Source organism: Cyclopterus lumpus, chromosome 13, assembly GCF_009769545.1.
Source record: "Cyclopterus lumpus isolate fCycLum1 chromosome 13, fCycLum1.pri, whole genome shotgun sequence".
NCBI classification, from domain to species: Eukaryota; Metazoa; Chordata; class Actinopteri; order Perciformes; family Cyclopteridae; genus Cyclopterus; species Cyclopterus lumpus.
The window spans coordinates 10,950,933-11,175,601 of NC_046978.1; the positions used below are offsets into that span (position 1 = coordinate 10,950,933).

General features: G+C 41.6%; 3 protein-coding genes across 8 annotated transcripts; all 3 read left to right on the plus strand.

Annotated features, from left to right (window-relative positions):
* Window positions 1-26,605: 26,605 nt before the first annotated feature.
* Window positions 26,606-170,618, plus strand: tenm4 (teneurin transmembrane protein 4). Its single transcript, XM_034548396.1, is given in 40 exon segments — window positions 26,606-26,670; window positions 62,433-62,719; window positions 63,800-64,072; window positions 87,363-87,584; window positions 97,768-98,017; window positions 99,940-100,038; window positions 100,929-101,164; window positions 107,480-107,644; window positions 109,545-109,759; window positions 110,792-111,002; window positions 115,237-115,338; window positions 116,041-116,235; window positions 117,702-117,902; window positions 121,478-121,663; window positions 126,520-126,666; window positions 127,548-127,764; window positions 132,702-132,821; window positions 136,056-136,317; window positions 137,724-137,991; window positions 138,080-138,223; window positions 140,517-140,746; window positions 140,748-140,767; window positions 144,508-144,740; window positions 145,457-145,611; window positions 149,559-150,251; window positions 150,253-150,333; window positions 150,335-150,382; window positions 150,384-150,442; window positions 154,037-154,209; window positions 158,180-158,415; window positions 161,652-161,759; window positions 161,761-161,826; window positions 161,828-161,908; window positions 161,910-161,951; window positions 162,865-163,059; window positions 163,061-163,093; window positions 163,095-163,125; window positions 163,128-164,480; window positions 166,372-166,514; window positions 169,812-170,618. Coding segments are annotated over 39 exon segments (8,475 nt in total). The 5' UTR covers window positions 26,606-26,670; window positions 62,433-62,496; the 3' UTR covers window positions 170,571-170,618.
* A 14,361-nt stretch (window positions 170,619-184,979) lies between these two features.
* Window positions 184,980-189,710, plus strand: nars2 (asparaginyl-tRNA synthetase 2, mitochondrial). The gene is made up of 14 exons (XM_034547834.1): window positions 184,980-185,284; window positions 186,006-186,115; window positions 186,240-186,360; window positions 186,469-186,609; window positions 186,689-186,769; window positions 186,860-186,954; window positions 187,063-187,195; window positions 187,684-187,782; window positions 187,878-187,915; window positions 188,021-188,087; window positions 188,213-188,350; window positions 188,489-188,586; window positions 189,369-189,395; window positions 189,489-189,710. Exons 1-14 carry the CDS (start codon window positions 185,141-185,143, stop codon window positions 189,631-189,633), a joined length of 1,437 nt encoding a protein of 478 aa, XP_034403725.1. The 5' UTR covers window positions 184,980-185,140; the 3' UTR covers window positions 189,634-189,710.
* A 632-nt stretch (window positions 189,711-190,342) lies between these two features.
* gab2 (GRB2-associated binding protein 2) lies at window positions 190,343-222,783 on the plus strand. Of its 6 annotated transcripts, none has more exons than XM_034547828.1 (10): window positions 190,343-190,750; window positions 205,190-205,490; window positions 215,431-215,659; window positions 217,379-217,974; window positions 218,767-218,864; window positions 219,047-219,326; window positions 219,495-219,585; window positions 219,734-219,836; window positions 219,958-220,080; window positions 220,194-222,783. In XM_034547828.1, exons 1-10 carry the CDS (start codon window positions 190,679-190,681, stop codon window positions 220,335-220,337), a joined length of 2,037 nt encoding a protein of 678 aa, XP_034403719.1. In that variant the 5' UTR covers window positions 190,343-190,678; the 3' UTR covers window positions 220,338-222,783. The 6 variants fall into 6 exon arrangements, with proteins under 6 accessions (XP_034403719.1, XP_034403720.1, XP_034403721.1 ...); XM_034547829.1 differs by having other exon boundaries at window positions 219,961-220,080; XM_034547830.1 differs by lacking the exon at window positions 190,343-190,750 and adding an exon at window positions 204,774-204,910.
* Window positions 222,784-224,669: the final 1,886 nt, after the last annotated feature.

Sequence of the window (224,669 nt, forward strand, 5' to 3'; positions counted from 1 at the left end):
TCAAATGCCTCAAATGCTTTGCCTCACCTGCCTCCCCTGACTGCACATCCCTGGACTTGACATAATTTCATGCGGCGTTGCTATGGCGATCAGCTGGGAATACTGCCTACAATGAGTTAATCCTATCCACAGTGGGAAAAAAAAATAAACAAAAAGGACCTGGAACCAAAAGTGAGTCTCGTCTAAACAAACCATGCATTGCAAATGAGACAATAGACTCACAGTCACTGCGTGCTTGATTTAAAGTCCAGGAATAAGCACCCCGACGACAGGACATGCTCTCCCTCACATGAACGCCTACACAAAGACACACTCTCACAAAGATTCCCACACAGACAAGCATGCACTTATACTTCCACACAGAATAACAGCAATAACGGGGCTTCTATTAGAAATACTGACATACTGTAAAATAATCTATATCCAGCAAACAAAAGCAGTCAAGAGAATGTTGCAATATGAAAGAGGTGGAAAGCCGTTGTACCTGAAACAGGCATGCAGAATGAATTACAGAATGTTACCGTCAGTGAACTATGTACAAGTGAAATTGCTGTACATTAAAAGCAGACCTGACATGTTTCAGACATTCAGGATCCTCTCAAAAGATATTACTGTTGTTGGGTTTAAGTGTAGGTTGTCCTGACGCCCTGCTCAGCTCGCTTTCTTTTGTCTCTTAATTCTGACCCTGTTTGCTATGTGGTGCTGATGGTGGTCTGCCGATACTTGATTGGGCAAAAATGCACACTCGTTGTTATAATCATTGTGATGAGGTAACATTCCTGAGCAAGCAAGAGCCAATTAGGTAACAATAGATGACAATGAGAGCAGAATTTGAAGTGGGGATTGCAGTTTTCATTAGGAACTACAAACACAGCAGGGTCTGTGGATTATACTGAGTAACCAGGACAATGTTTCTTATAAATGTTGAAATTGTACCAGCGTCTACACAAAGATGTATGCGGTGTTGATTAATAGCTTCTTTAGTTATTCCCTGTGACAGTTTGCAAATTGAATTGAGGTTAATCGTTCATGCATAGTGACTATTGAAAAAGCCAACAAGAGAATAACTTTTCATTGATCCAACAATAATCCTTCAAATCAAAAAAGAGAACTTTGAACAGTCATGGTCTGATGGGTATTTGTTGGCCTCTGAAGACAATTATTTTTGTAAAACAAATCATGACAGCAAGGACACAAGGCACTGCTGAAACCTGAATTACTTCTTGACATGAAAATAACTGTGGACAATCCAAATTTTGGATATGAAAATGTCACAGGTCCACTGCACTCGTATAGGAATTGCACAGCATGACCTCTGGTTGACTTATTAATCATCTTGCTTTCCATTTGAATGTATTGCAAGATTATTTATATTTTTAACTTCTGTTGCTTCAGCTAAACAAACAGATGTTCATCCTAATAAGAAATGCATGTGGGTCAAGTTGAGGACTGCACAGGCAGAAAGACACTTTATTACAAAGCCCAAGTATCAATTGCATGCTTAAGTAAGAAACATACATTCCCTTTAAAAAGGGATTAATTCCCTTATCACACATGAGAATAAAAATCTTCGCTGACAATGTTACTAGTCATACATGTTCAATTGGCTCTTTATCCTGTACTATTTAAGTCTTAAATATGGCACAGTAATTGTTGTAAAGTGAGTGTTTCTCTGAGATGTACAATTAAATCTTGAATGACACTGAAAGCGAGGAGAGTTCCTCACTAGGTGGCCAGATATTGTATTTCAACACAAATTGTCATTTTCAGAAAAAGGTAAAACTCAATTGACACTTTTCAGCATGTTTTTATTTACTCGTCTCTACCTCATTCAGAGCTTTTGAGGGAACTGAAGAGAGCATGACACATTGCCATTCACCGGTAAAGTGCAATAATTAGTTTGACAATTTGAGTCTTTTTTGAGAAATAACGATTCAGTATTTATCCAGTACTGGCCTCAACTTGAGAAAATCCAGATTTTATGTGACGCTAACACTTGGGCTGAAATGCATGGCGACAGTGGCTGCACTAATGAACAGAAAAATAAGACTGCTATCCATTCACTCTAGTGTGGTCCATAATGTGTTAACCCCAGGGTGAACTGAAGGATGAGTGCTATGCTGGGTTGGGATGACGTCATCAGCTGTAACCGCAATATGAGAGCAGTGAAAAGTGGTGTGTGAGCTGGCCAGTGAGGCACGTTCACGTGCACAAACATGCATGAAGATGCACTAAAAGCAGCTCTGGCTGGGCTACGCCAACAAAGCAAGGAGAAGCTTGGATAGCAACACACACAGAGTGAGAGTGACTTCATTCTCCGGTCGGGTAGACAGACTTTAAGCAACCTGAAAAAAACCCTGAAAAAGGCTACTTATACACATTTCTACCTTCGACTAGAAATCCCAGAGATCCATTTTACACACAATGAGAACTGCTGCTCATAAAAGCACCGCCTTATTCTCTAGTGTGCATAGACATGACAGTCTCGTCAGTTGCAAGTGGCAAAGTGTGCACGCAGGTGTTGAAACAGGAAATGATCAAGTTGCAATTAAAAGGTGTTTCATTTGCTTCACGGGGACTCATAAGTGCAAAGGAATGTGATACAATGCTTAACTGTACAAGAACGTTTCTCAGCAAGGAAAGCAAATAAATAAACGTCACAGCAAAAAAAATAAACAACACAATCAATATTGTTACATTTTTGAAAGACGCAACTTTCATAAAAATGATCTGTATTCTTTTGAAATATGTGATTTAGGATAAGAAGAATATTTCTTTAGAATGTTTACTCGGTAACTGAGGAGTTAAATATTCCGGCTAAATCTTCAGACTGGAACCACGAAGCACCGCCTCAAACAAAGGTAAACTGAGTAATTCTTATTGAGTGGTTAATAAAATTGTCATTAATACCGCATATTTATAACAATGCAGCACATTTAAATATATCAATTCCAACCTTGTAATTGTTTAAGAACAGTGAAGATCAGAGTGTGTGTTGGTAATGGAAGAGGAGAGAGATGCGGAATGGAGAGATATGTGTTTAGTGTTAGCTGAGAGATGAGTACAGCCTTGTTGATAAAGAGGGAAGATGGAAATGTCATCAGAGAACTGTGAGTTGCGAGGAGAGTCTTCAGGACATCCAGTGATTACAGGTTACTGCTCACAAACTGACATGCCAGGTGCTCAGCTGCTCTGAACTGCAGCTCACAATAGTCAAGCACACAAGTGGTTTATAGTGTTAGGATTGTAATTGGTTTATCCTGGTCTACTGACATTTAATACGATTTGCATAATGCAACTTTTGTAATAATTATGTTATATTCTCAACTGATTCTTTTGGCAGTCTGATAGGACAACATAACCCGAATGCAGCTTTGCTTATTTATGTTTTTAAAACAGGACCACTTAGTGTAATGTGGCGTAGCCATAATCCTGTTCATGGTGGAGGAAAAAATATTGACATATTTGTGTCAAATCAAAAGTAATGCATTTTAGACTTTCAGACTAATTTAGCTAAATGCATATACGCTCTTGCGGAATGCACTGTAGTCAATAATGGGCAGGTTTGAGTGGGGTGAAACATTTGGCTATGTAGACATTTTATGTCAAATTCTGGATTGATCCTCTTTTGTTTGGAAGCCCGGCCAGAGCTTTTCAAGGCTATAATGCAAGAAATGGCAGACATTTTGGAAAAGCACATTCCCTGCACTGCATTTGCTGCCGAGCTGCAAAAGGTACTGTATTGCCTCAGGTTGTGACCGAGACAACACGTTTCCATGTGAGCTCAAACATAAATTGCATGTCGTTAATGTGCTTCTAATCTGATTTTGTAATAATCCAAATATTAGGAAAACACACAAAATCTGTAGTTTTTTGCTGTTCAAAAACATAAGAAAACACCAGGGCTACTAATATGAGGATAGTAAATGATACTGTTTGTTTTCAGGACATTTGCTGTCTCTGCTGTTTGAGACACACCAGCGAATCCTGTACAGCTGGCTCTAAAATACAAAACAATGCTTTTGAAATGCTCCTTTTAAAGTAATTAGTTATGGCTCCCTGGTAAATGGACAACCCCCCTTACTAAAAAATGGAATAATAAACCCAGCTAGCAATAACATCTAAGTGTAAGTGCACAGTTGGCATTAGAATGCGTCTTGAGTGACCACTTGAGTATTTCACATACGTACATTATTTCCACTTGTAAAGATCAAATGCATTGTTGTTTTTTAACTGGCGGGAGGCAGCGATGCATTTCCTGTGCCTAGTCTACTGGAAGTTAAATGCTCAAAACAATACAGTCTGGGTCTATTCCAGGCAAACCACACTTCCAAGATGTTTGAGGCATTCTTGATATATCTCTATGTTTTAAAAAAAATGTTTAGACGTTGTGGACAAAAGCCAGCTAACGCAATTTGTAACCAACTGGAGATGAGAAAAAGGAGGAACAAAGGAGGGCCGCAGCTTTGAAGACTCATTTTTTCTGTTGCGTCTATGTTGGGGCTACATTAGCAGTTACACCACATTGTGCACAATATATGCAGTCAAATGCGTCCCAGACCGCCTCGGCAAGTGGTTTGAGTGATCTGATCACAATGCATCTTTGTGATTGTTTACGCTTGTATTAAGTCCTGCCCACTTGTGGTCTGTTCTGCCAAGAAGGAATTTAATAACAAAAGTCTAAACAGAGTCACATTTGGTTTTCAGGATTTGCAAATCAGAGACAACATTATGGAGCCTCACCCCTGTTAGAGATGGTTGGTGTCCCCCTGTTCAACTGCTTTTATTTATTATTTTCATTGTATTGCAGTTCAACTGCAGTTCTTACTGTCGGTGATCATTATTTTATTGTCAAATGACATTGATTTCACAATGATAGGAAGAATCAAGTCTGAGATGGTTGGCATACTTCCTGTCTCACACTAGAGAACCCACTCAGGTATTATAAATAAAGTGTCATGTGCGCAATCTGTCACTATTCACATCATCAGCTACACTGTCGGACCTCAGGGCTGCCTCACAATGGCACTTTTCAGGCCCAGGAATTATGTCCATGCTCCACAATACTCCTAATTTATTTCATGTGTCCCCTTCTATTCAGTAGAACTACCTCATGATGTGCTTACATTTTATTTACAGTAATCTTTAGACTAAAACTAAACAGAATTCATAGTTATTCAAAAGAGCTTTGTATAATGCCTAGTATGAATGCAACATATACAGACTCTCCAATGTAGTTCATCTGCAGAAAGATTAATGATAGGAGAAGTTATTATTACAACTGAGACAATAATTGCTTGTGTTTCAAGGTTCCACTCTGAATACTACCTGCCATGGATCCAGCAGACGGAAAGTGAGGTACATCCTTTTATCTGTCTCTGGCAATTTTTAGTAACACTTTAAAGACAGTCACCATTATGGTGCACATAATTGGAGTTATTACTCTGCCAACATTCCAGGATATCAAGAAATTATTTCGGTGTCTGGGTCACATGGTAACCCTCCCATGGCACGCGCATGGATAACCTTTGCAGTCAGCAGCTCATGAATAAATATTAGTTCAATTTAACAGTTCAGTGACCATTTTAGGGATTTTGGGGATTATGAAGTGAATGAAGCCATTGATAAGCTAGATTGTCCAATTGGGAAGTCATTATTCCATCCCTGCATTTGGAATACTGTGCTTGTGAATATTCAAAATCCAACACCCTTTTGTTTTGCTGGAGCCTTGAATGTCCTTCAACTCGCTGGATCCCTTGCTGCTGAGGTTCCAGTGGAAAAGGCTGACTGATGTGGAGGATGCGTTGATGAGTTTGGCCTCTTTAGCTGTAACGGGTCAAGATAAGCCTACATGTAACATTAGTAGAGCAAAGGTCACAGCCACAACTATAGAGGGGAACGCTCTCGCTATCCATCAGATGTGCACTGCAGTGCTGATGAACCATTTCCTGCCATGTTGTCAAACGCACAAAGATCATTCTCTTGTATTCCTAAAATATAGATACATGTTTAGTAATTACTTCCCCCCCCCCCATGTCTTTGTGTATGTGCCCACTTTGACATGACGCAATACTACAAGGATAAATGACTCTGTGTCAAACTCGTTTAAAAAAAGGCTAATTCAGATACAAATATTGAATTATCTTCATTGGTAGAGGTGTTTCTTGATTTAAAATGACAACAATGATATTAAAAGTTCAGTTGAATTGATCAGCAGCAGTGTTTATAGACAGTTGTGTTTTATATTAATAAGAAGTTGTAAAAAGCATAGTTATCAGCAGCTACAGGGGTTCCAGAGCAGCAAGTTCAAGTTTGGCTGTAAAGTAAAGCTCAGATACAGATCCAATGTATTCTTCATCTGGATTTGTGTTTGCATAACAAAAAACACCAAAACACTGCTGTGATATTCAATCCTACACATGACATTATTGTCTGTGATCACAGGAGTTTTTGCTAACCTGCGGAATACGATACTTTGCTTGTGGCAGATTCCAGTTCCTGTAACTTTAGACAAGCAGGATGGAGTTGTCTGCACTCTTTACTGTAATGTGCCTTTCCTACTGTAAACAACAGTTAAAAACGTTTATTGGCTAAAGAAATATCTCTTCCCTAATCCCCATGAAAACCGCATTGTCTTATAGCTGACCAACCGGTTTACCTGGAGGACTTGTGGGTGTCTAGGTGTGATTATCTAGTGCAACCAAAGTTAAAAGGGAATTCTCTACATGATCGAAACTAAAGTAAATGATGTTGAGGTTGAATAAACTGCTCGAATGCCTCGTCAGAGAACTAATATTTAATATTAAGTCTGACGCAAAAGCTTCAGGCAGTCTGGTTCATGTAATGTACAGTTGTGTGCATTTGAAAGTCCCAGTGACACAGTTAAAACATTTGAACAGACCTCTCCTAGTCATATCACCCAAAAAGCTTCTCAGGATACTATTGTGAAATAATAAACTGCACATGGTTTTGTGTTAGTGGATATGTTCATGTAAGCAAGTAATTACTTGGGTGATCATCACTCAAAGGCAGACCATAGGCAGAGACAAGAAAACAATCTATTTTCTGTTACACTCTGTCCGGTAAAACCCTCTGGTAGGTCGTATGAATGGACTACTAATAGCCAGATACACTGTTGCATAGTAAAAACAATATTTCTATTAAAGAAAGAGCATAGTTACACCGCTATTATAATCTCATGTGTTGTGGCTATACAATGACTGAGACAAATATGCAGAACTGGCTGTTTTTTGTCTAAAGCTATGCAAAAAAACAAAAGGTTCTGTTTGTATTCCGCAGCACTGGGTGCAGCATCCTAATACTAGAGCTCATACTGAAAACCACATCGCTATGGTGACACGTCCATGGCACTTATGTTGACAACATTGAATGCAGAGTAGTAGCTTCAGAGGGCCTTGTCATATCAAGGGTAAACACTGTATTTCTGTTTTAATAATTCATGAGCCGAACGGTAAACAAATTGCTCAAGGCGAAGTGATAATGCATGTTCAAATTCCCACACAAAGTATATATTCTTTTTAACTTTGCATTGTACATGGAGTACAGAGAGAACCACGAGCTAATACATGTTTATTACTTGGGAGATGGAATATTTATTGACCTATCAGTGAATCCAATTGTTTTTGAGGTGTAGAGAAGTCGTAGAGATATTGTTTTTGTATTTCCGGTCCCTGTCTGTGCGTAAACAGTAGAAGTGCTGCAAAATGAAACGCTGTGCCAGCCGAGACCCAATCAGGTCCGTTCTCATTTTGCCAAAAGAATCAGCTCATAATGAGATTAGATACCACAGCTTTGGAAGGCATCTTGAGTTTCATTTTTATTTATCAATCATGCATGAGGTCGCAGAGATAAGACCAAGGTCAGCGAGGCTCCCCGGCAGAGGGACTCCCATTAATACGCCGAATTGTCTTTCCCACTCACGCCAGCCGTGCACCTCTTCACTGCACCGGCGGCGGCACAGTGTGAGTTCCAGACTGTCAACAATGCTATTGCATTGGTGCAGCCGCTTCCTTTAACATTAAGTAAAGTTTTTATTGTTTCGAGCAACATTTCATATTCGATGAATGTCGAATTTAACCGTTTCCATTTATCGTTATGAAAAAAATGGCCAAAATGAAAAAATATGTAGATTGCTAGTGGAAAAGAAAATCTCATTATACTTCTATTATGTTACTTTGCAAGTGTGACCAGTTGCCTGTAATAAAATAATAAAAAACAAACTGTAATAGGCTTTTTTTACAAGGTTGCCCAGTCAAATGTATTTCAAGATATTTACACTTTGTAAACAGATAAATCCAGATCACTGCATTATGGACTCTGAGGTAGGTCCACCGTGTTAATCATTTTGCTGATTTATGGATGTTTTCTATAGTTTTTCAGGAAGGACGTTACTCTCAAAGTAACACCTGTGTGAACAGAACAAACACAGAAAGGACAGCTTATTGGCCAGGTCTGTGTCCAGAATGGGGGACAGTTGGCCTGGCCCAGATCTTGACAGGTTTTAACCTTGTGTGGCAGGAGGAAGCCCACTCTACATCTTGGCAGACAGCCAGCCCTCTCGCGCAGACGGTGACGTGTGCAAACATTTTTAAATATGCAATCACTTGCAGATTAATCTCCTGAGAGTGGCAGCGAAGATTACAAATGTAATATGAACTCTGATGGTTTTCTCAGTAGAATTTAGCCTCAACTCAACGAACGCATTGAATTGTTCCCCATGAACAGGCACTAACTTGTCTGACTATTCATGTTGACAAGGCAACACTTTGAATTTAGAAGAACAGTGTGGACCACATTATAATAGGACATATCCAGCATTTATTTGATTGATTTGTTCATCCAGCGGCTTTGAGCTTTGCTTTAGCACAAACACTGGAAATGACCAGATACATCACAACATACAATTCAATTCTATTAAATTCAATTCAATTCAGTTTATTTTGTATAGCCCAATATCACAAATTACAAATTTGCCTCAGAGGGCTTTACAATCTGTACACATACGACATCCCTGTCCCAGGACCTCACATCGAATCAGGAAATACAGAAAGCCTTCAATGTATGTATTTCCATGGAATAATTAGAGCAAAGAGCACACATCTCCATTTAAGTTGGAAACCAACAGTAATGCTATTAAGTTAGCACTTGTGTAATTGTAACCTTGTCCAGAGTACAAGGAGTGACTTGTTAAGGTATTTCTGTTCCGTATAGTATTGTAGTTTTACCATCAGTCATCATGTCTCACACAATAATGGCAGAGTTGAATGAAGTTCCCGAGGTAAGGGGCCTCAATGGTGAGCCATTGAGGCCCCTTACCTCGGGAACTTCATTCAACTCTGCCTTCGCTCAAGCAATTTTACAACACAATTGAAGATGACTCTTGTGTTTTCCTGAAGGCTGGAAGCTTTTAGCAGTCAGTTTCCAAGACTTCAACACTGTCAATATCTCCCACATTCCTTTCCCTCCTCATGTTCTCTGCTTTTCTCTCCCCCTATCTCTCTCCATCCCTCTACCCACTCATATTTGAGCTAAAGGCTCCAGGCCTAAGAAAATATCACTCGGTGACCAGTAGTGGTGCCACAGCAAAATGACCCTCAGATGCACAATTATAAGTCCAGAATAATATTATGCAAATGAAAGCTGTTTTACTGTTGGAATGAGGATGGCAGAAGAAAGTATGGACATTAGACACCACAGTTAATAATGTAGCTTTACTCCAGTAGAAGTTTAGATTTTACACACCTGAACATGTAAACATCAATTGTGTCCTAACTTCCTCATTCGTCTAAAGCATACCCTCACAAACCTTTCATGGGCTTACAGCATTTCAACAAACTTCTTTCCTACAACCACGTTTGACAGAATGATCGTTATTGGACATTCAGTCACGTCTTTTCATTTCCCTTTTGCCCCCGGCCCGGGCCCATGCTGTATAAATAGAAATCCTTAAATATGGGCAAACAGTTGATCATCAAGACAAAGGTTAAAAAATCCATTTTCTGCCCCTTAATTACATTATTCCTCAGCTCTCATATTTATCTCCCATTCTTTGCTCTGTGCATGTCTGTTTGGTCAGTTTAATAAACACTGGACTCTCCCTGACCTACAAGAACACGAGGTGCGGAATATATTCCCAGTGATCTATTATGCATAGAAAAAATAATTAAAAACCATTGCTCTCTTTTTCACATTTAATTTGCCTTTTAACTCTCTGGGGAGCTCTGGAATGCACTTACCAAAAAGAGCCCTTGATTCCGCGATTTTCATAAACAAGTACGTACTGTCGTATTTTGTCATCTCCGTTGATCAGAGGAGAGTTAAAAGGTTTGCCTGCTATGAACACCTTGATGAAGATAAACTCAATGTGTGAGTCATTTTCTACATCAAGGGACCCTAGTGGCAGCTTTTCATTTATTCACTCTGGCCCATCAATCTGCTTTCGAAAGTCCATTTTCCAACTGGCTAATGTCGTCTTTCAATTTGGGGATGCAGAAATAGTCCACCGACAACTGATCAGATTGGAGAGCTTGCTGTATTTACATTTTCCATTAAGATGGTGTAGAAAAAGGCAAACGGCCAGTTCTGCATGATGCTAGACCAGGAGCAAATTAGGTCAATAGGCTGATTACTGACACCAGAGTGTTATTTGATGACTTACCAACAATGTCTAATGTAAAATGTCCAAAAACTGTATGCACATCTAAGATCTTGTAATGCTTAAAACATGGTGTCAAATAAAGGGCCATTTTGCTCTCAGTGTCTAATTTAACCATCACTCATGTTACACAACTTTGGAATTGTACTTGATCAAACCTCACCATTTTGATATGTAGTGTATCAATTACAATAATACTTGGGGAATATTTTGTCTGCTGATTTGATAATTTGGTGACTACGGACTTTATCTCGATGGGAAAAAAGCGGGTAGACTGATCCCTTATGGGAGGTAACCAGTCTCAGGATTGTCTCATTCTTGAGGACATAAAAACATTAGAATGCCTCCTAACTAGGGTAGTTACAATAAAGCAGTAAAGTAAAGAGGATGCACACACACTGATACAGTTTATGACATTTATACTTGCAACCAAATGAAAGTAGATGATGTAGTTACTTCAGCATAAGCGGCTAATGTCAGACATCTGATACATGTTCAGTTTGCAGCTCTTGGTAACATACAACCTGTAGAAAAAAACTCAGACTCTGCAAAGTGCTCGTTTAGATTTACGATAGGGAATGCTAAAGAGCAGGGTAGCTGAAAGAAAAACAGAATCAGTGGTGCCCACAAAAGCTCAAATCTCTGAATAAAAAGGTACAAGATGTCAAGAGCAGTGATTATTTATCACCAAAGATGTTGCCAAACTACAAAAGCAGATTGTTATACACTTCAGCTCTAAGTTAATATCACCCCCCCCCCCCCCCCCCCCCCCCATCCCCTGTATAATTACGAACATTAATGTGCTTCTAATGTTGCATTAACTAAGGAACTAATACAGAACACAGACTTTACTGATATTTTTGCTGTAGTCTAAGAGTGTTTGTGTTCCTCAAAGTTAGATTTAAACCGTCTTAAATCAGACCATTTATTGTGCCAGCTGTTGTGAATAAAGGCAGGTTGGGGCTGTCTGTCTCCTCTGAAATGTTTTCTCAGCTGCTCGCTCTGCATTGCACACGTCTCCCCGGGCGGTGGACAAGAAGCAGGGCCTGTTTTCTCCCCTTCCTCTTTATTCGTGGAGGAAATGTGTTTGTAACACTCTGGGAGGGATAACCTCTCCAGCCAATGTGCTTGTGTATAGCACAAGAGTTTTGTTTTTGCTCCATATGTGCTTCCTCTGTATTCTTTCAGCTTAATATTGTGGCATTACCTTGTTATCAGGAGCCAAACACTTTCATAAGCGATTGAGATATTTTGTCTAACTGTAAAAGCTCTGGTGATATTCTTTCACAAAAAAATAATATATATATTTCCTTTTGCAGTCATTTAGTGGAAGTCACAAATCAGCTTTAAAAAAATAAAAATAGAAACAGCCAAGCTCTTATCATCTGAAGAATATTTCAGCACTTAAATTGGTTACAGCTTTCACAGTCGGTCATATTTACAGTTTATGTCATAAAGAAGTAAATGTACACCTTTTAAGAAATCTTTTCCAACTGAACCTTTAATGTTTACATCAATATCATACGGCATTTTGCAAAAAACTATTTCCTGGAGACCAATGATGGCTCTTGACTAAAAGACACCTTGGGAAGGGCTGTAATCACTCCAATCCACTGTGTGTTTTGACACATATTCACAATATCAGCACAGGGTAGTATGATATCACTGAATGCTTAGTTTTGTAAACGATTTTCAAGCACTGGGATAAACTCAAAAAAGCTAGAGTAGAACTGACAGTTAAAAGGTAAACGTTGTCCCCTGACAGTAGCAATATGCAATCCAAGTGTCACAGACATACTTAAGGACTGCTGCAGTCATCATCTTGCAAGAATCTGAAAAGAATAGTCTATTTTTTGTATTAGTTTGAGAAATTATTCACTTGTTAAATACGATTCAAAATTCAACAGATGGCCGTGAAAATAATTCAGAAACCGATTCCCCTTGAAAACGTTCTCGACTACAATGACTGAAATGATGCACAAAATAAATCTTTGTCACAAGGCTTGCATTATGTTAATGTTTCCGAATGCTCCTCAGCAGACCCCCAAATTGCAGTAAATGAAAGATAAATGATGATGCTCAAACAGCACGAGTTGCCACTTTTAATGCCAAGCAAGATATGTGATAAAGGACAACAACACCATGTTTTCTATGTCAAAGTAAAATATATTTAGACCGTGGTATACCTGTTCGCCGAGCCTGTGGATGTACAGTATCGGCAACGAGACCCTACAACCCAATGAATGCACACCTTCAGTTTAATCTGGAACAAAGTAGATGCCTGAAGTCATATACTCCTTTTAACAAACCGATTGCCTTGCTCACGATACAGCATCACCCCTGTCTCTCACCTATCTCAGGAAGACTTTCATAGCAGTCAATAAAAACAGCCTAATCTGCAGCTGTAGGGTCAATTCAGACATAGGGGCATTGCATGCACTTAAAAATCACAACACAAACCTCAAACTCTCTCTGAAGAAGGGGAGATCCACCCACTGTAATTAACACGTTTCAAAATCAATGCGTACAGCAAACGAATGTGCGGATGAATGTATTTATTATATCACAATTCAATTTTAAGCGTTTATTTTAAGCCTAAATTAGTATTAGCAACCCATCATGATGAGAGCAGAGGTCAAAGACATCACTTTTTTTTATTATAGCAAGAAGCAGTGGTGAAGAGGAGGATGTGATTTCGGCACAGTTTATTCTTCATGACTATGTAATAATTTCATAAATTCGATCTACATCTTTATTCCAGCCTGATATGTTACTCTTTGTAATGCTGCATTATGTCACTTCATTTGTTTTGCTCCACTTGTTCTCTATTTTGTTTTTCATTTTTGTTGAGAGAATCTGTCTAATTCTTAATCATAGTAATTCAAGCTACTATCAGCATTATTAGTGATAGTGGTATTAGTAGTATAAGTGTCCTCAATAGTAAGCGTAGCAGAGGTACTGTAATAATGGCAGTGGATTTGCAGTAATAGTTTTGCACTAACAATTACTGTATATGTGGTAGCAACTGGTCACAGGTGTAGCTGTAACTACACTTCACTGGTATTAACAGTAGTAGCAACAACTACAGCAGTAGTAACAGCAGTAGAGGCCGAAGCCATACTAATAGTAACACTGAAGCATAAGTAGATAGTAGTATTATCGTAGTAATATATTTTATTATATCCTGTTCACGGTAATGCAAAGAATGAAGAGAAAGACAAAATGGAGAGGGGAGAAATTAGCTACCGGTAAATCCTTTGTTGTTAGAACTTTCAGCAGAACCTGGCATTCATTAGGTCCAACAATATATTATTAATATCATTTCGACTGACGGAGGTTGGTATAATCTTCCGGAAAGCCTACATAATGTGAACAATACGCTCTTTACGCGCCGTACTTGGAGGCATTTCTGTCGGGAACATGACCCGCTATGTATTCACTCCAGCCACTTTCAGGAGTGCCCGTCACATTCTGCATACAATGGCCACGTTGTGTTACCAGCATTTACTCCTGGTGTGATTGATCCGATTGCCAGGACAGCCTCCGTAACAAGGTATGTGTGTATGGTGTGTCATGTAAGCTCGCGGCCAATATCTCCCAGCCAGTACAGTGGACCTTGCCGTAACCCGAGGCACTCGGCCTGCCAGCACCCAGCTCCCACTTGGAAATTAGTCACTGTCTGACAGGTGGGGATGGATGCTTGTGATCCTGGCCAGATTCATACACTGTTTCACCCCCATCTATCATCACCCACGGCTCCTTTTGTCTCCAAACTCCCTCCTTCACCGTCCCATTTCAGTTACGGACTGTTGGCACATGAAGTAACGAACATATGGACGCATGGATACTGCCCATGCTCACCCTTTGCTGTACCAGTACATATATGTTCCATTATATGTTCCATTATTTACCTGTCTCCAGACCCAACTCCTTAAAACTTTTCGCTGAGAGAAAATTCCAAATAAATCTAACTCTACAGCTTCTCACCACATTATAACACTATATTTCACTTGTTTCACTGTGAAGCTGTGTGGGAGACAGATTGTCGAAATCTGAGAACGAACTGCCACAGTATAAAAGCCAAGTATGTTCTGAACTCGCTAGTATGATGCTGACAGTCTGTTTTGCTTGGTGGTCATCACTATGATCACACAGTGTGTGTGTGTGTGTGTGTGGGTGGGTGCACGCAACTGTGAATATGCGAGTGGGTGTAAAATGAAAGTGCAATGTGAGTAATCAGTAATATTTGCTTTTATTAATGAGATGTGTTTTTAAGTAGCTTAAATGGATCTGTCATTTTATGGCACTCGGCGCACTGTTCAGGGTGCATTTTCTCTCCCACCTATGGCAATATTGCTCTTTTGAGACTCGCAGTGTGTGGGTTGATTGTGAAGAATTGAGTGTTTCAAACCCTCTGTGAGGACTTTTTCCTCTCAACGCAGTTGTAATCGGTCTGCGTCACATACTAATACTAAGAGGAGAACATAGAAGAATAACCATACATACAAAAGACGTATATGTGTAGTTATCAAATACAACCGTTTTAGATATTTTATTTAGATTATATTAAGGTTGCCATATCGACAACATCAAACAATCCTTTACTGAAGACTTAAAAAGTCGAGTTAAAATATAAGCAACTTGCCTCACAGATAATGGAGGCCATGCTCAGCCTGACTTCACAGTGGTTACAATGCATCTTTACCATCCATCCACATGATGAGCGTGTCCTAAACCTTTTTGGCAAACAAATCTAAAGAGTCTTTTTCTCAAAAGTACGAGCGGTTGTTTTGACATGTTAGAAAGCTTCAATTGGACATCAGTTCAGTTGGCGCGCGTTATACTCACAAAAGGGTGGTGGTGGATAATTTTAAGGCATCAATGTAACACATATGAGGCTTTGAAGTCATGCATTGGGATATATGACTGTGAAAGCTCATCTTAAAGTCAAATACTAATGAACTGTGGCACCATTGAACAGAGCAGAGCGCTTCTTTTCCACCAAAGAATTGTTTGTTTAATTCACTTGCAGGAGAAAATGACTCTACAGCTTGCTTTGGAGGACAAAGAAAACTATCGGAGCTGCCTGTTTTTTATTTTTTATTTTTTCAATCACCTGGTCTAGTTAATCACCTGGTCTAGAGAGTGGAGCAACTCAAACGTTTTGACATAAAGAAGCCACAGATGCAATAGCTCCATCTCCCCCGCTGGCGGTGCAAGGTTCCCTGCATCTTCAATAGGCCTCGCAGCAAACTAATATGCTCATTAGCATTGACGAGGGTGCCTGGGAGCAGTTCATGTGCATTCATGAAGTACAGAAACTGAGCCAAACAATCGTACCCAGCTAGCTTTGGAATGCACAGCCAGCCACACGCGGGGCTCCCTAATGACCCGGGGACCTGAACTTGGGCAGAATTCAATAGGCCATTGTAAAATGGCTTTGTTCAACAGCTCTGTACTGTTATCATGTGTAGCTTATGGTGCTTTTGTAAATCCTGTGAATAATGTTCAACTGCCCCGAGTCCGATTTTTATTTTTAAATGCAAACAAATATAAATAGAACAGCCTCCCCTCACTGCATGTTGTTCCACTTGCAATGCTAGAAAACAGTAAAAGGGAAATGAAAAGAAAGAAAAAAATGTCCCTGCATATTTAGATATGTTACCCTAGGGATATGTTTAATTTCCATGGATGAATTGCCCCTCACCTTTCTCCCTTCCTAAAACTGACTTACTGAAGCAAATTAGTTTTCACTCTTTTTCTTGGGGAACAAGGGGTCATTTCATTACATTTTCTATCAACACCATGGACAGGCTGTGCTTTTATATTCGGCAGCCAAGATTATTTGAATTGATTGACCACTGACATTTTGTAGTTGTTCTCTGTGATTCAAATTTGAACAGCAGGAGATGGCAAAGGGCATTTTATTCTCAAAGTAGTCACACCTGCCCTCTCAGTCTACTGGCACAGACTGGCTGCGGGGCCGTGGCTTGCAGCACGGCCGTTTGAAAGATGACATTTTATCAAGGCCATCTTCAGTTGTGAGTCCGGGTGAGTGCAGACAGCGTTCAGGTCAATTGTCCGCGTGTCATTTGTGCTGCAAGGTGTCTGGAATGCCATACAAATTGCCCTCTCCCTCTCCTTTTCACCCCACCACTTCCTGTATATCTCTCTCTCTCTCTCTCTCTCTCTCTCTCCCTGGCTCTCTCATGCACAAACACTGTTTACACGGAGGGACAGACATAGTGTAAACAGGGAAGATTACAGCTGAGAAGCAATATGAAGATATCACCGCAGCAAAGGTGTAAAGCTGACAAAATATCTCTGTGCATCTAATTGGGAACAAAATAAACTATTCTCCACTCTTAAAAATCTATATTCTGTGCTGAAGAGCCATCTTCTCCTTAAAACTTTGAGGCTTCATGATATCGAAAGCAATCATAAAGAATTCTAAACGCCTGCGTGTGAAGTGGTGATATTCTCGGGTGGGTGAATCTAAAGGAAAAAGTAATATACATCAAGAAACAAAAAATACACAAATGCTCTGTGGGCTTTAACAATGTCCTGCCACCAACCACTCTGCCGGGCCTTGTTAGTCATTATCTACACCTAAGTGCAACACAGTATGCAACCTCATTTGCCAGGCACATTAATTACATGTCTTCCGTTCTTTTGTAAACCAACGTTGCTTAAACCAACAAGTTGCATTTGTGCTCTAGCTCATAGAAAAGGTAAGTCTGGACCAAATGATGGATTTTGGTTCCACCCGGCCGACCTTTGGCCGAGGTTATGCAGCATTTTCAAAAGGTGGTGTTGGTCAAAATTGGAATGAGAGAATGGAGCTTCCCCAAGCATCATGACCTTTGCCAGCCACTCCATCAGCTGCTCGTCACCGTAGACTCATTTATCAGGCAAGGCGCTCTCTGAGGAAACTCACAGGTGCTGCCTTTGGATGGGGGGCTCATGACCTGCCGCGTAACCTCACACGACTTTTGCCGGAGGCAATAAGTGAGCGGGCGGAAACGCAATCTTTGCAGGTCGATACTGAATGGGAGAGAGCTCTTCTGCATCGGTGCTAATTTAGTACGAAACTCATTTGACGGCAGATGCAGTTCTTTGCACCAATCTCTTGTCTAGTTGTCAACACAAGGACCTTTCAATTGTTCAAGGATTTGAACTTGATGCAAGAAACTAATGAAAGATTGGCAATTCATTCTTTCTGACAATCGTGCAGCCGCTCTGGACGTACATATTAGCACACTGGTTCGCGGAGCACCTTGCTTTGAAAGGCAAATGTAAAAGATAAAACCACAGAACACATTGTGCAAACTGCAATGAGAGAACAGGCAGTTTGTCACATAAAGGATTTTGTTTCAATGTACATGGAATAGAAAGAAGAAGAAATGTACACTTTTTTTATTTTATCTTTATCCTTAGTTATTAAGGAGCAGTGGGCTGCAGTGAATCACCCGGGGAGCAACTGGGGGTTCAGTGTCTTGCTCAAGGACACTAAGCCATGCAACTATGGGGGGAACTGAGCGTAATGGAACCGGGGATGGAACCGGGTACCTTGGTTACAGGACGATCACTCATCCCCACTGAGCTACAGCTGACCCAAATCCTATTTTTATTTTATTACTCTGCATTAACGTATCTAAAACCTGTCAGCTGCGTTTTATTTGTGCCAGTTACTATAATGGCAACAATTGTATTACAGAATTGTATTGTGCTGGGTTGTAGTAGTGGGAATAGCTGAGTAATGAATATCTGTACTGTCCATACTATAGATCCTATACTATATCTGGCCGCTGTAGGCTGGAATAAGCTCAACAAGGAAAGCCCCTTTCCTTGTTAATTAAAGGTTAAACTACAGTATTTATGTTTATCTCTGTCGATGACATATTGACTGCTTCATTTCAGTTACAAATATAACATTTACACTTTCACAGGAGGGGAGAAAAACACTTTAGAGCTATTGAAACCAGTGTTGCAATGTACAAACAAATCAGATAAATGGTAGTGTAAAGATATGCAGAGGCATTTCTAAAATGGCCCATCCAATTTATCCAGTTCCCTTTTATATTGCTGCATATACATTCCTGACAATGTAATAAGGCATTAAACTTAAGATTCCAGACGTGTTGATAAGTCATATTTTCGTCTTTTTTAATGTGAAAAACTAAAGACTGCAAGCAGCCAATGTTCACTGCTTAATGATGCTCTACCCTTCAAAGCCATTTAAAGATTTATTTTTGTCAAATGTCTTCCTTTCATTGTATCATCAAAAACTAAGACATCAATAGCATTCTTAAATTTCTTACATCATCAACTAATGTCAAACTCCTTTTTTTAAAAGCTCCGACAATAATAAGCCCCTCAGAAATCAACAAAAGAACAGAACTCCTTAATGGGGTATTTTTGGCTGTAATTTAAGAAATTACAGACAAGAATGACAATAAGCAGTGACCCCACAGTTTAAAAGTAGCGAGAGGTAATACTGTTAATCATACTAAGAAAATGATATTTAAGACCATTTATATCTGCTTATGACTCTTTTTTGAGAGACGGTTGGTGTTGGTGACTGTGTATTAACTGATTCACACACAGTAAAAAACACTTTGTCTGTACTTTGTCTGAGGTGCTGCAGAGTCTCTTAGCCAAACCATTTCTAAAACTAATTACTCCACTGAATTTCTCTAAATCCCTCCCTAATACTTGTCCTGGGACATCAGTTTTGATGTCAACATCTGGGATAATGGTGAATTAATTATCCAAATTATAGAAAAAGTTGCTCATTAATGTATGGCTAGATAAAATAGATATTGCTTTGTTTGAGGGCTGAAATGGTGGCTGGCTCAGACTACTGACTGAATATTTAGACACGCTAATGCTTCCTGCACCAGACCTGCCTGGGCTGTGATTCAGGTTTTTAAACTGGAAAACACATGTCAGCTGTCATCCACATATCATTTCAGACTTACTTATTAAGAGTCAGTCTCTGAATTAGTTTATGGTGAGAAGTGCTACGCGAGAGACCTAGCACGTCCTACACTTCTTCTTTCAATCTTTCTTTTAGTACAATAGGCTGGTGAGTTATAAGGTTTACTCTTACTGTGTTAAATAATTTGCTGTTATCAGAATTTCTTTCTGCTGTGAAACAGATGGTCATTAAAATTAGATGCAAGGCTTTAGATGATCTAAGTAAGGTTTGAAACGTGTTGCTAATTGTTTTTTTATTATACTGATGCAGTATCTTCGAATCTTCAGATCACTAAGTGGATTTTGCCGTTGTGGTCTTCGTAGAATGTAGTCTAGGTGATGACACCCAAATGTGGATTAATTGCTGCTGGGTTTATGTAACTTTGATGTGAGGAGACTGCAATGCAACAATAGAAGCTATAAACAAAGACGTGCATATTTACAATGAATACTCAAAGCAAATATAGCATTTCATTGGTATTTTAACTGAAATCAAAGTGAGTATTGATTTTACATTAAAAGTTTATGATCAAATTATTAATGTCAAGTAGGAACATATCGTCTACCTTGTCAGTTAAGCATCTGGCGATGTGATGCATAATGTACTGTATAGTTTCAGTAAAAAAAGTCATGCTTAAACTGTAAATAAAGCCTGTAAAAGGCATGCATTGAGATGACATACTGTATGCAGGCTGTGACATAATCTATGTTATGCTTGATGGGATATGTCACCACGAAATAATACATTTTTCACTTCCAGCCATTCGAATACAATGCAGTGGAAGTCGTGTCTTCCCTTTTCCCATTGCACACACTTGCTTCAGTATTGTATTTCTGGAATACATCTGTTCTGTTAATGCATACTGTGTCCACGGACTGAGGCATCATAACCCATATGTTAGGCTGTGACTCAAATCAACCCCTGTAAAAGTCATGATGGGCGCTTCGTGACATGCATGAAGACGCGTTACGTGCCACGCTCATTTACAAGTAGCCAGCTCTCCTGCATGCCAGTCATAACTCAGCCATTTTGCGAGGGACGACAGAGCAGTCGAGGTCGCACCACAGACTAGCTGATGGCTTTGAGTGGCCTTTCGAGTGGGATCTTAGCAAAAAGAATCCTGATTACATTCATATTCAGACCATGAACTGATCAAGGGCTTTCTTCTCTCCGTCTGAACGAGGCGGCACTCTGCTTGGAGATTTTGCCTCGATCGGTTGCAGATGACTCAACAAGGATCTAGGCTTCCTTCCACAATTGAAGGAAATTGGATGAAGGGGGAAAAAAAATATATTTGTTGTAACACTACTTTATGATGACGTATGGGTGAGTGTCCACCCCTGTATGAGTGTGTGTAATTTATCATAAGCTCAGCCTGCTTTGTAATTCATCTCGCCTGTGTAGCATCCAGCGTATTGGCATGGGTGCATATGCTGCTGTACTTCTCCAAGTGGCCCGCTTCTGAAGGTGTCCCTGTTGACAAGCTGCAGCCGTTTTCTGCTTAGGGCCACCAATTAATAAACGTCAGTAGTGGTGAGCCGACCTAGGCACTGACTTAATGTACTGCTGAATCGGTAAATCAACCTCTGACCCTGACGCCACACTTGAGCTCATATTAAGACAACACGGGCACGGCGCTGAGCTGCAACTGGATTTTGACGGACGCACAGTCGTTATCTCTGTTGTCCGTCACTAATCCCGTGCCTCCACAGAGCAATGGCTCAGGTCACAGGGGTAACACAATTTCAAGGGTTTCTGTTTCAGACGAATACGTCTGGAGGTGTTGTAGCCGTCACACAAAGCCCAATGTGACCACAATGAAACAAGAGGCAATATGCTGTTGCTTTATAAAGTCAATGAAAGTATTGATAAAATGCTCAAATGAATCATGACTGAAAGACACTTCAGGGTGCTTGTTAAGTTATGTTGCGACTGAGAATATCCTACGCTATGAACATAAACAATTATGTACTGCTGATTTGTTATTTAGCAGTATGACCTAACTGCATTCCTACACATTCAACTTCTCGTGGATACCCTACAGGGTGACAGAGCTAATTGTTGAATGTATGTGTTTTGCAAGTAAGAAGAAAAATAAATCAACACTACAATTAATGACAATTAAGGTTTTCCTTCTCTTCACACTTTTCTTTTGCATTTCAGTCTTATTTTTCTCTCACCTCCACGAGCATTGCTTACACCACTTCTCCTGAGGAAAGAGAATAGGCCGATTAGAAATGATTGCCTGCTTGTCCCCGTTGCCATGTCTCCAAGACTTTCTCACAACTGTTTTGCATTATCGTTGTTCACTGCAGGGATCTTCTCATCTGCATGGTGGCAGCCCTAACTCCAACACAAGGACAAGCAATTGGACATCGACAGGTAGCTAAATGTGCCTTCAATCCCTACAATCCTTTTAATCTTTCATCAATCATGTGGAAGCAGCTCGGAGCCCTGATCCTATTACAGGTTGAGGGGAATTGCTTGAATTGACAAACACAAGAACTGCACTGGACGTTTGCCAGTAGAGAAAACTGGGGTTGGCTTGGCAAGTTGACGAGAAAAGCCTCAAACTGAAAGCAAAACAAACAATCCGAAGTGGTGTTGCAATTTCCGTCATCATGAGAGAAAATCAAGAGACAGAGAAGGTTTTAGAAATTGCAGCACTGAAAGTGGCCATCACCGAGGCAGCGGGGCCAAATGCAACGCAAGCCCTATATGGTGTCTGAATTTACAAAGTGTTCTCAAGCCAAGTTGCTCTTAAGTGGCCAATTTAGGAATAAAGCGGAAGAATAATGGGAGGTTTATAGTGATTTACCAAACATTTTAGGTCCAAATGGGCCCCCACCTCAGACTAATGAGCTAGAAAGCTGATTTAGAGTAAGTAAGGGTGTTGTTATTACAGAGATGGCGTTGCTATGCTGCAACAAGCTCTACATCACACACTTGCTGCCTCAGGTTCTTAAAGCGGAATGTAATTGAGATGTAATTGGCTCTTAGAAATCTTTCATTGGGTTTTGATATTGAGCCAATAAATTACTGGCAATGCTAAATGACTAAATCTTTCACAAGTATAATTTCTCATTATTTACACTGATAAGTTAGTCCTCTCATTGAGCAATATGAGTTGTGATTATGACTGATTTTCTGAAAAATGTTGGTAAGCTAAAATAACATCACTGGGAACAGCCTGTTTTTTTTTTTAAAGCATCCTCTCTGATATTATACTTATTACAGGGAACACCTTGAACATTGTATTTCTTTTATTTTTTATTTTTTGTGTGTTGTGTGCCTCAGTTATTGTCCACTGTCGTCATAAGGTGTGTTCTCAGTTTCTTTTCTTAAAGCCATTAAGGTCAGTTGTGTTCGACACATTGCATGTAGTAATGTAATATTGTGGCCATTGTTAACAAAAAGTTGCCCATGCTCTACAGCATTACACATGTATTACACATATTAAGAAACCACATATAACTACAAGCCTGTGCTTTCTAATGAGGAAATCATTTACAAAGAAGTAGGAAAGTGAAAGGAAAAGGGGAAACAGAAGAGAGTGGGGTACAGCATAGCCAACATTGCCTAATTAGGAGTTTTATGGGCCATATAATTTGAGTCACAGCACTGAGCCTTGATTCAAAAGCAAACACGTTTTTTTTGTTGGATATAACCAGAATACAGTGCCGCAGACTGAAATCTCACGAGTTCATTGCCCCTGGGTAAGTTATTCACCGACTGAAATGCAGCCCACTATATTCTATTGATTAACAACAGTGCTCTGGCTTTAAATTGTTCATAATTTATATTATTATAACACAGATCAAATCATGTTGTCTACAGTTTGAATGTCATTGATCTGATATTCCATAATGGCAAAGTGAGGAGATAAGGATCTTCAGTGACAGTTCAAAGATGTTTTGTACATCCAGATATATATATATATATATATATATATATATATATATATATATATATATATATATATATATATATATATATATATATATATATGCACAAAACTAGGCAAGTTCTAATTATGAGGGATTATGAAAGCAGATGACTGCGTACGTTCACGTCCCATCATAACTGGAGTTTAGATGGGAACAGCCGTACAGCTGTGATATGAATACATTTGTTGATTTGTGACATATTTCATTCATCTCAGTCTTTCCACTTCCTGTCTTTGTTTGTACTGTAGTTCTGCCTGCCAGCAGGAGATACTCAGGTATCCATGTAGGACTTCCAATAGACAGTATATGTTGTTGCCATAACTACTGAACAATTTAAACTAATGGAGACACAGACCTAATTCAAGATCCTACGGGTGTGGTCGGGAAATCAATAGAAATTTAAGTGACAGGAATTATGTTCAGTGTTGGCAGACACGGGCACTCTCTGAGTGTCTTCTTGTTTCTACTATGGATATGTTATACTTCTTAAAGGCAGTATTGTTTAACATCAGCCAATGTTGTTACTGTTATCAGTGTAGGCTCAAATTGTTGTTTTATTTTATACTTCTATTTTCTGTGATGTGTGTGTCTTATTATTTGCTGCTGCAGTGACCCAGTTCCACCAAAATAAATCATTAACTTTGCATTTACTTTTACTGTAAACCTTTAATCTTTTTAAATTTTTTTTGTCATTTAGGGGCAACGAGTACAAGTAATTAATATGGGCATATTGTCACCTTTTTAAGTTCAAGCAAACAGTTGCTTACGTATTCTTTCAGCAGATAAAAGCAACATCATTTATTTGAAATCATTTTAAAGTCAAATGTTCTCTATTTTAGCTTTGTTTTTGGTCTCCTCCAACTCCTGCAGGCTCTTGAGCTGCTGAATGTTCCACTGTGTCCACTAGCTAGTTGTAGCTGTGTCTGTCTGCTGTTTGTGTGTATGGGTGACTCCATTCATCACATTGTTTACACATCCTCACTGATACCATGAAAATAACAATTACACCATTTTTAATGATAGGCATAATAGAAGTAATTGATGTATTGCCTTAAATAGCAACGTTTCTAAATCAGGAGTGTTTTTTGTGTGTTTCAGACACGGCTGGATGAAAACAGCTCAATGGGTTTATCATGCAGATCACAGCTTTACTCAGCTTTAAAATGTGTGATTTTGGATGTGATGTATACGTAACGCAATCAATTCTGTTTGATGGTCAAGTACAGACTATCCTCGTCAGTTACAAGATGTAACCTGCATCAATTTATTTTGTGCACATAGGGCCACAATAAAGGTGGTGCGCAACCAGTGAATAACAGCCTACCGCCTGCAAACATGACCCTGAATGCAGCTGCTCAAACTGGCCTCTTTGCTCCTGTTGCCTGGGTCAACGGCAAATCTCCCATTCCCACAATGACACAGCCACAATACCAGGCCAGTCTTCAGTTTTACATTTGAAAGCATATTTAACTTTTCACTGATCCATTCACAGCCAGTGAGCAGTAAGACTCTGAGCCTGGCCAAGATTAGCTTTTGGCAGACAATGCAGTGAATTGAAGGCCACACATGGCCCCTCTCTTGTTCTCTGGTTGACCAAACACACTTCCAGGGCCAGGAACTCTTGACCACTCTTTTAACCCTCAAGGAGAAACCAGGAATGGGAGATAAGTATATGGCCATGGATTTAGGACCCAAAGTTGGTCAGACAAAAGTGTTGTCAGATGGAACGAGACAGATGGCCTTGTTTCTCGCTAACCTACCAAACTCTTGTGTCAGAGGTTTCAGCAGAGGTTGTGAAAACACTTGGGTATATTGTCAAATGATAACATATTTAGTTGTATGCATTTTAGTTATTCATTCAGACATAAGGGAGCCTGTAAGTATCTCAGTGCCAAAAACATATGCATGCGTTTGATGAGAAACATCACAGTTTACACACATTCAAACATGTAAGAAGGAACAGCAACAGCTGCTCAATATTGTTTATATATACAGTATATATATATATATATATATATATATATATATATATATATATATGTGTGTGTGTGTGTGTATACGTATATTATATAGATGTGTATTTGTTTATATGTGTATAAAAGTATATATAGGTGTGTATAAGTATATGTGTGTATAAGTACATATACATATAATTATATATATATATATATATATATATGTGTATATTTATATATATTTATATATATATATATATATATATATATATATATATATATATATTTGTGTGTGTGTATATGTATATAACTATGATACTAAAGCAGCACTCCTTGGCACTTTGTATGACTTATAATCATGACTTAGTGGCATATTCACTTTTTGTTGATATAGCTTATTTATTGTTTTAGGAAATGTTGCATAATCACACATCCATAACACAGATTACAGAGCGTCATTTAAAATAAATACAACGCGTGTTGAAGGTTAATAACGTGTTCACGTTGTAATTCCATGTCGGATTTTTAAAAACGCAAGATGTTTTTCGGGGAGTAAAAACCGAAACGGGCACATATGTGGAGGGACTGGCTCAGCACCGAAGGGGGCGACCACGCACAGTCGCACCACCAGCCCTGCGCCAGAGTCGTAATTGTGCATCGCGAGGGGCCACGCAGCTTGTCATTCCTCACCAGATCGGCTGCCGTGTCACCTGATCTCGCTCCGGGGACTATTGCACATATTTATCCCGAAGGGATTTTCACGGCGTTCAATTAGGTGTGCGCGTTGCTACTGGACATCTCGGACGGATGCCTCTCATCCACGTGTGCCTCTCTCAGAGCGCTGTAAGCAGCAGCAGTAGCGGCAGGAGGAGCAGCAGCAGCAGCAGGAGCAGGAGCAGGAGGAGGGTCTTTTCTTTCTGCCGTACCGTGTCGTGCACAGTGGAAATACACTCGCCTGCTCCGGGTACTATCAAAACGAAAGGGAGGGAAGAAGCAGACGAAGCGTAAGGGATTTCTTTTTTTGAGGGGGGGGGGGGGGGGGAAGCACCTCAGACTATATTGGTGAATTGTCAACGGGACCGGCCTGCTCTATTTGGACGTGTCTTCAGAATGGTAAGGTTTAATTTCGGTGATATTTTGTCAGGGTTGCAGAAATGTATGCAAAAGAAACCGCTGCACACAAGTCTCACGCAGTGGCGGCGCGCATACGGACAACTCGTGTCGGGAGCCGCGATCAGTTTGACTGCGTGTGTTTTTATTTGCAAATGCACCGTTTGTTTATGCCGTTTATTTGTTTGTATTATTATTATAATTTCTTTTTTTTTTTTTCTTTTTTTTTTACCAATGTGCACGTTATTCCTCTGACGGGGAGGGATCAGCGCACGGCGGCGCGCGGCAGTCTACCTGCCCCTCGGTGCTTTAGCAGCCTAAAGGGCTCCGTAGACCGCCTCCACGGCGCACTGGGTGGCTTTCATGCTCACGGATCAAACGAGTCCACCGGAGCCTTTCGAAGCAGCCTCGGGATGAGGAATGTGTGTGTGCAGCGCGTCCTAAATAACGTGAGCGCGGTGCATAAATAACGGATGAAGACAGACGAGGACTTGCCCTCTGAATGTAGAGGTGGGCTGCTGTATGAAGACCACGTATGTGTAACGGGGTCTGAACACGCAGACAGTTGCATTGCTATGCCTTTAAAGGCGTAGAGAGTGGACATAGAGGTATTGTGGTTTGGATTGGGACTGGAGCCTCCCCACCCTGTTTTTATACAGGTGAGACCATCGTCAACTTTATATATCGTCGTGTAGCACTTCCACAGTGGGTTATGTAAGAGTCTGCTGGTCTGGTTTTAAATGGAGAAATGCCCTGTAAGGCTTTGTCAAAACTGCATAGCTGATAGTTTTGCTATAATAAATAATACAATTCACCAGCGTGTCTTCTTCCCAGCAATACTGTGTTTTTTTTTTAATCAACATGAAAACACATCATACATCATTAACTAAATTTAGTCGTAGGTCACGTTAAATTACATTTTAGATGAACCATAATGTATTTTTACGATTCTGTTAAATTTACGAGGCAAAGCCTGAACAACTGCATCATCACGTGGGGTCACAACCCAACCAATTAAGTCAGGTGAAACATATTATGAGACCCCTCCATTTGAATGTTCTGCAGTTCTCAAATATTTGAGACCGGAGGAGTAAAAGCATAGTAGGACCCCTGGGAGTCATTGTTGGGGCCCTACACAGCGTAGACCAGCTCTGCACTCTTATTGGTCACGTTGTAAGAAACACACACACACACACACACACACACACACACGCACACGCACACACGCGCACACACACGCACACACAAGCCTCTTAGGGTAGTTATGTAGTAGCAGTCATGCTGGTTCTAGATTTAGATTGTATGCAACATCACAGCAATATAGATTTACAATTTAAATTTAAATATAAAATGTTAGCGTTATATATTAATGGAGAATTTCTCCAATATTAAACGAAAGTATACATAGTAAGAATTGTGTAAAATGTTAAATCAAAATGACCTGATCTTTAGCTGAACAGTAGTTTGCACCTTTGTGTCAAAACAAGTCAGTCAAAACTGCCCCATTGTGATCTTAGTGAATGTTTTAAAGATAAATATAAAAATCGGAGGACAATAATACTTTGGCATTTTCAGTCTGAATTTGTGGTCAAGCTTTTTTAAGACATGAAAAAAAATTTCCTTTTCACATATACCAGAGCTCACAGGTGGGCCGCGGCAGGTTGCATGACCTCACATGTTGGAGGTTAAATCCAACGGAATCCAGGGGCTCCCCGTCCTCCATGGCAAGTGTTTGGTGGAGTCATCAAATGAAAACTCTGACGTTGTTAACCTTTGTAGAACGAGGCTGCATTCTCCTAGTTGTCTTTGTCGTGCTGATGAGCTCTGAGAAGCGGCCTCAGCACTGGCTCTCTGCGTGATAAAAATAAACAACCCTCCCTTTGTGATCACAAATGAAAAATCTGTTGCACGTCTGTTTTTCCCCTTTTGTCGTTGTTTCATTGTGAACCGAAACGCGCAGCTAGTCTCCAAAGGACAGATTGCGGAAAGAAAGGTGACATGCAGAGTTGGAGTTGGACCTTGTTACCTTCCATAAACGATTGTCGTGTTTGAACTAACGTTGGTAGCGTGCGGGGGGTCAGCTACAACTAGCAGAGCGATGACAGAGAGGAAACAATGAAATGCCTCCGTCCCTCTGGAGTTTTCCACGGGGATGTTGTGTGTTTCAAGTGATAATAGTTGTGAGAACTGTATGGCCATCTAGAGAGGGAATGGCTGCTTTGGAGGGAAATGGATTATGATGATGGTGAAGACAGTGGGAAATTAATTGAAAATAAGTCAGTAAAAACTACTATGTTTGATATTTACATGTACATTATACATGATTGGTTTTCCTGTTAATTCGTACAGTCAGCGATTCTTACCTGCTTTTTCAACTTGGCAGCATGGAGTGTAACAAAAGGAGAGGTGCATTTTGTAGCCCGGAGCATTGTGTTTGGTTGAAGCAGCAGTCTGTCATCTTGTGATTTATCACACGTAGAACTGATGGGTTACACCACTTTATTGGACATGAAAGCTAACCCCCTTCACCACCACACACTCACACACAACGCCCTAATGTTGACAGCAGATCTCCTGCCTTTCTGTGATAAGTTGAGCACTGCAGAAATCAAAAGCATGCGGTGTTACCAAGCGACCAACTGATTGTTGCAAAGCAGTTTTTTCTTTGTGGATAGTCAAATATGTGTTTCCTTATTACTTGCATCTGATAGCTCCTATAAACAGATATATTTAAAGACCTCGGATTTATGTCTGCAACTTCACAACAAAATCTCTATTTTGTGCTTCATATGCTGCATTGTTCTAATTGGGCAAGCAGAGAACTGAAGTTATTTTAGTTAAGTTATTTTTGTGGCTATTGTGTGACCTGGGTTTTTAAAATAGAATTCAGTTTGTTTGATGCAGTATGTGTTTTTTGTGCGTTTAGCCCAATCACAACGCATTATGAGTTCCTTGTGAGATGGTGAGTCAAATGATTTAAAGTGACAGACAAAAGCTAAAGATTTTTTAAAACAACTAAAGAGCCTGACAATAGTATTGCTGAGCAGCCCCTGCTTGTCAATTCCGCCTTGGTGTTGTTGTCTCCAAAATAAATATGTATCAAAAGTTAACTTTGCTGTGTTATTGCTACAACATAAATCAAAACGATGATGAAAGGAAATGTCTCATATAATACTATTTACTTATTTAAAAATGAAGGGAAATATGAAGAAAACCAATACACATTTGATCTCACACCTAAACAAACCAAAGACTTGCATTTTTAATGATAGTTATTAACATTAAACATTATATGGATTTGTTTGGATTTTGTCTCCACATTCCACTCCAGTCTTTACTTTTTCCTCTAAAACTATCAGATCCATTTTTCAAAGAAGTGAAATCTTACACCTGTTTGGTTCTCTGAAAGTCAAAATCACTCAAACAAAGTACTTGAGGAGTGCGGTTGAGGTTGAAATGATGCACTTGAGCCCCCAGACACAGTGTAGCGTTTCTTCTCCCTGGCGCACAGCAACAGACTCCCCTTTGTGTCCGACATTTCATAGTATGCATGTAGCAATTTTTAAGATGACTCTCATTGCCGCGGAAGCTAATGACAGGTGTGGCGCTCATTATCCTCACATATGCTGCTTTGATATATTCCAGTCCGCTCGATGCCACGTATTACCCTGTTTGTGTTTTTCTTCAAATCTGATCTTATTACTTTGGATCATTTTAGAGTACATCACAGAGCCGAAGTGAGAGCACATCCATAGTGATGGCCAGTGTTGGAAGTCCCACTTCATGCATTCATCCTGCATATCCTACATTAATAATGCAACCAGTCCTATGTGAATGTTACACAGAAGAGATCATTTCTTTAAGTAACATTTCCCACAAGTTGCCAGATTTGCACTTTATTTTATCTGATTCACGAAAAATGTGCTGTTATCTTTCCCCCAAACCTTTAGATTTATAAAGGTTGAAGAAGAAAAACCCCATCAGAAAGTCTTTTTTGTCTGCTTCTGTAGACAAAAAGATGACCGGTTTATGACAGAAGACTTACATGCTCTGGAAATGTTCACAATGATGACCACAGGGTGTGTCAGAATAAATGGAGTCATGGTAATTCCCTCAGATGTATGAATCTGTCTATGTATCTTTGACAGACAAGTTTGGCTCCGTCCCAGTGTGCTTGGTCTAATCTGTATATCCGCTTGTACTTGGTGCATCACTACCAAGATACCACCATCACAGAGACATACATCAGATGCTGATGAGGCTAGCTAGATCATAAATGTACTAGTGTGACTAATGAAAAAAAAAAAGGTGGTGCTTGGCAGATTTTGCCCGAATGTGCAAATAAGATGGTAACAACTAAGTTACCCCCCCGCCCCACCTACACACACACAATTTGCTCAGATCGAACATATTTTGCCTTTCTGGCCTCACAAACCTGTTTGTTTGATTGCTATATGCTATTGTTATATGCACCGTTTGTTTATGCTGTATTTTTTATTTGTTTGTATTATTATTATAATTTCTTTTTTGTTTGATTGCCCATCATGCGCAGAAATAACTCTCCGCTGATGTGGAGAAATGTTGAACGATCAATTCAAACTGCTCCCAACTACGGCTCACAGACCGACTCTGCCCAACTGTCGGGTCAATGTGTTTTACACCACTACAGTTAAATGCAGCGCAGCTAATTGCCCCACTCGCGTTGCTGCACATGCACTCTGTGGCCTGCCGCAGCCATGGACAGCCGATGAAGAGGCCAGTGATGTGACAATTGAACTTCAAATCATGTTCAAGTTGAAAAAAAGCAAAGCAAAGCGACATGAATAATGAGATGCCCTTACAGTTTTTGAAGGTCACATTATGAGGGCGATTTAGCCGACAAGCATCTCATCCCTTGCAGCTATCGTACTAACAAAGTGGCATCTTGTGTTTTTGAATCCTCCCATCAGAACAGCCTCCCTAGTGGCATTTCATCATGATCTGGATAATCTTATGCAAGATAGTGAAACGGCAGTTAATTTGCAGGTAATTAAACCCTAGTGATTTACAGTTGGATAAGCAATACAGTAAGGCTGCATTCAGAATGGCTGTTTGGTGCTTTGAATGATTATCTGGCACCACAACAGCACGATCAAGATTTTTCCTGTGCGAGCGTACCTATATCCAACAGAGTAGAACGCGTTGTAGTGAGGAGACGTGGCAGCTCATAACAACTGATATCTACTGATATTCGTCTGATATTCCTTTCTTTTCCCCCCTTAATAAACTGCCACGGTGTCTCTGTTTTCAGCAGTGCTGTGTATGCTGTCAGCTCGTCTCACAACCATGGGATTTCATCAGCTGTGATTTATTTGCATCATTGACGGAGTAGGTGCTTCTGTAGTTTGTAGTTGAGAGAGGGAAGGTTGTTTGGAGGCCTGTGGCTTGTAGTTCGAAAGCAGAAACGGATATGGATATGCACCAATTCTTCAATGTTTTTTATTCAGAATATACATGTTAGCAGGTCACTGAAATCTGATCTGATGCTTTTCTAATTCCGTAAGTAACTCTGATAAAGTAAGGTTGTTTATTGATTATTGAAACACAGTACACATCGCTTTGTTTTGTTAACAAAAGAAACTCATCAATGTTTGCATAACTATGATGATCTTTTTTTTACCTTTGCAATACACTGTAGTTTACTTGTCTTCATTTAATCTGGAGGTCATTCATTGATTGCGACAGTGGCTGGTGGATAAACAAAATGCAACTTTTATACAATCCCTATACACAAATGACAATACGAGTACTTGGTTGTGGGATTTCAAGCCTTTCAGAGTAGGCACCATAAAACCTGTTGCGGTGTTACCTCCAGGTTGGACTGTGGAAGGTCAGGTTTAACTTTTCAGTAAATTCTTCTCAGATCTCATGCTAATTTGTTGCTAAGAGTTTAAGCTCTGACAGAGGCATTTTTAAAAGGACACAAATTAGGGCTACATTGAAGGGAAGGAGGACATTAGCTTCTCATACTCCTCACTAATTAAGCCACCTTTTTACACATTAAAACATTTTCAGATCAGAGTTTTTTTTTATATGAGGTTGGCATCAGCTTCCTGTCAGCATCTGTTCGGACCTGGTCTTCCAGATTGCAGGCAAGTGATTTTTATGCTTCTAGAACTGTAGTGAAAGTTGATAAGCAATATAACTATTTAATATATGGTATAGCTAGGATTAAAAGGATCTTTTTTGTGAGGTTAATTTTCCCTTTTACAGTGAGAAAATCACATCATCTGGATGTGCAGCTTGAAGTCATGTTAATTCAGCCAATTGATGTCGATAAGATCAAGTAGCAGCTAATCTCAAAAGAAAAGGAAATACACCTTCAACACCGTCAACAGCCTGCAGCTACCTGAACCCTGGGATTTGATAAGAAGGGCATCTTATATGTTTAGCAGCTTGGTTTGAAAGAAGACTAGTAATGACCTCGCAAACTCTTTGTACTCTTACAGGCAGTGAGCCTGACCACCATCATGGCGATAGTCTGCCTGTAGCCATGACGATGGCTCTGGAAACGTTTACTCGGGCAAAAGGGTGCTGAAATAAGTTTGCGGCCTGTATTCCGTCTCCCACTAATACAAGCAATCAGAGAGCATCTCACGAAGAAATCTCCCTTTGATTATGTCCATGTGTATGTCACTGCACGCCAAGTGTCTATGTTTGACAAGAAACACTAGAAGATTCTCTCTGCGCTGTAAAGGTCTCAAACCTTTGACTGAAAACTGTCCGGCTGTGTCAGATACATCATGACCTCATGATTCAGCTTTTTTTCTAAATTCTGCAGCAATAATTTTTAACCTTAGCTCATTTAAAATGCTTCCATTCTCTTCTCTTTTCTTTCTGCAGAAAACTCGGCATAGGATTTTATTTATTTTTTCCGGGTCAGGGGAGTGCTGAGAAGGAATTGTCAATATATTTTGCAAGTGTCAGGCAGCAAAGTGGAGTGATAGCTCTCAAGGGGCCTGGCCTTAAGCTGTTATTCTATAAATATTAATAAAGCCCACTAGCCTGCCTGGAAAGAAGCTAACAGTTTGCTCATGTCACAGACTGGGCTTCAGTGTGACAAGTTATGAAAAGAGTGATGAGATGACAATGGCGGGAAGATGACATTTAGTGACAGGCCTCATTTTTCAGATATGAATGGCATCAGTGAAAACGGAAGTCGAGTGTGCTGACCTCTCCCTTGACAGAACTGTGAACCAGCAAACAATGCCCCCGGTGGCTGTCGTGTTTAGTTCATTCATTGATTGACGTGTTTATTTTTCATTCACCACCAAATAAAAATAAAGATCACATTAATTATTCAAAGTCGTTGCCAAAACATTGATGGACTGATCCATTTTGGATGGATTTTGAGAGCGCTTGAGAGAAACGTAAGATGTGCTGGTAAATTTAAGAGAATAAGCAGATCATGGTTTAAGATTTAATTCATCACGATGCACAAAAATAAAGTAATCAATGTGATTGCTTTCCGGTTAACTTGCTTATTTATTTCAGAGGCTTGTTTTAGTATTCCGACATCTTACCTCATATCATGACTTATGTTCATGACAGCACAAATGCAATTTGATGAAGTTCTATTTATTTACTTTTCTGACAATCAGTGTGCTTGAATCTCACACAGGCCAGTATAGCGACATGCCAGCTGGAACCAACAATGCAGACGGACATAGAAGGAACACGCAGCAACGCCCTAATAGACATGGGTTTGCTTTATTTGTATTTCTTTCACGGTCTGCAGTACATCTAGGTTGTGTTTTATTTAGAGGCTGAAAACAACGTTCAAAAACAATCTGCAAAAGCAACACTGACAGAATCAATGTTAATGAAACTGTCACGACTACTGTGAGCTTGTTTCCACTGAATGCAACACTAAGTATGTGGGTTGTTCCACAGAAGAAGTAATCCACAAGGAAGGTTCTGGTTTGGTATTGTCCTCAAACTGTGTGGCAGGGCACAGTGACGTATGATGACAACACATTGTTTGTGTATGTATTTATTCAATAGGGGGTGAACATCTGTGGGATTAAGCATGACAGACAGATGAAGTGGCTTTGTTTGTATGTTGTGATTTGTTGCTTCTATGTTCACTGATATTAGTTTTGTTCTAGGATGTGTAGACATCACCTGTATCTTTGCTTTTCTGTAAATCCTTTGTCACACATTCGTTAATACATTCTCAACATCGAACAGCAGTACCAAATGCCTTGAGGACATTTCTCAAACTGTAATTAGACAGAGCCTACCACTTTAAACAAAAACAGTTTGTTTCCCCCGAACAATGAATACAAATTGAACCTAGTCAAATAAAACTGTTGGGCATTGTAATATATTTTCACTCTATACCCATCCCACATTCATATTGAACCAAAAATCAAAACTGTCTTGGTTTATACTGTAACCTGGTTATTCCCCCAGTGTTGCCTCTATAAGTTGCATGAAAACATGATTTAGTCGCCCTTATCCAAAGATTCAAGAACAGTTGTATTTACAGACATGGCTTCAATATGACAACCTATGCAAAAACCCTTGTTCTCTCGGTTTATGGTATCCAAAGCATTTGTATTAATGGCATTTCACACCAGTGAGGAGATAATTCCTGTGTGGTAAGGTGTAAAATTGAGCAGCTTTGATGTTAAGCGGCCTTTTTAAGATTCGAGATGAGGGTGTTAATTAGTTGACAAAAATCTTTCTGGTTCTAAAAGGTTTCCCCCCCCCAATAATCCCTCTGGTTCGAGATCATGTTGCTTTGTTTCAGTTAAAATAAATCCAATAAGCACACCAGCATATATAGTAGTTAACACATATAAGGCAGTGTACCTATATACATTTCTATTAATATTAACAAAAATTAACATTTTAGGCTACCTTATTTTTACTCCATTTATGTTCAGGAATACATTTGCTAATATGGCTTTGATGTAACCAAGAATTGCTTATATGGCTTTTTGTTAAACTAGGTTGTTGTATTAGCCATTTCTGGAATAAGCCAGTTTCCAAGAAGGCATCTACTGTCAAACATTAAGATGCTGTAGTTCGATTTATGTACGCAATCACCAAGGTAACCCTGTAACTGGTCAAAGTTGACCATTTATTTGTGGTCCTTTTTGTTGACGATGAAAAACCTCAGTGAATCATGACAGCTAAATACACTGCAGGTCGAGCTGTGATATTTAATAGTTTAAGTTAATAAGTTGTTCATGCAGGCAATTACAAATGTTCCGTACAGGAGGACGTAGCGTATAAAAGAGGTCATGTTCTTCATGACTCTGCCAGCTGCGGCTTTTATATTGAAAAGAAAGGCTTTCTGTGTTAATTATAGCAATAAGTAATTCAACGTTCCATCCTCAGATATATTCTCTGAACTGAGGGAGTCAAAGTGGAGATGTCAATGTTTTTTGTATAGTATTTAGAGGAAATGCCTCGAAAAAGATCAACACAATTCCTGGGTTGCTCATACAGTGGAAAAAGCAGCTAATAATGGAAGAAATATGACCACATTGAAGGTTGAGTCCATTTTCTAGTGCACCCTTTTTCCCGTCTCAAATGTCTTGTGGATGCTCTAATGGCAGATATTCATCAGGCTGGGCTCCTGTACTGTCAGGTAATGAGCAACGGTGATCACAATGCGGACACAGCAGTGCCATTGTTTCCATAAAAAGGGCAGGAGACTGCTTACTTTGGTGATGTGATGGAGATTCGGTTTTTCCAAATAATCAAAAGTCCCTGCAATACGTATGTAGGAGTAAAACTTAACTCAGAACAAACAAACCAACAACCATGAAACCCACTGAACATGCTGTGCCGATCAGTTCTCCGTGACGGGTCCACACAGTGCGGTTGATGGGAGGAACCAATCATGGGTTGGCCGTTTCTCCAAAGCAGGACTTGCTGTGAGGCTGCAGTGCAAATAGAAGTTAGTGTGGCGCTGAAGTGTGCATTATCAAACCAATGGAAAAACAACATTGCAGTTCTCTATCATCAGCCACTTTTCAAACTTCAGCTGCCAATTTCTGATGTGACTTTTAAACGTGTGCAGAGTGAGCGATAGCAGGAGGCAGAGCAGAGCCAGGCAATCAAATCAGCCTGGGTTGCTGCTCTGCATTCTGCTATTTTGAAAACGTATGTATAGGTTACCATTGCTAATTAGGCAACTGCAAGATTTTCATTGCAACTGTCTTGGAAATAAACTCAATGCAATGTCACAACTTGGAACATAATTTGTCTAGAACAGTAGTTGTTTTACATGGTGAATAGGGTTCAAATAATAGATAGAAATAGTTGTCAACAAATGTCATCATCAATAAGTTGGGTCTACAGCACTGTGCCAACAACGTTTTTTAAGTTAATAAGCCAGCCAATGATGCACCTTGTTGAGCTCACGTGATGAATTAGAGGAAATGTTGCCAAGTAAGCATTTGAAAAATGGAGAACAATACACTGCAGATGCAAATACACAATTACACATTTAAATTACATTCTAATTTAGATACAAACGTAATTTTACGCTTGATAAAGCTAACGTCTTTCTGTCTATTAGGTTTGTTTTTAGATTAACCTGTAATCAAGCGTGATCAAATGCATGCATATTTGAGTTACATTTCCCTTTTATTCTCAGTACATAGCCTAATACAAACACTGTAAAAGAAGACAAGGAACAAGTTTAGTCTTTTTAAATAAAACAATGAGAATAAAATATAAAAGACAATTGTTTGTTTGGGACCTAAAAACTAAATTAATCTCATGTTTAAAATAATGGTCAAAGCAGTTTCCAGTTAATATAATGCAGGTCTTGAAATACAACCAGCTGCAATCATTTCACATTACAGTACATTTGTGTGTGTGTTGGTGTGTGTTAGTGCAGCAAGTAGTAATAAGCGATGAAGAGAGAGAGGGAGAGAGAGAGAGAGAGGAAGCGAAACAGAGAAAGGGTAGCATATAAACGGTTTGTTTATAATTTGTACATCATGACACAGCTGGAGCAGGAGGCAATTCAAACAGGCATAAGGCTCACAACCAGCATTTATTTATTTGGGGAACTTAACTAAAACCAATAATCCTGACAATCAATGTTTCGTTCTTTGTGTTTTTCAAGAAAATGTATCTGAATGGCTGAGAAAGCGCAGAGGTCTGGCATACTATTTACATTAATCTGAGCTCCTTTAGAGGACGGACCCTTCTTTTGGTAGTGTAACATTTTAAACAGCCTTTTTGTATTTATGGAAAGATACAAAAGTAGCAAGTGACATGTTAGTTAAAAGTATAAAGCGTAGTGATCTAGAATATATGTTCAGGAAACTTGACGTTTTGACAGACGTGCTGACAAAAGTGTTCCAAAGCCTGAGGTGATAGATGGTTTAAGCTGCCACTGGAATAAAGCTTGGACCAACCGCTTTCATGCTAGTTAGTTTTCTGACTGATATTTGGGCACATTTGGATGGAATATAGTGCTGTGCATAGTTCATTGCATAGTTCTGAATACATTTTTAGACATTGCACTTATATCCAGCAGTAATAGTTTAATGCTTAAAAAGAAGCACAAAAGAAATTAAAGCTGCGAGCAGCAATGAACGGGTCCTCGCTCACCCGCGCCGGTCGGGGGCGCTGGCGGGACGCCGACCTGCTCGACCGAGAACGCAGGGCCGGCCATCGTGCATTTTACCGTTGGTCGCGTAACCCCCATATTCTTTCGCCAGTAGGTGGCGCGTCGACAGCGAGTGAAAATAAGCTTGTTGATATCCAGTTGAGCCAGCAGGTGGCGCTCTGACTGACTGAAATTAGACTTGTCGATATCCTCAGGCCGTGACATGTAACAAGCACGGCTAGTTTGGGGCAGATTAGAGCAAGTCCAGTTGAGCCAGTAGGTGGCGCTTCAAATATGAGTGAAATTAAGCTTGTCGATATCCTCAGGCTGTGACTTGTAACAAGCACAACAAGTTTGGGGCAGATTCGAGCAAGTCTAGTTGAGCCAGTGGGTGGCACTTTGAGAATGTGAACAACTACATGCAATATGTGTCTCTACGTGAAGTGTAGACCACGTTGTGTAAATTTCATGTGAATCTGATGCATTTTTAGGCTTATTTGTTTTGGCCAGTCGCTTTGAGAATGTGAACAGATACATGCATCACGTGTCTCTACGTGAAGTCTAGACCCCGTCATGTAAATTAAAGGTAAAAAAGAAAAGTGCTGAAAATTTTTTCCCTGGCCTTGAATACATAACTCCCACACTAAAGACAACTGTTTATCCCACTGCGCCACCGGTTTGCTGAAAAAATTTGATCGGAACTCGTATAGCTAGAAAATATTGGTGTCTAAAACTCATCATTTTATTTTTTTAGTTGGTGTTCCAATGACAATTTCGGATGTTTCTTCTTGGAAATGTGTTCAGGGCTTGACTGGCATCATGCATGATTATTTTTGGAAAGATTGGTTTAGTTAATGCAACAGTCTCTAGCATTTCTTTGTGGGAGATAAGTTTTCGTCAAAAAGTGCCAAAAACGAGCTAAAAAACGCGAAAAACGCGCAACTTCTGTGAATTATTGTAGCTCCCCCTAGTCTTCAAATCGCACAAGATTTTTTGTACAAGTTAAGGCATGCCATGTGCACTTAGGAAAAATGTTTAAAAGTGATTAGTCCCAATAGTGTTGACGCTATGAGCATTGAAAAACAAGACACGCCCCTAAGATGTTCATTGGGCCACAGATCCTTACCACAATGAGATATAAAAAAACGGTTGACATATTCTAGGTCATCTGGCTTCAATGATTTGATTGATATCAGGTTTTGTTGATTTAGACCAAGCATATAGTTAAGAATGTCAATTTTGTGTTTTGCAAAATGGCGGAAAATCTAAGTAGGCGGACCTTAGGGGTCTGAGAGGCTTTTTTGTAGAGCAGGTGTAAGTGAACATGTGTGACAAATTTCAAGTCAATCGGACATTTGGGTGAGGGGCGTCGCCGGTCAAAATTTTAGGGGGTGCTAGAGAGCAACTATGAATTGAAAAAATTTGACTCCTTGATCAGATGGCTATTTTCACCAAGACTGACAAGCGTGCCAAATTTGAGCGGTTTTCGTCGTTCGCAAATACCCCAAAATGCGCCCAATGTTCACCCTAACAAACTCAATAGGGTCCTCTCGGACTGACTTCGTCAGTCACTCAAACCCTAATTAATACTTAGTTGTATGCATGCTCTGTCTTTAATCAATATACAGGTTAAATAACATTGAAATCATCTGAATATCAAACACAAGCCTCTAGGCTTGAAAGGTGGCAATGTACGTATTTGATAGATTTCTCATGAATAATGACTGCTGAGTTCAGTTGAATTCACATGCGAACAAATGTTTTTGAGCAGGGTAACCCACAGAGTAACTCCAACCCGGCTCACAAACCTAATAATCCCTTCATTGCCATCTAGCCGTACCTGCATGCTCTGCCCAAAGCATGTACAGCGCACTACTTCACATTGTACTGTAGTGTAATGCCACAGTACACATGGGTGTGGTCATAGATAGAACAGATGTCAGCGCAGCTATGCATTTCCTTTATATAAGATTCAGTGAAGTTGCTCTTCAAATATTCATATACCCCCGTCTTCAAGCTGTAGCTGACAACATCCATTGGTGTGTGCTGTGTCAGGTATTGTTTGAAGATGTTAACGAATCCTTAATCGTTTCTTTATCTATGAAAGCGTTTGCCATTCGGGATAGAGCTCCAGAGTATTTCACATCTAATATGGCATCATTTATTTTTTATTTTGAACGCTCAGATTAATTGAACATCCTTTGGATAGAAACCTACAATAAGATAAGCACACTGCTGAAGGAAGTACTGAGCATAGGAAGCGTTTGGTGGTGCAAAAAAGGCTGTGACCTTTTACACAATGTATTCTTGGATCAGAGAACTCTTTCTGGATTTCATAGCCAGCATGCGATTTCAGAGATCCCACTTGCATGTTCAAGAGCATTGCTGCCGTTTGATATGTTGTACATGTGCACTGTTGAATAAGTAATGGAGTTGCCACGGCGTGCATGTGTTAACAGCGCAGATAAACAGAGTTGCCCGACGCGCTTCGAAACCCACTAACTGTCCCAAGTGCCCCTACATTTTTTTCCAGTTCCAAGCATCTGCATGAAGTATTTTTGTATATAAAGCATGCATACATGCAACATCCTAAATAATAAAGTGGTACAGCACAAGAGAACCCCCCTGTTACTCTAAAAGAGATGGCATACCAGGAGATAAGTAAATGGTCTGTGCAGTTTATTGATGTACATCTAGCTTCCTTTTGTCTTACAACGTACACAATCAGTCAGTGCAGCTTACGTCTGCTTTAAGGTAATCTGGCTGTTTTACGTGCTGACTATGCTTCACTGTTGATCCCTCTTGATCTCAATTGACTCCTAAGTTGCACCATTTTTATATTGAATCAATTGAAAAAGTCACTCCATCTATATAGATATATATTTATATAAAAGAGCTGTTTTTTAATCGAAGAGCTGTGGCACATCTCTGTCTCTCCCTCTTGCCCACTGTGCCACCCACACACTGCTACACCGTGTCTCTATTGCTCAGCTTCCCATTGTTCAATGCAGCGTTGTGTAAAATGAACAACTTGGTTGGTTGGAAATGCTTTTTGTTTTAAACCGGGGTGTTTGCATTCCTCCAGCTTTACTACGTTTTGGACCGTAACAATGATTTGAAGCAAACGTGGAAGTTATTAGTTTCTTGTGCATGGGCCAATTGTTACGGGTAGCATGGCTAAAAAAAAAAAACCTAATAAAACTACTCTCAGTTTTCATCTGAATAGTGACGGCAATCGATAGCGATGGGTCTGATGTATGCAAATGAGGCAAACAATGTCACTTTGTGGCGACACGTTACACATATAATGAAGTATTCCCTTTTTTCAATTCTGTCACCTGCCAGTTAGTCTTTTTCACTTTAAATGTAAAACAGTCATCAAATAATATGTTATACAGGTCAATCAGTTTTGCATATAATGCACCATATCACCACATTAGTTCTGCCAGACTCAGGTCATAGTAAGCTTTTTAAATAAATCTTACCTGAGTCTGGCAGATATGAGTATTCTCAATCAAGGCCTAAAGATGAATATAGTATAGTTTTTAAAGTAGTGGTGTAACGGACCACTACCGATCCGGGATCCGTACGGATCGGCCCTCACGGTTCAGCACGCATGTGGACCGCCGATTAATTACAGTTTACCGTTAACTAACACAGTGGGAAATATAGTTTTACTGACGATTGTGGACATTTTTGCTTTTCTAGTTGCCGATTTCTGATAAATATAAACAACCTTTGTTTAAATGGACAGGAGGAGAGGTCTTAAGGTTAGCAGCATCGCACCGAAGGCTCCGTTCGGTTACATTATGATGCGTTCAAGCTCTGTTCAGTGAAAATGAGAATTGGGCAAAGGTAAATCATAACATTATCATGACGTGTTTAAATGGAATCCATTAAAATGTAGTGTGTGTGAGAAACTTGAATAAATGTATTTGTTGTAAAAGGATTTGTTTTCACAGCAACATAAATAGATAGTAGAGACTATGAACTGTTTATAATATCTAGCTTAAAACTAGCATCATTAAAACTACTAATGACAAGATTTATTTGAATCCATAAAAATATAATCATTTAAATTGTGTTTTTATGAATGACTGCTGAGTCATCCTGGAAAGAAGATTGAAGTCGATCGGATTTTTTTTGTGGGAGATAACGTTAAATGTATAACAGCAAAAAGTGGCAAAAATGAGAGAAAAAACGCGAAAAATGGCCAACTTCAGCAAATTATTGTAGCGCCCCCTAGTCTTCAAATCGGACAAGATTTTTTTCGAAAGTTAAGACATGCCATGTGCACTTAGGAAAAATGTTTCGAAGTGATTAGTCCCAATAGTGTTGACGCTATAAGCATTGAAAAACAAGACACGCCCCTAAGATGTTCATTGGGCCATAGATCCTTACCACAATGAGATATAAAAAAACGGTTGTCAATTTTGTGTTTTTCACAAAATTCAAAATGGCGGAAAATCTAAGTAGACAGACCTTAGGGGTCTGGGAGGCTTTTTTGTAGAGCAGGTGGATATGGACATGTGTGAAAAATGTCAAGTCAATCGGACATTCTGGGTGAGGGGCGTCACCGGTCAAAGTTTGAGGGGGCGCTAGAGAGCAACTAAATATTTAAAAAATTTGACTCCTTGATCGGATGGCTATTTTCACCAAGACTGATGAGCTTGCTAAATTTGAGCGGTTTTCGTCGGTCGCAAATGCCCCCAAAATGCGCCCAATGTTCAAAAATAAAAAGCGGAATAAGAATAATAAGAACCCTAACAAACTCAATAGGGTCCTCTCGGACTGACTTCGTCAGTCGCTCGAACCCTAATTACTATAACAAAGTAAAAGGATAACATTTTGATTTTTTTATGTTTTACAAACGGATGGACGGAGACTTTTTTCTTTTTTGCTGATCCGAAACGTGAGTTTTATGATCCGTTGCACCACACATTTTTATGTGTACTTTCTCTTTGAATCAATGTATTTGTGTGGGCTGAGTTATTAATAGATTTTTTCTGCAGGGTCTGTGTTAATAAAAGGGGAAAAGAACGAACTGTAAGAGTGCTGGTGCAGTATGACTCAAAGCCATCACTCACACCTATACTTTCTATCTAAGTTCTCGGTATTCCAGGCCAGCTCCTTAATGGCTGCAAATAGAGCTCTGCATGTGCCTTGGATGTTTGTGTGCGTACGCCTGATCATAAGCAGAAACATTGAAGGGGCTTATGTGATTGAGATCATGACCATGAAGGCTGCTGTTGTGCTGAGTTAGAAGAACACGGAGAAAGGAAACTGCTGAGCTATACCGCTTGACCCATAGCAGGGATTATTTATTGCTGTCAGCTGAAAAGCTCATAACACCCGTTTTAGTTATTTATTTGTATTTGTTAGCGCCAGTTTAACGACTCTATGTTGCTTTGTGGGTTGAGAACGGTCTATGGTCTAGTAGTCCACACGTACACAGGTATGGTTTGTTTTTTGTAAATCTAGCTCTTTTTTCTATGTGTTTTGACCTATTCTCCATCCAAAATTGGTGTTTTACATTACATTACATGTCATTTAGCTGACGCTTTTATCCAAAGTGACTTACAATAAGTGCATTAAACCATGAGTACAAACTCAGAACAACAAAAATCGAGAAAGTACAATTTCTTCAATAAAGTTAAACTGCAAAGTGTTATCAGTAAGAGCCATTTAAGTGCTGCTAAAGTGCTACCACGGCGCTACCTTCCCTATTCAAGGTATAGTCGAAAAAGATGTGTTTTTAGTTTGCGACGGAAGGTGTAGAGACTTTCTGCTGTCCTGATGTCCATTGAGGAGCCAGGACAGCGAACAGTCGTGACTTTGTAGAGTGTTTAGCTCGTAGTGACGGAGCTATGAGCCGATTGGCAGAAGCCGGGTGGGGTGTGAGCTGGGGTGTACGGTTTGACCATGTCCTGGGTGTAGACCAGACCCGATCTGTTCGCAGCACGGTACGCAAGTACCAATGTTTTGAAGCGGATGAGGGCGGCCACCGGTAACCAGTGAAGGTCGCGGAGGAGCGGAGTAGTGTGGGTACATTTTGGGAGGTTGAAGACCAGTCGAGTAGCTGCATTCTGGATGAACTGTAGAGGTCGATTGGCATTAGCAGGTAGACCTGCCATGAGGGAGTTACAGTAGTCTAGCCATGAGATGACCAGAGCCTGGACCAGGACCTGTGCCGCCTTCTGAGTGAGAAGAGGTAGGAAAGGAAAAGCAGTTCAGTCTTGTCCGGGTTAATTTTCAGGTGGTGTGCGGACATCCACTGAGAGATGTCAGTCAGACAGGCAGAGATTCGTGCTGCTACCTGTGTTTCAGATTGGGGAAACAAGAGGATCAATTGGTTGTCATCAGCGTAGCTATGGTAGGAGAAGCCATGCGAGCGAATGACAGAGCCGAGAGAGTTGGTGTACAGAGAGAAGAGGATCAAGGACTGAGCCGCTTCAAAACATTGGTACTTGCGTACCGTGCTGCGAACAGACCGGGTCCGGTCTACATCCAGGACATGGTCAAACCGTACACCCCACCTCGTTCACTTCGCTCGGCTTCTGCCAATCGGCTTGTAGCTCCTTCACTTCGAGCTAAACACTCTATGAAGTCACGACTGTTTGCTGTGCTGGCTCCTCACTGGTGGAATGAGCTCCCCATTGACATCAGGACAGCAGAAAGTCTCTACATCTTCCGTCGCAAACTAAAAACACATCTTTTTCGACTATACCTTGAATAGAGAAGGTAGCGCTGTAGTAGCACTTTGGTATCACTTAAATGGCTCTTACTGATAGCACTTTAACTTTATTGAAGAAATTGTACTCGCTTGATTCTTGTTGTTCTGAGTTTGTACTCATGGTTTAATGCACTTATTATAAGTCGCTTTGGATAAAAGCGTCAGCTAAATGACATGTAATGTAATGTAATGTAAGAGGACATTTTACATGTTCACTCATAAATGTACAGTTACCCAACCACTATAGTTAGCAACAGAGGCGCCAGAATGTGCTGCTACTTAACCAATGAAAACAGGAATTTTTTTAGAGAATGAATGAAGAACATTTCTTTTATATCAATCTCCGGGGCCTGTGTCTGTGTCAGATAAGCCTTAAAACAAAGTGCATGGCAAAACAATATATATATATTTTTTAAATTACATATTTTTTAATGTACATCCATAGGATTTTTACACACTGCAGTGAGACCGGTCTTTAGCTGGGCTTGTTCCATCCATCCATCAATTTCTCTGTAACCGCTTATCCTCCTCCTTGGTTCGAGGAGTGCTGTGGCAGCTGATCCCAGCTGACATTGGGCCACAGGAAGGGTACAACCTGGACAGGTCGCCAGTCAATCACAGGGCTGACACATAAGAGACAGACCACCATTCTATGAGCTGCCATTTGAGCTGCCATTTAAGGGCTGATGTCAACTACGTTCATTCATTTAATAATAGTCTTTGGATATTTTAGACAAATCACTAGTTGATTGAGCAGCTCAGGCCCAGAAAGAGGAAGGCTTCTGAAGTGTAAGATAGCGAGCTGATATCTGAGCTGTTTCTGCCAGCAAGGTCGAGTCTGATCTGTTCTCATATGAGCTCCTGCTCGTAAAAGAAGTAGCTTTAATCTTCAGTAGCCCAGAACATATCCTGCGTATTAAATTAAATCACACATCACATTGAGATGCCTCAACTGTTTCTCAATAGTAAAGTATTATGCATTATTTTAAGTCAGTTAAAGGGCTGACAACATGCGTAGAATAGCTCTGTCTTTCAAAAACGATGAGAGTTTAATTCTACCACATTGCTCTGGAAATTCAGGATCAGTGGTTTGTGGGTCTAAATAAGAAGTATGGTTATATTATGTGCAGAAAAGAGAAAACAAATCAATTTTGTATGCAAAATATGTTCAGAAAAAATACATAAGTTTGTACCGGCCATATTAAACTTTATATTTACATATGTGTGGGATTGTGCTTAACACTTATTGTTCAGTAAACATAGTTTACTGAACAATAAGAACAATACATTCTGCGTCATTATGATTATTTATTAAAGAGTGTAAATTGTATTCATATGTGAAGGCAGCTCCAGTATCTCACCTCTATTACACAATGTATTCATGCTGAGTTGTAGGAACTATCTATCTTATTTCTTGAATAGTTTTGGTCTGTATGCGGTGTGTCCTTTATTTAAATAATAATTTGCGTGAGTGATGATCAGCTGATCCCATGAACAGATCTATCTGCACTCTTGATTTTCATTTGGTGTTGAAGGTCAAAGAGCAAATGACCCAGCACATTTATTTTTTCATTCTTGATTGCAATCAATGTGTCAGAGAGGGTGTCAAATAACTGTTATATGTTTCCTTTTGGTCACGGTTGGTGCTGAAACAATCATGAGAAACAAAGATAATCTAGAAAAGGTTAATCCCTGCTGTGTCATTAAAATAAATCTTTGCAAGTATCGCAAGCATTTTCATTTCAGATATCCAGCCTTTGAAAAATGTAATTCTCTCCCTAATGCTCTTTCCTGTGCCTAACATTTTCCTCCATAGTTTTGATCCTTTATGAAAACAGATGTTGGGGCCCGGATTCATAATTACTTGACTTTGGAGCATTTCAGGCTACCAGTCTTGTGTGAAAACTGCTTGAGATACAAATATAAAATGTAGGCAAGTATATCCAAAGGTGTTTTGCCTCGCTGCTTTTATCGGGACCACGTCATCAGCTGTAACCGCCTTATGAGCACAGTATAAACCTGCGGCCATGCGTTAGCCAGTGGTGCACGCTCACGTGCACAAAAAGCACACGCAGTCAAACAAAGCAAGGAAAAGCTCTGATAACAACATCCACTCCCGTCTTTAAAGATGCGTCATGGATCTGTGTTCCTTCCTGATTTTCTGAGGAAATGGCCACGAGGCACAGTGACATATCGTAGACCGTTGGATGACACAGTGAGTTGTTTCAGTCCGTTTTACGCGAGGCAGCGCAGGAGAGAGAAGAGCTTTCTCTCCTGCTGTCGTGTTGAGGGGAAACACCCTCCAATGAGAATTTGAAGGAAACCCCTGCTTGTTTCCAAACGTGTTAAACACAGAGATGGTGTTAACATGCTTTGTTCCTGCACTATTGCACAACCCCCTCCTCCACACACACACATACTCACACACACCCCTCCTCCACTACCATATCCAAACACTCCCCCTTTCAAAGTTGAATAAACCTGCAGAGTAACAGCGGAGGAAGCTTGGCCCTGATTCAGTGCAGTGGAGGAGCCGGGGGGGCCCATGGGACACTCAGGTTACCAGCATCGAATCCTGCAGTATTAGCAGGGCACAGTGAAATAACAGCCTGCCATCTGGAACCTATGTTAAAGCCATCCGAGCCTCGCAGCGTTCAATCACACTGACCTCAATTAAGTGTTATTTGTTCAGTATTTTTATTCACCCCTTCCTTTGCCTCCAGTTCTCTCCGTCTCCTGTAGTAATGTATGCCCTAACGCACTGTGTCAGATCCGGAGCGATGGCTAGAGTATAAGTTTTTTTCCCAGGCCCTGGACTCAGTAAGAGCTCGGCCATTAAACTTTAAGCAAGTCCACCTCATAAGAGGCTTCAGGAGAGAACTCCTCAAGTGCAGGGGGATGAAGGAGCTCGCGGTATGCAGGGTTGAGAGTGGGTGTTTTTTTTGGTGAGGCCTCATGCTCATGCCCTCATGTGGTCTTTGTTGACCCTACTTAAACAGGAGACAATGGGCACATGTGAGCAGCTCTTCCCTGTTTTGAACCTTGAAAGTCCACTCCTCCTTCAGTCTGAAGGGGACATTTGACGATGCTATTTATTGTTATTGGGCAATGAGAACGTTTGTTGACAGGTACTTTAAATGAAGTGAATGTCCTCTAAAACTACTGCTGACAAATATCAATATTGGTTGATGTATGATTAATATATATATATATATATACTTTTCCTAATAACACTTTAATTTACTTGAGCCTTGTGTTTAAATGATAAGACAGGATTTAATGTATTTAATATATATATATATATATATATATATATATATATATATATATATACACGTATGTATAATTTTTTTTAACATTCTGAATTTGTATTTGATAGAAATAGCATTGGTTTTGATGGATTTGGTTTTTTACATTAACTTCATTTGAATCAGACCAGAACGTATTGGTGATTTGACTTGGAATGGATCTATTCTACATGTGAAGCAATTTTGGTCACTGCTCTGATATGAGTTCAAATGCTGTTTTCCTTGGTACTCACATTTTGAATTGGTCTCAGTGGTGACATTAAGCCTACAGTTATTACACTTTTGAAAAAAGTCGATTTTAATGGCAGTTCCTTCCCACTTAACTCCTCACAAATTGGATGTGGTCTTGAGTGGCAGTCTTCTTTCAGTGACGGTTGGGCTCCTTACAAGCGAGGCAGAGGGTTGCAGCATTTTAAGAGCCGTGCACGAACACTTCCATCCAGCAGATTTCATCGTGTGGATGCGATTAGGAGTCGGGGGTCTATTAGACCGTGGGGATTTATTTTTGAAAAAAATAATTTCTTAAAAGTGGAGCTTTTGTTACAAATGTCTCCGAAAATATAGAGAACATGGAGATATTTTATAGTTCACGAAAAAGGAAGAAGCTAGCTCTAGCTCTGTGGTGTGAAACTGACATCGTTTTTTATTCAGTGCTTCACATTTTTAGTAAGTAACATCCTGCTTTCATCTCTGCTTCTGTAGTTGTGTTACCAAACTAATCTGTCGATTTGGTATCTTAAGTAAGAGAACAGGCTGAATAAAATATGTAAAAAAATATGTTTTGAAAAAAACATACATAAATTAATTTAAAATGCACAATGGAAAGCCTTTTGTCAAGATTTCCATAGTGCATTTTAAATGTCTTGAATTCAGGCAGAATCAACATGAAATATGAGAACACACTAAACTGTACATAATGTAACAGCAGCCTTGGTTTACCTGGGATTGAGCTCTTCCACCTTGTACATGAAGTAATGTCATGAATTAGATTTTTTTTACGTTGCAGCAACTACCAACATTATGCATAACTTTTTAGTGAGGTTTTATGCTTTTTAGATGTCATGCTTTCTCACTTGTAACAATTGTATTGTGGCTCCAGAGGTCTGGTTTATTTGTGATGCAGGCAAAATGTGTGAAAAAAGTGAAGACTAAAGGAAAGATGAAGCTTAGGTTAAGGGGAGAAAATGATGCGGCTATCCTAATGGAGATAAAACAGAGGGGATTATTGGTAGTGCAGTCCATGAGAAAGTGTATTTCTTTTTAAACCAGATAACCGTGCCAAACTGTTTATATTATACATTTGCTTCTTTATTTTTGCACTACGAGTGATCTTTTTAAAGGCGTTCGTCACCTGCTCCACAGTCAAAACACGTCCGCCAAGTCCGATAGAAATAAGAGACAGCGAGCCTCTCTCTTATCGGTATTTACCTTTTGTGATGAGTGAACACTGGTCAAAAGGAATTGCCTTGTGCACTGTGCCACGCTGTCAGCGTGTCACAGTGCTGGTCGGGTGCCAGAGATGCCAAGCAGATACAGGCTGCACGACTGGCGTTTTGAATCCCCTACTAAATATCCCCTGCTATCAGTGACAGGCATCAACAGGAGAGTAAAGCTTTTAATGGCTGCAGAGACACATCTCAGAGGAATTCCCAAACAGGTGACACGGGGGGGTGCTGCGGGAGGCTTCTGAGCCCGCTGTCATTTCGTAGTGCTCTCTATTTGCACACCACTGGACGCCAGAACTACTCAAACACAGAGGATGTGTTAAAAATGTGCAAGTCATCCAAACTGCATTACACTAAATAATATGGCATTTCCAGACCGAGGACGTACATTTCTATCCTTAAAAACATAGTCAAACCGTACCTACAATTTTACAATATCAAATGGAAGGGTGAGTTTCTCTCAGCCTATGTTGTTAGCGTATCCCAAACAAGTATTTCAGCTCTGAAAACACTTTAATAGATCCATTAAGCAGCATGGTGTGAGTGGAGTGCGGCTGCTGTGTGGAGCGCAGGATGACGTGTTAATTCTGGGTAATTTATTACCCTGGGTGTCGCTGGGCGAAGGAGCTCCTGACAGATCCTGTCTCGCTGGGATACGCCCGCAGCCGGGCTTCTGCGGGCATCGCCTGCCTGGCAGTGGCTCCAGCATTCGCCGCTCACATCCGCTGATGCAAGTATGATGTAAAACCCTCGGTGCAGGGAAACAACAGTGAGCCTAGCGTGGCATTATATCAGACTGGCAGGGCAGTCTTTGAAGGTAGGAGGCTAAAAGCACACCTGTGGAGAGGGAGAGGGTAATCAAATTTCCCCCTTCAGTGTTATGGGCACTCGCTGGATCTCATATGGTTTTTATTTATGGAAGTATCCTTTTCTGTCTAGGGCCGGGCCCTGATTAGATCATGGATGCTGATTGTGGCCTGGAGCTGTGGTGATCAATCCTAATTTACTTGGAGAATTATATTTATACATAGGAGGATGCAGTGCCCTGCCCCGATAGATGAAAGGGCATTTCCCTCTTGTGCATCAACAATCAAGATGACAGGGACAGGGAATAAAAAAAAGAAAAGACATCTCTGATTTTGTTTCGTCGTGTGTTTTCGTAACATGTTACATTGGGGCTTTCAATGGGGAATAAATGCTGCATTAAAGACTGCAAGTCGATAAGCCGGGAAAATAAATTGCACAGGCGTTTGTGCATAAGCTTCAGCGCTGTCTAATGTGCAGCCATCGGGATCAGAGAGTGCAGACCTCGGGTGCCGCAGAGGCAGAGGGAAGGGGATTGGGCAGGTCAACACTGCACTGCCGAGCTACCCGTCAGCCTTTTCATGTCATAATCAGTTAGGGGCAAATCGGCATGCACCAACTCTCAGTGCCTCGGGAGACTGTCCTGTTTTTGTCTGTACTGTAGCACTGAAAGGATGGCAACATTAATTTTCATTCTTTTTGCTCCGCAGAAGGGATTTATTTTCCTTTTTTTCAAATGGTGATGTTGTGATGCTCTATGTGTTCACAGTAGGCCACTGCAGCAGCCACGCCTGCTAGACATCTTTTTACAGCCGGAGCTGTCGTACAATCGATGATGAAGCTACAGAGTGATTAGCCCCACCCAGAGGCTGCTGAGATGGGAGAGGTGGGAGGTGTGTGGTTGTCAAAGCACGGCTTGCAGAGATGACTCAGTTAGGCACTTAGATTAAGATCATTACCATGCAGGAACTCTCCGTCTAGCTTTGCTGTGTGTGCGGATTTTTTACTGTTGATATTGAACAGCCACTGGTTTTTATTGTCTCTTACAGCAGAGCTGTGCTTGCTGCTTGTTGTGCATGTGCATCAGGTCATCACGCGGTCCCCATGTTCACAGAAGCCCACCTAGTTAGCTCATTCAGTTAGCAAAGCCCGGCTAAGATCCATATTATTGGTGTTGTAGGGAAACCTAATTAGCCCAGTTTATGTGATAGATTGGAAAATACAGCACCCCTCCCTGTTTGGTAGTTTACTTTGATCAAGGGGGAAGGGGTTAGGAGGGCTGGGTGATTATGATTGTTTTTTTGTTTGTGTGTATACTGTATAGGAATCAATAAATCATCGTACTGCACTGTGTTTCCTGCATCTTAGAGTTGATTGGCCCCAGAAATTGGATTTTATTGGAAAGTCAACAGCTAAGCCACTAAACTGTATATAGTCGCCGCGTTTACATCAAGAAGTTCCTTTTTCCAAACCCATTGTTGACTCCAAAGCATAGCAGACTGACGAGGCCTGCTCGAGGTCCATGGAACAAACACCCTGCAGACTGCAGTGAAGTGTGCTCGCCTGCTGTCTAAAAGTGTTGAAACCCCCCCAAAAACCTTGGTCTCACTGCTGCCTAGTATTTATTGATGCATGTTGAATGAAATATTTGTCCTTTTAGAATGTAACCGCCATTAAAAACATCAGAAAGGAACCATTCTTTTCCCCTCATGCACATCACCGTCGAGCTGTCTTTCTCTATTCTACCGCTCGCGCTGTCAGACCGTTCACATGATGCATCTTCTTCTTTAGGAATTTTTTACGAGTCGGGAAGCAAAGCCCAATTTTACTTGTTATCAAACAAAGGGAAATGCTTTCCCCTCGACCTAAAACGGGCCCTAAGTCAATACTAAAGTACTGTTTATGAATGAAGTGGCACAATCGGCGACAGTCAGCCCTGCAAATCCCACCCACCGGAAGTTATAGTGGTTTCAGAACTTAATGTAGATCCTAGTCAATGCTGTTGAAACACATTGAGTTCCTCAAAAGGTTCCTTGTCCTTGGAGAAAGTTCCTGCAGTCCAAAATGGGGCTTATTATATCATACACAAAATTGCAACGTGTCCCAGGAAAATCCAGTAAGGATATCCAAGAGAAGGAAAGTTGGAAGGAAATGGCTCCTGAGCTATAACTCCTGCCTCTAACATCAGTGATGGATGGTTGGAAGACCTTATTAAATCTGGGATCTTTGCAGTGGACCTACTACACGAGTAACGCATTGTGGAAATCTAAAGACACCCATAGTGAGGGGGAGTAATTGGTATCCTGCAGGACAGCACTATCTCACAGTCTCTTTGAGGGGAGTTCCTCTACTCGGGGCTGCTCCTCAAGAGCCACACAGTTGCCATGTATTGCCTTTGTCCTCATAATTTGGCACACAGGAAAAGAAGCATAGTGGTAGATTTCCACCGGGCAGCTCGATGGGAAGATTCATGGAAGAAAAGCTTGTATGAGAGGATCTGATCACAAGCGGACAGCTCTAAATACAGGTGTGAATACAAGGCTTTGAGGACACATTCATATCCAAGAGGTTGGAGCTGCTTTTGGAGGAATTTAAGGATGCCTGTTGTGCATTATGATTACAGACTTCATCTGTAGTCAGTTGTTTCAAAATAAAAATGAAAGTGATTTAAATGGTTGTTTGCATATTGGGCAGGGAAGGGCAATCCAGAGACAAGTGGTCACTTGAGACACATTTGAGACAATTTACGAAGCCATGAGTCAACTGCAATGTGACTTGACTGTGTCTGGGTTTACAGTACAGACTGTTTGATTGAGTTAAGCTCTTTTAGTGTTTTTCCCTCGATTTGTTCTCCTCAGTGTAGTCATCTGTGATTGACACCATCTCTAGTTGGATTAGTCTATGATTTATTTATATCTTTCTTTGAACAGCTGCGTATTAACTAAATGTTTACGAAATACGTTTTTTCATAGCAAAATTAATCACACTTACGTCAGTGTGTTACTCTGCTAACTGTTAATCATGCTCCATGTTTGGATCCAATAAACTGCAGGATCATTAGTGGCATTAAGGTGTGATAACATCACTGACTCATTTTGTAAATATTGTATTTTCCAACAAACTGCACACATTTACAAGTATCATTTGAATACAATGACAACAGCATGGAACTTACCTGCTTTAACTTAGATTCCTTTAGTCTTTTAAATGACCTTAGTAGCCAACTCTCAGGGTAGAATGAACCAACTTACAACAAAACATTAGCTTTCACCTGTTTTGCATCTTCTGTTAAGTGGCAACATCAATTGCTTGAAAACCTGAGGCCAATTCAAAGCAGGTCTGTACAATATAACCAGGTCTGTTATAATGAGTACCATTTCATAAAGCCATTGGTATATGAAGCCCTATGAAGGTAAATGACTGTTTTTAGATGCTAAGCCAAATGAAATTGATAAACAGTACATAAAAAATAACAGGAATCCAGGGAGAACAGTTTGTGCTTTCATACAGATTTGTCAGAGGATTATTTAAAAATGTAAGTTACAGTAAGAAGAAAGCTAACTGGGAAAGAGTATTGTGTGGTGATGGTTTACATTAATTTAGATACGTCAACACAAATAAAACAAAGCTTATATTATCACCTGATAGATGGCTGTTGAATGTGTTGCTATCAGCCAGATACCACTGTTAGAGGAGACTGAGGCATGCCAGCTGATCTTGGAGCAGAGGTCAACATGAAGTATGTGAAAGAGTGCGAAAGCAATCTACGTGCTGTCACCGCGTTGTCTCTTACTCATTTGTTATTGTCTGTTCTTATCCTCGCCATCCACACTCCCAAAGTTTTTGAGGGTTATATTATCATACGTAACTCTAGCAGTTACTTTCAATCTTTTCAATTTAAATTTTTCATCTGAAAAGACCCCGAGATATGTGTCTCTGTGGTTTCTGCCTCCGATCCAAATGTAGTGAAAACTGTTGACACCAAGGTTTGTCGATTATTCAGATAAAGGGGTACATTTCATTCCAAGGATATGAATTGTTTTAAATAGATTTTTTTCTGATGCTGTGAGCACCAGAAACTAAATTCCAGTCTTCATTGTGTCATTACCTTGCACGGCAGCTGGATTCTTGTGATGTCACATGTGTGGCTTAGGTGTGTGCGAGACGGCACAGAGAGGCAACTGTTCGTTCAAAACTACTGCTGCCGAAGAGGTTAGCATAGATGCTACAATGGTATCGGTTATATTGGGACTGGAGAGTGGAACGTAATTGGATGAAGAGTCTTTTCTCTATGGAAAATACGTTTTCGCTCTTCCCCCAGAGTTTGATTTACAGATGGTTCATCCAATCACCTGCCAAGTACTATTTGAAAATGCCTGCTCCTTTCCAAACTGCTTCCAATAACTGCTTCTCAGATGGTTCTGCCTAATAAACCATCTGTTGGGCCAGGTTAATTGTATTAGGGGTTGTGACTGAAATCGCAAAGCCAGATATATGAAATAGACATAATCTACATACAGTGAGAAAAAGGACTGTTGTAATTCCAGGGAACCAACCCACAGGGCTCGACAATGGCATGTAAAAAGTCTTTTGTTCAGAGCATCATTTATTTGCTGCATTCGGTCCTAGAGACCCTCCTCGGGCTACAGCTGCAGACCCCAAACATTTGTAACAGTAAGTTTGACAGTGCCACGTTTACCATACGTTGATTATTGCTTAGCTGGTATTAGGCTTAGTACTGCGGGCCAGACTATATATCAAACTCAGGTCTAGCCTTTGCAGGATGATGTAAGCATTAATCGTAGACTAATGAGGGACGGGTCACCACTCTGGTGACCTCCACACTCAGCAGCCATGCTTGGGAACAGAAGCACTTTAGCCTCGTTGAGAGGTCCTCATTTAAAACCTGCACGGACCTCACATTCATTTGTTGTCCCAGTTGTTCAACAGCACTATAGTGAACCTTAAGAGTCTCTTATAGAATATGGCTCTTATAGAATATGTCTCTTATAGAATATGTCGCTTATAGATGTAGCTTTGGATCATTCCTCACCTGTTAGCCTCCATCTACACCCGTGCTGCAGTGGCAAGCCAGCAAAGCACACACATGTATTTCCTTGTGGTTTAGCAGCAATATTGACAAGAGGTCATTTCAGCCTGACACAGCACTGCTAACATTGTGCTGCATTTGGCCAAGGCCGGGGACGTACATCAATGCAGAAAGTGAATAAATTGACTGCTTCTCCCCGTTATTTACCGGCCGGATTTAAAGGCATTATTCCATCGCCTTCTCCCTCTGTCAGGACTAAACCTTGAATTGCTTAGAGTGATTAGTAGCAGGGAGTGTGCTGCAGCAGCGGTCCCAGGATACTTTTGTTTATATTAAGGCTTTTACGCATTCTGTTTTATTCACTGGCGGGGCTCGCTTTTGATCCCGGAAGGAGGCGGCTGCTCCCCTCCCCAGTCTGCCTTCGCACTACAGAATTCAGATCTGTTTGGCAAGCTTTTCAGCCCCTCCACCCCCTCCAGACAAGTCTTTTCCCCTCTGTTGAAAACACACCTTTCTGTTGACAGAGGAGCCTTTTCTATAGAGCCTAGGCATGTGAAAGATTTCCAGAAAAGAAGTAAGTGGTGCCTGTATGGAGCTTTCCTTGCTCTCAATAGACCCCGTAGACAATGTTCTTGATATCTGCCCAAATTCCCCCTCTGTTGCACTCCAGGCTGCTTTTGTGTGTAGATGTTTGTCTGCAGTGTTGTGAGCTGTCATTAATCCTTTGACTATGTGACAAGATTGGTTAATGAAAAACGTTTGTCACTTGATGTTATGTATACACAATGTATATTTTTATATATAAATATATCCGTGGTAAATTTTGATTTGGGTTGGATCTCTTAAACAATGTTAACATTTTGTATGCTTATTAACAATTTAGTTTAGTCTCCCTGAGCTAAAAAACTATCCTGCCAAAAATATTCAGGCCATGCACTGTAGCATATATCAGCAGTCGATTGTCTAAGAATGTCATCGCTAATCAGTGACACATTATGTCTCAATCTTTGTGATAATTACTTAGTATTATTACTAATTACTAAGTGATTTCACAGACAAGTAATCTCTAGTCATTTCAGATTATAAACACTGTGCATGTGTGTGTGTTCCTTAGTCTGATTATTGTGTTGCCTTCGAATGTTCATTGGCGTTTCGTCTTGGATTTTGCACGAAGAATCTATGACATGTAAAAAGCAGCAGGCAGTTAATTATCATGAAAACAGGGCTGTGCGCAGAGAGAAGCTTAGATTTATATGCAGCAGCACTGAATAGCAATCCTCAGCACACTGCTAATTGTTTGATGGATAGTACGGAGCCATTTGCATTTATATTGTACCCCAAACGCCGCCCCCGTATTTAGATCCCATATTTAACTAACTCCTGACACTGGAGCAATGGTCACGACGGTCTGCCAGGTAAACAACTCAAGTGTTTTCACAGGAGCTTCTGTAACCCGCTGTGTGAACTGGTGGGTGGGTTGTTTGGGTTGGCTTTAAGTTTTCATCCTACACACATTTATACGGCTTTAAAAATGTCCTCTTAAACATAATTTGGTTGTAGGGAGTTAAGAAGTGCTGATTATCCAGAATTAATGAAATACAATCAGGATAAAAACCTGCTTGCCAGGGATACGCTTGGTAAGACTTTATACTTACACACCATTTGGACAGCAAGCATGAATAGCAGATCTATAATTTTTTGTTTATATGCAACAGTCTCCAGTGAGTATATATGTATAGATGATTACATTTTTAACACAAAATTGTCATGACAGTAAAAACTATGGAAGATTAGTTTTCACTGCAGTATACAGAAATGGACCTTTAATCTGAGGTGGTGGGGTGCACTATAAAAACCTTGAAGTGCAGAATAGTTCGGATGATAACTTCTACCATGGACCCCTTCTCTCAGGTTATTCAAACGTTGACACAAAGGCTGCGTTTCCACGGTTGTTGATCATGTTTTTCATAATGTTTGAATCGGCAGTCCTTCCCTCCACGTACACAACAAGGGTTCTAGGCAACACCACTTTGTCTGATGACTCCAGGTTTTTGCTCAATGCTCCCGGCGACACTTTTTCTGCACAATCACATGATTACTCTGCTTAAAGCATCTATACATTTCCTTTATAACCACACAGCCACCCTGTCCACTCGTAGACAATGCAATTGAAAAATGTGGTGTGTGCAATTGGGGAAACAGAGCATCCATCATTTCTTTTGTCTATCCAGAGAGACCTCAATTGATTTTGGATCACTGCATAGATATGCGGTTAGCTTCATTTTGGCACCGCTCGCGCTCTGCAGCCGGACAGGAACTTGCTCTTTGAATTAAAAGCTTGGGATTGTTATCTTTGGTTTCAGAGATTTCAATCCAATGGCAGTCATTTTTCACTGGTCTTTGTAAATAACTTCTCCCACTGTGTCTTTGTGAATGTACCCTCATTAACCTTCTCCTTCAGGGTTTCTAGCTACTTTTGTCAGTCCCTTGTGTTCCTGAGATGATAATAACACTTAAACTATAGTCTTATCAACCCCTACTGTTGAGACATCTTGGTTAAATAAAACCTTCTGTTTATTTGAATATACTGGGAGGGGAAGATGATAATGTGTTTTTTAATTTTTTTATTGGATCCGTCTCCCAGGATTTAGACCTAGACAGATGAACAAGAACAACAGCTTTGTTCTGTGACGCCGAAGCACAACGATAACACCAGATGTCGGCTATTTTTGGAGAACAACACTTTTTAGATTTACAGTAAGCTTTGCGTTAAAATATCCTGACAGCTGGCTGCACTTGAGGGTGTATACACTTCGATGACCTGACATTTGCACCCCATATCATCTGTCATTGTGTATGTCCTTATGTATTGTTTTAGTTTTTTAGTTTAAAAAACAAACAAAAAACTACGAGTTTCCCATGGCCTCAAAGGTGCGTCTCATGGTATCCCAGCCGATTAATAATGTGGAGAGAGGGCTCTGCAGACGAGAGATGGCCGAAGCCCTGAGCCCAGCTCTTTGGAAACAAAAACAACGCACTTTGCAGAACATTCTTGAAGCTTTAGAAAGCTGCTTGTTCTCCGCTCTCTCGCATTTGCATAGCATCAAGGGTCTTGAGCAAAAAGGTAAAAATTAGCAAGCCATACAAGCTGCATCTGAAATCTTGGGAGCAGTTGAAGTGCCCTTGCAAAGTGGGGGCACCCCCCCAGCCCCCATACCCACCCACCCATGTGGCGGAGGTCCTGGTGTTGAGGCCCCAAGTCATTAATCACAAGGATCTTTTCAGCTGTCAATACACACAAAAAAAAAAACCCCAAACCAAACAATGGTGTCGTCAGTAGAAAAGTTTCTTTTTAAACAGGGGCTAATATAGTTCACTAGGGATTATTGTTTATTGTTCTGTCTTATCTTATACAGTATTCTTAAAGAGCTTATCTTGTGGAAAAATCTGTGTCTGACCAACACAGGCATATTGTTAGTAAAAAAAATAAAAATTTCAAAGAGCTGGTGTCTCTTATCTAGTTACTTGCATTTAGTACAATTAACTTTCAAGTATAGTATCGATGTAGAATCCTCCCACAAGAATGATCACGTTTTCAGCCCATGATATTTAATTATGGAGGACACGTGGAAATATTCAATTCAATTCAATTCAGTTTATTTTGTATAGCCCAATATCACAAATTACAAATTTGCCTCAGAGGGCTTTACAATCTGTACACATACGACATCCCTGTCCCAGGACCTCACATCGAATCAGGAAACACTCCCCAAAAATAACCTTTGACAGGGAAAAAAGGGAAGAAACCTTCAGGAGAGCAACAGAGGAGGATCCCTCTCCCCGGATGGACAGATGAATAGATGTGATGTGTACAGAATGAACAGCATTTACAAAGTTACATAAACACATTACATGAATATGACAATGTATGAATGGAACTCCAATCCATGAAACAGAAGGAGGTAGAGAGGAGGCGCATCAGCAGGGCCAACGCGGGAGGCCGGCTCACCAGGCATCAGACACCTCCAGGTCCAATGGACCCTATAAGATGTGAAGTCACAACGACTCCGGGGAGGAAGCAGAGTTAAGGTGCAATGGAGAGATGTAAATTCATCCATAAGGAGAGAGAGAAGATGAGATAGGTGCTCAGTGTATCCTAAAACATCGCCCAGCAGCCTATAAGCCTATAGCAGCATATCAAGGGGCTCGACCAGGGCAAACCTGATTCAGCCCTAACTATAAGCACTATCAAACAGGAAAGTCTTAAGGCTATTCTTGAATGAGGTGACTGTGTCTGCCTCCCGGACTGAAAGTGGAAGCTGGTTCCATAAAAGAGGAGCTTGATAACTGAAGGCTCTTGCTCCCATCCTACTTTTTAGGACTCTAGGAACCACAAGTAACCCCGCATTTAGTGAGCGCAGCTCTCTAGTGGGGCAATATGGTACTACAAGCTCCTTAAGATATGATGGTGCATCACCAATCAAGGCTTTGTAGGTGAGGAGAAGAATTTTAAATGTGATTCTTGATTTTACAGGGAGCCAGTGCAGAGCAGCTAATACAGGAGTAATGTGATCTCTTTTCTTAGTTTTTGTGAGTACACGAGCTGCAGCATTCTGGATCAACTGGAGGGACTTAAGATACTTATTAGAGCAGCCTGATAATAAGGAGTTGCAGTAATCTAGTCTGGAAGTAACAAACGCGTGAACCAGCTTTTCTGCATCTTTTTGAGACAAGATGCCTGATTTTTTAAATGTTACGTAGATGAAAAAATGCAATCCTTGAGATTTGCTTAAAGTGGGAGTTAAAGGACAAGTCCCGGTCAAAGATAACGCCGAGATTCTTTACAGTGGTGTTGGATGCCAGGGAAATGCCATCTACAGAAACCACATCACCATATAATTGATCTCTGAGGTGTTCAGGGCCCAGTAAAATAACTTCAGTTTTGTCTGAGTTTAACATCAGGAAGTTGCAGGTCATCCATGTTTTTATGTCTTTAAGACATTCTTGAATTTTAGCGAGCTGGTTGGTCTCTTCTGGTTTGATCGATAGATATAATTGAGTATCGTCTGCATAGCAATGAAAGTTTATGCAGTGTTTCCTGATAATATTGCCCAAAGGAAGCATATATAAGGTAAATAAAATTGGTCCAAGCACAGAACCTTGTGGAACTCCGTGATTAACGTTGGTGGTCATTGAGGCTTCATCGTTTACAAATACAAATTGAGATCGATCTGATAAATAGGATTTAAACCAACTTAGTGCAGTACCTGAAATGCCAATCGACTGATCCAGTCTCTGTAATAGGATGTCATGATCAATGGTGTCGAACGCAGCACTAAGGTCTAATAATACCAGTACGAAGATGAGTCCTTTATCTGATGCAATTAAGAGGTCATTTGTAATTTTCACCAGTGCTGTCTCTGTGCTGTGGTGTTTTCTAAATCCTGACTGAAACTCCTCAAATAAACTATTCTGATGTAGAAAGTCGCACAACTGATTTGCGACTACTTTCTCAAGGATCTTAGAGAGGAAGGGAAGGTTAGAGATCGGTCTGTAGTTAGCCAACACCTCTGGATTAAGAGTGGGCTTTTTCAGGAGAGGTTTAATTACAGCTACTTTGAAGGAATGTGGTACATGCCCTGTTAGCAAAGACACATTAACAATATCCAACAGAGAGGTGCCAATTAAAGGCAACACGTCTTTAAGCAGCCTCGTTGGGATGGGGTCTAAGAGACAGGTAGACGGTTTAGAAGTAGAAACCGTTGAAGACAATTGGTCTAGGTTAATGGGAGAATAATATAAATATATATTATATTGCTGCAGTATCTGACTCACTAATTCCCTGAGTTCAGTAATTGAGCTTCAAAGTACACAGTGGCCAAGCCTTTAATCACGTTTATATCCACATTGACGTTTGGTAGTCCAACTCAATATCTTTAAAGCATGTGGTCTCTTCCAATGAGCTTTGTTTGCAAGGCACTGTCAGTTATATATTTAAATATTACACATTCATTTTATATATATATATATATATATATATATATATATATATATATATATATATATATATATATATATATATATATATATATAACCAAAAACAATTCTATTTTAGAATATAACATTTATTTTAAAGAATGCTTCTTTATTTTACTTCAATATTTGGTCCTCCAAGGCTAACATTCTCTCTCCCTATTGATCTTGCACTCTGTGTGCTATTTGACAGTTGTGGTTTTATGTTCCAGATTTTAATCATCTCTGCTGGTTCGGTGTAGTCCTATTTGTTTGACTCCTCCGTTTTCAACTGGTGATGATTTGTAACTTATAAACAACACAATTCATGGAAGGACACCTGCCACTTTTACAGATGCTGGAGGCTCCGCGTTTCTTTACGGCAGATAAAATAGAAAATTTGTGGGAGACTTGCACCGTAAACTTTATAGGTGCAAGTTTTGTTGTGCCATATTTTATTAAATCTAATGCGGGTGGTTCTTCGTGCTCTCCTCGTGTGTGCTGAGCCATGCATACACTGCTGCTTGGAAACAAGCATTTGCATTTTATTTATCTCCACAGTTACTCGGCTACGTGTTTGTGTGTGTGTGTGTGTGTGTGTGTGGATAGTATCATATCAGTCTTTTTTACACAAACTGCCATTATACCTCTAAACATCCTATTAATCATGGTTGCAAGTGATTATATGTTTGCTGATTTGAAAGGTTACATTTAAAGATCAACTCCGCTGTCAAGACATCATGTCATACATCAGGGCTCCTAATCATTTTGTGTTTGTGTTTTTCCTCCGCAGAATCAGTCAAACTAAACTGGCAGTGTAACCCACATTTGGTGTTGAAAACAGTGCGGCGGCAGCCATGGAAGTGAAGGAACGCAGACCCTACCGCTCGCTCACCGCCCGGCAGGACACGGAGCGCCGGTACACCAGCTCCTCTGCAGACAGTGAGGACGGCAAACCCAACCCCAAATCTTACAGCTCCAGCGAAACACTCAAGGCCTTCGACCATGACTCCAGGACAGCCTACGGGAGCCGCGTCAAGGAAATGGTTCATCACGAAGTGGACGAGTTCAACCGGCAAGGTCGGCCTCAATGTTATGACATACTGTGCCATTATGTCGTTGATACCAACATGGTGTGTGCATATTAGTATATAGTGTATACTAATATACACACCATGTTGGTGATAACAGGCTTTGAGACCTGCTACAGTATATACTGTAGTAGGTCTCAAAGCATGTCATCAGGTTCAGGGTGCGTTACTGCCTGTTCTCAATATTAGCGTCATTGCTTTTTCATGAGGAGTCTCATTCCGTCGCGGCAGAGGTCACTCCGCACAGTTTGACTATTAACAGAGGTGGCCGGGGATTGAACTTAACATGCCGGTGTTAAAAACTGCATGGAGGACATGCATGCCTTTACCTGCTATTTCAAATATATATCATATTGATCATCAGAATTCAAACCAGATGTGATGGCACTGTCAAGGTAGCCTAAGATCAAACTGAAGAATTGATCATAAATGCAGAGGCCATTTGTGGTGCACTGATGGGAAGAAACAAAACTCCTTGTGCGTCTTTAATTTATTTAATTTATGTTCATCCGTTACGGGATCTCGTGAGATTCTCAAATCCACATGGACTGATTTACAAGTCTCCTGGCATGCTGAGGTAAATCCAAATACCTTGGTGGAGAAGAAATAGAAGAAAGATGTCTCAATTTTCAAATACAGAATGTAAAGACTTAAAAGCGGTGAATTTATTATTTGAAAACTGCTGTTTATGAACAAAAGATGAATGCAAAACACAAGTTGTATTTACTTTCAAGCCCCAAATATGATTTTTATATATTCCCTCTCTGGCGACTCCTCATGGTTGGAAGATGGAGATGAATGTGGTCACAGCAATATGTTGAAAGATGCTATTATCCCACAACAATCTTGCACATAGTGCCTTAAATACGAAACATATCTACATATCATATATGTAGCTGCACAGCTATTTCTTGTGGAAACGTTGCTTTAAAATATGTTCTGCACCTCTCAAGGCAAGGACATTGCTGTCATTAATTTGTTCCTGTAATGAATCCATTTCTTGATGTTGAGTGATGCATTTAGTGGCAGAATGAATTACCAGGGCGTTGTATTTATTGGTTTGCTGCAGGGGCAGACTTTTCCCTTCGAAACCTGGGCTTTGGAGAGGCCCTTCCATCACACGTAGCCACTTACAGGACTGACCTGGGGATGCCAAACCGCGAGTACTCGGTCAGCGTGGGCTCAGATGCGGACACTGAGACGGACGGCATCATGTCGCCGGAGCACGCGGTCAGATTATGGGGCCGCAGCAACACCAAGTCAGGCCGCAGCTCGTGCCTCTCCAGCAGGGCCAACTCCAATCTCACTCTCACTGACACTGAACACGAGAACACAGAAAACGGTAGGGCACTTTTCTCTTTTACAAGACCTTATTCATATATATGGCAAGCTGTTTTTTTTTTTTTTTTTCTCAGTGTGGATTTTATTTTCTATGTTTAAATGGAATTGAGTTGTGTTAATCTTTTGAAGCATGTTCCTGCACACTGATGCAGAATTAGATGTTTACATGATCTTTGAGACAACAACAAACACAAGGCTGTTCTGCATGGTACAGTCTAAGACCACATCACGATTATGATGGTTTGGATTTGTTGTGTTTTTGAAAATGCAAGACATGACACCATACAGCCACAAGATGAGTTGTCTTTTTAAATGTCTCGGTGCACTATTTCAATCCGTCCAAGCTGAAGTTGACATTTTGATTAAGCTTTTTAAATCTCTGTTATCATTTTCTTCTAGAGATGCACCGATAGCATTATTGGATATTGGGCCGATACTGACTCAAATAGCTGTATCATGTATCGGTGACAATAGCACCGATCTATTCAATCCTCTATCCACATATCATTTACATTATTACTGGAATTTTAATTCCTGTTAATTTGTAAGATTTTTATTTCCAAGTTGCTTGTGCACCATTTCTTATTTTAATAATAAATAACAATTCAATACATTAATCTATTTATATATTTTTTACATTTTGTTTAATTAAGAAAGCAATGTGTAAGTCAAGCCTGACTTACCCACAGTGAGGCGTACAGCTTATTTATTTAACACTATTGGGCAATACCCAAAGCCCAGGAATCGCTATCGGCAACATGTTTGGGATTTCAATCAGTGATCAGTGTTCCAGCGAAGCCAGAAATTTGGAATACAATTCCCTCTCCTGTTCATCATTCCCACATCATTTTATTATTGCTTTCTTCTTTTTGTTGAATTGTACGTGTGCACTTTGATAGGAACCGGTTTTGGCAGGTTTCTTGGTGAAATCAGTGCCAGGAAGTGGGAAGCCATATTTATTGAATTGATCTCTCTGTTGCTTGGCGTTTCTCCGAAGGACCAGATGAGCCGGTGAGCTTACTCAGAAGGTCACTTGAGCTCAGGGAATATGTGAGACTATGAACCAAGGCAAGTGCCAAAAATAAATTGTAGATCAGTGTGTTATAAACACAAGATATTGCACATGATACTCAGCTCAGTAGCCCGAGCGCTTATTTGTACTCAGTTACAACTTAGTTTAGATAGTGTTTACACTGAAAGGAATAGCCCATTGAATCAATTCAGGGCATTTTGTATGCAGTACCTGGTATTACCCACAATGCCCTTTAGTGTCCATAATGCCTACTCATTTCTGCACTTGTTTACCTGAATGTCTGTCAGAATAAATGCTTTTCTCGTTGTTTCTTTTTGGCACTATGGTGCTATGTGTTGACATGTAAGTTCAGTTTTGCATTATGCAAAGTTTAAATCCTGCATATTAACTGGTAGTCATGATACTGCTCCCAGGATACTTCATAGATAGAGGATATCATGAAGGGCCAAGCAGCACAATTCTAATTGCCCCTGCACAGATCTGCAGAGAACCTAGTGAATAGCTTTGCATTTCAGAGTGCGTCACATTAGGTATTGGCTTCTTAGTATAACTGACATAAATAACTCTTGGAAGTGCAATCCATTTGCCCAAATGACTCGGGGAGAGAACGTGGCATCCCTCTGCTTGATCATCTGAGATCCCAGGGGACTTAAATGTGGCTGTATTGTACATAATTAAAGAGAATCTCCTTGGATGACTGTTCAGGGGTCGGACCCGCTGGAATGTGTGCAGAGCACCCGTAGCCGCAGCATCGTACTACATCTGTGAGAGCCAATCAAGATTCTAAGTAGCTTTTTATTCAACTCACCCAAGCAGAGAGAGCACTTGTATTCAGCATTTAATTCAGTAATGCCTGATAACATACAATTTATATATGGCAAGTTAATTAAAATCCATGGAGCAGGCATGCTTGTGCGTGCTTTAATCTCTTTAAATCAACAAACCATTTACTCTATACTTAATGTATTCAAGCTGCTGGGCAGTTCTCCCCCTCCTCACATGTGACTTACTTGACCCTGCTTTTAATGCAAGCAAAGAAGCCACAGCCATTTTGGAACAATTGTATTGATGCTCAAGTGATTCTTAGGCATCGCATATATATATATATATATATATATATATATATATATATATATACTATGAATACAAATCCTGGCTGATAATGACATGGTTTAATTAGATTCATTCCAGTTGTGATGTGATGATACAATTAGTTGATGCCTTTATTCTCAGTCTAATCTTCTACATGATCGGTAGATGATTAATACATTCATTTTTTAAGTAATTATGTACAGCATGAATTATTAGATGTACGTGTGTTGTTTGGACATGACTATAGATGGCTGGCTACATGGATGCACCATAATAATAATAATAATTTTACAAATGTATACATAGTTGCATTGGAGAAATGAATTCCCCCCTCCCCCCGTTGTCATTTTCTTTAACATACACAACACTGAAATAAATGCACACAGGACCTACAGACATGCATTAATGTAGCGAGATGTCGGAGTGATGGGGCTGCTGCATATAACAGCGCCTCGAGCATTTATGGGTTCCTTGCCTTACTCAAGGACACTAGTGCCCAGGAGGTGAGCTGCCACACCTCCAGCTACCGGTCCACACCCTGTACCTCCCCGTCCCCAGGGGCTGCTTTTACCATATGCGTATGGGCTGGTTAGCGTTGAAAGTGCATGCATGCAGGGTGGACAGTTATGTGTGTCTCCTACCCAGCATGCCTCCAGTCACTAGGAAGCCCATTGAGGACACTTCCAGCAGCCAGCAACTGCTGAGTCATTGCACATCTTACAGAGGCTGAACAGCAAGGAGGCTCCTGAGTTTGGGGAGGACTGCTGTTCTTGATGTTTGCCCTATTACAGTTTATCCAGATGTGTACTTTAATCCCAATTTCCCCCACTGTTGTGACTGGACTATTATGTTTCACTAAGCATTAGAATCTGCAGTGGAGATAGCCACTAAAGCCTGTTGGTAGTCATATGTTTCATTACCCTAAGGCCTACACTTCCTGTTGATAGAACAGTACTTGAGTGACTGACACTGGTATTTTCTACAAACAAAATGTAATTAGTTTCAGTGGGCGGTTAATTATGTCCTGATTTAGCTTTCACTTACTTAATCCTCTTAGGAGAGCTGTTCTGTATTGATTAAGGAGATATATATAAGGATATATATTTTTTAGGTATGGGCTATTGTATGCCAACGCATGGCTGATACAGTGCGGGACTCTTGTGATTATTATAATTGTATTATTATCGCTCATTACTCAAATCCTGGTTGCTGGAGGCATTGCCTCAGGGCAAAGCCTCTAAGAACTCCAGTGAAATCTTCTGGTGAAAGTCCCTCCACAACCTTTCAGCTGCATTTTGATTGTCTGCAGCACACTGCTAGTGGAGGGTTCTGTTGAGATCTCCACACACTTCTAAAATCCTGAAATCAACTAGTTTTTTTAATCAATTTCATTTGAATTGTGTCAGCACATGGCCTTGACTGTCGGTTGTGTCATTATTACTACTGCAACTAATAATAGTAGTAGTGGTCGTGACATGACGTGATGCAAAGTGATGAGAGCAGAAAGTGGCACAAAAGCAGCCGCGAGTGTAAAATTAGCAGCCAGACGTAACTTTTGCAAACGTCACAACTGAAGTGTATGTGTCAAAACAACAAGCAGAGTGGCAAGTATGGACCAGATCCATCCATGCTTTAAAAGTACTCAATCAAAGCTTAAGCCTGGTTCACAACTTCTCGTAGGTATCCACAGGAATAATGTCAGGATATGTGTGATGCCAGTTGAATCTCTGGCTAGTGCACTTTGGATGAGTGGCTGTGTGATAAGGTAAAGGGACTTGCATGAAAGTAGACTGGAAGTAATAAACATACAAATGTCAATTTCCAATTTTATTTTCAAGAGAGGATCAATGTAAAACAAACCAAATTAAAGTGAAATAAGCACATTTGTCAGAAAGATAATTGTATGATTATTATGAAAAATACTCTCTTTTTTTATTAGCCCGCAGTGGATTTTTATGAGAAGTATAAAATATTCTGATCGTCCATACTAATCACATCGCCATGTCTACGAAGCAAGTATTGGAACAAAACATCTTTTGAGGTTCCTCCACTGACTAATGATTTAAAAAAAGACTTAAAGATGAATTATGGTCGGGTCTCTTAATCCAATTCTGTTTCTTGTTCTACATGATTAAGTACGAGTCATCAATCAGCATTTGTACCTTCAAAGCGCAGTGGTTAATGTGCTGATGTGATCATGCTCTTAGCTGGTGTCGGAGCAGTATTCATCGATGTTGAGCTGTCAGATGAAAAGTCAAGTCCTTTCATGTGGATTTACCATCCGCAGCCTATTTTTCTGCATTTACATACAGATTTGTTTACAGCTGTCGAGATGAGATTTTTTTTTCTGCCTTCATTGCGGCTAATAACCTTTTCACATTGAGACATTAAGTGCCCTAGTATTATTCAGGTTGTAATATGTTAATGAATCTGGTCTGCTTTGCACGTAATTACACAATTCCAAATTAATTATGAGTAATGGCGACAACTAACTACTTGTAGCACTACTCCACCAAAACAAATAAACTAGAACTTCTGTAATTTCTGCAATTTTCTTTCCTCTAATCTTAGTTACATCCTCTAGTACTATTTAATACTCAAATAAAATTGCAAAAAAAGTAAGCGCAAACTCCTCGGTTACAAAAACGAATGCCGTTGCTTCCTGTAGGAGATACTTGTTGAAGTCTCTGAAGAAACTTGGCACTGTTGAAAGATTGAGGTCAGGAGCTCCAGGGCGGTGCTTAGCGACTGACTCGTTGAACAGAGCACGACTCTCTGTGAGGGACAGGTGCTCCTCGTAGAGAGCAGAGGGCTTTTGAACGGCACAGTTAAACTTCAGCGAGGAGTACGTCAGCCCGTCCTCTAACCGTGGCGCTCGTGACTGAAAGAACGTTATTTCAGGTCTCGTTATTCTCGCCCTCCGAGCAACACTTCCCCTCCATAGGAGAGCATCAACCGTGCTTGAGGTGTGATTGATTAATGTATTTATTAGGCTATAAGGAGATCCATAAAGGAATGCCAATCATTTCTAACAGCGTCTGCAGCGGAATTAAGGGACCAGCTGAAGTCATAGAATGAGGGAAAGTAACAAGTGCCACCTACAGGTCGTAGCGTCACTGACGTGAAGAAGAAAGGGTTCGATATGGAAAAGGTCTCGCCAAAGCAAGGCCATCGATGACCGCGACAGTAGAGGGTCAAGTGATTTAAGTCGTGTTGCAGTTTGAGATGTTCGTGTGGATATGGTAGTGTTATCCAATAGCGGCAATAGTTTAAATGGCGATATCGTTAGGCCATGGGAATTAATTTATAATTACATTAGCCTGTAATTCGATTTGCAGAGTCAAAACGGGAGAATGTCATGGTAATTATGACGTTTAATTTGTTAGGGGTTTTCAGACTCAAAATGGTCTCGAAGTAATGCAATGAACAAGCCATTAGTGATAAGCTCAACTAATGACTCATGGCTCCTACAACAGGTCTGGACTGCTAGTATTCAAAGGGCAACAAGTTCTCCTAAATCACTCGTACAAGCCACTTGAGAACAGATCTGTTTGTATGAGTGCTTCATTGATTCACCCCACAGTCCTGTCTGACTGTCAATGTTTTCTAGTCGGGATATCTTTGATCATAATTCGTTGCGATAGAAATGTCTTTCGGCATGTAAGGGCAGAACAAGCAGCATGTTTTACACATGATACAAAACTGTGCGCCTCAATCTTGTACCTCACAGACGGTGTACACTGAAGTACGGGTGCTTGTGGCCACACCCTCATGAAGCGAATAAGCAAATGCCTTTAATGCCCACTCCACTCTTAAGATGTGTTTATAGCTTTGAACCGTTTCCCTGGAGCGTCGAGGCCGCATTGGGAGCCTGTTGGGTTGAAGAGAAATCAGGCTTACAATAAACGAGCTGTTTCTTGCATTAAAGGGATGGATTTATGAGGACATGTTTTACAGCAGCGTCGAAGGACCACAGAGAAGGGGTTCCTATTGTGACCTTGGAGTAGAAATAGGTGCAAATAATAAATACTATCATTAGTGAGAGCAATATTGTTATCAGGTCTGTCTAGTTTTTGTTTAATATCAAATTGACAACAATTCCAAAGACATGCAGCACAGCAGGCATGTTATTAGCCTTTTTATAATTATTATTTTAATGGCGTTTTTGATATGGTCAGTAAAGCCTTTATTGTTTCAATCTGTATAGTTTTTACACAGAAGCATTTAATGGTTCACATAAAACAGTTTCACGTGATTATTATTTCAGTAAACGAAATCATCATACATTTATAATAGCATGGCATGGACTTTACCGTACATCCCAGTGGACTGTGTCTGTGCACACATTGGAATTGAATAAATATATAATTAGATGATGTTATTTTGAGCACAATGGCTTCCCTTGAATCTTTTTAGAGACCATATTAAAGGGATTCTTCATACCTGCCCTGCGGGGTTTTACTATCGATCACACTCCTGGCTTGTAATTATCGATGTGCTAGAGGATATTTTGTAAAATCAGTCAATTTCCATCAATTATAATCTGCTTGTGTCTTCCTGGTCATGTTGTAGGTCTCACAATTGCCAAGAATCAAGAAAGAGACCAACGGTCTTCACGGTGCTTGTTCAAAGAATCAATATCTAAGAAAATGAAACTCTAAGAGGCATCTATACAGATAATAATTGCTTTCATTGACCACATGAACAATTACACCATTTATATAATTAGTGTCGGTAATTATATCAGTTTTCTTGCAGAACAACAATATAATCACTTGTGTTAAACCTTGGTATTTTTATGCTTCATTGCCTCTAGACATCTGCGATTGAGACCCAGACACTGTGATCACTTGCTGCAGGGGACAGTGCTTCCTGTAATATTGGGATCTGTAATTCCGTATCCACATCGTGCACAACATGAAAGCTCGTTCTGAAATGGTCACAGCAGCAGAATATCAGGCGAAATGATGCTTCAAAGGAATCACTGGTGGTTTCCCAGCACACAGCCGTGGTTATTTCCTCCCTCAGTGTTTCCTGTGAAGTTATTTATTTGTTTACTTATTTGGCAGAGTCTCCGCTCAGATCCTGGATTAGTAAAGATATTCTCTGGCTCATTTGCGAGCTAATTTGCTGGGTTTTAGAGGCCCGTGTGGACAGTTTGGGGCTGTTATCTGTGGACTTGCATACCGCTCCCTGCCAGTGCCTCTGACAGTCTAAACCAACAGCACATCGGGGCCCATCTTACCACCAGGGCTCAGGGGCCTCGCTACAGCTCAAAGCACGACATGGAGCGGGATGAGCCCTCCTCCGTGGAGGATCATCCTTACCCAGTTTTACAACTTCTGTCCCTCTCTTAGCATAACCAGTTAGTGCTCTTGTTGTATTTATTAGTTAGTTTCAGGAAACAGAATCCCTGCTTAGAATGGGATAAAAAATAGCAAGGCACTGATTTCATATTCTGGTGCTTATGCTGATCATATTGAACAGATTAGGTAAGTCAACAAGTTTTTGTTATATAATTGGAAATAGAAGTTGTTGTACCGACTTTCTACAACAATGTAAAGCACAGTTTCACAAAGCTAAAAAGACAGTTGGTGAATCTCCATAAGTTGTATCTATGAAATGTTGGATGGTTAGAGTCCAATCATTTCCACCCACTAAGGTAAACATATTTCTAATTTAAAAAAGAACACTGGTATCAGATCAATATTGGCCTCTAGCCTAAACACAAAAAGTGTAACTGGTCTCTAGATGCAAAGTTAGTTGCATCCCTCTCCGTGAAATCCATTACCACAAAAAAAACTGGTATCTTGTCTATTTCATCTTATCACATCTTAATAATCATAAACATTGTATAACGGTAACTTGCAATGGAATTCCAGCTCTGAACAATCAGTTATCTTGAGTGAAAGCAATTAGCGGTTGTTATTGAGGCCGAGGAAGCAGACATCACACCGTGCTGTTGCCCTAGCCGAGCTAGAAATAATTAAACTTCCATGCTGAGATTTTCCTCATTATCGGTCACCTCTGATTTGTGTCTCTGATACAAATCCAGGTACGCAACTTTAGGGTTTGCTCGATTTACAAAAGGTACATAATTAAAAACGAGCTTTGGTAAATGTTTGAATGTTTGAACTTTTGTGTTTCAAATTTTTCGGGGGAATTCTAGAAACACATTTCCTTCATATGTGTTACATTCATGTGCAGAATATTGAAACCTGAACAACTACACACATAACAAATATCTAAGATCAAAGTGTAAGTATGAAAACACTTTATATTGTAATTGTGTTTCCTTTCATTTGAAAGCAGTAGCTTTGGAATACAAGATCGTCTGTGACCATAGGCTGTACATTACGCTATAAATTATTATTATTATGTGATCAATTATTTGTGTGATCTCTTGGTTTGTCAGTACTGCACGAAACAGAATAACATTAGCATGCTTAAATGTCGGGGTAGTGACCACATACGATTTTCACACATGTTAAGACCCTGCAAATTTAATTTGTTGTTGTCCTGAACAGCGCAGGTTCTTCCTGGATTATTTCTCTCCCAGTAAAAGTCACTCGGCAAAGTGAAATTTCATAGCCTCTGTGTGCATGTTGAAGAAAATAGCTCGGGAGCTCGAGCTTTAGATTCCCCCCCCCCCCCCCCCCCCCCCCCCCCCTCTCTGCATTCAGTGGATCCCCTAAAGTAGTGCTGTCACACGAGACACACTAGTCTTATCTCCGCTGTATGAGTTGCCAGCCTCTGCAGCAGTTCACACCCGAGCTGCATCCTCTGTCTTCAAAGCCCCAATGCTCGGACTCTGTGAATTACCACATTCTGGCATCGACGCACTTTGAGCTATTTAAACGATTTGAACTGACTTATTACCAGCTGAGCCCTAATGGAGGTTTACAGTTGGTTGGATGTGTAACAGTTTTACCTCTTTCATTCTGTGCCAATGGGAAGTCCAGGACAGCCGGATACATTTACACACAGAGCTGAGGAATGGATGGCAACCTGAGGCAGCTGTTTATAAAACGTCAAGTTTTACAACTTCATTCAGGAAATAGAAAAAATGAAAAGCGCATTTAATTGTGGGAGGTTTTAAAGAATTATCTTTGTACATTTCACCTAGCAAGTGGCTTCAGGTTACAGCTTGCTAGTGTACACCACTAATTGGATACATGCCTTTTTTCATCCTGGCTCAGACTTTAATTGTGGTGTTATTATTTAATTGTGCACAGTAGCCAGTAGATTGCATCGACAGACAGTTACGGTGCCACATTGAGGAAAGCAAAGAGGAAAAGGTCTCCTAACCTAATTCCACCTTGGGCTCAGTCTGCGATGATATATTTTTTTGTTCAGACTATAAAAAGTGATTTGATTAAGGGTCCTATTTTTCCCATTCATTCGGTGAACTTTTATTTATACAGGGTGGTCCAGTGAGAGTTGTTGACTGTTGCATGGGCGCCCTGTGTACAAAGGGCAATAAAGCAGAGGTATTACATTTAGAATTTATGAGTGCAAACGAAAAAAAATGAAGAAACATGTATTGAAACATAAAAAGTGCAATTGGAATATTTCTATGAGAAAGCATAAAGTGTTAAGCACCATTCTGCCTTGTTCGCACTATACACATGCAAGGAAAGTGTCAAATAATGTATCATGATTCATGACACGATATATATTTAATTATTCTCTAACTCTCAGCCTGCTATCATTTTTCAGCATTTCAAGAAAAATGCATCCAACAAAGATGCAGTTGCAAGATGCAGGGTAACAATAGACCCTTTTGAGTCAGTTTGTAAACAATGATGATTTTGCAATTTGGCCAGCTATGCAAGTGCATTGAGCAACAAAGATCGCTAATGCAACCTAACCACATTGACTTTCCAGATCCATGTGTTATCATCAAGTGGGTAGAATATGTATTGGCCAGATGTATATATGTATCTGCCAGATAAACCTAGTGTGTTAATGTAACACCATCTCGACATTACAAGCATACAACTCACTAGATGCTTGCAACTATGTTTTCTGTGGTCCTGAACGTCCAATACCAGGACATAGACTTTGAGTGTATTGAGTTTTAAAATGGGTGCCACAAACAAGAGCATTTCTGATCAGTCCAGTGGTAGTCAACACCACTTACAGCATAGACACGCCTCGATAGCAGCCGAGTGACCTTGTTAACTGGTGATCTTTCAGCCGAATGCGTTCATGATTGCTCGTGGGGACTGCAGCTGCTCATAACACAAACAGAAAATGTAGGTGTCTTAATGAATTCTTCTATTCATTTTCAATACATGCTCATCCTCGTTTGTTCACTACATCGTCCATTTACGTAAGTTGCTACGATCAACCCCCCCACACATTCGGCTGAAAGTCACCGCGGTCACTCTTTAAAGGGAAACATCTGCTGCTACGGAAAGGTTGTGATGCTGTCGGGAAAACATTCTGTAGAAAACATTTGTCCGCTGTTGAAATATAGATTCTGACAACCGATCATGCAACCACCAGACATGTTGATGCTGTTTTAATTCAATGTCTGAAGCTTGCTAGCACGTCTGGATGGCTGGGGCAACACACTACCTTTGCCAACATGTGCATGCATAGGTTTAATGACTTTGTGTGCAGAAGGGTCTATACAACCCACAGCCAGAGTGCAATAAACTAAGGATTGGAAATGGATCAGGCTTCATACAGCTGCTAGGGATCAATACAAATTGATCGGCCTCCATCCTGAACCTGCATATCAGCTCAGGGCATCCAGAATACAACGCAATTAAAACAACACAAATAATACATCAATACAAATGTATGAATTGGATTGACTGAGGTAAAGAATATCTATGCAGAGAGATACGTTGTTTAACAGTATTATGTTGTAGAGTTATTGTCCAGGAATGGCAAAATAGTATATAGTAAATATAATATTTGAAATTGGCTTTCTGAATTACCACTGGCATGACAGTATTGAAGGATAGTTTGAGTGATCACATTGTATCCCAATATTGATCACCTCAGTGTAAATAGGAAATTGAAATTGGCCTTTTCTGACCAAACTCTATAAAATTACGTTCCGGAAAAAAGGTTCTGCCTGCATATTGTAATATTTGCCACTGCCGCTGTGTTGAATGCATACTTATTTCATTCAATTTATTTCAGGAAAGAGAATGAAGAGATGCATAGAAATACTAAATCAACATTCCTCTTTCTATATTACTATTCAATTATTTCAACTACTTCTGTTATGACCACACCTTATTTGCCATGTTACAAACTCTCGGTGGCTTTCGGTTCACCATGATGAGTTATATAAGCACTTAGAAACGCCAGCCTCTTGATAGCATGTATTTTAGATAACCCTTTGAACTGTCATACACTCAGTGGGAGCTGGGAGCCACAGACAACACTGACAAACCGTCTAAAATGGGCTTTTATTTAAGCCGTCTGGAGAGCATGATGGGGGAAATCACGTTTTGACAGAAGTATGCTCTTTTAGCATTACAAGCTATGGTGTTTATACAGATTATAGAAAATCTGCACAAATCAAACAAAGGTGGCCTCTTCAGCACTAAAAAAGTTTGAAAAAAGTTTTAATTTTTTATTTCTTTATGCAGTGCTTCAGCTCTTGGTTGTCTTTTATTGGGAATGTAGCGGTTTCTTTAGAATGTTATTAGGCCAGGCCTAGAGTGCGCTGAGGAATGACAGGGTGGGGTAGGTGCCATCTTTGTTCAGCAAGGCCCCAGGCAAGCCACATGTAGCCCTAATGAGTCGCTTACAATTTCAGGCTCCGCTTGCTCTCAAACACCAAAAGTAAACTTTTGTCTTTTTTTTTTCCCCTCACAATTCGGGGACCTTAAGAGGATTGTGAGGGTCATTATTTATTCATGCCATTGTGTTTATTCACCAGCCTCTGCGGGTTATGGGACAGGGAATAGAGCAGCTAGTGCAGGCAGAGTAAAAGCTGATAATTATCCACTATTAGCATTGTTTTTTCAGCCATGGTTTAAGTCGGCTCAGTTGATGATCGAGCTATGATAGAGGTCCAGAAACACCCATTCAAAGCGGATTACCATGTGCATGGCTTTGAAGCCTGGAATCCTCTGCAGAGGTCTTGCCAATTGGGTGTGGCCGCATCTCTAAGCTGTTTTTACGCATCTTTTTTTCTGCACCGTGTCACGATGTCACTTACAAACACTCGCGTTGACCAGGAGAACCTTAAAAGCAGCGACATGCCTGCAGGATGTTGTTAACAGCGAGAGGTGAGGAGATTGGAACCTTTGCTTTTTATCCCAGAACAAAGAAAGCCCCAGGGATGCTTGAATGGGACTGCGTGGAGGGATTTGGCAATGTCAGAGCTCGTCAGAACCAACATTGATTCAAAAGACTAGTGAAGTATAGAGTACATTTTGGCTTGGGTCTCGAAGACAAGTCTTGAAAATGGATCAATCAGCGATTACTCAGTTCTTAAAGAACAGTTTGAAAACTAGTCTTTATTATTGTAGTGTGTCAGCTAAGCCGTCTCGACACGGTTTGGATGTCCTGCACATTCATCATGTCCAATGAGCATTTCTTATGGGTAAACGTTGCTGCTCATGAGGGTTTGGTGGCATTGCAGAAGCAGTACAGTCCCCCCTACTTTAGTTTAGGATTTCAATTTCACATTTCCAGTCTGATGCATTCTTCCGTTTGTCACAGAGAAGTTGAAACAGATGGAGTCCTTCGGCCGGATTGCAGGGCACACGATCTCTCCGGGGCAGAGAAGTAGAGTGGACTGGATGGATGGGAGTGGCAGAAGCCGGGCAGATGGGGATTTGGGTAGATGAGGACTTGGGGAAGGAGTCTGTGCTTATAATCACCCAGAGAAGAAATGTCATCTCTAGTCTCAGCCACTCTGGCCTTCTATTCATCTTCCTGGGTGATACTCTGGAAAGCAACTGGCATCAGTGCTCTGCTGAGTGCTGAGGCTTGTGTGCTATTGCTGTTTTTTCTCTCCAAAATCTTAGTTTTATATTTTCCTCCTTCTCCATGCAGCGGAATAGATTAGCACTGAGTGATTACATCTTTTAATGGGTGTATTTTAAAAAGGAGTGTCGGGTAGAGATTTGATCTATCTGAGGCCTGTGGGCATGTTAATGGAAAATGTGACAACTGCTTAGTTGATCTAAATCCCGCATTTCCAACTCCTTCTACCATCCAAACTGTTTGGCACCACAATAACTGTATTAATGACCAGAGTATTTGCGCTTGTTTTCTGGATTTATTCTAACCATCCATTTCTAATTCGGCATTCAATATCTCTTTAAGAGTGTACAGTAGTTGTAAGTAATGGATGCTGGGTTTAAAGTGCTGATAGAAATGTTGTGGGTCAGTCTTGAATGGAATTGTGCCTTCTGTGGCAATGCTTTTTTATTATGCACAAATCTAATTTCCCTTTCCTCAGTAATGGTCTTGTCTATAAAAAACATTTATGGGTATTTACAATTTGTTTTCAACCTTATTATGCATTATCGTCACTCTCTGTTATGCTATTGATTCCTAGCAAACAGCACTGTCAGAGAACATTTTATCATTTTTCCAATGTTGGATCATAAAAGCGCATTTCCCACTTCCTCTTCAAATGTTTCTGCCGTATGGGTCTGTGTAGTTTCGGGTAGGCTGTTGGACTATGTGCAGAATTATAGTTATACCTCGGATAGATGTGTGAAATCAAAGAGGAGCTTGATTTAGCTTTAGTAAAAAGTGAAAAGTAAACACTTTCTAAAGATGACACACATGTTTACCAGGCAGCTTATCATCTGTGTTTGTGCATTAGGCTGGTGACTTTTCCAAATCCGTCCCTTTGAGCGTCACACTGTCTCATTTGTTTTGTCTTGTGAAATGAGATCACCTATCAAGTCTTAATTTCATAAAAGGCTAGTTATGGCTTGCAGCTGTGCAATAGAAAACAATTATGTCAATTTGGGAATCCTAATAATGCTAAAACCAGAATTACGCCATCTTGTTTGTATTGCCTGGAGAGGTCTTATAAGTGTATACTTATCACCTGAGCACATACACCTATAACTTACAAGCGCATTAGTTTTCCATAGACATGGAAGTGACGAATATAACCTTATTCAATTTATAAGTGATTTTATACATCCTCAGTCACTGCAATGAATTTAGTTCATTTTATAGCATCGCCTCCATTGTTGATTACTTGCAGTTTCCCCTTTTGTCCGTCTGGTAAACACATGTGAGTCCTTGTGAAGTCCATTGCCTTTATTAATCCAGAAGTAATGTTCTGCAAAAAGAAAATCGACTTCCAACCAAAATTATGGGGAAAAATAGAGATTGGAATATATTCATACTGAAGAGCGGAACATGTATTTTCTAACCCTGAGGAGACCATCAGCTTTAGTGTCACTCTGTTTGTGTGCACTTGAAAATAATTTATCATTGATCAGCTGTAATATCTTCATCTCTTTTTGCATATGTATCAAACAGCAGAAAATGTTATACATTACCATTAACAGTGCTGAATAGTTTTGACTTCATTTGGTAGGGTACCTGCAAATCCCCTTCAAAGTAACCTCCAAATCACAGACTCTCAGAATGTACAATATAAAGTAACCAAAACTAATCAGCTCACAATAATTATTTCTACTTCATCTTATAACTTCTAATTGAGATGCAAGTCAAATATAGTTATGCCGAATAGCCAGTACTATTACAATCTATATATTGTGATATTGTACATGTAATTGAATTATATTGAAATATTTGTTACAGATAAAATAACCAGATTGGAACCAGTCACTTAAAAACCTGAACATCCAAGGTATTAAATGCCCTGTAAATTCAATATCACCTTATTGATTTGCAACATTGACTAGTGTGTCCTAATAGACCAAAATGTCCATTCATGTCACCCAACCACAGCCAGTCATACTGTAATATTCAACATATCTTTCATCATTTTACATTGCAAAAATATCCTCACTGGGGCCTCTGCTTCCTTCAGTCACAAAGACCGTCAGTGACACAGAGGCAGGACTAACACTGCCTTCCCACCGTCTTTGAAGTTCAATCCAAACCAGGAACAGCGATTATAGTAGGCAAGAGGACACATTTAATCAGTCAGCTCAAACACTGCCAGTCCGTTTGAAAAATACAACTCAAACAGGGTATCAAACCTCCTTTCGTGGGTTTAGCGGCTCTAAAGCTTTTGTATCACACAACATCTCACGGACAACTTGATCCTGACTTTGTGTGGCCCGCTGTAAACACAGCCCCCGGAGCTGGGCAACAGGGGGCGGAGTTGAAATGTTGAAAAAGGAATTGATGATGCCGAGGCAATTTGAAAGCTATTACATCCACTTAAATTACCTCGTTGTCCAAAGCACCTTGTAGGCAAATATAACTCAATTAAATTACCATTATTTGTATTAGGTTTGGCATAATTGGCTTGTTTCTAAAACCCAACTGTTTTCTTTCCCCCTTTATAACAGACTTGCAATGCATCCTTAATGCCTCATAGCATGCTCACGCTACAGTATGAATTAGTTATTATGACTTAGTGTTCAAGTCGGAGCAACATGAAAACTCATGGCCCATTTTCACTGAGAACTACAGAGTACACACTGCTCACGATTCATTAGGATTATTACCTACTCCGTACCAAATGTGTTTTGCCCAAACACTTACTTGAGGATCGCATGTAGGATTAACATTAACAATAGGCATGCATTTATAACAAGGTCTCCAACGCCCCAGTGCGTTTTTCTATTATTCCAAATACCAGTTTAAAGTGTACCAGATCACAGACGTATGTGCGCCTCTCAAATGTAGCACTGAAGCAGCGACACGTGCGCCTTCAGATATCTCCAAAGAGAGTTAATCAACTGCAAAGGAAGGCCTTCATACGTGAAAGCTGACAGATGCTGGTAAGAATCAGACATCAATCTTTAGCGGGCCTTCATCACATCGCAACCATGATCTTTTCTTCTTTTTTTTTATCCCTGCAATTAAATGTCTGCTGATTGAAAAATGTATTATGAAAGTGAAGCAGACTTAAAAGGGGTCGGTCTGATTTAGGGGTTGTAAAGGTGATGTGCTGATGATATGGTCAAAGCATGCAGGCTGTGCACGGCGTAAACATGTGGGGAACCGTGTCACCAGATTTGCAATATGCACTACAAAATGTCACAGGTGGGGCATAAACCCCACTGCGTTTTAGGATTAACCCCCTTTAGCGCCATGTACCCTGTGCCCACACTAAAGTAGATCCGTTCATTTCCCTTTGACCTCCGCATGCAAATACACTAACAGTCACAAATACAGGAAACATCTGAATACACATTATAATATTATTATTAACAGTCTGGCCCTTTGATGGTGGGGGGAACAGGAAGTACAAAATGCATTAGAGTCAAACAGCTGAAAATACGGCTTTAAACATCATATCTTGGACATCAACATTATACTCATCTGTCAACCTTTCCCACCACACCCCTGTACAAATACTACTGCACAGCTGTCAGTTTAGTAACGCCCAGTATTAGAGATTTCTGTTCAGTTGTTTGCTTGAGTCACTGTAAATTAATAAGATGTGAATTTAGCTTTAGCTTTTCTAAAGAAAAATGTGCTGGTGTCTTGATTACGTAAATCCTAAATGCAGGCCGTCACGCTGTGTGGTAAGATGAAGATTCAACACAATCTGGGTTTTACAACAAGAGTAGCAATGTGATGATGACACTCTGAGTCATTCCTCTGCGTCCTCTAAGCTTTGTGTGCCACGCAGCATCAGTTGATGGTACAGGACAGGCGGCGAGATGTTTTTTTTTTTCCGCCGGTGTTCATCTGCAAATACGCTGCATTTTTTATAGATGCTGCCTGAAGCTGTAGTCCTTGAGCAAACAGATAATTCCTGTGGCACATCTGCTTCCCTTTGCTCTGTATTGTGGGTGTGTAGTAACATTTAACAAGGTATTCATGTTGTTTTTTTACCACGTTATGTGTTTGAAGAGCATAACAACTTCCTTGAATATATATACATATATATATATATATGTATATATATATGTATATATATGTATATATATATATATATTAACGTCGATAATACTTGTTTCATGCGTTAACCGCATTTTTTTTTTGCACTAGGAGGGGCTTAACACTGCTGCACACATTGAACGAGAACATGGAGAAATGCACTTTTAAATGGACATTTTAATTTAAAATCTCTACCAGATAAAAACAAAGTTATTTGTAACCACTCAAACTGGAGTTATCTTATCACTGGAGGACCACGAGCATGAAGTACGACGAGCATGAAGTACGACGAGCATGAAGTACCACGAGCATGATGTACCACGAGCATGAAGTACCACGAGCATGAAGTACCACGAGCATGATGTACCACGAGCATGATGTACCACAAGCATGAAGTACCACGAGCATGAAGTACCACGAGCATGATGTACCACGAGCATGATGTACCACGAGCATGAAGTACCACGAGCATGAAGTACCACGAGCATGAAGTACCACGAGCATAATGTACCACGAGCATGAAGTACCACGAGCATGAAGTACCACGAGCATGAAGTACCACGAGCATAATGTACCACGAGCATGAAGTACCACGAGCATGATGTACCACGAGCATGAAGTACCACGAGCATGATGTACCACGAGCATGAAGTACGTCTTAAAGGCGTCACACAGCAGGAACAATGAACACATGAACAATGAACACATGAACAATAAACACATGAACAATGAACACATGAACAATGAGCACATGGACAATTAATGCACACATGAACAATTAATGAACACATGAACAATAAACACATGAACAATGAACACATGAACAATGAACACATGAACACATGCACAATGAGCACATGAACAATGAACACATGAACAATGAACACATGAACAATGAACACTGAACACATGAACAATGAACCATGAACACATGAACCATGAACACATGAACAATGAACACATGAACACATGAACACATGAACAATGAACACATGAACAATGAACACATGAACAATGAACACATGAACACATGAACACATGGACAATGAACACATGAACACAGGAACAATGAACACATGAACACATGAACAATGAACACAGGAACAATGAACACATGAACAATGAACACAGGAACAATGAACATATGAACAATGAACACAGGAACAATGAACATATGAACAATGAACACATGAACAATGAACACATGGCTCTGACAAGTGGAGAGCAGCGGACTGCAGGCCGCTTCCTGTAGAGGAAGATGTCGGTCTGAGGAGCGTCCTGAGAATCACAACGAAAGACGGCGCATACGAGCCTCAAGACGCACCGTCGATGTGTATGAAACGGAGCGGACTACAAAGATGGCGGCGTTACAACATGCACCAACTGTTGCTCTCACTGGAGACGACTGGACAGCGCTGAGTTATCTCAGAGTCACGGTTCATTATATTGATGAACTGGGAGCTGCATTCACGTGCTTTGACTGTCATGGCAACAGAAGAAAGCAGAAACATGGACGGAACACTTTATTCATGTTGCAGAGCAGTGGACCGTTTATAATAAAGTCAGAAAAACTTAGTGGTGACAGAAATATGATTGAAGTGCTTTTGACAAAGTCCTGAACAAATACAATAAGATTCTGGGACACTTAAACTAACTGTTGGTACCTGTTCACTCTATATTTATCTTTCTTTGACTGAGATTCTCTAAAAAGAAATCCACTGTACTGACTAAAGGTCTCCTGCACAGTAAATTACAGCTGTGTACTTTCTTTAGTGCGAGACCACTTAACGTCACTCTACAGGGACCCTAACTACTGAACAGAGACTGGTTATGTGTTAGACCACCTGACTCTACAGGGACCCTAACCACTGAACAGAGACTGGTTATGTGTTAGACCACCTGACTCTACAGGGACCCTAACCACTGAACAGAGACTGGTTATGTGTTAGACCACCTGACTCTAACAGGGACCCTAACTACTGAACAGAGACTGGTTATGTGTTAGACCACCTGACTCTACAGGGACCCTAACTACTGAACAGAGACTGGTTATGTGTTAGACCACCTGACTCTAACAGGGACCCTAACTACTGAACAGAGACTGGTTATGTGTTAGACCACTTAACGTCACTCTAACAGGGACCCTAACCACTGAACAGAGACTGGTTATGTGCTAGACCACCTGACTCTAACAGGGACCCTAACTACTGAACAGAGACTGGTTATGTGTTAGACCACTTAACGTCACTCTAACAGGGACCCTAACTACTGAACAGAGACTGTAATGATGTTCTCTGATAAAAGACAAATGTTTCTTCTGGTACCTGTTCAGAAAAAAAAGAAAACAGATTTATATTCTGTATGTAAACGTGCTGTTGCTCCCAGAGTGCCTGTTATATTATTGTTATTATAATGTTCTGATAACATTATTTTAAAATAAAAGCGTGTTTTTAATTCATTATTGAATTTTGCGCATAATGCATTTAATCGCTGTTAATCACAGAAAATCATGCGATTAATCGATTAAATCTGCTAATCTTTGCCCAGCCTAATGTATATATATATATATATATATATATATATATATATATATATATATATATATATATATATTATGTATAGCCTCAAAATCAGAAAGATTAACTAGGTTTAGGGACAAAGAGAGAAGGAACTAAAAATCAGGACTCGCCAGATGAAAGATGTTGACTCTTCTTACTCAATTTTCTTTCATTCTCCCTCTCAATTATATTCTCTATTTACCTGATTTAATTTGTCTTGGCTTTTTTATTTATTTATTTTTACATAAATGTTCATGTGCATATTGGCATAGTGATAACGACTGATCCCACCTCTCTCATGCTGGAACTTGATCATTGTGATTTGGCTCATATTTCCAGCGCATGATTCTGCACTACAGTATTGATAGCAGTTAGCTTGGGCGTGTACTTCCTAAAATGCTGATGTCTCCTCCTGCCTCCACAAGCAGATGCTTGCAGACATGCAGGCACAGGTGGATTATCATGAAGCATTGCTTCCCACAGGGCCTTCTGAGAATGTGGTGGGTGGACTTTGGACCCTCCTGCACCCAAATGAATCTATCTGGTGAAGCAAAATTAAGAGGCTAGAATAAAATATTAATCAACTAATTAACTATGATGTATTATTAACTAGGATAAAAAGTATATGGCGTTGTTAAAATTAGCACCTTTACCATCTGCAACATTAAAGTGATGAACACATTAGCACACAATAACATAAATATAGTATTTGAAATAGGCCATTCTGCATAATGAGTATACTTTTACAAACTATATTTTGATGGAACATTTTCAAGTAACATTTAGAATGCAGGACTAACTAGAATGCAGGACTAAAGTAAATAATGTAATCATAAACCCATAGTTGTATAAATATGAATGTTGATGACATATCTTACTGCAACCAAACAATCTCGCACCATCTCAACAGCCAGTGTGCATCAACGCTCACGAGTCTTCTCATTGTTTTTGACTACAACAAAGAACACCTACTTGCTTATTTATTGGGAAGTTGTAGGGTTGTAAAAGAAAAGAAAAAGTATTGATGCATAACTGTCCGCCCACCTTTGTGTGTTTCTGCTGCTGTTCAGCTGCTGTCTCTCATACCAGCACCACATACTGTTAGTGTTTTTCCCTCAAAAATAAATGCCATTTGCTGAACTACGGCTTTGATGTGAGGTTTAGATCTTCTGAATTATTGTTGCCTGAACCACTTTTGTCATGCTTTTTATTTATTTTTTTACAACTGAAACTGGTATACTGTATTTTTTGCAATGAATATCATAAAAATGAATCTAATTGCACAAATCTGCAGAATGTAAGATTTCAGAATCAGTTTATCTTTTTTCTTCGAATCAAAATACAATCACAGTTGGTTAATTGTACCTTAAATGCAGTGTGCCTCTCTGTTTGCAGTCAGGCCAAGCCAGGTAGTGATGGGCACTTCCTGAAGCTGCCGGGGGCTAAAGCAATAGGGCATGGTCCAGAGGCTCTTAAGTAAAGGTCCCCTTTTGCTGCTGCAATTTAGTGAGTGAAGCCAAAGGCAATCAGCTCTGGCAGCCTGTGAAACTTCTCTGGCCATCTCCAGCTGTGACTTCTCACCCTGCCTGTGACTTTCGGTGTCCGTGGCCCGGGCATGAACGGCACAAGCCGAGACAGCAAAAGCTCTGCGCACAAGACTAATGGCGGCTGAGCATGACTATTTTGACCTCATTTAGCTTACGACATTGACCGTTTTTTTTTTTTTTTAGACAACTTTAATCTTCTCTTGTCTCATTGATACATTTCTCTCACTTCGAGAAAAAAATGCTTTAATATTCAGAGTGGGAGCTCATTGCTGTCTCTTGTGCCTAGAACTTCAGGCTTTCCCCCGATGTTCCACAGCAGCAGATACCAGCTCAGAGAGTGGTACTCTGTTCAGCAGAGTGTTGTTGTTTTGACACACGGTAAATGTGTCTTGGACGTAACCGAGGGATCCCGGCCATGACCGTAATGAAGCTCTTTTCAGCGGCTCTTCCTCTCCCGGTCATCCATCGCGATACATTCAAGTACAACAGTGTCACGGACATTAACCCACAGCACGGCCGCTGTGCCCTTGCCCCCATTACCTGCAACCGGCATCAAAGGACCGAAGGATAAATGAGGTCTGCGGTGTGAAGTATATGTGTAGCACAAACTGTGACTCTCTGGGGCAGTGGGCATTTGCTGCTTGTGTAGGGCTGCGGCTGATATGTTAATATCACTAATTGTTTCCTAATTAGATGCGAGTCAGTGAGTCGTATTTGAATACTCTTCAGGGATCATTACAGAGCAATAGAGGAAATGTATGGTGGTCCAGTCAGCAGAAATTTCAACATCACGACCGGCGGACTGGTGGGAAGATGGGGAGAGCGGCGAACTGATGGCTTTGTTCACTGCAGTCATGTTACTTAAGTACTCCATTTTCAGTGTGGCGCCGAGCCGCATCAAAAGTTATTCACACATTAATAGGAGCTCCGTGGAGATTTAACTTTCCATGACAGCATGGGGATTGGAGCCAATAAGCCCTGAAAGACGAAGTAGTGTGATATTTGTATGTAGGAATTAGGGTTGCATAATCATGTATAATAAGGAACACAAGTGTGAGTTATTCATATTCTTCTGTTAAGGTCAGTGGCCAGTCGGATCCCTGTTGTGTATTCTATATTACTGAGAAGTAGGAAAGCGGAGATGGACACAGAGTGCAGAAATAGAAGGGATTGGTTCAGGTTGGATGCATGACTTGGCTGGCAGGGGTTATATGCATTTCCACAGGAGGGGGCATTAACAACCCCGACACATCTGGAAACATATTATTAATGTTCCTTCTGCACAGCACACATTTTAATCTGCAACTGTCATTGCAGTAGATTGTATTTTAGTAGATGCACTTATTCTTCAATGTCATGCGTACACTGTTACTGAAAAAGTACTGTGAGTATTATGCAGTGAAACTTAATTTTTGAGCGGTGTAATGTTACTGGACGGATTTAAATTAAATCCAATCCTCACATTTGATTGGACTGCTCAAAAGTGGGTGGGCTTAGAAAGCTGTAAGTCACAGAGCTACATAGGGCTCCACACACGTCTCACAAGTTGCAGATTAATTGGTCGACGGATTCATGATATCATTGGTTGAAATTGGTCGGTACTAGCTAATGTAAGAACACTTGATATTTTGTTTTTGATGATTGGATTTTTGCACAATATGACCTGTGCTCTAGAAAGCAAAAATCTATTTTTATTTTTTATCTCAACCTGGAATTGTATTCCCCGTTTGCATTTAACATCCCGAAAAGTATGTCTCGTTGTTTTTTCTCTCTCTAAACCAGTGCCTTTTTCTATCTTATCTCAAAGTCATTTTCGTTGTTTGGATTGTTCTTCCCAGCTGGGGTGAGGTGGCAGAGACAAAGACAGATGTGTCCCTGTTTGTTTTTGAAGTGTCAGAGTTAAGTCTTGCATGTGTGTGTGTGTGTGTGTGTGTGTGTGTGTGTGTGTGTGTGTGTGTTCTGTGATGTTGCCTGTGTTTGGGTGTGTTTCATATCCCCCCATGTGTTGTCTCTGTTTGTGGTCCACAGGTCCTCCGCTGTATTGTTCATCTGCCTCCTCCTCCCCTGTTGAGCAGATCCTATACCCTCCCCTTTTCATTGCAGCCAATGAGAGCTGGGGAGGGTTGCTAGGTAACTGTGCGGCTCAGCAAGCCCAGGACTCTGACTCTGAGGATGAGTTTGGCCCCAATTCATTCTTAGTTAAAACTGGCTCAGGGAACCTGTATGCTCCTGCCACTGCAACTGCTGATGGTGAGTTGTGTTTTCAAACTACTGTTGCTTTCTAGAGGTTAGCCTTCCCTGTTCCTGGACATGTTGGGTGATAGGTCATGCAGATGGCTGTGGGCAAACGCATGTTCCATTTTCTTTTTGTCTTGTTTTTTTTCCCTGAGCACCATGAGAGAGAGTTGAAACTTTGAGTCGATATATAGCCTCAGGAAATGCAGAGAACTCTCTGAAGCAAGGTCTGAAAAGTTCAGAGCCTCGCTCAAAAAGATGGACGATTTTGGTTCAGTAGGAGATATTTGTCACATATATTTCTTTTCAGTTTCAATGCGTGCTGGTGGGAGGAACCATCCACAATGCCTCTATAGAATATTGAGAAACATCCTGCATGCATCCTCTGCACCTCATAAAGAAAGTAAGAAAGGAATAAAGAGAGGTGCCTCCCACCAGGTGCAAGTCCCTGTTTATTATCATATGTCGCTGCAAAGACCGACTCCTTTGAAGTTGTATTAAAAGCAGTGATAGCCCCCACGAAAGGCATACTGTAGTTTTATATTTTGAGAGCATCTCAGACATTGCTCCTTAAGAGAGATTAGGCTTGAAAACTGCCAACGTGGTTTCTCATTAATAAATGTCAGCTAGTCCTTCCTGCTGTTGACTTAACACTCATTCAGACTGACAGAATGACATTTGGGCTCAAACTGCAAACATAGCGTTGGCAGTTGAGGAAAGAATAAAACATGAATACAGTCCATTCACGAAGTAGCTGTCAGCATGTGCTGCACGTTGTATCGGCGGTTAACCTGCTAATTAGATTATTGTGAAGATTTCTTTTGGGATGCAACGACGGGCGCTAATGAATTGCGTGTGTCGGGAATATACAGTATATTGTCACGTTGCTTTTTGTTCCTGTATCACCGATTAATGTAGATTCATGGACATCTTGTGGATTCATTACTGGCTTGGAAGGCTTTGATGTGCACTAATTCAATTCAATTCAATTCAATTCAGTTTATTTTGTATAGCCCAATATCACAAATTACAAATTTGCCTCAGAGGGCTTTACAATCTGTACACATACGACATCCCTGACCTTTGACCTCACATCGGATCAGGAAAAACTCCCCAAAAATAACCTTTGACAGGGAAAAAAGGGAAGAAACCTTCAGGAGAGCAACAGAGGAGGATCCCTCTCCCCGGATGGACAGAAGCAATAGATGTCATGTGTACAGAATGAACAGCATTTACAAAGTTACATAAACAAATTACATGAATATGACAATTCAATGTGCTCTGTTTATTACACTGCAAATGCTCAATGCATGGCAAATGAAAAATGCATAAGGAGAATTCCTCAATGTAACCTCATGAAACCCGATTCATTAATATGGTCTCAAAACTCCACACTCGTAATTGAAGCAAGTTATATATTCCTGTTTGTGATCCGTCGATATGTAAATAGGAAATGTTGCCATTCAAACTCAGCGATTTATGTTAAATGTCTCCCATAAGTTGTCACTTTTCATGCCAAATAGGGTATTTCTTTTTACATATTTGAATGTTGAAGCCTTTCAACTACTTGCTACTTGTGCCTCCCACCGGCGCGGCAAACACAAAACAAAATGAAACGGCCTAAATAATTGATCCAGCTTCCAAGTTAACTACCCAAAGGGTTGAATTTCATCAAACTACGAAGTGCCCCAGCTGCCTGCTAGAATGAGTTATTAATCCCGAAGTACATCCCCCCCCCCCTCTTAATTCCACAGTAGCAACACGCAGGTCACCGGCGGTGACACACGACTGTGCTTAGGGGGGACGTGGGTGGTGGGGATGGCCTTTACCGCGGCGGATTTGTCTCATAACAATGACACTAATTTGCATAGGTGCAGCATTTAGGTTGGCCTCGGGGCGGTCGGAAAGGAGTAGGAGAGCACAGAGGAGGAATATTCCTCAGCTCTAGTCATCAGCAGGATTTGTAAGAATCCTTTTAAGTTGCAAAGTACAGCATGTTTCTGTGTGTCTCTTGAGTGCAAAGTCAGTCCCTCCGTGTATATCCCTGTAACTCTTGATGCTCTCGTTTATTATGAGGTTCTTTCGCCTCACTGCAGTTATGTACGAAGTAACATTTGCACAAAAAAACTTGAAAATTCGTCTATGTTGCTTTTCATTGTTTAATTATAGAAAATCTTTGACACAGGGGCCAATTACAATCAGAGAGAGAGGAGCCTCCATTGTTCACTTAAACCACCTATTAAGCTGCTCCATGCCTTCTCCTGCAATTTCCACATCACATCCTAATACTTTTTATATATTTAAATCTGCTTTTCTTGCATTTTTGGTACTCCCATTGACTGTTCTTTGAAGTCGCTGCTTGAATCAATTTTTTTTTTAAAGTTACTAATACAGTTAAATCTGTAATAATCCTGATGTGTTGATTTTCAGTGATTTCTGATGACTCTCAATGCAAAATATTTCCACTCCCAAAGCCTTTTTTTTGGCACATAATTTCCGTTAATTCCTCAGCCCAGGCTGGCTTTAGCATTTCAAGGCTGAAATGAATTCATTAAAAGTGCTCCATGTGTAGTGAGACTTTTCCCCTCAGCAGCATGAATTTCATTTTCTCAAGGTGACAAAACTAGAGTGAGCCAGCAAGGTAGTGGTGTCGATGTGTCTCACAGAACAGGACTGAACACAACTGTACAGCCAATGTGATTAAATCAACGATCACACATTTCCCTGAATCGTCTGATCGAATTTATGGAAATGGTAATTTATGGAATCCTAATGTGTTCTGTTTTTTTTTTCATTCAGAAAAATGCAGTGTAATCTGGAATTAAGTATGCATCTCAGGTTTTCAGAGAGTTTTTACAAAAAAGTCATTTTAAAGCCACCATGGAACAAAAATGCTGGAATATCAAATCACATCTCTTTGACATACAGGTCAGTTATTGAAGAAATATTCCAATTCAGAGTTGACACAGTGCAGAGAATATTTACTTGTTGTTTGCTGTCACAGAAAACCATGTGTGTCTAAAATAATTGGCTCACAGTGTATCTGTTGCACTGGAAAACAGGTGGATTTTTATCACTATGGATTGCATTTGCTCTAGGTCATCTTTGAGCCTGCACACTGGATTTGAAATGCTGGATTTTGAACAAGTAAATGCTCTCAGCAGCATATCGTTATTCACATTAGCCTCTGAGGCTGCAGAGGTTTTTTGTTTGTTGTTGTGGTTCCTCGGGATCCTGTTTTCATTGGAGCCAGAGTTTCTGTAAGGCTGACGAGGCTGCTCGCTGAGGCCTGCAGTCCTTTTGTGGAGCATGTGTTTCCCTGTGGCCCCTGGCTTTCTCTGAGGGGCTTCTTCCTGAGGAGACTGCCAGTGGGAGCCCGCTGCCACGCTGAGCCGCAAGATCTGAGACACTGCAACCTCCCCGTATTAGCATTTCTTAATGCAAAACAGCATGGGGTCGGCCAGTGTTGGATTTCAATGCAGCCGTGAAAAAGGGCCAGCGCGACACCACCACATCACAGCTGACCAAGCTGGAAGGGCTGGTTGAAGGCCCTGGGGGACGTGGCTGTGCGTGAATTCAAATAAGTCCTCATTCGAACTGCTTAATCATCTCCCTGTGTCTGCGAAGACAGGGAAAATGTGCTTAAAAGAGGTCACTCCTGAGAGTAATCCATCCACCGGACACTACGAGGAATGAACTATCTGGGCCGAATGATAATTTAATGAGTAGCACATGGCAACAACCCGCCTGCCGTGCCCTTGTTTTCCCGGGCAATTGTGAGATTACATTTTTGGGTTAACATATCAAAAGAAATTGTTTTTGTATTGATGTCGCGTTATCAATGAACTGCAGCCAACAGACAATTTGTCCCGTCCCGTTTGACTCGCTGTTCTTCAAACCTCCGGTAATACGTTTTGCATACCTTCATATCTTCTTTTCATTGACATATATCGAGATGCATCACTTTCATTTCACAATAATTGCAGACCATCTGTGCCCTCTAACAAAATCTTCAATGGATATGCAGCAGAGTGACATCCAGAGTCGAGCATACACAACCACTTGTCTTGTTCTTGCTAGGGCGGCTCAAAAGAATGACAGAAAATCCATTTGATCTCAGAGAGGCAGCGAGAAGCATATGTCAGGACTAGTCCTAATGGATTAGGTTGCAAACAGCAGTAAACCTCCTTTTTTTTTTTAATTGCTGTGTTTTTTTATGTTTATATCTTTGAGTTTACTTTTGCAAGGTAGCGTTGCCATTTGACCCATTATGAAACTAGTTTGTCTAGTTTTCATTTGTTGTCCTCAGAGAAAGCTGGTGGAAGGATGTTAAATAAGTTTTTTTCGCCTCCTGTTAGTAATGAAGGTGAGCTTACATTCGGATTCCAGAAGGTCCCCCCCCTCCCCCCCATTCCATGGAGAGAGCCAGGCATGAGCTGAGCATTACCCCCACCATGTGTTGTTTGTGGTACCTGTTACTGCTCAAATGAGTCCAGGAAAGACAGCTAGTATCCCCGCATGGCTCTTCCCTGCAGACTTCGCTAACTGTGGAGGAAGCAGCAGGGCCAGCCGAGAGAACCTGCAACAGGGAGCCAGGAGAGATTGCAGCTTCACTGCCTTCATGACGGATTCTATTTGTATTTTTATAGACAAACGCTACTCAACTGGAAACTTTGCTCTTATGATTAGCCATAGGGGCTGTAGCAGTAAGTAAGACTTAACGATTTATCTGGACGCTGGATAGCTTTTGATTAATTCTGCATTGACTGGCTCACACCTCAGTGAGGAGGACCGGGTGTCCGTGGCGTGTCACATCGTTTTATTTCATCAGGTGTGATTGTGGCTGCTGTGGATTTGATCCAGTGTTCTGGTTCAGAATTAGAACTTCTCCCTGGGCGCTGTGCAAAGTGGCACGTTACGTCTGAACCCAGTGTTCCTCCATATGGACACAACACGCACAGTGATCCACTACCATGAGATACATGTGCCAGTTTCTGTTTTTCATGAATAAATAGTGAACATGCTTAGAGATCCCACAGAAATCCATTACCTAATTTTACATCAGTTTCAATATTTCAAAGTGTTCGTCATTACAAAAAAACATTCATAGTGCAGCAAGTACCTCACAGGTTGGATAGTTGTCTCCCAGCAATTACAGCATGCTGTTATCTCTCATGGTGGGGGTTGAGGTCTTGGATAATGAAGTGGATTTGCTTTAATTACTCATCTAGAATAGTGTCAGGAGGCCTTAACCAGTCCATACATCTGTTCGGAAGAAAAATGAAAAACCCACATTCCCAGACTGAATAGATATCTTTAGGCTTCTATGTTGAATGCTGTGTGAAGGTTTGGCTATTGTGGCCAAGTCCCCCTTCTATGTCTCTCTAGATAACAAATGAATCTCCTTTTCATGCCAATTTCGTTGTGCAAAGCAGCTCAATAGAAAACCATTAATTGTTTCCCTCTGTCCTTTGGATAGTAGTGAATAATTGTTGCTGAATCACCACATATGTGGGGGTCATGTTGTTTTGTCTCATAAACTGTCCTGCTTGTCCTCTTTCTGGTCACCTCCCCCGGAAATAGCAGCGACTACTTACCTCGCTGTAGAAGGGGAAGAGATGCATACAGTCAAGTAGTGAATGAAAATCATGATGCAGTGCTCGTTCTTTTTCTGGAGATCATGTTCTACAATGAAATAAAATGGGGACGGCTTGTATGCAAATAAATAGGAGAGCGAAGTCGGTGGGTTTACTGCAGCTCTTCCATGGAGACTGTAAACCATGACGAGGGCACTGCAAGTGTGCATCAGATTGGAATCAAATATTTCAGATTGCTATGTTACTACTGCGTAAACCTGCACAGCACTTAACTTACATGGGAAACCTAAATCTTATCTTGCATCTAGTTTAATAATTTAGAGTGAATTTGTATTTACACTGTATATTCAGTGTTATATTCAGAATACCGTTTCCTCCCCAAAATACCCTTCAATTTGACTTTGTTTTCCAGTCCAGAAAAGTACAAGTGACTCCAGATCGTTGTTGAACAACAACGGTGGATTTGGGCTCTCTGCGGCCTACAAAGTGATTGGTCACAATAGGTTTAAACTGTTTCACTCCATAAGTATGTTCAGCTGATTTGATGTGATCCAATTCCTAGTTCTAGTTCTAGTTCTAGAACCGCTAGACCAGTATTTCTTAAACTGTGGGGCGTGCCCCAGGGGAGCGCAGTGGTATCACAGGTGGGGCACAGAATGCAGCATCTTTTTATTTCAAGAACTTTGAGAACTTCACATATTAAAACAAGTATAAAGTACACGGACATTAAACAAAGTCATTAATAAATACATGGCGAAAAGCCTGTACTTTCATATAAATGTTTACCCCGTCACAGGTTACGCTTGTGCAACGGCCACGATTCTTGGCGACTCGCCACATCCTATCTCCGTCATATCGGCTTTTCTGCTGTTGCCGTTCTCAAAACAAAATACAGATCTAAGCTCAACATTGAGCATGAATTGAGAGTGGCCGTATGAAGCCTGCAACCCCGCTTAAAAAAGATTTGTAGTGGAAAGCCGGCTCATTGCGGCCACTAATACTGATAAAACATGACGGCTCACACATATCTGCAATCATTTTGTTTTGCACCGGTTGCACATTATTGTTGTTTTGAAAAGATATACAGTGTAAAACTCAGTAGAACTCATTATTGCCAAATATTTTAACTTGAACAGATTAATTGCAGCCACAATAAGCTCCTTTTTGCCAAATATGAATTGTCTTTTGCACAGATATAACTTTATTTGCATTGTTCTAACAAAGTGATTGCACATTTTATTAGTCTGATGGAGCAATCTTGTTAACTTGACTATTTTCTTTATTCCATGATTTATAAAAGCAAAGATGGAGGAGTCACAAGCATGGGCTATTTTGTTACAATATTGTTGGGGTATCAACATTTTTCTTCCTCCAAAGTGTGGCGTGACAGAAAAGTAGACCGACCTTCTATTTCTATTGTGACATTTGAAAAAGTTTGCTTCAAAAGCAAGCCTGATAATATTCCAGCTTGTTATAAGCTGCAATATTTTTGAAACACTGAAACAGGAACCTGTTTCCTGTAATATTTGAGTCCGTAGCGTGACTCTTATTGCAAGTAGGGTCATCCGGTAAACCAGGTGTGACCAGATGTTAGAAAAACAAATCACCTGTTGCCCCATATTCGTTTGATCTTGACAGGAAGTGAAGTATTTGTTTACCGAGCACTGAAGGCATTCTAGCGCAGTGAAGCATTTATCCTCATGATATATTTATCTGCGTATGTCTCTGCTGTCCCTGCATCAAATTAGCATAACCTTATTAATGGCTTTAGGGATCAGGCACATTACTGAGTGGGAGGGAGGTCATCAGAGACTGTGCGGTTTTACCTCAGACCAGTCTATTGTTCATCTCTCTCTCTCTGTGTCTCTCTGTGTCTCTCTCTCTCTCTCTCTCTATCACTGGTTTGTCTAACTACGAAGGCAGCATTGTGCAAAAGTGTACTTAGTATGGGACCATCTATCAGTGTGACGAAAAAAAAATCTATCAGTGTGACAAATGCATAATGTAGCACTCCATTTCTGCCAGGGTTCATCAAATGGAAGATGTGCACTATGAGGCAGAGAGACTGTTTTTTTTTTTGCTGACTGCTAATGAAATACAGAATATAGATATACAGTAAATTAACTGATATGTTAAACTTTCTGTAAAGCGCCCATGTGTTTTAAAAGCTTGCAGGAAGACGTGAGCATGTGCTTGAGGATTAAACTACATTTGTGTCCTGTTTTTCCATGCCGAGCCAATGATCTGCACATTACCTGAGAAGACACAGGGCTCTCTCCCTCCACTTTGCTAAAATGCCTCTAGCGCCAAAGCGTAATGCTACTTTGTTCCCAATTTTGCTCCTCAGCAGCATGTGCATCAGTCTGTCTTGATTGACACATGTAGATATAGCATATTCATGTTCCTGACCCCTGCAGAATCTGAAATGACACTGTGCTTCTTGACTGGCGCTAGTAGGCATCGCTTTAATAAAGGAGCTGATTATACAAAATAAGCCCTCTTTGTGTCTATATTCCGCTCCCTCTGCTGTAAATTGGCAATTTAGTGTTGGGGATATCTGTGAAATAAAGGAGGCCTGCTGCTTTAAAGAAAAGCCACTCTTTCATTATCAGTCAAGCCAGGAGTTCATTGATTGATGAATGGCTTAACAGATGTGGATATAAATGGATGGAGAGTGCCCAAGGACATTGGTCTTCTATATTGTGAAGTCTAGAGAGCATCAAATAGTGCATATAGGTCCACTGGGTACAATCTGTTCCTATACGCTTCATATATCATACTTGTATTACCTCTGATGGGAAGTGACAACAGAGCTGGTTAAAGACCTAAACAAATTAAACAAAAAGAGCCCATTTCTGCTGCTAAAAGCTCTGGGACAGTACGTGACCACTGGCATCACTAATGAGCTTGACCTCAAGCAAGTAGCTGGATCTGAGTTTCTGTTTCAAAACCTAAACTTGCTTCAGGCAAGCTGTGGTAGCAGTAACACATTTCACACTAGGCTATAGTTTATAAAAAACACTGAGTTGAGACAAACCAAATGAAATGGTTCAATCTTGCAGTCATCGTTTAAGGAACATTTCAAGGATTAGACCATATCTGTCCTAAAAATCTGGAAACCCTTATCAACGCCTTCCTACTGTAACTAGTAGATTAGACTACTGTAACTCCTTGTTCTCTGGCATCATCCTCCAGCTCAAACAAAACTCTGCTGCTAGTATTGTTTAACACAACATGTTGGAACACAACATGTGGTACACTGTCTACCTTGTTGTTGCCTTTAGAATTATATCCATCCATCCATCCATTTTCAATACCGCTTATCCTCATTAGGGTCGCGGGGGCGCTGGAGCCTATCCCAGCTGACATAGGGCAAAGGCAGGGGACACCCTGGACAGGCCGCCAGTCCATCGAGGGCACATGTAGGGACATACAACCATTCACTCTCACATTCACACCTATGGGCAATTTAGAGATCAATTAACCTGCAGCATGTCTTTGGACTGTGGGAGGAAGCCGGAGAGCCCGGAGAGAACCCACGCTGCCACGGGGAGAACATGCAAACTCCACACAGAAGGACCGCTCCGACCGGGAATTGAACCCGCGGCCCTCTTGCTGTGAGGCGACAGTGCTAGCCACTACACCACCGTGCAGCCCCCCTTTAGAATTATATGTTAAATGTTATTATTGATGAAGTTATTTATCAGATCTCTTGTTTCCCTATCTTCTCAGATGCGTTGTTCCGAGGTCCAGATTCTTACACAAAGGAGATAAAGCCTTTGCATTCAGAGCTAATAGAGTCTGGAATTACCTGCCTGAGGAGATCAAAATCACTTTATAAAACCCACTTTTTTTTAAATGCCTTTCTGTGATTTTAATACACATATATATATATATATATATATATATATATATATATATATATATATATATATATATATATGTGTATATATATATGTATATATATATATATATATATATATATATATATATATTATATATATATATATGCGTATATATATATAAATATTATATATATATATATATTCATTCATGTTATGTTTTAAAACTCTTCTGGTTTTATAGTAAAGCACATTCTAATTGTGTTTTACAAGGTGCTATATAAATGAAGTGTAATACTATTATTATTATTATTATGCATGCTCAAACATCATTCACTGGCTAACCACATGTGTAAAAAGAAAAAGATGAAGAAGCCAGCTCGTCCATCTACACGGGAGCTTGTGTTGGGTCTGAGAGAACTGTCACAGGTCTCTGTGGGAGGCAGAAAGCACACCCTGATAGAGGCCAGTTAGGAGAAATAATGAGCAGAAGAGGGACTTTTTTAAGAGTGATTCACATAAGGGCTTTGCAGCTCTTCACTGAAATGAGTGTTAGCTGTTAATTGTTGCACTGCTGGTGAAACTATGGCCAATCATTCATCAGTCATGTTGCAGCTCGGGAGTTGAAATAACACCATAAGGCTCTTCTCACTCTTCTGTCACACTTTCACCAACCTTTTTTGGAATATGTACCCTCAATGGATCTGCGCACGTTTTGAAGCTACTCTATATATTTATGGCCCTCTCTTTCCCTTTCAGACGGAGCCTTTCAGAACCATTCTCGCCTGCGGACGCCTCCTCTACCGCTCTCCCACTCCCACTCACCCAATCATCAGCACCATGCGGCCTCCATTAACTCCTTGAACAGGGGAAACTACACACCGCGGAGTAACCCAAGCCCTGCGCCTACAGACGGCTCTGTCCCTCCTGAGGGTCCGGCCAGTGGTCAAGACTCCGGCAGCACGCAGGACAACTGGCTGCTCAACAGCAACATCCCCCTGGAAACAAGGTACCCTGTAACTTATCTCCCTGACAATGTATAGAGATGTTGGCAAGTCTGAGCTTGACTTTTTCATGCTGTCTGCTCCATATTTAATTACTGCAGTGCTTACAAGGAGCAAAGTAAGGACATGAGAATATCCTGCTAGGGGCAAAGGCCTACGTTTTGAGATGAACGGGATTTTGTGGCAAACAAGAGAAAAGTTCTGCTTTTGGGTCTTTGTCTGATGTTAGCAATCCTAACATTGAGTAATTACGATCAAGTTGGATATGAAACGGTTCTTGCTAAATTACATTTGGTCTCCCGTGAGCAGGCGTCATAGCTCCTCCCCTTCAGTCCTGAGTTTTATTTATTACTTTATATTCATCAGTGCCCGTTTCTCAAGCACATTTCTCAATAGGAGGCCCTTGTGTGAAGTGGATCTATCAAGTTTTATTGTAATAAAGGGAATATCTGTAGGTATTTCTTCTGCTGGTGACATCAGGAATAGCATGGCATGTTATTTCAACCCTCATAATGATCACAATAATCTCTCTATAGGCTTCTCCATGTGATCAGGTCACCTGCTAAGCAAATTAAAATATTTTTCTTCTTAGAAGATTTGGTTATATGGATCTATTCAAAGCGATCCAATAGACCTCACCTATAGTGTGTACAGTAAAAACACGCAGCCATAAATGAAAGTGTCGTTGACTGGAGACTAGCTAATAGCTAAGTTGGTACGGCTAAGCACCAGCCATGAATAGAATGACTGTCTCTTCCTTCAGTTTCTGTGAGACGGTTCAGTCAACAGGAAAATGAGCATCAATCTCGGCTGGTGCAAGGACAGTTAGTGGGATAATTAATGATTTCATGTCATCCAGCTCCAAAGTTAATCCTGCACAGGTATTCGCTGTGGAGGAGAAACCAGATGGCAAGGAGAGGGAATCTGCAACAGGCAAGAGGGTTGCTCAAACCACATATGTCGTCTGTATGACCTGTTGTCTTTAAAAAAGATCAACTACTAAAGTTCCAATAATAAAATGTAAACCATTAGTGGACTACACAGACATATGGAGATATTTTAATGTCCCATTTACTTAGTGAACATGAACTCTAATGTCCCTGATGAATTCTACACTGGTAGGTCTTATTCTGCTCTGCCGGTGGAGTAATGCCAGCAGTTGGAAGGCCCTCTCCAGCCTCACCATTTTCTTTAGAATTGCTGCCAAGCACCGTTCCCTCTCTTTATTAAAAGTTGCATTTTTCCCCAGAACACAAGCTTGACAGACTTCACACTGACCTCAAAGGGTCAAAAACAAGGCTTTTCTCTTGTACCACTGAACGTGTTCAGCCTGCCCATTGCATGTGGACAGTTCATTTCTACATTGCATTGCTGCAGGGGGGGGTGCATCGGGGGGGTGAAATGAGACGTGCGCCTCTAGAACAAACTGGTAAAATGTGTTTTTTTGCAACCATTAAATTAAACTCAACTTTACCTAAGGATACTATCCAATGTGGATGCGATGGAAACTTTCAAGATTAAGATATTGAAAAGTGTTTTGTCTGAAATACGTGTTAGAAACCGTAAGTGATGCATTGTTTTCTTCCAATCACAACCTTAAAGGAGCCAGAATACTCTAATGTTTATCAGAGAAGAGCAAGACGCTTGCAGAGAAGGGCAGGGCTCGTACAAAACAAGGTATGGCAGAGCACAAACGAGGGGGAACAATAGAGCTAGATGTTATTTGTCTCTCACTTTTGTAGAAGTAGTTCCATAAGGGCCTTGGTTTCTTTGTCCCACGCCGTCTGTCTTGACCCCCATTTGTCAGTTGTTGTTGTTGTTGTTGTTGTTGTTGCTGCTCGGTGATCACATACTGTATTGCCATTTCTATGTTGCTTGCACGCACATCTCACACTCGCTTCATATCCATCTTTCCACCTGTATGTAGAAACATAGCAAAGCAGGCATTCCTAGAGACTTTACAGGACAACCTCATTGAGATGGACATTCTGGCATCAGCACGCCACGATGCCTCGTACAACGACGGGTATGTTGCATGTTTGCTATCTGGCTCACGCCACTGTCACAATCTGCTTTGCCATGAAAACAATCTGTCCATCAAACATCCCGTTTTGAAATGCTGTCAATCACCAGCGTGCGCCTTCTGCAGTGCACACAATCTTTGCCATGTTTGTCCCTTCCCTGTTTGATACAAGCAACAATTTGCATCAAGTCACATTGTTGGGTTGTATTGCTTCTGATTAATGTTAATCATGACTGCTTTATGAAACACAGTTACCCATGTTATCTCCTATTGCCTGAATAGGATATGCCAGCGATTTGTCCTGATGTTTTATAAATAAAATATGGTCTCAGTGACTTTCCACATCATACATTGTAATGTGACACTCAATCACGTCTATGTCACTGTCGCTCAGGAGCTTTGTGTAAACTTGTCAGTAAAATGGCCTTGACAACAACGCCGCCACCACCGGCTCTCTGATGGACCGATCATGTGGCTTTTGGACATGCAGCTTTACACATGTTTTTCTTCAAGGGCGAATAAATCTGCTAAAACTCCTCGCTGCAACCGTATATGCTGTATCTCTCCTGTGGACAGCCTTGACACATAGTTACCGGGAATTACTCAGCACCACGCAAGGATGAATACATAAACAAGAGCCAGCTGCGGTCGCTAGTCCTGTAAATTAGATTTAATATTGATTCGCAGTTTCGACTGAGCAAAAGCCAGTATGGTTTAGCATTCTCACTAATCTAGTAGAAGGGTGACTATGGTAACAGTATTGAATGTGCTTGCAAGCAGAATTACTCACCAGTGGAAGGACACACAGCAACCTACAGTGTTGTGATGATAGACCTCCCTTAGAAATGAGGGTTCTCTGTGAAGACTAACAGCACTTTTTTTTTTCCTCCCAGGCACTTCCTGTTCAAACCAGGTGGAACATCCCCAATGTATTGCACAACATCACCAGGATACCCTTTGACCTCCAGCACGGTGTACTCGCCTCCCCCGCGCCCTCTGCCCCGTAACACCTTCTCTCGACCCGCCTTCAGCCTGAAGAAACCCTACAAGCACTGCAACTGGAAGTGCGCCGCTCTCATCGCCATTCTCATCTCAGTAACTCTGCTGTTCCTGTTGGCCTACTTCATCGGTGAGTCACCTTTGAACGCCTCTGCACGTCGGGGTGAGCGCCTCTACCTATCCGCCCCCGGCCCCACCTCTCACTTAACTGCAGACACAGGATGAGTCCATGCTCTATTATGTTCCCTCTCTCATCCGTTTTAATAGCGTTGAATCTGCACTGCGCTTTATATGAGCAGAGTTATATAGGGACTCACAGATTGACTCCTCGCCCACGCACCTCGTCTGAAATAACATTATCGTTCATAGATTGGGTTGACTGAATTCAAAGAGATGGGCAATCCAGTTTCTTGCTCTTTGAATAGGTCAGATAGGGAATTAATTAAAAAGACATCAGCCATCACACAGGAGAGGACTTGCATGTTTAAAATATTCCTCTTATTTCATTTAAGATTCCCTGACCAGCACACTCGGGTCCCAGTTGGGTTAAGGACTATCAACTGTGAAATCTGAGTTCTGCTATTAAATCAGTTCTTGTCTTTTTGACTGCCGTCGTTCCCGAAGGAAATGATATCCATATACGGAAATACGGTCTCTTATTCATTTGTGTGATCCATATACAGAGTGAACTGAAGAAGCAGTCAATAAAGACGCAAAGTAGAAAACTAGAAAGGGAAGTTGAATGTACATGTAATTGGATCCTGCAAGTAATCGTCGTGATGTGGTTTCTCAGAGATCACTTGTTGTTTGTGTTCCCAACGGTTTTTGTGCTGATTATCTTTCTGGTCTGTCCAACCATCACTTAGCGACCCAGATCAACTTCTGTTTATTACAGTAATACTAGTAAACTTCACAAGTGACAGTGATTTATTTGAGTCGCAATTTTTAAATCAATCAGGGGAAGCATGAGATAATGTGTTATTATTACTTAAAAACAAAAAAGAGATAGAGGAGAGTTCACAGCTGCACAGCAACCAACAAGAACAGCAGCATTTGCAGTAACAGTGTGACCACGTAGAGAATGTTGGTAGGTCAAAAAGTCTAATGAAACCTGGGAGTTTGATGGATTCTGGGGCATTCAAGGCCACGTAGCAACATGTTTGGGGTCATGGGTGAGGTAAGTAAACCACACGTTGACTGAATTAGTGTGCTATGAGCTTGGCTAAGGTTGGAAATATGAGAGTTTAGAGGATTTTAAAGGAATGAGTGAATAGGTTCGGGACAAGCTTCTTAAAATGTATGTTCTAGGTTGTGTCATTTAGCAGACAGTTCCAATGATTGGGTGATCTACATGAAAAAGCTGGCAGTACCCTTTTCTTACCGTTTTTACAAATTCAAATAAGGAGTTAATTCATACTTCTGTTTAATATATTTCTCCATATATGCATCTGATTGTCTTTGAATACCTGTTTAACATATAAATGGGTACACTGTTGAATACGTTCATTTTTTTTGTTAATGCAAGGCTGGTGAGCACATTGTATTTCATAGTCAATGACAGAACAGCCAGATCTCTCTGCCTTCATCAGTGAGATAAATGAAATCTTCATTGAGGACATTTATTAAAGATATGCATCATGCTGTAACAATCACAGAGGTAATCTTTTCTGCTTCTCTTTGAGGCCAAACATATTTTTGGGGGGTTTCCAGAGCCATTTAAATTGTTTAATTTGAAATTTGGAACAGCTCTAAACTAACAAAAAAAGAATGATCTGGTTGCTGCTAATGGTTATTATCTACATATCCAGTCATTTATAACCAGTGACGTCGGGTGTGGCAAAGTTCTGGTTTGGCTTGTGTTTAGCACCGGCAGTGGGGTTTGCTGTAGAAGTAGAGATACGTGTGTACAGTTTACTGCTTTGACTTGGCCAAAAGCCAGAGAGCCCCATCAGCCTGACAATGCTTAATCAGACTGTGTAATTATACCCTGCAAAAACTCAGACCATCTCCTGATGCACCACAAGTAAACATGTTGGAGACCAACCCTCACCCTGTGATCGGAATTTCCAATCAAGAACGAGGGCCATATTTAATTAAAGGCTGATGAAAAAATACATTTAATTTCAAGTGCAATTAATTATTGAGGCCTGTAATTGGGAACTCCGGGTGAGATGTCTAATGAACCCAATTATGCCGCGTGACAGATGTTTTGACTTGCAGCATGGTTTTATTTTGTCACAGCTTTGTAAATCGGCACTTTTTGAAGTGCAAAAAGGTCGGGGGTTTAAGATGGCACTATTTTCTCTGTGGTCGCTCGCTCATTAGCACATTTGTTATATGTTCCTCATTTTAAGGTCATCAGTATCCTCCTGTGTTCATATCTATTCACGCTGGGTATCTAGCCAAGGACGGAAAAGTTGGGCCCCAGAAATGTTTTTTCACTGCATGATCATCCAACTCCGAAAAGGCACCTCTGCAACACAGATTTGACCTGTTTGTCTGTCTTTCAGTATGTTGAGATATCACTGCTTTGTTTGATTTGTATTTTTATTTTCCCACTCCGATATTTGCTTTATCTTGGTTTGTCAATATGATGTTACTCTCAATGGACAAAAGCTATGTTTTCTTAGTTGTAATCTTAGATAAGTACTGCTATTTTTTTTTTTATCAATCTTGGATATTACCTTTATCTCAAGACTAAAATCATTCAAGTGTGCAATGCATTACCTATAATACCCAATATGTATTTGAAATGCAGCATCCACGTCCGATGATGCACAGCTACTTACTCCAGCTAGGTCTGCTAGTGTGTCTGTCCAAGCAGGTGTTTGTTTTCTAATGTGATATGTAACTTTGCATGTATTATATGGATGCAAAAGAACTGTATGTTTATGTTACTGGCAAACATCAGTTGAAACAATGGGCATTCCCACATCCTTGCTTATAATCAGTGGACATTTAGCACCATATTTCTCACAAGCATATAGCATTACACCTCTAGTTGTGGATTGTTGCAATCATAGCTTTTACATTTTAGGTTGTTGTACTTTGCAGCACATATTGATCATTTCTACAGTTATTAAAGTCACGGTGATAGGGTTGAAACACAATGGAGTATTCATGTGAAATTATTTGTTGAGCTACATTGAACTTATTTCCAAGTTGTACCGGAAAACCATGCCAATTAAAAAACGTTATTCTTCACTGCAGGGCTACAAGAAAAAACCTATTGCATTTCTTGGCCATTTAAATTCTTTTAAAGTCTGACCTGCCGATTCTTATTTGTTTTTTCTAAGACTTGACAGCAAAGCTCAAACAATAATTTCAACCAACCCGAAGACGGTGCAAACCATAAAGAAAATCCTAAATGTTATCCTTTTACTTTACATTGTAATGTGACACTCAATCACATCCATAGTGGTTATTTGCATAACAACACAATACAAATGATAAGACAATAAATGATTTTTGAAGACACTTGCCTTGATTAAAGTGAAACGCTTTTTTGATGATAGACTGAAAATTAAAGTAACAGCATAAACATCTTTCATTATTGTTTTTTGTGTCTAAAGAAATATAGCATGGCAATGGTGCTACAAATCAGTGAATTTATTTACACAGTAATATACATTTATTTAGTAATTAAGTTATTTCCAATGTGAATATTGAAAAGCTTGATTTGCACCAGACTTGTAATAGCCCAATTCTGACAGAAGGAAATGCATTCGCCCAAACTCAGACATTGCCAGTCACTATGTTATGTTTACTTTAGTGTGTTATTTTTGTTTAGTTTTGAAGATAATATTTTTGGCAACCGGAGATGTGTGCACTATAAATACTCAGCTACTAAGGCACTCCTACAGTACTTTATTTATTAATAACACAGCATTACCGTATAAGAATGACAGGTGGCTGGGAAGTTATTTGCCTTTTGTGTGCAATTTATAATTATTCATAACATAATGAGTGCACAGGAATGCTGGCAGATGACCCACAGCAATAAGCGCTGTATTTTTCCTCGGATTGGCTGAGAAGTCTTCTCCTACAGTACCTCTGTTACCTAATTGGCACATGGCGTGACCCAACTTCCTGCCAAGAGATAAGCGAAAGGAGGGCACAGTGTGTGCTCAGGACAAAATGGGCGATTCTATGGAGTGCAGTGCTCTTGACAGGTCAGTGGCATCGCTGGAACACAGACGCAGCTTGTCTCTGCCAGTGGCCATCTCATTAGAAGTGTCTTGTTACTCCCACAACCTGTCTTCAATTTTGCAGCCAATTGCAGCAACTTTCTGAGCTTCGCCGCACGATGTCTGCAAAGTCTGGAAAGCAAGCAAAACTAAATCAGGAGGCTTTTCACTGGCTCCGGTCCAATGCTCTGCATATCTGAGATACCAAGAAGGCGTTGAAGAAAATCTTAGGATTTAGGATGGGAGGGGGACGCCTCTTCAACCGTTTTCCATTAGAGGCCTCAGGGACGGACTGGATAAAGAATGGGGCTCACAAAGACGTGATTACGAGGACACTTGGAATGACACCGTGCTTGGTGACTTTGCGTTGGATCTGCCAGAATCATAGTGACTCTTTTTTTTTCTTCATTTCGCCAGTCGATGTAGAGCTACAAATCAAAAGAAGTGTCTTTCTGGAGCTTACAAAATGACAAACAAAGCCATCTGTCCCCTCATTGGTTGGCACTGGGACGGACGCAGAACAGGTGCTGGTGTTGCAGTTGAACTGGATGATTTTAGGGATCGTTTGTGTTGTGTTTTGGGTAACTACGCCGTTGTTGCCCACCTTTCTCCACAAATCCATCAAAAATATTTCAGTAAACATATGCTACTGTTTTTCTAGTGTGTGTGTATGCTCACAATATTTGGTTTTGTGCACATCTAATTTCATAATACATTAAAAAAAGAGACTACTTAAAGAGCTCTACATGGGAGAGCAAGGCGGGGTGATGTTCTCTAATCCATCCACAATTCCTCCGGAAATGACTTGATGTATTCGATTCATCAGTTTCAGTCAATTTGAATTTAACAGCTGAGCTTGGTCAGCTTTCAACGGCTGTAGGATTTTGAAGTGTAGAGATTGCTTAATGAAGCAACTTGCGGTATTCTGTTTGGTAATTGATCAATAAAGCACTTTTTTTTTTACTAATGAAGTTCTGTTGATGCTGTTTGCACTAGGCTGCGCTTTCGTGCTTTTTTAAATCTGAATTTTGCTGTCCTTTGTCTGTGATGCACCGGATTCTGCTGCACTTTCTGGAATATTCATATTCAGATATCGTAATCAGACATCAACATCGGCTCCCTTGTCACTGATACCCGATCCAGCTATTTGAGTCATACTTAAGATGCAGTTAGTTGGAATTCCTTGTGCTTTTAAAATAATCCCAATATTTCAATAGCAGACATGAGACTACAGGAAGTGCAATAGGTCCTGACTAAATTGACATAAGAGTAAAAAAAAAAAAAAATAGATTTTCAGGATCCCAAGATTATAATGTGCTCACCACATTGTCTAACCTGTATGGGATGACACCTCAAACCTCTGTTTTTTCCCAATGTATCTAAATAATAATAACAGTCACTGACGGGCATATTGGTGACATGAAGTAGTTTATGTTCTTGTAAAAGTTTTTAAAAAAAGATACCAACATTAAGAGGACTAGAGGGGTCTTTCTCCCTGCTTCAATCTAACACTGTCAGATAATGTCACTCTTTATAATTGTATTGTGTTTTTTTAAGAGCTTAAGAGAACCAACAAACCAATAAAATGGCAATATTGAGTTTCTGGGCCTTTTCTGCTGACTGTTGACTTCCAAGGTGGCTTTTGCCTTGCTAAGCTCGTCTTGTCCATTTTCTTATTGGTGATCTGTCATGGTCAGCCCCTCCCCCTCTGTTCTGCTCTCCGCTGCCATTGTTCCAGAGGACATTCCTTTTGTCGACCTTGTAAAATATCATCATGCTTCAGCCACTATGTTCACATTGAAACACCCTGGTGTCTCCCTGCTGATGTGTTTTTTTTCTTTTCTTCCTTTTGTCCCCTAATTTTGCAAGGGAGGGGAAAGGTAATGGGGTTGGAAAAATGACAGGGCACTGGGGATGGTCCGTGGCGATGTTGGTGTGGTGAGACAGATGTTGTCCCACGAGGTCAGGACAGCATTCATCTTCTGATCGCACTGCTCAGCACTTTTGAAAAAACACGCCATTAACCATTAAACCACGTATTGTTCTTTGTTCTTTGTTCTTTACTTCCTGTGCCTCTAGCTCACAGCTGTCACCTTTGGATAATTACCCCCCAACCCAGAAAAACAAAAAGTTTCCTGAGTTTTTAGGGGTTACTTTCAATGCAATTTAGAGAGTAATAAATTAACTTCATCCAAGCAAAGAAATGATAGTCTTTACATGAATGGATTCTGAACTAGTTTTTATGTTTGATATTTCAGCCATGCACCTTTTTGGATTAAACTGGCACCTGCAACCGATGCAGAGACAGATGTACCAGCTGTCAGAGGACAACACAAGTGGCCTACCGTTTCCTACTGACCTGAACTTGCCACCACTAGGCAACACAGGATTGGAAATACCTAACCGCAAGAGAAAAGAAGAGAGTAAGTGCCTGTTTTTATTCAGGATTATTCATTTTTACTCATGAATTTTGTCAACTGATAATTAAATCTTCCTGAATGCATCACATATTTTCTTTCTCCAGAATGATTTGCATAACTCTCAGTTTACTGTAGTACGCTGTTGCACCAGCGTTGGAAGAGAACAACATTCCACAAGGAAAAAAAAGTTTTTCAAATCTTAAAGGTTTAATTATGACATTTTGGAGTTCAAGCAAGTCTGTTATTATTTTGTCATCCAGTATCTCATTGTGTTTACTCGTCTCCATGGTATGCAGAAGGATCTGCATTGTAATCCTATGAAAGTTGTTGTAAGTGGGAAAGTGCTATTTGTTCCTGGAGGGAGAAAATGGGGGCAGCTTACGGGACCGAGTATCCAGGGGCTGGAAGGGGATTAGCCACTCTGTCCTCTTCAGAACGGATGTGATCCTTTCATCTCCTAGTCTGGGCTTCCTTTTCCTGGCAGCCAAAGAGAGCATGTGCTCACCCCACGGTACCAACTGCTCGACTCAAGAAAAGTTTGCTCCGCTACGTTCTCGAACAAATGGGCCCAGATTTAACCATGTGATTTTCCACTGGCAGAGTACAATAGGTAGGAGGTCATTACCATATAGATGAATCCAGGACTTGTCTTTTCTCATTTACCAGACAGCTGAAAGTGTGTTTAGCTTACAACAAGCCCAGCTACAGCGAAGCTTTAGACCCTGCACGGCACCCACCGCTGATAGGAAATCAATAGCCATAGTTTTCCAAATAAGTCTCATTCTGCAGCGCTGTCGCCAAAAACAATGATGAGCTATCTGATGTTTCTCAAGGTGATGCAGATGCGTTGAAATGCAGTCGAGTTTCTCTCTTCCTGAGTCTTTCCAACGAAGCATGATGCCGTAGTTAAAGCCTGCAGAACAACAACCATTTATTTAACCATGAGGCCCATTATCATCCTTCTCTCTTTATGATTTATTTAAACAGTCTGATGAGTGCACCATTAACGTGCTGCATGAACACCAACACACCCCAATGTGTGTTAAAGGAGCCCGTGTGTTGTAGCATTATGTAAAGCCCCGATCTAGGGAGAGTGTGCTCTGTCTGAAACCCTTCGCCACTCATGGACTTTTGAGAACACCGCCATCTGCCACTCGGTGCGTAACCTAAAGCTGTGTCTGCCACCAAGTCCTCGGGGTAGTTTGTATGGGCGTCTGCTTTAGTAGACATCGGTGCTGAAATTAGCTCCTCTACATGAGCAAGCAGATGTTGTGATTTCCACGGAGTCCAATATAAGGTGTATTATGCAGCATATGGACGACTCTTGGCAGTGGATGCACTAGTACGTACCTGAGCAGGTTTATAGCATTAGAAAACCTTCCCTGCCATAATTCCAATTTTCACTTTATTACTTTTATTTAATTATTGTATTTTATCACAGTGTTGAAGCAGTTGTATTTTCTCTTACCATTTCCACTCCATATGTTCAACCTTTTAAATCACAGCGTTAGAATCTTTCACCTTGATGAACATCATTTATTAAATGTGTACAGATTATAAAAAAATAAAAAAATAAACTTGCCATCTTTGAGTTTGCAACCTCAACAAAATTAACAAAGTTTGATCCCCAGTTTAATGATAGGATGGAACTCCTTTTAAATAATAATGTGTTTAAGGACCCGACTGGTGTTCAATTAGATTATTCTTCCCCTCCTCCCCTCCTGGAATTTGGACTGGAATGGCTGGCAATGGTCAGAGGTCTCATTCATAATGGTTCTTTCTCTGGCTGTCAGTGATGTGATTGAATATCTGTGATATGGTCAGACTATCATCTCCCTCGGCCCTCCACATGTTGGATTAATGGTGTGATCTCTTTGACCGATTTACTCTCTGTGCAATGCAGGCAAATTGGACAGCCTGTTCCCAGATGACAGCTATATAGATATGGGAGAGATTGACGTGGGGCGCAAGGTCGCGCAGCAGATTCCCCCCGGTATCTTCTGGAGGTCCCAGGTCTTCATTGATCATCCCATGTACCTGAAATTTAACGTGTCCCTGAGCAAAGATGCCTTAGTGGGAATCTATGGAAGGAGGGGCCTACCTCCGTCACACACACAGGTGGGAAATACTGCTTTGTCACTATTGGTAATCTTATTGTGTTCTGTTATGACTAGCGGGTGCATGAAAGGAGAGGTTTTAAATCTAAATGTTTGTAGGGCTGTAAGTTACTAAATGTTTGTGTGTTCTGTAACAAATCGTGATATCTTGTTTGCGAAAGACAAAATGTAAAACCGTATAAAACAATTTCCAATCCTGTCTGCATTTTAAAGGATTCAGCCCCTTTTCCCATTCTTCCGCTGCCACAGAATATAAATTAGGATATGGTATAAACAAATCCATCTAACTGTGTAGGAATGTTTTGAAAATAAAAACTCATAAATCTCTCTATTGTATTATAAATCACTTTATTTGTTCCAGAAAGGATTTTAAGCGCTTTTCCTTCAGGTTCAATATCATCAATGATTCACACAAAGATACAGGACTCAGGAACCAAGAAAGGGAGGCCCATCCAGGCTCAGCACAGAATCAGATATAGCGTGTGATTAATCAGATCTGACTGCTTGGTTCACAGAGTTAGATCGCTTTAAACATAGGGAGTTCAACACATTGTTCATAGCAGGCTTTGTGTTTGCATTAATGTCCAGTGTGATTTATTCTTCAGTCAAAAGATCCTGTTTGTCTCTCTTCTGTATTTTTGAATTCAAAGGAAATGTAGAGTGTTGGTGCTGTGTCTGATCACACTTAGTGGCAGAAGAGTCCAGATTCCTTCCTTATGTAGATGAAAATGAACTGTCCTCTCATTGAGTCACCACTAATATGAAGCCACTTTCCAGTTGTTTTTTTTCTCACTTTAATAGTTTTAAGCACGGCTCTCATATAAGACATGTGGATTAAGAAATTATCACAGCCCATCCAGCCACGATGTGCCAAGATGTACTCAAGCTCCTCTGGAATGATGAGTTATTCATGCAGACGAAATGATGCACTGCTTTAAAGAGGGGCTGAAAGCACTCACGTCTCACGTGTCACTCTAATGGCGTCTGCGGTCCATCCATCAGTCTTTCTCACTCTCTGTACGTCTGTCCGCAGTTCGACTTTGTGGAGCTCTTGGACGGGCGCCGGCTCCTGGCCCAGAACATCCACGGTCTGGAGGGGCCCGTGGCGATGCAAAGGAGCCTGGCGCCCATCACCACACACGACACAGGCTTCATACAGTACATGGACTCGGGCATCTGGCACCTGGCCGTCTACAACGACGGGAAAGACACTGAAACTGTTGCCTACCTCACCACCGCCATAGGTGAGCACCCTGGGCCTGACTTGCTGCTGAAACCTGTAATAGAAGTCCACATAATCACTATAATACCAACCAGCAGCAAACAGCCCAGACATGGGGCAGTTTTCAGCAGATTTCAATAGCCAAGGAAAGTGAAGGTTAACCAAGGTGAAGTTGAATGTGACAAAAATCAGGACATCCATGCTATCCTGCCATGCCCCTGAGTAGGGCATTGAGAGATCATAATATCCTCATTAGCCTGAGTGTCTCCCGAGCGAATCAGGGGTCCAGCTTCTGGCAACCATTTGCATACAATTCAAAGTATGATTGTACCCTCCTGCTAGTGCCGTTTTTGATCATGATTTGCTCCAATTTCCATCTACTTTACATATATCAAAGTAGGGAAGACATCTCCCTCCGACTAACTGTGCGTGGAACACAGCCTTGTTTCAGACACGGGTCCTTCTCTCGCCGAGGTGGTTTCGTTTAGTGCGCTCCTCTTTGTTCTCCTTAAAGTGCCGTTGATTGGCACCTCCGCATCAGGCAAGGTGTAAGAGGGCCTGAGGTGTCGACTTTCACAGGGATGGCAGCTGGGAGCTGTTCTCACATGCTCTTTAATTAAAAGCTCCTGGGCCAGAGTCCATCTGTGACAGAGGCTGTGCCAGGCAGCAGATCGATGAGAAGCTGTCCTCAACACCAATGTAACACCAATTGGTGACAGGCAAGAGACACCTATTCTCCTCCCCCCCCCCCCCCCCCCCCCCCCCCCCCCCCCCCCCCCCCCCCCCCCCCCCCCCCCCCCCCCCCCCCCCCCCCCCCCCCCCCCCCCTTCACACCACACACACACTTACTGTGCCAAGAACAGCTGTAATTCAATACTTAATATATGATATGACACAAGGGAGTCAGGGCCATGTGTTAACTTCTGCTTGTTTCTTCTTGACTGGGTGTGTGTGAAGGCCTCCTGTGGTTTGCATCATAGAAAACACAACCTCTGCAGATCGGGTATTCCGGGCAACAGATGGGGAATTGGGAGAGGACGGAGTGGGGCAGAGTTAGTCAGAGCCAGTCAGAGGTAGAATTCTGCCTCTGTTGATTTGTATCAGAGCTGATCTGCCCAGAGGAGCTCAGAGGGAGACAGAGGGGCCCTTTCTAAAATGGGTCACCGGTTAAGTGCCCTTCAGCAGAAATTGAATCTCACCAACTGCCTGAATTGTATTGAGCCGTGGCGGGATAGAGTTGACCTTCAAATAATGCAGCCCGGGCATAGAAATACATGTGAACAATATCTAGAAAAGGTGCACTGAGAGACACAAGCAGCATTGTTCATAAGACACTGACAGTAAAAATATTTCCAACAGTGTTGGTAGGGCAACATGTCTTATTTTACCGTCAGTGTCAGCACCTTGTGCTCTTAACCTGAAGTAACATGAAAGGTTCGCCTGCTGCACACAGCCATGCCGTAATACATCTGGGTGGATGGAGCGTGCCTGTCTTTAATCTGGGCTCCTCGGCTCCTCATTACTTGGCTCTGGCTCCATGGCAATGTGAAACGGGTCCCGCTGAATGTTTTGTATCACAGCCTTCTGGGCCATTTGTCCCCGCTGCCTGGTGCCAGACATGCTTCAACCCAGACACAGCTCCCTGTACAGGCCAGCAAAGCGTCGCGATTCAAAAAGCCAGCACCAATGTCTTACTCTATATCCTGTCTCACCATATAGCAGAGGCTCTCTCTCTCTCTCTACGTCCGCACAACCACCCATCATTCAAAGATGCTGAGCATCCTCAGAGAGCATGGCAAGGCGCTGATTAAACCTGCTTACTGGATGATACTCTGTCCCTCGTCGACTGGAGAGGACTCACACAATAGTTAGCTCCCCTGATGTGAAAGGGTAATGAATTTCAATGGAGCTCAGCTTGAATCCATGATTTATGCGTTGGCCTATGTTGAGTATGTGGCTAAGAGATATTCATGGCCTTCCCTCGCTGCTCTCAGAGGAAACGCAGCCAACAGACATTCGTAAAGGGAGAGCTCACTTCGTTAACAGTGTTGGATTTGACGGTTTGTTATTCGGCAAATAAATACCTGCGATTAGCGGCACATTAATGTAGCATGACTGCGCCCATAATCTGTCAGCGGATTGAAGTTTGAGATAAGATTCTTTTTTAAATTATTTATTGTAGGATCTTTCATTGCCTCGGTTGGTGAACGTTAAATTACAAGCCCCGCTTAGTATTTCTTTTTTTGTCCCTATATACATGAGCTGCAAGATTCATGCCAAGAATCTCTTCTGCATAATTGTACTTCTGGGAGGAATTTTAATGGCCACACACACGCACTGCTGGTTTCACTAGCTCTGAGCAATAAAAAAAAAATAAAAAAAGCCAAGGGCTCCTAGTGTAGGTAGATGTTCTTGGTGGAATCCATCAAAACCCCACCAAAATGCTGATTTGGCTCCACCACCCCTGAGGACAGTCTACCCTGCATCCCCACACTAACCCGACATGTCAAAGGCAAGCCTGCAGCACAGAAAGCATCAGTAGCACTTCTGTATTTCTGGTCGCTCTCTCTCTCTCTCTCTCTCTCTCTCTCTCTCTCTCTCTCTCTCTCTCTCTCTCTCTCTCTCTCTCTCTCTCTGTGTCTTGCATTGCATCCTCAGTGATGATTGACTCTCCAGAGTAAGGGGAAGCTGAATCCAAGGCTCACATTTCTAGCCCATTGTGGAGCACAAGAGACTCTTTGTTCTGTAAGTTTTGCCTCAGAGCCTCTGCTGCCTGAAGGCAACGGACAAGATTGAATATTTTTCAGGACCATTTCAGGCTTAATTCAGCGAGCGTCATGTTTCAGAATCCCGCTGCTGTCGAGCGCCTCAGTGGTCACTCTGATTTCTAATAAAAGCGAGTGTCAGAACACGGTAGTAGAAGTAATCATTTTGACAATTCATTTGATTATGTTGTGGGGGATCAATAGAGAAAATGACAGAGTGTTGTGCTGATTGTATGCCTCACACAGAAATGCTCTCAAACAAAGGACGATAATAATAATAATAATAATAATAATAAGCTACACTGTCAGTTGGAGCTACTCCAGTCACAACTAATGATGCGGATACAGTACGGAAAAACACTAAAGTAATATAATATGGCTTTTATTCAAAATGTATTAATTTATTTTTTTAGAAAAGTAATGTATTTGTATGCAGCTGGAGCGGCTTATTATATATTTTTGTAATGCCTTGTAAGCAGGTAACTAGAGCTCACATGTTTCTGCTATCACAGCTAAATCATTTCTACATTCGGGCCATCAAAAGGAATGTGAATGTTCTACTTGTTTTCAGATCTAATGGTTGCAATTGTTTCACAAGCATTATTTATTTTTACATTGACATGCTAAAATACAAAACAGCACTTAGTCTTACATTTTTTTTAATGCCCCCGTCTCTCCGACACCAATGTTTGATTTGAGCCCAACTACATTTTGACAAGCTGCCAAGATACCTTGTGTATATTCCAGTGCAATTTCAATTGTTTCATTTAGTTAATTAATTATTTTTTTATCCAGAATGGTGGGCAGGTTGTTTTTCAAAGACCCAATTGATAATAAAAATGAAAGAACACGTTAAAATACAGCTGTTACATTTAACACCATAAATCACTGTTGACTAGTATGCTATGTTCACAAAACAAAAGAGGGAGATGAAACGTGTATGTATATATACATATACATATACATATATATATATATATATATATATATATATATATATATATATATATATATATATATATATATATATATATGCAGATCATTGTAAGCCAGATAGAGCTTGTATTCATTGTGATGGCCTACTCATTGTTTCTGCCAATACCTCAAGCCAAGTGAAAATCAGACAATAGAAGCGGACATGAGAACATGACCCATGACAGTGGGCATAAAAGAGTCAAATTAGCTTTGTCAAATGATGCATGCCACTTATCACGTCCAGTGCGTTTGCAAATACTGATGAATCCCACTAGTCAAAGCCCAGATGACCGGGACTTCTTTACTCTTTCAGTGAATTCCACCATTTTGGTGTAACATTAGCGACACTAAAAAATGTTTTGCAGTGAAACAGACGTGTTGACAGGATTGGAGCCCCGTTCTTATCACTGTCATTAGCAAAGGCATAATAATCGGCCCAAAGAAAATGAGTGGGAGGAAAATTGTTTTTCAAACCGCATGACTCAGAAAAGCTCCTGATTGCTTGCTGTCTTGCAGATTCCGTTGACGACTGTCCCAGTAACTGCTTTGGGAACGGCGACTGCGTTGCTGGAACATGCCACTGCTTTTTAGGATTCAAGGGACCTGACTGTGGGCGAGGTGAGTCATGACTCAGTCGTAACAACTTTATTGATCCACATCATTCACACATAACGTTTTAGGGTGCCGACCAAATTATATTCACTGCGTGACCAGAGCAAAGCATTTTTAATCTTCCAATTATATTTTATTGTACTTCAGATCTTTGTTATTAAATTAGGCAGTTCTACTCTAGATGATTAATTTGTACCTGGTCCTCTCCTAATGGCGTCTTGTGTCTCGCATAAAGGAACTTTTCAATGGCTGTAAAGGGAAAAGAGTTTTAGATTAAAATACTGATATTGAATCATTCTTTCAATTATTGAAACCAAGGCTGTGTTTATTTTCCACCTAATTAAAAAAGCAACGTAAGGCTGTCTGTTGTAATGAGAGTTAGCTTTAGTCACATCTATACACTGTCATCCGTTATCCGTGTGTTGATCGGCAGCTTTTTTTATTCTTTCATTTACTTTCTACAGACACCAGCCTCTATTGTGTAGATATTAGATATTTTCTGTTTGATTTTGTTAGAATTGGGTCACATCTGCACTGGATGCCAAAGCGCAGTATTTTGGTCTGCACGCCGTACACTGGAGAGGAAACAATTTAGCATTTTGGTCAGAAGCTCATTGTCAGATCGAGGCTTTTTGCACTCACTATTCTTTGAAGCTATGGTTGGAGGGGTCCATTCAAATAGATGTATGCTGTCTGCTCTTTTCAAAGCTGCCTGTCCAGTGCTATGCAGCGGGAATGGTCAATACCTTAAAGGTCGCTGCATGTGTCACAGCGGCTGGAAGGGCTCCGAGTGCGACGTTTCCACCAACCAGTGCATCGACGTCACATGCAGCAGCCATGGGACCTGCATCGTGGGAACCTGCATCTGCAACCCAGGCTACAAAGGGGAAAACTGTGAAGAAGGTGATTGTTTTGCTAAGTCATGCTAATGTGTCCTAAACGTATAAAGTCCAACATGAAATGGCTCATCCTGTTAGTGCATAATGGGAACGGCTATTAAGTTGTTATGGCTTATTTAACAGTTTATATAGTACTGTAGTAAAGACAGGACATCCTTTATGAAAATTGTTGTGGCCGTAACACTTCGAAATATGCATCCTAGGTGACTTTTCCTGTATAAATCATGGATATAAGATGTTACGTTAATGGAAACAGTCCATCTGTTGTCTTAAATTTGCAAAAGTATATGCAAAGTATAATTTTAATCCATTAGGAACTGCACATTCACGGTGCTGGCAGATAAGATTGAAGGAGCCATTGTGTTTGTCAGCTCTTGAAGGCTCTCATTTCAAGATGAAAAATGGACCCTGGGGGTTTGATAAATGGGGCTTTGTGACATCCATAGGCCCCCATTCTATTTTGGGGTGGAGTGTTGGCCATAAGGAGTGGAGGGGAATGTGGACGAGGGCCCTTTAACATTACTACCTTTCTTCCGTGCGACCTTCAGCCACAATGATTAATTGCCAGGAGAGAGTTTCTTGTCAGTTAGCCTCTGATCTTTGTGCCTGGTACCCAAACCATCTGCTAAGAGGCGAGAGATCCTGTTTATCTTACTATGACGGCCTTTATACCCATTTATGTCATGGTAAAGGGAAGCTGCCATGGCGGCACCTCCTGCTCTCAGTATCTAGACATCGCTCCTGCTTGGGGCCCATTTGCCATCTGTGTGTACCATGCAGTTATTGTCTGGTAGGGAATGTTTTTATTTTTATTGTATGCTCCCACAACTCTGGTGCCTTACAAAGCATGTATTCATTTGACAAGATGTCGCAGGAAGAGATGCTATAGAAACACATATTAATTTGATATTTGCATACTAACTGAACTGATGTACTAAACACAGATACAGGGCACGAAACAAAGATGCAGCAGAGGGAAGCAAGTGCAAGGCTTCCTCTGTCGCAGTGATCTTCAAATAATCTGTGAATTAGAGTGGAGCACTCCTAGGAAGTCTGGCTGACGCTCCAGGCTTTTCATTACTTTACCCAGTTTTCTGGTAATGTGGGTTTGGGTTTTTCCAGCTTTGAATTACTCATTCTCGTGGCTCTCATTTGTCCCTTTTTGGAAAGAATTTTCATTATGGGAGTTGATGGGACCATGCCAGCAGGAGCATGCGCACTACCTGTTCTTGGGTACTTGGGTTAATTAGTTTGACTGTAAATCTTGTCTCCTGTTTTGGAGAAAGTCGGCCTCCCCGCTGCATTTTCTCTTAAGTTCCCTCTGTACATTCATCCAGTCGAAGCCGAGCTGCGGCCCACCACAGTTGTCATTCCAGTCAGGCTCAAATAGAGACGCCAGATTGCCTCTGAACGAGGCAAGCAGCAGGGGACTGGTGTGTCTTGACACTGTCTCTTTGCAAACCCTTTCAGTGGACTGCCTGGACCCAACATGCTCAGGCCGAGGGGTGTGTGTCCAGGGAGAGTGCCACTGCTTTGTGGGGTGGGGCGGTCCAGGATGTGAGAGCCCCAGGGCGTCCTGCATGGACCAGTGCTCTGGACACGGAGCGTTCCTGGCAGACACAGGAAGCTGCAGCTGCGATCCCAACTGGACGGGCCATGACTGCTCCACAGGTGAGTGCTTCCCTTAGATGAGAGTACATACTGGCAGCATTCCTTTTCACATACTAGTGCTGAATTAGCTCTGATTACCAAGCAGAACAAAAGTCAATGCATTCACAGAAAATATTGCATCAAAAAAATGACGGTACATATATATTGTTCCCGCTGTTTCCAGCAGTAAGGCTATCATCTTGCACTTATGAATGCAGCAACTTCTTAAAGATGGTCATTGTACCTATTTGAATAAAGCATTATATAAAAAAAGCACCATTTATTTATGAAGTGAGTAAGTAAAGACATAACACATACGATCAGTTGATTGTTTCACTGTTGTATCACTCTGGTCAGGTAGAAACCTGAGTCATACCTATATTTGTAGTTATACACTTCTCAGTTATGTAATCCCTCACACTTATTGATCCTCAACTTCTGAGAAACAGTCAGCACAATCCCTGAATATTTCACAGTATCAAGGATATTTGATCAACCTTCAATATTTGCGATTGTATTGTAATACCTCACAATTGGCATGCAATAACCCTGACATGTCAGTCACTTCATCTCTGATAAAATCTGTATTTTTTATCGGAATTTATTTCCCTGCCTGATTCAATTTAACTTTGACAATTGCTCAGCTCCTTGCAGAAGTAAACAATTCTGCTTGTGAAAACGACTCAATTATTCACATCAATGATCAGTCGGAAGTCCACAGCTATCAATCAAATTGTGGTTGATTTAGCTCGGGATGCATTTCTCTTACGAATGGTTTCATCCTCGAGCTCCACATAGCTGGCAGCCGGAGAAGAGAGGGAAACGCACACATCGGGGATATTGTCAGAGGCATGATCTAATGCAAGCTAATGCTCTTTCTTGAGTTCTGGCTTTCTTCACGTTGGCACAGGGCTCACAGCTGATGATAGCTCTTTTCTGCTCTGGAGGATTGTTCCCATTGTGTTCATTTCGTCCACGGAGAACGTTCTCTCTTGGTAGTCAGAATAGGCTGAGCATAAGATAGTTTTACAGCAAGACTACACCTTCTCGAGGCTTTGAGGGGCACGATTCAGGTTCAGCTCTTGACAGCCTGCTCACATTTACCAAAGAAATATTTTTCTCAGTGAACTCAGGGGTAGATTGTTTAAGAGCTGTCAAATGTAGGTATATAACATCACTTACTTTCATTGTTGGCTGATGCAAAAATTCAAGATTTCCTTTTCTTTGAACGGTAGCCAGCTGAAGAATTTCACAGTTTTGCACTCTATAAAACGCTCATGTGAGACTGTATTAATGTTTTATGATTATTCCCTGGCAGATTTATACTTCAGATAGCTCAGTTTGAACAGGACTGATGTGTTGATAATCAGTTCATGAGCTCTATTTTTGATAAAGGCAGAGTCAGTTGCAGCCGTAAGCTGCTTTCATTCAGACAACATCATTTGTATTCTCACAAAATATTTCTGAAACGAGAGCTTCAGTCCAACAGTCCCTTCGATCCAGGAATCCCTTTATATTCCAAGCATACACAATAACCTACTAGATAATCCCAGGGATTTTGAGGGAAATGGGCAGTTAGTCTGAGTTTGCAATCGTAGAGAAAGGGCTCTGTAAATGACGATGAGTTGGATCTTTATCCGCCTTCATCCTGTTCATTGTCGAGCTTTCTGTGGTCTAATACAACTCTAAGCTCGGTGGTGGAGTAGCACAGATAGCAGCCTATTTTCATACAGTCTGGGGGAAGAAAAAGATGGAGAGCTTTCAATATATCTTTCAAGATTCTTTAATTCCCCGTAATACTTTTAAGTCACAAACTCATTTCCTCATGGGGCTTTGGCACTGAACAACCTGGGTGTGCACAGTTGGAAGTAATGCTGTTACAAGCCATAAAACAATGCCTGAGGTTTTATGTCCTTTAATATGTGTGTTTTTATGTCGTTTTTTGCCATTCTCCCACCCAGAGGAAAGTTTGTTTACATGGCTCTTGAGTGCAAATGCTAACGGCCATCATGGGGATGGGGGTATTTCTCACTGTTGACTCCTCTGGCCACGGATAATGAGGGTTTGCCTGCAGGCTGTAATTGCATCTTTATCACGTTAAAGGTTTCTCCTTTGTTCCAAGTGAACAGTTGTTCCAAGTGAACAGTTGTCTCGCAGTCAGTTTGAGTCTGTTTTCCTTTCGACGAAGGAACTGGTAGGTTAATTTTTTTTTTTTTATTCAACTTCTATGTTAATTAAATCACTCAAGATGCTCATTATGTTCATTAGCAACTGCTCTAAAACGGTGTTAATGTCATCTTTAGGGCCTTCTAGAAAATGAGTGATGAGCAGACCCCTGTAACTGAATCCTGTAATCATCTAATATTCTACATTTCCATGGTGCCATGTTTTTTGCCTGTGTGTGTTTAAGCAGTCATAAGGGGCACCAATCCAAATGCTGCTAGCACACAAAAGTCTCTTCATCAAAAGTCCGGTGTACAATTCGCATTTGCATAGATCAACAAAGGGCTAAACTGCAATAAGCAGGGGTGTTTTTTTGTTTGTTGCTTTTCTAGTTGGTCATGTTATGGTTTGTGGCTGAAAATACCACTCAAATCTAATTTGTAGCCATGACCAAATCAGCTGTTTAAAGGCAGTAATTTACTTATTAAAAGAGTTTACCTCCAGTTAGGCCCCCTGTGGTCACATTTGAATTGGCTTTGCTAATATGCCAGAATACGTGCCTTTTGTTCCTTGTTGCCCACACAACACGACTTTTTAAACACAATAGTTTAGTGAGAGGTGAACATTTCAATGAGATTCATAATAAATATGTCAGCATTTAATTTTCTGTGAGCTTTCGTCCTGTCACGTTCTCCCTCGAGTTCATGAGACGCGGGTAATGTCGCGGGCTCGATCGCAGCCTGTCAGGGAGGTCTTTCAGCTGCCACACAAAAGCGTCAGCCAAGCTTTTCTGTGGCTCTGTCTCTCAGTCACCTTCATTCAAAAAATGTACTTCTTCCCCTGGCGCACTGCACTCAGGTAGAGTAAAAACAGCATATTGACATCTCATACCTTGAATCCTGCCCTGAATATGCCTTGAATAATTTAGTGGAGTCGTACTTCCTCCCTATAGTGTATTTTAACGTGGCAGAGCTATGAACTCAGCATGTACAACAAAAACAAAGTATGTTTACAGTTTAATCAAAATGGCAGTGCTGACTTTGTTTTCATTCCTACAAGAAGTGCCAGCTGTAGTTCTTTTTTGTCCTCTTTTTCTGTGTCGGAAAGAGGTTGAATTTACAAAGAGAAGAACAGGCAAGGAGAAGAATAAGTCTGCTAGGGCTGCCACAATCCATGTCTTTTCTATATAATGGACTTATTAGATTTGTATTGTCAAAAAGGATTGCCCCTTATGAGGTGCAGGAATTTCTTTTCAGCTGCCATCAGACAAGGTAGTGGAGCGTGGCCGCCTTTCCTTGACAATAACTCCTGGATTTGTCTTTTTCTTCACCCTTGTTGCCTTGTCACTCCCCCACCTCCTCCCTTACTTCTCTTCCGTCTGTCATCCCCCACTCTTTTTTTGGGGTCTTTTTCTATGTCCCTGTCTCCCACAGAGATTTGTGCAGCGGACTGTGGTGGCCATGGCATTTGTGTGTCGGGCACCTGCCGCTGTGACGACGGCTGGATGGGCACCGGATGTGACCAGAGGGCGTGTCACCCTCGCTGCAACGAACACGGCACTTGCCGGGACGGAAAATGCGAATGCAGTCCAGGGTGGAATGGAGAACACTGCACTATCGGTAGGAGGGGAAGAGGTTTGGGTATTGGTGGGGGACTCTGTGTGTGTTTGGGAGGGATCTGGGGGGGAGGGGGGGAACAAAGGCGCAGTCTGTCTTTCTGCGTGGGTATGAAGCACTGGGTGTGAGGGGAAGGGTCCAGTTGGAGAAGAGAGGGAAAAGCATGCTTAATTGAATTTGTGCAACTCGGTAGAGCATGAACAGGTTTACTCAAGGATCTGAGGCTTGCCTTCATGCATTGTAATGTTGGAATGTGCTAAGGTGTCCATTCATTTTTACCCATCCTTTTCATCATCTCTTTATTTTTCCCCTTTGCATTTGCTGTTAATTTCAAAATGATGATATTTGTGCCATTTTGAGAAGATCACACTAACAAGTGTTTCTCAGTGATCACACTTGCAGGAGCTAAGTTTGCAAGACCTTTAGTGCATGTCAAGGCCTATCTTGAAAGCATTTGCTCACTTCATCCCAGGAAAAAGTTTTTCACTGAGGTTTCTTTGTGTTGCAGAGGGAAGTCATTAAGTCTTGTGTAGTGGATTTCATAATGCTTTAGCGGAGTGTGCCAGCAGTGGTTCAAGGGTTGATAATATTGTCTCCTTTCATTTTTTTATAAAATCCTTTACAGAGAGAATAGTAAATAGCTAAAAAGGAGCCAACTGATCTTTGCCACACATACGCCGCACTTTCTATTAAAAATATACTTTTCAGTATGTTTGTTATTTTGTACTTCCTGAAGAGGTGTAGCGTTCCTCATTGTGAGCACTTATCCTACAGAACTAGTGACTGCAGTATTTTGTTAATATTAGCAACAGGCACAGCGAGTAAGCAGTATTTCACCACTGTTTGTGACCTCACTCATCTGTTTGAAATGCCCGCTGCCAGAAAGACGGCACAGAGATGTGTTTGAGCTACGCTGATGGATGTTCTGAAGTTTGACAGATTCCCTGTTAACGTGTAACTAGAGCTCATTAAGACAAGTGTTTTAATGTACTGAGCTGCATGATATTTGATGTCAGGACTGTCAAACCTCCTCTAAACCATCCAGAGGACATGTGATGTCTGCTTTGCAAGCCTGCAACTTCACCATTCGTCCCCTGCGTGCCATCCATTCTCTTATCGTATCTTCTCTTCTATATTTTGTTTTATATTTAATTTTTATTGCTTTGTTTTATTGGTGGAAAGTAAATGAATGCTTTCACTCAAGTGTTAAACTTAAGTACAATGATGACACATTGCTACTTTACTTGAGTATTTCCGATTAATATCTTTCTTTCTTTATTCTACTATATTTTAGAGGGAGATATGTTTTGCTCCACATATATATTAATGTTATATTTCTTTTGCATAACACAAGACGTGGCAATCATATACAATATGATCCAATCATCTAGGTTAAACCCAGTTGACAGTTGCCAACTGACACCATCGCTCAATCGCTATCCTTCTATGATCCAGCCGGTCAAGCATCAGAGAGGAAGTCACCTCTTTCTTCTCTGCCACAGCCTTTCATTGAATGGAAATGTGCTACTCCCACACATAGAAGTCACCAGGGACATGGGACAAAAGTTGAGAATGCTAGTCTCATAGCTTGATTCCAATTTAAAATAGAGAGTACATTTTTCTCCCACAGTATTCTCATGCATATCTCGGGGCAGAGCTGCTTGAGTACAGAGCCTTGACTCAGTCTGTGAATGTTTTATACGCTGGCCTTACATTATTGATGGGCCTTTTATAAATGCCATATTGAGATCCCCGCTCCCTCAACAAGAATATTCCTCAGTGTCATCCATTAAGAGACCAAAGATCTCAATTTGAATCAACCAAATCTGCATTGGCCCCAGAGCCCCATGCTGTGGAGAGCGGGAGGTCCGATCTGGCCCCCACCAATGCCGGAGCCTCTGGTGACCTCATCGACTAAAGAGGTGTTTTTTTTTTTCGAGATGAAACGTGTCTTTTTGTTGAAATATCCTGACCTCCTGTGCGATATTGCTTGAGCGATTTAAGGGCGGTAATATGTGCATCAATCACATTGCTTTTGAAATACTCCCCTGAGATATCCTGCCGATCCTGGCATTTGATAAATGGGGAGAGATTGAAATGTTCTTTCTGAAGATATCACTCTTTTTTTTTTGCTCTCTCTCGCTCTCACTTTCCTGTGCTCCACAACCCCCCCTGTCTTTTTTCCGTCACCATCCCACTCTCCCTCTGTGTTGGATGATCACATTTATTGTGTTGCTTGTAATGCATGGTTTTGCTTCATGATTGCTTTTCCTTTTTTAATTTTGTAATTTACCTTTTGTAATGTAAACTAACACCTTGTCTTGCTGTCTTGTCATGGAAGAGGCACTGTTCAAACCTCCCTTATATGTCCTGTCTTTTATCTCCCAAGCTCACTATCTGGATAAGGTAGTGAAAGGTATGACATTCCTCCTTCCTTCTATTTTGCCCTCCTGTCATCGTAACATTAACGAATCATGTACACACACCCACCATGCTCTTTCTCCCCTACATCGACATATGCAAATACTACGCACCTCCAAACAACTCATTCTAAAGATCCCCACCTCCCATCAACTTTTTTGCCATATTGTCACACGTTAATCTCCACTTAGCACTTTCACACTCGGTGAGTCAAGTTGTGCCGCTCTCTCCACGTGTTGGATATTTGTTTTTTGCTTCTTCAGTGTCGGGAGAGGGGCCTTATAACCTGCACCATGCATTATGCATGAGTATGCAGCTGTGAGCAGGGCCTGATAGGTGTTAAGGCCGCATCCTCTCTAATTAAAAGAGTTCATGGTCTGGTTGGTGCAGGGTAAGCAGGGGATGGAGGCTCTGCAGCAACCCTGCCTCTCTGCCTCCAGCACCCTATCTCGCTCTCATTGTGTCCTTGGTAATGGACCACCTGGCAAGAGAGCGGCTGCCAGAGGAGTCCTTTCGAGCACTCGCAGCCCCCCGTTTGGAGCTGTTTCGGGCGGGCTTGGGCAAGGCTCAGCAGGGGGCTCCACTCTGACAGAGCTGCCAATTAAGTTGGACTGGTGCCAGCAGAGAGCGGATCTTTATTTATCCTTGTGATAAACATTCAGATCTTACTAATCATCCGTCTCCACTGGTCCATCCGGAGTTGTTTTGTCCATTCGCTCAATAAAAGGACGGCTAGTGTCCAAACGTGTCTCGGAGGCAATACACCCTCTAATGGCATTAGCCTTCGACTGTGAGTCACAATTCTTCAGAGAAACGGGAAGAAAATTGAGATGGGATTATTTATTTTTCTCACAATTTTTAATGCTCCACAGTTGATCCCCATTGTTCAACAGTCTGCATCTCAGTTGCTCCTTTTGTTTGTTTTTCTTGGTTCAGCTCCCATGATTCTGCTAGTATAACGTATAAATGACAGAGCACAATTGCAGATTGCCATATTCCATGAGTCAACGTGCCTAAAAGCTTCATTATATTTCAACATGTATAACAATAAAATAATATATAGTGGCTTTCTATGATAGAAGAACGAAAAGGAATTACAGAAAGGTCCCAGATATTATTTGGCAATACTTTATTGTTCCCATAAAATGTAATTTAGTCCTGCTCTTCATTTTTTTTAAATCATCATTTATAAGGCATAAATGTGTTAATTGATCCATGGCCATATTATGACTCATGTCATTATGCTGTCCTTTCTATTTATTCCAACAACCAAAATGCGAACCGATGCATCCCTCAGCTAACCATGTGATCGACAACAGCCATCTATTCTACTGCTTCTACCCTTTAGCTTTCTAAACACTTCTCTCTATTCCCTTCTCATCACTGTTTCTTCCTTCATCTGTTATTTCGCCCTTTAATATATTTCCCCCTCTCGCCGCACTCGTCTCTCTTCCTTCCTTGCTCCCCATGCTCCCACTCCTCTCCTCCCTGTGTGATGTAAGAGCATCGAGACAGCCTCCTCAGCCTCTCTCAAGTTGATCAAATGGGTCAGCTTAGCATTCTCTTTACCAAGGCAGCTCGCTAACAACACAAACTGTGACAGACGCGTGCGTTTGATATCTTGAGACGTTACCCTCTCCCTCAGCGAGGGGATCGAATGACAAGGTACCAGATAAATGCCAAACAGCCCGAGAACGGGTGAGATTATCCTCTGATGTATGTTGTGAGGACCCATCCAGAGAGAACATGGGGAATGTTTCACCTGTCGGTCTGCTCCGGTCTGCCTTTAGCTCCATTGGGGTCACATGCCCGGGAACACACTGCACGTAAAGTGCAGCATTATACGTCCTCTGTCTTCTGCTCCTCTTAATGAGCATGCACACACGCTCTCTGAGGGAATAATGTTATTGATAAAAAGAAAGAGAGCAAATAATATAATATACAGCTATCTTTCTTTTTTTCAATAACCAATGCCGCATTCAGGAGCAGTAACGCTATGACCATTATGATGGTCCCATTCGAAAGTCACAGAAAAAACTGATCCAATTATGTGCGGGAATGCCAGCACATACACCCCTGCTCTCATTATCCAGCTGTAGTAGTGCAGATACAGGAGACCAATCTACTGTAGTAATGAGTGAATATTGATTTAGAGGATCCCTCTTATCTGACTTTACGGCAAAGGGGTATTAGAAGCTTCACAAAAGGTGTATTGAATTAATCAACTTCAGCCGAGAGTCATTATAGCCAGCCGCAATCTTGACGTGACTTTCGTCAGAGAAATAAAAGCAGCAAACCATCGTCATCAGCAGGCCCACGTTGTTTTATTGTTGGTGTTTGTGCACAAACCACACACAGTATTTATCCGCCACCCATTTAACCTGCTGTATTTGATATTCTGTGCCCACCTCTGTCTTTTGTCACTTTTTGTTCCACAGAGGGCTGTCCTGGGTTGTGCAATGGAAATGGTAGGTGCACTCTGGGTAACAATGGCTGGTACTGTGTGTGCCAGCTGGGCTGGAGGGGCACTGGCTGTGACACCTCTATGGAAACGGCCTGCAGTGATGTCAAGGACAACGATGGAGGTAAAATCACAAACAACACACGCCAACGTCTTCTGACACCGGCCAAGCTTCCACAGGGACTCTTAACTAGACATGATTTGACTACAGAACGAGCCCCTTTTGTGCTTGAGAATACACTGTACCTACTTTCTGCTTTCCAGGCTCAGTTGTTCTCTTATGCTGGTGAAGATGAGGAATAGCTTCCGGTCAGTCACCTGGACAACAGGGTTTTATTAAAAAGCGGCGCAGCTGCCTTTAGGCCTCTGAGCATGGGCTGGGCTCGGGAGAAAGCCCCCGTGCTGCCTGCTAACTAGCCTCGAGAAGAGCCAGGGACACACACAGAGCCAGCCAGAGGCTGCACCATTCTATTGGAAGACGTGACTTCCTTTCTTCCAGACCATATTCTTGGCTAGAGCTATGCGATAGGATAGCATCCCTTATTTATGCAGGGGCTGTTTGTTCCCCCCCCCCCCCCCCCATCACTTTGCAGGGACTACCGGGCTCTCACTGGCAAAGAAGGGGTGCTGCTGGGGATTTGACTGACTCCTGACAGCAGGGTTTATTTTTATCACCCATCTGGCCAGAAAGGCCCCTGAAAGCAAAGGGTAGGGAGTCCAATGACCCACTTTAGGAAAGTAAAGTGCATCGCACAGCAGCTCTTTCTGTCTTGTATTATTCCATCAAAATTACAGATAGAGATCCAAAGCAATTCTGGCGGTGTTCAAATGTTCTCCAGGACAGAGATGTACATGACATGGCTCCAATCATGTTGTAAAACAACAGTCAAAATGAGTAATGCCCCAGTGGCTCAGCTATATATGCTCAGTTTATTTTGCCAGGTGTGTGTCCAGGCTGTTGTTTAATTAGTGTGTGTGTGTGTGTGCCTTGTTTGACCTTGTCAGATGGCCTGGTGGACTGCATGGATCCAGACTGCTGTCTACAGGCAACCTGTCACACCACCTCTCTGTGCGTTGGCTCCCCGGACCCCCTGGACATCATCCAGGAGACACAGATGTCCTCTGCACAGAGCAACCTGCAGACCTTCTATGACCGGGTGTACTTCCTTGTGGGCAGAGACAGCACCCACATCCTCCCTGGAGCCAACCCCTTCGACGGCAAGTGAGTGACTTGCGCATTACTCTCAGCAGACACCACGCAGTGCTGCTCTTTGTGACAAGGCTAAGGTTATTATTCTCCCGGGAATCAAAATTCAATTGAATTTTTTGCAGTCATTTATTTCTCATGTATCAATCTCTTGTGAGCTCATACTCATTCAGTTGAGTCAGTTAAATGAGTCATTGCTTGATTTAAAGCTGCTATGCAGAACTTGTGTGCCCCCTGTGGCAAAGAGAGTCATTACACAAACATGATCGACGCTGCCTGCAGGTGAGTTTGTCGAGTTTGTCTTCGCCATCGATCAATTCTGTTTTTGACTTTAATCCCGCCTCTTTTTTTTTTTGGACGCTTCTTCTTCTTCTTCTTCTTCTTCTTCTTCTTCTTATTCTTCTTCTTCTTCTTCTTCTTCTTCTTCTTCTTCTTCCACCATAACTGCTGCCATATTACATAGTCTTTCCGGACCCCCTTAGCTCTGGCCGGTTGCACCAGACACCACAGATCGGGTATACCACAAAATAGTTTGCTCTCCCTTTCGGCAATAGGTTTCTTCCTCATTGTTTGGCATTAACTTGAATGTGACAGACATTCGTTTATACTGTATGTAAAAGTCCCACACTCTGTTTCACATTTTAATTCAGCTACTCCGCTTATTTTCATTGGAATAAAAAGTGTTCTAGTCTGAACTTGCTAACGTCACCTTATTTTATATATTGGCGTTTCAGGTGCAAGCCCAAATCGATTAGTAGCCTTCATTATTAATGTAGGCCTTCACAGTCACAATGCTGTGGTTTTTGCACTTACAGAGTGTAAAAGAAAGAAAGATAGATAGATAGATAGATAGATAGATAGATAGATAGATAGATAGATAGATAGATAGATAGATACTTACTTTATTAATCTCGCAAGTGGAATTTATTTCGCTACAGCCGCATTTATACATACAGGTAAGCAATAAAATATTTAAAAAATGAAAAATGCACAATACCCCAAACCAAAAAGTCTGTGTGTAGCAGGGCTCTAGGTGCTCTTGGCACCGGAGGCTGAAATGTGCAGGGACCGGGAACTAGAAGGATGATGGACAGATGATGATGGACAAACAGAATGTGGCAGAAAGCAGGGAGCATTCCAATGCATGGAAGGCATCTCATATTCATGTATTGTGATTACTTTTACTGTAATCCATCTGAGGCCCACTCCCAGAGGCAGAGCCCACGACACCCCAGCCGTGGAATCTGAGGAGCTTTCATATCAGGCAGGATGGCTGTCAAAGTCCCATAAGATTCCCCTGCCTCTGTTTCTTTCTTTGTCTCCGTCTCCTTTCATCTTTAATCGCTTGTGAGGCTGTGTCACCTTATTTGCAATCTGCATCCCACTTGCTTATGGATCTCTCTCATCCTGGCGTAGTATACTTCTGTGAAACAAACAGCCAACAGTCAAAACAAAATAAATTGAGAAAAGAATATGTTGAGAATATTTAAAAATTTCTTGTCCCCACTGATAAAATATTTTCAAATGGTGTCAAAAACCGCAGACGAATCAAACAAACTTCACAGCGTATAGTTGTTATTTGAGGCTTTTTACTTCTTTTCAAAGTGATGGCAGAGGCTTGTAGTTTCAGACATTACTATTTTTAGTCCAGCAGAGCTGTTGCTTTGGTGTTGAAAGAAAAAAAATGATTTCAAAAGTGTCTCTGCTCATGCAGGATCATTTCCATTAGTGTAATTTGCAACACGACACGTCCTAACATTGGGTGCTTTTTGAAATGTTTTAATAATGTGCTGTTTGCCACCCTAATGCTGTCATTGTTTGCAGTAAAACGTGTTTTTATCTCTACACTGTCACTATTCAGCATGTGAATCTTTCATTTCTTCAAGCCTCGACACACAGGTTGCGTTTCTTTTGTGTGATTAATTCACACATCAATATATATTTTTCTGACTGTTATTCTGTCTTTTCACACAGAACGTGATTTTACGTGGTAAAAAAGAGACGTAATCTTTTCTGGTAAGAGTTGGATTTATCTGTAATAAATCCATCAGTCAATCACATTGTTTGGGACGGGTTGAGTTGCGCCTATATTTGTTAGGATTATAAAACACCAACATGGTGGCATGGCTCCATAGTCCGAATTACTCCTTGACAAAGGCAGCACATACTAGATCCACTCCTTCTGTTCTTACCTTTCACAATAAAAGCCCGAGACATTTACAACATTTTCATTTACAACGTCAACCATCGTCAAACACCAACTGTTTTTCAACTAATTGAGCAAGTGTCAGCCGAATACTTGAGAAAAGCCCTTGTGACACACTTTGTGACATTATTCCTCATTGAAGTTTGTTATGGCCTTTGGAGAACCACTCAACCTTTCCAGTTCTCCACCAGAGGGTTGAGTAATACCCCTGTCTCTCTATCTCACCAGAAGATGCAGCCCATAAATAAGTAAAATCAAGAATCCAGAGATGAGCTGCAAGATTGGAGGCCTCGGCTCACCTAAAAATATCAGTGATAATCTATTATTCATGCCTGGTATTCATTCCCCACCCACTGACAGATATGAGCGGTTGTGACAGGGGGCTCGGGGCCTCTGATGAGCCTTACAGGCAAAGTCTCAGCATCATCCTGATACGCCTGCCCTGGTCACCTGATCATGTCTTCATTGATCCGTTAACCGCTTCCTCATGCTAGTAGACATGTCAGAGTGCTATTTCTGATGTTTCCCACCACGAAAATGCTGCAAAGGTGCCACTGAATAAAGCTTCTGCCACTGCGTAAAAAGGGTCTCGACTCTCCATGACCCACACTACAAGAGAGTGGATACTGACTCCAATAGTAAACAAGAACTTTGACCCTGGAACAATTTGGGCAAAGATTGATAACTGGTTTAAAATAAAGGCAGAAGCCATTCGTTTCTTTTACTATCTTACGTTTTATTCAAAACAAATAAGAAAATATCTTGTTTGTTTTCTCCTCCATGTGCTTTATCCCTTTTTGCAGCATTATATATTTGGAACAAAACATTTATAGTGACGTCTCCTCATTCTCTTCAGTATGCTGGGTAACACATAGGCATATATTTATATTTGCATCAAGGTGTACCGTATAATTAAGTAATTTGCATAGATAATTATGTTTTTGTTGCCATTTATTGGCTGTGCCGGCGTGCATTTATTTCTTATGTCTGAAAAGAATTTACACCATGACAAATGTCCAATTTTGTGATAACTTTATACCGTGTGACTGCTGTGTATCTTTGACACTTATTATCTTTGACATTTTTTTTTTTCCTCACCAAAGGTTGTTCAGTTTTACACAGCTACACACCCACCTGTGCTGAAACCGGCAATTTGTGGTCAATTGCTAGAACAGAATTGTTAGCTGGAAGTATCATTAATGTTATCCAAAAAAAACATATCAAAGATCAAACTCGATCCACACACTCACTCAGAAGAGTCAGATAACAGAAATGTGTTCCTGTTGAGACATCGGTCTCAGTTCAGGGCAGCTTGTTTGAATGGTGTAAGTTCCTTGTGTCAAAAAGGTAGTCGGGCAGTTTTAGCGTCATGCGTCAACATAACTTCCAAGACATCAATGACGAGACTAAGTGTTGTTATCCATAATACTTCCACTTTTAAAAAAAACACATAAACTAGAGATGATTTCTTGCTGCGTTCATTTTTCACAACATGTCCTCGTGTCGCCCTCTGCGGATGATGTATGACTAACTGGAGGTTGGAGATATTGCTAAGGTCCCTTTTGACTTTGGGAATCCTTTTTGGACAAGTGAAATCTCGGGGAAGTTTCTGCGGCGAATGCTTCACGCTTCCTTTGTTGCTCTTTCCCTTCTATTTGATGTCAATATTTAAATCATTTGTCTTCACAGCGAAGAATCATCTCCCCATGTGGCTCACAGAGGCAGGAAGGAGATAGTTCCATTTACCCGGCTCTGTCTGAAGGAAATGTGGATGATTGGCTCTTCAAACAAAACTGTTGGCATGAATGATTAATCGTAGACGAGCCGGTCCTTGCTGCGCTAACTTTAGTTGTAATTGTATGTAAATAGAATTACAAATAGATATTTGGGTACGAGCCCAAGGACTCAGAACAGTATCTCCTTGCTTGTTTACAGTGCAGTGGTGGGCAGCCAATGTCTTCTGAAGGAGACCCGGCCTAATTAACATAAAACTGGGTTTCTGGGGACCAGGATTGTGTGGTGAATGATCTTGCCTCTGGTAAGGACATGTTGAGGGCAGCTACTAACACACAAGTGTTAATTGTTTCCAGTACGAAGCAGTGTTTAAGACCTAAATGTATTAAAAATAGCCATGGTCTAATGAAGAAGTGGCAGTAAGGCATTTGTTAGGGGACCAATTTTTTTGCAAACGACCACAGAAACGATGGCTGACCATGAGCTGGGCCTTGCTAATGACATGGGCAAAAACTCGACGGGGGGGGGGGGGGACGTGAAACAGCAAGGTCTCAACTCATCAGTTCAGTAAGATTAGGAGGTGAATTTGGATGACTTCCCACTATTGATCGGTGGGGACTGATGATCAGATCTAATTTATGCAGCTTCTGGAGACCTGATGTCAGTCTGGAAATCTGTCAAGGTCTTGATAAACCAGCCAAGCAAGTCTTGCAATCTGCAGTCTTATTATTTTCATCTCTTGCATTCTGTAATGGAAAAGATAAATCCTCTTTTTTTCCTTCTTTTTTTTTAATTAGAGCAAAATCAAAGTAAAGCTTCCTTATCTCATTACTCTGAAAAACCCTTAGAGACATCGTAGGAGGCAATAGGTAGTTCTGTTTTAGTTTGGGCTGTTTTTTATTCTGTACCGTATTTTATTTTATTTTTTACAGCTTAAATTTTCTGGATTGAATATCCCAAAAGTATTCCATCATTGTAACTAACTGATTTGGCCTTTTCCTCTCCGATGCAGCCATGCTTGTGTCATTCGTGGACAAGTAGTGACCTCGGATGGAACACCGCTGGTTGGCGTCAACATCAGTTTCATCAACAACCCGTCGTATGGTTACACGATCACTCGGCAGGATGGAAGGTAAGAGCTCTCCTCCCTATTGACACACACTCCAAACCAATGTGGCAATGGTATTTATATTATTGTCAAATAATACTGTTAAGTTGTGCTGAATTCTAATGATGGAATGGGGAATATAAATAAAAAAAACACAGTTGCCACAGCAAACGGTGCCGCCATTGATCTGCTTTGTGCTTTCATTTGGTCCAATTTTGGAGTTCTCGGCTCAATTCCAAGAGAAATCAAACAAAGCCCTTCTGGTACACTCATAAGTTATGCTTCAGTAGCAGCGGGGAGGGGAAAGAATAAAATATGGCAATTCAAAGTAGCTCGCTGGGGCCATGAAACATAGTGCAGATGGACATTATTTATTTGACAATGGAAGATTTACAGAATTAAGTGAGACATTTAAGTTGTGTCTCACTTAATCAGACTTGCAATTAATCTGCGTAACATTGTCTCTAGAATGTTGTGTTCTTCTCTGACCCTGTTTTTATTTGCATCAGATTACACACTCTTCAACCTCCAATCCCTCGGTATCTCTCATAGTAGTCAGTGCTCGTAAGGTCTGGGAGCAAACCAAGCCTCTCTATCACAGCACAGCATGAATTGGTGTTTGCTCTCCAAGCCCCACTTCCTCCTGACACTTTTATCAGTCACCAACACTCTAAAGGCCCACATCTTTGCCGCAGGTTGGATCTGGATCATTCTTGCTTCTCCTCATTTCTGCCGTCTTTTTGTCACTCCTCTTTTTCCCAGTTTTACAAAAATCTCTCAACTCCACCTCATCATCCTCACCTTCCTCACTCATTTCATTGCTCGCCATCCCCTTGTGTTACTCGGCCTCTAATCCCTCTCCGCCCTTAAGCCTTTCCTCTCTGGGCACTACTCTTTCACTTATGTCTGGTACTTTCCTTGAGCCCAGGTCTCATGTCCTTTCCACTGCACTGGTTTGCCTCATCTCGATCCCTTTCCCATTTATGCACGTCCCATTTTTCTCAGTTTTTACTTCGTAAAGCTCTCTACTCCTTCCTCCCTCCCAGCATATGTGTAAACACTACTCCATCTCCCGAGTTACCCTGTAAACATGCCCAGTCTCCTGCAACTCCCCTGCAATCACTGTAAACTGGCTCAGTGCAGCGTGAAATCAGAAATGCACCTGTTCAGCCATTTAGAAATAGGAAAGCTGTCTGAACTCATTTTTATGATGTGTTCTTTATTGTCCAAGGGCTTAGGTTTTAAATTACCCTTTCCACTATCTTGAAAAGTTTTCTGGCCTAAACAAAAGAGGTTAGTTTAGTTTCTTTACAGCTGTGTAGCCATTTTCTGAGCATTGACACACGCCCGTTCCCTTTTATGCTTTTCACCAATAATGAGAAGAATGCTGACGGGGACTCCAGCTAATTACATTATTACGTGCTTGAGATGACCTCTATAGGAGCCACGATATAGATATGGGACATCCAGTGTGTACTTTACAACTTGTATACTAATTGTGTTTGTAAAAAGATCCATCCGAAAGTCCTAAGATGACAATGAATAATGGTCACGTATCACATGTACTTACAATTAGATATAATAAGATTCATAATTACTGTTATTTTTATTTATTTTTCTGTAAACACACATCAGCCTTGTCAAAGAGGACACCGATGTGGTATTATGTTGTTTAGACACAGTATATTTTAATGTGAATATAATTATAACTGTTGAGGAACTAAAGCCAGTGTACTTTCTCTCACTTCAGACGTACATAAAGGGACCTCACTTATCACCTAAGCATCTACATTATATAGTTCTTATTCACTCTTATTAAACTAATGTGTCCTTGATTCCCTTATCTCCCACTTATCAGTCCATTTAAGGAGATATCGTCCAGTTCATTATAAGTTTACATTGTCAGAGAAATGATTACATATATCATTTGTATGAGTCATGCCAAGTTCTTTGGCAGGGTAAAGTATTTGAGGCTGATGCATTCCCTGAGGGCACAAGCAACCAAGGCTGCTGTAGGTAGTTTAATATGCTTTGTCACATGGCTTAAGGCGGTTGTCCTGATTGATAACAGCCGGCGAATCCCTCCATCGATTGGCTGCGCTGCCCATGGGTATCTTTCCAGAAGTGTTTAGAGAGCTCGTAGCCTTAGCCCTGTCAGGCGTCATGCAGACTGTACAGCGGCTGACGGATCGCGGCAGCACAAGGGTACGACTATCAGCCCCCATCGGCTCTGCAGCCTCCGCACTACTGGACAAGCTTACACCCAGCCAAGGGCAAAATACAGAGGGTGGAACACAATTTTCTTTATCTCCACTGCCAATCAAATGTTTAGCCTCAAGGTGGAGTTAAACTGAGCAGATTATTCATAGTGGCTTAAACCAAGAGGGAGGTTCCCTCGTATCGTGACCACTATTTGGACCTGTAATTTGAATCAAGATGTTTCCCCATGGGCGTGTTGGTGACCGGGTACTAATTAGCTCTTAGAGAGAAGTGACAAGAGCTGCAGAAGCCCAGTGCAGGTGCAGGCGCGCTGTTGTCACCATGAACCAGTCAGACATGATTAAATCGCCAGTGTGCAGCCTGTTTACTAAGACCTACTCAGGTCAGACCAGAGGCATGGGCCCTTAAATGCAACAGCAGATGGAATTGCATTGTAGGGCTTTTAGTTTGACGTTCGAGTGGACAGCCTTCATCTTAGGGATCGATAGAAAAGTAGCAGATGCCTCCAACCTGCAGCTTTCTCTCTCTCTCTCTCTCTCTCTCTCTCTCTCTCTCTCTCTATATATATATATATATATATATATATATATATATATATATAAGTGTATACATATATATTTGCATATATATATATTTGCAGGCGCAGTGCATCACACACGCTATGGGTGAAACAGTCATGCCTGAATTTACAGCATGAATCTACTGTTTTTCATCCATCAAATAAAATCCACAGATTATAACAGTAATTAAGATATGTGCCTCGAACATTGTGATTAATCGTTCTTTTGTATTTTGTGTGTGCCTGAAAGATAATGCTAAATAGTGAAACGGCATTCTTTCTTCACAGCCTTCATTTTATAAATTGTGGAATCTATTACTCTTTGATCTGTTAGAAAATAGTCATTATATTCACAGTAAATTGTTGCATGGTTTAATCTTCAACATTACATGCATCGCTAATGGGAATTGTCACATTATTTTATTTGAAAAATACAGTCAACATTTATCCCCTCTGACATTGCTGCCTCTGTGTTCCAGTTTTGACTTGGTGACCAACGGGGGCATAGCCATAGCCCTGCACTTTGAACGTGCCCCATTCATCACCCAGGAGCACACTCTCTGGTTGCCATGGGGACGCTTCTTTGTCATGGATACCATCGTCATGCGACACGAAGAGAACGACATCCCCAGCTGTGACCTCAGCAGCTTCACCCGGCCCGGGCCCGTGGTGTCCCCGGCTCCGCTCACCGCCTTCGCCGGCTCCTGCTCGGAAAGGCGCACCGTCGTACCCGAAATCCAGGTGACCACTCCCCACCCAGGTTGTGATCTACATGGGTCTCTCCTCCAAAATGAATCATGCTCCACATCTGGAGGCGGTCCTGACGACTATTCATCAAGCACAAATGTAATAGTAACTCTGGCCCGTGGCAGAGCTGTGATTTTATCTCTCTGGTGTAATTGGTCCGGGGAACTCTGGCGATTTACAATGTGCATTGTACTGCCTCGCCACAGAGTGATGATGATTACCTCGCACACAGAAAACAGCCCCGACATTTTTAATTTCTCCAGGGTTGTAGCCTCCTAAATGAAGCATACAAGCACTCCTGGAAATAACTTGTTTTTACAGTATATTTCATGACTGCATATATTTTGCTATCCGTCGACACACGTACGTGTCTTATTTGTGTGAGTGGGGTGAATGTGTGGCCAATGTCTAGCAGGCATCTCTGTGCCCTTCTCTAATTACTTTGACTCCGACTTTGCTTCGTTAGATTTATGGCATATGAGTGAATTTAGCATGCAGTCCTCTCTATTTATAGCAGCCTTGTCTTTGCTGTTCCTTGAACGCCACACTGGGACATCGTCCAATTTACACTTGTCCTTATAAAAGGGAATTCTGAACATTCAAGCAGGCTTTGCCACACTTGTGAACATTTGTAAAGAAATGTGCATTTGTAAAGAAACGCGCCATAAGTGACATGTCCTCCGACCGACTAACACTTTGGGTGGCCGTTTTAATTGTTACTTTAGATCTTGTTCTGTGGAGACACGTGACGAGAGGTCACTTAATTAGAGCAGAGAGGAGTTGGTCACCAAAACCAATGCTGTCAACCCTTGATCCTAAATATGAATACTGTATAATATAATTGAGTGCTGACCTACTGTTGTGTCATCAAGCGGTTACAGGTCTGACCTCAGTGGAAAATCCCCAAAGCCATAGCGTTGTCTCCTGCTAAACTAACTTTTATTACTCTATATATAATCGGACAGTGCCAGCTCTGAGCTCAAGGGCACTCGTGTGATGCCATTGTCATATGGATTGCAGGGAAGACTATTGGCCTAATGAAAGACTTATTCATATTAATTTAATTATGAAAATACTCTGAAGTACATAATGAATAAATCCATCATTAGATTCCCTGTAACGTGTGGACATAATTGTCCTCTAATTGATGTATTTAATCTTCCCATGGTTCAATATATTTGGTTAGGGGCGACTATGAAAAATATGTAACAAATAGCGCAGTGGCCACTGACCAAAGGAATGACAAATTGATAATCTGTGTGAAATAAAGGACATGCAGAGGCATGTTATTAGTCCTACCTTAAACACTGAGACAAATTCAGAATTTGTAATTCCTGTCAGCTAGTTTAGGGATTTACGTTTGTCTTTCGGTCATTTATAAGCTTTCTCTTTGTCCATAGTCTCTGCAGGAGGAAGTGCCCATACCAGGGACAGATATGAAGCTCGGCTATTTAAGCAGCAGGACTCCAGGTTACAAGTCAATACTGAGGGTGACCCTCACCCACTCCACAATCCCTTTCAACTTGATGAAGGTTCACCTCATGGTGGCTGTGGAAGGCCGGCTGTTCAGAAAGTGGTTTCCTGCAGCCCCGAACCTCTTGTATGACTTTGTGTGGGACAAGGCTGATGTCTACAGCCAGAAGGTCTATGGCTTGTCTGAAGCATTTGGTAGGTGATCAAGTGATTATTGCATATAATGTTATCATTGTTCATCTTGAACACGTGTTTCACTAATGCTATTTTCATCTTTCCCTAGTATCTGTTGGTTTTGAGTATGAGTCCTGTCCAGACCTTATTCTATGGGAGAAGAGGACCGCTGTTCTTCAGGGCCACGAAACCACCGCCTCCAAACTGGGAGGATGGACTATCGACACGCACCATGCTTTAAATATCCAGAGCGGTGAGTCAACTACTAATCCCTTTCGAAATGCCTTTCATGCGTTTGTGTGGCAGTGCAGTTTTCTAAGAATTTGTCAGCGATTAAGAAGAAGATAGCGTAATGCAGATTTCAATTTATATCAGGGATTATTTCATTAACGTTGGAAACAAGCATCCTATCTAACTAGCAGTTTTTGTTTTTTGTTTTATAAACTCAAATCTGATAAGAACTCAATAATAGACTTTGTCATTTGCTAAGATGAAAACATTTTGGGGTGTAAGTCTTCAGTTTGCCGCTCCTTATCGCATTTTACACATAACATTCTGCTCGTGCCCAAGACGGTATAATAACTACCAACACAAAGAAGTTGCACCTGGCCAGGCTTTTCAGTCTGTTTGTGTCTGAAAGGGCTCATCAGAGATGAGGCATACTTTTATGAAAAGTGCTCAGGAAGGTGGCACTTTGATCCATCACACTAAACTTGCTAAGTCTGAATGTGCTGTCCCACCCACCCACTGCTACCACCCCAGTTGGCACCTCCATGTCCTGTTCATGCCCAGCATGTTTCAGAATCATCCCTTATTTAATTGCTGTCAGTCTGCTGCTCCCAGCAGCAGCAGACCCTAATATTAAATCAAGTCCCCTTCCTGTTTTTTTTTCTGATGCACCAAATGTTGTGCTGCTCAAAGAACTCAGGTCACCACCTAAACCAACCATCAGAAGCAGAAAACCTCCTGCAGACACACAGATGCTGGATTTCAAATATGATTACATTGATTGGGCAGCAAGAACATCTTACATTACCATATCTGAACATTTTCCAAGAGTAGATTGGCAACACGAATGGAAACATAGTGTGTGCATGTGTGTGTATGGGGGGTTGTATGCCTGAATGCCTGCACATGGACTGTACTCATATGGCTCCACTTTCATTCATGAACAAAGCCGGTGGAAGCAGGGAGGCAGGCGTGCTGCCTTTTTTAATCGGGGCAAGTCCATTTCTTTTGTGATTGTGTGCCTGTGTGGTAGTTTTCTAGCTCCAAGAGATTCCACTTGTGCCAAGGGCTTTTTGCTCCCCGTTTTGGCGTGAAATTGTGCCTGTGTTTCCATCCGCTAAGACCACCATTGCAAACATGGGCACACAGAGCAATTTCCATGGCTTCAGATTGGCAGAGGTGCACACACGGACCTATTCAAAACCACGTCAGATTCTTGTCTGTGTGTAGATTTTCACTCTCTTGTTTAATATATATTTGAATCTGCAATAATCAACCAGGAGACTTGCAGCACAGTGGCACTAGAATAGCCTCAGCTTACCAAGTTCTCACCAGTAACGTGTTAGCAGTTTCCCATTTACAAACAAACAGAACAACTTGAGCATTCCTGTTTTAATCCTTTGGCTCGCCATTTGTTAACTGCACTGCCCATTATCAAACACACACATCAAGCAGCATGGGTGTCTTAATTAATTAAATCTTCTGACAAGGAATTTGCAAACCTATTTATATAGTCCCCTATTCAATTCAATTCAATTCAATTCAGTTTATTTTGTATAGCCCAATATCACAAATTACAAATTTGCCTCAGAGGGCTTTACAATCTGTACACATACCACATCCCTGACCTTTGACCTCACATCGGATCAGGAAAAACTCCCCAAAATAACCTTTGACAGGGAAAAAAGGGAAGAGAAAGAAACCTTCAGGAGAGCAACAGAGGAGGATCCCTCTACCCGGATGGACAGATGAATAGATGTCATGTGTACAGAATGAACAGCATTTACAAAGTTACATAAACACATTACATGAATATGACAATGTATGAATGGAACTCCAATCCATGCATCTCTACGCACCAGACTGGAATGCTGTTCTCTACAGATTCAGAAGTTTATATTCAAATAGTAATAATAAATAATAATGCATTCATCCAAAAGAATCTCAGAATGCCACAGAGGCAGTACATAGTTAAAAACAAACTATAATAAAAAGGATAAAAAGGTTTTTAGGCCAGTCTTAAGAGTCCAGTGTATGTGTTGCCCGTACGGATGCATTTCCTGGCATTTTAGGAAACACTGCTGCTTTCAAAGAATAGAGATGCTCATTTCCACCTATTGGTGAAGCCCATCTCCGGTTACCAAAATTGCAAAAATGAGAAATAACCGCTCGTCACATCTGTTTTCACTCGCTCCACTAGTTTGGACTTGCATTTTTGCTCGCATCCAATTTTAGGGAAAGAGAGCCCAGTCAACTCTGCTCAACCCAGACATGTTGCAGATGTTTTTACTTACTTTTCTTTCCCGTGCCCTCATCAGGTATTCTTCACATGGGCAACGGGGAGAACGTCTTCATCTCCCAGCAGCCTCCTGTAATTGGTAGCGTGATGGGAAACGGGCGCAGGCGCAGCATCTCCTGCCCCAGCTGTAATGGCCTCGCTGACGGAAACAAGCTGCTGGCCCCCGTGGCTCTAGCGTGTGGCTCAGATGGAAGTCTGTATGTGGGCGACTTCAACTATGTGAGGAGGATTTTCACCACGGGGAACGTCAACCAGCGTCCTGGAGCTCAGGTAACTGAGGAGTAGCCCACTAACGTTCACTCAGGACCATGAGCTCAGATGGGCTTGCACACAGGTCGTAAACCACTGAGGTCGATTGATATAGACAGAAACGCCCTCAGGCCCAGGATTGATGGTCCTGCCTGTCTCATCCACCTGTAACAGCTGCAGTTCAGCCCTGCAGAGGATGTAATGGGGTCTTAACAGAAGACAGGAAAAGATTAATTTTCTCTGTTATCATCAGCAACGATGGAGGTTTGAGTAGATTAGAATTAATTTGTCATGATTCTCTTTTAAATATATCTGTCCACTAACAGCCGTTTTCTGAATTCTATCTTCTAACGACTAACATTTCCTCTCCTTTCTCTTCCTCTCTCATTTTCTGCTGATCTTGGCAAACAGAAATAAAGACTTCAGGCATAGGTAAGCCATACAGTATTTGCTGAAATTAATATTGAAAAGGGCACAGTCCACATACTTGATGTTAAAGTGCCCGTTTGAGCCCATTTCAGATGTGCACTTTTGAACAGCTAGAAGATCACATCTTTAAATTTGATTTTCATCTTCATGAAGCTGTACATTTAGTAGTTTATTAGCTGTGTATGAGCTTACTGAATCTCTGGATTCAGTGGCATGCTCACGATAGTGTTTTGCATTTGTGTGTGTGATTACAAAGAGAGAACGGAGCCTATCTAGGTATATAAGTATTGACTCATCTAGTATTATGATTTTTAATGTGTCCCTGATAAAAATGGTTGTGGAATCGCTATCGATCAAGGAATCAAGTCAACATTTCGGAGTGGGATATAGAACTTACATTGCATTGCCAGTGTATTAGGCACACCTTGCTACATGCAATGAAACACAACTGCACGGTAGGAAAGAAGATGCATAACCCTTTAATACATTAAAGCGTTATGAATATATATATATATGTATATATGTATATATATATATATATATATATATATATATATATATATATATATATATATATATATATATACATATGTACCTAGGTGAAATTAAAAAGATGGCAACTCAGTGTAGATCTTATCAGTGGTTAAAGATACAAAGACCTCATTTTGCTTGGCAGATGGCGGTGAGGGGAAATCTCTGCGTGCTGTTTTTAGATACCATGTGTCGGGCAAAGGGCTATTGATTGATTTTCTACCAAAGGGTCTTGACTACAGCTGGGGAACATGGAGTCAAACTGAGGATGAAAAGCGAAGGGATGCAGGTCACTGGCCTCTATTTTCCAGAACGGCCATATTAACAAAACCCTCAGATGCGCTCTATTGCTTGTTCCGTCTCTCTACCTTTTTGTCAGTCTTTGTATCTCACATGTCTTTGTGCACTAACAAGACGTTAGTACACTCACATATACTAACTTAAAACCGTCCCATACAGACTCATGTCTTGTTTGCTAGAGCCAATCTAAAGAAAGTTCAAAGCTCCGTCCCCTCGCTCTTAGTACTCCCAACACATTTACATATTAAAAAGGAGATTTATGGAGGAAAAACACAGGATGTGTCCGTATAAAATGGATGGCTGCCTCCTGTTCACGTGCGAGCTTGCGATAGGACTGGGAGTTGGGTGATCTCACTGCAATGTTCATTGACCCCCTACTAAGGATGTAGGGGGTCCCCATCTACTCCAACTGCGCTCCCTCCGTTGTCGCGCCAGCATGCAGCAAAATCCAATTATCTTCTACAAACTAGATGTTGTCAGTGAATATAGATGGGGTATGTGGCCACGGCTCAAGGTCAGGGAATAACACCTCATAGTTTCAAACACTATGGGGGGGACCAACACTGTTCTACATGCAACTGGGAGCTGTTAAGATATCAGCTGATTGCACATGGCAGATAGAATGCAAAGTATAATCCAGTTATTGAGGCTTGATACTGACCTACTCTAAGACAGCAGTGTTTTTGATTTTTTGATTTCCTAAACCAGCCAGTTGTACCTGGAATGTACTATAGACCAACATATCAGTCAACTTGGTCAGCGGGCTGATTGTGACATGTGTGCCTGAGGTTTGCTGCAGAGTACTGTCATCACTGATTCATTGAAGGTCAATTGTCATTTAAAGTTACGTACCGGAGTTGACAATCCCACAGAGCCACTGGTCTTTCTTTCTTGTTGTATTATAAAAATATAAGCTCCGGCCCTGTCTTGCCAGCCATAAGCCCTTAAAGAACCCTCAAGGTTAGAGTTGAAATTCCATCTTAATCCACTTTGAATGACACCCTGCTGACAGGTTTCTGGGTAACGCTTATCAGGTCTGGCAGAGCGGTGCTGTATCCTGCCCTGATAACTGTGGTCATCATTAAGGTGGCGCTAAACGCTACAATGCTAAACTGCTTACTAATTCATTGTTTTGTCTGACCAACAGTCAACAATGAAAGGGAAATACTGCAAATTATCATGTATGTATAACAGATTAGCAAAATTGCTGGTCGTACATTTTCTTACAATCAACTATTAGAATTATGTGGACATCATCTGTAGGGAAAGGACCACTTCAAGTACAGTTGATGCTTAGTATTGTATTTATGGGAGCACAGAAGTGTCAAATCTGTCACTTTCAAAATAAGATCCCCTTGTTTTATGGTTGGGTGAAGTTTAAAAATTACAATACCAACTTACTACCCATCATGAGAATGAAAGCATTCACTTCTGTAAAATGCCACCACCACTGCATTTATTTGTCTTTTTACCTTTGTAGCTGCTGGCCCAAGAATGCACGCGGTGATTGGCTGCGGGAAAAAGCATACACATAATTATGAATTAGTAGATCTGGGTACACAGAGGATGCTATGCAATTTCAATACTACTTGGTACTAGGTTATTTATTTTTATATTGTATGTATTTATTATATGCAGGGGAAGATTCCTAATGGAAATACTCCTCCCTGCCACTTCATTTGTACTACTATGGATTTGTCTACGAACGGCCATCTAGATTGCATGCGTCGCGCCACAGCAGGATTGGTTATATTTGGCTCTTTTGTCTGTCAGGTTGGGCAACCTCCTGTGGATATGAAGTATTGCTTTGCTGACTTGATTAGAAGTTGAATAGGACATTTCTCTTCTCTGCTTTGCCTGATGGATGCATATGTGTGTTATTGCTTCAGCTGTTTCATTTTGGGTTCTCTAAAGAAGTCCAAAGCGAACCAGAAAACACACTTGTTTGAACCTCTATAAGCAACAATCAGGCTACTGTATATGCAGATATTATCCCAAAGATTTCTTGGGTCAGGGACGAGGGAGTAATTAGGATTTCTGTCAAAGGAACTAATGACTGAACAGACCCTCGATTCTCTTTGTCTTCCTAACTGCATACCCTGCATAATTACTGTTGTTTCAATATGATAAAAGAAACATTACATCTATATCTATACATGTATAGTATTTTCACATATGACTACTGTATACTACTGTATATATCACATTTCTAGAGACAAGTTGAGTTCCACTCTCTTTTGACACCAAGGATTTCTAACTAAGCTGAGTAGATGAGTTATAAGCTCCACCATTATGTCATGTTTAATCTCATTCTATTTTTCCATGTTTAATCTCATTCTATTATTCTTTTTCTGTGTCTCTGGTTTAAACTGTAATTGTGTCCAATTGACTCTCTAAATGGCTTTGAATCCATTTTAATTGTATTAAACAATGTTTCTTATTTGAAAGCGCTTTGAAAGTAGCCCTTCCAGCTTTATTGACCCCTTTTTCCCTTCTCTTAGCAACAGCCCCGCTCACAAGTACTACCTGGCAACCAGTCCGGTGAACGGTGCCGTGTACCTTTCGGACACCAGCAGCAGGAAGGTATTCAAGGTGAAATCCATGAATGTGGTGAAAGATGTGGCCAAGAATCTAGAGCTGGTGGCGGGCACCGGCGACCAGTGTCTCCCATACGACGACGCTCGCTGCGGGGATGGAGGAAAGGCAGTTGAGGCCACTCTCACCAACCCCAGAGGTATTGCATGGAGGTTGTTATGATCAAAGTAGTGAGTCCTACCAAGTCTTTTCTTCTTTTCTAGTTTGTTAGTTAAAGACCGCAGTCCCAGAGGCTAGATCAATACTCTTCAGTTTACATGCATTACAATATCTTATCTAACCTCCATTACTAACTACGCGTACATACAGCTCAAAAGTGCAGTTATTTTAAACTTCTTTTTTTTATAGCATGCTTTTCCTTTTGTTTCCTGGGGTCTTCTTTGTCTTGTTGTTTCCATATCCGGATGATGCATTAGTCATTAAATCACATGCTTACTGATGAATTTGCCATAACTGCCGTTGACTAGATGTGCATAGCTGCTTGAATATTGTTGACAGACCCTGAAGTGTTCAGAGATGTGTATGACTAAGGTTAGTAGTCTCCACCTCATTGTTGTGTGAGGCAGAGAGAGCATGAGAGAAAGAGACTACATTGATGACCTTTTTTGTTGTAATTGAATCAATACATACAGCACTCATCTATTTGATGTGTCTATTGTTGTCCATTATTGTTTTTTTTTTTTTTTTAAGTCCATCCTCGCATTAGCTTGCCGTGATTAGTCTTTAATTTTTATTGCAGTGAATAGCGCTTAATTGTCATTTAGTGCTCCTCTGTACGCACGTTAAGTTGCAGATAAACAAAATAGCTAATGTATATTTCCCTCTCCTGTCCATTGGGTGACTTTTTATTTGCAGGCATCACTGTGGATAAGTACGGTGTAATCTTCTTTGTGGATGGCACCATGATTCGCAGAATTGATCAGAATGGTATCATCTCTACTCTTCTGGGCTTCAATGACCTGACCTCTTCCCGACCTCTCAGCTGCGATGCAGTGATGGACATCTCTCAGGTACCACCTCTCTGACCTGGGTCTGCCGGCATGTGTTGTCCTGTCATTCAGCCTACAGCAGCCTCCTTGGCTGACCCTTGACTTTAGGATGCTGACATCCCCATGTGAGCTTTTGTGTCTGTCGCTGGAAGCTTCTCGCCGGGATCTAGGGGTCCTCAGCTTAGTTTTGATCCACATTTGGTTATCGGCTGCACAACGCCAGTTTTTAGATCTGCAGGACTTGTAAAGGATAGGTAAAGGAAGACGGATAGAGCCCACAGGCACTCTGTTGCCACTCTGTTAGGATTGACAGTTTTCAGGTGGAATTCTGGTTTCCTGTGTTCACTTAAGCTCCTGTCAGTATAGTTTCTGTACCTCTGATTTGTCATGAATGACTGAAATAGATGACTGATCAAGAGGAAGTGTGTAATGCAGCAATCCCGCAATAAAAATAAAAACACAATGTGGTTATAAGTGGTAACAACTTACACACAACTTAGATTCTTTGATTTTTTTTTCAGAGATAAAAATGAGACCAAATAAAGTGCAAGGCTTGAGGTTAACCAATAGGCAATTTGTGGTATAGTTGAAATATGTCTTTATTGCACATAAAATAAATACATATATGTTGCACCAAATTGTTGCAACACAACACAGGATGTGGAATTTATCAAACCGATGGTGGTCTGTATTTGCTTAGATTAACTCCATTGGTCCTGAAGATTCTGAATTCAGTAAAGCAGCCCTCAAACGCATCTGTGCCAGCTTGGTGAATTACAAAATGGTTAATAAGCAAATGAAAATGAAAATGATCAGTTAAATAGGCCATTGACCTATAGATGCAGGGGGATGAGGAGGATGACCTTTGACCTAGCTGGCTCTCGATTCATGCACACATGTTCTATGATGCACGCAAACACATGTACACACACATATGAACCAGACCGCTACCTCAGACAGCACATTCCCCAGGCAAGGACACTGCACTGAGGTCACATCACCCTCTAGCTCAGTCACTTCCCTTTGGAGGTGACGAGCTAGAGTTTTTTTCTAGCTGACATTATAATTTTCAACCCAAGTAGTTTGAGGTTGTTTTGCCGTACATGCCATAGCACTAATTTATAATCCACAAACAACACAATTATGTTTGTGTTGTCTACAGTATCTTTAATTGCTATAGTTTTACTTCCATGAGAAGAACATTCCTAGGCTTTAATGATAAGATTTGATTGATGTCCAAGCCCTGCTCTACCTGTATGTTATCGATTACGACGACTAGCAAACAGGTCCTTTCAGCGGAGAGAAGCTTTCTGTGTGTCTGTGAAATTATGTTTTCAGTGGAGGGAGCAAAGCCTCCAGCTGCCCATTTCCAGCCCTGGGGAGCTCCATCCGCCTCATGACCTGTGCTTGCCCCCCACGCACCCACCCCACCCATACACACAAACACAAGGCGCCTATAGATGCTCACCATCCGTGCTCTACAGCAGCGGGGACACAGGCAGACTGACTGCAGCTCTACAACGATGACAAATCGCACCAGCACTGCCGGAGACACTCAGCCAGTAAAAAGCATCCATTAAAAATTCATCCAGGGCACATAGCTTCCCACTTCAAACACTCACCAATCCCTCACTTAGGGCAAGAGTTTCTATGGAGAAGCCTCATCACAGTGGTCATTACTTTTGCTGTACCTTACCTGTTCTAGGCAAAAAATAATGTCAAATGTCGTTGTCTCTCTCTCTGTCTCCTCTCTCCTTTCTCCTCTCTCCTGATGAGGTAATTGTTATCTTGCCACGCCATCTGTGTAGCGAGCACACTGCAGCAAAACTCATTCTTAATTCAATGTGCAGCTCTGTGCGCTTTATTTCTTCAAACTTTTTATTATTATGCAAAAGGTCAACAGTTTGACCTCTTCCAGAATCTTTTAATTTGTTTACACCAAGGCTGTAGGTCATCGCTGTTTCTGATTTTTTTTATTTTATTTTATCTTTCTCTTGAAAATGTTCTCCACAGTGTCCGCACCCCCTGCCGAGTTCAACCTTAAATAGAAGGAAACCATGTATTAAAACAACATCACTTGAACATACTTCAAGGGTTTTAGCTTTATCTAACATTCAATTCAAATCTGAGAGGCACTTCAAATCATGACATATTACTCTACTTCAGACAGGCATCATGCTGGAAGAGTGAAGAGATTGCTAATGGTAAATGACATTACTGTTCTAATACAAGTTAAAATCCATTTAAAAATAGTTGTGTTGGTGCAAATCCATGGCTCGTTTCCTCGGGTGATGATCGCATCTTTTATATTTTTTGCTGGCGGCCTGTGTCATACAGGCACTACTGACATCTGCCCCACCGTATAAAGGGGGAGGGTATAATCAGGTTACAGCATACGGGGCAGCAGCATGGGAAAAATACCCTCATCAGTCAGAGTGGCCTGAAAACCTCCTTCCAGGCAGCTCCCCGAGCCACTCCACACACTGGCTCATGAAATATTAAACCACTAGGTTGAAAAGAAATAGGTTTTAAGAAATTCAAAGTCTCCCTTTCATTTCCCAAGTAAATGCATTGTCTGCTCACTGAAAGACATGTTTCCACCACCGGTCCTCCTCTGTTTGTTGTATGTGGTCCAAGATATGTCCTATTATATAAAGCTCCTCTGTTTTGTGGGTGATGACAGGAGGTTTATGGGATGTGAGCTGTGTGCAATGCTCAAATCTGTTTTTCAATCAAAGGTGGACAAATGCTCTGCTTGTAGAGGTGGCAGGGAATCATCTCCAAAGAATCCCTTGTCAGGTTTAGATTGTTTTGTCAGCGTTGCCCTTTGAATTAGAAAATGACCAAAAGCAGGTACATAAAAGGCATAATTTGGAACGTTGCAGAGAGCCTCTTCTCTGTGGTCTATTGAATGTCATATTTTGTGTTTCAGGAGCCGCGTGTTTTGTGCTGGGCAATGCAAAACAGCATGTCAAAAGAAATTGAATATAATTTGACAGCCACGACTTATTTTCCCACATTTATCAGTCAAAACCATTTCTCTAAGGCATTTTAATATGTAAACATTTAAAAATGTATTGTGATAAAGGTTTCTGCAATTTGCATCATTGCGTCATTATGACAAATTAGTCAACCACCACAGTAACAGTGACCATTGATTCATTCACCTTCCCATTTCCCATTTCTAGTGGAAAGTATCCAAAACAATGCTAAGGCCGCCCCCATCTAAAATCTGGACCATCCTTTGTATTTTGGTCCAGGTTTGAATCAATTTCCTTTGATGTTGCTCCAAGGCTTCTATTGAAATATGGCACTTCATATTAAATTCCCAAGAGATCCCCCTTGGATCATAAGTGAGAGAGAGAGCGGTAAATTGGATCAATCTAATCATTCCAATTTGTTAAAGGCCTGATATATTGTTAGCAGAACAATAATTCATAATTTAGGAGGCCAGAGGCAGGCTTTCATTTAGTTAGCGTGCTCCAATTTCTTTTCCAAGGACTCATGCAATCTCTTGTCATTACAAAAAGATTAACCCAAAGCAAGGAAAAATACAGGACGTAGAAGCCCAGTCCTCAGGTGTCCAGAGTTCTCCTGCCTAGTGTGCTTTTTCTCAGTTAATCTGATCATTTGAAAGATCTCTCATTTTCCCCTCCACTATTGTTATCATCATTGATCTTAAAAATCATGTTTTTTTGTGTTCCCTCTTTTAACAACTCACTAGCTGCTGTATTCTCCTCCTTATCAGATAATAAATTGTTTCAAAAATAGTTTTTGCTTCCAGCGTAAACTATGAGATAGCACACCTTTTTCACAGCAGCCTATCTTTTTTTTTTTGTAAGCAGTTTTCAACAATTCTTCCCTTGAGGGACCGTTTCCCTCTGATAAAGTGAAAAATATATGGATCAATAAAAGTATGGTCTGTTTTTTGTGACCCAAAGCTGATATTATTGTTCTCTTCCTCCTAGGTGCGTCTTGAGTGGCCCACAGACCTGGCAGTGAGTCCCATGGACAACTCCCTATACGTCCTGGACAACAACGTAGTGCTCCAGATCTCAGAAACCCATCAAGTCCGTATTGTAGCGGGCCGGCCCATGCACTGCCAAGTGCCTGGGATTGACCATTTCCTCATGAGCAAAGTGGCCATCCATGCTACCCTTGAGTCCGCCAATGCCTTGGCCGTGTCCCACAATGGCGTTCTGTACATCGCTGAGTCAGATGAAAAGAAAATAAACAGAGTACGACAGGTGTCCACCAATGGAGAGATCTCCCTGGTTGCAGGTGCACCGAGTGGCTGTGACTGCAAGAATGAGGCCAACTGTGATTGTTATTTTGGAGATGAAGGCTATGCCAAGGATGCTAAGCTGAATGCACCCTCTTCTCTGGCGGTGTGTCCGGACGGGGAGCTTTATATTGCGGATCTGGGCAACATTCGTATCCGCTTTGTGCGCAAAAACAAGCCCTACCTGAATCCTCTCAGTATGTACGAGGTGTCCTCTCCCATTCACGATGAACTCTACCTGTTCGACTCCAACGGCAGCCACATTTTCACTCAGAGTCTGACTACAGGAGACCACCTCTACAATCTGACCTACACAGGAGCAGGAGATCTGAGCAGGCCATCACCGATAAGAACAAAAAACGTAGTGAACATTCGTCGAAGACACAACAGGAATGCCTCTGTGGCTGATGGTCCCCGATGGACAGACATTCTGGTTCACCATTGGCACCAACAATGCCCTAAAAAACTGTTGCTGCCCAGGGTCAAGAACTAGCTGTAATGACCTACCATGGGAAGCTCTGGACTCCTCGCAACGAAGACAAATGAAAATGGATGGACAACCTTCTTTGAGTAAGTAACATTAAGAAACATTCAAAGAAAACACCTTTATATTCCTTACACCTAGAGTCTTAATGCTAGTTGAGCTGATCATAGATTACTAATTTGCCAAGAGAGTAACTAAATGTAAACCGTCACTTGAACCCAAAAGCACAGTTTGCAGAGTTTGCAAGAAAAGTTCAGTTTACTTATTAGTTCAGGCAAAGTTCAATACCAGGAGATCAGTCAGTTAGGCTAACAAATTCCAAAAAGAGGCGCCGGACAGATTTCTAAGGTCCAAATAACAGGCAAGCGGTGTCAGAAAAGGCAAATCCTATAAGACGGGCTAGAAAAGCCTGAAAAGGAACAACTAGGCTGGGACAAAGTGAAGGTGGACTGGTATAAACACAGAGGGACTAATTAGAGAATGCGCTATGGGCCAGGTGAGGGGAATGAGTAGGTCGCATGGCCTGAGAAAGTAGCAGGACCTGAAATGACAGGAGTGTTTGTGATGAAGCAGAACCAGATCAAAACAAAGTAATCAAATGTGAGGCTCTAAATAGATCTGTCAGATCTAACATACAGTTTGTCGTTTCAGAAATATCTGAACTGGAAACTACCTTTTTTTTACGTGTTGATGTCACTCACAATACAAGACCTGTGGAAGTATGGGTGTAATCCTATTTGCTGTAATCATACCAAATAGGATTACTAGATAATATGTTACTAACTGCAGCCTTATAGTGACAAACTGTAGACCATCGCTTGTTTGGAGTTGTTAGGCACAGGAACTACACATATCTGCTGGCTGGCACATTTTACTCATAAGTTTGCAACCAAAGTCCCGGAAATATAAGCATAGAAATTGCCAGGGGCAGTAATAGGAAATAATTGAAAACGCTCCCATACACTGCAGCATTGGAGCTGAGGATTTCTTGGTCTTGTGACTTGTGTGGAGCAATCTGTCCCTTAGCTTAATATACTGTACCAAGGGACACTGTGCTAACTGGGTGTCATTCCAAAAAGTATGATTAAGCTGGTCACACATATGTTACACCTCACTGGAGGAACATAACACTCTGACACATAATCAGATGGTATGTGTAATCTGAGTAGACATTCATCACCTGTGTTTGATTTGGTCGTCACCTGAGACGGTTGCATAGGCATTTCTCAAGGTAGCGGGAATTGCCTACGGCTTCAACAAATCCAGCGGGTGGCTGGGATTCAGAATTATTTCTCTTTTATAGCAGCAAAATGGCTGCTGTTAATATCAGGTTCGAGAACACTCTTCCCTGTCACGTAAAGAAAAGACAGAGACATTATTGCACCAGTGACACTCAGTTTTTTGGTCACAATGTATTTTTAGGATATCTCCCCTATTCTTAGGAACATAGAAAATAATAGATTACACATTATTTTTAATAACATCATAGACATCCTTTTAGAATTTGACCGGTCATCACATCTGTTAATTAATTCCTTTTTTCTCTTTCATATTTAACAATGACTTCATATTTACCTACAAGCAACCCTCCATTTTTCTACACTCAACAAAGTGCACTGTCAAACATTTTAGCCATATTAATTAATATGTACTTACTTTCTGTAGCCTACACATTGAAATTAATTTGGTTGAATGCAAAATCAAAGGACTGACTTGGAATCAATAGACATCTGCTACGCTGTCATCCTGGTGTAACCCTTGGCAACCTCATTTGCTCTGACATTTACTGTATACACAGATGTTAATCTATTAAATCATGTGGCATTCTGAAGGACGCCTTATTGTTCTCTCGGCCTCTAATTAACAGGGCAGTAATGCATCTCGTCACTGGGTTCAAGCAAATCAACAATAACAGCTAAATCATGTAAAACAACCGCTAATGACGTTGAAGCAATCACATGGCTGTTGCCTTCACATCGTACGCACAGTCATCAGTCACATGTGTCCTGAAGTTCTCAGGCAGCAAGAGGCGGTGGAAATGGCTCTGCACAAGGCCGAGGTTAGGTATGCTGGAGGGGGACGCTGATATGAAGTGTCCGGCCTATTGTTGGGCCCCAGCGTGAAAAGGTCATAGAGCTAGCGTGTGACACAGAGGTGATGCAATCCGAACGGACTCGTGCCCATCCAGGGGGAAAGCAGTCTTCTCTCCTTCTGCTGAGCACCCTGCCCCCGCATGCCCCTCATGTCCAGAGAAAGCAAGCTAATCGGCGGCTGAGTTGAAGCAGGCCGGAGCCATTACAGCTCGGCGGTGAAGCCTGAGGAATTCGCTCGAGCTTAAGGCCCTAATTGAGACAGAGAGTGTGGGTCAGTGATCAGGCTGGGGCACGCAGCGTCGCTCTAGAATGACATTTGTGTCTTTTGTGCAGAGGTGAAGGCCAGCAGGGACTCTCTCTTCATCCAATGAATTGAACAGTTAAAAGTGCAGATAACGTGTAACACTGTAACTTCTCGCGCTATCACGGCGAAAGCGTCGATTGTATGACGACAAAACTCAGGGAGAATATTCTGCTGATAAAATATGAGCAGTATCAAAAGCAATCAAATGCTTTAGATATGAATTACTCTGATATTTAGTATTTCCTGAAGTGGGAGACTCGGGCTGAAATGCATCTATGAATCTGTGTCACGTGTGCCTTTGTGATCAGATAACGTTTATCTCTGGGAGATGATTCCTCTCCCACTCTTCCTTTCCATATTGGATATTTGAGATGGCAGCACTGAGGAAATATCCGTAAACCAGCACCCGCCATCTCATTTATTAGAGGCTTTATTATGGCAGGCAGCAACATTGAAGAGGGCTTCCTGATCTGTATTCAGAGCACAAATAAGAGGCTTCGTTCTATCTAATGCATCGTTCACTCACTCCCATTCTGGAACACAGGCAATCTGAAAGATTTCAAATTGTTCGACGCTGATGCTTTCTGAGCAAAATGGAACAATCTGGCCACTTGTGTTCCTGTCTGTGATGAACTGACTGATTTGTAGGCTAGGGAGCATCTCTCCAAGGTGTCGCGCCTCAGCGCTCCTATTTCATAGTCTGTATAATGAGATTAGGTGATGTCACTAATCTTTTAAGCTAATAGGCAGGTTGTGCTCTCAGTCGTTTTAAGCCATGACAGTAGTTCTGTTTTTGTTGTTGTTTTTGTTGTTGTTGTTTTTCTTCCATCTTGTGAAAGTTACCAAACTGAGTACCATGTGTATTAATGTCACTTTTACATCCTATAGGAAAAGTTATAAAAATCTAAAGTTCTTCAACATCCATGGTTTTGCTCCTGTGTTTGTCACACCAATACAGAAAAATCTGACACGACAAAAAAAACTCCTAATTCTTACTAGCAATTAACGCGAGGACAGTATATGTTGGATCGCAATTTATTATTGCAGTAAATCTGAGACGATGGGTCATTAGTCACATTTATGTACCTGCATGTGTTTTTGCATACCTGACCTGCATTTGTGCTTGTGATTGCTTCCTAATGACAGAGCAAACAAGACTCTGTGTATTTTTGTTGAGGCCGCGGCACTGTTTAGAATTCTGCTGTAGTTACTGCTTGTACACAGTTCAAGATGGCGTGCCCCTCTTCGCTTTCTTCAACTCTCATCAATGTATTTCCATGTAGGTATGACAGCTACGGGCGTCTGACAAACGTCACTTACCCCACGGGCCGAGTGAGCAGCTACCGCACAGCCGCCGACAGCTCGGTCCGCATCCAGACGGAGGGCTCCAACAAAGAGGACATCACCATCACCACCAACCTGTCGGCCTCTGGCGCCTTCTACACACTCATGCAGGGTTGGTGTCTTTTTACTGTAGCTCTCAAGTGGAAAAGGTGAATTTGAATGGGCTGATAAAAAACCCTATTTGAAAAGACTCTGTCCAAGGAATTTACTTATGTTCACAGTTTTGACACCAATGAATAATGTCACATCAGAAACCAGAGGTTTTTGTGCCCTTCTGGTTCTGCAAGCTTTAGTGACCCGTAGGTCCTCGTAGAATGACCCAAGACAAACTGGTGTCAGGTAAGGGACTAGACAATGAGCGGTTCAGAGATCTTTATGCACTTTGGTCACATTGGGACGGACCCTCTGTGACCTCACGATTGCTGCACCATCTGAGGCCGGGTTGGCTTCATCTTGAAGGAGTCCATGTGGGCTGCTGCCATGTGAGCTAACCAAAGGTAGTTCCAATGAAAACTGTTGGTAGTGAGGTTTTGTAGGTTATCTAACCAGGACATTGTTTCTGAGGTTTTCAAATTCATTTTTCAGTGCTTTAAAACGGCACAAACAAAATTCCATTAACCTCTATCTTAATGAGGTGGAGTCAGACGTTTCAGATACAGATATCTCAAAACCTACATTCATTGTTGTATCTAATGACTTTGTTAGTAATGCGTTGTGAGATTGAGGCGAGCTGACCTTTAAATGAAGATGTAACATCTCAATAATGAATAAACACAGAGCTTACCTGCTGCAAGTATTTGTCGCACCTGTTGTTTTAATGAAATGTGGAGGGCAACTCCCATTTGCCAGAATGGAAACACATATTGACTTTCTGTCATGAAACAGAATTCATAACGCACAATGCAGGGGGCCAAGATGTGAGATCCTCCAGGTTTATTTATTTATTTATGGAGAGAGACGCGATTATTCCACCCGATTTGTCTCACACGCTTCTGCAATCTGACATCCTGTTTTGTACCTGACCAATTGCTTCCAGGATTACCTGTTAATAACGTTGAACTTTAATAGTTCAGTTTTCAAAAGACTGCCCCACACACACACACCCTTTCCCCTCTAACATTTGATTCAGATTTGAAGGTGTACTCCATCCTATGGCCTATACAGAGTCCTGAAACGGAAGATGACAGTCTCTGGTTTCTCATCGTTGCTCGATGGACTGGTCACCTACGTTGTGACCTTGTCTTAGACATCTGCCAGTGAGAAGAGCGGCGCCAGGAACTCTGCTGTTAATTAATTCACTATTGTCTGCTTTGTAAGCTCGCAAGTGGGTGATCGCATAACACATGAATGCACGGCCTTCAAGATTCCTTTCTGGTCATCTGGTTGTGTTTGTGTCCTCTTCTGAGCGAGCTTCAGCACGCTGTTAATCATGTTGTCATTATGGAGCTGAGAAATATAAGATTCAAGAAAGCTTGATTGTAATTGTCACTCTAATCAGGAGTCTAGTCATCGGTCTTTATTCTGTTGTATTACTTAACTATGCTCATTGTGTTTTTATTCTTCGACAAAGACATCTTTAGTTGTTATTGATAAGTACAATTAGTCAGGTGTGCTGTTCCATTATTGGTTCTGTTTCATGCAGCCTACCGCCCCCTTACATGTGAGACAGATCGCTCCCCTGAACTGTATGCAGGGTGTGATTTGTGAGGGGAAAAAAAAAGGTTTTTATTCGAAAAAATAAATCCTAAAACATTCTAGACAATGACGCCCATCAGGCTATTTCATACAGCTTTTAAAGCTTGTGATCTTAAGTAAAACAATTTTGTAACTTGAACTCGTAGTGCAACGGATTCATATTGTAATTTGAACTCGTAGTGCAACAGATTATAAAACTCACGGTTCGGATCGTATCACGGTTCAGAGTCACGGATCGGATCAGCACAAAAGAGAAAAAGGGAGCAAATATAACTTTTAGAGAGCCTTGATTCCTTTTTTTGCCGCTAATTGCCGATCATTAATGATATTGGCAGATACAGATTGTTCTGTTGTTTGATTGTAGCAGCTTGTTTACAAGGCTCCAGACTAGTGTAAACCATCAAAATCTAAATATTATCCTTTCACTTTATTGTAAATTAGTGGAGGTTTTTTCTTTATAAAAACACACAATTCGAATGATAAGGAAATAAAAAATTGTATTTTATAGTGATTCAAATATTTAGTAGTAGTAGTAGTAATGGTGTATTATAATCTGCTTAGAGCTAGTGTTAGGAAGTTAAACAGCTCATAATTCATCTCTAATATCTACCGATCGACAGTGGTCCGTTAACTTGAACTTAAACACTGCATTTGCAAGAATAGTTTACTAATACTTTTTTTATTGATCTTATCAGGTATAGTACGCTATTTTCACTCTCTTGCCATGTCCATTGCGGACTCATAGGGGATGCGATCATATACCTGCCAGTTTATAATCCCCCGTTCCAGTATCATGGATAGAGCCACTTGGCCAGGCGTGCCAAAACACTTGATTATGAACTTCAATATTTAATACAAACAAAACTAAATGCAAAACCACAACGTGCTGTCAACGTGACAATAAATAAGATACAGCATATGCCTGTTTGTCAGAATAAGAAAACGGTCTTTGATGATGGACCTATGTCAGATTGTTCTGATGGGAGGGGTCATCTGCTGTGTGCCGCCCCTCTATTACCCACATCTCTGCAAACGTCTGGGCAGGGAAGGATCCCTGGTCCATTAACAGAGATGAACAGCAGTCTGTTGACAGCATGGAGACGTTCATCACTTGGCTTGGATGGGGTGTCATCTCTAATGTCACAAAAGAGCGAGGGCTGACACTTGAAGTCCATTTGTGATGTTGTTGTTGTTGTTGTTTGCACTATAAACGGTTGCAGGGATTTTCTTGTTATTTTAGGTATTTTATGTTTTTCTGCAGAAGTAGAATTATGAGGGGGAGTTGAGGGGGAGTTGTACATTTTCATACAAATAATTCAGCAGAGGTAGGGATATATAGACCCCCCTTGGCAAATCCCACCCCGACTGTATGCACGCATTTGCGTAAACAGCCTAATTCAGCATTATTTTCAGCTTCATCTGGTCTCAGTGGCCTCTTTTTGGTAGGGTCGGCCCCCCCGAGTCGTCTGTCCAACCCCTGAAGTGTCTGTATGATGGAGAGAGGTAATGGCCAGTGCAAGGTCAGTCCTGCCTCCTCTGCCCATATCTCTTGTCTCCGCAGCACAGCACATCCTGTGGGCAAAAAATAGAAAGAACACAAAACCCAATCTTCTCATGAGATGTTTATTGTATTGTTTGCTGTCCAAAGAAAATCATTTGTCTCAGTAACTTGTCAATACGAGGAAATTACAGTGTATGTTCTGATTTTTATTTATTTTTCTCAACCAATTAACGTAGTTTTTGACAAGCCATTCTTTTTTCACTGTTCTTAATGAGAATAATATTAATCCTGGTCTCTGTCAGTCTACTGACAAGAGGCAAGAAGGAGATGCTCTCTGATGAATGTACATGAGATGCTCAGTGGAAACATTAGTCACTGGTCTGGAGCTGGAACACAGGCTGTTGTCACCTAGGGACAGTAATAGACAGGCTCAGATGTATCCCGTGTGTGCGTGTGTGCATGTGTGCGTGTGGGTGGGTGTGTGTGCGTGTGTGTGTGTGTGTGTGTGTGTGCGTGTGGGTGCGTGCGTGCGTGTGTGCGGGGCCGCAGGCAAGCTAGCAGCTTTGATAGTTTTCATTTCTCCATAACCTCGAGGCTGCTGCAACAGCTGTTAAACTTTACTTTACTGGCGCTGTGAAACCTCTCACTATTGTTCTTTGTTGTCACCGAGCCGACATTATCGCAGGGGTTCACTTAAATACTGCTGCTAAAGGCTTTCTTTTTGCTGAGCAGCCATTTTAGGTAATTACGTTGGTGTCTCAATGAGATGAATATTAGATGTAGTCCTCTTGCATCAGCTACCAGGAGCTCTTCTGTTGTTTGTTGATTGATCTTCTAATCCTAATCACGAACGCGCGCCCCCCCCCCCCCCCTTCTACATCCTCAGAACAAGTTCGGAACAGCTATTTCATCGGTCTGGATGGCTCGCTGCGGCTAGTGTTGGCCAACGGCATGGAGGTGTCCCTGCACACCGAGCCCCACTCGCTGGCCGGCACAGTCAACCCAACAGTCAGCAAGAGGAACGTAACCCTGGCCATCGACAATGGCCTCAACCTGGTGGAGTGGAGACAGAGGAAGGAGCAAGCCCGTGGCCAGGTCACTGTGTACGGGCGAAGATTAAGGGTAAGCACGCCACTTTGCTAAGTGCAACTCGTGGTCACACACACTTATAAAGGACCCCAAGGGGACTATTTGAGGATGGTTAGGAGTGAGGAGCATTTCTGTCTCGCTCAAAATGGCATTGACTTTTAGCTACCTGCTGGACATGACTCCACTCACGGTGCAATCTAGCCTTGACTTGAGGACCTCTGCTTTCCTCAGTGTGAGTCTTACGTGTAGGCTAACAGACAGCAGCCCAGTTCACTGGAAGATTGTGAGAGGGCCACGTTCACACAAATATTAGCTCTGTGTCAAAGTGTGTGTCACCGTGTCCAGTCAAAAAAAACAATTGACTGGACCACTCCATTGCAGGGTTAGAAATAAAAATGAGCCTGGCTTAAAATGTTGCTATTGTTTTGCACAGTCTTAGTATTTTGATAAGAAACGTCTGCAAAATACTTGGTGGTTAAACTCAAAAGTCAGAGAGGTAAATGACCTCTCAGCAAGCTAACCATGCAACGCTGACACAGTTAGACACATAGAATATCAACAGATGATTCATCTTGAATGACCCACTGGAAAGGATCATTAACATAAGGAGCACCTTTAAAATGCATCCTAATTGGTTAGCTTGATTTTTTGTTCTATAACCTTATTACAGCATATAAAAACTTAAGTTGTCCACGTTATCTTGGGGGCGGCAACACAGCTAATGGGAAGGTGCCACTTTGTCTGTCATTGGCTGTTCATTTAATGGCCCCGTCGTCCCTCTGGAAGTGAAAGCTTCTAATGTATGTTACAGACAATGGCCCCAGGGGTGAGATAGGAAATGGGAGCAGCCTAATGGCAAGAACAGAAGGGATGAGCAGAGCTGGAATCATTGAGCGACCTTGAGTGGCATGTCAAGTGATATTACGTGGGTGGCCGGATGAGTGTGTGGCAGTGGGAGGGAGGGAGGGAGAGAGGGAGGGAGGAGGGGGTGGGCAGAATCTTTTCAGATCTTTTGTTGTGCTAGGAACGGCTTGTTGCTGACTGTGTTCCAGTTTGTGTCTCTGACCGTATTTGTTACACCGTTAAACTAAGTGCATGTGTTAGTTGTATTGTACTTTTCATGTCTCGAGGCAAAATGGATCATTGATTGTCCCTCCACACTGTCACCTGCTAACCCCTCCCAGCCACCGACAACATTTATGATTTATGTTGCCGAGGCACCGTGGAAACAAACCCTCCACTCAGATTAAGCAGTTTGCAAATGTACATTAATGGGAGAACCCTTGTGGCTGCCACTCGACCATAGCAAGAAACTCCAACCCACCACTTCCATGTGGATTTAAAAATCGAGACAATGCTGGTATCTCTGTATTAACATTTCAGTCTTGTCATGGTGTCTTATAATGTTGGGCTGGTTGTTCAAAAGAGATACCAACTTGAAACAAATAGAAAAAGATATCATGTATTTCCTTTGATTGCTATGTGAGAACAAACAATAACTGATGTTATTGAAGAAAACCGAGTAATCGTTAAATTAAACACGAGAACCGATGAAAAGCATTTCCACTCGCGAAACAGATTCATATTGTCATTTGACACAAAAGCCGTTGATATTGATTGAGAGCTCAGATGCTGCTACCATGATTTATGCTGAAGACCATTTACATTGTAACATTGTAGGTTTAATGCACTGTAAAAGTCTCTCTTCTGTTTCTACTTTCGTTGACAATTTCCTTTTAGAGGCAATGTCCAATTTACAATAATTCCTCTTGAGTGGGTTTCCATTCTCATGGGATCTCGGGATCTCTGCTCTAAGAGCTTTTTTCCACCCTGTTGAGTTTTTGGTGAAACAGATCCTGGCACGAATAAACTTTTTCTCTTTCTTCTACCTTATTTCCTGTTGGAGGCAATCTGAATATAATCTTTTTGGACAGACAGCAAGTATCCTGCTGCGTATGAAACACTGCTACCAGTGGTTTCAGGAAATGCTGGAGAAGGAGCTTGGTCTTTGATTTCAGTCCCCTTATCTTTAAGAATCTAGTCAGTTTCACAAATGACTCCTAATGCTTTTGTAATTCTCCATCCATCGGTGCAGTCCTGAATCATGTTAAAGTAAAAGAGAAGATAACAAATGTGGACCCCTCCTGCTCTTATTCTCCATCGGAGGAGGCCTGGGGCTCAAATTGTTTGTGCTTGCTTGTGCTTTTAGTGTAAAGTAATCCTCTCAATTAGGTATCAATGACATTAATTGCCTAGTGTAATTGTCCCTTCACAGATGGGAGACACAAGCATGCTTTTCTCAATGTGTGATTGAAAAAAAGGACCTGCTCTGTGCCATTGGTCTGGAAAGGAGCCAGAAGAGGCTTTCTCAGCTAAGATGTGTTTAAGCTTTGCCAAGATTTTTACCAATCGCGGACGGTAGCACATCTAAAGAAAAACTATGTACCTCAAGAAATGATAAAGAATACAGAATCGGAGGGGTCATTTGAATTATTGCCAGAGACCTCTACGACCGCATCGTCCAGATGGTGTTTAAAGTAGTACTTGCATCCTCAGGACCCTGGTTTGATTTCTTCTTCCTCTGGAGCTTCTGCTAACAGAGGCTGCTGACTGAGAAACATGTGTGCGTTTGAGGATCTCTTTGGGCGTCAGCACAGGAGCGGCCTCCTACGTATATAAGCTAGCCAGGGGTTCGTCTCCGTGCTGACCTGGACATGGTCTTCAGGATTACACTCTTCATAGCGGTGTCTTTCCGCTCTGATCATAGTGAAGCCGAAGGTTCACCACGTGCAGCCTCACACATTCAAACGTGTCCATTTACACAGGAGACAATTTATTTATTTTTTCTCCTCTTTTCCAATTTACGGAAATGGCTAAATAAAATGAGTCCATCTGCGCCTGGTAATTATTTCAGTAAGCAGTGAAAATGAATTTAATGATCAATGTGGCTCTAATGTTTCTTGCATGAATAGCATACTCCCACTTAGACTCCACAGAATATTCTGCACAAACAAAGAAATATGGTAATTCTTATAATTTCATCACTTCAATGGCTCCTGCAGCCCTGAGATACAGCTCCTCTGTTGTAATTAACTGCTGTGAAAAAAAGAATATCAAATAATCACTTTGCGTTTAAAGCCCTCATAAGGTCCCCACCTCAGAAGAGCAATGCGCCACCAATTCATCTCAATTGTTTCAAACTACCCAACATGTTTATTTCCTCTTGGTGGAGCTCGTGTTGGTCAAATGAAATGCCTCCTCTCCTATAGGTTCACAACAGGAACTTGCTGTCATTGGACTTCGATCGAAATCACCAGGACTGAAAGGTCTATGACGACCACAGAAAGTTCACGTTACGGATCCACTACGACAATGCCGGGGCGGCCCACTCTGTGGGCGCCGAGCAGTCGTCTGAATGGAGTCAACGTCACGTATTCTCCTGGAGGGCAACGTGGCCGGCATCCAGAGAGGTACCATGTCTGTTCGCATGGAGTATGACCAGAATGGAAGAATCTCCTCCCAGATTATTTGCTGATGGTAAATCGTGGAGCTACACTTACCTTGAGAAGGTACGAATCGTTGTTGTTGCATTGTTGATTAAATGGTTCATAGATAACAATGTAGTTGTAAGATTGCCGTGACAGTTATACAGATACATTCTGGAGGTGTGTCTGTGTAAGAGACTTGAGGGGAGTTTTGGAGTTAAAAGTTAACTTGAAACTCCAGCAGTGTTTGTGCTGCATTATCAGGCTCCAGCACAGATATCAGTAGAAATGTAATTAAAACCTGTCTGGTGCACCGCAGACGTTATACTTGTAACCGCAGTCCTGACAGCAAAGTTCAAGCTGAAATAGCTCCGATGAGAGGAACAGAGTGAAATGTCACTTTCTACCCACTAATTGAAGGATAGATTGTTGGGAAGAAGGTGAATAGCTGCAGTTCTCCAGCATAGACATGTAATGTGAAAATGGTAGCCTTTATAACAGTTCATAGTCATTTTTTATTCAGCAACATCTAAGTGCTGAGATGCTGGCAGCCTTGGGACTGACATCATTTATTGGTCCAAGGCGCGAATGGAAATGTTTGATTTGCCAAGCAGCCGGTTTGTGAAATTATCTCTCAAGTAAATCTTAATGTCAGACGAGTATCAACACCACTTTCAAGATGGGAATTATATTTGGTCTGAAACAGACTTGCATGTATAATGTGTTATTGCCTTTGACATTTCTCTTGTCTTGAACATTCCCTACCAACACTGTGACAGTACACAGTAGGTAGATAATGTAAGGAATAGGTTTTTGTTTAGTTTTGTTTGTTTTATATTATAATTATAATTGTATATACTTAATTACATGTTTTTTATTGTAGTTACTGATGCTAGACCTAAAGTGATGGCAATTTAATTTCTTGTCTTGGTTAGTGATACTGTATACATTACATTAAATGTAATGAGTCTTTTACTGTTCCCTCCTCTCTTTACAGTCCATGGTGCTGCTGCTCTACAGCCAGAGGCAGTACATCTTTGAATTTGACAAAAACGACCGACTATACTCTGTGACCATGCCCAATGTGGCGCGGCAGACCCTGGAGACCTCCCGCTCCATTGGCTACTACAGGAACACCTACCGGCCCCCTGAAGGCAACGCCTCTGTGCTCCAGGACTACAGTGAGGAGGGCCAGTTTGCTGCAGACCACCTACCTGGGGACGGGCCCGCAGGGTCATCTACAAATACGGCAAGCTTTCCAACTGCTGGAGATCCTCTATGACACCACACGCATTGGCTTCTCCTACGACGAGGTGGCCGGCATGCTGAAGACGGTCAACCTGCAGAGTGAGGGCTTCACCTGCACCATTCGTTACCGTCAGATTGGCCCACTGATCGACCGACAGATTTTCAGGTTCAGCGAAGAGGGCATGGTCAACGGCAGATTTGACTATGTCTATGACAACAGTTTCCGCGTCACCAGCATGCAGGCTGTCATCAATGAAACCCCGCTGCCAATCGACTTGTATCGCTATGACGACGTGTCAGGCAAAACGGAGCAGTTCGGCAAATTTGGAGTGATTTATTATGACATAAATCAGATCATCACCACGGCAGTGATGACCCACACCAAACACTTTGACGCTTATGGCCGGGTGAAGGAGGTCCAGTACGAAATCTTTCGCTCGCTAATGTACTGGATGATGGTGCAATATGACAACATGGGACGAGTGGTGGCCAAGGAGCTAAAGGTCGGGCCCTACGCCAACACCACGCGCTACACATACGAGTACGATGCTGACGGTCAACTGCAGGTGGTCTCCATCAATGACAAGCCCCTGTGGAGGTACAGCTACGACCTGAACGGCAATCTGCACCTCCTCAGCCCCGGGAACAGCGCGCGACTCACGCCACTTCGCTACGACATCAGAGACCGCATCACTCGCCTGGGAGATGTCCAGTACAGGATGGACGAGGACGGTTTCCTCAAGCAGCGAGGCAACGACTACTTTGAGTACAACTCGGCGGGCCTGCTTGTTAAGGTGTACAACAGAGTGAGCGGTTGGAGCATCAGATACCGATACGACGGCCTGGGCAGGAGGGTGTCCAGCAGAAGCAGTACGGGCCACCACCTGCAGTTCTTCTATGCCGACTTGTCCAGCCCGACTCGGGTCACCCACATGTACAATCACTCCAGTTCCGAAATCACATCGCTGTACTACGACTTACAGGGACACTTGTTCGCCATGGAGCTAAGCAGCGGGGATGAGTTTTATGTGGCCTGTGACAACATAGGCACACCTCTGGCTGTGTTCAGTGGTTCGGGCCTCATGATCAAGCAGGTCCTCCATACAGCATTCGGAGAGGTCTACCTTGACACCAACCCAAGCTTCCAGCTCATCATCGGCTACCAGGGAGGTCTGTATGAGCCTCTCAGTAGGCTGCTCCACATGGGCAGAAGGGACTATGACGTCCTCGCTGGGCGCTGGACAACACCTAACCACGAGGTGTGGAAGCGTCTCAACAGCAACCACATTGTGCCATTCAACTTGTACATGTTCAAGAATAACAATCCGCTCAGCAACAATCAGGAGATAAAGTGCTACATGACTGGTAAGTTCATTTAACAGACTTGTGTTTTACAGATATGAGAGCATTAGTTTTTTAAAGAAACTACAGCTGCCAGATGCAAAGTAGCAAACTCTGACAACAGTAAATGAAAGGAAGTAGGAAGCATCCTCAAAATAATGATTTGAATTGTGTACAGGTTAGTACAGTGTATACATAGCAGTAGACGGATGTTAAGTGAGCACTACTAGAGCAATCAGTGATGCATATAACTTTTTGGGCTTAGAAGGAAAACATAAGTGCTAAAGGACGTGTGTGTGTGCGTGCGTGTGTGTGTGCGTGCGTGCGTGCATGTGTCCCATGTCCTTGTTTCTGTATGAAACTGCGATTGCTTGCCTTTCAGCAAACAATTAATAGTTATTAGTAGTTAAAATTCTTTGTTTTTTATAAAAACAATGAGCCACAAATTGAAAAACATACCCTGCCAAATTTCAATTGAAAAGCAGTGCGCTATAAAGTATTTTTAAAAGCCTCCGCACAGGAACACCGAGGGTGTGTGTGTGTGTGTGCAGGCATACATACGTGCGTGTGCCGGTGGCTATCGTTTTGAAAGTGCTCAAAGGGAACCATGCTGCACAGCAAAGCCCCCTCTGTAGTCGAACACTATGGTCCCTTCCCAGAAATATTGCATCATTTTGTGTTAGGGAAGAGGTAAATGGCAGTGAAAGCACCCCAGTGGAGAAGCAGAGCACAATGGATCCATAGAAACCTCAGCCAGGGCCGGTTGTATCAACCTCTTTGGCTTGGAAGGAATACATCATTGTTAAGGATACTCGTTGAATACTCCCTGGTTAAACCAATCGCCATCAGCCAGATCTCATTTGCAAATGTGAGATTTAATTCTCTAAATTAATTCAGCATTATATTTACTCCATCATGTGTGTGTTGGCTATCAAATAATTCATTTTATACCTTTTATCCTTTATTAATTTACCTATATACAATACTGAGAGGAATGGTAGAACATTTTTTGCCCGGATGGAGTCGAGGCTTCGACTTAAACAAAGCCATTTAGTCGCCTGCCAAACAGAGAGGTGTTCAGCTTCACAGTCCACTATTAGGGGACTGACTGGCATTTGGATGCTAAGCAGACTGTTAGATATACTGTCGTGAGTGGGCCTCAATTGTGATTGATGGCGCTGACATTTCCATTCATTTCAGTAAATTATCAGGGTCCTTTCATTGTCCTCAAACAATTTTTCTTTTTTTTTTAAAGCTTTGTCAGGTGCCACAATATGGCAGCGCCAACTTGCCCCCTCCCCACCCTCCAAAGTGTCACAGCATAATAAAAGCATTGAAAGGGGTCAGGACAACAAACGGCTCAGGTTTAGCAGGCTTTCCTCCGAGTCATGTCTGTGATATTCAGAATTTATTACGGATAGCAGCAGCACCTCCATTCTGGTTGCTATTAGACGCGCTGCGTTATCATGATCGCATAGATTTGAATCCCGGACACTTTCCTCAGCTTTTCATTAGAAGAAGAGGAAACATGAATTGCAGAAGATTTTTTTTTTTTTTTTTTTTTATATCTTGTCCGGGCTCTCGATGTAATGACATGGAATTACAGTATATAATTATCAGCGCGGCAGACACTCTCAGATGTCACTTGGCTTTTCTGGGCTTCAGCTGTGTGTCATTAGCGTGGCACCTGCAGGAGTGGACATGAAGCATCGCCACCACTTTGAGTGTTTAATAAAGCTTGTCCACTTTCACAAACAAATCAAGTGCTCAGACCGCGTGATGAGTATTTTAAGGAGACAGACACTTGACCGCATGATGACAACTGTTCAAATGTGTTTTTTTTATAGTTTCTCTGGAGCCAGGAGTGATTATGTCTATTGAGACATAATAGACATGTTTGTTCCTTCCGTTGCAGATGTGAACAGCTGGTTGGTGACCTTCGGCTTCCAACTGTACAACGTCATCCCCGGCTATCGCAAACCGAGCAACGAGGCCATGGAGCCGTCCTACGAGTTAGTTCGCACCCAGATCAAGACACAGGAGTGGGATAGCACGAAGGTAAGCCAGTCACTCTCAACCTATCCCACCTTTAACCTTGCCAAAGATTGCCTTTATTCAATTCTGCTTCATTCCTTCCCAACATCATTAGCAAGTAGACATGCTCTGTGTGGCCACACTCCCAGAGGAGCTGCCAGCTATCAGGCCAGAACACAGCCCAGCGAGCCAGGTCCCTGCTCCTAGTCCTCATCTTGGGGAATGGGGTCAGGCTAAACAGCTCTTGTAATTGTCCTGCCATTAGGGAAATTCACTCTCCATTCCCCCCACCACTGGCCATTGATTTCATCTCAGTCTTACAGCGTTTAGCCAAGGTCTGAGAAGTAGTAGACATGCTCTAATACCCGCGTTTATCAGCCCCTTTCAAGTTGCCTCCAACTCACCTGAATTATTGAAGAGGCCACTGTTGTCTTGGGTTTGGTTACAGTTTAGACGAGTGAATGCCACCCATCAGGCGGCCAGATTCATGTTGTGTGACACTCTGGCTGCTACCTCAACACAGTCAGTGAGTATTTGTTATAACACATCTGTGAGCCTACAAGATACTGGGAAGATCCAATACAAGGTTATCTAAATCCATGACCTTTGATCTGGCCAGCCAACCATAATAATACACCAACCGAGCATAATGAACAGAGACAGCGATGACACTATGCTGTAATACTATCTACTATTGGACTAAAGCATTTAAAATTGAAAATGAAATTACAGACATTGTTTTCTATTTCATATCCTAAACAATGTCATAGTTTTTTTCTGCCTGTGACCGTGGACCTAAATATATCCAATGTTATAACATGCTTTATTTTTATCTGTTAATTAATTTGGTATTATTGTATGTGTTGACCAAAGTAGCATCTTAATACGTGCCCTGATGTGCTTTTTCTGCATTTAAGGGAATTTTAGTGTTGCCCTGAGCATGCCAGCACTCAGTTATTGAACAGATCATATATAAAGTGTGAAACCATAATAGCAGGAATCCCAGTTATGTCTACATCGAGCATTATGGAGGGTTACTGTCAAAGCTCCCTGGGACTGACTCATGCTGGCTGCTTGTGCCTGACACTCCACTGAGAATCTCTGAACTCACTCAAGGTACCAATCTACAAAGGAGCGGCAGCAGAGGAAAGCTCTAATTGACTCCAAAGACACCCCACCTGTTTCCATTTCAAATATCTGAGAGGAGATACGGATGGATGGAATCGTGTTGCAGATGAAAAAGAATAAATGCAACACTCTTTTCTTGGAGTTGCAAGACATGGAGTTGCAATTCTAACTAAAGTGGACAGGCTTCACAAATTAATCAAAAGGCAATTTTTGCTTTTTTTCTAAATGGCCTAATGTGTTTAATTGCTAAGGAAACCTTTCCCATTCTGTTTTTTAATGTAAAGTCCTTCACCAAAATTAAAGAGGGAAACAGATTGCTTGCATTTTGTAGCTAATTGAGCCTAGATGTAAAGGTTGTACTGTGTGTTCCTTCAGCACAGCTCTGGAGTAAATACTGTAAATGATGTGTGAGGAAAGATTGAGATAATGAGTCTTTGCCCTGTGTGCGAGCCAGGATATCATTTTCTTATCTAGAAATCCTGCTCCAAAAATGTTGTTCTGAGCTGCTAAATGCCAAGCTGATCCTCCCTGCAGATGACCAGAAAAGCCTAATTAAATGTAGGATTCTTTGAAGCAGGGATATAGCTGTAAAACCACACATGCAGGTGTATCCCGTACACTCGGCATTCCTGCCTTTCTATCTCTTTTCATTTAAGCCCCCATTTCGCCAATGCTGCCGAATCCGTGCAGCGATTGAAAAAGGGCCGTGAGGGGCCAGACAGATGAGGTTTGTGCTGCACGAGGCTTGATCTCTCATTCTGGGTTTCGCTGGAGGCTGATTGCGCCCCATGCTACGTGAATGATGCCTCTCTAGGAGTGTCCCAGGAGGCTGTTTCAGTAAAGTGGAGGACATTGCCCCATCGCCGCCCACCCCCCCTCCCTTCCCCAACCACCGCTGGGACAGCTGACCGGGTCACAGTGTTGGCACAGTAAACAAACATGGAGTGGCATGGTGTGAAGTGTCCCCCCAGGTGGTCTCTCCCGAGGGCCCCAACAGCACAGCTGACCCCGTACCCGCCCCCGACCCCCTATGTTTCCTCTTCATCTGACACGTAGTAGGGCATATATGCTGGTTACTGCGGCCTGCTCCAACACTCTTCTGACCCCGTCCCCACCCAGCTCGAACCCTGAGACAGAATTAGAAACTGTCAGCAGGACTTTGGATGTGACTGGTTGACTCCTCGAGACGCTCACAGCCTCTCATCTTGGGCAATGGCAGAAAGGCACAGTGTTCGAGAGCCTTTTTGTTGCTCAGATGCGTTCAGGCGGCTGTCTCGCTTGTTGGCCAGCTTCCATTTCATATCTCACGTCTCTCTTTCTTCCTAAGGACTGTGTCTTGTCAAGTGGTATTAGGACAAATTATAAATTTTGGCTCTAGGAAATGCGGTATCCATACAAGGCTTTGATCCCGAAAGGAATGATATATATACACACTAGTTACCAACCAATTTCTGTTTCACATTTGGCCCAGCATGGCTGTCAGAAGACAGCAATTTCACCCTTTTTCAAAATGTCATGTCTGTCACAAATGATCAGAGAGATTTGCATTAGCTGACAAACACCGCTGCCCCTACCTTGACTGTGTGTGATACATTCACAGCTTCAAAGTATTGTGGAGTTGTTGTTTGCCATTGATAATGGATGGGAAGCAATTACATTATTATTTATGTAAATAATGTACTCAAGATGTTTAAATCAAATAATAATGCGGCATCAATGAGATATTTTCTGTACCACCTGTAATCTTTAATGTTTACACCTTTCAATTTATCGTTGAATGCATTTTGAAGACAGCGTTTTCTAAAGAACATCTGGTTTCAGCATTAGATGATTATAGATTATTAGATGATGATTGTTTTTTTCCTTCCAGGTTGTACAGTGTATGTTAGACCCAGATCATGTTGATACACATACAGTACATTTAAGACAAGGTGTTAAATCATCTTCATTCAGTCATATGCAGGGCCAGCTGAAAGTGCTGTTTAGTCCCCATACAGTCTAGGATAAAGGTTACACGCCGAGTTGTGAGCTAATCAGATGCTCTGCTAAATATCTAAAGGAGCATCTTCAAACTAGCAATTGAGTGAAATGGTGTGAATCTTTCTCACTCAGAACAAACAGAAAATACATGTTACTGTCTATGTAGATGCTGCGGGGGCTGCGTGAGTAAACAGCATGGTCTTTGTTTTGCAGTCTCTGCTGGGCGTTCAGTGTGAGGTTCAGAGGCAGCTGAAGGCCTTTGTCAAGCTGGAGCGCTTTGGCCAGATCTACAGAGCTAAAAGTGCCGGATGCCCTCAGACAGAGGACAAGAAGATCTTTGCCTCCGGTGGCTCCATCTTCGGCAAGGGTGTGAAATTTGCTATCCGAGACGGCCGCATCAGCACCGACATCATCAGCTTAGCCAATGAGGACGGGCGCCGCATGGCCGCTGTGCTGAACGACGCGTTCTACCTCGAAGACCTCCACTTCACCATCGCCGGAATGGACACCCACTACTTTGTCAAACTGGGCTCGGTGGAGGGAGACCTGTCCCTCATTGGCATGACGGTGGGCCGGCGCACTCTAGAGACCGGCGTCAACGTCACGGTGTCTCAGGTTAACACTGTTCTCAATGGCAGGACTAGGCGCATCACAGACATCCAGCTACAGTATGGCGCACTGTGCTTGAATGCGCGTTACGGCAGCAGCATGGATGAGGAGAAAGCCCGCGTGTTGGAGCTGGCCCGGCAGAGATCTGTCGCCCAGGCCTGGGCTCGGGAGCGCCAGAGAATGAGGGATGGAGAGGAGGGCTCGCGAACCTGGACCGAGGGAGAGAAGCAACAGCTCCTGGGCTCGGGGAAGGTTCAGGGCTACGATGGATACTACGTGGTCTCGGTTGACCAGTACCCTGAGCTGGCAGACAGTGTCAACAACATTCATTTCATGAGACAGAGCGAAATGGGCCGAAGGTGACATGAACACCAGGCTCTGGAGTAACAGACTCAGACGTTCGACACAGGACTTCTTGCCAAAGACAGTTGTCTACATGACCACCATTTTTTTTTTTTTGTCTTTCTTTGGCTGTGCTCAATTGGGTTTTTAATATACTGTAAAAAATCATTTAAAAACCATTAAAAAAAAGAATAATCATGGTTGCAATCAGTTGCACTGTATTAATAGAAGAGTGCCCTTCTCCTTTTGAAGATTCTTTAACAGTCTTTGCCCTCCAAGTGCGGCTGCTAGAGGATGAAAAATATGCGATGTCTGTGACTTATTTTTGTGACTCCATCTCCTCATCCCTGTTGGTGATTCTGTTCAAAGAAAGCCAAGAGGAGTATGTGTAATGCATTATGTTCACTGGCTCACTCGCTGCCAGACTTGCAGATTGTTATTCACAAGCTCGCTCCATTCTGCCTTGTTCCCTGCCTCAGCCAAGGAAATTCCTTCTCTTTTAATCACTTCTTTTTTATACTTGAAAACCCTCATAGCCCCAGTCATCCATAAATAATGAGAGAGATTTCTGTTGGCGGTAGAACCCTTCATCAAAACCCCAGCTGAACTTGTCAGAGCACTTTCATTTGTGTGATGTGATTTAAATTTTTTTTTTATCAAGAGGAGGATTGATACTCATCTGTGGTCTTAGCTTGGAAGCCTTCGGTGCACCCTGACTGTGCATGTTGATGGCCTACTTTATGAACTTCAAAATTAGCAAAACTGCGTAATCAAGCTTACGATTTATGGTCAAGCCAACAAAGGGATATTATGTCACTTTTTAATTTTGTGTGTATTTTATTTTTTAACTGGACTTTTTATTTTTCAAGCAAAAAAAAGGAAACCATAAATTGTTCTCTGCTCCCTTTTATTTGACCGTGGTCAAACAACTCGATTATGAAAATAGCAAAGAGACAACCCTGTCAGAAAATACTGTGGAATTAATGTCTGTATTAAACAACAAAAGGTATTTTACAGGAATGGTTTTGAATTACATTTTAGATTTGTTTTTATAAATAGCTATATGAATTAACAGTATAACAAATGTGAATTTAAAAAAAAAATGTGAACAATTGTCCCTTTTATTGTTAATTGTTGTACTTGAACAATGCTTAAGGGTGTTTCAACACATGGAATAAACTATGAAAGGTGGTTTAGTTAAATCAATTACTGTGTGTTTCATTAGACCGACAACATTTGACTGATCTCAGTTGCATTTGAAAGGCAATGTTTGTTTATCAATGAGCTTAAGTCAGTATTCCTCACCACAACGTCCAATCAAATCAAGTTTGGGACATTTTTTTTCTTCTTTTTTTAAAGTGAGACTACAAAGATGGTTGAAGAGTGCAATCTCATCAGTGATACATACGACGTTAACATTAACATATTGGCTGATGAGATGGATAAATAGACAGATAGGCTTCGTATTGTGTTGTGGGTGAGATGAAAGATACAAATCGCCTTTGCCCTGAGGGCTGCCAGCAGGTCAGCACAGAAGTGCTTTCATTCTCCGGAAGAGGGCTCAACTCGGTCCCACGGCTGGCTGCAATGCATTAGTCCTGCACGTGTACTCGTTCCCGTTTACAGACTAAAGGTTGTCCATACGTGGAAACCTTGGAAATGACCCACACGGACACATTCTAGCCCCCATATGTCTGTGTCCTCCTCAGTGGAGACGGCAAAGGACAATTCTGTTCATACCAAAAATGTCATTATGTGAGAACTCAAGAGACTATTTTGGAAAAGATGACTTCTGTTACTTTTTGAACTATTCCAATGCCACTGCACACTCTTGACTTCCTTATCATTTGTCCATCAAAAGATGAACCCGTTTTGTGTGTGTAGGGCTGGTGGGAGCATGATTGAGTGTCTCATTCTGTATAAATGTTAAGGCAAACAGTACACGGTTATTTTTCTTCTGCTGTTGGTTGATCCAGTGAAGTTTTTGGTTTCCAAAAAAAATATATATATATGTATGTTCAACATTATATGAATGAAGGATATTTGCATTGTGGAATATTGCACTGAGAACTGTTGCGTCATAAGACTGTATCTTTTTCTAAAGTTTTGGACTCATTTTGAGTTTGGGTTTGTTCTCAACACTGTGTTTTTAGCGCTTCTCTTTGACCATGTAAATATGAAGACATCCAAGTAAGCTGTAAATAAAATGCAAATGTAGATACCTCTTAGAGCTACATCAGTGACCCTGTGTAGTCTTAAGGTAGAAAAAAAATAAAGGGAATATTTTGTGTTTATTTCTGGTGTTTTGTTATACATCCTGCATATTCTATATACAGAAACATGTTTTATTTATTTATCATCTCAAACGGAGACTTGAGCTATATCAACAGAGATTGTGTTATAGTCACTTAACTTCCACACATTTTCACAGCTTAGACGTTACAGACAATTAATGTATGTGTTATGATTTGTCTCTGACCCCAAGCGCACGACAACAGGAAGGTTTAGTTTTAGCCGAACACACGGCGTAGTTTATTGAGCACAACAAGTCGCTGGGAAAAGAAACACAAAGAAGTGTCCCCTTAGTCCACGGGTGATCGAACATCAAACCCAACAAAACCAAAAACTCTTCTTCTCCAGGGGAAGGGAGAAAAGGTAATCCACTGGAAGGTCGAACAGAAAATAATCTACACAAAAAAATCCAAGAAAATACTCTACACAAAAAGTCAGCAAAGACACGAGGGAAAGTTCAGTGAAGACACAGGGAGGAAAGGTCCACAGACATCATGGCACGAACTCGCAACATCAGCACAGACAGTCCGAATACAACGAGCTGACGAGTTGCAGCTGTGGGACGAGCTGAGTGGCTTCAGGTGTGAGTTGGAGCTCACCTGGCTTGTCCCGCCTCCAAGCCCGTAGCTCCCTGGCAGCGCTCTGAGGTACCGGGTGTCACTGTGTGAATGGGCTGAGGAGGGAGTCCGGCTGGCTGAGTCCTGACAGTATGTATAATAAATTCTACATACATTAATTCTCAGCCCACAAGACATTTCAAAAGACTTATTTTGAGGCTAATTTGATGCAATATAATAATGTAATATTGCACCATGTGCCATTATTTAGTCAGACATGGACTGCCACCTGTTAAGAACTCAAATCTTAAATTCAATTCTCACAAGGAGTGAACATATGGCTGGATCAGCAGCACATAAAATAAAGACTATTAATAACGGTAAATTTATTTCACTGTCACAACGCAAGACAGCCACGAGGGAAGCTGCAAAACTTGACTATTAATTAACCTGTCGAAGTTGAGGACCAATCCTTTGATGTTACAAGAGCCACCAGGAGACTGTGTGTTTTTCAACTTGATAACTTTGTTGAAACAAGTGGAGCTCGGGGGCTAATCCTGTTAGCAAGCGGGGAGGCTTGGGAGTTAGCGGCCAGGATGTGGTGGCGTGAGGGAGCCTGGAACATTTACACTCACTGCAGGCAGAGCTGAGCTCCGTGCCCAGAAGAGAGCGTGGTGGCCTGTTTTACCCCAGCAGACAGTATTCATATTTGTTCTTCTCCACTAGCCTCGGATCTCCACGCTTGACAGACATAAACGATTACACCCTAATATTTGCTTTAGTCAGTTTGACAGGGGATGTTTTTATTTCTTTATTTTTTGCAAAATCAATTTCAAATAGGTGGCTCTTGTCTTCCTTGAGACGGCCTGAGCCTTGAGCACAGCATGCCTCCTGTAAAGAGGATTTCTTAGAGGGAACAGAAAGTCCTGCTCGCTGCAAAGAGCCTGCAGAATGAATTCTGCTGCAGAGAGGCAACATGTCCTTTAGCCCGGAGGAATGTAGTCTTTTGGTAGAATCATAAAACCAATAACTTCACCTCAGCCCCTGCTGCCGTGTGGAAGTTGCCACAGTATGTAGCTAATGATCAGATGCAGGTCTACTTAAGTACACGCATTTGGTATTTCTTTTAAATCTATTTTGGGAAGAATGGAGCTTTGCCATTCACATAACTCATAAAGCCAACGCATACGTGTAATTTACGGATAAATACTATACATATAGTCTAACGCTGCAATATTGTTCTTTTTCGCCTTGAGAAGCGTCTGTCCTGCATGCGGACAGCCGTGCACATAGCACTGTGCTCCATCACGGAAATGAGGGTGAAGAAAACAGTGTGAGCCACAGAGTGTTGAGCAACATTTTCTGAATCACTAGTATCGATGAACGACCGTGTATAAAAAACTCACAGATCTGCACTTGTTGTTTGTGCTGTGAGGCAGCGAGAATCTTTCTAATTGCACCTTTAATCAATTAAGGCAACACATCGCGATGGCCACACATAACAAATGCAATTCATATAACAAAACTGAATCCTGTTTCTACTCCTTGTTGGTTTTGTGTTGCTGTTGTGCTTGTTTGTCTTTTCTACTGATTTCCGACAGCCGACTCTGCAGGAACGGGGACAGTCAGACTTTGACAGCTACATATCCTCTTGTGCATGCTCATTTAACACCGACCACTACACTCAAATCTGACCAACCCTTTCCAGATACGTACGTGATATATCTGGTGTTAGCAGGATTTCACAACTGACAAGCTTGGAAGGCAAACCTTTTCTAAAAAAACAACAACTGTGGACACACGATTTCCCGTTACTGTTAGTGCTGTATCTTCACATTGCTTCCACACTCCATCTGTCTCCCCCTCACTGATCATGTGAACACTCTGAACCCTCTGGCACAGGTATGTGCTGCTAAAAGCAGCAAAAGGCTTATTCCTGCTGAGGCCCAGCCTCAATGAATCCTGTATCCAACCTGAAAACAACGGCTCAAATAAAACGCCTGTTGTTGTAAACACATCTTGTTCTCCTCTGTCTGTAAATCTCAGGGATTGTCATTACATGATTGTCAGCTGCGTTTATGTTTTTGAAAATCAGTTGACAATAAGCATCCCCTTGCCACACTATTTTCCAGTTCCCACAAATTGTTGCATCCCAGACCGGCTATACTTGTTCGAGTTTTCCCAACAGCCATAAAATAACCGGTTGCTTTGATGTCCACATCTGCAAAGTAGCTTGATAACACCATATGCCTGAAAGGATAGGACAGCCTCAGATTCTGTTTTAAATCATTTGGGTCCACATTCCCCTCTCCAACAGTTATGTAAATGATGGACCAATCATAAAAGCTAATGGGGCAAGGAATGGTAAACCAACTGGCCACATAGAGAGAAGTGAGGCTGAATTTTCCTCAAGGTTCAGGTCTCATTTGGATGCCCACCGAGATGACAAAACACAGCGGCAACAGAAACACTCAGTGAAGTGCAAGCCTCGGCAATGAAACCACGGTGATGGTTTCCAAAGTGTCATATTTCTGCGGGTCACACAAAGGTCACCGTTACCTCTCATACAACTGACCTGTAAAGGGGAAACTGATAACGTGCAGTACTAGCACCTTAAGCAGTACAATGCTGCATGCTTGTAATATGAGAAGCATTATATTCCAGTAAGAGCCCTGTGAGATAACCTGTACTCCTACATTGTAGAGCAACTTGACCTATGTGCTAGCAATAGAGGGTTTCTGTGTTTCTTTTGTAATTTTCACTGAGGCAAACATTGCCAATCTTAATCAATAATCAGTGAATTAGAGCCTCACAAATTCCCAGTGTGTTGTAATACTTGCTGCAACAGCAGACTGTTATAACCAGAGATTCACAATCTGCATTGATTTTCAGCTCTTTTGAGAAGTGTTACAACAACAACAAAAACATATTGTGAAAAAATTGATTTGCATGTCCTCAATGAAGCTTTTTTTGTATTATTTTTTATTTGACATGAAATGTATTAAATCATCCATTTGTTTGTTTTTTCATTGTTTCCTTCCTGGTTACCTCCGCTTGTGCGACGGAGAAGTGTGACAACACATTCTCTATTCTCGCTCTGATGTCCGTGGATTATGTTGGAAGTGACGCTGTAAGAAATGAATTATGCAAGAGAACGATGTAATTCTTTTCTTGGCTTTTTCAGAAATACATACTGCGAGTGCACGTATGTGTGTGGCTGATGTCTGCCGCACTCCAGCAGGGTCTCAGCGGTCTTGATGGAGTCACTGGAGGCGGAAGCCGCAGCTGCAGCTGCCTTCTCCCGTCACATTTCCCTTGACAGGTGTGAACAAAGGACCCAGAGAAATGTCACTGCAGCATTTTTAAGTCGCTCGGACACACCGCTTGCATTCAGGAGTGAAACTGCCTTTGCACATTATGCAAATCATATTGACAGCATATCTAATGCTTTTATTAGGCTAATTATATATAAGGTCAAATCAGTTCATAGCAAAAAATCAGCACACATTCAAAACCAGGTGTCTGGAAGTGTTTGGGTTGACTGAAAGGTTCGCTAATGCTTAATGTCTTAGGACAGCTTATCGTGTAGCACTTTATGTCCATGAAAAAAAATAAAAAATAGGTGTTGTTGATTTCTGTCTATGAAATCAGTGTGAGCGGTGATCAGTCAGGGGCCGCCGTCAATGTTTAGCACGACCAGCGAAGAATATGGATGGATGATATGGAAAGATTTAATAGATTTTTTCAAATTGTAATTGTAAGTTGTTACCCTGAACTCGCTATGATACGCAACAATATGCTTTAAAAGCATTCAACGCCTCCATCCATCAGGTGAGAGTGGGATGAAAGAGAGAAGACGTTAATCACAGACAAAGGCGAAGAGGAGCTGTAAAGATAAGACGCGTCTTCAGTGGAGATTCTCTGTTGTCAGGGTTGAAACAAGGCATATGTATATTTAATAAGCTTGAGCTGCTGCAATGTATTTAACAGCAGGCTATATAAAAAAATATAGGGCAGTGAAAAAGGTTGTGTTTTCTTTAAATTAGTCAGCTTTATTTGGGTCATAAGGTTAAATTGATGTAAGGCTGCACAGAGCCCCCTCGGCCTGAACTCTTTGAGCCCTCTTCATATAGAGGAAGCTATTTTATTAGTTAGAAAGCTAGACTGTGTTGTTTAACAGAGGGGATTTGAACCTTCACGGCTACAACTGATGTGACAGTCGGACACAAATGTTTGGAGGAGGAATAGCTGAGATCAGTTTGTGGTAGTTTGACTTACACTGGTGGTAGTTCTGTGTGAGTTACAGTCCGTGAGGTGCACAGACAAAACACAAAATCATACCCTGACTGGGGGTGAGGTCTCAAACTGCCTAAATCTGTCATGTTGCCCGTCTTCATGGCTCAAATCATATTATTTGTGGAATTCTTTTGCCAGGTGAAACAAGCAATTCTTAGTGAAGCTATGTGTAAAAGGCAATTTTACACCAAAGACGAAAAGGGATAAGGGTATCCCCCCTTCCCCCTCCGGGTGTGGGATAAAATCCCCAAAGTGCTCATTGCCACAGGCATATTCTTATTGCCATTGGCATTACTTAGACACAATATCTATCCAGTGTCAGACAGCTGTTTAGCAACCGCCTTGCCAACCTGAATGCCGTATATATGTCCTGTCGCTCAACCACTTGGTAAAAAAGAAATGCAATCAATCGAAAGAATATGATAAACATTTGAGGCAGTGATGAGATACATAGACGGAGATATAGCGGGCTTTGTTTTCTTTGTGCTCATTTGAATCCTGCTGCTGTGCGTTTTCAGTTTGAACTACAAAGCCTGAAGACAGTCTGATTTATTTTGGTTACAGAACCTTTGGGCCCATTACGAATACTATTATGTAGATCAGCCTCGAGGAATGGCTTTCCCCGTTGTGCATTTGGATTGTGACACGGCTGGCCTCCCGTTTCATTTACCCATACAAATAAGCCTGCCAGTCCAACTGCTTTAAAATTGTGGGTAATTTTCTTCCTTTTTCTATTTTTTTGGTGTACATTTTCACTGAAGATCTTTTCCCCCGCCGACTAAGTTCTCTTTAAATGTAGAAACGCCACCCCTCCTCACTGACACACGCCACCACACCGCTGGCAAAGCATGAACACATGATGACGATTGCTGTTGGGGAAGAATTACTATTTAACCTCAGGCTTTCAAAGTCACATCCTATTTATAAGATCTTTTGGGAAAATCTGGGATAATGCCGTTGTATGACATGCTGAATGCCGGTTAGATTTGAAAAACAGGAAGACAGAGACAGACGCCTGCAGAAACACTTTATTGGGATGTCTCAGATTTCTACAATTCCTCCTGGCATTTGTGGAGTTTGTATATACTGTTGTTGTACATGTGTAGATTTATTGTTTATTGGCAATAAGCCTCAGATCAGTAAATGTGCTGCAGTGGGGAGCAGCATCGAGATTATAATTCTAATGCGCACCCCTCAGCTCTCACCACTACTCTTGATGTGACTACTGCACTTGTAAACATATTCATCTTTCCAAGACACTGCAATACAGTACGTCTGATTTTTGGAAGAGGAAATCAGTAATAGCTCTGAGCTTTGACAAGGGGTGTCCCGCTGTGGCAAAATCAGCTTTTTATTTTTATTTTATTTAAATAATAAATAATATGCATTAAAAATCATACATGGAAGGAAGGCAACTTTCCACAGTTGAGTTTTTTTTTAATTGTATTTCCTTACTGACTGATGGCCAATAACAACCTGATGCCTGAAGTTGGCATTTAAAAAAGATAATTTGCAATTGACCAGAACACAATGTTTGCTGAGCAGACGAGACGCCGGCTCCTTTCATCGCGACATAATGCTTCAGCCATAGCGCCAACTCCCAGGTTACTGTGCATGGATTTAGTTTTAGCAAATAAAAATAGATGATATTTCAGTCTCTCTGTTGCTGTACAAGAAAGGTGCTTGAATGTGAATAAATAAATCAGATGCAGCTGGAGGACAGTGTTGTGCAGTGATAATAGAGAGAGCTTTCAAATCATTTTGTTTTGAGAATAATTCTCTGTACGGGGGGGTGTACTTCTGTGTGATCTTTTGGCATTATTTTCTGCAAAAAGTGCACCCCCTTTGCACCGTAGATTTGAATAAGACGGCCCTTTAATTTTGAGGGATAGTTCAGGCTGGTTTTAATTGTTCTATAATTAACACAACAGCATATGGGCGCAGGGCCTTTGTTTTTATAAATACACTGAAAAATAGAGAATACTTTGGTTGAAAACCCACATCTTCAGTTTGATGCATTGAGCAAGTGTAACTCAAAAGCCCACATGGATACCCAAGACACTACCATTCATTGTTTGGCTAATTAGAGGGTAGTTGGTGTGTCTGGATAAACTAAAGTAATTAGTCATAGATTTATGGCCGGACGTCTGCTGAGACAGCAGTTGCTTGCATCTACTGAAAGGGATTATTGCCTTTGAAAAGAAGTGGAGACTGCTCCGTCCTGTGGTTTATTATAATATCTATGAGGCCAGTCGGACATGAGAAGGACAGACACATGTGTTCCAGTGCAAGCAGGAGTGTTGTAACCCAGGAGAACATCATCTAACTTTTCAAGCTGCCCTTGAAAAAAGACAGTGAACTGCCCCAGGTGTATTACACCAGTTACTTCAGCACTCTGACCTTTGTGATTAAATGAACAGGACTCAGATATTCTGGCCTACGGAGGAGTCGGTGTCAAACTGCTGAAGTTTCCCAATTCAAATCACTTTGTGTGTCAAGGCGGATTCGCCACTTTTGCTCTACTGCAACAGTGTTTTGGCATTTGGGATGAAACCAGTTGTTCACTTATCATCAGATCGTTCCTGCTTTAATACTTTAATTAAATATATCAGTGGGGGAGCAACGTGTTAATGAGAGTGCTGTGAAAGAATACTCCTGCACAAATAGAAAACAGCAGCTCTCATTGCTCATTAGTAGTTTGCTGTTTCTGAACTGTTGATTGTACTGGCATTCTTGGCTCAAAGGCTGCATAATGTTCTGAGTGTTTGATTATTTGGCCGGTAGTTTTACAAACCCACATACAGAGACAGACAAGCAAACACCCAAGCGGATGGACGGACTACAAATACACACTGCCTCTGGAGGAGGTAATAACTATATATATGGAGCACATGAGGTAAACTTTGGAAGTTCACAGCAGTTTTCAAGAATGTAAGGCAGCTAAAAATGTCCTGACCGATTTGTAAAATCTTCAGGTGGAGCTACAGATCATAAAAGTCCCACGGCAGGCGTTTTCCTTTGCAAAACCTGACAGAAAATATATGTTATCAGGACATTTTAATGAGAAAATGACGATGTGCGCTGAATGTTTTCGAGGACGTCACAGTGCGATCAGACCCTGTGCTGACAAAAATGCAATTATGTAGGCTTTAAATAGTTTTTCAATACCAATAATTACAAATATATATTTAATTATGACAAGTAGTCAAGACAATTTTGCAACAAATACTGCATGTACTATCGTATCCCAACAGGCGTTCTCATACTGTACCCTGAACAAAGTATGGCAATACATTCCAGATTCATCTGGGATGACCTAGATATAACTAGAATTCTTGCATCTCAATTGAGAGTTAGCATTTAGGATCATTTGTGCAAATGATTCTGTAAATGAGGATAAGGTAGCTCTCTCCTCATTGGAATTTAGATTAAAGAACCTGGGGAAATGGAGGAGAGCCCACACTGTATCTTCCTGGAAGCCGGCACTGACAAGTGATGCTGGGGTAAAGGGCGAAGTGTGGATGAGAATGAATTGTTTCATTTGACTGTGGCCCGTGTGGGTGAGAATAACACTGTGTGATTTGTACGATCGGCTGATATTGCTTCTTTTCTATTTTTCATCATCTAATATTATCCATCTCTGGAGTGTTTGACTTTGAGTATCTACTGCATAAGAAAAGAATAAAGAGCTAAACTTTTGTGACATTTTAAAGCTGTGATTTTGTTAATGCTTCTAATGGCACGACTCTATCTCCTCAGCACAGGAGGGGACTTTCCTTCCATCGCAAAATTGAAGTGCGAAAAATGACCCCAACTGTGATCAGTAAAATAAATGATATGCACCCTTACTCCTGCAGGATTGTTGCATCCCATAATATACACAGTCTACATGAATGTTGGGTATACTGACGTGATAGTCCCACTGTGAGTCAGTGCAACAATACCTCATAGAAAGCATTGCTGTAAGTCATGCACAGTGACACAGTGCAGGACAATAGTATAATCGGAAATAGAACTACCTCCAACCAGAGAGTGATTATATGGAGGCTTGAGCTATTTTTTGTTTTTCACAAAATACTTCCCAGAGGACTTCAAAGAACAGCATGCTCACTTTGAAGGACTTTAGCTGTAAGACAAACTACACACAAGTGATAGAAAAAGGGTATTTGAACTCAGGATCAGATTACAGCTGTAGCCTGCAGTAGCAACCTCGAGGGGTCAGCTCCAGTGGCTTTTCTTGAGCATGTTTCTTTGATTCTCATCTGTTTAGAAGATGCAACGTCTAACCTGATGTTAAGCAGTCCACATTTTCCATTCTGATTGCAGCCTTTTGCACTTCTGCAGAGTTCTACTGCACAAATTAGGGTGGAAAATACTGGCTATTTTCAATATTGACTTTCTGTCAATTAGGTGTACAATTTATTGATGAATCCAGCTTTTGAAATGACATCAAATAGTGTAGGATGCGAGTGTGAAAATTGCTGGTTTTGTTTCACCAACAGTGCAAAACTCATGTATATTCAATCAGTGAGGTTTAGATCACAAAATATGCAGCAAATTCTCAGATTTAAGAAACAGCAACTGCTTGGTACTTTATAAATAACTTAAACAATTAGCATCAATCATCAAAATAGCTGACCATTCATTTTCTGTTGATTAATTGATTAACTAATCGGTTTGGTGTTTGTTTGTTTTTACAAATATAACCTCTGTGATGGCTGAACATCATCATTTCCAAACAGTGAGTGTCTTGAGCACTCTTAAAGGATATTCTCTCTAAACTGCTGACTTCAGAGGCTGGTCCATCAGATATGAGTCGATGCATATACTGTCGGCTGGTAGGAACCGGAGAGTCGTATGATGCAGCGGCCCAAATATCTTCCAGAAAGGGTTGTTAGTTCCTTTTGATTTGTGCCTGGCCGCCTGTCACCCAGACACATTCCCTGAAATCACATCACTATAATGGTCTAATCAGCACTTAACGAGCCATGTTACATAAAATCAATGCACCCTTCCAATTGAGAATGCAGAATATTTGGTGGGGCTGGTTGAAGGAAGGGGCAGGAGATGCTGTCGATAGGGTGGACAGGCCGGCCAGCTGAGAGCAGAGGACACACTTGCCCTTTGAGTTCAGTGATCCTCCTGAGATCAGACCTTTTACAGCAAAATCCTTTGTATTGCTGACTAATCGTGTATTGATTTTAACAAGTTGTAAAGCCCAAATAAGGTTGTCAGGCTGCTGCCAAACAACTCCTCTACCTGTAGAAGCTCCAAGAACAGAGAGCTATATCTCCCACTGGAATCCCCATTTGACTTATCCTCTTGATGTATCATATGGAGAGTGTTCACAGGATAACACTCTGCTTTGGTGTGTTTTTTTCTTTTTAGTTTCATAGACAGCAAAGCATACTGTCTCACCTTGTTTCATGCATACATTGCCTGGTGGTTTGTGGGGGAGGATGTGTGTCTTTGGGAATATAAATACATGTGACATGCCATCAAGTATCACTCCCAAATGCTGGTTGTCACGAAATGTGTTGGGCCTGCAAAAAAGAGAGGGTGGTGGGGGGGGGGATTACAAATCTAGTTATGGATAAACACTGGGGGGGGGGGGTATCTCAACCTCGCTGTTCCTAGTGATGCGTAGAAAACAGTTGCTGGATGCAACCTGAAGTCACTGTTGCTCTTGACTATCTGATGCCGAAGAAAGACAGCAGGGTATCTGCATTATTCTTGATAGAACTGCAAAGAGAACATAACAATGCCAGCTTGTTTCCATTTCAGTAGACCTTGGAGCTGCAAATGAATAATATATTGGAGGCAACTCAGGGGTAAATTAATAAATCTGCAGTAGGTGGGGATTTGGAGGGAGGAGTGGAAATGCAATAGAGCTACAGCACAACCTTATGGTAAAGTAAGATATTGCACGTTATCATGGAGGAAGAGAGAGAAAGCAGATTATTAAGTATATTACTCCATTAATTCACACAATTACATTTGTTGACACATTTTCTGTTTGTTTTTTATGATACTATTATTATTATTTTTGTCGTTGTTATAGTTTTGTTTTTCCTTGCAGCAAAGATTGTTGGTTTCAATCGGTCTGACAGTCACCATGGTTCAACTTTGCTCTAAAGACACCATGACATACGATATGCAGACATCATGACCTCGACACATCCCCCATCACATTTTGCACTCTCCGTCAATGAATCGGAAAATGGATTTGTTCTGCTCCCCATTAGGACGAGACCATGTGCATAATTGCTCCATCCATGCTGGAGATAATTAATATCAATGACCCCGCTGACTTTTCAAATGCATCATGTTGGGTTTAATGATGATGTGTCATAAGCAGCCGGAGGTGGAGACACCCAGCTCTGTGTTTGCTGGCAGGCCCAGACCAGGGGCTCCAGAGCTGACAGGCGAGTCCAGGTGAGTAATTGTCTATGGCATCTTATTACATTGCTGGCATGATCTGATTTACTCCAGCAGAAAATGGTGGGAATAGACCCAGTTGTCGTTGTGGGTATTGGATTAACGAGGTTTACGCACAAATGGACCTCACACTGACGGCATATACATCATGTAAGATTAAAGAGGACGTCCACGTGGTTGGGACGGCTGTACTGCTTGCTTCATTACACTATTGAATCACGCCACACGTGTTACGCCTTAGTGTTGGAAATATATATATAGCTCCAAGGTCTACTGAAATATATTTATGCAGAAATAACTTGTGCTGGTGGTCTTTTGTGTGAAAAATGTAGCCAGGGGTTCTGAAGAGTTTTTTTTACAGGCATCAGGAAAACGCTGCTTGTACTACAACAAATGATGTTCAACTATGTTGTAGACTGTGACCGACATTAAAATAGAAATGCTCCTTACAGAGCAGAGAACAGGAATGTTTAATTGCCTATATACATTGTTTTGAATTGTCCCATGTCTTTCAGTTACCTTCAGTCAAAAGTGAGTTACCTAATTGAAAACTTCAAACATTGTATGTGTTTCTCCTTTTCTCAAACTGATTTGAAGGATTTAAATAGTTTTTTAAAGGTATCATCTGCATACTGCTCTTCCCTTGACATGATTAATATTAATATAATAAACACTAATCAAATTAATAATAAATAAAACGAAATCATAATCATAAACTCCTAAAATGGCATTTTTGCTCCTATTGGAAAACTACATCGTCCCAGAGGGATGAAACAACTCGCTGTCAGATTGCGACACCTGATTGGACAATCCTTATCCACGTGACTGAACTAGGCCAATGGTGAAAGACCCAAACAGGAAGTGTTACTGTCCGACACAACGTGAAAGTCAAGACAGAGCAACGCAATAAATATGCCATTGAAAGTGTCGTTAATTGCATCTTCAAGTTGTCGCAACATGTTGCTCATTTAGCGCTGTTTCGAGGCTCGACGTGCAGCGTTTGACACGATGTTTCAGGCTGCGGCTAAAACGCTTTCGTTATCTCGGGGCGCATCGTTTAGTATTCGACGTTATTGTTTCAAGACACCAGCGAAACTTCGGGTGTCCGAAGCGGTTTCAGGAGCTCATTTGGGAGCAAATGTCAAAGTACAGGTAACTCTTCCGCCCACTTAGCTCTTCCTATGCTTTGGCCATGTGTGCTAACAGCTATGCTCCAGTAACATGCCGCTTAGCTAATGCTATATTAGTATTTCAATGTATGAATACATACAGTAAACAATCATGTTTAAATGGGAATGGGCTTCTCAGATGTTTCTGTAGTCCTACCAGATACATTTTGTCTTACAGTCGCTCCTCGCACGAGGTTTGAATTCTATATGTATGTACGTGACGGTACAAATCAATTTGTAAATAGCACCCTGAACGATGACAATGCATTCCTATCATCACTGCATATTGATGCCCCTGTATACATTTAGCTGATATTTTATTTTGAAAGAAAGAAGAGCGGAATTTTCCAAATGGCCAATATCCGGGAGCTGTTCGTGAACATTACACACCAATGAGAAAAAAAAAGAATATTTATTATATATTATGTATTTAACCAGGAACAGCCTAATTGGGATTAACAATCTCCTTTACAAGAATGTCCTGGCCAAGACAGCAGTAGCACATGAAACAATGTTTCAGACATACAACATAAAACAGTAACAGACAATAAAAAATAAAATATATTTTTTATATCCCAGCATGAGTAAAAACCAAAACCAAGACTCAAGTGATCATATCCCAGTTCACACAGGTGCACATACCTAATATGTTTCTGTATTACCAAACGGAACAGCAACTCGTCTGCTGTGTTTCTCTGCTGTAGGGATGGCTTCGCTCTGTTAGACCTCAGAAGGCGAATCTCTTTCTCCATGTGAACGATGGGAGCGCTCTACAGTCTTTGCAGGTGGTCGCCAGCTCAGAGCTGAACGATCCGTAAGCGCTTCAGTTTTTTTTTTTCCCGTACATAATCCTTCACATTATAATTTGTAGGTATAGAGGATGCATGGACAAAACAAATTAACTGACTGTCTTCCTCTTTTTACTTTCTCAAATGAAGATTGCTAACACTTGGTAGTGCTGTTGAAGTCACAGGTACTCTTAGGAAAAGTCCACACCAAAAACAGCCAGTTGAACTGGAAGCAGACCAAATCCACGTAGTTGGAGATTGTAACCCTGTGGTAAGAAAAAAAAGAAATTCTGTTCAGACATCTTATGTTATAACTTTGTAAAGTGGCCATGGTATAGGAAATGTCATTTCTCAGTGTTGCTCTGTATTCTGGTTTTAGGATTTCCCCTTCAAAAAAAAAGAGAGACACAGCCTTGAGTATATTCGCCAGTTCCCTCATCTCAGGTGTAGAACAAATGCCTTCAGCTCCCTGTTGAGAATACGAAGTGAGGCCACTACAGCGGTGCACTCTTATTTCAAGGTGAGCAGATAAGTGGAGGAGTTTTTAATAAAATGGAGCGCAAAACTAGTTGTATTAATTTCTTTTTCTTCTTCTTCAGGAAAATGGCTTTGTGCAAATTCACACTCCGGTCATCACCTCAAATGACTGTGAAGGTGCAGGGGAGCTCTTTCGGGTCGAGGTGAGCGTGTCCTCCAGTGTGTTATTGTCAGTTGAATTCAAGGTAGCAGTGACATTGTTTGAAAATTCAGAACCTCTGCTTTTACTGTAGCCGTCAGGCCCGGAGAATGAAGAGGGGGAGAAGTTTTTCTCTGTCCCAGCTTTCCTGACTGTGTCTGGCCAGCTTCATCTGGAAGTGATGTCAGGGTGAGATGAGCTATATGGATATTTATCTTCTGGTATGTTCTTCCTCAGGAAGTAAGACACGCACTGAGGATGATTTCTAATTATGCCCTGTCACTCCTTTTCTTCCAGGGCTTTTTCGAGAGTCTACACATTCGGGCCAACTTTTCGTGCAGAGAACTCCCAAAGCAGGCGCCACCTGGCTGAGTTTTACATGGTGGAGGCCGAGGTCTCCTTCACACAGTCCTTAGAGGATCTCACCAAGGTAAACTGTGTCATAGTCATCTTTTCATCTTTATTTTTAAAACCAAATTGCTTTAGTTGTAGTGGGCTCACTTTGAGAGGGAGAAACTGAGTAGCATTCAAGTTGTCTACTAACCTCTGATGAGACTGTGGGTCAGTGGTTAGCAGGTCCGTGGTTCAATCCCCACCCTAGTCGATGTGTCCTTGAGCAAGACACTTAACCCTGAATTGTTCCCTGTAGCTGTGTCTACAGTGTATCAATGTAACATGATTGTAAGTCGCTTTGGATAAAAGCGTCAGCTAAATGACATGTAATGTAATGATGAAACGCAGACCGGCTCGTTCTTTAAACATGAGGATTTCGGATGAAGTCAACCGATTGTCACACCTCATCGATTCCTGTGTCCTGAAGTTCACATTTTACACTTGCCTTATGTGACTTTTAAAGCTGCCCTCATGCTCAGTTGGCCAGAAAAAGCTTCAATTATTAAACCGGGCCCCGCTCCTTAGGTCATGGAGGACATGTTCAGGTCTGCCACGGAGCATGTCTTGGCTCACTGTGCCGCAGATGTGGATTTGTTTCACAAGCATGTGACTCCTGGACACAGGGTGAGTCCTCAAGGACACTTACTCTTTGGGTGCATAATAATACATTATTATTATCTCAACTTACTTTTTTTCTATTGCGTCCATCCACTCTTAAGAACACTGTGGAAGCTATGCTGAAGAAGAGATTCCCCGTGTAAGTCTCCGATTTTTCTAAACATGGAAAATAAAATGATTGTCGGCTAAAGAATGAAGCAAAGTGTTAAAGGCCTTGAATGACACAATCTCGATCTACTTTTAGGGTTACCTACAGTGAAGCTATTGACATCCTAAACCACAGCTCCCAGAAATTTGCCTTCCCAACAGACGTAAGTGTGGACGTTTTAGTTATTCGCTAACAGAGCAGACTTGATATGTATCTCTAATGTATGTTTTATGCTAACACTGTTATCCCACAGAGCTCCACATTGACCTCAGCCCTTCTCTTCTACAGTGGGGCTGTGACCTTCAGACAGAACACGAGAAGTACCTGGTGAAACATTGTGGCAACGTTCCAGTCTTTGTCACTGATTATCCTTATGATCTTAAGCCTTTTTATGCAAGAGACAACCAGGATCACCCCAAGCATACGGTAGGATGTCGTCCCACAATTCCAAATGCTGAACGAAATCAATGATTTAAAGGCTCAGTTCCTTCCTCGAAATGTCAGTTGGGTTAATCGTGGCATTTTGCATATCTGCGCTGGGTCCTGACTATCGTTTGTGTGCAGGCGGCTGCAGTGGATCTTCTGGTGCCGGGAGTTGGAGAGCTCTGCGGGGGCTCGCTGAGAGAGGAGAGGCTGGATCTACTGAGGGCTCGGCTGGAAGAGTAAGAGCACACACTCCAGGGGCACTTTAAGGCCCATGCCCATATTTAGACTACGGTAGTCAGAATCTGCTTAGTTGCTTTGAATCTGTTTGTATTTTAATTAATTGAGATCAGGCATAATCCCAGTAGGCGATAGCTGGTGCATTTCACAAGAGCTGCGGTGGCTTTTTAGAATAGAAATCAGTTTTCTGTCTCCACCTCACAGAGCAACAATGTGCAGAAAGTTAGAGATTCAGCTGTTAAAATCCAGACTAACTTCTTCAGTTGGGTTTGCAGGTTTTTAAGCCCCCTGACTCGCCACACATATTGAGTGGTCCGAAAAACAATGATACATTGACATTCATACTGCGTATACCATTACATTTATATATCTCTTATTCATTGGTATAAAAGAACACAACAGAACAATTAACAATACATCTATTGTATAATTTAAATAAGTTGAAATTGCAGGTTTTACTGACTAGCTGTGGACAAGAAGAAATCTTTGTCGCATTTGTGTTGGACAACACTGACTCTGCTATACTAAACAAATGCACCATTAGCCCACTGTCCTGATGAATGACTCTATATGAATCTATTGCTCTAAGGGTAACCCTAATATGTACATCAGCTCTGAGTTTGTAACCCTCAATTAGTCACAGAGGAGAACGTCTGCAAACAAAGTCTGTTTTGTTATTCTCACATTGATGGATAATATAGGATAATAATGCCATAGAGGATTTATTTTAGGGTTTGTGTTTGGACCAAAGGCTCTTACGTGACTTATCATACTTTTTCAGGACTGGATTAGAAGACACCTACAGCTGGTAAGAAAAAAAAAAAAACATTTTCTTTACCAACATTTTAAGAGACATCCTTCCACACCAACAAGTTCTAATGACATGTGAATCTATTTGCAGGTATCTGGATTTGAGGCGCTTTGGCTCCGTCCCCCATGGTGGCTTTGGATTGGGATTTGAGCGATTTCTGCAATGCATTCTGGGTGTTGACAACATAAAAGATGTCATTGCTTTCCCTAGATTCTCCCATTCTTGTCTTCTATGAAATGCAATTCTGGCCAAGTAGATATTATTAAGTCTGTATTTGCTGTTTGTCAAACGTCAAATAAATATTATATTCAACATTGGTTTACTTTACATTTTTTTACTTTAAAATGTATCTGCACCTGTGTATATGCAATCAATGAACAAAAAGCGGGAATTTCATTAATCTACTGTTTATTATCCAACACTTCTCAGGGAAGTGTTTAATTTGATTAATAATTTTAGTTGCCTGTACCGACTTACATATTTAAAAACAATGTCGGATTTCTGAGCAACAGACAAGTATTTCAGATTTCCACCGGGTGGTGCTGTTTCCCATTCCATTCAATAGAGAAAATGCGAATAATTGACTCACAGCAGCTATTTACTTTGATATTGACCTTTTTCTTTTCCTAAGTTCGGAAATAAAAACTAAAAAGCTATCTTTAAGTTTTGATTCATGCTAAGCTATGTTGGTGAGGCATACAACTCGCGTTGTATTTGAATATGTGAAATCAGATGCGTTTCCGTGTTTGGAATCAAACACAAATACTATTTTGTGTGGACGTAGATAAATAGTATTTAACAAAAAGCATCGGCTCCTCCATTATTGACACTCGTTGGGACCTTGCGCCTCCTTGGTGGCGGAGCAGTTCCTCCATCCTGTTCATCTCCGCGCAGCCCATCCCTCTCATGGCTCGGTGGGCGTGGTGTGAGTTGGGAAAACAAACTGCAGACACTCTACGATACTTCCTCACCCTGCATCAGTTGAGTTTCTCCTCCGCTCCTCGTCAGCTGGCCGTGCGTAATTTCGAGTTGCGTCTTTTTTTCTTCTTCTTCTTCTCCTCCCTCCTCCTCCCGTTGTGCGCGCTGGTCGTTGCGCACTGTGCCACCAGGAGCGACCGGGCAACATCTCCAGAACCACTTTGATTTGTCTTCTTATCAAATGGGGGGAGCAGACTGCGCCAGTGGGAGCCCGACGCCGACAGCACTTTGAACGGGAGCCGTCATGTACTAGTGACAGCCGGAGGTTGGAGCGCGAGAGGAAACAACAGACACTGACAAACATGAGCGGCGGAGAAATCATCTTCCAGGGCTGGCTGAGAAAGTCACCACCGGAGAAAAAGCTGAGGAGATATGTAAGTGGATTCCACTTCTATGAAGTTTCTCTGTGTTTGGAGAGTTTGCGTGGAGTAAGCGAGCTGCATTGTCAAATCGCCATGTGCTGTGCACATCTGCATCTCCGATAAGTTGTGTCAAACTGAGAAGGTCCCAGCAGGTGCACCCCAAACTCCACCATCTGGACCGTTCCTCTCTGTTCATGAGCTACAGGAGGCACCACGTGTTCTTCTGGATTCTGAAGGGGCAAGAAAACAGTCTCGACTATTATAAGCTAGAAATGTATATGTTTGACATGATATAAGCAGTTGCCAGGTTTGACATGGAGGTAAGCCTGCTTAATACCCGACAGCTGTCTGTGATTTTGACTAGATAGCTCCCAGACACAAACTGCCACTTGGCTTTATCCGATCGGGATGAGGTAATGTCTAATGAAGCATTGATGTGGCCAGTTTTCATCTCGGCCAAGCCAAATCATGTCACAATAATAGTGAGAACTGCAGATAGCCAGTTGAGAGCCTTGATGAAGCTCCATGGGCCAAAAGCTGCTATAGTCTCCTGCTGGGTGTCGGGGCAAAGGGGAATGGCAACAAATCAGATAATAGGATATATGGAGGAAGATAGAACCATGAGACAATCTCCTATAAATACAGCTGTCCACTGTTTATGTATGGTGTTGCATTGCCGGGCCTTCTCCGTGTTCCTCCATGGCAGACTTTGCCATGATGTCATCTCTCTGTTTTCATCTGGAAATCCATCCTCAAACGTACCCCCCCCCCCCACCCCCCACCCCCATTGTCCTGTCATTTCCTCATTGTCTTCCACTTAAAGCTGGCTAATGTTTACACAGACCACCGTGGTCCATATGGAACGGCAGCTGCAATGGCACAGAGGGAGAAAAAAAGCTTGCTTGGTTCATAGCAGTACTGTATAAACAACGAGAAAGGAAAAAAAACTCACAAGGCATAATAATGGCCTTCCTCAGGCAAGAGAGCAGGGAACAGCCTCTCTCAGCCCTTCTCACTGTGTTTCTCACCCTGAACAATAACCTATACACATACATGCACACACGCACACACACAGCCAGAAAACTGTGTCATGAGATGGAGTGTCCAGAGCAGTCAGAATGCGATAATCGGTCCATCTCAAATTCCTTCCACTTAAAGTCAGGCTATGGACAATCGGGGCCATTTACTCACCAGTATTGTCATCTGACATGGTTGGAAAGGGATATTTTCAGATACTACTTTCACATACTGGCAGACATTCCAGCCCGAAGGTGTGTTTCCCAAGAAAACACGGTGGCAAGTTTGCTAGGTCATTATATCGGAATGAGCGTAGTTGTTTCAGGCCTGATCACTGCAGTTTGTACTGTTGTGCCTCTTTTTTTTCTCTTTAGGAGATTATTTGCAACAAGAGAAAAAAATGTTTTAATCCTTAACACTTGTCCTCTCAATCTTCCACCGCTTTCTACAGCACAGTCCTCCCATAACCAGGCATGGCCTGTGTTTTGTTAATCAGTAGGAAGTTGTTGAAATGATTTGTCATTGTATTGTTGTTGTTCCTCCTGTGGCCTTCTTCAGATAGTTTGTGAAAAATGCAGTACACAGCATGTCCCAGTACAGGGTTAGGAGAGGGAGGGAGAAAGAGAGAGTGTAAAAACTGGTACTACCGCCGCAGGACTGGCATGCAAATCATATGCAAAATCAGGGAGCAAAACACTTGTGGCAGTTGAAGCCTGGATACAGCTGGGGTGAAAAAGACAGGAGACGACATGTCTGTGCTCCGTAACGAGCATGACTAGTCCCGGTTAAATGTTTGCTAATTGTTTAAAACTGCTGTTAACTCTCAGCTGTGACTCATTGTTTCTATAACAGTGCCCTGCTGCACAAACACATGATGAGCATAAACTTTCTGTGTTCCCCTCTCAGACCATGTGTTGGGGACGCGTGCATAGTCACTTTTCACACACGCTGCATCTCCACAAGGAATAACAGTCACGCTCTGGTGTCTCAGTGCTGCTGAACGAATCACTTGGTCGGGGGCTCCAAATGTGGCCGGTGTTTTAAGGGCAGGTGGGAGTGGCCCGGATGCTTTTGTTGAATAACGTCCAGAATAAGCAGAAGGATCATAAAAACAACAGACTGATCCGGCGCTTACCCAGTGCCTCTTGCAGCTTTTTTGTTAAGGTTCAAATACGCTTCATCATGTCTGCAACTTTAACCCCCAATGTTCAGCATATCTTTATCGTTCACCTTTTATTTGTAGCTGCTGTCACCTGTCAAATCAATACACTGCTGAAAATACATGTGGAAGATAGTTCTTCCTCGCCGACTTGTAATAAACAAAGGAAATCTTTAGTCCTACCCCTTTGGGACATCCAATGTTGACATATGCATACGAAGTCCTCGTAATATTCAAGCACGTCTGAATCGTATGAACAATATGAATTATGCATTCGCGTCACACTAAACAGTTTGATTGCTGTTCAAAGAGTCGGGATCAAGCTGCTGTTGGCTGAACCTTCCCATCTGCCCGTTGCTGTATCTGACATCACAAACGTGTCTGTTCACATACAGTAGAGCATTGCCACATTCCACACAGATCATATCGGCGAGGTGATAGCTCCTGCTCCTGCTTTCCCCCGCTGCCCGTTTGTAAAGGGCTTTACCGCCTTGCCCATGTGGATGGTACCAGAGAGAGAGAGAGCTGGGAGGGCAGAGCCGGTGGGTTTTTCAAGGCAGGCCCAGCAGAGCAGCAGCCGCCTGGGTCCCACTGTCAGCTGCCGGGTCTGCTGTTGTTTTGCAGAGGGGCTTTGGGAAGTCCTTGCCCTCAGAGGTCAACTGAGAACGCCTCCCAGTTCCTGCTTTGACAGACACCGACCGCTCCCACAGACATTTTCCTTGTTCCACTTTATCTGTGGGCCCTCAAATGGGCCTTTCCACCAGAAGCTACACAACTGGGGTGGCTTTATGGGAGTGCAGTATTAAAGTCAGATTAATTTATGGTTGTGGGGTATGTTCGCCTAACGGGATCCTTGTGATTGCGATAAGGAACCTCTGATCATTTTTGGTTGATCTGTTGATTATTTTAACTTATTTTTGTGCCTGACTACTGTGAGGGGGAAAAAAGCTCCTTTTAAACTAGTTTAAAACATATCGGAAATGAGAGAAAAGTACGTATCTTGTTCGGAACTATTAATCTCTTCCTGAAAACTGTTGTCGATGCATGTTATGTAAGGACGCTTGCTAGTGCTTCAGCAGGGCATTAACAGTCTTCATTGACATACGTAAGAATTTAAAGGTGCCTTATTTTTAGATTGGGTGCACTTGGATTTCCTCTTTATGGCTCTCAAGATGGTGACGGCGGATAACGGCTAGCGGTTCTAACAGCGCTGTCGGCGCTAACGCAGCAAATGACTTATAGCGTTAACCTGAGGGGAAACTGGAGGGTCGGTGCTGCTTATGTGACAACGCCGTTGGTCGTGACGGCGGCGTTATCAGCTGTAACCGTGCAGTGGGGCACGCTTACGTGCAGTAAAAGCACACATGGCTGTCAAAAAAGCAAAGAGAAGCTCGCATAGCAACACACACCGAGAGAGACATTATTCTACTATATCTTTACATTGTTGCTCTATTAATGCTCTGAATCCTGTATAGAGAACCTCTTATGCTTTGTTTGTCTCATAATGAAACTTTCTCAACTTCTTATTCCCCAACCACCAAGTGTATCCATTTCTCTTCTTTTTTCATATTCATTGTGAAAATCCCTGGGTGGCCTTGTTTGAACCTTTGTCATAATATCCTGTCCTTTGCCATGAATTCTGGTTTAGTGTGTGTTTTCTGCCCCAAACCTAATTATTGCACCACTAACAGATGTCGGACTTCCTTTGGATGGTACCTACAGGAAGTGTTGTGACAGAGGTCCCATCACACCTCGATCAGCCGAGCTTAAAATACTGCCGTTCTGAAAGGGAATTGGATCCCATTGATTTTTGTCCTGTGATTTGGACCAGTAGTTAGAATGTTTGTACTTATTTGCCGTACTCTCAGAAAGTACACTATCACGGCGGTGATGGTTTTATTTAATGGTGCTTAAAACCCTAACACACCTAAGTGTACCATTAGAGTGTACTCCTGGCAGGTGTTTCTACTGAAATAGAAATCTAGTTTCTGCACGGTTGATTGTATCCAAACACAAACAGACAGGGGTCATGCTACCAGCTTGTACATGTGCTGGTAGTTTACATGTTAGTCAGTAGAAATGCCTTTCGGCCCTCCCACTGCAGAGGGACATACACCCGAACCCTAACAAAAACTAATGTTTTCCTAAAAGCAAAAGCAGTTTATGTTTTAAAATATGAGTACCAGTGCTGACATGTAAGCGTTCAGTGCAAGATGCTTGCTTTGGTGTTGCAGTGTGTGGCCAATAAAAAACAAAGGCAGTTGACAGCTACTGCTTGCTGTATTTATCTATTTATCCAGGGACGGTGGACTTTGCCCACAGGCTCTTCTTGACCGGCGCCCTGCTTTACAGTCAAAACAGCAGCTTCAACCTTTTTCTGAGAATCTCTGTTTGAGCTGGTTCAGCGTGCTGTAGACGCACCATGATAGTAGATCTCTTGTGTTTATTCAAATAAACATACTTTTAATTTGTGAATGCAACAATGCAGATTTCCAGAACACTTATCTCCCATGCAAACGTTAGATGACAGCTTATTTCTTCCTGGCAACATGTTAATGTTGTTTGTGAAGTAGGACTTTGATCAAATTTGAATATTGTCTTTGCCACATATTGTGTACTATATATTTTGAATCCTTTACACATTGTGATGCCACTCACAACAAGGAAGTTGAGTTGTTGTGGAGTGATTTCCTGTGGAAATAATCTATTTTACCAGTATGTAGCAGCTATAAAATATATACCGACACATTCTCTGAGATTAGAGTGACAATATGAATAATCTAGGGAAGTAATAAATAATGTAAGAAGAAAGATGTTTGACCAGATTATTAACAGGTGATCCTCCTCTCACATACAGTATAATTGCAAAGATTATTATTATTAAAGATTATGCAATTTAGGATATCGGCCAAAACTTTGATAGCGTGCATCCCCTGAAAACGTGTTTTATGCGATAGCTGATAGGAGCTGGAAATGTGAAAGTAAGTGATGTGGTGGTGAAAGTGGTAATATTTTACACAAGCCTGCAGATGTTTTTCTGTAGAGCATTGATGATTAATTTGAGTCAGGAAATGGTGATGAAGTGGAAAAAGAATCTGAATATTATATGAATATTGTTTGGATCAGTTATCTCCTTTAAGGCTTTAGGTCTGTGCACCGCTAATATCGACCTAGTTTAGTTTAGGGATTATTCTTTCTCCAGAAGGTGATGACCAGCCATCACTTCTCTCTCTCTCTTACATTTTTACAAAGAACATCCAGTAATCCGCCTTTTTTTTGTACATAGTGTTTATTAATTTACCTACAGTATATTGTTTTTAGCCATTTTCTCATGTGTTTGTCATACTGTATTGTATCTGTGTTGTCTGGACTGTGCTACTGCCTCTTGGCCAGGTCATCATTGAAAATAAGAATTGGTTCTCAATTGATTTTACCTGGTTAAATAAAGGTCTAATGAGTCATTGCAGTTCAGTTGTAGGAAGTTCAGTTGTAGGAACTGCAATGTCCTCCAACTGAAGCTCAAGAATAAACAATGAGTAATGTAACCACTGCACAAATACAGAGTCACATCATGCACAATGTTATCGTCTCAATGCATTTCACCAATAATTACATTACATTACATGTCATAGCTGACACTTTTATCCAAAGCGACTTATAATAAGTGCATTAAACCATGAGTACAAACTCAGAACAACAAGAATCAAGAAAGTATCATTTTAGCACATCGATTGTGATTGTTGTCATGATAAATGATCAGCTCAGCTAAATATATTCTCTGTCATTTGCTCTTTTAGGCTATTATATTGTTATTCAGACATTTCATTCATTTGGTACGATACTGCTGAGTGAATTTCTTTCGTCATGTTTAGCATTCAAATGGTTTCCCGAGTCACCGAAATGAGTTATCTTTTCCGACCACTGGGAAAGCATTTGTGAAGACAAAGACACATTACGGCACTGGGAACATTGGTTTATTTTTCACAATGTGTGCTTCATGAAAGAATACCATTTCTAAATAGCACAACAGTGTTTACATGGCCAGGAAAGTCAACGACTTTAATGATGATTTACAAAGTGATACATTTTAGTGTTGGAAAGAATTTACAAAATGTTCATTAAATGTACCGAATATTGATTGTACTTCATTAACATTTCTTTGGACTAATGATAAATACTTTTTTGTATCTTTTTAAATCGTATTCCATCTCACAACTACTGTACAAATACTGTGCTCATGAATGTATAACTATTGTGTGCATGAAAATACTATGAACTACTGTAACGTGTAGAATTGTGTGTGCTGATGCATGCAATATACTTTGCAATGTATTCGCTGCTCATGCATGCACCATCCTGGATAACATCAGTGGTCGACTTTATTGATCCGATATGTTCGATAGCATTTCTTTCCCTTCGCGATACCGATACCGCTGTGTTTTAAAGACTCAAAGTGAAACGCTGAGGTCAGAAGAATGTTTCTGCTCTGCTTTGTGCTCCTGAAGTGTTTCATCCGGCGTCGTGCATCTACAGCCACCTCGGTGCAGAGCAGCCAGAGAGAGGAGTTGCTCGCGGCGCACCCTGCGCACACAGCCGTGTATGAGCCGCAGCAGATGGCAAGGGCAGCGGAAGTAACACTAAGAGTTCTGATGAAAGATAATGCTCCCCGTTAGTCAAACTGTCAGGGCGGGCTCCTGCTAAATAAGCCCAGCCTTTTGCTGATATGGAGACACGGCGACAGATTACTCATTTTCCCTAATGATGGAAGTGTTCAACTGCAAATTGAGGCTGATTATATCTACCGAGAGCTTTTGAGAGGTTGTTTTTCACGGGATGCGCTGCAGATTTTGCAGATCATTGCTCCTGTGAGGAGAGTGAATAAGCACTGTGGGTACCGAATGCAGCGTCCCTCTTTATCATCATCACACCTGTGGGATGTAGCTTTCCATCACAGCCATATGATGACTTTGTATGTGGATAGTGTACATTCGACATCAGGCACTACTCTAAAGGCACAGAAAGGGTTTCAAAACTTAAGCCTTGCTCAAAAGGAAAATGTGAACTTCGAAATTCCTACCCTGTCCGTCTAGGCCCACTAACCTCTCACCTTCTTTATTAACACACACACATTTTTGAGCTTTGGGTCTTATCTGCATGGGTCTTGCAGCTGCCGGTCTTCCAAGGCCAGTGTTTTGACTTTTGGGAAACCTGAGCAGTTTGATTTAACGGCGCTCTAATGCATCCGTTGGACTTTAAACGCCTGTAGTTTTATTCTTTCAGCGGTTCTGTGATACATCTTTTTCATGTTTACTTCTCCGGGCACACGGATGGAACAGAGCCCGGCAGCATCTGGATCTCTTCACCGCTCGAGACAGATAATGGGCCCGAGCTGCTAAAAAAAGCAAAATGGCCACACATTGTAGGCACGCTGTTGGACTTCTGTTTTGTTTGTGACGGTGAATTTATTGTAAATGCTCCAGAAATGTCTGTTATAAACGTTGTCTGGGACAGCTGTCTGCTTAACATCTTAGTTCGGACGCGAGATGGGGAGCCCTGTGTAAACTGTAAGACTTCCAAGGAGCGTCCCCACGCTCCCTCATGTCCATGTGTGGTTTATTTAAGCTCGCTGTTACATAAACCGATGTCACATAGGTGAATACAGAAAATAGCACTAACATATTTTTAGTGCTTCTTACGTGAGGGGTGGAATAACAGAGCATCGTTCATGTTCTGCTTTTCAGGATTTCTTTTTGTCGAGAAACTTGGAAAGCATTGCAATGCAAATCTGAAAGGTGTTTTTGTGCTGTGTGAATGGCCGGGCCATATTCCTCAAATGTAACTGGGCTGTACATGCGGAAACTCCCATCTGTTCCTGGAATGTGAGCTGACGTGTGACCCACTATTGATTAGGACCACATAATCGGGGCTCTGTCGTCATTGTCTGCTGCAGCCCGTCCAGCTTTGTCCCCTCTCACCACATTAACCACCATCACAAGTGTTCAGCCATTCGCTCACACAATAATGGCCATCATAACAGTTCCACCTTTTAATTCATGCGTTGCAAAGCGGTCCTTGATGCTGTTCTTTTGTTGTGAGAAGCTAGGAAACGGCACACACATATAATATATGTGCTATGAATACATTACGGGGGATTCTTGTAGGAGGGCTCTGTCTGCTGTCCTTACTTAGAACCAGTAACCATCCAGGATGATGAGTGAAACGCTGCTTCATGCTAACACATGTCAACCGGGATCCTTCATAATAAAGTTTTATATATAATCTTTTAAAACAAGGTGCTTTAAGAGGGGAAGTTATTTTTCCCAGTCCAAGGTCTCAGAATAAGAGAAATCAGGATTTTATTTCAAGACCCAAACTGTCACTACATTCCCTGTGCATTGTCTGATGTATTTGTGAACATCATCAATGTGATTGCTCATCAAAAACAATGGAAAGTTGCCACATAAAATTCTCCTCTGCAATGCCTCTTGATTCTTTTATCGAGACATTACTCATATTACTCTTACAGTCTAATAAAGCAATGAGAATGTGGGAGTGCCTCTGCACATTGTATCTGAAGTCTGTCATGCAGTGTGAGACACACACTGCTGTGGTCTTGGTCATGGTCTTGACTTTGTCCCAACCCCTTTTTTAAAGTCTTTACGGTCTTGTCTCGGTCTCCATACACTCTGGTCTTGGTCATGACTTGGACTCGGTGGAGGTGTCCCTGACTACAACACTGCTTCTTTTTTTTTTTTTTAAAGAAAACACTTTTCCATTTTACCAAAGAAGCCAAACATATGGCTATGCACATGTAAAATATTGTCAATAAACACAAAAAACAACCAGCCGTAAAATAGGTTTACCTAAAAAATATAGAGGTTCCAGATTATGTAAATGCTCGTACTGAAATTGGGCTGCTGGGAGTCCTTATTGGCTGCAATTAGATATCAAAGAACCCCGCCCCCCTCCCGACCACTTTTCCTCCCCCTCTTAACTGTCTTGTCTCATCTCTTAGAAGCCCACCAGTGGGACCTCTGAGAACACTGATGGGATCCCTCTTACTTCACCTGTGTGTGTGTGTGTGTGTGTGTGTGTGTGTGTGTGTGTGTGTGTGTGTGTGTACATTGCCCGAGGCCTCCGGTCAACCTGAAGCCAAAGCATACAGCGTCACAATAGGTAAAATTGCCCTGCCACAGCACATGTGATCCCTTTTACTCATAGAGGAGAAAACAAACGCGGGCGAGTTGGTTGCACGGCTCCAGTGCTGCTCCGCGGTGTGTGTGTGTGTGTGTGTGTACAGCAGCAGCAGGTAAACCAGAGTCCAAAACAATCTGCTGTCTCCTCCACTCCTGCTTTAAAAGGTAAACAACAAGACTATTCTAACCCGCAAGTCGAATGACCTACGTGTTTGTCTTGGATGTTTGCTCAAGCACATTTAAAAACATGCGGACTGATGCTTATCGGCCTGCCCTGTTGACACAGCTGGCTACTAGCCACACATGTTTTGCTCTTTTGCCGTAAAAGGCACACCTTGGATAATTGTTTTAGGCCACACGCATCTCCGACTTCATAAGTCAGTGTTACCAGGACAGCACAGTGAGTTGGGTTCAAAAACACAAGACTGGGCTTCTTTTTTTTTTTTTGATATGCGCAAATACAGTAAGCGATCGCTGTGTATTTATCTCCTAAAATTGTGGTGTAAAGCCCCGGAGAACTATCAACACATACCAGACGATTGTGTTCCCTTTGTACGACTGTTTGTTTTCACACAGCACGATTGTCGAGAAGCCTGCCAAAAATAGAACAAAACATGTCCACTTATCAACATGCAAAGAGACAAAAGGAATTGGCAAGACAAACCGGTTTTGATCCTATTTTTAGAAGCGAACTTTGCTCAAAAGATTGTTTTGCGCAGTTTTGTTATTAAAGGTTTTTCCTTCCCCGGTTCTGAAATAGATGCAGACGTTGTTCACCGTTGTGCTCCACTGTCGTCTCTTTGTATCTGTAGCTGGCTGCCATCAGCGCGGGACAAATGAGACCAGGATGGAACAAGGTGAGATCAAGCCCTGATGGGATGATTGAATGAGACGGAGGGGACTAGACGCTGTGCATTCACAGATACGGATGGTTGGAGAGCTTCAAGCGCTGGCAGGGAATTTATTTAATTTAGTTTTTACAGTCTAGAGTTGAGACCATGACAATGCACATAGCAGTTTATTTTTACTTAAGTGTATTAGGCAGTTTTCACAAAGTTCTTTCTTTACAGTTTGACCTCTATTTGACTTTGATCTTTTCTGCGGAATGAGCAGCAGAACATGATCAACAAATGAGAGCTTCAACATGTCCAGTGTTGTCTGGGGTTCATTGCTCAAACAATAATGTATGACATCATGTTCATTTAGGGTGTGATTGGTTGGCTCACAACTCTCTGTGATCCACTGTCCAGTCCAGTTGTTAACAAGGGCAGTGGGTCTCTTCTTCTCTCCCCAGAACAGCCCTCACTTCCCAGCGCTTAGACAGTGATCGATGGGCTTAGACATGCTCTGTAGGACAGGCGGTGGGTGGGTTAGCTCATTTTGTTGTGTCCTCCTCCCCCATGATTTACTTCACCAGGGAAGTTTGCTCGAATTTGAAAGAGTGCGTGAGAGAAAAGGGGAGAGGGAGGGAGGGAGGAAAAGCTGCACTGCCAGTTGTGTGTGTGTGTGTGTGTGTGTGTGTGTGTGTGTGTGTGTGTGTGTGTGTGTGTGTGTGTGTGTGTGTGAAAAGGCTGATTCGAAACTGAATCCGCTCGAAACATTGTCTCTCCTTTTGCATGCAACATTTTTGTGAGGAGCTTCGCAGATAATTTGACAAAGGGAAACACTGTTCACCTCTCTCTTTTAGAGCGAGCTGTACATTAATGTGTTCTTGATTTAGGCAGCAGATACTTTTCCTATGGAAAATACTTGCTCTATTTATAGTATGACAAGGCCTCCTCCTGAATGAGCTGTCTTCCCTCGTGGTCTAGAGCTGTGGCTGTCCTGGGTTAATACACTGGCCGCAGCTGAAGGATGCCAGGAATAACCCAGCTGGGGCGCTCTGACCTCTTGGAGCTGGGCAGCGCTCCAGGTCTCAATTAAGTGATGCTCTCTCTTTCCAGAAAAGGCAATAATATTTAAATGGGGTTTGCAAGAGTTATAGCATTTCTTCTGTCAACGCTGTAATGGAACTGAACCAAAGAGCTTTGTGGACCTGGAGGGGGAAACAACATGTGTGCTGTGTTCCTTTAGAACAGCGTGGCGGCTGTACTGTATTTTATTACAAAATAAGAAACTTCACACTCCAATGAAGTCATTTAGAAGGTCACTTGAGGAGTTACACTGTTGACTTCTTTGGAATCTTGTTTCCTCCCACCAATTACCAGTATAATCTGCATTGTGAACGTTCCCAACAACCTCTCATCGTGAGAATTGAGCTAATACAATTGCACAACTCAGATAATGTTGATTAAACTTCTTGTGGTAAGATGCACACAGCAGCACGGCTCTCCCACCGACGCCATTAAGGTCATACTGCCTCCAGCTTTTATCAGTGTATCAGGCTGACAGAAAATGAAATGAAAAAGTCTTATAGCCCAATACCTCAGCAGTACTTCAGCTACACATGGAAGATAAGATGTGACGGTGAATTTATTGTAAATGCTCCAGAAATGTCTGTTATAAACGTTGTCTGGGACAGCTGTCTGCTTAACATCTTAGTTCGGACGCGAGATGGGGAGCCCTGTGTAAACTGTAAGACTTCCAAGGAGCGTCCCCACGCTCCCTCATGTCCATGTGTGGTTTATTTAAGCTCGCTGTTACATAAACCAATGTCACATAGGTGAATACAGAAAATAGCACTAACATATTTTTAGTGCTTCTTACGTGAGGGGTGGAATAACAGAGCATCGTTCATGTTCTGCTTTTCAGGATTTCTTTTTGTCGAGAAACTTGGAAAGCATTGCAATGCAAATCTGAAAGGTGTTTTTGTGCTGTGTGAATGGCCGGGCCATATTCCTCAAATGTAACTGGGCTGTACATGCGGAAACTCCCATCTGTTCCTGGAATGTGAGCTGACGTGTGACCCACTATTGATTAGGACCACAATTAATGTTGATTAAACTTCTTGTGGTAAGATGCACACAGCAGCACGGCTCTCCCACCGACGCCATTAAGGTCATACTGCCTCCAGCTTTTATCAGTGTATCAGGCTGACAGAAAATGAAATGAAAAAGTCTTATAGCCCAATACCTCAGCAGTACTTCAGCTACACATGGAAGATAAGATCACAATCTGCACTTCCTGGGGGGAAAAAGAAAGAGAGAAAGCAAATGTGTTGCCGCGAACAGAACTGCTACAATGTCAACATTACACTTCAGTAACATTTTGTGTGAGGAATGATGGATCTCGTCTCAAAATATAATCTGTAAGTCATTGCGTCCCCATTTCTCACAATGTATTATCATTTACTTCAATATAGTGTGGTCCGTATTACTTAACGCAATAATGTTCTGTAGATTATAATATAAAGTGTTGAAAATTGTAAATGTAATACCTTCTATTCGTTAACAACTATTCCTAACAAGAAATAGGAAGGTGTGTGTGTGTCAAATCATTGTGGAAATGTAATAATGTATTGTGTGTGTGTGTATATATACAGTATCTCTCTCTCTCTCTCTCTCTCTCTCTATATATATATATATATATATATATATATATATATTTATATATATATATATATATATATATATTAAAGAAGTGGGGAGAAATGGTTTGGTGGCAGTGTTTGAAAAACCTGCATATGAGGTTTTTAAATACAATTCTTTTAGAGGCAGGAATTAAGAAGCATCCCTGTCGTTAGCATTCACTGTGATGGTAAAAGAACAAGAGTGTCATCTCACGGCACCGCGCCCTCTTTAATTGATTTGATTGATGCAGAGACACCACAGAGATGACCACTGAGCAGAAAGCACATTGCAGCTTTATGTAAAAGCACAGGCAGGTGTAACATTATTAAAGATAGATCTGTTCCATGTGTCCCAGTGAGCCCATGACAGTGTGACAGACTGCCAGCATGCATGCACAGCAGCTAATTCAGCCATCATTAATTTTACCCCTGAACTGCCTCTGAGAGCTAAAGGCATATAACACAAGGTTGCGTCCATATTTCCACAGAAGGGAGCAGCAAACAGCACAAGAGAGATACAATGCTATCCATTTTTCTGCCCTGTGTGTGATTGAGGGGTGGAGGAGAGGGGGGGGGGGGGGCAGTTAGCCTTGCAGCAGTGTCTGTGTTGATGGAGAGAGAGGGGGCCTGCAGGATCCTGTGTGTCAGCAGCCTGCATGTGAGAGACATTGCCTGGCGGAAGTGCATCACTGGCAGATGTCCAACCCCCCCCCTTTACTCCCTCTTTCCCTTCCTGGTCTATCTTCGTCTTTTGTCTCCAAGCACAGAGAACACAGAGGCCCTTTAAGACAGCCACTGGGAAAAACATACGGAGGCTACTGTTCTTCCTTTATGCTTTTCCAGATGACAAATATAACAGCGGTGTTGTTGGTGTGAAAATCAACACGTTACATCGTAGTTTTTTTTTCTTCTCGCATTTGCATCATAACTGGAGCGTGTGCTTCTGCGGCCTTTCATGTGATTATGACAAGGGGTGTTTATTTACACTCGTAAAAGACTCCAGGCCCAATCACACGCAGATGCAGTTTGATTGCAGCGAAGCGGTGTCATTCACCATGCACTTCGCGTGGGAGGAGCATGCAGTCTTGTGATGAAGTTTTGGAGTTGTGCTTCTCTCTTATAGCTCACGGAGGGATATCAGCACAGGAAATACGTTAGGTGGGGGGGTGAGGGGGGGAGAAAACACCTGCTGCACCCCCTCGCTCAGCCTGCAACACACACAGAAAACCACACACAACCGCATGGGTGCTAAAGCACAGTTACCTGCTCAATGGAGCAGACGTTTCTCTGAGGTCGGTTTGATCAACAGTTAACATCACAATTGAAGTCCAGCTGTTGAGTGTGTGTATTGCCACGGCAACATTCTGCATCGCATATAGTGAGAAATTAAATAAATCTGAAGAATTGTTGAGCATTTAAATGCAGATTTCTTAATTATAAATGAAATGCTTCCCCAACAATACATTTGGACTTTCTGGCTCCTAGGGTAGGCACTTTCTTTTTGTGTGCTGAGGAGATGTTCTGATACCTTTTTTTTTTTTAAATTTATTTTTTATATCTCATTTTCCCAGGCGTGGAAGAAGCGCTGGTTCATACTCCGCAGCGGCCGCATGAGCGGTGACCCCGATGTCCTCGAGTACTACAAGAACGACCACTCCAAGAAACCCATCCGGGTCATCGACCTGCACTGCTGCGAACAGGTGGACGCCGGCCTGACCTTCAAGAGGAAGGAGTTCCAGGACAGCTTTGTGTTTGACATCAAGACCTCAGATCGCACTTTTTATCTCGTAGCCGAGACAGAGGAGGAGATGAACAAGTGGGTCCGCTCCATCTGCCAGCTGTGTGGGTTCAACCAGTCGGACGACAACCACGGTAGGAAACCCTGACCTTGCTGTTCGATGCCTCTGCCACTGTGTTGTTTATCTCTACACCAGCTCCACTTGTACCTCTACTCTACCAGGTGTAGTGGTTTTGTGATTTGTTGTTTAAAACATTTAAACGTTCAGTTAAACCTTTCAGGTTAGCTCATTCGTTTGGTCTTCTGCTACTATCTCCAACAGTTAGTTGGTACAGCAGACAGTCATGCTTCCAGTATGATAATATGTGCCATAATGACTAGTCAATTAAGGGAATCTTTCACAATTTCTTGATATATTATTGATTAAATACGCAGAACAATATAACTAGTATATTATACATATACTGTATCTTTACGGAATGAATATAATGTGTTTGGTTGTCTCGGGCATATAAGCAGCAGTCTCCCTCTGTGCTTCCTCCTGTGATTTTGAACAGATTACATCTTAGTTTTCACAAAAGAAATCAGCAGCAGAAATCCAGTCACATGATATTATTGGCAATTGTGTTCTTTCCATCTTTGCTATTTGAGAGAGTAGAATAGGAACACCCCTGCCAAATAAATGGACACAGTGTCTGAGAGTGTTATTGATTTTTCTATTCGTTTGTTTTGTTAAAGAAGGGGTCCGATCTGTTGTGTTCAGGATGATGGAAATTCTTAGTATCGTCCATTTTCAAAGATCGCAGCAGATTCAGAGGCTCAGTGTTGTGTTGTTGCCACGTCTGTGTTCTGCTTTGGTCTTTTGTGCAGGAGAATGGCTTGTGCATGTTTGAGTAAAGCGCTTATCAGACTATATATGATATATAATGATAACATTGTTATGCAGCAATGTTCATATGTTAATTGGCAATTCTTCCAAAGATTTGCCTTAAATGAACTATGCTCTGATGCAAACACCTCTTAACTGTTCTTGTTTTAATCAGCAGTGAGGTCTTAAGGTTGAACTCACTTTTCAGATATTATGTCAATTTAAGATCAGTTTATGCCACTGATATATAATGATAATATAATAGCATTGGAAAGCAAGTGCACTCTTCCAAAGAGAAATTCACTTTTTAATTATTTCAGAAATTCTCATTGGAATTAGAATATCGGAACTGTATTATAATATCTGAAATAAATAAAACCATGCTACCAAAACAATATATAAATGTTACCAAAAGTGTGCAATGTCTGTGCAGGGGCTTATAATGACAGGGAAAACCCTGCTGTTTATTCTTGCATGGCGTTGTGTAAAAGGTTTGTAGCATTATTCATGTAAACACACATGCATGTAAACAGAGCAGGCAATATTGAGGTCAGCAAAAATGATCGAGATGATGAGAATATACCGTAAGATAAGTCAATCATGTCATTATGGAGAGTTTGTAAAACACACACTCCTTTCATATTCTTCGTTCTACCCTTCCAGATTGCACTCATGATGTTGTTTTCCTGCCATCTGGCAGCTGGTGGACGTTAATCTTTGTGCACATGGTTGATCATCTGTAACATGTGATATTTCCAGGTGTGGAATAAAAAAAACAGCTGTGTAATAATGCTCGCATCAGGAGGGGCTCCCCCTGGTCCAAGTTTGGTAATTAGCAAGGCCCTGTTGTGAATCTCAAACTGTATCAACTGCAGCCAGCGGGGTGTGGCTGGGAGAATGGGTTGGGGGAGTCAGAGGGTGCATGTCGTGACAGCTGCGTTAGTGGTTGCAGGCTCTGTCGAGTAAACAACACGTCCAGGCTTTTTATTTGGTTTCTTTTCACCGAAACATGCAGTTCATGTTACTGGGCAACATTTTATTAAAGAAAAAAATATTGTCTCTCTGTGCTCCAAATGCATTTTCCATAGTCTATTTTAGTTGGTGGAAAATTCGAAATTAGTGCTACCTTTGTGCTTAATTCTTGCTCCAAGCAAAATCCTAATTATCAGCATTATTCATGCCAGCGGGAAACCCTGACTGATTTTGACAAGCATTACAAATCAAAACTAACACCTTCAAGTGTTTCAAAGCTCTGGACGGATGTGGGCAATGTTATGCCACTCTTATGAGATAGAAGCCGCCCTTGTTCTTATATCACTTAATATCTTAAAGTCCTTAAGTACTGCCCGTAATAGTTTTCCATTTTCCATTTCCTTAAATTGTGAACTAAACATCCTGGAAAAAGTGGTAACGTAGATGTTATTCTTTCATGTATCTGCTCCTCAAGGGCATAGCTGCTCGATTTACCACCGTTTCCCTCTAACGTCACTACCGCTGTCTTAAAGGGATAGCTCGGGCCTTTTGAAGTGGGATTGAGGTTCTAATCCAGAGTCCCTGTATTACCTAATGTCGTCTGCGCGCGCCCAGTTTGGAGAAGCAGACAGTAGTCCCCGCACTACTGCAAAGCAATGTACTGTGGACTGTGTACCACAGCAAAACATATTTTAGACACCTAAAAGATTAAGTGTAAACTGTATTTAGAATATTTGTCGCTGATTTACCTTGACGTAGGTCAGCCATTACCGACAGGGAACTGGAGCCGTTGCCAAAGCCACCAGTCATTTTACCTCAAAGAGAAATAGTATATGAGAGGAGGGCACACCCCACCTGCATCAGTATTTCTCCTGCAACATCTCCGATCTTTAGCTTTTTAGCCCGTGAGCACATAGTGAGCTGAGCCACGGTTTCACACCGCCAACAGATTAACTGTTGCTTAACATGCTGAGCTTTTATCAATCGATGCAGAAACATGTACTTGTGGCTTTTGTGATTACAGTTTGATGAAGTGACTCAGACGTGCGGATGGTAATTGGAGCTAACGGAGGATAACTTAAACATCTTGTATTAGTCAAGGTATGTCGTGGGCTTTCCTCCTGGGAGGCAGCTGCAGATCGGAACTAGTGTGTCAACAACCATGTTTGGGGGGGGGGAGAAAGAATTGGAGAAGTTAGTTCCTCTTATGCAGCGTAAACTAGCCGAGAGACGAACAGAAGAAGCACGCATGCTAAGTTACGCAGTTTGTTTTCATATAGAGGTAGAAGGTGTTCACCGGAACACATCAGCCTGAGATTCATGGTGATAATGTATACATAATGTAACATAGTGTTCACATAGTGTATTGTTTGCTCCAATACAGCTTTTGCCAATCGGAAGTCTCAAATGGTTGTGGAAGAGATCAATCGGGCTTAGTGAGACAATAGTCTTAAGCAGTGTAGAAGTGTTTGGGTTTCTCTGAGGATTTTGTTGAGACTCCGGCTGCATCTGTTGTATCGGCACTTTGATCTGAACTTACCTTTTGTCAGTCGGAATTGGCCTCTGCTGCCAGTAGTGAGCTGCCTCTTGGGACTGTGAGGAAGGTCGGCCAAGGGCAGCACATGACTGCAGCGCATTGTTGCACAACTTTGTCTCTCTTTTTGTCTTTGGTTAGATCTCTCTCTCTCTCTCTCTCTCTCTCTCTCTCTCTCTCTCACACACACACACAGACACACACACACACACAGTGACCATTTGATGTTCATTTTGTGGCACAATATATACATATATAAGATATTTGTTCTGATGCTTTTGGTAATTTTCATCATTCTCGGTCCTACATTTCTAATTTCTTTTGCAATCACTTTATTTCTGAAAGGTTTTAATAAAACAATATGAGTAATTTTAAGAGTAAGTCACCCCAATTACAATGAGGAAACAAAGGAAAAGCTAAGTGAATCCTGGTGCTGGCCATGGAGATAGTTTTGTGCTATCAATATTTTAAGATATTGCCCGTTTGTGCTGCTCAAAAAGAAAAATCAGGAACAGAGAAACCGGTTGTATACATACGTGCATGGTACAGTACACACAGAGCATTCCCTCTCTTTTGGCTTCTCACTCTCCACACATGGCAGCTTGTCTCTCTCCCCTCCCCAAAGTGCCCTTTATGTGCATTGATTTTTTGTGTGTTGAAATAACGAGACTCCATGGCACTGGAAGGTCAGGTTTCTGCTGCCACAGAGCTGTCTGAGGTCGGTTTGCTTCTGATGCCGCTGCCGTGCATCCCACAATCCACTGGCAGCACCTGAAGCAAATTCCCACAGAAAGTAGATGTTACACAATGTGTCAAGTGTGAATCATATATAATATGATGTAAAAATAGTTGTAACTCAACAACTGAAGAGAAGTATGTTTGTGCGTGTCATTTAATCTTGAACAAACCCTGACAACCAAAAGCCGGAGATTTCAAGAGAAATTGGACAAGTGCTTATATATCGATACATAAGCACAGAGTTAGGTGTTTTTCTAATTCTCCCCATCTGACGATGGGTGTTAGCGCAGTTGTTATCAGACACTGATGGCTGGGTGTGTGGCGTTTGTCTGCACCCAGGGAGACCCACCCCTGAGCACAATCTAATGAATGGAACATCATCTCGTCAATCACAGGCTTTGTTCGGCTATCTTCCAGCTGTTTGAACTCAGACGAGGAAAATCTCAACGAAGGGATGAGGTTTTTACTTGTCAGCAGTCCTCCTTTTCTTTTCTTTGTTTTTGCTTTATTGTGTTCCCTCTTTTGCGTGACGGCTCTCACACAGTTTTTTTTCTCCTCATTTTGTCTGTCCCTTGGAAAAAGAAAGAAAGAAAAAAAAGTCAGTATTGTTTTTCAGTTAAACTGTTGCCCTTAAGATGGTGAGAAATGGAAAAAAGGTATAACTACTAAATCAGCATTTCCAACAGCAGGCTCAGCAGTTTTTGTCAAGTAGCTATTGAAAAGAGATTAGATTTATTCAAAGGTGGGGGGGGGGGGCGGGGGGGGGGGGGGGGGGGGGTTACATTTATCCCCATGTGTGGATGATTGATGTTTTGTACACTGCAGATGTACAAAACAGTATGACATTTACTACATACAAACTTCCCTGTTTGCTCCTCATTCTAGCATAAGAAAGTCAGAGCTGTGTACTCTGTGTGAAATCTAGACGTACCAACAATGATTTGAAGAGGATCCTACTTGAGAGAGATAATAGTAAAGTTGTGGTCATTGTTTGCTTCTCTCCATAACAGTGCGCTGCCTGAGAAATGTCAGTTAAACTGTGACTGGTGTTGGCTCCCCTGACGAGACAGGAATTTCATTAAATGCGACAAAACAAAAGCATCCGAGCAGTTGCGTATTGTTGTGAAATCAAGCAAATTTTTTTAATTTAATGTCGTCGTTATGAGTACAAGTATGCTGTAGGAACAAAAATAAAAATGCAGCTCACTCTCTGGTTTAGATAATTTTATGCCAAAAGCATAGCTGCCCATAAATCGACATGTTTGGTTTCCCTCAATTTGTTGGTTATCCTAAAATATCTTGTGTCCACTATCCATTTGGGTAATAATCTTTGTCGATTTTCCTGTACATATTTAGTTTGTATATGTAGCCATTGTTCATCTTCCATTTGGAATCCGCACAATTGTTCAAATGACAGGTTTAGTATCGGCCCTGTGCCAAAGCCAATCACTCTAATTGGTGCCTGCTACCCGGCCCAAAATTCAATGAAAAATGCAAATGGACTATTCTGGAATAGGATATTTTCTTTGGCCAACTGTTTTTGTATGCAATGCAGCTGCTGTAAGTAGATGTTTATACCTGTCTTTATCGTGTAATCAGCAATTTGGAGCCCAATCTGCATTCTGTGTTATAGCTAGACTGTCACACTGTGACACAGTCACCGTAATAGGTAGGCTGGTAGTATTAGCGCTGATTAAGGTGTAATTACAGATCTGGATCCTGTGTTCAGGAGTGCGCAGACATTTCATGTAACTGTTTGGATGCAAAGATGTTTATGCAGGCAGATTTACAGCCTGGCTGCATGTCTACAGTATTTGCAAAGTAGAGGACATTCTACTTTTTATCAAGGAAGAGGTCACTGCTGCTTCTCTTACTCTGCGTCAGCCTTAAAATGATTTACTCCAATCTGCCAAAACGATATGTTATGGAGTATAAAATATCACTGTTCAGATTTTCAGTATTTCTTTGATAATATATAAATTTTTTCTTCCCAAAAAGGAAACATGGGTTCTTACTGAGCTGTGGCTTTGTCGGCATTGTTAACAGGTGACATGGGTGCATATAAACACAATGAAAGGGAATTGATTCATCCCAGAATCTAATACGTTCACCCTTAAAAATGCACTTGTGTTTATTGGAGTGATTGTTTAAAGCATTCTGACTAAATCACTAAAGTGTATATTGTAGTTAAGTATCACATTCTCCATTCATCATGACTGCTGAGTTTCCACACCGAGCGTGTTCCCATTCTGTAATGCACTGCCTTGTCAGAGCAAATTATCCTTTTTAGTTTTTCGGCTCAGTTGGCTGCAATCAGCTGCACAGCATTTCCCAGGTAACTCTTGCTTCTTCTTTTTTTTTCTCCAATGAGGCAATGAAAACTAACACCACAAATTGTCTCAACTCTTCATCTGTGTCTGTTGCAGGGCGACAGTATTTATCCACCCGTTGCCTTACAGAAATGAGGTCAGAGGGTTGAAAATGAGCTGCTGGTTTCGACCAAACTCTGTCATGCACCGGCCCCGACAAGCCCTGAGCCTTTAAGGTGATTGATCGGCCCGCTGTTTTGAGACACATTGATGTTGCAGTGTAGCCGATGGGCGGTGCTCACATGATGCTGCTGCTGAGCGGCTAGGCACAGGGGAGTAATGTGATCAGAGGACGCTCCTGTGTGCCTGCTCCGCTTGAAACACAGTAAGCCGTTTTCAAGGGAGAATGACACCGCCACGTCACTTTGTTCACTTCAGACTATCCAGCAGAGCAAGGACGCCATTTTTCCTCATTCTGTTGAGCATCCCGATCCCTCCCTGTGCAGCATCTACCAAATCCATCGCTGCTGCAGCTAGCATCTCCTTCATCCAGTTATGTCAGTCTGATGTACAGCTCCCCAACCCCCAACCCCCTAACCACACATGCAAATGGAACCCACTATGCGTCCCCCTGGGACACTGTTGCTTTAAAGAGCCACTGCTCCAGCAGATCCATGCAGGACAACAAATAATGTTTCTACAGCAGTCATTTAGCTGCTGCTCTTTTCCAGGTTGTCTTAAACTGAGTGAGCAGGTACATGGAAAAGCCTTTTTTCAAGGGCACTTTGACAGGACCCATGGGAGGATCAAACCTACTGTCTGACCTTTTTATATCATGAGATGGCGCCTGACTCCCCCCTCACCACCAGGCCATCCTGCATATCTAAGAGGTTAATTTGCAAAACTCCTTGTAGCTGTCTCAGCCCCGCGGCTACATTTTTAAGTGCAATTGCATAAGGAACCATTAAGGAAATTGCATTTGTCTTTGTATACCCAATTTGAAGGCAAGTGGACAAGGCGTACTTTAGATGATTAACTTGTACGTAATATTTAAGGGGGGAGGGGGGGGGGGGGGGGGATTGTGATCTTGATGAAAATTGTATAACTGCTGTATTGGGGAGATTCAAATGCTTTCTCTTCCTTCATGTTTCCATCAGACGTCCTTTCAATTCAATAGGTCAGTGGTATTCCCTATTTTTATATCTCATTTCAGATTAGATTATTATATGTCCTCGTCTAAATGTGCCTGGGCTGAGAGGAAATGAGCACCCTACAAAGACGCTCTTGTGCAGGGTTCTAGTTTTGGCCCCCTGAGTCCAGCAGCCGGGCTCTATTAGATTATGGCCACAGAGCAAATGAGACATAGGTTATGTATTATAGAGCAATAATTTGAAAATTGCTCATGAACTTCGGAGCTGTCGTTCACCAACCAAAAGGCTCCTTTAATGCATTGCTGTTAATAGTCTGATGTTTGTTTCAAAGTGAAGCAATGTCATGGGAAGAACTGTTTGTCTCTTTTAACTGCCTTGTTGGATGTTGATGTTTCAGCGTCGTCGCAGAGAAAACAGTCTCTGCCAATGACGTTTAAAAAAAAAACTATAATTTTGATTTTATTACTTATCTTTTTCAGATGCAGTATAACAAATGAATTCTACCTTTTGGTTAATACACATTTTACCACTTAATATTGACACTAGTCAGTGGAGGAAATATTACAAGAAGCACCTCGGGGTAAAGTTTCAATGTTATATTTTCTACTCTTTTCTCTATTTCTGTGTTGTGGACTGACTCCCAGTGGTAACATACATCATCAGACCCATTAGTGTCAGTGATGAGCCATGTAGGCTATTCCATCAGTGGGCTGGACAAGTCGTCTTTCTTCTCCTTCTGATTCTGAAAGTCTTGTATGGCAATTAATCAAAAAACATTTAGGGCACGCACAAAAACAGGAAAATTAACCAGATTACATTTTAGTTTTAAAATCATGTCATCAGTATTTCAGTCATTAGGCCTGCATGTGTTTTTCCATGCAGCTCTCCACTCTGGCGGGGGTGGGGGATTGTCTTTCTACAACAAATCAATATATCTACCCATGTTAGTGGTGCCCTAGTGCTCACCGCACTGGATGAAAGCTTTTACAAAGCTTTTTGTGGAGAAAGGAGATGATGCCTAACCAGCCTATGGAGAGTGGATCTCTCAGAACAATGGTGTAATTGAGGAGCATTGGGGAGGGGGGCTCCCTGTGTGGGTCTGAGCATCTCACTGATGTCCACTGGCCTGGAGACCCCACAGCAGAGGCCTTTTTCTTTTCTCCCCCTCAGGCATGGCTGTGACCTCATTTAGCTAACTGGGCTTCAGAATACCCCCCCCCCCCCCCCCCCCACACACACACACACACACACACACCATGTTTTGTGTGTGTTTTGTTTTTCTCGCAGTGGCTGTGGTCCCTCTGTATGGTCAGCTCACATTATGACTCACACAGGACATCAGCCTCTTCTTAAAGAGCAGTTGGACCCATGATATGCTTTGTAAGGGTCTGATATAGGAGGAGGACAATGCTGGAGAATACACATAAAATGCATGTGCATGTTAAAAAGGAGTGGGAAGTTACTTTTTAGATATGATTCAAATTAGAGCTAAAGCAGTAATTCCAGCTTCTAAAATGAGAAGATTGACTGTCTTTTTCTATTTATATCCTTGTAAATTAAACACTGTTGGGTTCCAACTGTTTGTTGGACAAAACATAACATTTTTATTCTCTTGTTGCACTTTTTTCACTTTGCATAGATGAAAAAAATATTTGATTAATCAGAAACATTTAGATGAATTATTCAATAATTAAATGAATTGTTGCTCATTTGAAACCGTTAAATCACATTATTCTTGTATGAATAGACTCAAACAAAACCTTGCATCTACTGTACTGTGAGGTTTCTTCTTCCTCCCATCAGCTTGTGTTGCACACAGCACCATGGGTCGATGGATCAGTGGGCCGCCCACTCTCGACGCCTACAGCTCAGTGTGCCTCCTCTATTTGGCCTCCTGCCTAGTCTATTTGCAGTATCCCCTTCTCAGATTCATCTTTTCTTTGTAGCCTTTCGATGCAGATATCAGGGATGTCACACATAAACAATAAGACTGTACGACCATATTGTTCTCACAGTCCCACTGTGCAAAAAACAATGCAACTCAATAAAATCAAACAAAGCACATTGACCCTGGTGGAACAGAATAACTTGGATCATGGGCTGTTGAATCACTCATACCCTGAGGCCCAAAAAAGCCGAAGGGTACTGTTTTCTCTCCTCCCTTGAGACAGATCCCTCGTTTCTATTGATCAGAGTGCAGGCAGAAAGCTACTGAATACCAGACTCCATGCAAGGCAAGGTCATGTAAAGGCTTTAAACCCTCAAATGAATTACACGCTGCCCTTTGACTTCAACAATTGTAACTACAAAAGGAACTATTTTTAAGGATGAATTTTGGATTACTTTCTGTAGCATAAGTTTGCACAGCAGGTCCAATCTACAAAAAAAAACATCTGCTTTTAAATTATCAAGACAAGCAGTAAGATTGGTTTTGGAACAAATATTTTAAAAAGCACATGCGGTGGGTTAAACGATCAATAACTCTATTTCTCCTGTCTGCAGACGGCAGGTTACACCATATGCCCCGTTCTGTCGGAGCAGATGTCACCGGCTCGATGGCTCCGCTGACCGGAGAACGCAAGTCCTCTGCCCCCATCCATTCCAGCCAGCCAGTCCTCTTCACCTTTGATGTGCCTGTTCGCCACACACACCACAGCTCCCTGTCCAACAGTGCACCCCAGGACTACCTCCTCCTCCACCAGTGCATGAGCAGGAAGACAGAGAGTGCACGGTAAAGGTCTCGACCCCTCAGGCGTCCTGTGTCAGTTTCCTGTTATCCCTTAATGCAGGTCAACATACAGGTTTACGGCGCTTCCTCAGTTTAGGTGCCCCTAAGGGTTGGAACTGCCGTTGCAGGGGGGAAATGATCCAACTGGTGTGTGTGTGTGTGTGCGTGCGTGCGTGCGTGCGTGTGTGTGTGTGTGTGTGTGTGTGTGTGTGTGTGTGTGTGTGTGTGTGTGTGTGTGTGTGTGTGTGTCTCAACCCAATAATGCAAAAATTAAGATAAAGCAGACACATATTAAACAATGAGTCAATAACTCATTTAAAAAAAAAACATATATATATACAATGTAACAAGAGATGTGACAACTTGTTGAACAACTGTATGTAAGGATATGCATGCTTATCTCGGCTATATGATGAGCGGGTGAACAAAAGAAGTGTTTATGGGAAATGCTCTCCTGAGTTTCCCATTAACATTCACCTCATCTCCTGCTGCCGCCATGCCCGCTTCCAAGAATCAGAAGGCAGCTTTAATAATGATGCCATTCAGCAGATAGCCGGCCCAGTAGATGATCAATGAGGTTGAGGCGGCAATTCATCACCGCGCGGGCTAGGACTGCCCTCTCAGCCACACGATTTGCACATAAATCTGCTGTGTGGGACCTCTGTGAAACCCAAGCTCACAATCCATCTCATCAGCTTTATGCAGATATTTCTGTCACTCCCTCACCAGCTTCTGCTCCGTGGGTCTGCTAATTAAGACAGTCATCTGGTGGCGGGATATGATTCACGTCAGACTGAAACTCCACTGGTCCGATGACCAACGGTATGAATTAATATATGTGAAAAGCCCCCATGAAGCCACAATGATGGAAGGCAGAGAAATTAACAACATCATTGATTGATGATTGAAATCGGGCGGGGGCAGAGGAAGAATTGATGAAACACAACGGGCCTTCTGGCATGAAAAAGGAACAAAGTCAGAAAGAGCAGAATGTTATGTCAATATTAATTGTGTTACCTTTGATGCATCATTCATTTAAAATGGTTACGTTTATGATTGAGATTGAATGCAACCATTAGGAACCTGCAGTGTAGCTAACGCATGCAGAACATCCCAAGAAAGATCAGTACAGACATAAAGAATCGAGTCATTGAGGATAACTCATCTTTCCACGGCCAACTAAATCGGACCATTGCTCAGCTAACTGGCTAGAAATGTCTAAGCTGTAGGTCTGCTCTAGTTGGCACTCAAGGTCAAGCCCTACAAAGGAATAAATGAGGCATGTCCCTTGGGTGTCTCACCGAAGCTGAGAAACTGTGGGAAAGTCATAGCATTCTACCTCTTAGCGCGAATGCCCTCTCCCAGTCAACGAGCAGAAAACATGGAAATGTGAGGAATGCTAAAATGTAATGCTAGAGCTGCACAAATGTGCTCTGACAGTGATGACAAGGTGTACTGTTGTTTTGTAACTGTGCTGAGACCTGAAATGCTACATTGCCATCTAGTGGCTATGTGGATATTTCCATTGGTATTGCATTAAATGCTACTGCAAAAATAGATAGCTGTCCACTATTTGCCTTTTTTTGGTGATAGGTTGGCATTCGAGTAGGAGTTAGATGTCTGTTTTGGAGGGAGCATTTAGGCACTGTGGACCATGGGCACCATAAAGACTTAATGTGTGCATTTGTGTAATATGTCTATATGTCTCTGTCCATGTTGCAGGAGTGCCAGTTTCTCCCAGGCCACGCGAAGCAATCTGTTTGTCGGGAGCGACTCTGCAGTGCAGAAACTCTCCCATGGCTTTTCCCACTGTCTCAATGGCATGGGTGCCCAGTTGCACGGCTTCTACAGCCTGCCCAAGCCGGTAAAACACCAGTTACCGGGGCTCGATGACTCCCCGCAGGAGGCCTGTTACGTGCTTCCGCGAGGTTACAGCTCTGAGGCACCGGCTCATAGCGGTCTAGGTGAGCCCGACCTGGAGAACGAGGAGGTTTACACCTTCAAGACGCCCTGCAACGCACTTGCCACCGTGCACAGCATCGAACGTCCGACTGACAATTACGACCTTCCTACGACGCCTGGCTCCTTCTACCAGATCCCCCGGACGTTTGATAAGAATCACAATGCCTTGACACCCTCCAGCTCTGAGTCTTCTTGTGCTCCTCCTCCCAGGCCCCCTAAACCAAGCCAGGGTTCAGAGGGGCAGTGGGGGAGTCCCCAGTCTGCAGGAAGCCAGAACGGAGAGGTGACGCCTGTAGTGTCGGTTATCCCACGCAGGAATACTCTCCCTGCTGTCGAGAACATCAGGTTGCACAGAGGTACGCTAAATGCTATTAGTGCTTTAACTGCTTTCCTAATACGTTCCTTCCGAATGACACTTGTTTCTTGAAATACAGATCTTTTGAAATTGCACATTTGACCCGTTTCCTGTTTTCAAATGCACGTCTGAGAATCAGTCTGTTCTCTCGTGGTGCCACACTGACTCTGCGCTTCCTCTTCTTACCCCTCGCCCGCCCTCACTCACTCACTCACTCACTCACTCTTTCCCTCTTCCTCTTCACTCTTTCCCTCTTCCTCTATCTCTCATTTTACTGATTTAACGTCAGCAGCTGAGCAGGAACAAACGTGCCAGTCTAGCAGACACTGTTCTGTTGAGACGCTAATGAAATTCAAGCCATACAGCCTGCTCCAGAATGCCTCGTTCCAGGCTGATAAGCAATGAAAAAAAGAAAAACCCCTCGCAGACACAATGCGTGGCCTCTTATTATGCTGTGTTCTCTGCTTCGCCAAGCCTGTGCTCAGGCCTTGTATAGCCAGAGACAAGAATTGACCTGTGACCCTTGTTAGTGAGGCTACTGGCTGTTCACACACCTGTGCTGTAAAGAGTAATTATAACCCAGTGAAGCGTTTAATGAAATGTCACTTGTGTTCTGTTTGTTTCATTAGAAACGAGAGTTTCACCTTGAAATGTCAGGCGTTTTTGTCTATATCGGCCTATTTTTACTTTGTACGATTTCACACGAGGAGCCGTTATTTATTTATTTTTCTTCTTCTTTTTAGAGTTTTTGTCAGTTGTAAATATTGATCTCTCTCCTGCCTTCTCTCCACAGGCTCGTCCTTTGAAACTAACAGCCATCACCGTCCCATCCATTTCAACAACTCCGGCCAGTCTGTGGAGTCTGTCAATGACGGGTTCAGCTCCTACCTGGTGAGTCTCCCTTCAACTGCACTCCCTCCTCAGACAGATGCTGTTAGTGTGACATCATAAACTGCAGAGATAGAAAAAGCATCTCTACCATATTTACTCAAACTGAGTGCTACAGTTTTCCTGCAATATTGAACCCAGCGAGTTTAAGAGAGTAATGCGCCTACTGTCTCTTTTGACAACAGAGAACCAAAGCGCCTCTGACTCGCTCAGACAGCGGCAACTCCGATGACAACTATGTGCCCATGAATCCTGGCTCCTCGCCACTCAGCGCTGCCCAGGCTGACAGCCCTAAAAATATCTACATCCCGATGAGCCCCGGGCCACATCACTTTGATTTCCCAGGATTCTCTGCAACATTACCTGCCCGTAAGGGGAGCAGCGCCTCCCTGTGTCACCGGCCCAGCCGCCTCAGTGATGTCACACCACCACCCATCAACCGCAACCTCAAACCCAACAGGAAATGTGAGTTTTTGACAGCAAAGCTCATCACTGATCTCAAAGTTTGGGTCGTCTTGTTTTTCTTTATCGAGATGTTTGGCTTCAAAACGGCTCTTAACACCTGCATTGTTGATTTGTTTTCACAAATAAAATGATTTTTTGGTTGACAGTGTTTGCTCCTGTTTTCCACAGCGAAGCCAACACCTCTTGATTTGAAGAACAATGGGATCATTGATGAGCTGCCATTTAAGAGCCCAGTCACCATGTCCTGGACACGGCCCATGTGAGTCTCATATCAGTCATCATGCTAGGTTCCCTAAGGACACACACACACACACACACACACACACACACACAGTTGATGATATCGATGTGTTTCTGCCTGAGGTCAGAAGGTAGAAGCACTCACGGTCCTGTCTGCTTTGTTTCAGGCCTGCTATGAACTCCATGTCCTCGCAGCATTGTCGACCCATCTCCACACAGAGCATCACCAGCACCGACTCTGCAGACAGTGAGGAGAATTATGTGGCTATGGTAAGTCCCAATACCTGGAGGGGAGATCAGGAACATTGTGCTCTTTGTTTTGAATGATACACTTGTTTTCGTGCTGAGCTTACTCTGCGTGACTGAAACCTCCCTTTCTCGTGCCCATTAGCAGAACCCAGCGTCTACCTCCCCAGCCGTGAGCGGCACCAGCAGCCCGGCCCCTAGGAAGTGTGGCAACGTGGACTACCTAGCGCTGGACTTTCAGCCTGGGTCACCCAGTCCGCACAGAAAAGTAAGCACATGATTTTGCGGACTCAATTTGTTCTGCAGCTATTCTTATTTCTATGGCAGTGCAGTACGCCCCGCGGCCCAGAATCTCACACCCGCTTATTTATCATTCCGCAGCCGTCAACATCCTCCGTGACTTCGGATGAGAAGGTGGACTACGTGCAAGTTGACAAGGAGAAGACCCAGGCACTGCAAAGCACCATGCAAGAGTGGACCGATGTGCGGCAGTCTACTGAACCTGCCAAGGGGGTCAAGTCCTGACACTGACCTGTGCAAAACAATGACCTCAAGTCCAACCAACCTTACGTCAAGCAGCTCTAGTTTCACGTGTCTATCATCACTATGAATACTGGTTGGGCTTGATGAGGACTGAATTATTTGGACAAAAAGCCATAACCTATCCTATGCCTGTACTCTGTGATGATTTCTACTGCAATGCACTGCTAACATGCAGGATATCAGGCCATATACAGGGGAAGCATCCTGCCAAAGCTATCCGTGCAGTCTGTTCCAACAGACTGTGAACAATTGATAAAGCGTATGAAAATATCATCCTTACTTATCAATCCATCCTTTGTGAATTCAATGCCCCCCTCCCCCCCTCTGCAACAGTCAAACATTTTGCATCTTGCCGGTCATTTACCCAATTGCTGCCATTTAAAGGGGCAGCAGAGGCTAACTGGTCGATAACCATATTAATATACTGTAAGAGTACGCTTTCTGGTCTCAGGAATACCAAGATGCACTCCAATTTTGGCATGCAGGCAGACTCTCTCTTTTCACTTCAATCTATCATTTGCGCTGAGCCTTGCAGAAGCAGTGAAGAGATTATTTTCACTGCGGGCAATCAATTCAGTTTAGCAGTGCATGTCTGGTAAGAGGAGGGGGAGAGAAAAAATACAGCCTTACAACTACGTAAAGGCCCGTGTCAGAACCCCTAATGATGACTGCTAGGGCTGTTGCCTCGGTTTGAATTAAGTATGAGCCCAAACCATATTTAAAAGCTGTCGGGCTGGATGGCACGCCAATTATTTCAATGCAGGTACAAAGTCTAAATGTACAGAAGGAAGAGAGCAAGACTGAAAAAATAAGCATCTTATATCTTTGTTTGACTTCAGTGGGCAATTCACTTCGAATACATTTCATCGTAAATGTGCACTGACCAACAAAATGATTGAGTTGGAGGAGGTAGAAACAAAGCAGGAGGTGTACTTTCCAAGGAGTTCAGATATACCCTCCCTCATTCTTTCTCTCTTTCTCTCTCCCTAGAGATAAATATAAGAAAACCATAAATACGAGCTAAGTAGAAGGAGAATAGCATATTTATGTTTTGCTGATGTATGTCTTTGGTCTTTGATGCGCCACACACTATACAGCTGTCTGTCTCTGAAGAGTATTTGTTTCCTGTATGTAAATTATTAATAGAATGACATATTTGCAGCACATCTTGTTGACTGTTTGATGCACTTGTCTGAGACAAAAGGTGCACTGCAGTAATGTAACGTTGTGTTTTTCTCGCGAAGGCAGCGTGCCACAATGAAGATTTGCCAGTGATCCTAGTCACTTAAAAACAGTTTAGGAAAGAATGTTTTTCTTAATTTTCCGAAAATCTTTCATTTGTTTAATTTGCCTTATATTTTTATTTCAGTTTTGACTGTAAATTTTGCCTTGGGGAAATTGAATTATTCACAATATTATTCAAGTGAGAGCCATATTGTATTTAGGACAACGGAATGATCAGTTTGTAGTTCAACTTAAGTCCAGTATTTCATTGTGGGCTGGAACCACTAAAGGGTGAAGACCCATTTGACCTTTCTATGAATCGTGTGGCCATGCAGTGCTAGATGGTGATATGAATTATTTAATTAGGATTTACTTCTTAATGTTTTTTCTACAATTTTTACTGCTTTTTGTATTCTTTTTATCATTATTTTTTACTGGAAACATGTAAGCAAGAGATATTCATGAGGACGGGTTCAGGCTAAATTAAGCTAAGTTTGTTACAGCGTGTATTCTATTATCTTTCTTCTTGTCTTTTTGTTTTTTTTTATTCCCAAATTGAATTGTTGTGATCTAAACATGAAATGGGGAGGCTGGCAGCTTGAGTTGCACTGGCAAAGCCCTTCTCGGGTGAACTGTGATTCCCAAAGAGTGAGAGAGGAAAGAAAAGACTGAAGAAAAGCCTGTCTCCCTGTCAGTGTCTGAAGTGAAATGGATGTGTAATTTATTATCTAGAGATACCCGTTGTGAGCAGAAGAGCCGTGTACGTGTCGTGGTAGATTGTGAGTCGTAGTATGTTTAATGACAGCCTGACTGGGTGAGATTGAAAAAACTGCTCAGATCGACTGTCAGACTGTCACTGGGTTGACGTACTGTACTAGTAGAGATCATTTTTTAACCACTGTTATTGCTACTACTGTAAAGCATTCGCAGACTGCTTGTGTGTTAATTTATTAATTTATTGTGCATTTTGCTGTTGATAATTGTAAAAAGGAAAGAAAACTACTATCAAACAAGGAAACCTTCTCTCTACTAACATTGATGTGTGCAAACTGTCTTGATTTTGTGAAGCAGCAATATGACAGACGATGCCAGTGCGATGGTAATTTGGTACAGTTCATTTGGGATGCACAAGAATACAAGACTTTGTCATGCCTGTATTATGGTAGACTTAAACTGTGGACATAGAATAAATCAATAAGTGAAAGTTTGGTGTTATGGTTCCTCTTTAAATAAAAACCCAAACACTGTATTCTGGCAGCCACAATGCCATTACTCATCTCTCTCCCCCACACATTCTTAATTGGTGCTCTGATGCACAGGAGTTGAAGTCTGCTGCCACCTGTTGTGTCGTACAGCAGCTGCATCCATTGGCATTAATAAAGGTAGATAAGAGGTTTTGGAAGCTGATACACGCACGCAAGAGGTTTCAGTCAGGATGTATGTACATTGAGATGTGTACAAGTATGCAGTGCCACCCCCTATAATTTAATTCTTAGCATGCAGGAAAGGTAACCCAAACTGAAATAATTATACATTTAATGTATTATTACTTATAAATAAATACAGCAAGAAATGAGAATGTGTTTCTCCGGGACCTGTTAAACTGGTGTGCTTGTTACACAAATGTGATTGTGCTTCATGATGTGACTTTTATTTTCCAGTGTGGACCAATGACTAAAATCTCATTCACCCATTTACAAAATGAAAATGACTACCAAGACCCCAGTGACAGATTGACTAAGAGGAGCAGATAAAAAAAATAAAATGTGCAATAAAAAGAATATTTCGACTTTTTCCTTTGATAGGAATGTCATGGATACTGTCTGTGTATGTGTATATATATATATATATATATATATATATATATATATATATATATTGATTTTTACCAGCGTTCTGCAAGAGTCCTGCTATAATGTACTGTATTTAAGGTGTTCTTAAGTATTTGCTGCAGGCTGTCAACGTCCATTGTCATCTCCATGTATTCATAATAACGGTATATTGGTCATCTTTAGACTCTACTCAAACAAAGAAGGGGATGACCCCCAACGACTAAAATCAAATTCAAAGCTGATGTTTAGTCCGCACCAGGTTGCTCCTTCAGTAATCAGGAGGGCACGTTGAAGTGTTTCACAGGTTTGCTGTCCTCTGTGCTTCTTTCTGTGTGGACTCTGCGTGTTCTCCCGACGTTTGTGTGGTTTTCCTCTGGGGACAAAAACATGCATCCTGAGTATGTGAATGTCAGTGTGATTGGTTGATGCTGTGAACCTTAGTGCGCTGGCATCCAGTACAACGTCTTCATCTACAGTGCACAGGGTAAGTCTGCAGCCACCTATCCTCCACTTAAACCACCATCACAATTGACACATTGTAAACTTTACCCTTATTTAAATTTGAAAGGTGCTAAGTAACCTTAGCTTTCTCCAGCTTATATGTATTCATGAACACAAACTGTGCTAGACAAATAATGGCATGCAGTTCACTGCAGGCATAACAGCCGCCTTCAGTTTCCGGAAGATTAATGATCTTATTTGTATACAACCATGTCGGGACCCAGGAAGGGGTTAATTGGTACATTGGCTTCTTCATTACAGTCCGATCGATCTGTTTGCGTTAAAAGTCTCTTTATAGGATGTTATGTGAGAGTATGCGTTCATAAGTGTGCAGTATTTGTGCATGAATACGGTGTTCTGTAATGTAACGCAAAGTCAAACAAATTAACAGCGAAGGCTTGAAATATATATTTTTTTATTATAACTGTAGCTTACTATACTTACTATCCATGGCAATTCGCTGGTTGATGCAATTTGCAATTTGAAGTCTGATATATTCTATTTCTTTAGAGGGTGTTTGTGTGAAACTTTTACCCTGCCATCTTGACCAGGACCCCTTATGAATCAGATGCAAAATCCAGTGGTATTATCCTGGGGTAATACGAGTATAAATCAATACATCAAAGTTATCGTTAATATAGTAGAAGTGTTCGTAGTTTGGCTGTTCCCTTTAATCTATTTTTTTTCAGATTAATTTAATAGTAGAGGACGTCCGGTTTAACTAAACTGAGTTTGTGTTTTATTCAATTATTTTGAT

Bases quoted from the DNA above. Each gene is read 5' to 3' on its own strand.
- gab2 (XM_034547828.1), top strand. From the start codon at position 190,679: ATGAGCGGCGGAGAAATCATCTTCCAGGGCTGGCTGAGAAAGTCACCA. The intron at 219,327-219,494 runs GTGAGTTTTTGA...TGTTTTCCACAG, and splicing joins CCTCAAACCCAACAGGAAAT to CGAAGCCAACACCTCTTGAT. The intron at 219,837-219,957 runs GTAAGTCCCAAT...CGTGCCCATTAG, and splicing joins AGGAGAATTATGTGGCTATG to CAGAACCCAGCGTCTACCTC.
- nars2 (XM_034547834.1), top strand. From the start codon at position 185,141: ATGTTTCAGGCTGCGGCTAAAACGCTTTCGTTATCTCGGGGCGCATCG. The intron at 188,351-188,488 runs GTAGGATGTCGT...GTTTGTGTGCAG, and splicing joins AGGATCACCCCAAGCATACG to GCGGCTGCAGTGGATCTTCT. The intron at 188,587-189,368 runs GTAAGAGCACAC...ATACTTTTTCAG, and splicing joins CTGAGGGCTCGGCTGGAAGA to GACTGGATTAGAAGACACCT.